Source organism: Aulonocara stuartgranti, assembly GCF_965226115.1.
Source record: "Aulonocara stuartgranti genome assembly, chromosome: 4".
NCBI classification, from domain to species: Eukaryota; Metazoa; Chordata; class Actinopteri; order Cichliformes; family Cichlidae; genus Aulonocara; species Aulonocara stuartgranti.
Window position 1 is genome coordinate 23,861,912 of NC_138942.1, and position 225,870 is coordinate 24,087,781.

The 225,870-nt window shown below is 41.2% G+C and overlaps 16 protein-coding genes, 1 long non-coding RNA gene and 1 pseudogene across 27 annotated transcripts; 11 read left to right on the forward strand and 7 right to left on the reverse strand.

The window, feature by feature from the left end:
• Positions 1-5,335: 5,335 nt before the first annotated feature.
• Positions 5,336-10,393, reverse strand: LOC309704265 (SUMO-conjugating enzyme UBC9-like). The gene is made up of 7 exons (XM_082529323.1): positions 10,037-10,393; positions 9,700-9,785; positions 9,491-9,574; positions 8,617-8,689; positions 7,681-7,790; positions 7,369-7,448; positions 5,336-6,814 (listed from the first exon to the last, which is right to left on the reverse strand). The coding sequence occupies exons 2-7, from the start codon at positions 9,763-9,765 to the stop codon at positions 6,751-6,753; spliced, it is 477 nt and encodes a 158-aa protein (XP_082385449.1). The 5' UTR covers positions 9,766-9,785; positions 10,037-10,393; the 3' UTR covers positions 5,336-6,750.
• A 1,907-nt stretch (positions 10,394-12,300) lies between these two features.
• mpst (mercaptopyruvate sulfurtransferase) lies at positions 12,301-15,815 on the reverse strand. The gene is made up of 2 exons (XM_082529829.1): positions 14,850-15,815; positions 12,301-13,949 (listed from the first exon to the last, which is right to left on the reverse strand). Exons 1-2 carry the CDS (start codon positions 15,451-15,453, stop codon positions 13,651-13,653), a joined length of 903 nt encoding a protein of 300 aa, XP_082385955.1. The 5' UTR covers positions 15,454-15,815; the 3' UTR covers positions 12,301-13,650.
• A 3,150-nt stretch (positions 15,816-18,965) lies between these two features.
• LOC309705214 (uncharacterized protein) lies at positions 18,966-28,574 on the forward strand. Its single transcript, XM_082530870.1, has 4 exons — positions 18,966-19,135; positions 22,507-22,969; positions 23,094-23,495; positions 23,753-28,574. Exons 2-4 carry the CDS (start codon positions 22,526-22,528, stop codon positions 27,650-27,652), a joined length of 4,746 nt encoding a protein of 1,581 aa, XP_082386996.1. The 5' UTR covers positions 18,966-19,135; positions 22,507-22,525; the 3' UTR covers positions 27,653-28,574.
• Positions 28,575-32,120: 3,546 nt separating this feature from the next.
• Positions 32,121-36,674, forward strand: mief1 (mitochondrial elongation factor 1). The gene is made up of 5 exons (XM_082529812.1): positions 32,121-32,234; positions 32,404-32,557; positions 32,640-32,820; positions 33,226-33,497; positions 33,584-36,674. Exons 2-5 carry the CDS (start codon positions 32,411-32,413, stop codon positions 34,418-34,420), a joined length of 1,437 nt encoding a protein of 478 aa, XP_082385938.1. The 5' UTR covers positions 32,121-32,234; positions 32,404-32,410; the 3' UTR covers positions 34,421-36,674.
• A 96-nt stretch (positions 36,675-36,770) lies between these two features.
• napsa (napsin A aspartic peptidase) lies at positions 36,771-41,016 on the reverse strand. The gene is made up of 9 exons (XM_082529820.1): positions 40,780-41,016; positions 40,336-40,489; positions 39,832-39,955; positions 39,353-39,471; positions 39,007-39,206; positions 38,753-38,875; positions 38,150-38,294; positions 37,959-38,057; positions 36,771-37,773 (listed from the first exon to the last, which is right to left on the reverse strand). The coding sequence occupies exons 1-9, from the start codon at positions 40,845-40,847 to the stop codon at positions 37,612-37,614; spliced, it is 1,194 nt and encodes a 397-aa protein (XP_082385946.1). The 5' UTR covers positions 40,848-41,016; the 3' UTR covers positions 36,771-37,611.
• A 2,157-nt stretch (positions 41,017-43,173) lies between these two features.
• LOC309704582 (uncharacterized protein) lies at positions 43,174-51,280 on the forward strand. 3 transcript variants are annotated; one of them, XM_082529822.1, is made up of 12 exons: positions 43,198-43,288; positions 44,559-44,651; positions 45,575-45,715; positions 45,817-45,954; positions 47,407-47,520; positions 47,735-47,824; positions 48,547-48,597; positions 49,037-49,147; positions 49,359-49,475; positions 50,344-50,460; positions 50,729-50,768; positions 50,956-51,280. In XM_082529822.1, the coding sequence occupies exons 2-12, from the start codon at positions 44,589-44,591 to the stop codon at positions 51,012-51,014; spliced, it is 1,041 nt and encodes a 346-aa protein (XP_082385948.1). In that variant the 5' UTR covers positions 43,198-43,288; positions 44,559-44,588; the 3' UTR covers positions 51,015-51,280. The 3 variants fall into 3 exon arrangements, with proteins under 3 accessions (XP_082385947.1, XP_082385948.1, XP_082385949.1); XM_082529823.1 differs by having other exon boundaries at positions 43,201-43,288; positions 51,129-51,280; XM_082529821.1 differs by lacking the exon at positions 50,956-51,280 and having other exon boundaries at positions 43,174-43,288; positions 50,729-50,949.
• Positions 51,281-53,865: 2,585 nt separating this feature from the next.
• Positions 53,866-56,767, forward strand: atf4b (activating transcription factor 4b). The gene is made up of 3 exons (XM_082529814.1): positions 53,866-54,098; positions 54,806-55,261; positions 55,371-56,767. Exons 2-3 carry the CDS (start codon positions 54,910-54,912, stop codon positions 56,366-56,368), a joined length of 1,350 nt encoding a protein of 449 aa, XP_082385940.1. The 5' UTR covers positions 53,866-54,098; positions 54,806-54,909; the 3' UTR covers positions 56,369-56,767.
• Positions 56,768-57,886: 1,119 nt separating this feature from the next.
• On the reverse strand, positions 57,887-154,716 carry LOC309704572 (GTPase IMAP family member 8). Of its 3 annotated transcripts, none has more exons than XM_082529809.1 (9): positions 65,861-65,954; positions 64,993-65,036; positions 64,831-64,925; positions 64,007-64,608; positions 62,263-62,818; positions 61,535-61,632; positions 60,844-60,975; positions 59,987-60,577; positions 57,887-59,840 (listed from the first exon to the last, which is right to left on the reverse strand). In XM_082529809.1, the coding sequence occupies exons 4-9, from the start codon at positions 64,035-64,037 to the stop codon at positions 59,767-59,769; spliced, it is 1,482 nt and encodes a 493-aa protein (XP_082385935.1). In that variant the 5' UTR covers positions 64,038-64,608; positions 64,831-64,925; positions 64,993-65,036; positions 65,861-65,954; the 3' UTR covers positions 57,887-59,766. The 3 variants fall into 3 exon arrangements, with proteins under 3 accessions (XP_082385935.1, XP_082385934.1, XP_082385933.1); XM_082529808.1 differs by lacking the exon at positions 65,861-65,954 and adding an exon at positions 65,627-65,726; XM_082529807.1 differs by lacking the exon at positions 65,861-65,954 and adding an exon at positions 154,707-154,716 and having other exon boundaries at positions 64,831-65,036.
• Positions 67,773-79,709, forward strand: LOC309705668 (adenylosuccinate lyase-like). Its single transcript, XM_082531589.1, has 10 exons — positions 67,773-68,518; positions 71,212-71,415; positions 71,503-71,547; positions 71,873-71,955; positions 72,007-72,037; positions 72,149-72,215; positions 72,295-72,442; positions 75,704-75,884; positions 77,832-78,008; positions 78,184-79,709. Exons 1-10 carry the CDS (start codon positions 68,465-68,467, stop codon positions 78,238-78,240), a joined length of 1,047 nt encoding a protein of 348 aa, XP_082387715.1. The 5' UTR covers positions 67,773-68,464; the 3' UTR covers positions 78,241-79,709.
• LOC309704576 (adenylosuccinate lyase-like) lies at positions 95,236-105,603 on the forward strand. Its single transcript, XM_082529813.1, has 12 exons — positions 95,236-95,366; positions 96,918-97,121; positions 97,209-97,253; positions 97,560-97,639; positions 97,751-97,922; positions 98,021-98,067; positions 98,179-98,269; positions 99,179-99,248; positions 99,327-99,474; positions 104,462-104,642; positions 104,955-105,131; positions 105,273-105,603. Exons 1-12 carry the CDS (start codon positions 95,256-95,258, stop codon positions 105,357-105,359), a joined length of 1,413 nt encoding a protein of 470 aa, XP_082385939.1. The 5' UTR covers positions 95,236-95,255; the 3' UTR covers positions 105,360-105,603.
• Positions 124,674-130,502, forward strand: LOC309704574 (adenylosuccinate lyase-like). Its single transcript, XM_082529811.1, has 12 exons — positions 124,674-124,898; positions 126,398-126,601; positions 126,689-126,733; positions 127,043-127,122; positions 127,234-127,405; positions 127,504-127,550; positions 127,662-127,752; positions 127,863-127,932; positions 128,011-128,158; positions 129,356-129,536; positions 129,851-130,027; positions 130,170-130,502. The coding sequence occupies exons 1-12, from the start codon at positions 124,755-124,757 to the stop codon at positions 130,254-130,256; spliced, it is 1,446 nt and encodes a 481-aa protein (XP_082385937.1). The 5' UTR covers positions 124,674-124,754; the 3' UTR covers positions 130,257-130,502.
• Positions 133,356-135,210, reverse strand: LOC309705460. Its single transcript, XR_014276557.1, has 3 exons — positions 135,122-135,210; positions 134,355-134,519; positions 133,356-134,032 (listed from the first exon to the last, which is right to left on the reverse strand). It is a non-coding gene; the product is annotated as an uncharacterized lncRNA (long non-coding RNA).
• Positions 140,954-147,653, forward strand: LOC309705695 (adenylosuccinate lyase-like; annotated as a pseudogene). Its single transcript, XR_014280863.1, has 10 exons — positions 140,954-141,187; positions 141,275-141,319; positions 141,636-141,715; positions 141,827-141,998; positions 142,097-142,143; positions 142,255-142,307; positions 142,411-142,480; positions 142,559-142,706; positions 146,931-147,111; positions 147,426-147,653. The product of XR_014280863.1 is annotated as an adenylosuccinate lyase-like (transcript).
• Positions 151,488-158,320, forward strand: LOC309704573 (adenylosuccinate lyase-like). Its single transcript, XM_082529810.1, has 12 exons — positions 151,488-151,718; positions 152,612-152,815; positions 152,903-152,947; positions 153,262-153,341; positions 153,453-153,624; positions 153,723-153,769; positions 153,881-153,971; positions 154,083-154,152; positions 154,231-154,378; positions 156,874-157,054; positions 157,365-157,541; positions 157,687-158,320. The coding sequence occupies exons 1-12, from the start codon at positions 151,575-151,577 to the stop codon at positions 157,771-157,773; spliced, it is 1,446 nt and encodes a 481-aa protein (XP_082385936.1). The 5' UTR covers positions 151,488-151,574; the 3' UTR covers positions 157,774-158,320.
• LOC309704591 (adenylosuccinate lyase-like) lies at positions 156,292-182,669 on the reverse strand. Of its 4 annotated transcripts, XM_082529834.1 has the most exons (4): positions 182,513-182,669; positions 173,377-173,484; positions 160,083-160,182; positions 158,408-158,716 (listed from the first exon to the last, which is right to left on the reverse strand). In XM_082529834.1, exons 2-4 carry the CDS (start codon positions 173,477-173,479, stop codon positions 158,539-158,541), a joined length of 381 nt encoding a protein of 126 aa, XP_082385960.1. In that variant the 5' UTR covers positions 173,480-173,484; positions 182,513-182,669; the 3' UTR covers positions 158,408-158,538. The 4 variants fall into 4 exon arrangements, 2 of the variants coding, with proteins under 2 accessions (XP_082385960.1, XP_082385961.1); XM_082529835.1 differs by lacking the exons at positions 173,377-173,484; positions 182,513-182,669 and adding an exon at positions 160,750-160,959; XR_014276293.1 differs by lacking the exons at positions 158,408-158,716; positions 173,377-173,484; positions 182,513-182,669 and adding an exon at positions 156,292-156,684 and having other exon boundaries at positions 160,083-160,179.
• Positions 161,998-167,545, forward strand: tmem150b (transmembrane protein 150B; the record flags this gene model as incomplete). The annotated part of the gene is given in 8 exon segments (XM_082529661.1): positions 161,998-162,072; positions 162,271-162,336; positions 165,034-165,093; positions 165,239-165,306; positions 165,491-165,618; positions 165,744-165,824; positions 165,828-165,921; positions 167,334-167,545. Coding segments are annotated over 7 exon segments (708 nt in total). The 5' UTR covers positions 161,998-162,072; position 162,271.
• A 1,141-nt stretch (positions 182,670-183,810) lies between the features above and the next one.
• pdgfbb (platelet-derived growth factor beta polypeptide b) lies at positions 183,811-205,537 on the forward strand. Of its 2 annotated transcripts, none has more exons than XM_082531978.1 (8): positions 183,811-183,956; positions 200,456-200,552; positions 201,331-201,387; positions 202,374-202,567; positions 202,681-202,869; positions 203,063-203,864; positions 204,348-204,507; positions 204,609-205,537. In XM_082531978.1, the coding sequence occupies exons 2-7, from the start codon at positions 200,528-200,530 to the stop codon at positions 204,488-204,490; spliced, it is 1,410 nt and encodes a 469-aa protein (XP_082388104.1). In that variant the 5' UTR covers positions 183,811-183,956; positions 200,456-200,527; the 3' UTR covers positions 204,491-204,507; positions 204,609-205,537. The 2 variants fall into 2 exon arrangements, with proteins under 2 accessions (XP_082388104.1, XP_082388103.1); XM_082531977.1 differs by lacking the exon at positions 183,811-183,956 and adding an exon at positions 194,401-195,298.
• A 5,218-nt stretch (positions 205,538-210,755) lies between these two features.
• csf2rb (colony stimulating factor 2 receptor subunit beta) lies at positions 210,756-219,421 on the reverse strand. 2 transcript variants are annotated; one of them, XM_082530394.1, is made up of 15 exons: positions 219,352-219,421; positions 217,662-217,858; positions 217,190-217,307; positions 216,912-217,090; positions 216,667-216,821; positions 216,020-216,164; positions 215,656-215,788; positions 215,378-215,532; positions 214,520-214,653; positions 214,175-214,355; positions 213,964-214,057; positions 213,761-213,827; positions 213,552-213,631; positions 213,157-213,319; positions 210,756-212,404 (listed from the first exon to the last, which is right to left on the reverse strand). In XM_082530394.1, the coding sequence occupies exons 2-15, from the start codon at positions 217,765-217,767 to the stop codon at positions 211,976-211,978; spliced, it is 2,139 nt and encodes a 712-aa protein (XP_082386520.1). In that variant the 5' UTR covers positions 217,768-217,858; positions 219,352-219,421; the 3' UTR covers positions 210,756-211,975. The 2 variants fall into 2 exon arrangements, with proteins under 2 accessions (XP_082386520.1, XP_082386521.1); XM_082530395.1 differs by having other exon boundaries at positions 219,348-219,411.
• Positions 219,422-225,870: the final 6,449 nt, after the last annotated feature.

Sequence of the window (225,870 nt, forward strand, 5' to 3'; positions counted from 1 at the left end):
TTTTCAATAATAATGTATTATTATCATATAAATGATAGTTATAGGCACCTTTGAACACACTCAAGGACATCTTACATTAATTAAATACCAAACTCACAGTATTCATAAATTAACAACAATGCAGAATCAAACAGAATAAGCGGGCTTTAAACTCTCTTTGATATTTGGGCATATTGGGGCCCGATGAATGTAAAAACAAAGAAATACCAGATTTTTTTTAACCTTATTTTTGTTTTTAAGAAAAATAAGCACCACATATGAAAATATTTGTTTAAAATTTTGATAGAACAGTAGCAGTATAATGTCCTCGTAAGTGGATATCAGGCCCCTGTAGAGCAAAATTGAGTATTTTGGTCTAAATAACCTAAAATGTGATGTCCACATATGTGGACGCCAGGTCGTAGGAGGTTAAAGGCTTGCCTTTAAAGCCAATATTGTAAATGTGGTGCAGGACATGCCACTCAGCTGTGAAGCCCACAGTGGTCTGGTAAGAGGGCAGTATAATCTCAGCATACGGGACGTACGAGTGCCACTGTGCAGAAGATCAGAGAGATATGAAGGTGTGAGGTTACAGAGAGACTAAATAAGAAGCAGACACTTAAAATTAATGTGACATTTATCACACATATGGTTTATGGAAGAGGGTCTGGTAACACAAGCAGCCACATACTTTGAACCAGTTTTTTGTGCGGTAACCCAGAGAGGACAGAATTATATTAATCAAGTAATGCAGAGCATGAGTGAGAATAGAGGCACTGTCATGAATGGGTGAATTAATATTATGTAAGTGGAGATATTGATGCGTGCTTCATTAAAGGAGGAAAGAAGAAGGAGAGATTAGAAAATCAGAATCAGAATCAGGAAGACTTTATTTATCCCTAAGGGGCAATTAACATACAACAGAGCAGCATGACGTTGAAGATAAGGACAGGGCATAAACAGGCAGTAGGGGTGAGATAATAAATACACACAATATAGAGTACATACACAGTTTTAAAATTACACAGTATTAAAATTAAAGTGACTGAAAGGTGAATAAGTGAGTAAAAGTGAGTAAAAGTGAGTAAAGTGTCGACAGTATAAAAAGAGTGTAGAGTAGTTTATGTTTCTTCAGTCTGTTCCTCTTCTGAAGGCTGAGGGAGTGGAACCAGAAGGCGATGGAGAAGGTCATGATGCTTTCCAGGAAGGCATAGTAAAAAGTCATCATGATGGGTGTGCTGACTCCAAAGGAGTTGAGTTTTCTAAGGAGGTATAGCCGTTGGTGGCACCTCCTGAGAATCTCCTCAGTGTTGTTGGAGAATTTCAGGAGGTTGTCAAAGATGGTTCCCAGGTATTTGTACTCCTCAACTACCTTCACTGGCTTCCCATGGATGGTGGTGGTGACTGAAGCAGCCAGATCCCTCTGCCTACTGAAGAAGGTCACCACCACTTTGGTTTTGCTCACGTTCAGTTCAAGTTTAGAGCTGTTACACCACTCTACAAACTCCTGCAGAGCGGGCCCGTGGTGTTGTGAGGGGCCTGTCAGCAGTGACAGGAGAACTGTCTTGTCAGCATTTTCACCAGGTGACAGTTGGGCTGTGTGGATCTGCAGTCATCGGTGTAGAGGATGAAGAGCAAGGGGGAGAGCACACAGCCCTGGGGGGAGCCAGTGGAGGTGGAACGGAGACCGGAAAGAGAGTTGTTGACCCAAACTTTCTGAGTCCTGTTGGTCAAAAAGTCCAATATCCACAGGATTAGCTGATCATCCAGGTGAAATCGGGAGGAAAGTTTAGTGGCCAGGATATGAGGCTGCAGAGTGTTGAACGCTGATCAGCAAATAGAAGTCTGGTGGAGGAGTCAGGGAACTCCAGATGTTTGTGGATGGAGTCCAAGATGAAGATTTTTGCATCATGGACACCTCTGCGTGCACAGTAAGCAAACTGAAAAGTCATGCACAGACAGAATTTATCACATATATCCCAAACAGTTCCTACCAGAAGAACCTCTATTTCGTCACTGTTTAATTTGACAACCACAATTCAAATCAAATCAAATCACTTTTATTGTCACATCACATGTGCAGGTACATTGGTACAGCACATGTGAGTGAAATTCTTGTGTGCGAGCTTCACAAGCAACAGAGTTGTGCAAAATACAATAATGTAAACAAGCAAAATACAAGAATGGCTACATCTGAAACTAATAAATATATGTACAATATATAATAGTATATGCATTTCTGGATGTGTATACTAAATATTTTTCTACGTGTGTGTGTGTGTGTGTGTGTGTGTGTGTGTGTGTGTGTGTGTGTGTGTGTGTGTTTATTCAATTTTATCTTCCGTAAACATTCAGTAAGAGAATAAGGCAGGAAAGTGGAACTAGACTTAGTGGAGAGACAGAGCTGTGTGTCATCAGCATAAGAATGAAAAAGTATGACAAATTACCTACAACTGTGAACTAAAGGTAAAAGAAATGATAAATATAAGGGGGACCAAGGCAGAGCCCTGTGTAACACCACTAAAAACTAGTCATGTGGAATCTTATGACATGGATATAATTTGTGGTCGAAACTCTGAAATGATTGAAGGTAAAATCGCAGTTTAGCAGCCTTACAAGCAGAAAGCCATTAAGGATATTAACTAACTTAAAAAATATTTGTGTTCCATCAACGTGTATCTAAAGCTTGAGGACTGAAAAAATATCAACTGGTAGGTTGTTGAATTTGGAAATTCATGTATATATATCCTGGCATGGTGGTTAGCACTGTTGCCGCACAGCAAGAAGGTCCTGAGTTCAATTCTAACACCAGGCCGGGGTCTTTCTGTGTGGAGTTTGCATGTTCTCCCCGTGTTTGTGTGGGTTCCCTCCGGGTACTCCGGCTTCCTCCCACCGTCCAAAAACATGCAGCTTGTGGGGATAGGTTAATTGGATAACCCAAATTGTCACTAGGTGTGAATGTGCGAATGAAAGTGAGTGCGAATGGTTGTCTGTCCCTGTGTGTTGGCCCTGCGACAGACTGGCGACCTGTCCAGGGTGTACCCTGTCTCTCGCCCAGCTGGGATAGGCTCCAGCGCCCCCCGCGACCCTGAAAAGGATAAGCAGAAGTGAATGGATGGATTGATGGACGTATATATATCCTACACCTAAAGAGATTTAGTTCATTCCATTAAAATGTTGGATTTTGGCATATTAAGGTAACGGTATTTGGAAGAGAACCTGGAGAGAAGCAGAAGCAATACATTTGTGTGAAAAGTGGAGAGCCAAGGAGTAGAGTTAGTGAAGGTAGATCAGTTTAAAAGCCTGGGGTCAACTATGCAAAGCAACAGTGGGTGTGGGTGGAGATGAGTGTTAACATGAGGATAGCAGCAAGAGTGAAAGCAAAGGTTTAAAAGATGGAGCCCTTCTGTGATGTATGGTGTGGCTCTGACAAAAATACAGAAAGCCGAACTGAAGAAGATGGAAGAAGTGTTTGGATAATTTTCTTATGTGAATTAAATCCTTAAATTAATTTCTGCTAGCAAACATTAGCAAGAAAAAGAGAAATAATGTTATTTCACCATCTTCTGATCGTCTAGGAGTGGTGAACGGATCAAAGTCACTGAAATTCAAAGGACTCCCCCCCACCACCACCACTATGGTCAGCACAAACTGCTAACACTAAACAAACCTTGGAGTTAAACCTCAGTTGAGAAAGACCGCACTCTTTTGCTAATGTGTTGGGTTTTTTTTCTAAATGCTGGTCAAACATTAACATGGATACAGGAAAACAAATGAGTCATAAGCAAGTGTGTCAGGCAGTTCGGTTTGTTGCACATTGCAGTGGACATGTCTATTCTGATACTCATACAGTGGTGTGAAAAAGTACCACCTTACTGCTTACACGGGAATTAAGAGGGTGAGTAGCAGCCAGATGCTGCTAATCAAACATACTTGATTAGCAGCAATCATCAGCAAGCGGAGCGCCTCTATAAAAGCAGAGGTTTCGACAGTTTGCTGTTCTGGAGCATTCAGGTGTGTTAACAGGGTGAATGTCATGCCCCCGTGTTGGTCATCATAATAATGCTGATCCAGGATCAACATTGCAACTGACCAATCATGTTGGCTTTGCAATGTGTGTGTGGTGGAGTCTGCTAATTAGCTAATGTCTTGGCTAATGTTAACAGATTACACAATGTCCTTGGTCAGTTTCTCCTGGACCAACATTGTTATGATGTGGAAACAACACCATCACCATCACGGGGATATCCAACTGTGTTGACACAATGGCTAGGAGGAAAGACATCGGCCATGATTATAGAGAAGCAACTGTTACTGCCCATCATCGCGGGAAAGGTTATACGGACGTTTCCAAACAATGTGAAGTCGGTCATACTGTAGTGAGAAAGATTATTCACAAGTGGAAAACACTTGACAGTTACCAATTTCCCAGCAATGGACATCACAGCAAATTCAGTCCAAGGTCAGGTTGTGCAATGCTTAGAAGTTAACCACGTAACTGGCAGCAATGTGCTTAACATAAATTTTGCTCAGATGTGAAAAGACCTCTGGTAGTTGAGAATGCATTTCAAAGCAGGAAAGAAAGGCGCAAAGTGGTCCAAGCTGCCACAGGTGAGGTGACACAAGGTTGATCCAGGACAAACTTGGCGATGTGATAAGAGCTTTCAACTTTTAACTGCCCTAAACCTGTAGCAGTGTGGTCAGAAGAAACAAACAAGAAAACAAAAAACCGCTTCGCAACATTTTGATTCCTTTTTTGGTCAGATGAGATCATTCAGAGATAAATAAAAAAAAAACAAAAAAACCCACAGCAGAGGGGAAGCAAAACAAAAGGTGTTAGATTTCTTAAGAATATCATGCAAGACATCCGAGGACATTACACCCTTTCATCTTCTGATGATAATAAGAAAAACATATTGGTCTGCAAAGGAATTGTGCTCCAGATTCACTTTGAACTGTAGTGGTAACGATCCTTGCAAGCAGCAATGAGCCCGGAGAACCAATGAGACGGGCTGGAATCTGTATAATCCCTTTAGGCACTTATTTTCAAATCTCCAAAGAACAACTTTGACTGGCAACTAAAGCACCACAGCTCAGTTTTTCCTGATCATTTTTCAGTAGACTGCATTTTTCTTTCAGCCTGTGATGGTTACAAGCTAATCCATGTCTGGGAAATGGCTGCAAAGGTGTGCAAGGGCTCAAAGATCAACCTCATGCTGGATTTTCCCTTTATTTAAAGCCAGATGAATACAAATTAAAATACTAGTAAATAACAAATTTCATAAATACGGAGACAATAAATGGCCAGACACCCCCCGTTCCCCGAAAAAGAAAAACAAGAGATCTGCAAAAGAAATGTTTTTCTTTGATTTTATTTCACAATTTGATGCATTTAATGTGTCCTTTGTTATAATACCACACACAAATGTCAACTGGCTAAAACAATATAAAACATAACTTCCACAATTTTCCGTTATTTATATTATGTACATGCACTCATATATTTAGAGGCAAAGAAAGAAAAATATCTCAGGCCATCTCTCACTCTCAAGTGCACTTTCATTTATCTTCTTTGCTGGCTGAGAGGCCATTCCAATGAGGATGCTTCAGTTTTTCCACGTGGACTTGAGTTTGGACTTTTTTTGTGAGCACTGTGGCATAAAATAACTGGGTGGACGGGGCCAAAAACAAACACACAGCAGTAGTTTATAACCTTTATGATGCAACTTTTCTACACAGCATGTTTGGAAGGTGATGACACACTGATGTCAGATGGGCGTAAAGTTTGGTATGGTGACAGTTTCTATTTCAGGTGTTTGTTTTTTTTAACACCATGTGGTTTCACTGCAATAAAAGATTATCAAGGCTCAAGGGAAGAACCAAAGGCCTGACTCAAGTGCCTTATTACTCCAAAGTCAAGCCATGGAGGTTATGTTTTCAGTGTTCAACAGGGGGTATTTGATCCCTATCAAACTTGTTTTGGGAAAACTCTCCAAATACTTTTAGTGGCCTTGGTGGAAGTCTGCACTCTCTCCCTTCCTGTTGCTTCTTGTTACTCTCCTAAGTGCACGGCTTAGCTGAGCACATAAGAAATGCCAGGATTGTCTTTTAGGTGCATTTACCTTTAGATGGTTTTTGATGGGTCACTGCCAGTTTTCTTTAAGTGCTTTGTGCCAGATGGTATGCCTGTGTATTTGTCATGATAATGAAACAGCGGGCAGAGAGAACAAAGGAAGAACAGACAGACTCCTGTTGTGCTTCTGCTTTGTCACAGTGAGAGCCCACATTCATGAAACACTATCTACAGTACTCCTGGCCTCTGATGGTTTGATAAAGCGTGTAAGGTTACCAAAAGGGCAAATCTCTGCTGAACATCACACTGAGTGGGTTGGGCATGATGTCTTACTTTTACAGCTCTGTCAGCACATTAGTCACACGCAGTTTTATTCGAGGCATGACCAAAACTGGATATGGATAGTACACATATTACAAATGTCATACTGACAGCAGGATTATCAGTTATGCACTGAAAATGCCTAAAAACTGGATTTTTTTTGAGGACAGGTAAAATGTATGATATTACTGAATTGTCAAAAGAAGGGAAAAGAAAAACAGGCTCACTTGTAGCCTGTATCAAAAAATATATTTAGAATATATTTAGAATACTTAAAAGTGGATTCTTATTGGAGTGGTCCTTCAGGTGCTGCCTGCCACCTGTTTGTGAGCTCTCGGTTCAGGCTGCTCAGGCCAGGTCGAGGCCACCTCTCCGCTCTATGTGGGGGCAAACTTCTTGGCCTGCGCCCTTACCCTCTTCTCGTAGTCCATCCTGTTCTGACTGAATGATCAAACGAAAAGAAAGTGATACAACAGCCTTGCAACCACACTAATAACACATCACTGTTTAAAAAACAGGTGTGATTTCCCCTTAAAGCTTATAACAGTGTTAATATATTAATTTTAACTTGAATACATAAGTGACCTTTGGCAAATAGAGGCCTGTTCTTCCTGTAAAGAGGATGGTGCAGTTCAACATGCACACCTGATAATGTAGAGAGCTAGCATTTCAACTTCAGGTGACTTTTGGCTTTACAAAGGGTCGCCACAGCGGGTAGCTCTCTGTGCTTGATTTAGCAGATATTTTTACGCCGGATGCCCCTCCTGATGCAACCCCAAAAGAATGTATATCTCTGGGGATCAGTCACTTGTTAGGCTAATTTGCAAACCGCAATCACGTAAAAAGCAGATGCGGTTGTTAGTAGTTATCATGTTGCTATCAAATCACATGACATTACTTAATAATATCACAACATTGCTTAATAAAAATAAATAATTTCTTTCTTGATTCTTTTTTTGTAGGATCCACTGAGTAAATCAAACAACCACACTTACCAGTAAATTGTGTAAGCTTCCGCTTGTGCTGGATCTTGAATGTTGGGCTCATTCAGCAGCTCCTGGATTCCCAGAAGAATCTAAAAAACACAGCAATACAACCATAAATACATATAACTTAAAAACAAAGCAGCCAACTCCAATGCCATTGAATTGAATCATTACTAAGGAACAGAGGGCTGTATAGAGAAATTACAGATGCCCTCCTTTTATGCTCCAACACTGTGAAAGTAATTGGAGTAGTCACAAAAACAAAGCTGCATTCGCGGTGAAGTATGGAGGACGGGACTATGAACACAGGAGCTTTCAAACCTGTTTGATGGTGATAGCAGGTCTCCAGTCTTTGTCCTCCTCCAGGATGGACAGACACACAGTGCCTGATGGGTAGACATTTGGGTGGAATATCGGTGGCTCAAACTTGCCTGAGGACAAATTATTGAAGACAAAGTCGTACAATCAAGCACGGGAACACTGACCACAAAATACATTAGAATCACTATAAGAAACCATCATTAGTTGGAACTAAAATCACAAGAGGCTGTGTGAAAGTGAATTTACACAATAGTGTTATTTTCCTTTAATTTTGTCTCAGAGATCAAAAACAGGCCTTTAAGTAAATCATGGGATTGTAGCGCTATCGTAGCACTGTTTCCTAACATCAGAGAGGGAAATTCAGGCATATAATATACAACATGTGATTCAGAAGTTAACAGTACAATGACACCAGGGAATTCTGGGATTGAGCTTTGGTTATACACTTTCAAATCTTATGTTGTGACTAAAAACATGACGCTGTCTTCTATATGTAGAGATGATAGTTATTTATCTTAGAGTCATGCTTTGACCAAAGCAGTTCACTGACCACACCGGCTTCGTAGCCCGACGCTGTTTTTAACGTTTCTGCTGTCTGTAACTTTCCAACATCAAACATTACACCGAGCCCGTCCTTTTTCTAACCATGTATCTTTTTCATTGTCCTAATGGATTATTTCTGCTACAAAAGCTTTTATATTTTCAAATAAAGGAAAACTACAAGTTATTTTATTTGTTTGCAGTGTTTCGTGCCATTGCTATAAACTTTCCTTTAATCCTGTTCTCTTTTTGTCTCTAATGTGTGACTTTCTGTATGAATTTAATGTTCTGCTTTTTTCACTCGCTTCTGTAAACCCTGTTTTTAAAGGTGCTGTTTGAGTTAAATTGTTATTATTATTACATACCGAGAGTGGAGAAGAGATAAGAGGTACTCACATTTGGGTGGAGATGAAGGGTAGTCATCCTTGAACAGCATTCTGAGTTTATACAGTCCTCCTTCCCACAACGTCTAACGAAGAAGAATGAAAACAACTGTGTAAGCAAAGTAACTAACAACATACCAAGGTTATTTAACAACAGCAAAGCAGCGTTACAAAAGTAACTGCATAAACAAATTTCTAAACTGCCGTTTTCGTTCAGCTCATCTTTTTATCCCCATTCTTTGGGAGTACAAGAAAAATACATACAATGTTTTAAAAGCATAATTTCATAGATGTTAACACTAACTTTACCATCACAGTAATTGTCGCCACTACTTATAATACTCTCGACTGTAAAGTTTTGCTATTAAAGCTTGTGAAGAAAAGCAATGTTACTTTTTATTTGAGAAAAGAGTGGCTTGAAGTTGTTTTGATGATTTAGCCTATGTGTAGTACTTCCAAAGAGAACCTCGAATAGAAGCACATTACTCAGTTTTTGTGTCAAATGTATCTGATCAGCAATGAAGACATCCTGTAATTTAGCAAGTTTCTGTCCTGCATACAAAACTGTAGTTATACTAAAGCATAGCACAGATTTCTACTTATCAAAAACACAAGAACATGTAGAGATTTCAGACAAATAAAAGAGGAGACTGTAATTGCTCTCACTGAAGTAGGATTCCTGGTGCTTACATGCATGGGCACGTGCAAACGGCTCAGTGTGATCCGGTTTGGTACTAATGTGCAGACAGGTTGGGTAATAAAGTTGCTGAAGGAAATGGGGTATGCATTTTATGTGTGTGCGAACAAAGTTTGTGCTTAAAATCCAGCATCTTAGAAGGCCTCCTGCTGGTTATTTCCTACTCTACATCCAGCTCCAGGTAACTTACTCCTTTCTTCCCTGGGATGGCACACTCCCAATTCATCAGGTTCATGGTCCCATCTGGATTCTTAGTGGGAACAGCAACAAATCCCTGTGGTTTACATGACACGCAAAACATCAGCTGCCAACCCGAGTCTGGTTTGTGTTAGAAACACTCACAACAGTTAGTTTCAAAAAACACTGGACATGAAGTTGCTGCAGATGACAGATGCTTACAAAAGGGTGGTCTTTTCTCCAGGCTTTGCGCTCCTGGGACAGTCTGCTAAGAGCGATGCCAGACATTGCTGCTCATCAACGCCCCCCTGTGGAAAAACAACCCCAAAACAAATTGATTAAATGCGAATCGTTAACAGGCGGGTAATGTCCTTGTTTCTACTAAAACGGCGACACATGTTTAGCTTGTTATTACCACAAGTATGACTTGTTTATGAGTCCTGCTGTAACGCAACGGTAAGTACAGGTGAGCTCCCACAATGCTAACAAACGCTACACATGAATCACCTCGCATTACTGTGGGTCCACTGTCTAATAACATCACTTCTCGTAAACTCACCTCGTGTTTTATTTGACTAAATACCAAAAGTGAAGTTATATAAGTCTCAAAGGTGGCTCGTTTGCTTCGCTAATGCTAACGTTGCCCCCGTTACGACGGCGACCGAAAAAAAAAACACACCCTTCGACGGTAAAAAAGAAAAAAACAAATACAACCGGGCTAGCTAGGCTACTAATGACCAAACCGGAAGAACAGTTTATTTTATCAACATTACTAAAAACACTTTACTCAGATTACACTGAAGGAATTTTTCCCACAGTTTTGTAAAACAACGTGAGTCTGAAAACCGTTTCGACTTGCTAGCCTATCGCGAGGAAGGACCCCAATTTGTTTATCTCGTTAGGACCTTCAGGCAGCGTAACGGGCAGCCTAGTGACACCCATCAGAGATGACGTGATGCGTAGTTCACAGCCGTCTAGTGATTTAATCCTTTTGAGTCACGTCCAAACCCAAAATGTATCACCAGTCACGTCACAATTTTATATTTACCTTAATAAAAACCCACCTTTGTCTGACTGATATTCATATCACCTGGATAGCATCGTTACTATCAGTGATCGTTTTATTGTGCACCATCCCATCATTCAAATCAAATCACTTTTATTGTCACATCACATGTGCAGGTACATTGGTACAGCACATGTGAGTGAAATTCTTGTGTGCGAGCTTCACAAGCAACAGAGTTGTGCAAAATACAATAATGTAAACAAGCAAAATACAAGAATGGCTACATCTGAAACTAATAAATATATGTACAATATATAATAGTATATGCATTTCTGGATGTGTATACTAAATATTTTTCTACGTGTGTGTGTGTACACATATTTTACAAATTAAATAGAGTCAACAATAAATAAAATATATAAAAATATACAGAGTTGAGACATGTGCAAAATATCTGCTTGTCTGATGCATGATAAGCAGGGTATTGCAGATGCACCTCTCCCAGTTTTATCTTGTGTGATCCGAAGATCCTTCCAGGACAGGTGAAACCTGCTATTTGTGTCTCTACCTGCTGGTCTTCATAAATCTTTACATGCCCAGGAAATGTCCCAGGGAAAGCTGGCACCTTTCAGTGCACAAGCTCTTGAGTTCCTCATCCTATGGACAAAACTTATGCTTATGCTTCAGCGGGAAATATATATTGTAATGTAAAATCTAACCTAACGTGCACCTCCTGAAAAATGTAACTACAGTTCCAGTTAATGCAGCCCAGAACTACTGTGATTGGCCTGTTCAGCATTGTTGACTTCTCCTGAGCATTTCCAGCTTGTAATTTGCTGCAGTATGAAGAACAATCATAGCATTGATAAAAGGACTCACAAATATCAGATTCCTGGAGGGAGATTGCTGAAAGATCCAGAATGCGCATGAAGGAAGGTACAAAGTAGAAAAACCTGACAACCGCACAATAATTAACAAGTAATGCACCACACATGAACATAAATGAAGACAAACACGTCAGCCACTTAGGAAGTTGATTGTAGGCTCTCCAAAGACTCCCCGCAGAAATCCAATTAGCAAATTTTGTTTTTCTTCCTTATGAATCTTTACAATAGATTCATTTAACCTTCATATGATTTCATGTAATCTACATCACAACATGCCTTTTAGGTCAATATATATTAATGAGGGTCAAAATAAAGAGCAAGAGTGATGTATCTGCTGCCAGTTGCAGAGCGGAAAGTTTGATTCATTTTTAGACAATGCGTTCAGCTGCTTCCTCATCTTCAGCCTGAGAAGAATCATTTCAAATGAGCTGTTCGTTCCTTTTCGCCCAGTTGGAGCGCTCTTTTATTCCGGACTCGGCATTTTTTTTTTTTTACCTCAATGAGACATAGCAACAGCTGACATCATACAGAGTGGCTAAGATTACCCCTTTGCTACATTGTTAATGAGAAACAAAGTGCTACTCGAGGAAGAATAGAGTTGGAATAAATATATACTCTGATCAGTTTTTTATGAAGCTTTCAAAATAGCAGTCCTCATGATTGATTTAATGATTCTTTCTCAAACTGTAAATGCGTATTAGTGCACTTACACTTCCTGATGACCTACATGGTGTGCACAGAACAGCTGCACGTAGCTCATCCTGGCGTGAGCTATAATCCATAAACTTTATTTTGGCAATCGGGCATCTTTCCAGACACCTCATATAAAACTGCAGGAACCGGCTCAAACTGGTTTCCATTTCCTCTGTGTCAGCAATCTTTTTTTTTTTTTCAAAAACGCTGTGCATGTTTTAGAAAAAGTGTATTAAGTATTTTTAATTAGATTTTTATTATTATTATTTCTTCTTGGGTGCACACTAACAATGAATTACAATGACTTACGTTTTCAAAACTGGCAACTTTTACACAGTCCGATCAAGTGAAAGCAAAAAATCAAGATAATTTAACCTACCCCCCCCCAAAAAACAAACAAAAAAAAAAAAAAAAAACAGGATCTGAAACAACATGTTTCCTACAACCCTGCGAGGTCACCTGAGGAAGCTATATCTGATCAACAGTGAATTTTGCCCTGTGTGGCCTTCTAACAAAGCTAAATATTTACTTTACTGGTTACCCAATGCACGTTTTCCTCCACCTCGTGAGCTAGACTTACTTTTAAAAGAAAAAGAAGATACCTGTGGTGGTACCCCATCAAAACGGAAGCACATAACATATTCAGGTTATTGTAATGGAATTCTAATGCATCACTTTTGGTTAAAGAAAGAACCAAAACAATACATATGAAGTGAAACTTTAGAATGTTACATTTGCTTAAAACATTAATTATTAAATTATTTGAAAGGTTTCTTACAGCTGAGGAACCTTACAACCTATAGTGTGTATAATATACTCGGGGGGGAAAAAAAGGATGTTAAGGCGTAGGTTTAAAGTTCAGGCACAATCTGCTGTCCCCGTGTTGGTGCTGTTCCTACAGCATAATAATGCATGTTGCTCGAGGACCATCAGCGCAAGTGACCAGTTACAGCTCTGCGACTTTGAGAAATAATATGGGGGGGAAAAAAACAACATTTTTTATTGAACTCTAACCTTTAAAACTGTGTAAAACAAATATGGGTGTGTCATGGGGTAGATGCACTGGTTAGAATTGGTGCCACATAACAAGAAGGTCCTGGGTTTGGACCGACCTCCTGGGGGGAGTTTGGGTGTTATTCACCTGTTTTTGTGGGTTGTCTCCAGCTTTCTTTCGCAGTCCAACAGTCCTAGGCTAACTGGCAATTCTAAATGTGCCGGTGCGAACATGACTGGCCGTCTGTGCTGCTTAGCCTTAGACCTATCGAGGGTGTTCTTTCCGCTTCTTGTCTTGACACCTAGGCTCTTGTTAACCCAAAGCAATTTGTCTCCCCTGCATAACATTTGTGAAAAAATATGGTCCTAACCCTAACTAAACGGTTCAAGCCAACCAACTTGCCAGATTGCTCTTTGTCACTTCACATGACTTTTGAAAGCCAAAGTCTGAAAGCAATCACCTCACACATCTATGCAACTGGTCATTTGCGATCACAGTCCTAGAGCAACACTGTGATGCTGTGGGAGACACACCAACACGGTCAGGTCAGATACACCTGTAGCTTAGCTCCCTCTAAAGAAGTGACTTTCCCCTCACGCCTTCTTTCCCTCCCCCTCTGAGATGATAAGTTCTGGTGATGCCTTTTGAAACCACTCGCACCAGGAACCATCATAAAGGCAAACCCCGGGATGCCCGAGCAGGTGGGCGGCCAGAATGACTTGACACGCTGTGACGCCTGAGCCGCAAGAAGCCCAGAACGGTCGCGTCATGTCCACCCCTGCATCCTTGAAAATCTCAGCCAGGCTCTCGGTATCCTTCACCTTTCCAGAGGGATCCAGCAAAGTTGTATATGGTATGTTGATCGCTCCGGGGTAATGTCCAGGCAGTATGTCTGTGACCGGGAGAAAGAAGAGTGAGAAATTTAGGGGACGTATCAACATGTGACAGGTTTTTATCTTAAATTTCTTCCATAGCTTTTAGCAGCATCTCCTGGACATCATCAGTGGATGTTTGCTTCAGTGAAAACCACCAAGATAGAAGCTGAGCACACAGTATCTGCTGGTTATCTGCACGTGGCTCAAGAGCTGTAATTAGCAGCTGAAATAAAATTTGGGTGATGGCTTTCAACACGGCTCACAGTTTCTATCAGCAGCTTTTTTTGTGTAATAAAAAAAACCCTACAGAGACTCTTCAATAATATTTGTTTTTTAGTTATCAATTATCATTAGATTTTTTTCCTTTTCATTTCACATTCCGTACCTACTTCAGATTTTACTGTAGTTTAAGTTCACTATAGTAACCTTACTGAAGAGTTATGTTCAGTGACAAAAAGCTGGAGCAGAGGGCAAGGCCACCACAGGACACGGCCACAGGGCACGGCCTTTGATAACAGCCAAAGGTTTCCAAGATAACAGCCAGTGTATACAGAGTACCTTAAAAAACAAAGTACAAGTACCTCTAAAACTCAGTGCTGTTTCAAAGGCAAAGAGTGCTGAAGCTAATTTATTTTCCTGCACTTTGTGTAAAAGTAGCTATTATATAAAAAGTGCTGATATTAGTATTTTTTGAAAGCATGTTCACTTTGGAGTATTGCACACAGCACTGTGTACACGATAAATGACAGCAGCAACATGTGAAGTATGCAAAGCAGTCTCATCTTTCTTGTTTTGATGCAAAACCCTACATGTTGTATCTTATGCTCTAAGCTGTTTTTAACCCTTGGGGAACTAACACGACTGACAGATAAACTGTTGGCCTCTTCTTAAGTTTAAACGCTTAAAGTTTGACTCACCATCTCGGGGCTCTGGCTCAGTACCCTTGAACCTGCCAGGAGACCTGGCGTCCACAACCTGGACCTGCTTGGTTCTGATGTTTTCCAGCACGTCCTCGTAGCTTTTAACCCACGACTGGTTCAGAGTGGCCTTAAACTCTCTGCTCTCCGGCTTCAAGTACTCGGACGTCACTGGATAGCCGTCAACCAGCCAGTTCTTGAAGCCACCATCCAGCAGCGACACCAAACTGTGCCCGAACAACCGGAACATCCACCACACGCGGGGCGCGCTGTACGCCCCGGTGTCGCTGGTGTCGTACACGACGACGTGCGTGTCATTCCCGATGCCCAGATCTCCCACATATTGCGAAAAGTAGCTGGCAGTTGGCAACATATGATCAAACGCAGAGTTCTTGTCGGAACATTCGTCCAAATCGAAAAAGGACGAGCCCGGGATGTGCTTCTGCGCAAACTCCTCTCTGGTGTTCCGTTTGGCTTTCGGCAGGTACCAAGAAGCGTCGAGAACGCGAAGCTTGGGACCGATCAGGTCATTTCTGACAGCATTTGCCAGCCACTGACCTGACACCAGAGCACGGGTCTGAGCCGCCATGACGAGCCTCTGCATGAAATACAAACCCGGAGCGCTAGAGGGAAGTCACTGTGCAATTTTGTTTTTGAGGAGCGAACAAGTTCGGCACATAAAGATCATTTTGAGAATAAAGTCGCAATTTCGAATTACAGTCAAAGATGAAGACGGTTAATTTAAGACTAACCGCCTGTTCAGCTGCTCATTAACGGAAATATCTAATCATCCAATCACATGGCAGCAACTCAGTGCACACAGGCATGTAATGTAGGAATGCTCAAACTAAGCCAAATGGGGATGAACGTTTAATTCAAGTGACTCTGAATATTAATGACACACTGGTTGGTCTTAGTATTTCACAAACTGCTAATCTGCCCACCTGAGTACAGCTGCTGACCATTTCCATTTTTGACCATAGTGTACCCGCCTTGTGGCGACAGCAAGTAAACGCACCACATCGCAAACCCGAAATAATCTCAAACTGGTTTCTTGAACATAACAATGCATTGATTGTACTCCAAAGTCATCACATCCTTTGGTATGTGGTGGAACGGGAAGGTCACATCATGGAAGTGCAGCAACGTTGTGACCCTATCATGCCAATAAGGACAAAAAAATCTGGACTTAAATCAAAGAATCAGAAGTGTCGTAACTTTTAAATTAGAGTGTTGGAGCACTAGAATAGCTTCAGTGTGTTTTCCAAGAGCTATTTCCTATTTTGGTGTCGATGATGGTGATGCAGTGCTGCGTAACACGATGGTCCTCCCATAGAAGGTCTGCTGGGCTGAGATCTACTGACTGAAAAGCCTAATTTTCATATTCATTAAACCACTTCCTGACATCTCGTGCTGTACCTGTTGAAGACATTGCTTCCACCAGGATAGAAATGATTCATCATGTAAGACAAAGATGACCACTCAGGACACCTTTGCATTGATTTGCAGTCACCCCTTGCTGTTAGGTAAGAGTGTTAATCATTTTAGATCACTGGCCATATACAGCTCAGTTTCATCTCAGGTAGACTGGACCAGTAAATCAAAAATTACCAGACGCTAGAAGATGTAATTAATTTCTTTTAAAAGTATTTTTCTTATTTAACAAGTAGTTCATTGAGAGAACAGAAGATGGAGAGCCTGAGATGTCTTAAGGAACATCTTTAAGTGCACTTTAAAAAAAAAAAAAGCCACTTTTTCTACTGTTACAGCGGAAATGTGGAACCTCTAAATTCACATGTAGAGTTTCTGCACTGAAACAGCAGTATTTATATAACTCATTTAGATACAGACATACTTTTCATTGCATCAGTTCTTATAAATACTGGCATATTAGTACTTTTTAGCAATGCAATTGAATCAATGATTCGATTGCATTTTTCAAACTTTGCACAGCACCATCATCAGTGAGATTTCCCCCCTTTGGTGGGACAGTTTCTTCTGTTCTCTACATGTTTATTCTCTTTAAATCTTTCTCTTTTGAGTTATGAAAAAATGTCTTTATCAAGCACAAAACGTCTTATGTATCTAATATTCATGTGAAAATTGCCCAATAAGTACTTTCTTGCTTTCTGAGTTTAAAACCGAGGTCACAATGAACTAAAAAACCTCAGAGTCAGATTTGTGATCAGATTTTATTTTTATCATTCATAAATCACAAATAAAGATGATAATCATTTCTAAATAAAGTTGCGTCACTGCTTATTTATCCTCAAAGCTTGCTTTTAGCCTCTGAGAACCTCTCAGACGAGGAAATACACGATGGCGCTGGCATCATGTGAGCAGCCAGCATCATGTGACAGGCCGTCACACTGGAGCCACAAAGCGGCTCACTCAGGTCCACCTGTGACCTCAAAGAGCTGCTTTAGCTCCTGCGTGGAAAGCATCATGCGGTCACTATCAAGGCAATTGGGAAAAAATGCATGAATCTGGAGTCTGGGATGCGACCTGGTTGGACGCCTGTAGGATAAAACACTAGTTTACATTTCTGCACACATCTGTAGCGCTGCTTAGTCAGGCATCCACACACTTTACATTTCCTGCAAACTCTTTTTCATAATCAGCATCACATGAAACAGTTTACGGTAGTTCCCCTTCCAGAATGTCTCACAGTCTTGTTGAGTGTTGATATACTGTAGGTGGTATTGCTGCAAAAGTGACAATGCATCTGTTTTCTTTTTGCATTCAACAGTAAGAGCTCTGAGTTTTAATGATAAAGAAAATTTCCATCACTCATGTTCTGAACAGTCTCCAGAGTTTGGTGACTTCGTTGGGACTCTCTTTTTCTCATAGGATTGATGCTAGTGCAGCATTAGTGTCTTTATTCAATAACCTAATAATACTTTAATAATCTCAGACACTGCAGGTGACTTTCTGTATTATTCTACAGTTTTTATGCTTCAATCTTTGTTTTTAGCCATTTGTTACGTACAGGTCGTCCACAGGTTCAGTCCTGTCTGCTGTGCTGTATGTATTTAATTAAAAACCGGTCTAATTAAATACATATTAAAGCATGGCGAGGGGATGTATTTAAATGCACATTTCATTGAACCTTACTGCAATGAAATAATCCATAATTGTGCATGGAAATGCTGTCTTTGTGAGATTATGGCAACATAGGCAACATATGTTTCTGTTACTATCCTTTTTTTTTAGAAACATCCATGCCGGTTTCTTAACAGTGAAAGAAATCCAACAGTCTTTCTGGATCATTTCTATCCAGAAGATGGAACTCTTCTTATGCAAACACATTTTGCGCAAAGACAAAAATCATCGGACAAAACATGTGGTGATAAAACATCTGGTGACAAAAGGTCATCATTTTGTCATGCTGTAGTTCCACCTGGTGACAAAATTGTGACATCTTGTCTGGTGAGAAAATGTCACTTTTTTTCAAAAGCAGATTTTCTCTTATAATTTTCATTTGAAAGGAGAAAATCAGAGCTCCTAAAACTCCTAAAGGGATAAAGATTGAAGGGGATGATGATAAAGATTGAAGGGGATGATGATGCACAAAGCAAGCAAAAACACGATCTGTAAATGTTTAGTTGCATGAAAAATATCCTCACATTATTTTCACATGCAATATAACAAAGTGGTCATATAACTTTTCCTGTGAGCTTGACTATATGTGATCATTTTTTTAATCTCTACTTATTTCCCATACTCGTCACAAAATATTTATGATCTCCAAAACCTGCATATATATTACATTCGTGTGAACAGAAAAGTGCAAACACACACACACACACACACACACACACACACACACACACACACACACACACACACACATGGCGTAAAGCAGAAGTTGATCCCGGTATAAAAAAGGGGCACACCGTTAATGCAGATGTACTGTTGTCTGCTATACTAACACAAACTGCTGAATCTCTCACTTCCTAAGACGCTACCTGATAAAACTCCAGGAATTACTTTCCTGAGTGTATTTGGCAGTTTTTGCTGCATTGTGAGGGTCCAAATTGTGTGAGAGAGGATTAAAAAAAAACACTAGAGAAGAACCACTGAGGGCAGAGAGCACGAGGACGACTGAGTGAGAGGCATTGAGAGGTAGAGAAAAGGGACAGGCAAGAGACTAAATTGCTTAATTGGAGTCACAGCCTGTGTGTTATAGACAAAGCCTCGTCTCTCCAGTCCAACCAAGTTTTATTTCCACTGAGTGGTCTTCCACCCTACCAGCTGGCCAGATCTCGAGACATCTTCATAGCGAGGTAAGTTTATTTTATTCTAAATAAAACGTACAGGTGAATAAAGGTAAAGGGTTCATGTTCTGGTGTTTATGGAGCAGTTTTCTACTGTTACTGCACTCAAAGCCCTTCAAATATGATGAGGAGATAATGATTTGATTTGTATTGATGCAGTTACATGTACAGCATACAGCATACTAACGTCTAAGGTGAATTGAAGATATTTCTGAAGTACTGACCCTTAATGCACAGACTTCAATATTAAGAAATGTTATAAAATCAATTTTTTGTGGATCATTTTCTTCAGATAAGCTTTTGACAACTATTTCTGTGGCATGAGTTTTGTACGTTTTTGGAAATAAATAGTGCTTCAGAGGCTTAAAAAATATCTTTTTAACACAATTACAATAACCTTTGTTATATTTTGGTTTCCTCTGCAGAAATATTAACAAAATAACACCCACCATTTGGCATAACCAAATGAAAATCTTATAAGAGATGAACTATAAGGCCAAAATGTCTGTAAGTGAGTTGATCTGAAAAGCAACATTTTCTAGTTTCTTAAACTAAACTAAACTGTGGTTCAACTGAAATCCAGGCCCTGCCTCTAAGAGCTTTGCTGGTGACCCAGTATGTGATGAGGTTAAAATAATAGATTTTTTTATTCTTAATTCGTTTAGATTTTTTCAAAAATAATGTTACTGTTGCTTTATTGCCCATCAGTTGGCTATTTCTACTCTATGATGTAACACACAGTAGTAGTTCTGGTAGCTGAGCTTTTGGAATCACAAGACCTGCTTCCCTGCAGAACCCAAATCCATCAGATGGAACACAAGATTCGGATAAAGGACAGACAGCCAGCATTGTGTGGGTGATTCAAACTGATGGGACCAATCAGGAGAAATCTAATTTCCCAAAAAGTCATTTGGCGAGGGACATGTTTCCTTGACGACCAGCAACAAAAAAACCCTGGCCAACTTAAGTTAGGGAAAGGGAGTAACTGCTTTCACGTGTGAGCAGATGAGCTTAGTTATGAGCCATTACAAGGCTCTGTATAGCTGTAGAGTGCTGGGGGTATTGTCTAATACAGAAGTAAAATCTGGATGCATTCCATTCATGTTCACCTCATTGAAGCACAAGGAAATCTGTGTTTCACTCAGCAGGCTCTTAAACATAAATCAGATAATTCACTTACAGGCTCCGCTAATGTGAGAATGGTTGGACATCATGTGAGGAAACCGTAAAGGGAAAATGTTCTGTTATACAGTAGCTATATGGACAAATACACTGCGGTGTGCCGGTTTGTGTAGTTTGTGTTACATGTGAGATCTGAGGTGTAGTTTGCCAATAAAAACTGTGGAACAAAACAGCTGTTAAAGCGAATTGTTAAATGTTGTCATTTTTATGCTTACCATCTCTACATTGTTTCATCACAGAGTTAAAACAATGTAGAGATGGTAAGCATAAAAATGAGAACATTTAACAATTCACTTTAACAACAGCAGTAATATAGTGATATATTGGAATATTATAATATATAGAGTAATATTTTGGAATATTCATCATTCTATGTTGATAAGCTAACATTTTCTAATCAGTACAAACACAAAAGGCACAGCTTAGGGTACAAGCTCTATACAAAAGATGCAATGTCACATATTTGTTTGTCAAGCTCTGTTTAAAGTTCCTAATTTTACCATTATGGATGTTAGCTAGCTTTGATAGAAGTTACATCCATAGCAGGGCCCTCGAATGGTAAGAGTTATGTCAGGGGTGGTCACGTGGTTCATGTAGATAGTTCCCTGGAGTGCTTAGCAGAAAATAGGAACATGTGAATATAGAGAGACAGAACTGGTAACTGGTAATTAATAATTATAAATACATTGATCTACAAAGGTTTTAATACCACATGTGTATGTAGTTAAATGTTGTGTTAGAAAACCTTACCTGATTACATATTTATGGTGGTATTACCCCACGTCTTCAGTCTCAGCTGACTGCAAGGCCAGGACCCAAGGAACTGACCTCCCAGTCCATTGTTCCTTCAGTGGGCTGGTTTCAGTCATTATGCAAATGTACAGTTTATAAGATTGGGGAAACCTGCAGTCAGCTGAGACTGAAGAAGTCACTTGGATGAGTGATGAAACGCTTCGCCCACAAAACGCTACGTCCAGATGAACAGAATCAACTTTTGGGGATTTACTTACCTGGATGATTGAGCATGCATCAATATGATATCCAACTGCCTCTCTGAGACCAATTATAAGATATTCAAGGTTTTTGGGAGAAAAGCAGAAATGACCTCTCTTCCTGTCTTGCTCCTGTGACCACATTTTTAACATTTTAGTGGATCTGAATCTCCTCTTTCTGTCTCTGATTGATGGATACTTTTACAACTTGTCCTTCTCTCTTAGACTGACAGTTGAATATGATTATAGAGCCCTCCTTGAAATGAATCTACACACATTTTCACCCTCTTTAAACCAGTTCAACCATCTGCATGTCATTATCCTGAACTGTCTGAGATTTTGCATTTGAGGTTACAGTATGGGAACAAAAACATACTTTTAGGACAGTTATCCCAGGTCAGGTCATACTCCAGCTTAAACAAATCATCACAGCTTCAAGTATTTAAGCTGCTGTTCCCAGTTTTAAATTGTGTTAATCTGCCAATTTTTTAAACACACATACTGAAGGTCTGCTGTGTGTTGCTGGAGAAGTCCAGCAGTAGCAACAATTCCCCTACAGGTTCTCCAGAAAGTGCATAGTTTAGTTACTTTTACAAATATCTAATTATAAACCAAACCTCTAGAAAAATGTGATTTAAAAACCACTTTTGACTGTCATATTACTTAGACATACTGTATTACAAAGTAACTGTGCTGCAAGAATAGTGTTCTACAGCTTTTACGTCAGCCCCATTTGTTTAAACTAAATCCATCAGTCTTCTGACTTGATAAATGTGCACAAGTATTGGTATCTGGTTCTTTTTGTCTTTGACTTTGATTTTTGACTTTGATTTTGATTTTATTGATTAGCATTCAAATTCAAATCTCAGTGAAAACAGTGGAAAAAAACAAAAACAGTGAAAACAGAACAAAAATCCACCATAAAGAAAGAAAGCATGAGACAAGGCTAATCAAAAGGTATTGGCTGAAGCATTTGCTTATTACGCCAACCCTTTTCACAAAATATCTTTTTGTATGCAGCTCCTGTACACAGGGCTTGAAGAAAATAATAAAACAAAGCAAAAAACAAACAAAAACAAAAACAAACAAAAAACAAAGAAAAAAAAAACAAACAAGATCAGTCTTGGTTCTTTGCATGCTTGGAAAATCTCACAAAGTACCTGGAGCGGTCATGGACTTTCTCTCTTTTTCTTTCTTTTTGTCAAGCCTCCTCTGTATTAACAGGATGGCCCTTCTCGACTACCCCATTCCAGATCTGGATGTTACCTTGCAAGAAGTGAGCCGTGTTCTGCAGCTTACTTTAGGACCCGATCTTTACCCAGAGTTCAAAAGTACGTTGCAACAACAAAGAGAGCTCCTTGAAGAAGCCCAGCAGAAATTAGCAACCAGTGCTGCAGGCCAAGAGAACTGGGTGACAAAGCAGTTCAAAAGAGGTCTGTTGTCTTGTGCTGACCCTCTCCCCATCTCCACAGCACTCCCTGTAGTTCTTCTTCCATCTAAAGCAAAGAAATGTAACCAGCTTAGTAGAGCAGCTGCTCTGCTCTGGGCAGCAGCAAAGCTTTACAGTGAGCCTGTCTTATTGGAAGGCAATATTCCAATGGAGCATACCCAGCAGGCTGAAGTATTCGCTGCCACCCGTATTCCTGGGAGGGTTCAAGATGAAATTAAGGTGAGATTAATAGCAGTACAACTATCTTGATGAATCCTAAAAGACTTTATTCTTTATCTATTGATGTACTAACCTACTGAATGTATATCAAATATTTTCTAATCTGTAGACTTTGTAATTGCAGATCTTCCCTGACAGCCTCCATGCTGTCATTACCTGTGTTGGCGGAGTGTTCCCTGTTGACATACTGTGGCGACCGAGCACTGGTGGGCCAGTTTCTGCGCGGTCATTTATTGACATCTATAACCAGCTTGCTCAGGTGATGGATCAACCCAGGGCAGGGAAACAAAATGATCCTTCATCCATTTGCAACCTCACAGCTCTGGAGCGTAAGACCTGGGCTGCGAGAAGGGAAAAGATCCTTGAGGAAGGAGGAACAGCACTGACATCACTGAGGCTGATGGAGAGTGCTATACTTACGCTCTGTCTGGAAGACTATGATGCACCCTCTGAACTGGCTGATATCCTCAATGCAGTGAGGCTGGGAGGAGGAGGACACAATCCATCTCTGAGATACTATGACAAGGTAATGGAGGGAAACTAGAACAAGCTTAGTTCAGCTGTATTAGCTCTTTACTGCGAAACTTTATTATAGTTTTAACAACTGTTAAAAGATTTAAAGCCTCAGAGTAGTAATTAAGAGTTATAATTAAATAATTTGTTTATTGCTTGCTGATTTGTAGAGGACATCCATCCATCCATTTTATACTACTTATCCAATTCAGGGTCAAGGAGGGCAAAGAAACCCAAAATAATCCCTTTCTTTTCTGTATTTTTTGACAGGTGTTGAACCTGGTTGTGTTCAAAAACTGCACAGCTGGAATGGTGTTTGAGCACAGTGCTGTGGATGGGATGGTGGCTGGGCTTGTGACTGAACATGTGTATGATCTGTCGGAGACTGTTGACTTAAACCCACTGCATACTGGCACTGAAAACATGACTGGATCTGTTGCAGTAAACAATATTAATTCTGTTTGTCCCCATCCTCTAACATTCCCTTTACAGGGTGTAAATACCCCCCAACAGAGCCTCGATTTAAAAACAAACCACCCAGTTCTCACCTTTGACATCTCCTCCTATCCTGATGTCTTCTCTACTCTCAGAGGGCACAGAGGTCTATATGATGCCTGGATCAACTTCTCTTTGCAGCTCTCCATGAGGCAGACCTTTGGAGAAGCTGCTTCAAATCACATACTTGTCACACCTTCCCATATGCGCCACTACAAACATGGTCGTTGTGACCCTACATACTCAATCACCACGCATTCTCGTCAGTTAGTAGGTGCCCTGGCATCCTGCATTGGTCCAGATAACGCCATCCAATACACTACTGACCTACTGCAGTTGTTCCATGTTGCATTTCTGGAGCATAAGAAGCTAATAAAAAACACCAAAAGTGGTCAAGGTGTTGGCCCCCACCTAGCTGCTCTGCGCCGAGCTTTGCCATCTGAAAATCCCTTGAAAAGGTTCCTGGACCCCTTTGGGTGTCCATCTGTGTATCTGACAGGTACAGATCTCATGGAAGGAGTAGAGTGCGGAGTAGGAAATGTCTATGCTCAAGATCAGTTAGCTGTAACCTACCTTGGGAAGAGGGACAAGGTTCGCATTGTGCTTAATGGGAAAGGTAGCTTTGCTCTTGCACTAGACAAGCTCCAACAAAACCTCAAGATGAACCTGAAGTTATTGATGCTTCTAGCTGTTAGATATGCCATTGCAAGTGAAATGGGAGCCCTTGAGTGTCTACTTCAGCAGGGTCAAAGAGAGAAACTTAATGGAGAGAAAATTCATTATCCAGAGAGCACAGACAAAAGCACTGCTGGTAGTACCCTTGGCATGAGTCCAGACTACACTCTAGTGATTCATGGGGGTGCTGGAGAAGAGATAATGCTGAACTCCCAAGTAATAGGGGTCATTGAGTTTGCTCTACAAGCAGCCTTAACTCTCGGATCCCAAGTGCTTCAACAAGGTGGCAGTAGTCTGGATGCAGTTCAGAGGTCAGTGGAAGCTCTGGAAGACTGCTTTCTGTTCAATGCAGGTAAAGGTTCTGTATTTAACAAAAATGGCAAAAATGAAATGGAAGCAACCATTGTGGATGGCAGTACAAAGAAGTCAGGATCTGTTGCCTGTGTGCAAAGTCTAAAGAACCCAATAAAAGCAGCCAGGTGTGTAATGGATAAAAGCTCACATGCACTGATCGTGGGAGACGGAGTTGAAGAGTTTCTTGAAGAGCTTGAGGAAAAGCAGAAGCCCGTTGGCCCTGAGTATTTCTACACTGATGTACGTCACAGAGAGTTAACTGCAAAACTCAGTAGTGGAAAAAACTCCAAAAACAATCATCCACAGACAGTTGGTGCTGTGGCCTTGGATCGCTGGAATAGATTGGCTGCTGCAACCTCTACAGGCGGGTTGGTAGGAAAGCTGAAAGGGCGAGTTGGGGACACAGCAGTAGTAGGAGCAGGTATATATGCTGATGAAAAGTTAGCCATTACCTGCTCTGGAGATGGGGATGTTTTTTTGAGGAACACAGTTGCTCAGAAAATAGCAAGTCTATACCATCATAAAGGCCACAGCCTTAGGGAAGCGTGCAGAGAAGTGATAGCTGAAGATCTGAAGGAGATCTGTGCTGGAATCATTGCTCTGGACGCTAAAGGTGATGCTGTCATTGAGACAAATGCTGGTGTGATCTTTGTGGCCTCAATGATTTGTGGCATTTCACGAGTAGAGGTCCTCAGACCCCTGAGAGATCCCCCTAATGTTATCTGGGAAACAGATGAGCTTGTTGCTTATCTAAATCTCAAACCCTGGATCCCTGGAGCAACGATTCTGACTAGAAAAACTCTTAGTGGGGCAAGCAGCATCTTCCACTTAGCTACAGCTGATTTTGTTGCTATGCTACAAGGAGCAAGAGTTGTCTCAAACTTGTTATGTGAGCGACTGGGAGTGCAACGTTGTGCCTTGGTATTCAATCCAAGTCCTGGTGAGCCAGCACAAATCAGACTCCTCCCTCTTCATGGCTTAGAGCCAAAATGGCAGCCCCATCTTGCTAGTGAAGAAGAGTTCCACGCTTATAATCCTGGCTATTGCACCTCAAAAAGTGGTCCACGCTGGGATAATGAAACACTGGCTCGGGTTCAAGATAAGATTAGAAGTGCACTGCCAACACCAAATGCACCTTTTTGCTATGATTTTTTGGGGGACCTATCCAATGACAACCTGTTCAGTCGCATTGTTCGTGGGGAGCAGCAACAGTGGAGAGTGTGGGAAGACAGTGAGTTTGTTGCCTTTCTGACACCTTATCCAAACAGTCCTGGTCTAACTGTTGTGGTGCCACGCAAACCTCTGTCCAGTGACATCTTCAAACTGAAGGAACCTGACTACACAGCACTGATCTTGGCCACTTACAAAGTTGCTCGACTGCTGGAAGAGGGGATGAAAGCTCCAAGTGTTGCACTGATCTTTGAGGGATTTGAGATCGACTATGCTCATGCCAAGTTGATCCCTCTGTTACCTTCACCAGATGGCACTAAACCTGCTGAGCTGCAAACAGAATGCTTCCAAAGCTACCCTGGATATGTTTCATCACTGAATGGCCCACCCGCTGACTCTGAAACCCTCAAAACCATCCACTTGAAAATTACCCAGTGCAAGCCTGCTCGTTCCTGGACAGATCCTGAGTCTCACTCCATGGCAGCCATCAAGAGCCAGTGGTATCGAAACCTTTTCAAGATCCAAAACACTCTTTTCCACAGCACAGTGGAATACTTCAACAGTTCCTGCCAGTACGCATATGCTCTGACACCTCTCACCACTGACACCATCTCCTCACCAATGGGCTTGGGTTCTGACTCAGAGCCAGTTTCTGTCAATCTCCTGGGCCAGGGTGTGTACCTTGCTGACTCAATGCAATTTGTACTGGAATACTTCCTTCGCTTCCAGGAAAACCTGCCAGGGACCTACTACATATCTCCCAGCTTCAGAGGGGAAGATCCTGATGCCACACACTTAAACCAGTTCTATCATGTGGAGTGTGAACTGCAGGGTGACATGGACAATGCAATGTCCATAGCAGAGGGATACTTGGTTCATCTCACCAAGTCCATGTTGAAGAAACACTCAGATATAATCCTGAACACTGCTGGGACCCTTGCACATGTCACAGCTCTGCTCAGTAAGCTGGAGGGAAAATCCAGACTTTCAAGAGTCTCTCTAGACCAGTCCATCCCCATGATGCCCTCTGCTGACTGTTTAGAGTGGGTCCAAGATGGTCAGCCGAATTTTGGCAGAAAGTTAACACGTAAAGGAGAGCGGGTTTTAATTGAGAAATATGGTGGAGCTGTTTGGCTGACCGAGATGGACCATCTGGCAGTTCCATTCTACCAAGCATATGTGGAGGGCACTGGGCAACGCAAAGCCAAAGCTGCCGACCTTTTGCTGGGGCTGGGTGAGACTGTAGGTCTTGGTGAACGCCATTCAACTCCTGAGATCGTACAAGAGGCTCTGAGGCATCATGGAGTGTCAGAGAAATCTTATAAATGGTACATTAACATGCGCCAAGTGAAACCACTCCTCACCAGTGGATGGGGTATGGGGACCGAGCGCTACTTGTGTTGGTTGCTCCAGCATGATGATATCAGGGATATACATATCATCCCCAGGATGAAAGGGGTTAAGTACATGCCTTGATTATGAGTTTTCCACATTTTTCAAGCCATTGAAATTGACTTGAAAAATGGCTATAATGCATGTGGAATTGTACCATGAAAATGTTTCAGTAATCCCTAGATTACTAGAATTTTCCACATATGTCTTGGACAGAAGAAATCTCTTAGAGCTCCCTTAGTGCAACCTGGTCATTGACACTCTGCAAATTTTTACAACTCCAGCAGAAGCTGTAAAAGAAAAAATATGCATTTAAATGTAGAGTGGTAAGATCACAGCATTAATGTGTGTGGAAATGCATGAACCGTTAATGGATTTTGAATTATGTATACATGTTCTTGTAATGAGACTGATTTTCACTATTGACAAAATCATTATTTACTGGGTTTAAATTGTAGTAAGTAAATACATTTTAATTGAGTGATAATTTGATGACTTTACATAAACGTTGTATACTATTTTAAGTGTCACCTCTTTATATTTTTTCCATGATGTCGTGTTTTTTGTTGTTGTTTCTATCACATTACCTTTTTATGTAAATGTTTTTGCTGAGGTCAAATGGATCGTGACTCACTGATGTTTGCACTCAGTATTATCGATATTCAAAAGAACTATTGGATCCAAAATAAATATCAGTGACAGATTCGTATGGATTACTGATGTATCCAATTGACCCTTTTCATAGGAGATCTACATTCTTGAGACTAAGAGATATATGTTTTCATGCCATTGGAGTTTATCAGAAAAAAAATCAGAATACGTTAATAATCCTGTTTAAGATAGTTTAATGATATATATCAACTGTTTAAAATGATAACAGTGTCAGCTGCCTCAGTGTCATTTGGCAAAGTTGGTTGGATTCACTGATTCTCCAAATAGTCTCACATTGCTCAGAGCTATTTGGTTTATTGTTGATTTAATAAACATTTGTTGATGCAACTAAAAAGATCATGACTTTGATGTTCTTATAAAGTCTTACATACACATACATATTATATATATATATATATATATATATATATATATATATATATATATATATATATATATATATATATATAATATTCTGTAACTCTGTAACTTCTGTCGGTGCTGTGCTTTTTTGGAAATCGAATTTCCCAGAGGAACCCACCCGAGGGATTAATAAAGTTCTATCTAATCTAATCTAATATATATATATATATATATATATATATATAATATTCTGTAACTCTGTAACTTCTGTCGGTGCTGTGCTTTTTTGGAAATCGAATTTCCCAGAGGAACCCACCCGAGGGATTAATAAAGTTCTATCTAATCTAATCTAATATATGTATATATATATATATATATATATATATATATATATATATATATATATATATATATATATATATATATATATATATATATATATATATATATATATATATATATATATATATATATATATATATATATATTAGATTAGATTAGATTATATTAGATTAGATTAGATTAGATTAGATAGAACTTTAAGCAGCTGGTCCGAAACTGTTTTTATCATTTACGGAATATTTCTAAACTCAGACTAATGGTATCAAAGCTTGAACTTGAGATGATTATTCATGCTTTTATTTCTTCTCGTTTAGACTATTGTAATGGCCTTTTTACTTGTTTTAACAAATCAGCCTTAAATCGTCTTCAGACTGTGCAGAATGCTGCAGCACGTCTCTTAACAGGCACCAAGAGAAGATCGCATATCACTCCAGTCTTGGCCTCCCTTCACTGGTTGCCTGTAAATTTTAGGTTTCAGTTTAAAATTTTAGTTCTAACCTTTAGGGCCCTGCATGGTCAGGCTCCTCAATATTTATCTGACCTGCTGAAATCACATACATCTTCTCGGGCTTTAAGGTCATTAGATCAGAGACTGTTGGTGGTACCACGCACTCGTTTTAAAACTCGTGGTGATCGGGCCTTTCAGACTGTGGCACCACGGTTGTGGAATTCTCTCCCACTGTCTCTTCGCTGCACGGACTCCATTGATTGTTTTAAGAAACAGCTGAAGACATTTTTATTTAGAAAAGCATTTGATTAATTTCTTCTTATACTGTTTTTATAGTTTTATTGTCTTACATTGTTTTATTTACTGTTATATTGTTTTATATTCCCATTTTCTGTGTTGTAAAGCACTTTGTGATTTTTATCTGTGAAAAGCGCTATATAAATAAATTTTACTTACTTACTTACTTACTTACTTTATTAATCCCTCGGGTGGGTTCCTCTGGGAAATTCGATTTCCAAAAAAGCACAGCACCGACAGAAGTTACAGAGTTACAGAATATTATATACATATATATATATATATATATATATATATATATATATATATATATATATATATATACACACACACACACACACACATATATATAAATACAGAGACAATATAAATAAAATATACGAAGGGGATAAATAGAATAAATAGGAATAAAAATAAAAATACAAGTGAATTGCACATTTCAAGTATTGAGTCTATTGCACCGTTGACTATTTACAAAAGTATTACACAAAAGGTATTGCACAGTGAGGTGAAGAGGCACTACAGCTTAGTTGTTCCCCCCTCCTTTGTCCTCCTGTTTCCCCTCCCTCTCCCCTCCAGGGAGGAGTTAAACAGTCTGATGGCGTGTGGGACAAAGGAGTTTTTAAGTCTGTTAGTTCTTGTCTTTGGGAGAATGTGTATGTTCTCCACAATAGAGAAAAATTACAGAAATTACAGAAAGTTCTTTCTTGATTGCATTAAAATTGAGTGCATCAGTTTTCATCTTTTAATATTAATTAAATGTTTATTTGTTTGTCAATTTTAATCCATCCTTCCAATAAAATTTATTAGAAAAAAGTGACACTTGGACAAAAAATTATGCTACATGCATTCACAATTTTAACATGAAACAGTAACCAATCCTCCAGACAGAATTCCAGAATCAGCAGTTTAGTATGAAAGAAAGAAAAGTATGAAAGAAAAAGTATATCTTTGGCTTAGATTTTTTAAAAATAGCCACAGCTGATGCTTGTCCAGGGTCTCTCTGGAGGGTAATTCCAGAGTTTTAGTGCAATGATAGCAAATGCATGAGCTCCATTTGAAATAAGCTTTAAATGCGGGATGCATATCCACCACATTTGCAGGCGCGAGACCATTTAAGGCTTGAAACACAAATAGTGCCAATTTATACCTGATTCTGTAACGTACAAAAAGCCTTCCATCCAGTGATGTGAGCTCTCTTTTTTTGTCCCAGTCAGTAATGTGGCTGCAGCATTTTGGATAAGAAATGACTGACTAGCTCCGGTGTACAGTGCATTACATTACCCGTGTTTAGATACAACAGACATATATATAAAACCCTTTTCCAAATCAAGTTTAAGAAAAAGTTCTTTGTCTGGAGATTGCTGTTACCACAGCAAAATAGTGAAAACACAAAATTGAAAAACATCACCTTTTTGAACTTTAAGACCTCAGTACTACACAGGTATCAGCTATAACCTTATTTCAATATAGATTCATAGTATTAAATTTATTATTATTATTATTAAATAAATAAATTAAAAATAAATAAATGTTGTGTCTTTGTGATTTTAATAAATTAAAACTGAATTGAAATTAAGGCACAATTTCTTAAAAATATAATTCGACGGACAATGTTATTAATTCAAAATAAAAGCGTAAAAAAACACTAAAAACTGACCCGGATATACTGTATGAATAGCAGACTATTTGTTTCCGGTTTCCACTATCGAGTCTGACCCCCGGCTAGAGCAGAGGTCTGCTTCCCCCAGAAGACAAACTATCTTTGGTCCTTTTTTCCTGAGAAGTAGGTGGCTTAGATTTGTTTTGTTGTGTCTTTGTGTGGCTCGTTTATCCTCGCTCGCACAAACGTTTCAATGACCATATTTTGTCCATAAAGCTGGCTGAAAGTAAGGTCAGCGCTTGCTTCGGCAGCTAGTTAGCGTGTTGTGCTACAAAGAGATGTGACTTGATCCAGCCATTTTCTAAAGACTAGTGAGCCTCGGTATGTAACACGGCAACGCTTTCTTTTCGCTGATGAAACGATCCCATAACATGTGCCAGAAAACAGACTGCGAGCTTTAGTGTTTGCTTGGTTAGGTTTACACAGAGGCTAACGTGGCAGTCTGAGCTGACGCTGCAGCTGTGTTTTTACAGCGTGTGGCATGTTTGGTTTTCCACTTTAAAGGTTGGATTTTTACACGGATGAAGCCATTTCTAACTATCACTTCAGTCCTCTAATCATCTACCCTGTGCTCACCCTTTGCACAGGAGCAAGGGTATCCCCCTCCTCTCCATGTGTGATCCCTGATGGGCAGCTGGTCTCGCAGTGCGGTGCTGGAGCTCTACAGGGCGCTGCTCCGGGCAGGCCGACACCTTCAGTACACAGACCGGAATTACTATCGCCGCGCCGTGGCTCGCGAGTTTCGCCGCTGCCAGGCACTGACGGTCCCAGAAGATAAGGAGGAGGCCCTGAAAAGGGGCCGGTTCTTTCTCAGCAGCCGACTGGGTGGGCTTATGTAGGAGGAAGGGGATCAGGGGCCATCAGGTGGTGGGTTAAAGGTTGTCCGAAGGTACATCTTCCAGGTGGGTTTACACGTAAAACGTCAGGAGTAAACAGACATTCTTTGTAATGGTTTAGTTTGTAGGAAGTGATGTAAACAAGATCACATGGTGATGAGCTATCCACTGATTTCTTGGCTCTTCCCACCCTAGGCATCCTGACTCCACTTCTTCTTTTTTTTTTTTTTCCCAGTGCCAGGATGGCGGGGGTGAACGGAGACCGAAAAGGAAAGAAGGATGATAATGGGATTGGAACAGCTATTGACTTCATGCTTTCAAATGCCAAACTTGTGCTGGGGGTGGGAGGGGCAGCCATGCTTGGCATTGCAACACTAGCCGTCAAAAGAGTGAGTACTATCATGAAAAGTGTGTGTGTGTGTGGTGCGGGGGTGGACTAACTAATACCAATACAATGAATTTTATGTGCAGATGTATGATCGTGCCATAAGTGCTCCCACCAGCCCCACAAAGATGGAGCAGACAGGAAAGAGAAGCTGGGAGGAGCCTGCCTGGATGGGGTCGTCCCCGAGGGTTTTAAACCATGACATGAAGTCCACAGTTAGCAGGTCACTGCAGTCTCTGCCCACTTCTTCACATGCTTTTGAACCAGGTGAGGGGAAGCAAATTGTCCTTTAATTTATAACTTATATATGAGGTAGACTATCGGCCAGCTCTCATCTTTTTTTAAATGTTTTTGTTTAATCTGCTGACAGACAGCCTGTTTGGAGGATTCTTGCTCTTCCTTTACAGTGGGTGCTGGCTCGTTTAAGTTTAGATACCCAGCTGTTTTATACTAATCTTTAATTGTAATGTTATAGAAACTGTAGAAGCCCCTTCAGTTAGTCTTCGTAGATTTAGTTCTGTCATATTAGAATATTTAGGGAACATAACCGTGCCACTCCCATCCTATTACACTTTTACCCATCGCTTCCTCCTGAAAGCGCAGATGAGGAAATCTCACAAAATCCTGCTGCACTTATTAAAACAATGCATCTGTAACTTGTTTTCTTCCCAGACTGTCTGCGAAGGACTGTGGGTCGAGCTGCTGTGGGAAGAAGCGATGCCACCCGGTCGGATATGATGCGGGCCCGGATGCGTCTGTCTTTGCAAGAACACCTGTGGGAATTCTACCAAAATAATGTCAACATCCCTGCTGAGGAGCAGGCCATGGCCAGGAGGGCGGCGCTGGACATCTGCGCTGAGCTCAGAGTGTTTCTTCATGCCAAACTGCCTGACATGCCGCTCAGAGAGATGTACCTCAGTGGCAGTCTGTACGATGACCTTCAGGTAAGAGCGCTTATTTTTGGGATTGTTTTTTTCATAATGACACATTCATTTAATTGGAAACCATTCTCCCCTGTTCTGCCTCCAAGGTTGTAACAGCCGACCACGCCCAGCTCATGGTGCCTCTTGTCTTGGAGAAGAATCTGTGGTCGTCCATCCCCGGAGAGGACACGATCATGAATGTCCCAGGTTTCTGGCTTGTCCGTAGGGAGAATTTGGAATATTTCCCTCGGAGCAGCAGCTATTGGGACCGATGCATGGTCGGAGGTTATCTCTCCCCGAAATCAGTGCTTGAAGTCTTTGAGAAGCTTGTTGCAGGTTCTATTAACTGGCCAGCTATAGGGAGTGTCCTCGACTATATCATCCGTCCTGTGGTTCCCGCCGAAACGCTGACTCTGGAGGTACAGTACGAGACGGACAGGAAGCTGTATGTGGACTTCTTGCCTTTGCTCGTGATGGAGGATGGAACCTCACTGATTGCCAAACCGCACCGGTTTGCTGCAGAGCGCCACGAAAACCTGTGGCGGCAGAGCTTCCGCGTGGCCGAGACCGCGCGGCTCAGGGCACTAGATCAGGAGGATGGCGGCTGCCGCTGCACCTGCCTCAAAGTGGCGAAGGCTGTGTGCAAGCTCAACCCTGCCCTTCACAAGCTCAACTCCAGCCAGCTCACTAATACCATCCTGTTGCTCAGTGAAAAAGAAGGTGACTGGACTCAGGAAGCGCTGGCCGACCGCTTCCTTCAGCTGCTACGAGCGCTAGTGGGGCACTTGGAGGCTGGGAAGCTGCCGTGTGCCCTTAGCCCTAAAGTGAACTTGTTTTGTGAGCTGACTGATCAAGAAGTGGACGAGCTAGGGTATACCCTCTACTGTGCGCTGTCTGATCCTGGGGGACTGCTGAGAACTGCAGCACAGCCACCACACCTCTGAATGGTAACGCTGAGCTGTGACGAGGTTGAGGGAATAAAAACATGTGCATGGAATAATCCTCTCTTGTGCAACACATGCTCTCTTGATTAGTCATGGCCTCCTCTACATGCAGAGGCCCGTACACACAGTAGCAGTTACTCAAATGTTGGGGATATGTTAACATTAAAGACGTATCGTTGTGATCCAAATATTATTTTGATCTCAGAGAACAGAGGTGGTTTTTTGGTGCTGATGGCTCTCACTAAGGCCATTGTGTTAATGAAGTTAAGAATGGATGCACCATTATGGTCGAGTGTTGAGTTCCTGCAGAAGACTTGAAATGTGTTACACTTGAAGTCCAGTGTTTTAGGAATACAGACGTGTCCGATGCAGGTCAGGGTTACATGAACCGATTGCTAACTCAGTTTTTGGGATTTGATTCAAAGAACAGAGTGTAATGCTGCGTGTGTGTATGCCAACTCAAAAGTTAATAAATCGTTAATCATCCTGAATGACATCTGCGAGGAATCTTCATTAATACAGTGGCTGCTTTTTATTGTATGCTTTACGTTACCTCGGGTATGTGAAAACAGTCATTAAGTGTGTGTTTGGAACGTCTGCTGTTTGCATGTGTTAATATGGAACAGGTTTAAATACAGAGTTGTATGTCCATGTCTTGCTCCACACCGTTCAACCAAGGTAACTGATTTAAAGTTTACTATAAATAGAAAGAGGACATTTCTGGGTAGTCGCTGGTTGATGAAATTCCCCAAAAGGAGAAGTAAAAAAGAGGATTCATGTGATGATTGAATACAAAGTTGCTCTTTGTTTGCTTTTGCTCATCTCCAGACTCATGTTTGCTGCTTTAATCCACAGGTCTGATATGCTTTAATCCTAATTTTGTTCATTTTCTCTCATTACTAGTGTCCTGCTGTAAATTTGGAACAACGTTAGGCATTCAGGAGGACTGAAAGCGCTGTATCTCTTGGCCTTTGCTTTAATTTCCTGCTATTGCTCTAAACTATATCCAGTATGTGTTGCATTCACTTGCTCCATCTGGGCCTCCGTGTCTTTAGTAGCAGGATGGTTCTTTTGTGTTGGCAGTTTTTCCGCCGTTGTCCTCGTGCAATTTGAGAGTTAAAGAACAACAAACATGGTTTTAACCCGCAGGGGGTTTTGTTTGTCCTTTTGGTGTATTAGTCTCAGTATTAACTGAAGCCTCAGATCACAGTCAGAGTAGAGCCTGTTGTCTTTGTGTGCTTGCATATAAACCCTGATTAACTTGTCGGTGCCAGTCTGTTGTGTAAGTTGCCAGACACAGATTAGAGCAGCGCAAGTCCACATCAAGCAGGTCAAGAGGACGACTACTGTTTATCAGTACTGCCGCTGTGACACATAACAGATCTGTGTGCCTGTCAGATCGTCCTATATTTGACTAGATTACAGGTGCTAATGTTTTGGCTCATGATCTGATGCACAGGGATCTACCCATAGATCTTCAGTTATGTAACAGCAGCTGTAATAGCCAGGGTTTCTAAAGTGAAATTATTCTATCAGTTCATGGTCAGGTGACCGGTAGAGTAACTATTATAGCTGCCTCACTGACAAGTAGTCTCAAAAACAGTATTCAAAATATGTCATCCAAATAATCACATGACCGCTGTCTGCTGTCACTTTTAGCCTTAGAGTGAAGAAAATGCAGTGATATGGAGTAAGTGTCCCCTCAGTCCCCATCCCACTATTTGTATTGTGTACATAATGGAGGGGTCGTTTATAGTTCCGTTATGCGTCGAGTTAATAACCACTTACATGGTGATGATGATGATAACAGTAACGGGGGGGGGGGGGGAAATAAATATTTTTGTATTTATTGTACATTTGTAACCAAAAAGAGCGTCATATTTATTTGCACTGATGCAGGTTCAACATGTAATGTACTCCTTGTTGTGCTTCATTAAGTGCTTTGATCTGGATGTGTGGACAAAAAAATGACTACAGTAGATCTTCTTTCTCTGCAAATTAAGTGTCTTCCTTTGCTGACCTAGTTTATGCTATAAACAACTAGGGGAGTCACTGTGCCACATTTGTAATGTTGTAAACAAAACCCAAAGTAGATCACTACCTCTACCTTGTGGAGTGCATATTAGCCATAAACCATGTTGCATGCTATGTACTTTTCCCAGCTGTTTTTTTTTTTTGTTTTGTTTTTTCCCCCCCCAAGCTGAACATTGAACAGTGCAGCTCTTTGTATACTACATTAAAAATGAAAATGACATTCTGCACCCTGTTGTTTTTGACTTAAAGCATATTGTGGTTCCACACTGATGGGTTACAACTAATAAACATGTCTCCCAAAAAAAGTGACAAAATATTTATTTATTTTAAAGTTTTATTTTGTCAAAAGTCAGTAATCAAATTCAAAAATGCATGTTACACAAATCCTCATATACACTGTATGGACAACAGCAGTGGGCCCCACCTTAAAGCATGGTGCTGTAATAGGATGGCTACCATTGCAACAAGGCAGCCTGGGGAATTCTTTCCTCCTAAATATTCTACAATCAGTTATAAGCGGTATTGCAAAGTGGAAATGTTTAGATACCTCAGAAAACAAGCCACAAAGAGTCAAACCATATAAAATTATAGGATGGGGTCACTGACAGCATTAAAGTTGCCATTGCTCTCCTGGCTCCGTAACTGTAGAGGTCCAAACCTCTGCTGGCGTTAACATGGGCACCAAAATTGTATGTTGGGAGCTTCATGGCATGGATTTCCAGCCGCTCCTGCAGGAGTAATGTGTAGGTAGCCCAGTACTTTTGTTCATATTATTGTGCTTTTTGTGTACAAAAGGTGTCGCACACTTCAAATCACACAAATTTAAACCATCCAAAGACATTGAAATGCACAGGTTTGCATAGTATTCTATAAAATATATGTTAAAGCTAAAAAAATCAAAAGTATTTAAACAGAGAAGTGGTTGTAGTAGTCCCTTTGTTCACATCACTCCTTTGATTTGTGGTCATTAATGTAGCGTCCCTATCACTGCAAATCATTTGGTGATTAATGAAAACCTCGTTTCTGCATGCAAATGTCAGATATCTCTGCAAATCAAATAAAGCAAGACTGTCGATGAAATTTTGCATTGCGGGACTTTTAAAGTGAAATTACTGTTAAAAAGGAGAAGTGCAGTATATCTTAAACTGTTTCATTGTCTACTTGGTAGGGGCGAACCCCACGCGATCAGCATTCCTGTCGAACACTGTGTAGTACTTCCCAATGAATACATCTCCCAGGATCCAGAGGGGTCCTGCAGGAGGTGGGATATCCATGGCCATAAAGCCTGACAGACAGATAGTCACACCCAGCTGAGACTCCTGCAGACAAGGGGAAAGATTTTACTCCTTACCCTCAGCAATCATCATCTTTGACCTCACTACCACTAAAGGACATGTGACAACTGATGATTGTTTCTTACAGTTTTTGGGCAATAATTACAAAAACTGTCATTAGATTTTATTATGACTTAAAAACACCACTTCTTATTGGTTTAAGTCAATACCTTCACGACATAATCCTCTCCGGTCAAGTTGAACGTCTTTCCTCCAATGTCGAAAGAGATAACGGGGAGAGTTGGAATCTTATTACACTCGATCAAGGCCTGAAGGGGACAGAAAATGTATGTCAAAATTAAGTTAAAAATCAAGGTGGAAAGATGCAGTGGGTGGCTTGTAATTACACACTCATCTTTACCTCTCCCATGAGCAGGGGGATCGCTCCAATGGCTTTCTGCAGTGCCTTGACTTCCTCCTTAGGACCCGTAATTAGGGACGTCCCTGTGTCAACGATAGCCTGGCAACCGGCTTTGCAAAGAGTCAGCTGGTTGCCAACATCAACTCTGTGGGGACGGTAAGAAGGAACCAGCATGGTGGGACCAAGAAAGAAGGGGCATGAGCTTATGTTCACTATCTGCTGTTCACCACACATTTAAACCCAACTTTCATCCGCCTACACATCCAACTGACAAATCTCACATATGTCACACTGCTTATACTGCTTTAACTTACGCACAGCTGCTGCCCCTCTGCAAACTGTGTTGCTACCCACCTGCACCCTTCTATTCCCTATACCCTTAATGCATTTAATGTGCTCAGATCCACACTATGGAAACATATATTTCTGTAGGCAGAAATAATAACAATCTAACCTAATCTAATCTGAAATGTTTTTTTCCTGCATGCACACTCACTTTGACGTCACGGATAGTATCCATGACAAACAGGGAACAGAAAGTCTGTCATGTGTCATGTGGACTATTCAACTTTTAAGAACAAAGCCACTCAGGTTCCTTCTCACCTGTTCATCCCGATCTGCCAGTAGGCCTTTCGTGTCACATTAACATAGTGCAGGTCTCCAGTGTAGTACTGCGGGTCTGTCCCTCCCAGCGTCAGCTCCCCTCCTACTTCTGCGGTCGGGTCTCTGGTGGAAGGTAAAAGTAAAAAGAAGCCATCGTGTTAGCAAAAAACACCAAACACATTTTCACAGCTGACTTCTCCACACAGTTTAAATAATACAGCAGTGTAAGGCTAAACTGTCAATTGCATACCAACCTGCTAATGTAGAAAGAGAAAATGTTCTGGGGGAGTAGCTTGGCAGCCATGGCCGTGTCAAACACCGGCATGACATCAGCTACAGATATTGAGGGGTAGCCCATGCCCAGCACCCCATCGAATCGTGCAACTGCAAACGTGATCCCGGGCTGCTTCACCGCTTCTCCAAACTGCTGCCCAGGCACAGACAGACCTGCAACCTGCAATCCATGCCAAAGGAATAAGAGGGAATGGTCAATACACAATAAATGCTTCGAAGGAATGCCAGGAATGGTGTGATCACCAAAACTGAGAAATGCAGTTAAAGAGCTTAGTGATAGAGTGACTGAGTGTTTCTCAAACTCACAGTGACAGTGTCCCCACTGATGAAGCCAGACAAGCTGCCCGTTCCATACTGGATGGAGAACTCTGTGCCATTCTTGACATATGTGCTCGACTTCTTTGAGTTGTAGCGGTGATGAAACCCTGATAAGAGAAAACCATCAATCATACTTAAAATTCATGGATTTGTTGGACTTCATACTCCTGCATACATGGGGAGCTGCCCAGTGAGCTGCTCCCAGGCCCCTGAGAGGCCCCTGCCATTATCCACCACATATGCTGTCAAATCTAAATGAGGATGTGGTTCCAGTAAGTCAATAGCACTCTGTCTCTGACTGTTGAGTGCTATGTAAAAACCACAGTGTATTTTCATAAAATCTTGTGGAAAGGTGGTGCACAGGGCAGAGAAAGAACCCATCAAACTTTGGCATTAAAGTTACTAAAAGCTTTTGAATCTGAAGTCCTTTTTTCAAAAATAACAAATAAATAAATATTCAAACTCACAGCAGGCAATATCCAACAAGGAGCAGTGAATGGAGGGGACCCACAGGTTGGAGGAGCCAGTGTCAAACAGCACAGTGAAGTTCTGTGGTGGGGTGCCAATACTTATAATCCCATAGTACTGAGACTAAGGAGACAAAACCAGGAAACAATGCAGTACCGACAAAGTTAAGCAGGATCGTGCAGGAGTTACTGCCAATATAACAGTTTGTCTTTCAGCTGTACTAGTTCTCAGCACAAAATTAATCTTAGCATTAATCTCAGACTTTTTTTTCCATCCCCCAAGTTATTTCAAATACAGAGCAAAGAAGAAAAGGGTGGGAAAACATGTGTTATCACAGGTGCTTAAGTCTAATATTTACTTAATTTAAAATCTCTCTCTCACAGGTTAAAATATGCGATTGACCCTTGAATAAGACCTGCACACTAACATTAGGTGTATTTACGTTCATGCATGAACTGTTAATTTGTAACTTTTAACTGAAGTGTCCTGCAGGTGATACATACATCCAAGAAGTTGGTCAGCCTTTCCACGGGCAGCTGTGGGGATGGAGCGCTGTCCGGTGATCCGGTGCTCTTCGCCAAAGCCCGCAGCTCATCCACGGACAACCCATTATCGCTCATCAGACGGCGCAGGCTCCTTGTTTTATAAAGAGGAACTCTGCCATAACAAAACGAGATTTAATTAAAGGATGCGCGCGCGACTCACGCGCGCAAAGATGCAGCTTCCTGGTGCTGTCCACACGGAAACCCTTCTCACACTGAAGCCTCTCAAGTGGACAAAACTGGCAGTAAATAATATTTTTAAGTACACCTGCGACAGGTGCTGCCTCAGACCGGAAAGGACAACAGCACGCGAGCATTCATGAATCCTTATTTAAAGTCAGAGGGACGGATAGCAATAGTAGCACGCGCAAGTTACATCACTACTGGCAGATAAATGTTATTTACCTCAGGATGGCGGTGCATTGTGCTAGCAGCAGCACCCCGGCCACACAAAGTATCTGCAGTCGACTCATTTCTGACCTCCAGAGTAAAAGTCCACTTAATTTCCGAGGCTAATGGACGCCGAAACGCGGAACCGTCTACTTCAACTGACGCACTAAAGCTGAGTGAAAGTACTTCGATAACATCCGCTCTCACTCGGCTTTGTCCGCTCTGCGGCTCCGCGGTTGGAGGGCAATAATGAAAAGGAAGCTGCCATTGGTTGAAGAGTGCGGCCGTCACTCAGAGCTACAAACAGGCGCACTAGGTGTGTGACGGGTCACGAGTTCTACTCTGCTCACTGCGCATTGCACAGATGTGTTAAAAATAATGGAAAACGTCCCACAAAAAGCTCGGTGAATAATCTGTAAACATGCAGTTTGTTACTGGCTGTTGGTGAAAGGCTACTTTTGATGAGGCTCCTCAAACACAGACCTGACTAAATAGAGTTAGAGAGATGTGTGTGTCAATTGAGTTTCAAAAACATGGGCTCCTGCTGCAGTTTCATCTTTGGTAAAGGCACTGGTGTTTATAAGATAGTTGGTTTTTATAAATGCTTGACATGGCGAGTAGTATTCAGCCTGTGGTTTTTGATAAAATAGGGAAGTAACCAAGCCACGAGGACTCGATTTTTTTTCTTCTGCTGCTTTTAGAAAGTCATTCCACAGTCTCCAAATAACTGACCGCTGCTTTTAGAAGCTCACCATTTAAAGTCCTACTCAAATATGAATATGCACACTTTTGGCTTGTTTTCACTTAGGACTGTTACCTCACAGTTGAAATTGTTGGTTGGATACACTGTTTTAGGTATGTTCAAATATATTAAACATCCATGTAATTATTGGAGTAAAAGGGTAGCATTATTAGACACTTATCCCTACTGTTTATATAGGCAGGGATGTGATGATGTGTGGTGCCCAACAGCACGTCATATGACAGATAATTATATAACAAAATGGAAGTAGCTGTAATCTGTGATCTAAACCCGAGTCCTAAAGTGAACAGTCCAAAAACCAGGGGAGGCTGGGAAATGTGCAGGAGACAAAGAGACCTCATCCAGAGACAACTCAATATAAAAAGGGAAACACAGAACACCAACCACTTTATTAGGTACACCTCACTAGTATCAGTTTGGACCCCCTTTTGCGTTAACTTAATTTTTCATGCATTCAACAAGGTGCTGGAAACCTTCCTCAGAGATTCTGGTCTATATTAACATGACAGCATCACACAGTTGCTGCAGATTTACCAGCTGTATGTCCGTGATGTGAATTTCCCATTCCACTATAAACCAAAGATGTGCTATTGGATTAATATCTAGTGACAGCTGAGGCCATTTAAGTACAGTGAATTCATTGTCATGTTCAAGAAACCAGTTTGTGATGATTTGATTTGAGCTTCATGACAGATATTCAGCTGGAAACAGACATCAGATGATCGATACACTGTGTTGAAGAAGGGATGGACATGGTCAGCACACTACTCAGGCTGTTCAGTTTAACTGATGCTCAGTTGGTGTTGTGGGCCTCAAAGTGTGCCAAGAAAATATTCCCAACGTCAAAAGGTAAACCACCGAGCTTGAAGGCTAAACCGCCCACAGGGGCGAGCGGGGAATTTATATATATATATGATTCAGCTCTCGCCCCGGCGGGCGGTCTGTCCTTCAATCTCAGGTCCTCTACCAGAGTTGTGGGAGCTTGAGGGTCCTGCGTAGTATCTTAGCTGTTCCTAGGACTGCGCTCTTCGGGACAGAGATCTTTGATGTTGTTCCTGGGATCTGCCGGAGCCACTCGCCTAGTTTGGGAGTTACCGCACCTAGTGCTCCGATTACCACCCTCCACATTTTTTCACACTCTTCTCTGAGCCTTGGTATTTCTCGAGCTTCTCGTGTTCCTTCTTCCTGATGTTGCTGTCATTTGGAACCGCTACATCGATCACTACGGCCGTCTTCTTCTGTTTGTCTACCACCACTATGTCCGGTTGGTTAGCCACCATCATTTTGTCCATCTGTATCTGAAAGACCCACAGGATCTTAGGTCGGTCATTCTCCAAACTGGCAGAAATCTGAGAGATCCCATGATGAAGCATGAGAAACAGTTGCTGTCAAAGCAGGTGCACAGCTGGCCTGTCAAACAAGTTTTAGATTAAATCCCCTGCACAGACAAGTGTGTTATCGACTGACAGGTATACAGGCATGGAAAAAAAAAAAAACTAAAATGGCAAACACACACACACACACACAAACGGGTTTGAAAGTTGTCTTTAGGTTACTATCCAATTTTTCATCTGTCTAGAAACTGGATCCACCCACATATTTGCGCCTCCATCATGACGCTGGTGGGAGGAGCAGGCACTGTGGCGCGACAGGTGCTACCAGTACAGCATCCAGTGTGTTAAAATCCTTTAACACACTGGAGTCATGAAGGAAAATACAAGGAATAGCAGATAAAGTTACCTTCTAAACGGGAGCACGGTGGTAAGAATGGCCTTTTCTTGTGTTTATTTATTTTATTTTTATAGAATTAAAAGAATATTCTATAGAAAATATTAATATTATAGAACATTAAAAGGCCTAAAAGCTACATAATGTTACAAAGAAAATGTCACCATCACCAAGAGTTTGAGCATGAGTTGAAGAGCTATCACCTATATGCTGCAGCTTATACAGTTAAATACTCAGTTTAGTGTAAGATATAATAGATATAGTAAAACATAACTGGATCCCATGTTCCAATTATGTTTTGGAACATAATTGTTCATTCAAAGAAGATTTCACACATCTTTTTAACCAGACTGCAGATGTGTTTGCAGGTGTCGCACGCTTCCTGTAAAGGCTTCTGTTAGGAAAGACACATTCGTTTTTATCAGCGATGCAAGTCACACATAAGCTAACTTGTCATTGCATTCTAGGCATGTATTGTTTTTTCCTTGCACGAGTCTGATCATTTAACTGCATAACCCAACTTTTCTGCTATAACCCATGAGAAAACAAAACAAGTATTTATAGTCTAGCTGAGGAAGACAGTATAAAAGTATTAAATAATTACAGGAAAGCCGCGGTTTGCTGCAATTTGTCTGTAAAGATGGCCAGTTGCAAGTAGAGATTGCATTGGACCGGACTTGAAAATAGCTTTGCCTGAAACAGAGCTAATAAAGTCAGAGAAAATCATCTAAAATAATGTCTAATGCCATTATTAACGGCAGTGTCAGGTGTGGCTGAACATCAGGTCCTTAAAAATATGACATAACAAACTTTTTCATCTCTAATCTTGACACGTGTCTTTAAGATTCTTGCTAAATCTAGAATGAAGGCCTTCAGTGGTTCACTGCTGTTCTTATAAGTGTGTTTTCCTGAGATATCAACAAACCAATAATCCTGGAGAGGGCCATAAGTGCATAACTGGCCCATGATAGCTGCTAAAATCCAATCCATAGACAGCCACATCATATGCACATGTGTAGTCTTATATGTTGTAGAGGTGGAGCTGGGGAAAGGAAGGTATTAAGTTAGGTTTTTGAAAGATTGTCAGGAGATAAAATGTATAGAAACTGAACTTAAAAAAAAAAAAAGGTAAAAAAAAAAAATCCCTTCCTAGCAGTTCCTGGTTAACAGAAGAATTTCTTGTAACATCTAATTATGAGTTGTGTTTTCCTGACAAATCAACTAAACAAATAGGCATTCTTTTTCCCTTATCAAAAATAATGAGTTTTTTTTTTTCATTTCTGTCACACTTTAAACCCCAAAGTCATCCAGTCCCTGAAGGACAAATGACACAATGGAGTCAGCCAGCTCAGATGAAATCCAACAGCCTATCTACGAAGACCCGGACGCTTTACTGGTAAAAACTGATTCACATTAACCTCCTGCGTCCATGAACTGCTGAGTCTTTATTTTTTGGGTGTTCACACTTCTAATTTAAACATTGTATCTATTCTCTAGAAGAATTCTGAACATTTATAGCAGTATAAAAAAATGGAATTTTAGGCCTTGTATGTGAATAAACAAATCTTTCAGCTTTCCTTTAATTAAGCTCAATATTTTTGTAATTAAACTGTTGCTTGTACAGAATGCAATGATTTGCAAATCCTGTGAACCCATATTTTATTCACAAGAGGGCAAACTATCATGCTGCTGTCTTCTCTGAGGCAAAGTGGAAAACCTTTTTGTGGTCAGACGAATAGAAATTTGGAATTCTTTATGGATAACGTGGATGCCGTGTTCCCCAGACTGAAGAGGAACAGAACCATCCGCCTTGTTATCAGCACTCAGTTCAACAGTCTGCATTTCTAACGGGTTGCATTAGTGCCTATGGCATTGGCAGTCTGCACGTTTAGAAGGACAGCGTCGATGCTGAACGGGATGCACAGGTTTTAGAGCAACATATGCTCCCATCCAGAGTTTCCATGACATTTCAGCAGATAATGCTGAGCCACACACTGCATCTAATAGTGTACCATGACTTAGTAGTAGAAGAGTCCTGGTTGTGAACTTGCCTGCCTACAGTCAGACAACGTTTCATTCCCAAAAGTCTAGCAGACGTTTATGAAGAAGAGGAGCTGGTAAAAAACATGGCGCAATTTTTTTCTTAAAAATGGTATATTTCTCTGTTTAGACAGTTTTAAACAGTTTGAAAACAATTTGACTTTATGAGATTTCTCAATCATTGCATTCTGCATTTATTTGCATTTTACACAGCGTCTCTGCTTGTTTGGCACTGGAGTAGCAGATAACAAAATGCTAATTGCCTGCTATTTTTGACAGCCTGATGACACACATGAAGCTCAACCAGAAATTAAAGTCAAGCCTGTACCAGCGCCCAGGTTGAAATTATATCAACAAACCAATAGCACCAGTAACAAAGCTGAGTCCTCCAATAAGGCTGGAAGCATAGCACCTACTGCGGTAAGTTGAGCTCTTTTTTTTCACTTAATCACATATTGGCTCATAAAGATAGCAGATACTAATAAGTATGTATTGATTCATTTCCTCTTTTTTGTGACCAGACTTCCAGTGGATCCCCTGTGGGCTATAAGAGGCCTCAGCCTGCTCGCCCTGCTCCCAAACCACCAACCGATACTAAAAAAAATGCTGAAAAACCAGCAATCGCAGAAAGCGCTTCAAATGCTCATTCACCCGTGATGGTAGAAAAGTACTTTTATCTTTAGAAAGAATACTTGGGGAACTATGCGTCCTTGTGGGTTTTGTGACAAGGAAGCTAATGCCTTTTCATGGTTGTTAGACAAGCTCCGTGAACATAAGACAAAAACACAAACTAAATGTGGACTTCTCAGAGTTGTGCTGACGTATTATATATAACAGGTCAGTGTTAAAACCACAGACCATATAGAAGAAAAGGTGTAGCCATTGTGACATCAGTCACTAGTTTTATTTTACTCCAGCTGGGGCCAGAATTGATCAAGATAGATATCATGCAGTGCTGGTAAAGACCAAAAACTCAGCTGGGAGGTGTTTAATGAGGTCACTGAACAAGCAAGCATCTATTTCTGTACATTTTCATGCCTTTTTGGAACCACATTAGTCACCACATGCAGGCTCCTAGAAAGACTGAAAGTTTAAGATACCATGAGTTGTATTCACTTTTCAAACTCACGGCCAAGCCTAACTTTTACATTCATTCTGTGCTAGTTACAAGAATCCAGAAAGTCACAGGAATAACTAATGGAGAACACAATCTGCATTTGATCAGGCCAAACCTTTGTTCCATTTAGTCCTTTTCTCGCTATCCCTTTGTGAATTTGGTAATGTCTTTGAATGTTTATCCTGTTCAAAGGTCCTCTTCTTCAAAACGTCTCTGATATGATCCATAGCTGACTCAATGACTGGAAGCTTAATTTTTTAACCTGAAAGTTTTTCCTAATGCTCTTCCCACTAGCGATGGCTTTTCCACAGCATTCCCACATAATCACTGTCTATTTGTAGATGTATTCTGTGATGACATTTAGAGTTTGTGGAGATGTCAATGGAAAATTGTACTTAGTAGTCAGTATAAGCTTTTAATGATATAAGTTTGCATGTGATAGAATACTGCATAATAACCTTTTGATGACTTAGACTGTTGTTCACTACAAGACTTGTTCTTCTCACAGCGATAATAAGAGCTGAACAAGCGGTTTCACTCCCTACCAGGAAGTGGAGAGAACATTTTTATCTTCACTCCCTAACAAGAAGAGGGGCCGCGTCCTTCAGAATCACACACACACATACACCTAACATACACAACCACATATGCACCTGCTCACGTATCAACATTCCACTGAACAAATGTATTCACTGTTGTATTATTCTTGTGTATAAATAAAGACAAGTGCAAGAACAGAGCGCACATCACAGGGCCCCCACTCTGATGTGAGCGCTCTCTGACCGCCCTTGCAAGTAAAAACTGCAGCGTGTGTTTCTCCACTCTCTGACTCTCCGCTGAAGAAGTGTCTTTTAGAATAAATCTCTTGACAGGAGAGTGTATCTTTTTAATTCAAATGCTCTGACTGACTTTGATATTCCTGCCAGTCCAGAAAATTGTTTGAATTTATTGTAAATGCTACATGTATAATTTGCAATTTATTTTTCTGCCACAGACTCCAGATCTACACATTGAACAGGCTCCTCCTCCCCCTCCTCAGCCTCATCGTTTTCCAGCTTCCCACAGCAGTTATGGCCAGATGAGTTCATCAGCGAGTCAAAGATACGAGGTAAGGGCTCCATCGTCATCAAGATATTTCCCTCAGGTCATAAACGTAGAGTCAGACTTCTCTTCAACATCTGAATGTGCAATATATTATTTTCTAAGCTGGCGTTAAATTGTTATTAGAACAAAAATACATGCATGGAACCTGAATCTTTGTTGAATCAAATAGTATTATGCATTTTCATTTTCTTTCTTTCTTTCTTTCTTTTTTTTTAAAGAACACATCAGATCATCAATCCAGGCCTCCCTCTGCAGGCTCCACACATCTAACTCCTGTTTTTCCAGCTCTTTCTCAGGAATCACCAAACGTAAGTGAGCAAACTAAACCGCAAACTTAAAGTGATGCACTACAGAGAACGCTTCTTCTCTGAGCTTCTCTGAACCTATACAAGCAAACATAGCGTTTTCACCGGTTTATAGATCTGTTCTTCATCTCCCTCCTGCTCCCCCATGCAGCTCTACGGCAGCCCATTAAATGTATGGGAACATTTTTGAAATTTAGCACAACAGTTGGTGACCGTCCCCTGATTAATTTCTCCAAGTTTCGTGTCAGTATCTTGAGCTACCAGCCAAAGCTGGTCAAAGCTGGACCTGTATTTAAACACATCCCTTTTGAAGCAAACGAGTTTCAGTTTGACTAAATTCGAATGAATAAGGTGGAGACACCCTCACACAGGAAATGAGATTATATTTCAGCAACTGTTTACATCTCTTGCCACAAAACTTTGTTTCTTGATCACTGGCTACAGTTGCCACGTCAACTTTGACCAGCTAAACTGCCTGGCTATTCACTGTTGCTTGCAACTATAGTCGAGATAATATTTTACCAGAGTTTTAGTAATATTGTGGCAATGTTGGTCCAACCCAGCAGTAAACAGCAGGAATACTCAGCTCTGTAAAATGTTGGACTACACTCAGATTTTTGTTCATACTCAAGCACATCATGCAACTACAACTTGAGAGGAAGTAGGTCGTTGATTCTCAGACCACAAACCGGACTAACAAACTTTTCTTTTCATCTCATCTCCAGGAATCCCCCAGCAGCAGCACTATCTCAGGGAGAAACTCTTCGCCTTTACGAGTATGAGAGTTGGTCCTTGGATGCACGCCATCACAGCGATTAACAGTGCAGAAAAGCATGCGCTCATCATTAAGAGATGGAATGACAGATAATAAAGACTTTACACCACACTTATATTACGTGTCGAGCACTGACAAGCACACTTTATCAAGGTCAACCCACAAAGGGAATTTTTGGGATTATTTTTAAGCATTAAGATTAGTAATAAAAATATTTCTTGTCTGTAAAAAACCTAATATGCCACTGGTTCCAGAAACGACTTCCTGATCCAACCTGTTCCATTTATTACTTTTGAAAAATGCTTTTTTATTTCCATTAGATCTGTTTTTATTCCCTTTTCTGGATTTGGTTTTGTCTTTGGAGGATTAATCTGTTGAAAGATCTGCTTCTGGTTAAATGCTAAATAAATGTGTAATTTGCACTTTATTTTTTGCCACAGAATCCAGATCTGCATATTAAACAGCCTCCTCCTCCCCCTCCTCGGCCTCATCGTTTTCAAAGTCCCCCCCAATATTATGAAACACAGTCTTCAGCGAGTCAGAGATACGAGGTAAGTGCTCCATGCTCGACAAGATATTTCCCTCATGTCATAAATGTAAAGACAGACTTCTCTGAGACATCTGAATGTGAATTGTAATATTTTCTAAGCTGGAGCTAAATAAGTATTACAATAAGAGGACATAAATAGGACCTGACTCTCTCTAGTTAAAATAGTATTATATGAAATATTTGTCTTATGTTAACTTTTTGTGTGTGACTAGAACAAGCCAGAATGTCAGTCCCCACCTTCCCCTGCAGGCTCCACACATCTAACTCCTGTCTCACAGGCTCGTTCTCAAGAATCACTGAACGTCACTGGAAACAACTACAATACACGGGTAAACTGCAAATTAAAAGTCATGCAATATGGATACAGACTTCTCTCGGGTTTCACAAACTAATGCTACACAGTGTTTATATGTTTTTACATTATCTCCCTCCTGCTCTACCATGCAGGTCCATAGCAGCTCACATATTTTTTTGTGAGTTAAAATTTCTGAAATTTGTCACAACAGCTGGTGACGGTCCACTGATTAACTTGTCCAAGTTTCAAGTCTGTACGTTGAGTTACCAGCTGATCGCTTTTAAAAAATATCTCTATGCTTCATCACGCTATAAAGTCATAGTTTTTTATTGAATTTCATAAGCCACAAATTCTTTTTCAAGCATTTACATTCAAGGCAACCGGCCTCTTTGAAGAAGTGGGCTTTCTTTCATGATCTGTACTGTTGAAAGGCCTGCCAGTCCTGAACACCAAGTCATTTTAAAACTAAGGCACTTGGATTTTATATCTAGTAGTATATATAAAATCTTCTTAAAAACGAAAGGTTTCTCCCACGCTAAGTCCAGATGAACAGAATCAACCTTTTTGGGACTACACAGACTTATCTCCCTAATCTGGACCCATTGTATAACATCAGTGACATAAATGTATAAACCCTGACATAAGAGGAAAAATCAGTTGAATTGGATTTCTCCTCTGTGTACCACGTCTGTGACTAGCAATAACACAACTGCGAGAGCCAAGCGGCTTTCACGGCTGGAAAATTTCCACAGCAGAGTCACCTGTGAAACTCATGGGAATAATAATGATCTTGAAGTTGATTATAACAATTTCCTGCTATGGAAATGGCTTATTTTATTTACCTGAACTGGAGTATTCCTGTTATAGGAAAGCTGACAACCAAAATATTATGTCCATTACAGAACACACCACCACAGCTTCCGCTGAACCCACCATCATCACATTCAGTGTCTGGAGGATCAGTGCACTCTGAGACACCTCGGTACCTCGAGATCCTTCAGGATGATTCAGATGAGTTGGTGAGAGAGACAGCGCGCTCTGCAGTTATACGACACGCACGCTTTATAATATACACATTTGGTTACTGTTATGGTAAAAAGGACATGGATGTAAGTCAGTTCATTGTTTTTACAAATGACAAGTTGGTGTTTGCAGACAAATGCATGACAAAGATCAGGGTTTTCCTGTAAAGTCTACCTGATCTTTTATCTAACTGTGATTTAGTACAATGTGATCTTTCCCTCGTCAGCGAGTGTTTTTCATATAAAAATGATCTGTTTTCCTCAGGACCTCAGCGGGCTATTGACCTGGTTCAACAGAATGATAAGTAAGGAAAAATTTTGTTTCATAATTGCCTTGAAAAAAGGCATTTTTATTCTTTCTTTTATTCCAAGAAGTAGTAATTAATGTAAAAAACATGAAAAAGATTTGTGAAAAATGATCCTTGCTAACACAGAGCATTATTATATTGTTATGTCCAGTTTATTGTATTCATTTCTGTGCAATCATTTCAGCGTCCTCTGATTCGTCTTTGTCACTCTATAGAGTGACAAAGAGGATGAAAATGAGGTAACCAAAAACATGAAAATCTGCATAAGCGTGATGATGGAAGTCAGCGAGATAAGCTGTTGTGTACCTAATTACATGAGCTACAACTTTGTGTCTCTTCTGTCACTGCTCTTTGAAGCTCAATCAGTCAGAGATCCATGAATGTTGCAAAGGCTTGGCATCTCTACAATCTTCTAATGAGTAAACGAAAAGAAGACCTGCAGAAGATCATCACAGATTTCCATTCCATCTGTGAGAAGCTAAACAAGATCAAGAAGAACAACAAAAACATGGGTATTGCCGGAGGGACCACGGCTTCTGTGGGAGGGGTAGCTGCAGTGGTGGGGATCGTCCTAGCTCCGGTGACCATGGGTGCCTCGCTGATTGCGACAGCTGTCGGCGCTGGCATGATTGCATCTGCTGGAGGTATGGGCGCTCACGCCGCTATAGTCAGCAAGAAGATGGTGACGAGGACGGCAGTTGAGAAACTGGTAAATGACTACATGGAAGGTGTCGCTGATCTGGAACGCTGTCTAGATTATATTATCTTCACAGTGATGGAGCTGCGAAGGCACGGCATTGCTAGGTTAAAGAGTGCAGGCGCTCATCTGGATGCGGTGAGGATGTTATACATATTATGTGATGGAAAAAGCAACACAGACATTCATGGGGGGAGAGCTGCACAACCAGGTGGGACGTCATCTGAGAAATTACTTCAAGCTTTTACCAAGGAAATGGATCTTTATTTTACAGAAAAGAATGGTCAGAAGCTGAAGAAGTCAAATAAGAGCATTTTTTCGGGTAAAGTTTGCCTGCTGGTTGATGGTCTACAGGAAGGACTGGATCATCTGATTGACATGTGGAAAAAGTTATCTTGAATCAAAGACCACTGTGTTTGTCCTTTGTGTGTGTGTGTGTGTGTGTGTGTGTGTGTGTGTGTGTGTGTGTGTGTGTCAGTGTGACAGAGATGTGAAGTGTGTTTGACTTGACTCCTTTTTGATTGATTTGAAAGTTCCTGTACATTTACATCACTGTAAAAATGGAAATGCTTATGTTGGAGTCACTACTGAAGTCCTGATAACAATTATGATTAAATATATAAATTAACAAAAGTTACTCTTGTATGCATTTAATCGTGTGGTATCAATAAACAGTACTGCATCACCTGCAAAGTTGAGTATCAGTAATTACTTTTTATTTTTTTAGGACACCAGTCAGCGACAGTGGCTGCAGTGCAGAATACAAACAATGGCAGAAATCATAAGGTTATGCTGCAGAAGGATATCACACTCCTTGCTTTAGCTTTAGCTTCACAACATACACCTTGTTTTCTTCACCTCGCTACACCTGTGTTATGGTATAAAAAAAAGATGAATGTTTGACTCATTAAGCGCAGCACTCCCTCAGAATTCGGATAATCTCAAGGATCTTGGGGTTATTCAAAGAACCTTGTTCACCTTGTAGTTTTCTTACGGAACCTTTAATAGCTCAATTTAGGAAAAATAAAAAGGTTACTGGAGGAACCTCTATTAATGCTTGAGGGGCTCCTGCAGGAACCTTATTAAAATGCTTCCATCAAGATCCTTTTATAAAGTTCAGTGCAGGACTAACTGATGCTGAAGAGGCTGATAGTTGTATAGTTGTAATCATTCAAAATATAACAATTTCAATCTCAATATTTTCATAATATAGATCACATGTGCATTATAGTGCCAAAAGCATTCACTTATCCATTGGATCACTGAATTCAGGTGATCCAGTCACTTTCATTTTCATAGGTGTATAAAATCAAGCACCCAGGCATGCAGACTGCTTCTTCAAACATTTGCTCTGTTTGCAAATGTAATTATGGTGTTGGGTCGTTTTTCAGGAGTTGGGTTCAGCCCCTTAGTTCCAGTGAAAGGAACCCTTAATGTTTCAGCACACCAAGAGATTTTTGACAATTTCATACTCCGACTTTGTGGGAACAGTTTGGGGATGCTCCTTTCCATAACTGCGCACCAGTGTACAAAGCAAGGCCCACAGAGACACGGATGAGCAAGTTTTTGTGGGATATCAAACGGGAGATATCACATGGAACCCTACAGATTAAGAATGGGAAGTCACTCAAGTTCATATACATGAGAAGGCAGATGAGTAAATACTTTTGGCAATATAGAGTACCTTTTATGCTGACATAATGCTTAACAGCTTACTAGCTTTAGGTGGCACACTTAGTTGAATGTTATGAGAAGAAAAGCATTGTCATTAACACCAGTCAGACCAGATAATTAATCATAAACGTCCCACCTGTGGGACCTACACCTTGTGGTGAACACTGTGTGGAATGAGCATGTGCAATCACATAGACACACAGATACAGACTAATGCAATCTAGCACAAACAGAGTGAGGAACTGCTTTTCCACTGAGCTGTGGCCTCCAGCAACCCTCACCCAATCCCACATACACTATAATAACCGTCAGGACTGTTATTACACTCTATAATCACTCCCTCTGGCATAATGATGTTTTTATTTATTTATTTGTTTTGGGGTTTTTTGTTACTATTTATTCTTTTTTGATGGGTATAGGAGGGATGCCAGTGGCACTTGTGTAACAACAGCACAGTTCATCCTTTTCAATTCTGTTAAAAAATTAACCACCCAAAAGTAGTTCTTTGAAAAAACCTTCCTGTTAGAGGAAACTTTATAATAAAGCTATTGCTATGTTATTATAACAATTAGTCAGTTAGTCGCTATCTATACAGATAAATGGCAGTTACGCTTATATATATTGAAAGATGTGGTATTAATAAATACTGCGTCACTTTCAGAAGTTTATTTTCAGTGACTACTTTTTCAGACAGACAGCAGACAGTGGGTGTGACGCGGATTGATAATGTGGGCACGGCGGATGCATATTGCCACTCCTTGCATCAGCTCTATATCGCGAACTGCTCACAACTATCGCCATTTTCCCTCCTGCGGAACAGACAACGAGCAGATATTGTTGGACACCGCGCTATTTGCCGAAATGGCATTGTGAAATTGTGCCGCGACCCAGCAGCAGCCAGCAAAACAGTGCATCCAGCCAGTGCACTGAGTCACTTCTAATTCAGCAAAAATGTCGTAAGTATTATTTTTTAACATACCAGCTGTCGGGGACAACCGTCTGGCCTGGGAGCCGGTCAGACGAGTCTGCTGTTATGTTTTTAAATATATATATATATATATATATATATATATATATATGCCATACAGTTATTTAATAGAACGCTAAACACCTTTATTTGAAACTATTAAATCAAATGACGACAAAACTGAAGTGACGCAACACGTGTTACTGTCACGATTTGTAACATTTGACGCAGTTTTCGCAAATAAGCTCGTAACATTGTATCTGTGAAAACGCTAAACCCTCTCTCACGCTGATTAATCAAACTTGTGTTCTCATGCCGGCCTCCGAGCGCCAACGTGGCACTCAGAAAATGGTTCGTTTCCTCTTTGTGTCAAAATGGCGGCTCGCTGCAGGCGGACTGAGAACAAAAGTGTAGCTGTTTTGTTTTTTTGTGGGGAGGGAGACGGACTCTTTGACCTCGCTTGCTAGCAGACTTACGTCAGAGTCATAAGACTGGGAGCTGCGCGGAAACACGTGATAGATCACTGGTATTGCAGTCTTGGGGGCAGTGTTGGTAAAAATTAAAAGAATTTGACTCAGGATGATTTTGTTTATACTTGGAACTTTCTTTTCTGTAATAAATGTGAAGTGTGTGTGTGTGTGTGTCTAAAATGGTGTTCAGGCATTCAAAAACATTTGTTCATCTTTCTGTCTTCAGGTCCTACGTGGAAACCCTCAGCACTGCTGCATTCGACAGCATAATAGAATTCGAAGCTACCCTAGCATTGTCACGCTCCCCATTTGTGACCAACAACAGCCATTATGACCATGATGATGACCAGCTCACAGTTTGGCCAGGAAGACATGGAGGCCCTTCTCTGGGGGCCTTCCTCTCCCATGGCTGACGCCATGGACTCGCTGTTTTTCCGCCCTGACAAAGAACAACAGAAAGGAGGAGGAAGCTTGGAGGGGGATGCTGAACCTGCTTCCCCCCTCACCTCCTCATCGCTGTCGTCTTCCTCTTCTCCTCCGCCCTTCTACTCCCCTCCTCCCTCTCCGCCGGCCCTCCTCCTCCATGGGGACAAAGTCGGGATGGAGTCTGATCTGCTCTTTCCTTTATTGGCCCACCCAGGTCAGCTGACGTGTAGCCAGGCGCTCTCAGGTGACGGCAAAGGTAACGACTTACTGTTGAGTAACACCTAAAAGTTCGGACACCTGATGTCAGAGTGTAACGAAGTATAAATTAATAGCTCATTCATGTTTTGCTTGCTCTGCCTCCACAGAGGATGCGCTCAGTGACTTGGACTGGATGGCCGAGAAGGTGGATCTTAGTGACCTTGACCTGGACTCGCTGATTGGCTCCTGCAGTCCTGCTGAAGAGTCTCACAGCTCTCCAGAAGACCTCCTGGCCTCCTTTGATTGCCCCATGGAGCTCGACTCCCTCCCCCTGCCAGCTCTCTCAACTCCTGTGCTCATGGATCCTCCCTCTGCTTCTCTTTCAAGTACACCGCCCCCTTCATCTTCCACTGTCTGTTCAGATACTGCTGTCATCACTGTGGATGATCCTGAATCCTGCATCGATGGGCAGGAGGTTCCTTCTTCTCCACTTTGTATCCCAGAGCCTCAAGAGGAGCTCGAAATCAAATCAGAGCCTACCTCCCCAGACCCTGAATCCCCCGTAGTAGAGTCTCCCTCCTCCCCTACCTTTACCCTGGACCTTGGCAGTGAAGTGGATGTGTCAGAGAGTGAGGTGAAGCCAGTGGTAGCCACTGTGGTCCCTCAGGTCCCAAAGCTTGTACTCTCACTCTCACCAACTCGCATCGTCCTCGTGCTTGCCCCGAAAAAGGAAGTCGGGATCACCATGGCCACCACGTCAAAGGTCATTTGTTGCTCCCCACCATCCTCCCCTCCAAAAACACCCTCCAGAAGCAGACCCTACCCGGAACCAAATTACAAAGCTAGTCCGCCCTCTCCTAGCACCACCAGTGTCAAGGTCAAGTCCCCACGCGGTGCAGGTGGACCTGAACGTGCAGCTGTGAGGCCTCCAAAAGACAAAAAACAGAAGAAGATGGAGCAGAACAAAACTGCTGCCACGCGCTACAGACAGAAGAAGAGAGCGGAGAAGGACGCCCTCGCTGACGAGCACGTGCTGTTGGAGAGGAAGAACCTAGAGCTGGCAGAGAAGGCCGAATCTATGGCCAGAGAGATCGAGTATCTCAAAGAACTGATGGAGGAAGTTCGAATGGCAAGGCTCAAGAAGGGTCTGAGTGCTGACCCCTAGTGGCAGGACCTAGCAGTGACTGATCATGCGTGATAGGAAGTGATGACTAGAAAGTGGGCTCAGTGGGTTTTATTTTTTTGAAAATGAATAACAGTATAGTTGAAGCTGCATCTGCACTGCATGACTTGGATGCACAAGAAAAGAAGTGTTTGTCAGATGATCACCTTTTATGTATCCAACACTGGTATTAAATATTGAATAGTCACGTAGAAGTAGAAGCAAGTAGTTGAAAATTAAGTAATCTTCTCCCAGTATAAACATATTTTATGTATGTATTTGCGTGTATTTGGACCTTGGTAACCTAGGAACTGACTTTTTAACCTTTCAACTTGTCTATATTATATCACAACCAGACTACATGTATTCTCTCAATAAAGAGTAATAAAGTGCTTAAATGAATTGTGGCAGTTTTTCTTTTTGCATGATGTTGACAAGAGAATGCTTTAACATTAACCAGATGTTGAGTAGGAACTGGTGTTGGTTTCTGAGAATTCTTTCGTTAGTGTTTAATAAGTTTGACCTGAGTCTGAAGCATGAAAGTAATGTGGATGAATACTACAAATATTATCTGTTATCTAACTCCAAACAAGGCTGGTCGCTATCTCAGGGTTTTCTTTGAAGCAGAACTGAAGATAATGGGGCCCGCCTGATGGTCATGTTGTCAAAACGCATGATTATTCAAGTGACAGTCATGTGAAGTTAATTCTATTTATAAGTTTATAAAAACATCTGGGTGCTGCTTTATTTCCCAGTGCATAACAACACGTTTGATTGGGCAGATTTCTCTACACTGGATACTCTTAATGATACAACCCCAAAAGATGTAATAGTATGTTCAGTCCCTCTGCAGCTCATTAAGGTGGTTCAAAAGTTTATGCTGGTCATGAAATTGAGCATATTTTTATTTGTGCCAGTGTACAGGAGAGGGGGAGAAAAAAAGTGAGAGTGCTGACTGGTGCTGACCTAGGCACAACTCGAATAATGTTACCCAACAGAAATGTGTGCATTCATCCTACGACGGGACCTAGGTGTGCGCTCTGTAATTGGCCTGGGCTCGTTTCCAGATAGCTCAGGGACTATTTACCATACCTCTCTGGACAAGCGCCAAAGTCACAGCAGTTCAGCACTAATAGGCAAAATATTCCTTACAGGCAAAAACCTTTGCTAACTTTGTGTAAATGCCCTCATTTTTCAAGAGTGAAGCAAGAATTATTAGACTCTCTTTTTGTCTGCCAATGCAAAACAGATCTGAAATTACCTTTTTTGCATTATTTTTTGAATAATCTCCTTTCCCAGTAATGCAAATATTACTCAAGTTGAAACAAACCGTTTCAGAGCTCATTTTTATCTGCCTTCATCTTCACATGCAGTATTTTGCTTACTACACTGCCACCTAGTGATGCTATCACCACACTACCAGATCCTCTCAGAGGTAAAACAGTGAGATCTTTTGTCTTCAAAGACAGGATTTGCATTTTTATTGAAATGACAGTTAAATAATAAGACGAAAGCCAAAAATACACAACAATATATCCATATCTTTTATTATCATTGTCTCAGGATGAACAAAGTACTGATGTTGCAATCTCCACATAAAGAGGGACCACAGAAAGGGACGTCACTTTGGCTACAGTAAAGTGGTAGAACTTACACAGTGCAAAAATGCTTCACTAAGAGCCTAAAATGGTACATTATTTTACACTGTTTACTACACTTTTGATATACTGAGGTGGTTTGGGACTCGCGGGACGTCCTCGTATTAAAATGTGAAAGTCATGCGTGTCACACTTAAGTGCTGCCGGTGGCCTATGTGGCTAGATGAAGCACAGAGGTTGCTGAAGCGTTGAGAGGGAGCAGTGCTGCGGTTTCATTTACAGGCTACATCATTTGTAGAAAATTCCATTTTACAGCATGGCAGTGCTATCGGTCACATATTATGTATTTGTTTTTATTTCAGAGGGTGAATTCTATTTTATCCCCTCCTTTTTCTTCTTTTCTTTTTTTTGCAGCTGTAAAGGTAGAAGGATGTGATACCAAAGAAATCGCTTATTCAAGCAAGAAGAACGAAGTGAGGTTGCCTTCAGCTCTATAGGCACTCATTTTTCCACATGCTATGTCTTAACATGCCTCTGATGGCTGTATATATTTATATATATATGTATGTATTTTTCTTTAAACTACTGATGTTTGATAGCTCAAGGATGTAGAAAAAGTTACAAGGTATTAAGAGCCCTATGAGAGCTTGAGTGGTTCATGAGGTTATGCTGTTTCTGTAGCATGCGAAAGCTTGATGTAGCCTATAGGATACTGCCCTGCTGCTACTGCTGCAGGGTGTGCTCCTGCTGTCTCGCTTTGATGCTGAGGCACGTAGCTGAATCTGCCTTGTCAATACACGCACTGAGTGCATGACCATAAGCAGCCAAGCAGAGCTCCACGGGGATCTGAGGCTGCGCTAAGTTTCGACACAGCCTTCTTTAAACTGTCTTCCCAGCTCCTCTTGAACATGAATGCAGAGGTGTGATAAAAATGACTTGCGTTTTTTAGCTGGTTCTTAAAGACTCACTCCCTTTAAGCTCCCGGTAAACTAAAACAAACACTCGGAGAAAGCCCCAAATTTGGATTAACATGTGACTCACGTCCACATTTAAGCAATCAACATTAATCTGCGTCTCTGTGGCTGTGCCAGATTTTGCCCCTTTTTAAATTAATCCAACTCAGACTCCCTGAGCAGCAGAGACGAATGCATTTTTAACGGAGATCATTTCAGTCTCACTAATGTGAGAGGCAAGCGTTACCTCCTGTTTTTAACATCTGAAGGTTGTGCGTGCACTTCCAGCACACTTTGTCCATGTTTGGATTTGGTATTAAGTAGCTTGCTTTCACTTGAGCTTTTTTCTTTTGCTTGTAAATCCTTTCTGATTCAAACTGATTGACATCAGAGGGAACAATCTTCCAAAACTTGCTAATGACACATGTGATCCCACCCTCAAATCTGACATTGCAGTTTTTTTTGTTTTGTTTTTTTAAACGTGTAGCTTTTTTGGTTTGGATTTTGCCGTTTTTTTGCAACACGTAATACAAAGTTGATCAGTGCGGACGGAATAAAGATTTACAAAGATTAGCAGCAGCTGACTTCTGTGGACATGCTCGCAGGCTCGGGGTGTGTTTTTGAGCTCAGGTCGCTCGAAGCAGGACATCTCTCCTGCTGTTCGGCATGAGGAGCTCGTCTTAAACGTCTCACTCTCCAGACCTACTCATCTGAACCCTTTGTTGTCCCTGAAACTCTTGAGAGTTAGAGAGGGATATCTCAATGAGATTTTAGTTTTATGAGGTGATGTTCATGCCCCGTTAAAAGGCTCACAAGGAGGAAAAAGACTTTTCCGTTTAGTCTGATTGTGTCACTGTAGCTGGCATCCCCGGCAGTCGTCCTCCGGTTCGGTGTTGTCAGAGGAGTAGGAGCTCTCCTCGCTCACTGTCAAATGCAACATCATTTTATTAGTGTGCATAATTTTCATAAGCAGATCAGCTGTGTACATATGTGTTTTTCAACTGCAACACGAGACAAAAGCCACTGAACATTAGCTATCGTTGCAAAATATATAGAAAAAAAGGACTTACACCACTCTGTCTGTATGGGAAGGAAGGCCTTGTCGCCGTTCTCTCTGATCATCTCTTCAATCTTGTCCAGCAGGACCGACACACTCCTGTCTTTGCCAGGCGTCTTACTGTCCAGTACGTGGTAATAGTTCCCACAGTATTCCAACAGTCTCTGCAACTCGCGTCCGCCTCTGAGGATGTGCTCCTCAATGGGCGTGCGTCCCAGCCAGTCACCACAGCTGAACAGCACCATGGTGTGGAGGCACGCGCTGTCGCCAAACAGAGTCTCTATGTGCGCCACAAGCGTTCGCCGCTTCCTGGCGGTGAGGGACGAGACGACGGGAAGGACCAGCAGCAGGGTGTGGGGTCCGGGCCGCAGGAGGGCAGCCCCGCGCTGGGACTCCTGGCGGATTCGCTTAGGGGTTCGCCTCACCGAGAACCAGTCCCAGCCCGGCGTGTCTACAATAGTGACCCGACGACCAGACACGAGCGCCTGCCGCCTGAGGCACAGCTCTGTCTCTTGTCCTGATTCAAAGTAGCGGCGGCCCAGGATGCAGTTCCCCACAGAGCTTTTTCCAACACCCTTCCAACCCAGCAACAGCAACCTCAGTTCTAAACAGAATGACGAGGACAGGATGAGAAATAGAAGAGTAGTCAGATAAACAAAGCGGAGAGAATGAAAACACTCTGAATAAAAAGCAACGCAAGCTCAACAGGAATGAGTAAGCAATTTGCTACAACACCATTTCGTGGGGTGGGGGTGGTTGGGGGGGGGGGGTTGTTTTCCCTAGGGTAGAATCGTGACACATGTGAATTCAACTCTCCTTCACCACATGACTCACTCAATTACACACCTCAGCACACACAAACGCTCATACCTCTGGGAGGTCCTCCGATCATCTGCTCCCTCTGTCGAGCGTGCTCCTCCATCCTCATCCTTTCTTCCTCCAGAGCTCTCCGGGCCTGTTCTTCCTCCAGTAAAATCAGCTCATTCACCTCAAAGTACCATCCTGCATGAAAGCACCCATAAATTATTCACCGAACTGTTGTGTGTCAGCTCTTAATACACATTAAATAAACAAGCACGAGTGAGGAGGGGGGAATATTAATGCATATTGCACATCTGGCTCTGTTACGATTATATCCAGGGTTTGAAGCCACATATAAAGCCTTTCAAGCCTTTTCATGGGAAGTCCATGTTTATTTTCAGCAACATCCCAGAATGCTGCTGGCAGAGACCGGTGTTAAATGAACCCGACTGCAGTTCTGACCACAAACATTTGTGGTATTGTGAACAAAATACAACAAAGGAAACTCTGAACAATAAAACGACGGCAGTTCCTTCCTCAAACATAAACACCACAGGATACAGGTGAGATAATCTGTGTCGTCTTTTATTTGTGTCGCTGGCTTCAACATTAATATAAATTCATGAAAAAACAAAACATAAACGTGTTTCATTTCCAGCATTTGAGATGTTTCCCTACTGTTTTTAATTAAAAGTAGAATTAAAACGCTTCTCATCTCATGAACTCTACATGGTCTTTACTTTAATAAATCCAGCCAAACCTTGGTTGTCAGTGATCATTTCCTCCACTTTTTCCATCAGCTCGGGTACTTGTGTGTTTTCTTCTGTTTCTTTTCGAGTGTTATCAAAGGCGTGGTACCTGCAGGGGGGAAACCAGCTTTAAAAGGAGCATGACATTCAATTTATTTAGAACTACATAACAACTGCAGCATACAGTTTCCTTTTGCCCTGAAAGAAACTTTCCACAGTTTTCAAAAATGTCAGAATTGTTGTCTTACTGACAGCGTTGCTGTTGGTTGGTGACAAAACTGAACTGAAAATCAGGAACCTTTAGATCTTGAACCTTACATTCACTATAAGCTAAGCAGTCTCTGGTGCTGCCAGTTTGATGTTTAACACCAACTAAGCAATCCAGTGTGAACAGATGCAGACGTTTTAGCATGGCACTCTTCTATGTGGAGAGTTAAAAATCCACCATGAAGTAGTGACTAATCCACCCTGAAGCTTCATACACTCAGTTTTATTGTTATTGAAGCTTGCAGCCAAAGTTGACTGAAATGATACTGCTGGAGATGTTATCAGATTTGCACAACTGTTTTTTCCATAGGCAGCATGTTCAGCGTAAATCAGGTTTGAAGCACAACATCTGCAGCCGTTTCCCTTTGGGTTATCTATCAAACTCCTGCTGCACAGTCTAAACATTGAGTATCTTTTGAGAAACCAGAGGAGACATTGGGGAAAACGGGAAGATAGCAAACTGACGTTATACCTGCTTCCACATCTCTCCACCAGCCATTGCAAGGCCTCTCCAGTGTTTGCTATGTGCTCCTCAATAAAAAACCCCTTGGGCAGCTTGTCTATCCCGGTGAACAGGACCATGGAGTACCTCCAGGTCCCTCCCCCGAGGGCGCCGAGCTGCTCCTCCGCAGCCCTCCGCTCAGTCTCGGTGAAGGGCTGGGTGACCGACACCACCAGAAGGATAGCGTGCGGTCCCGGAGGGCAGAGAATGGCCCCCATGCACGGGCCCTCGCTGTCCAGACTCGGCGGCGGGCGGCGTGGGCTGTCTGACTCGGCCCCCGCGTTGTCGTTGTTGTCAGCTTCGGCGTCGTCGGCTGGGTCGGCCGGGATGGCCCACGGCGGGGTGTCGACCACGGTGACACGGCGGCCGTAGATCTCAGTGTGGCCCACGTTGCTGTGTGTAGTCTCCGTCCCACCATCAAAGACTTCATCTCCCAGGATGGTGTTGGCAGTGGAGGTCTTACCGGACCGTGGACCCCCGAGGAGCAGCAATCTGCGCTCTGGGGGATGGCGGGCCCGGGGGTCTCCTGTTGTAACACAGTGACATCAGAACGCTGCTTCTCTACTGAATTTGAGCACTCAAAGCGCTTTCTTACAACCCACTCACACACACAAGTGCTTTTTTTTTTTTTTTTTTTATAATTGGACATTCTCTCTCACACACACACACACACACACACACACACACACACACACAGGTCGTTTCATATGTAAAAGTGAATTTTGCCAAACTGCTTAAAATACTTTTGTAAATTACCTTTTTTTTTCTTAAAGAAATCTACCAGATCATGTGTAATTTTCATTGCAATATTAATCGCATTTAAATTAAAAGGGGATGGCAGTGAAACTTCTGGCGCTGTGATGTCTCTCTCGCGTTCTCGGGAAGTCCGAACTCCCGTGTGAACTTACGAAATACAGACTATCAAGTAAGGACTAGCGTACTCGATTATTGAGAAACAGCCATAATCTGATGGATGCATCAGAGGCAACTCGGGGTTCAGCATCTTGTCCAAAGGTGAAGGAGCCAGGGATCAAACCTAGGTAGAGGTATATACTTTTAACATTCTGTCTGAATAGATTTTGGATCTTAATTTGTTTAAACCCACTATTGAGTCTTCCTACTGTGTTTTGGAGATTGCTGCACCTCTGCATCCTTCACACTGCAATGCAATTCTACATTCCCCCCTTCTTTCCTGGCCTCCCTCCTTCCATTCCCTCTCTGCTCTCATCTTATCTGAGAAGCTTGCTACCTTATATCTCATCTCTTTCCCTGGCTCCTCGTTCATTCGCGTCTCTGTCCCGCTTTGGCTGATCTCCCAGCATCCCTCATCTTTTTATCTGTCCTCAGATTTCAGAAAAACAGAGGCAGACACACCACTCTGTCATGTGAACAAAAACATGACGCACTCTGAGTTTTGATTCTTCTTTTTTTTTCAAAGGCATCAGAGAAGTATTTGAATATCCAGAAGATGCTCAGAGGAGTGATGCGTGCTCCATGAGGAGGAGGAGGTGGAGGAGAGTATGAGATGCAGTGAGAAGTTTATTGATTAATGATGCTCACTGACTTTCCATGTATGCCACCAATCACAGAAGTTGACACGAGCAACAGTTTCCACCTCCAGCCGACGTTTGAGAAAGGATGCTGCTGTTAAAGTAAAGGTGATGATGTCGAGCTCGCTGTGAGGTGTCTGGCAAAATATTAAAAAGCCACTTACCGGTGTCAGAGGCAGAGGACACAGCAGCCATCTTGTGTGTAGAACCTCTGGCTTCCTCCTCCTCAGCCCCCCTCCTCCGTCTCCGTCTCACCTCCACGGTGCCTTCCTTTTTCGTGCCTCTTCAGAAAGCCACGGATGCGGAGCTCAAATGCTTCCCTGCTCTTGCTTTCACTCTAACCCTCATTCTGCTGCAGTGTAGTCACTCTATCTTCAGTTTCCTGCCCCTGCCTCTCTTCATTTCCTCATACTTAAACCTCTCCCTTCCTTCTTTTTTGTAATCTGTTTTCTTTCACACCCCCTTCACCTCACCGTGGCTCTTCCTAGTCTTTTTCTTTATGGATACATACATATATATATCCCCTCCGCTCCCAGTCCTCCTCCCCTTCCAGTACTCCTTTCTTTTGTCTTCTTTATCTGTCCGAGCTGAGGGAAAAGATTGTGCAATGCAGGAGACTGGAAGCCAAATCCACCCCTTCAGCAGCTGCTCCAATAAGATGTCTGTTCATTTTTTTGAGAGAAAACAGAGGAAGCTGTGCCTCCCACTCGCTTGTATCAGACGGCAGCAGCAGCAGCAGCAGCAGCAGTGTGGCACTGTATGCAGACTGCAGTCAGGTGGACAGACGGAAAGATGGATAGACAGAGAGAGAGAGTCAGTACTTTGTGCTCGGCTTACAGCTGGATGTGCTCCCCAGATGTTGCATCATGCATGAACACAGCTATTCATAATATATATGACGCCTCTAGACATGAGAGTATTGTGCGAGGCAGGAAGGGGGATTTATGCTGCATGAATACATTTAAATGTGATACAAGAAACGGCTTACATAATAAGTAAGAGCTTCTATAAATAGCAGATGACTGTAAGACGCTGTCCGATCGCTTTGGAGTCAAATCTTCGCCTCCTTAGAGTGGATACTGCCTGAAGAATACGACACGTTTAGCAGAAAAGTCATCCTGAATGTCTGAGCTCATCCTTGGCTCCTTACCAGTTGAATTATGTCCGCTATATGGGGAGGTACGTTCAGGGAACCTGGGGAAATCACGGAAGTCAGAAGGTTAAAAAAGAAGAAGCAACATTTGCTGTGTAGATTTTAAAGACGTGGGTGACAGTGCTAATATGACTCCAAACTCTTCGCTGACGTACTCGTGTTTATTGCAGCGATCATAACACGTTTTAAACGTTTTGTTGACGTATTTTCATGTATCGAGGCAAAGTTAGCGCTTCGACGTCCCAGCGTTTTTGAAGTCTGTACAGTCACGTCACACATTAATTAAAAAAGGACACCTTCCACTTGACCACGTGATCCTACCAGAAGTCGGCTATTTAAAGGATGGTGATGTTCAAAGCATGAGATTAAAAGTGAACAGAGGACATTCAGACCCTGTTTTTTTTTTAAACAAACAAACAAAAAACAATTATTATAATGTGGGGAGAAGGATTTATCTCCATATCTGTAATCTGGGTCGAAGTAGGCCATAGATGGATGAAGGGGACTGACCTGTCTGGAGCAATAAACACTATAAGGTGAGCTCGTATTTAAGGAAATAAGAAAATGGGTTGGGATTTTCACTTTTTACAGATGGTGAAGTAATTTACCAAGAAATTTAGAGTTTGCTTACTTAAACTGTTGTCACGGTCCGGGTGCGCTGCTGGTAAATTACCACTGAGTTCTATATTCTTCGATGTCCGCCTCTGGGCGGAGCTGTGACCTCCTCACCTGTCCAACTCACCTGGAGCTAATCTTGGGCAATCTACTGAGGGTATTCAAGACCAGTTTTGCTGTCTCTTCGTCAGTTTACCCGGGTAGGTAACAGGCTCTCACGACTCATGTGCGCCCAAATCTATGTACTTACCTTTTCTTCCTTGTGCTACAGCTCTCTGGTTCCGCCACTCGGACACCGGATCACACTCACTGGATTAGTCGCCCAGCTTCACGCTCCCTCTCCCGGCAAAGATTTTCAATAGCGATGGCCAAATGAAGCTATCTGAAGCATTAGAACTTATGTTGAAAACCTGTTCATTACTTGAAGCTTTTCACACACAGTCGTGTTTGGTGACATCTGTTGGCCAAAAATATGAAGAGCCGCTGGAATCTACAGCAATAATGAACTGCTTTCTTATTGATTGCCTACATTACAGAGCTGACAGCTTCTGTTTGATATCATGCGATATCCAAATTATGTTATGTCTATTCTAATAATAACTAATTTTGTATAATATGCTATAACTTCTATAATTATAACTATATGTATAGTCAGTAGCGGTTTTTGATACGGGCGACACGGGCGGTTGCCCGGGGCGGCATCATGGTGGGGGGCGGCATCACGGGCATCGGCAAAAAAAAAAAAAAAAAAAAAAAAAAAAGATTACCCGTACTCATGCTGCCCCGATATCATGCCAGCGCATATCGGGAATGTCGAAGACACCGATTGGGTTTCCATCAACCATTTGCTGGGAGTAAGCGCCTGCTGCTTGCTGCACAGTAGTGATGGGATTTCCGGCTCTTTTTACAGATCCGGCTCTTTCGGTTCGGCTCACTAAAAAGAGCCGGCTCTTTCGGCTCCGAACCGGCTCTTCAGGTTGTTTTGTTGCTTTAATTCATTTATTATTAACAATAATATAAAATTATGCACAAAAGGAATTACTAACGTAAAAAAAGTGGTTTTATTTATATATGTTTATATATAAATATATGCGGTGGCCCCTAGAGACAAAACACGTACAAACTCCAAAACACATTTCTAGCATGAACTGAACTTCCAAAGCAGAGCTACTAGATCACTTAAATTACACAATTGAAAGCATGTGTGTATTGTTTGTGTATTTATACACAGGCACTCATATATATTCAAATAATTTAAAAAAAAGTTCATTTACCTGTTACTACCACACACCAAATCCTGTCGTTGGTACTTGCTGGCTTGTGTAGCCACAAGATAACAAAGGCTCAACACTGAGCCCAGCATCCTGGAGCACTTCTGTTGTCTTTTGAGTTTTTATGTGCTTCTGAGTTTTTATATGCTTCTGAGTTTTTATGTGCTTCGGAGTTTGTACGTGTTTTTACGTGTTTTGGAGTTTTTACGTGTTTTGGAGTTTGTACATGCTTCAGAGTTCGTACGTGATTTGAAGTTTGTATGTGCTTTGTCTCTAGGGGCCACCGTAAATATACTTTTATTTATTCACTCCACATAAAATGTAATAAATAAATCACATAATACAAAAATCAACTATTCACATTTCAAGTTTTAACTATTTAAATTTTCAGCTTTTTTCTTTTACAAATTTAAAGTGAAAACAACACAAAACACTGCAAACCACAACACAATCAAATATAAATTATAATATGAAAACTAAAAGAACATGCATATTCTCTGTCATATGGACCTGCATGAATAAACTTTCTGAATCCTTTATCATCTGCAACCGAAAATAGTTGTGGATGATTACTATACCTTTCTAATGTTGTTGTCCCTGCCTCTCTTTCTCTCTCTCTGGCTCTGTTCCTGTGCTACTGAGTGTAACTACCGCCCCTCCCCCCTCTGCCCAGCGTAAAGCACAAGGCTCGCTTGCAGAGTGCAGCGGAAAAAAAGTGCGAGAGAGAGGCTGAGAGAAAGAAAAAAAAAAACCACAAAAAAAACCACGTGACGGCTCGCGATAAGGAGCCGGCTCGCGTCGTTCACGTCAAAGAACCGGCTCTAAGAGCCATTTCGTTCGCGAACGACCCATCACTACTGCACAGGGAGGAGAAGGCGGGGCGGCGGGGGATTCTCTGGCTGGCTGGAGCAGCATCTAATAACCAACTCGCAAAATAAAACAAAATGAAAACAAACCAACAAACATGAAAACACCAGACATTATGATACAGGCTTATAATTTGCACCGATGTTTTTGGGTTTTTTTTCAAAATTCTATACGCAAAAAGTGAGCGCGGTGCGCCTGCTCGCTGCTGAAGTCAAAGTAAACTTTGTTATCTCTGCTCAACCCGTTCGCTCTGCAACTGCTACATACAGTTCAGTATATGGAGAGAGAGACGACGTGGCTCCAGTTACAGCAGTGCAAGTAAACAAACAATAAATATGAGAAGAGTAAGAAAATAAATATACACTTTAGGACCAGGGGTAAAGGGATCAATAACAATTTAAAATTTATAATTTACAGTTTGATGATTTAAAGCAAGGGCGTAGATTTGGCATGGACGGAAGGGACATGTCCCCACCAATAATTTGATCTCTTCGAGTAAAGAAAAACAAACCGGATAAAAAGAAAGAAAAAAAAAAACGATCTGTCAACGTTTCATTCACCCAGCGGTGCAGAAAGACTTAAATTACGATCTCTACTGGAGTCCTACCTCATGTGACAAATATGGCCAATGTGATTGGCTGTGCCTTTCAGGGAGCTCTGTTTAGTTTTAGCAGCTGCAAGCCTGCGCTGCGAGGACCTGCAAGGAGGAGAGGAGGATGACAGCAAAAACGAAGAACCTGGATATAAGAAAGTATTTTTCAAAGAAACCTGTAAGTCACTTAAAGTCAAGTTCACTCATAAAATGTGTCCGTCATAATAACGTTACAGGCTATGCTAGGCTTTGGCCCACATCAGTCTAAAATTGTATGTAACAATGAATAACGTGTTTTGGAAACTAACTGCACAACAGTTAGTTTCCAATCCAAGCTCATAAATCCAAGTTCTCTCAGTCTCCCAGAGTAGCATTTCTAATTTTGATTGAAACTGTCAGAGAAAACGGCAGCCTCGAGCAAGCCAGGATATTAGTTTACAGAGGCTGTTAAAATTATATGCCTAACGTTAAAATGTAAAATGCTTAAAGGTAAAATGCTGTATGCCATGTCCACCACGAGAGACTGGACAGTATAGATGTAAAACCAATATGCCAGCAGTTTCTCAGTTAACGAGAGGAGAAGGCATGTGTTTGGCTCCTTCACATAGTGGACATTGAGTTGTGTGGGGCACCAGTAATCCATGGCTGTTGCTGTAACAGTAGTTCATGTTTAGAATGAAAAATCCCAGCTCACTGATTTGATCGGGGCAATAGTGCCTAAAATGTTGCATAATTTTGCTGCGAGATCTTTTACTTTGTGGTAATCTTAGAGTAGTTTTATAGACAAAAACCACCAGGTCATTCACTGTTCCCTTAGTGCTAATGTATCAGAGATGTTTGTGTACTATAACTGAAGTAATGTTGTTAAAGTCATATTCTTTTATTGTCATGACTGTATTTGAAGCTATTTTTATATGATACCTGATTTATATGGAATATGGCTGAAGTAAACTAAAGTCTAAAATTCTTAGTCATTTGTTTAATAGTAATTTAACATTATATAATTCACACAACTATGAATTGTAATTTTAAATGGTTTAAAAGCATGTAGACTAGCATATGTAGGCAAGTATATTTCTCCTTTTTTTAAAAATCAAGAAGCAAAGACAAAAAGGAAAAAAACAAAAACAAAAAAAAAAAAAAAAAAAAAAAAAAAAACAGGGCAGGGCAGGGTTTGGTGGTTGAATCATCCGTCCCTACCAATGCCAAAACCAAATCTACGCCCTCGATTTAAAGTCTCACACACAACCCGTCGAAAGGGGAGGGGGGCCTGCTTCTTCCAAATAGAGCACATTTTATTCATAATGTTGTAAATCCAAGCCCATTATGGATTCGTGATTTGAACCCTGGGTTGTGCGAAATCCCAGAAATAAACCCTAGACAAAGCAAATCTGTGAACTAAGGTCTAGGTCTGTTAGGTTATGTTGTGGTGATCCTCGGGTTGGGGGATGGGTGTTCATACTGGAGTGCAAAATTAAAACCAATGGAAGATGGACAAGAAAAGTTCTGAAGTCTGCAACCTTTATAGAGCCCTATCAAGTCTCTTGGTCTTAACATACTGTTAGTATACAATAAAAAGAAATTGTGTACAAGTCAGAAAACATTTGGCAGTTCCAGAGTTGCATTTTATTAAAATAATAACAGAAAAAAAAAGGAACCCTGTATATAGCCTATACAACAAACAAAAATATAATGAAAAATCAAAAAATAAAATATATGAAATTGCATTTTTTGTGAGTGATTTAATATTAGATAAATGCAGCTGATAATCACAGATTTTTCACGAGTCTTATATGCTTGGGACAGCGCAACTACTTGCTGCCTTTCCTCTTCCTCCCATACACTGTGGACCTCACGTAGACAGCACATAATGATCAAAACTGGAGAAAAGGCAAGCAGACAGGCGTCTGGGCCAGCTCTGTCCTCGATTGTCTGCCCCACACACACACACACACACACACACACACAAAATTTGGTCTCCAATTTAGTGAGCCTGACCTCCAGAGCTGCAAATATGCAACATGCCTTACAAGTGTTATTACCTAACAAGGCAGAGAAGTAGCAAAAGATCTGACACACTGATCACTGAGGAAAATACAGGTGCAACAAGTGAAGAAGCCACTGGCTCAACAACATAACAAGCTAGCAAATTCAAAAGGACAAAGTGAATGAATACCGTGAATATAATTGCCAGGTGATTCAACGAATTTGACTTTTTGCTGGCAATGTGGACCAAGCTCTCATAACGTGCCAGAATCTTTTGGAGCGACCTCAGAGCTGTGGCATCACTCGGCATCATTTCATGGACTCGCCATAAACAGCTGTGAGAGCTTGTCAGCTTGGTGCTGAGGCCACAAAGAAGAAGCAGAGCCGTTTCACATAGAGAAGTCTACGAGATCAAAGGCTGACTTGTTGGCAAAAAACTGGATTTAAGTGACATAAAATAACACTGAGGTGTTATTTTCGCAGTCTAGTAGGGGCCGGTAATACAACTGAGGCTGTTTGCTATCAGCTTAGCAATGCAAGTCACTGTGTGACTTTTACCCAAACATCCTTTTCATTAACAGAAGAGCCAATACTGCAAATATGTGTATTTATAATAAAACATGTATTTATATAAAACGTATTTGCATTTGTAACTGTTGATAAATATCTTAAAAGTAAAGAACTGTATTATCAAGAGTCAAAAAGCTCCACATAAAAAGCTTATAAGTAAACTCTGAAAATGAATGAAACCCTGCAGGAAATGGTTCAGAATTCATTCTGTAACTACAAGCACTTTTGTTTTGCCAGCTCTAAACTTTACGAGTTGCTTGTAGGAACTCTTCCTGTTTGTCATCATGTCTCTGTGTTCAATGTTCTCCTCCTCAGGCTCTGGGTCTGCCCATCACTGATGCTCAGATTGCAGAGATGGAGAGCCATGCAGAGGACATTGACTTTACCGTGGCGGCTGAAGAAGAGCGAAAGCTGAGGCACGATGTCATGGCGCACGTCCACACCTTTGCACACTGCTGCCCCACAGCTGCTCCCATCATCCACCTCGGAGCTACGTCATGCTATGTGGGAGACAATACTGTAAGTATGACTATTGCATAAATAAACCCAGCAGTGATGAGTTTTGACTCTTTAAAGCTTCTCATGTTTGTCATTTCTGTTCTTCAGGATCTCATTGCATTGCGTGATGGCTTCAACATCCTCTTGCCTAAGGTGAGACTCACCTGTTTGTCCAGAAATTCTATGAAAACAGTGCAAATGAATATATTAATATCAAACAAGCTTGTCGGCTAGTTTTTTGTTTTTACAGTGAGTCCATTAATATTAAAAAAAAAAAACCCTAACAGGACATTTTCAATGAATTCATGAAAAATTATATTTAAAAATTACAGGACATGCATTGCAACATATTGGTTACATTTATTATGCATCTTCACTGCTTCTGGGAGCTAAAGATCAAAGCTGGCTGTTTGTAGCCCACGATGTAAAATAAGTTTGACACCCTGATTTGATCATTAAAGGCTTGTTTTTCCTGCAGCTGGCCAGAGTCATCGACCGGCTGGCAAACTTTGCAGAGGAATACGCCGACCTCCCCACGCTCGGCTTTACACACTTCCAGTGAGTCCGACTGCAGCTGCAGTGTTTTCATAGGCCTTCATCAGACTGATGGAGCTGTCTAACTTTGATGTCAAAGGTGCACAAGGTGAGGAAATGTCTACATTTAGTGGTGGTTAAAGAAACTTGGGTCTTGAGCTCAGGATTTTCAAAAAGCTGATGTAACTGAGTCTAAACTTTATACTGTCGTCTGCTGTAGATCTGCACAGACATCCGTCTGCTGGCCAACCTAAAAGAGATCGAGGAACCTTTTAAGGAGCAGATTGGTACGTTCGCTCATTCAAAAGCACTTTTTCACCTGTTAAACTGTGCCTCAGCCTAAAGCTTTGCCCGCTCCTCTTCCAGGTTCCAGTGCTATGCCCTACAAGAGGAACCCCATGCGTGCAGAACGCTGCTGTAGCTTGGCCCGACATCTGATTGCGTTGATGGCCGACCCCCTGCAGACTGCCTCAGTGCAGTGGCTGGAGAGGACACTGGATGACAGTGCCAACAGGTCAGCCAACACAGACACACTTACACTGCTGTGAATTTGGTATGATGCAGTTCTCCTCTGTGAAGTAGATATCACATCAGTGTGGAAGCGTACAATAAATAGTAGTGAACAATGATTCTCAGTTACGAGTGTTGCTTCTGCATCATCAAGGTCTTCTTGTTAAAAAAATTGAAGACTTGAGAGGAACAAAGAATCCTATAACTGAGAGAACAAAAGCTTAACATTTTCCAATTGTATGGTAGTATGGAAGTAGTCAATTTGTTAGTTAAACATAACGTAAAAATAGCTGAAATATTAAAAAAAGTTGAATAGTTCAATAGTTAAAAAAAAAAAAAAAAAAAAAGAAACCAAGGTGAAACAGTTGTGTGTTCACTGCTAAATTAGTGCTAATATGATTTCCTTGCTCGCTAGTCTCAGTAACCGTGAATCGGTCCGCCGGGGTTTCCGCCCTTGGCCACTGCCCGGAAAACACTGCACCTGAGTCCTAAGGTGCCTCCTGCAGGTGGTGGACCTACAGAAGAGTGGGTCCATTTTTCCTCTTCGGGGTGTGCCCAGCCGGGCCCCATGGGCCAAAGCCCGGTCATGAGACACTTGCCCTCTGGCACCCTCCCCAGGACTGACTCCCAGGTTGGGGCTCCGGTAACCCTACCCTGGGCAGGGTGAACTCTTCCCTATATTTTTCCACTCATTGCCGTCAGCCGGACAAGGGTGGAGTGCCAGGGTCAGGGATGAGTTACTGCCCAAAGTGGAGGAGTTTAAGTATCTTGGGGTCTTGTTCACTAGTGACGGGAGAGGGGAGCAGGAGATTGACAAACGGATTGGTGCTGCAGTGATGTGGGAGCTGTAGCGGTCACATTACCAGCTACCATTTCTAAGGGTGGTTGGTCTCTCCCTCAGAGATAGGGTGAGTAGTGCAGCCATCCAGGAGGGGCTCAGAGAAGAGCCGCTGCTCCTCCACATTGAAAGGAGCCAGTTGAGGTGGTTCGGGCATCTGACTAGGATGCCTCCTGGGCGAGGTGTTCTGGGCATCTCCCACCATGAGGACGCCCTGGGGCAGACCCAGGACACACTGGAGAAATTATATCTCTGAGCTGCCTAAGAATAAGCTGGAGGAGGTAGCTGTGGAGAGGGAGGTCTGTGTTTCTCTGCTTAGGCTTCTACCCCCATGACCCGGCCCCGGATAAGTGGAAGAAGATTGATGGATGATTTTCCTGTTAGAAGAAGAAGTAGCTTAATTTAACAGGCCTATGGTTTTTGCCCACAGTAGCTTTTATGGAGTGCCACCGTGACTGCCCACTTTTATAGAGACTCTGGTTTTAAAAGTTAACATGGAAATCACATATTGAACATGTTAAAAAAAAAAAAAGTTGGCTAAAAGTATTTATATCCTGGGTAATGTTAGATATATATTAGATTACAAGACAATGAGAATATTATATTTTTCATTGTTTCTACCCTATCTGAGCTATTGTGTTGAAGTATGGGGGAATACATACATGACTAATATGAAAGCATTATACTTATTACAGAAGAGAGCACTTCGAATTATGCATAATGTTAAATATAGAGAACACTAATAATTTGTTTATAAAATCGAAATTGTTAAAACTAGAAGACATAGTGAAATTACAGACTTTAACTATTATGTTTAGGGCAAAAAATAAACACTACCTCTTAAGTTAAAGTTTATTTGTATTGTGTTCAGAAAATGGGGACGGCAGAAGGAAGTTTTATTTTAAGCACCGGTTTGCTTGAACCACACAAAGGCAAATGTGTCCAACAGTCATAGGAATTCTCTCAGTGATCATCTTAAGTGTTGTATAAATGTTTCTCAATTTAAAATCTGCTATAAGAATAAAATGATAAACCAATATGAAGAAGTTGAGAATAGAATTTAATTGTAGAAAAATGATCCTTTTAGTTTGATATTTAGTGGTATTGCTCATTGTTGAGTATATTGTTCTGTTTGCTTTGTTTTGTTATGTGCAGAAAATTGTCATAGTGTAATTTTGGTTGCCTACTTGTATTATCACAGATAGGGGGCAGGTATCAATAAGAATTTATTCTTCTTCCTGCTCCTTTTCATGCATGGAAACAGTGTTACTTTAATTGAAAGGAAGGTTGTGTATGGGAATGCATTACTGCTGTACCATGTGTGAAACAAAAAAAAAAAAAAAGTGGATTTCTCCTTCATATTTTCCACTGACACTTCAGGAAATCTTCCAGAGTTTTAGGCTTTGAACCAAGCCAAATAGCTAAGACATAAATCATGGCCATAAAGCAACAAAAGAGAAAACCTAAAGGGAAAAAAGAAAATAAATCAACAGTAAAAGACTATGGCTGTATCCCAATTCAGGGTCTGCAGCCTTAAAGTACGTATTTCAAGGCCGATTACGTCACAGCGGCGCGCCGAAGGCTGTCCCAATTAAAAGGCTGCTCGAAATGCGGCCCTGAAATGAGTCCTTCATTTCCCTGAATTTTAAGGCTGTGGCAGTGTAGACTTCGTGGCCCAACATATCCCAGAATGCATAGCACGGCGATGGGTGTGGATAAATTTGCAGAAAAAAAAAAAAAAAAAAAAAAAACAAACTGCGGATGAGGGGCGGCCAAAGAGTACACTTTAAGTACTGAATATTATATACCTTATGTGCAAATGTTTAATAACGAAGAACATTAAACATTACTGTTGGCCACATGTCAGCAAAGTTATGTGACATTAGTGACGTTTGTACTAACTTGGTTTTAAAGCCTTTAAAATATACGCCGTTCAATAGCTGAGCTTAATCTTACAGAGAATGATCAAAGCTCATGTAGAAACAAATAAACAAATGAACAAAAGATTCTCCTTCATTTCTGTCAAACAAAGCTATGACACGTTTCCAGTGGTTCGTATCATGGTTGCTAGGCAACCTGAGCAGCGCAACAGAGGCTCTTTTTTTTTTTTTTTTTTTTTTACTTTATTGACAAACAACAGTATCAGCGCAAAGGAGGCTAGACCGTCCCATTACACAAGCCTCGCACTTCCGGCCTTAGCGGTCTTTGAGTACGCGGCCCTTGAGGATGGTTGAGGCTGCGTACTTTAAGGCTGCAGACCCTGAATTGGGATACAGCCCATGTACATAATTGCGTTAATGGTTAAAGAACTACACATCCTACAATGCATTGCACATTGTTACCCAGGATTCAGTGGTTGAGTAAAAAGCTGTTACTTGTGATTACTGATGGTTTCTTTCCTCTCTTCTCTGCCTTGCTCCTGTGAAGGAGGATCTCCCTGCCCGAGTCCTTCCTGACAGCAGACATCGTCCTCAGCACGCTGCAGAACATCACAGAGGGTCTTGTGGTCTACCCCAAAGTCATTGAGAGACACATCCGCAATGAGCTGCCCTTCATGGCCACAGAGAACATTATTATGGCGATAGTGAAGGCAGGAGGCAACAGACAGGTAGGAGAGAATACCCTGTGAGTCAGAATGGACACAATAATTTGAACATAACTGGATGAATGCATTTTTGCTTAATCAGGAGAGATGGTTTACTGGGCAGAAGATGCCAGTGGTAACCAGAAATTCAGATGACTGAAATGAGATCATCTTACTGACTAGTAACCAGTGTTTTGACCATTTAAATGAAGAAGCTGATTACCAATAACCAGACCTGACATGGAGACCCAACAACATGGCTGTTAAAGTCAGCTCCACCTTAATGTTTCTGTTTTTTCCTGTGTCTCTGTTAGGTTTTGTATTGTTCATTGTCATTTATGCTTAGAAATATTTAACCATATATGCTTAAAGGTATATAATCAATTGTGTAGTGATAGGACTGATCTTTAGCAGGCTGTAAAGGCTTGGTGTGTATTCCACACTAGAATGCACACCCACAGTCTAGGAACATCAGAGAGGTCCTATCTTCTTTGTTGATATATGGTATAGCAAACACACGTATATCTCTTTAAGTATAAGAGCCTTTTGTTTAGATAGATCTGCTAGACGCCTGGCACCAGCTTTGGGGAGTCTTCACAGGGTCACATCTTGACCTCACACAAATCACACACACAGGCAAAGTACTCTTTGCCTGTGTTAATGAACCTATGCATATTCATGTAACCTCAATAAAAGGGTAGTGTTACGGGAGAACGGACGAGAGCAACTGGGGTCAAGCGAAGGAACGGCGCCTGTCCGGTCTCTCCCGTGCACGAGAAACATGAAGAACTTTGCCTACCCGTGTCTTGCTTTGCTGTGTAATTATATTGTCTTCAACGTTCCAGCGGATAGGTTCAAGCTACAAACCTATCAGCAGGGCCGGCCCGTGGCATAGGCCGTATAGGCAAATGCTAAGGGCGCCGTCCATCAGGGGGCGCCACGCCAGTGCCACAAATGTTGAAAAAAAAAAAAAAAGTTGGTACTATTATTTCTAAATACAAAAAATAATCCCACGTTAATTAAAATGCAAAGTAAAGCTTATTTAATAGAAATATTATTTGTTACAACATTATTTTGTTTACATTGTTATTGCCTTCTGGTTAGCTAACGTTTACCCTGCAGGTAATAGTCACTTTTCCACCCCTGTATATATTATAGTTGTAAGCCTAGTTGTTAAAGTGCACATCATTAATGTTAATTAAGCAATATCACATGAGAGGGAATGCTGTTTTTTTAATATGAGCACTGCTGTGATTCGGTCAAAGATAATCATAACATAACATTCTCATATGATATTATACTGTTACTTTGCATTCTGCTATTCAGCATTTCACTGTAATGATGACAATAAATTGAATCTAATCTAATTTGCATATCAGTTAACATCATACATATATCTCTTTGGTTTTTCATTTATATTATATAATTTCATTTTATTCCTGGAATCATATGTTTTTATTATTAGACTTTAATACTCAGTGGTGTCACATACTCCTCTCTTCAGATGCACTGTTGAAGTTTCTAAATCCCACCCCTGGGCCATCTACCACATCTACCGCTGCTGCCTCCACTTCAGCAGCACAACCCACCAGTGATGCAGCTTTAGCAGCACAACCCAGCCATGATGCAGCAGCATCAAGCGGTCTTCCTGTTGCCTCCACCTCAGCAGCACAACCCACCAGTTTTGCAGCAGCAGCAGCATCAAGCGGTGTTATTGTATTTCATATATTCATTTTTTAATTTTTTGTATTCATTTATTTATTCATATATTTTTTTATCTTGTTAATTATTCTGATTGTGAATTTGCTTTCTTTAAGTAAAAAAAAAAAAAAAAAAAAAAGGTCAAAGACAAAGCTATTCGGTTTCTTGTGAGTACATACACTACACTGCCGATGTAGGGGGGCGCCACCTAAAATCTTGCCTAGGGCACCAGATTGGTTAGGGCCGGGCCTGCCTATCAGTCTCCTTCAGGAGTGCCATGAGAAAATCTGTGTTCTCTCCCAAGAGTCAGCAGCTGTGGTTAAACAGGAAGGTGGAGACAATGACCTGCTGGCCAGAATCCAGCGAGACCCCTACTTTGCACCCATTCTAGGGCAGCTGGATGCTTTGCTGGACCCCAAGACCTTTATTGGGCGTGCTCCACAACAGGTACAGCATGAACAGCCTTATTTTTGTTCAGTCTGACCACAGATGAATGTTTTCATCTAAGCCACAGCTCCCCTATTACTGCAGCTGTGCCTGCTGCCCCGGTTGGCGACGGTGACGACTGTTAAGAAACTAATGGTGTAAAATGTATTTTCTTCTTCCTGCTCCTCTCCTCCAGGTGTCAAAATTCCTGGCTGAAGAAGTACGCCCCCTACTGGAGCCATTACAGCGCTGAATTGACAGCCTCTGTGTAACATGAGGCTGATATGGTGCTTTGAACATATATATGCTTTTGGCTGGGTGAAAAAAAAAAAAAATAAATTATGCTATGTCTATTGTAAAGTCAGTCCCTTCATTCACATCATTATATTGGTTTGCAATTATCTTAGTAATATAATTCATGAATGTCTTCACTTAAACCTAACACTGATGTTATGAAGCGTGCACATAACAGCATTGTGTGGTTTTTCAAAAATTGTTTCTTTAATATTAATTATGTTTCTCTTACTTTGAGTTACCTGGTTTGGGGAGGTGGCTGTTTTCTGTCTGGGCAAAAGGTGTTGCCAAGGGCTGAGGACTTTGTAAACACCTGTTCAGCAGGACCAACCAAGTGCTTGTGAGAAACGGGGGTGTTTTGTGTTTACTTACGTTATTCTGTGCTTAGTTAGTATTGGTGTTTGTTTATGTTTCTCCCTATTGTGTGTAAATGGTTTGGCCAAACCACTATAAAAGCTACCCTCCTGCGTCTTTGTGTTTAGGTCCGTTTGTGACTGAAGTTGTGTGATTACGTTTCTGTAAATTACTTTTTGTAGAGTTACATTTAGTTAACCTCTTTTATGGGCCAGGGGTCTGTTCTTCATACCTCGCTTACTACATCCAAGATCAAAACATCGCGCCAACTTTGAGCTCGCTATTCCGGTTCTCCGAACACACCTGTTGTTGACGATTAGTATAGCTGGATGAAGTAATGTGAGATCACTGGGTGGCTTAAAAGTGGCTACGCATCGATAGTAGAAACATTGATCGGCAACCCTTTGATTGGTCGGCAAAAATGTCGAAGGAGCGCGCTCAGTATTTTTCGGCAGCAGAGCAAGAACTCTTGATTGAGGGATTTCAGGAGTTTCAGAGTTCAATTAAAACGCAAGGGAACACTGCAAAGGCTGCAAAAGCAAGGAGAGAGGGCTGGCAGAAAGTTGCTGACAAATTAAACTCTTAAGTAATTTATTATATTACATTATGTCATATTATATTACATTATATCCACTTTCACATTAGAGCCACAACAGGACCCACTAGAACATGGGAACAAGTAAAAGTGAAATATAAGAATATTCTACAGAATGGTAATATTTATCACTTATATTGCTTTTAGTCTCTTGAAAAGAGTCCCTGGAATAATCTGTTTGTTTGTTTATAACAGCAACCAAGAAAAGGGCAGAGCAAAAAAAGACAGGTGGTGGTCCTGCACCCCCTCGTCAACAAGTTGGTTAAGTAAATAATACCCTCACGGGAATATCGATATCTCTCTATGAGCACACTGTCGCGCTGAGCTAAAGGATCCTGTCTATCCCGCAATATACGCTGAATTCTGAAAACTCTCCTTATCAATCTTGCACCTTCCGCAATGGGTGGCTCGCGTATACGGACAGGACATGGCTGCGACAGACTTCCCAAATCCACCTTCGCTTTTATAGCCATGGTCTCTCATCTTGATTACACGAAGTAATTTACAATTACTACTCTGAAATATGAATTACATCTGAAATAATCAAATACATGTACTATTAATCATTCTATTACATTTCCCTTTTTTTAGGAAATGACCTGTATGTATCTGTATGAAATCAATAAAAGAATCAAATACTGCATTATCTTTAGTTACATTGATAATATTTATTTATGGAAAAACAGTGGAAAAATATCGCTGTTGCTTTCGTATAAATGAAGCGGACATACCCGAGTGGCCGCGATCTAATCCCGTTTACATAAAGTAAACCTGCTCCCGAGCAAGTTTACGCTTACGGCTTTGTTGCTATGGCAGCAAGTCTTGGATCGCTTCGGGGAACCGAACGATCCAAGATCACGCGAAATCGTCAACAATCAGATCCAGCTAACTTACTTAGCGAGGTACGAAGAACGCACCCCTGCTAATTATATTTTAAACTTCGTCTTTTTAAACTTTTTGGGGAGTTTTCCAGTCACCCAAGAGTTACGAGGCGCAGAATCATCGACAATGATAACCACATCCCCAGGAATGAAGTTCCGTCCGATTCTCTGCCACTTCTGACACTCCAAAAATCACCAAAGAAGCTGGAGAAGATATCGCTGTGAGAGCTGTGGTGACCCTCTTTGAGCCTGTACTCTCCATACATGTCATACAGTTTCCCTTTTCTCCTTATCTGAGAGGACCTCATAGGCTGCCCCCAAATCTGCAAACTTGTCCAGGGCTTGCGGGTCGTCTTGGTTTCTGTCGGGGTGTAACTGCAAAGCCAGCTTTCTGTAGGCCTTCTTGATGTCCCTGATTAATGCACTCTTGTATTCATTTGCATCAACAGCATTAACTAAAACGGCCATTTTAATCTCTGGATCATTTAAAGAGATCTTTCCAAAATCAAGGTTCACTGGCCAATTAATTTCTGGTTCAGCAAGAAACTTTGGCCCTGACAACCAGGAATCATCCTTGACAAACTTCCGTTTAAGGCTGTGAGGTTCTTTTCATTTGGAAGGAAAGATAAGCGCAGACAGAGTCCGGAGAGGTGTCCAAAAAGTGATTTATTAAACACACACTTATTATACAGTGTGGGGAGCCGGTCCTCTCCTCTCTGCCCCGTTACAGAAAGCTTTATAGCCATTATGACGTCAGGAGAATTCCTGGACCTCCTCTTCTCAGCACAACAACACTCTCCCAGGCTTGAAACCAAATGTTTCCCATCATCGGTATCTGGGAACATAACCAATTGTGTAGACGAATGTGCAGTTTTGTGAGATTGTAGGTCCAAGCCAACGAAAGTTGACTGTCCTCAACTGACTTCGGCCTGCCTGGACCTGCAGGTCCGCTGGTGCTATTTGCATGATAGAGTATTATATCTAAAAGGTGTTTTATTCTGCGTGCTCTGGCAGATTTACTAAATGATAAATGATACATGATAATATTGATAATAAACTGATGATAAGTGATGCAGACTAATGAAGTACTGATGAAATAATGACAGTGCATATGAATGCTTGCTGTTCTACAGCCTTCCTATTATTTGGCATTTTTACCTGATTGCACCTAAAAGGTAAACCAATGTTGTAATGACCATCAACCAACTTAACAGAGTCCATCACTGACTTCATAAACTGCTGATCTTCTCTAGACAAAGCAAACTGCTCATCCTGAATACATTCTGGAAAATCAGCCTTTATTTGACGTTCCCACAGCTCATCCAATCTTGCCACGGAAATCCTATTGACACTCACATCAAAAATGTCAGTCTTACGATCCTCTCTGAGAGGACCAGCATAGTTTTTACTGCATAGGGACCTCCATCCTGACTTCTAACAACATCCCATGGCTCTAAAGCCTTGGGCACATTGGTCCTGATCAACAGGTCTACCCCAGAATTTATCTCCAGTATCTTAATATAGTGCAAATGTGGCCATCTATCGAGATCTTCCTGTCGGGGAATATTACATTGATGAACAGGCATGCTTTTCTGAGTAAATAAGTCAGGCAAGTCACAGTAGTGATCTAAATCCAAACCACTTCCAAATCTGAAACAACATAACTACTGACCATTTTCTCCTGACCCATTGTCCGCAAAAGAACGCCAGTTTTCCTTCCTGAAAGATTCAGCCTATTCATGAGCCCTTCAGTACAAAATGAAGCTGAACTCCCAGGATCTAGAAAAGCATAGGTTATCAGTGACTGATTACCTTTCTTGGCCTTCACTAACTGGTATTATGGACAGAGCACCATTTTGCTCACCAGCCCCAGTAACGCCACTGCTTTGCGCAGCACATGAAGGACCTTCATCTGGTGGTTCTCCCCCTCCTACAGTTTGCACTGAAACACTTTCCCTCTGCTTGGAGTGGATATGTAAGAGTGTGGGGTGTTTCTGTTTACAGACTTTACACAAGAGACGTTTCCTACAGTCCTTGCTTCTGTGCCCAATGCGCAGACAACCATAACACACACCATTCTCTTTCAAAAAAGATAATCTTTCACAGTGCAACTTTCTTTCAAACAAAGGACAAATCCAACATATGCCCTGCTCCACAAAACAAGCAAACCTTGGTCACAACTGAACCACTCTCTCGCCTCAATGCTGGCTCAATCTTCCCTTCCACCTTGGCCACTGTAGTAGCAAAACTACTCCGCTTAGCCTTAGGGTAAAACTGAGACTTAACATTCCTCGCCTCTTTTCTGATGGCTGGAGGATCCTGTATATCTCTAAACAATGGGTCACTTGCGATCTTAACTTGCCTTTCGACAAACTCAACAACATCGCAAAAAACCACTTTACGTTGAATCCTCTCCTGCAGATTGCACACAACATTCCTCCACTTATCCCTGAGCTTATAAGGCAACTTTTTATAACTGCTTGCATATTAGTTGAAGTTGAATTCTATTCTATTAGCAGAGACATCCAACTCATGCAAGGACTCAACGTCTCCCATTGCATTACAACATTGCCTTAATAAAAACCCATATCCCTGCAAAGCCTTCACATCATCAGATTTTATAGGTGGCCATTTATTGACCCTTTCAATGTAGGCAGCAGCAATTTTCAGCGAATTGCCAAAGTTTTCCTGGAGCAAAGATTTAGCTTTAGCATATCCATACTCAACAGGCATATACTGACAGCTTCTGACCATTTCTCTTGGATGGCCTCTAGTATATTGCTTGAGAAAATATAAACAATCCTTAGCACTGTGAGCTTGACTCTCCACCATGTGCTCAAACGCTCTCATAAATGTTTGATATTGCAAAGGATCACCATCAAAGAATTGAATGTCACGCCTTGGTAGCAAAAACAGACAGCTGCTCAGCCAATAAAGTTGTAATTTCATTTTGTTTCTTCAAAACTGTGACTAGATGATCATGACCCTCACCACCTTGCACTGTATGTGTAAGAGGTTTTGATTGTGCGTGAGACTGCGACATCATCCGATTAGTTGAAACTGCACCTGGAAATACTTGATGTAACTCCATCTCTGACTTTTCCAACAAAACGACCTTAGGCTGAGAAATATTTTTTAACCTTGGGCCTTACATCCAATACATGCGCTTGATGATCACTTGCATCAACACCCTGATATGGCTGCTCTGGTAACACAGGTTTGAACGTAGGAGCATTAGGATTTAAAATGCCTAAACTCCTGTTCTCGTTCTAAATACGAATTCATTCCATCAGATTTACCATTAACAGCACTTGAGACTCGGGACATTTCAGAAGCTTTTAAAACATTCACCTTTGCTGCTGAGGCTGCTATTTCAGTTTCTAAGTCAAGAAGCTCCTTTCTTTTCTTAAGCTGCATTTCTTGTTCTTCCAAAGCATGCTTTTCTTTCAACAACCTCTGTCGAACAAGAAGGGCAGCCATGTCAGCTTCTGCCATTATGCGTGCTGACAAGGCAGATGAAACCATTGAGCCACTGAGTGATGATTTACTTTTCCTACAACTTCTGGTTCCAACATTAGAGATGCTTTCACTTGGATTAACATCATCTATCACAGCACCTTTACCAACATTCCCGGCGTGCCTAGAAGCACCAGAACCATTTCCAGCAGGTAATACATCAGAAGACTCAACACCAGGTGGATTTATATGTGGCAAATCAAGCTCAGACACCTGATTTTTACTCTGAGGGTTTCCCTTTGCATCATGAAGCCATTTCTTTATCTCTCCCATAAACTCAGTATTATGTGCTCGCACACTTATAAACCAAGCAGTTTGGTTTTCTTGAGGAAGCAAAGGAAGCAAGGTTTCATGCAGACGAGTTGCCTCATTAAGCAACACAGACAAATTCTCTAACTGAGCCTGAACAGTGGAAACGTTATCCTCAGATTGCTTTAATTCTTTAATAATCTTTATGACCTTTTTAATTTTATTAATCTTAGTGTGACGTTCTGTTTGAAGCCTTTCAATCTGATTCTCCAAAGCCTTAGTAGTCGGTTTCGGCTGTCTTTTCTTTCCATCCACATCACCACATTGTATTAATTGGTGTGTCTCCATTTTTTTTCAAAACAATACAAAATCCAAATGCTGAACTGCACCTATGCCACACAGCTTCATTCCAACACATCAACTTGATGACATTCCCTTCAATAAACCTTGGACACACAATTAACAGGAGCAATATCCCCCACTATCTGCCTATTAAACCTAACTAACTCAACCTAGTCTTCCGTACATACTAGCGGTGGGTATTTATGTACCTCCATACCGTCAGCTGTGAGGAAGACAAACTGTCTTAAACACAAACTGCGGCGGTACTCCCAAGCCAATGGCTTCAGCCGCCTGATGCACAATAACTAGAAAGTAAATCAGTACAACGCCTTGTGCAGCTGTACTGCTGAAACCTAACAGGGGAATAAGACTCCTGAAAGAAATCTGTTTTGTGTAGCCAAAGGCTTATTCTAAAAGCTGCGTGGACAAAGGCAACAGCAAATTATAAAACTCTCATCAATAAAACTCATCTATATATAAATAATCCAATAAAACCTACAAACTTTTCTGTTGACAATTTGTTGCGGCTCCTCCAACCTATGGACGCGGCAGGCTAAACATGAGGACACAGATGACGCGCAACAATAAACACATAAAATACACTTCTGTACCATTTGCTCCTTTTATTCCACATGCAACTGTCCAATATACAAATCATTGCCTGGGATTAACTATTAAACAAATGCACAGACTGCACAAACAAATAACTGCAACTCACCAATAACTGCACTAACTACTATGCCAAATTACAACTTGGTCTATGGCATCAATTAGTGCACAAATATACAAAAACCATCAAGTTACAGTTAAAATACATCAAAACAATTCAAGCTGCGGTGAACAGAAAGTTTTGCCTCATGCTCACCCTACCTTTCTGCTCATCAACATCAGGTGCTGTGAACAGGTGAGTGCAACCACATTTATCATCTACCACACCCATGAGACACGCCCCACACCCGTGCACCAATACAGTGAGTCCATTTAAACCAACCCACTTAGTCAAAAAAGGAACAACTCATATGGCTCCTACAAAATACTTGAATCTTTGACCCAGAGTGTGTGTGTGTGTGTGTGTATATATATATATATATATATATATATATATATATATATTATAGTAGTGAGCTTGAACTCTGGGTCAAAGATTGAAGTTGCAGTTATTTATATTTCCTATCACCTTAAATCTTCACTCAAAGACAAGTATCTTTGACAGTGTATATATAGATTTTTATATATGAGAGACAAATATTGTTCATTTAATATGTTGGCATTATTACATTTGGCTCAATGCTTACATACATGTGTAAAAAGGAAAATGTACGAGCTGTGAAAACTGTTTCTGATAGAATGAAGAGTAGTCTGATATATTAAATATTCCTTTATTGGGTGAGAAAATCAGACCATGTCATAACTGCTTTAAGTCATCTGGGCAGAAAGTATACAAACACATAACATCCTTATAGAATATGATGTAACACTATAGATCAACTTACCTCAGAATATATAAAGCATATAAACAATTACAGCAATATGATGCAACAAACACAGCAGTGCTACTAATCCAAAATACTCAAAGCTTCATAGAACTGAAACAAACATTTATTTTTAGGTCCATTCTGCTGCTGATACATACTTTAGGTTTCTGAATATTAAACTTGTTGCTGCCTTTCATAGTGTGTAACTTGAAGGCCCTGAGTACTTTCTCCCACACTGAAAACACTGGAATAATAAAATATTTTGAACATTACCTAATGAGACTGATTCAGGACAGGCAATTAGTTATTTTAAACTTTTCTAGCAGTCCTTCACAAACAGGGAACAGTCTGTCTATTCTCTCCATCTGTCAGCAGCTGCTGACTCTTCCTCCTCCTCTTCCTCACACACTGCTGAGTTTGTCCTGGTGGATCATCAGGGGTGCAAAGCCTCACAGATGATGTGCAGCAGTGTGTCCCTCAGTCTGTCTGCAGTTGTCACACATGGAAATCAAATGTGTGAGAAGCTGCAGGATTCAAACACAAGTGTGACTTATAAATACATGTTCATACTTTTATTACACAATCAGAAAGAAAGACAAAGAGAGAGAGTGCAGGACAGACAGACAGGTGACAGTCTCAGGTGTACACTGCTACAAAACAGCACGAGAGAAGGAGGATTTAGTGTTTGTGTTATTACGAGTGCTAAACAAGAAGAGTTCCCAGATGGTACAGTGGACACATGTGTGACTCCTGTGATTAAAGCATCTTTCTTTCAGCTTCACGAGTGAACCGCCAGCTCGTTCAAACACACGTTAAAGTCCGTTTGGCTCGACACCACCGAACAGAGGCAGCAATATAACAAAGCTAACATTAACAGTGCAGTGAATCCTGCTTGTGCCGTGATATTCAGGACAAGTAGCGGTTTTTGATACGCGCGACACGGGCGGTTTCCTGGGGCGGCATCATGGTGGGGGGGCGGTATCACGGGCATCGGCAAAAAATAAATAAATAAAAAAAATTACTCGTACTTATGCTGCCCCGACATCATGCCAGCGCATATTGGGAATGTTGTAGGCACCGATTGGGTTTCCATTGCCCATTTGCTGGGAGTAAGGGCGCCCTCCGTTTGCGAGGTGCGCCTGCTGCTTGCTGCACAGGGAGGAGAGGGCGGGGCGGCGGGGGATTCTCCGGCTGGCTGGAGCAGCATCTAATAACCAACTCGCAAAATAAAACAAAATTAAAACAAACCAACAAACATGAAAACACCAGACATTATGATGCAGGCTTATAATTTGCACCGATGTTTTTTCAAAATTCTATATGCGAAAAGTGAGCGCGAGAGCCCTCGGTTCTTCCAAATAGAGCACATTTCATTCATAATGTTGTAAATCCAAGTCCATTATGGATTCATGATTTGAACCCTGGGTTGTACAAAACCCCAGAAATAAACCCTAGACAAAGCAAATCTGTGAACTAAGGTCTAGGTCTGTTAGGTTATGTTGTGGTGACCCTCGGGTTGGGGGATGGGTGTTCATACTGGAGTGCAAAATTAAAACCAATGGAAGATGGACAAGAAAAGTTCAAAGCCATCAGGTGCTCAGTTTAGAAAAAAGAGAAAAGAAGAGGAGGAGAAACGAGCAAAAGATACAGGTAAGCAGATGTGTCATTGGATAATGGCAGGTCATCCTGAAACAATGAGAATCAGAGGGAGTGTTTGCCCAGGGCGCCAAACAGGCTAGGACCGCCACTGGTATCAAACGCTTTGCAGAAATCTACAAATAAGATAAAGCTATCATCCCTACACAAATCTGCATAATCAATTAGGTCAAAAACAAGTCTAATGTTGTTGGATATGTGTCTGTTAGCCATAAAGAAAGTTTCATCAATAATATCATTCAAAACAGCTTTCAGTCTTTTGGCAAAGATCTGAGCTAGGATCTTATAATCATTATTAAGGAGGCAAATTGGCCTCCAATTGTCAATATAAGTGGGATCTTTCTTTGGCTTTGGGATTAGGGTTAACAGACCTTGTGATAAAGTGGGGGGAAGAGACTGATTTATAAGACTTTCAATGTATACATAAGAAGAAATGGAGCCAGTTGATCTGCAAAAGCAATGTAAAATTCAGAGGTTAAGCCATCGGTTCCTGGGGATTTATTAAGTTTAAGACGTTGAATAGCGGGCAGCACTTCACCAATAGATATCGGCCTATCACAGAAACTCAACTGATCTTCTGTTACTGTTCGCACATCAGGGATTTGTTCCATAAAGTTCAGACCAGCACTCTCATCAAACTCTGACTTGTATAAATCTTTATAAAAATTGGAGCAATAGGTGGAGACTTTTCGGGGGTCATCAGTTATAATACCGTCAATATTAAGTCTCCGAACAGAACTAAGTTTAGAATGAGATTTCTCTAATTTAACAAAGTAGGATGAGTGTTGTTCACCTTCTTCTAATCCTCTTCTCCTTGATCTCACAAAGGCTCCCTCTGCTTTCAGTTTATAGATATCATTTAACTTACTCTGTTGCAAAGCTAAGTCAGTTTTATCTTCTTCAGATAGGTTTTCTGGTGGGATCTGAGTGAGAGCAGATATCCTAGGAATTACATTAATTTCTTCATTTTTTCTTTGTTTTGCTGCAGATGAGCCATGCTCTCTTAAATATTTACCGGCTTCAAATTTAAAGACTTCCCAATTTTGACAGCAGAGATGACTGGTTAGGGCTTTATCCCAGAAACGTTTGATTAATGACAAAATATCTTCAATCACTTTTTCATGTTTTAGAAGGGAATTATTAAGTTTCCAGTAGCAGCTCAGTGATACCGCTTTGTGGTCCGTGAGTGGAGTTGGCATTATATTGGATATAACATTATTCCTATTTAAGCAATCAGATATTAACCAGAAGTCAATACGGGATTTAGAAGAGTTGGATTTGTTACTCCATGTAAATAGTCTGCCTTTAGGGTTTTTAATTCTCCAAATGTCTATTAAATGAAATTTTTGCATAAATGTATTTAAACAACAGGACAGAGAGTTATTTGAGCTAGGTGGCCATCTGTCTAGTGAAGGATCTGGAGCAATGTTAAAATCGCCTCCAACTAATAACAGGAGATTAGGATATTTGGATAACCAGAACAAAAAGCGTGTTTCAAGGGCATCCAATAACAAGTCATTATGAGACTTAGAATTAAAACCATACACACTGGCAAGAAGAAGAAGTGTACCATCAATGTTGACTATCATAGTGTCCTTCTGAGTCCATTTCAGAGTGCATAACGTTCCCATTAAATTTGTTCTTCAGAGTAATAACTCCTGTCAGTCAGTGGCATCAGTTCAGGACTTTTGCTGCGGTTGTAGTCATGTTCGGCAGTCACGGCATTCTTGGGGCTGGTTTTGGAGCCAGCTACACCCGTGTTTCTCTCCATTTCCTTGGTTGCTCCTTTGGTTAGACTTTTAAATTTCATGGGTGTTTCTTTTTCCTTCCTTTTGCTACCCTGAGTTGTTGGAAACCTCGCTGAGGTAACAAAGCTTTCCTGCTGTTAGCTGAGCTATCGCTTTGCAAAGAGGCTAGGGTCGCGAAAAAGTTCTTTGAAGTATGGTTCAGGAAGCCATTAGTTAGAAGTGCCGCATACGTGTACTGAATAAGATCAGTAGGATAACTCACTTGTGATTCAGAGAAAAAAACGACGGCTGAAAGGGAAGTAAAACTGCAAAATCCTGCTTAGCCACGGAGAAGAGCGTCTACCTCGGTCACCATCTTGGCCCCTCCCCAATACAACTGTAAATTGGTACAACTGCTATAAAAACTCAGAGGAAGAGGAAGAAGGAGCGGGGCGGGGGGAAAGAAGTAGTGATGTGCGGATCGATTCTGAAATATCGATTCCTCCGATACCAATCCATACTTGCTTCATGCCCTGGGGGACGGGGCTGTGGCTCCCCCACACCCTCTAGCACATAGGTGTCAAACTCTGGCCCGCGGGCCAAATTTGGCCCGCAGCCTAATTACATTTGGCCCGCGAAGCCATACAAAATTACTATTAGAGCTGGCCTGCCAGTATTATACAGTGCATGTACTGCTAATACTACAATTCCCAGAAAACTGTTGTTGTTGTGGTGCGTCAGTCATGACAGGACCCATTAGCACCCTCTCCTCTGTTGACCATAGTCATAGCAACCATGCAAATACTGCCATGCTACCTATCCCAAAAGGGAAAAAAGAAATGCAGAAAACAGGAGCTTTCAGGACAGGTGGGAGAATATGATAAAATTTGATAAATGATAAAATGATATATACATATATACATATGCATATACATTTTTTATTTAAGAAATGAATTCCACTGATGTGTTATTTAATTGGAATTTTGATTTTGCATGTGTGCAATATTAAGTTATATATATTGTTTAGTATTAAGCTTTGCTTGTTCCATATTCAGTTTTTCAGCAAAACTTGTTTGAGTCCATAAGAAAAGATTCCTTGTTATATTTGGAGGAAGATTTTTTTTCAATAAATATTAATGTTAGCCCGCGACTTTGATCCAGTTTTGAATTTTGGCCCACTGTGTATTTGCAAAACCCGGTATTTGAGTTTGACACCCCTGCTCTAGCAGATCATTACATGAAGGAGCCTTTTAAAAACAAGCGCATCCATGCTCACAGGTGTACACACGGGTGCTCACACACCCTTTTTGGCTCCTACCCCAAAGCCCATGCGCTGTCGATTTTACGTGCTGCACAATAATGTTTAATATTTAGTATTTACTGTTATTTTCCCATGTTATATTCGTGATGTTGTTTATTGTATTGCTCTCGTTTTCTTCTGCTTGTTTTCTTTTTTCTTTCTCAACAGGTGATCCAGGTGATTGATATATGTATTTTTGTTGTCTGCTTATTTAGTTGGTTTTTGTTTTTTTGCCCTTTATCCCTGTCCCTCTTCTCCACTGTTTTTCCCCCCTCTTCCTTTCTCCCTTTTCTTTTCCTCATTCAAGTCTGTCCCGTATCTAGCAAGTGAAAATGAAAAATAAATAAAATAAACAATAAAAGGTGAAACAAATACACCATTACAGCAAGGCTGGGATGGTCAATTTGGTAAAGTAAATCCGTTGGGCATCTTTCTTTGCCTTTAGACAATAATTCTGATGGCAAAAGAACCAAACGGGACAGGCAAAAAAAAGAAAAGAAAAGAAAAAGATACTAATAACGATTAGAGGGGTTGTTGACTCCTCCTCGATGTACAAGACCGTTTTCTTTTAGAGTTTCTGTCTGTCGACAGTTTTCTGCTACTGAGAAAACCTGTTGGAAAAGTAGCTCAAAAACTGAAGAAAAACTCTTTACTTTGGTCTGAGAAGGAGTGGCTGCACAAAACCAAAATACCTCACCGGGGTGTTTTAATGGTTTAAGTAGGACCGAGTTCTGAATATGTGCGCGGTGCTCTTTTCACTAAGGGATATTATTTTTTTAAACACATACAAGGATGTAGCTTGCCTCCACCAAGCGCTATATAAATGCAATCCGTTATTAGTCGGATAATCTTAAAGGTTTTTTATTGCGTCTGTAATATAAGAAAGCAAAATAAATCCGCTATTGTAAAAGCACACAAAACCAAAATTACCTCATCCGAGGGTGTTTTAATAAAATCATTCGGGGCTGATTTCTGAATATGTGTGTCACGGTCTGGCTGGCAGACGGTGGGGATGTGGGGAAAGGAGGACCCAAAACGCAGAATCTGCGATGCAAACAGTGCTCTTTATTTACAGTGAAAAGCTGTAAACACAATAACTCCCCGTTGCTCCCTTGAACCCCGTGTGCGTGCTTCCGTCTGTGCTCGTGCTCCCCGCTGTTGTGTTTCCGCACACCCCGTGCGTGCTGCCTTTCTGGACCACTCTTCCTCCTGCAGGGAAACCGTAGAAGCAGCCGTCAACACTAACCCTCCGCGGGTATACAGCACTGACATATGCTGACACACTAACTTGGTACGATAACTCAATGATCCCGCAGCGGTGGGAGCTCCAACACTCTCCTAAGTAGCTCCCCCGACGAGCCTGATCACCAACAGGTGTGGCAGGAACTTCAGGTGTGGCCAGTCCTCCCGCAGGGCCACACCCATCAGGCCTGCAGGTGGCTGTGCTCCATCCTCCAGCCTCACCCGCAGACATACACACGTACACACCCACACCCTGCCTATACAGGGACACAGACTAACACAGCATTGTGCAGAAAAACACACACATCACCAAATAATAATAATACTAATAACAACAACAACAACGGTCAAAACTGCTCACGGACCCCCGAGTCCTCCAGAGCCGGGTCCGTGACAATGTGCGCGGCGCTTCTTTTTTGTACACATACAAGGATGTAGCCTGCCTCCACCAAGCGCTATATGAATGCAATCCGTTACTAGTCAGATAATCTTAAAGGTTTTTATTGGGTCTGTAATATAAGAAAGCAAAATAAAGCCACTATTGAAAAAAGAAATAGTTATTTACTGTGGAAAAAAAGATCACATTGTCATAATAATGAAACAGAATTCTGACTGCTGTCTGTGGAAAACTAACTGCTGCTCTGTCTCTCTATACAGCACTGACTCAACAGAAATCTGCTGCGTCACCCCCATGCCTCAGGAACCCCTCCCTCTCTGATCCCCCCAGGAACCATACCCCTCCCCTCATGCTTATGGAACATATTACACACATCTGAAAACGACTAGACACTTCCGGAGTATTTCTGGTAGGGTCAAAAGGTCTAGGCTGAGGCCATCAATCATAAATATGTCCAATCTCGCCATTGCTGTTTATTGCAGCAACGGAAATGCTTTCCATACTGATTAAAAATGCTGAGTTTGGTAAGATATCTATCCTGGGTAAAGGATTTGGATTTGGGAATCAAAGCACCCCCAAAGATTTCTTACTTTTTTTGACAATATTTGCTGTTTGTGGGACACACTACTAAAATTATAAAAAGCATACAGTACATAATTGAGATGCAACATTTTAACAACAAAAGTTTAGATAACCCCTCCTCCCTCCCAAAATGGTTTGTTCCAGCTCGGCTCTCCCCTGCTCTGGCTCTAGCACCGTTGCTGCCAGAGAGATGGTGGCTGAGACGCAGCGAAGCGGAGGTGGAAGCACCTGCCTTAACACAGGACATATTAACTGCATTTAACCTTCAGTTACTCTTTATATAGTTAGGTAGGAGTCAGGCCATGTTTCTTTTTAGCTGAAAAACATTACACCCAGGTAACCTGCTGTGTTGAAAACGACTATGTTTGCTACCCTACAATCCGTCCTGCTCTGTAGTGAAATCAGCGACATTTGACCGTCCTGTTGCTCCCATTGAAATGTATATAGCCTATTTAAAGTCTGAAACTTAACACTGTCTGTAGCCTGCTGTTGTTACCACTGTCCTGTTTGAAATGGAATGAGAGAAACTGGTGAATTTGTCCTATGTGTATGTGCCGATATTGAACCCAAGGTACTAACTGCTAACTGGCTGGATGCCCATTAACCTTATAACTCCTGGTGTGTGTGTGTGTGTGTGTGTGTGTACAGAGAGACACCCAGATTCATAATGGATATGAGGAAGTTTTTTCAAAAAAAAAGGAGCCACATTTAGGTAAAAGTGTAAGATCAAATGATTCGTGAATAAAGGATAATGTTGATTCAATATTTATATCCTTTATTAGATGTACATGTGGTTTGGTTATTTGCCTTTTGGTTGAAAGTACACTGAGAGAGGACTTTTTTATTAGTGATCTTAATAGTATTTTCTAATCCAATTGAATACAATCTATTTGTGTATGATTGTCAGTCCAAAGAAAGAGAGAGGAAAGAGGGGAATGTACAAGGTCAGGAAAAACCAGGTAAGAAAACAGACAGGGAGTACTAACAGGCAAAACAGAAACTGTTAAACTGGCAAAGAAAAAAAACAACAACTAATTTTACTCATGCAATCTGGAAGTTGTGTTCTCCCTATATTAAAGCTGCTATACAGAATCTGCAAAACAAACTGGGTTGTCAGCCCTGGCACTGCATTACCATATTGAGCTTCAGTCAGAGGAAGTCACGGTTGCCAAAAACCTTTTGAAGCTCAAGAGTGAGGCTGGTGCCATCCCAGATATGCTAACATTGTACAATCTTCTGGATAATCAGATCTTCCCCACACTGAAAACTGTTATTCAGGTTGCCCTAACAAAACCAGTTAGCAGCTGTAGCTGTGAGAGGTCATTTAGTGTCTTGAGTCAGCTCCATACCTGGCTGAGAAGGACCATGGGTCAAAGCAGACTCCAGCACCTGGCTGTGATGTCAGTTGAGAAAGAGATGCTTGAGAGACTTGACCACCAAAATGTGATAGACAGATTTGCCAACCTCAAGGTGAGGCGACATAGGTTAAAATAAAAGAAAAAAATCTGGAGAGCCATAGTCGTATCTGCAGTAAAGATCTTTTCATACATTGTATACATTGTACCATAGGCCAAGGTGTCTCAATTTTTCTAATTTTTTAATAATATTTTGTACATTTCAAGGACTCTTCTATTTTTGGAGTGTATTTTTTATGTATCTGCATTATATTATACATTCACTTTAAAAGTGAATCTCTGTCCAAAAAATGCACTCTGTTTACTTTTTACTCACTATGAGCATCATTCATTATTCTCCCACAATAATTAAGGTTGGGATATGTATTTTTTTTTAAATTCCAATCCATTCTTCTTTTGCAGTAGTAGTCTTTAGCAGCATTTAAATAACCTTTATCAGATTTGATGGTTTTGTTACAGACTTTTCAAAAAAAGTGTTTTGCTTTTCTTTCCCAAATGTGGGGATTAAATTGTGTTAAAATGTACAAAACAGTGATGCCATGTTTTGTGACAAGGACCCAGGCACAGAGAGACTTGATGAATTTAAGAATCTTATGATTTAATAAAGAAATTTGCAGACTTGCACAGAGAGGGTAAAATTATGATGACTGATAATGGAGATGAAGACAACAGACGATGAGGACAGGGAGGAACAGGGGTTTAAATGCACCAAGGAGACAGTCAGAGGGAACTCGGGAGAACGGGAGACATTTAAGGATGCAGGGACTAACAGAGACAGGGAAGAAGTCTCATCATGACGAGTAAAGTTTACCTTGCCTGGATGGGCAGCTCTCTGGGTGCTCAGCACCCCCAAAGCTCTGATCCTAGAATCGCCCCTGGGGTTAAATCTGAAATTAAACAAATGGGAGATCTTACCCTTAACACTAGATTTACCATTGTTGTGAGTGCGCGCTAGTGATGTGCATTTATACAGCCGTATTTCGCACATGACTATGAAAGGCGGAAGAGAAAGTAGTTCCTTTGAATGTAGACAATCCGAATGTTATAGTTTCTTTCCACTGTGTTCCTGTTAATGATAAACTACAAATTTACTGTAAATTACTAAAATATCGATATTTTAATGTGAGAATTGATTCCAGAACATAAATGATTGGTATCGGAGGAATCGATATTTCAGGATCGATCCGCACATCACTACTTAATATCCTGTCGCTACCCCGCAGTGTTCACTTTTCTAGCAACCATGGCCGGAGCCGGAGAGCTGTCCAGCGAAGAAATGAGCTACAACTTCAGCGACAAAAAGAAGTTCACCACCTGGAGGAAGCTGTGGATTTTCCTCGCCAAAGCGGAAAAGGTTTGATATAATGATCTGCTGATACAAGCTTATGAAAGAAGTCCGCGACCTTTACAGAGCCCTATCAAGTTTCCTGCTCTAAACATAGTTATAAGGAGGTCTTACGAGTCGTGTGGATGCTACCCGGTGCTGACTGAGCAGACTGTTACCGTCTTTGTCTGGAGGTCATAGGTCATATTTTAAATTTACATTTGGCTACGTCCACACGTACCCGGGTATTTTTGAAAATGCAGATTTTTCTATTTGCACCTTTTGTCCACACGTAAACGGCGTTTTCGGTCACTGAAAACGGAGATTTTTTTTTAAACGCCTGCCAGGGTGGATATTTTCAAAAACTCAGTTTTTGCATTTAGGTGTGGATGAAGAAAACGGGAGAAAATGCAACATCAAAGTGTGCGCCATTTTTGACGTCACACTGTGCGCCACGTTACTTCGGTGAAATGAATTTCTACAATACTGTTAATTGTACTCTCTGCAGTGTCTAAATGCTTAAATATACACAGTTACTGCCCCTCTACACATAGGACTCGGTTCTGCTTCTATGCCCCATCTTTGTTTACTATTTCCCACCGAGGCTTCTAGACTTCTGATTGGCCAACATTTCTATCGCCAACTGTTGCTTTGGCATGTTCCTAGCAGCGTTTCCCTTCATTTTTGCGTTTACGTGTGGACGGGATTATTTTTTTGAAAACGGAAAATCTGTTTTCAAAAATACCCGTCAACATTATTATGAGATTCTAAAATTGAAAATCTGCAGTTCGTATTTTCTATCGCAGAGCCACGTGAGCTTCGACACGCATGCGTACATGTTCTGAATCATTTGAACAGCTGCTGCTCTCTCGACAGCGAATGTTCCTGTGAACGAAAAGCTCTTCAAGTGGGAAAATTGGTAACAGTTACTCTGGCTAAATGCTGTTGTGTTTGTGCTCTCTTTTCTACTGAGGTTTTATTTGACCAGTCTGACCTATGACCCCTTTGACTGGACAGAGGTACTTTATTATCTGGAACCTTTCTGTACTGCTGTAGGAATCACGTGACTACGGTGTCCCAACAGAATACAGTCCAGTCTAATCAGCATATTGAGCGCCTGTGCCGCCTCATGAGGACAGCACATGATGATCAAAACTGGAGAAAAGAGATGCTGACAGACTAATGACTAATGAACAGCAGGCTGTTTGCTATCAGCTTAGCAATGCAAGTCACTGACTTTTACCCAAACATCCTTTCCATCAACAGAAGAGCCAATACTGCAAATATGTGTATTTATAATAAAACATGTATTTACATAAAAACGTATTTGCATTTGTAACTGTTGATAAATATCTTAAAAGTAAAGAACTGTATTATCAAGAGTCAAAAAGCTCCACATAAAAAGTTGTAAGCAGCTTATAAGTAAACTCTGAAAATGAATGAAACCCTGCAGGAAATGGTTCAGAATTCATTCTGTAACTACAAGCACTTTTGTTTTGCCAGCTCTAAACTTTACGAGTTGCTTGTAGGAACTCTTCCTGTTTGTCATCATGTCTCTGTGTTCAATGTTCTCCTCCTCAGGCTCTGGGTCTGCCCATCACTGATGCTCAGATTGCAGAGATGGAGAACCATGCAGAGGACATTGACTTTGCCGTGGCGGCTGAAGAAGAGCGAAAGCTGAGGCACGATGTCATGGCGCACGTCCACACCTTTGCACACTGCTGCCCCACAGCTGCTCCCATCATCCACCTCGGAGCTACGTCATGCTATGTGGGAGACAATACTGTAAGTATGACTATTGCATAAATAAACCCAGCAGTGATGAGTTTTGACTCTTTAAAGCTTCTCATGTTTGTCATTTCTGTTCTTCAGGATCTCATTGCATTGCGTGATGGCTTCAACATCCTCTTGCCTAAGGTGAGACTCACCTGTTTGTCCAGAAATTCTATGAAAACAGTGCAAATTAATATCAAACAAGCTTGTCAGCTAGTTTTTTGTTTTTACAGTGAGTCCATTAAAAAAAACAGGGCATTTTCATTGAATTGAATTCATGAAAAAATATATTTAAAGATTACAGGACAGGCTATCCAACATATTGGTCACATTTATTATGCATCTTCACTGCTTCTGGGAGCTAAAGATCAAAGCTGGCTGTTTGTAGCCCACGATGTAAAATAAGTTTGACACCCTGATTTGATCATTAAAGGCTTGTTTTTCCTGCAGCTGGCCAGAGTCATCGACCGGCTGGCAAACTTTGCAGAGGAATACGCCGACCTCCCCACGCTCGGCTTTACACACTTCCAGTGAGTCCGACTGCAGCTGCAGTGTTTTCATAGGCCTTCATCAGACTGATGGAGCTGTCCAACTTTGATGTCAAACACACCCACTGTGCCCCTCTCCTGCTCTCTGTACAGGCCTGCCCAGTTGACCACAGTGGGGAAGCGAGCGTGTCTGTGGCTGCAGGATTTGGTGATGGATGTGAGGAACCTGGAGCGAGCCCGCGATGATCTTCGTTTCCGTGGAGTCAAGGGGACCACAGGCACCCAGGCCAGCTTCCTGCAGCTCTTTCAAGGGGACCATGACAAGGTATAAACAACCATAAGAACCACGTGGGTGATTTCTGAAGTCCCACAGCACCGTATTGTGATGACTTTTTAATATCAGTTTTCCTTTTGTGCCCCCAGGTGGAAGAGCTTGACAAGATGGTGACAGAGATGGCTGGCTTTAAGAAGTGAGTATCAAACTCCTGTCTCCAATGTTGACTGACATGTTTTTATAACATGGTCCAAGCAGGAACAGTTTGAAACACAGGCTATAACTCATTTGTTCCATTCTTATCCAGAGCCTACCTGGTGACTGGACAGACGTACAGTCGCAAAGTGGACGTAGACTGCCTGTCCACCCTCACTAGGTTGGGAGCTTCTGCGCACAAGGTGAGGAAATGTCTCCATTTAGTGGTGGTTAAAGAAACTTGGGCCTTGAGCTCAAGCTTTTCAAAAAGCTGATGTAACTGAGTCTAGGGCTGCACGATTAATCGTTAGAAAATCGCGATCTTGATTCATACTTATGTGCGATCTCATTTCCAAATGACAACGATTTAAAAAGGAAAAAAAAAAGACTACAACAATTGTATCGCATTTTGATCCGGGACGTAATCTGCATGAAAACAAGCGCTCACTCTTCCTGCTCAACAAATGACAAGGGCGGAGCCTTAAACCACAGATACAGAAGCTGTGCCGTGTGATGCTAAAATTAGCAGGGAAACAGCGGAGTGCACGTCAGGGATGACGAGAAAGTGACAGGAGAAAATCCGTCCCGGTCAACCACCCAAACATCAATAGCGAGAACCTTATACAGCGCTTCCCTATACACATCGAACTCCCGCAGGCACAAAGAAATTACGGAGGCTATCACTTATCACCTGACCAAAGATATGGCTCCCATCAACACTTTCAAAACGAGGGATTTAGGAAAATGATCAACACCCTAGACAAACGCTACACAGTGCCGTCCCGCAACTATTTTTCTATTGTTGCACTACCTGCTCTATACACGCAGCGTCGAGCAACGGTGGAGACGGAATTTCAAGCAGTACAACAGTTTGCAGCAACAACAAAACGTGAGACATTTGTTGTTTTTATGTTTATTTATTGTTTTTATGTTCAGTCTCAACTGTTATGAAGTTGATGTGCAGTTAAAAAGTGCAATAAATATTTATACTGGAAAAGAAAATTGTGAGAGAATCGTGATCTCAATTCCAAGCCAAAAAATCGTGACTATAATTTTATGCAAAATCGTGCAGCCCTACCTGAGTCTAAACTTTTTGCTGTCATCTGCTGTAGATCTGCACAGACATCTGCCTGCTGGCCAACCTAAAAGAGATCGAGGAACCTTTTGAGAAGGAGCAGATTGGTACGTTCGCTCATTCAAAAGCACTTTTTACCTGTTAAACTGTGCCTCAGCCTAAAGCTTTGCCTGCTCCTCTTCCAGGTTCCAGTGCTATGCCCTACAAGAGGAACCCCATGTATGCAGAACGCTGCTATAGCTTGGCCCGACATCTGATTGCATTGATGGCCGACCCCCTGCAGACTGCCTCGGGCCAGTGGCTGGAGAGGACACTGGATGACAGCGCCAACAGGTCAGCCAACACAGACACACTTACACTGCTGTGAATTTGGTATGATGCAGTTCTCCTCTGTGAAGTAGATATCACATCAGTGTGGAAGCGTACAATAAATAGTAGTGAACAATGATTCCCAATTACAGGGTTTGTACGGGTGCTTGAAATCCTTAAATGCTTGAATTTTAATATTGTCTTTTCAAGGTTTGAAAAGTGCTTGAACTTCAGATGTGGAGCTTAAACGTTCTTGAAACTGTATTTCACTCACCACAAATAACTCTGAATAGTTTTCTTATCAGATAGAGAAATTAAATGAGTTGCAAAGTGTAAAAGCAACATTTCTCCGCCCGGGCTGCCGTGCACCTCTGCATGTCAGTCCGTTTCTAATGTGTGCCTCCGCCCCGCACAGTCAGGGATGAGTGCACTAACATGTTGGTGTTTTAATGATCGTTTGATGGAAAACGACAATGGCGGAGTTTGCGCTCTTGAGACACATGACAGGAGAGTCCTAGTTAATAATTTTCAAGAATGTATACATGACATATGCTAATTTTTAAAACTATTATTATTTTGCTAGCTATCAAATTTTCTGGAGAAATGATTGAAATGCACTGAGTGTAATGCAGTATGGCAGCGCTATTACAGTAGGTAGTTATGGCATTGTGATTTATGGAATATGCTGTAAACTTAGCTAACATTACTTGGCAGTAGCAGTAATGTGAGTTACTTCAGTCAAGTGAAAGCTTTAAACATTAGCCTGATACTTAACTAGCCAGCTTAAGGAAATAATGGTAATAAGAGGCACTGATCCATATGGGCACAAAGAATGGCCACTTTTTTGTGCTACTGAAGTTCCCTGGCTTTCATTTAATCTGTTTATTGTGAACACCTACACATTAAACAACTTAAAAATGATAAATGGCTTCAAGCTCAGACTGAGGTCTGTGGGGCACTATCAGCCACTGAGACAACAGACAAATATGTTTTAATATATGAATATTTCATACTTTATGGCTGCCTGTTTATTAAAGGGAGATGAACAATTCATTATGTTCAAAGCGTCTCCCAGTCAGTGCTGTTCTCCATGACTGTCTTACTGTGCATGTTATTAGTAGAGATGGCACGATACCACTTTTTTATGTCCGATACCGATATCATAAATTTGGATATCTGCCGATACCGATATGAATCCGATATAGTGGTTTTTTTTTTTTGGTTTTTTTTTAAAATCAACAAAACTGTTTTTTTTTTTTTAAATATCTTGCTGCATTTTGTATAAGTTCATACTCAAGTTTAAAACAACAACTACACTAAAGCTATTCTGTTATACCTGTATACAAAAAAAATATTTCATATTTCAGCAATACTGATCAATCTAATAAACTTAAACCTACACCATCCTCCCTATTCTGGTATTTTAAAGAGTACTTAGCGTAAATATTAAGCAACCTAACTAATAGGGTTCCAACTCCCAGCAACAACAAAAATAAATAAAAAATAGGGAACCACCCCTCACGCTCCACCTCATGATGCTTAATCGATGTAATCAACCTTAATTTGATGCAGTGTGAAAAAAAAAATGCACAGAAATCAATTATTTTTCAAGAAATATTAAATAGATTCAACATCTTTCTTCACCAAAATTGCAGACTGCACAGATGGTACCTTCCCAAAGGAAAATGTACTATAGCTTAATAGTCACTATATACAGTAATGGACTTCGATACATTTTACATCAGATTAAAACTTTGGGTGTAAGATTCAGATAATTGTTTAATAACAGCCAGACATTTTAAATGAGAATAAGAAAGAAAAGTATGTCTTTGTGCCCCCTTTTCCCTGTTAATGCCCTATCAGCCCCCCTGGCTAAACTTTGCTAGATCCGCCCCTGCACAGTTACCAGCGTCAGCTACGTAGAAAAGGATCCTGGTGTAGAAAGTAATATTAAATAAATTCTAACAACAGCTTATCAAGCTTAAACGAGCTGCTGTTGTTCAGCCGCTGGTTTCCTCTTTCTGGTGCAAAGTGGGCCAAAAACAAAGAATGGAGACGGAGTCACGACAGAAAAGCCGATCAGCTGATCATTAAGCAGTTTCATGATAGCAGCAAGAAGAGGCAGTCGCTTGTTAAGCTTAAGGCAGGAATGCTTTACAAACATTCAGAGATGGACTTACACACTTGCTTTACTTCTCTCGGGATAACTTTGTCGGAGATGAAATGCCGGGTTGCTAGCGAAGCTCCACATGCTATCCAGACCACCACAGGTCCCGCATGCCACAGCCGCTCTATCACGTGATGCATACTGCTCCGACGTGCTAACGTTCTGAGGTGAGTTACGGCGTGTTGCAAGTTTTGTGAGGTGCTTTCCTGATATTTAATGGATCGGATTACATTTTTTATTTTTCTCCGATATCCGATCCAGTAATTTAGGTCAGTATCGGACCGATACGTAATATCGGATCGGTCCATCTCTAGTTATTAGCACAAACACTTTAAAGATAATCATTTAGGACTTTAACAATTATACAGACAACAGTGTAGTTAAACAACTTACAGTTAGTTTTATTGGGAATTCACTTTAACCTGTTAGGCCTCCAGGGGTTTTCTGAGCTTTCTGCTTGAAAATGAAATGACTAAAATAAATGGAGTATTTCTCCACAGTTACAAACTGTGTATGCAATCTTGCTATCAAAATAAAGCTAACACTTGTGAGATGTCATCAGAGGTGTAAATATTACTGCAGATGATACTATGTTATAAGTTACTGTGACTCAAACATAGAAAAAAATGATTTTTTTTTATTTTTATTTTTTTTATATCTCACACCTAATTAAAGTATTTTAAAGCATTTAACACCTTTGAAAATATGCTTTGGTTCACATTCAACCCCAGAAAATCATATATCAATATGGATATTACCTGTCCACAGATTCATGGTGAGGTAACTGCTCTTTTAACGGTTTGGTGTCTTCACTTTGTTTGGTGGTTTTAGAAAATGGTCTGAAATTCAGGTTTCTGTGGACACTACTCATGTCAGCATTTATATTGTCTTATCCCTCCTCGTGTTAACCGATTAAACGCGATCTCCTCCCTTTTGCCCTCGTTTTTGGGGGCGTGAGTGCTTAACTAGTTAAAATAGGAGACAGATTTTTTTTTTTGTTTTGTTTTTTTGTTTTTTGTTTTTGTTTTTGTTTTTTTGTTTGTGTAGCGTAGGACAAATGTCAATATCTGATGAGAAGACTTATTAATTTGGCCTTGCTCTGTATTATTGTGGTGTTTGGTGCAGTTTTTTATTTGGTGGGGTTGTTGTTGTTGTTGTTGTTTTTTCTTAAAGTGGAAATGAATATCTCTAACAAGTTGATTTGTTCACATTTGCACATCTTAATTTCTAAGAGAAATGTGTTTTTGTTTTTTTTGAGTTTGTACACTGTATGCATTTAAGACGACCATTTCCTTTTTCAGTATTTTTGTGTGGTGCATTTTTCTGTTTTTAACAAAAGGGGAACAAAAGACATTTAATTTGACCTAAGATCGTTTGTTTTAATTAGCATGAATGCTTTTCAAGCATTCACAGTATTGTTCTTCTAATCTTTATTCTTCCATTTTATTATTTTATATTCCGTACTGTTTTGTTTGTTGTTTTTTTTTTTTTTTTTTGTACTCCTACGCCTTCAAAACAGTTCAACTTAGAAAAACCATTCAAACACTATTAGATTCCTCTTCTTTTGGACATGACTGCTTCTATTCTCTTCTTTTAACATTTATATTTTTAATTTTATTCAACTTTTTTTCAACCAAAATTTCCCATGTATTTCAATGGGGAGACCCTTCAAATTCTCCTTCAACACACTTCTATTTCAACTCTAACTACTTCCACATACGTTGACAAAGAGCCACCATTCAAACTTTGACTTCAGTTCCAGTTTAAGTTTCATGATGTTTTTTCACCCGTTTCAGAGTTTATAATGGGTGTGTATGGGACAGAATGTTGGGGCTAGAGTGAGACAGCTCAACTGCTAGAGTGAGAGGAGGGGGGGGGAGATTAATCTTAAAATCTTATCTCTAAACTGCTGCTGTGTCCACAGCGTTTGCTCTACAGCCACATTTTACCCTCAAAACATAGACAATGTTGTTCTCTGTCCAACACAGTGTCTTTCAAAGCTCAGAGATGTAAACCTTGTAAACTGTGTGGATCCAAGTGGAGGGCTCACATTTTAGTCATTCAGTGATTCAAAGAATAGGAACTTTTAATATTCATTCAGATGTTTTCTGACTCCAAATAGTCTTTTCTCATTTCTTAGGTTTATCTAATTTACATTTTAAACATTTTCAGCTCTTTTCCAACTTCTCTGTGGATGTCAGCTTTTAGCAGTTCAGCTTTTTTGTTTTTAATCTCATTCAACATTTTTAACTTCAGCAATTAATTCATTTCAGTGCATACATTAAGATTCAAGCATTCATACTGCAGTTTCTTCAGAAAATTCACTTTCTAGTTATTAAATGGTCTTCCTAAGGTGGTGCTAAGTGAAACATGCATTAATTTTTTTTTTTATTAATTTTTTTTTTTTTTGGTAATGTACTGGAAACGCTTTAAAATGGACCTAGAAAGTGCTTAAAAAGTGTTTGAATTTGACCCTGAAAAATGCATATGAACCCTGCAATTAGGAGTGAGTAGCCCACATGGAGTGCCACAGTGACTGCCCACTGTGGGGGGGATTTCTCCTTCATTTTCCCACTGACACTTAAGGAAATCCATGAGAGTTTGAGGCCTTGAACCAAGTCAAACAGCTAAGAGAGGAATTGTGGCCATAAAGGGAAAACTGAGGGGGGGAGAAAAGAAATCAAGAGTAAAAGACTATGTACATAATTGCGTTAATGGTTAAAGAACTACACATCCTACAATGCATTGCACATTGTTACCCAGGATTCAGTGGTTGAGTAAAAAGCTGTTACTTGTGATTACTGATGGTTTCTTTCCTCTCTTCTCTGCCTTGCTCCTGTGCAGGAGGATCTCCCTGCCCGAGTCCTTCCTGACAGCAGACATCATCCTCAGCACACTGCAGAACATCACAGAGGGTCTTGTGGTCTACCCCAAAGTCATTGAGAGACACATCCGCCACGAGCTGCCCTTCATGGCCACAGAGAACAATATTATGGCGATAGTGAAGGCAGGAGGCAACAGACAGGTAGGAGAAAATGCCCTGTGAGGAGTTCTCCTCTGAGTCAGAATGGACACAATAATAATAGTTTTGAACATAACTGGATGAATGCATTTTTGCTTAATCAGGAGAGATGGTTTACTGGGCAGAAAATGCCAGTGGTAACCAGAAAAACAGATGACTGAAGTGAGCTCATCTTACTGACTAGTAACCAGTGTTTTGACCATTTAAATGAAGAAACTGATTACCAATAACCAGACCTGACATGGAGACCCAACAACATGGCTGTTAAAGTCAGCTCCACCTTAATGTTTCTGTTTTTTCCTGTGTCTCCTTCAGGAGTGCCACGAGAAAATCCGTGTTCTCTCCCAAGAGGCAGCAGCTGTGGTCAAACAGGAAGGTGGAGACAATGACCTGCTGGCCAGAATCCAGCGAGACCCCTACTTTGCACCCATTCTAGGGCAGCTGGATGCTTTGCTGGACCCCAAGACCTTTATTGGGCGTGCTCCACAGCAGGTACAGCATGAACAGCCTTATTTTTGTTCAGTCTGACAACAGATGAATGTTTTCATCTAAGCCACAGCTCCCCTATTACTGCAGCTGTGTCTGTTGACCCCCTTGATGATAGTTTGTTTTCTTGTTCCTGCTCCTCTTCAGGTGAAAACGTTCCTGGCTGAAGAAGTACGCCCCCTACTGGAGCCGTATAAGGCCAATATGGACGTCAAGGTTGAGCTTGTGCTTTAAAACATCAGTGATGTCTTGAGCTGGTTTTATGGTCGAGCAGAGTTTGCTGTCCACTCCACTCTAGGGACTGACCGTCTGTCTGCCTGGAGCGAGCTCTGTTGTCAGATGGAGGCAGCGCACAAAGTGTGTGGTACAACCAGCGTGTGGGCCGCTCTTGCTTGTACTGTTGTTGGTCAACCAGCCGCGGTGGAGAGAAGTTATAACAGATGAGATGAAGCGAGAGTATTAAAAACAGTAAAATGTCCACTGCAGCCACTGTGTGTTTTTTGTTTTTATCTTTGAAGTTTACACAGACGGGCCATGAGACCAGCATTACTCCCACTGACATGGGGAACACTTTGAGTGGCACATTTTGCAAATATTCTGAAGTAAATTCTGCGACCTTTAAATAGCCCTATCAAGTCCCCTGGTCTTAATAGACTGTTAGCGCACAGTAAAAAGAAATGGTGTATAAGTCAGGAAACACTCGGCAGTTCCAGAGTTGCATTTTATCAAAATAATATCAAGAAAAAAATCATAAGGAACCCCATGTGTACCCTATACAGCAATACACTGAAAATTCGAAAAATTTTCATGAGGTTTTTTAATATTAGATAAATGCAACTGATAAGCACAGATTTTTCATTATTCTTATATGCTTGGGTCAGCGCTAATGGTAGCAAAGCTCTTTCTCTGCAGGGGTCTGGAAAGGATTTTCCAGGGTGTGGAGCTGGGTCTCCAATTCAGTGAGCCTGACCTCCAGAACTGTAAATACACAACATTCCTTTCAAGTATCATTATTACCTAACGAGGCAGAGGTAGCAAAAGATCTGACACACTGATCACTGAGGAAAATACAGGACAAACAAGTGAAGGAGCCACTGGCTCAACTACAATCTGTGATAAGCTAGAAAATTCAAAAGGACAAAGTGAATGAATAATGTGACTATAATTACAGGTGATTCAACGAATTTGACTTTTTGCTGGCAATGTGGACCAAGCTCTCATAACGTGCCAGAATATCTTTTGGAGCGACCTCAGAGCTGTGGCATCACTCGGCATCATTTCATGGACTCTCCATAAACAGCTGTGAGAGCTTGTCAGCTTGGTGCTGAGGCCACAAAGAAGAAGCAGAGCCGTTTTACATAGAGAAGTCTACGAGATCAAAGGCTGACTTGTTGGCAAAAATGGATTAAAATTACACGAAATAACACTGAGGTGTTATTTTTGCAGTCCAGTACAAGAGCACCTGGCTGCAGCCACTGGGAGCACCATATTGCGACCTCCACACTAACCGGAATCACGTAACTTCGAAATAAATTTGGTTCTAAGTGGGGTTTTTTTGTTTTTTTATAATTGTACAAACTAACAATTACAGCGCATATCTTACTAATTGAAAAGATATGTACACGTATAGGTGGTTAAGAACAAAGCAGCCATCGAACAAAAGAACACTATAGGTCAGAAATAAAATAAAGCAGCATACAAGTACATTAAGTGACCTTCAATATAAAAGTTAAAAAACAAAAGTACGCACACACAGTCTAGCTACATCAGTTGAAAAGCAGCATCAAAAATTCAAGTAAGGTGTGAGCTTTAAGTTACACTTGTCTAATGAAACCTTCAATAGAAGGACTTCATTTTTAAAGCCAGCAAAAATCGGAGTAATTTTCAAGAAGCGACATTTATGAATGAAAAATTTTGCAACTATAAATAAGTTAATTGATAATTTTTTTTTTTTTCTGTTTGTAGGCAAAATCTAATTACTTGAAAGGTTATAGAAGGGCGGTCAATATTTTTAGAGGTTAACCAGTACTGAAAATCATCCCAAAAAGATCTGGAACTTTCACATGAATACAAAAGGTGCTCTGTAAAGAGTGCATGCGTTCGTATCTACAGGGTGGGCCATTTATATGGATACACGGTAATAACATGGGAATGGTTGGTGATATTAAAGTCCTGTTTGTGGCACATTAGTATATGTGAGGGGGCAAACTCCTCAAGATGGGTGGTGACCATGGTGGCCATTAAGAAGTCGGCCATCTTGGATACAGCTTTTGTTTTTTCAATAGGAAGAGGGCCATGTGACACATCAAACTTATTGGTAATGTCACAAGAAAAACAATGGTGTGCTTGCTATTGTTAAAGTGATTTTCTTTTGCTTTAGGTGGAATTGGAAAAGAAAGATACTTAGTCAAAAACCTCGAGTTCTAATCTTTAAACAAATATTTTCTTTTTAATTGAGAAGGAAAAAGTTGTTTGGTTAGAATTGTCCTTAAAAATGTATTATTGCATGCCTTTCCTTTAAATTGACGATCATCAATAATTAATGACGGTTCACGAATTATAGAGGAAGAATAGGTTAAACTGGCTTAAGCCATCTGAGTCATTGCAGGGGGAATGGCTTTCACAACTTCAATGAATTTACTTTGAGTACATGATAAGCCATAATTATCTATGAATTTATTATACGATACTACATTGCCGTCATTGTCTAAAAGGTGTAAAACCGTCCAAATTCCATGATCCATCCAATTCTTATATAGTTCTATACTGTGTATTGTGTATTTTGTTGTACAGTTATTTTATTTTCAACTTTAATTTATATATCTTATCTTATTCTTTCCCAGTTAATTTTACCCTTCATTCTAATTTGTGTTGTACAGTTATTTCATTTATAACCTTAATTTTTTATATTTTATTCCTTCCTAGTTAAATTTACACTTTTTAATTTTTCATATTTATTTCCTATCTTATTCATAGCCTTTTCCTTTTTTTTTCTTTAGGTCACGAGCAGTTGTCTAAGCATTTCACTGCATATCGTACTGTGTATGACTGTGTACGTGACAAATAAAAATTTGAATTTGAATTTGATTCCTCGACTGATGTTAAATCGTTTAGACCAGGGGTCTGCAACCTTTAACACCCAAAGAGCCATTTGGACCCGGGTTCCACGCAAAAGAAAACACTGGGAGCCGCAAATACTTTTTGACATCTAAAATGAAGATAACACTGTATATATTGTTTTTTACCTTTATGCTTTGTGTGAACAACTAAGGTGTGTTACTTATGAAATCCATGAAGTGCTACAGAGAAAATTACATTTTATTTATGTAATTAACACATTTTGAACTCCTAAAGAAATATAACAAAAGGAAAGACACCCAGCTGAACTAAAATGATTCAGCAAATAAAAACTGTTGTGAGCCGCCACCCTCATATAGCCTTTGGGCTTTTGGAGCCTTGACCTGACTTTTAAAAAATAATTGGAAAAAAGCACTATGCTGCTAAAAGATGAAAAATAGATATTTGCAAAATTCTGCCTAAATATGTATTTTACCTGGTTAATGTGTGTGGAGGGCGTGGTCTGCAGCGCCACTGCAGGGGAGGCGGACGCACCTGAGCGGGACCCGCAATCACGCCTCGCCGCCTTAACATCTGTGCTATCTATGCTGTTGTGTTGGTATGTGTCGGGCTGTGAGCTGCAAAGCTACAGCCGGCTGTATGCGTAAAGCAACCGTGTGTGAAAAGTGGTCAATAAAGAGATGCTGAAAAGTGTGTTTATACAAACATCGTCGGGTCTGCCGTGATATGTTTACAATGGGACTTCTGCTCCTGAACCTCTGCGCACAGCGTCTGCAAATCCGGGCTGTACGAAGTCAGTTTCATCTTTACGCAGGACAGTAAGCTGTCATCTGTGAGGCGTGAGCGGTGTTTGTTTTTAACATAGTTCACGATGGAGAATAGCTGCTGACATAATGTGGATCCGAAGATAATTGGCCTACCTGGGGTTGAAAGTCTCGATAAATGCACAGCGTTTCGGCAGGTATGCCGGGTTCCGCCAGTGTGACGCTTATTTTGAGCGATGAAAAAATAATAGAATATAATTTTATTTTTATATTTCAATCTCACAATAATCTTCCAGAACTACAAGTTAAAAAAGAACTAACATAATCCATGATCCATGAATCCATGATCCAAGATGGCGCCGCGTATGGATGCCCTGGTGCTTCAGTGCGTTACTTCTGTTTTGTTTTTGTGCATAACTTCTGTGTCTGGGCACTCCTCTGGATATTCTTACACCAGAGAAGAGCTTCTTAACCACAGGACTACAACACCTGTGGATTTACTTCCAATATTTGTCGCATTTGCGGCAGATTTACTGCAGACTCTGATCAGGTAAGCGAGCCGGCGCACTCGTGCGTCTGAGGAGACGTGGACTGCGAACTGCTCTTCCTGGGATCTTCCTTTCCAATGTACGCTCACTCAGGAATAAGATAGATGAGCTGGCCCTGATGAGAAGCATGAACAGAGACTTTGCCTCCTCCTGTGTCTTATGTTTTACGGAGTCGTGGCTCTGTGAGGACATCCTGGACAGCGCGCTAAAGCTGGAGGGCTTTCATCTGCTGTGCACGGACCGGCAGGCCTCTCTCTCTGGTAAGACCAAAGGTGGAGGTGTCTGCTTCTACATTAATAGTGGCTGGTGCACAGATGTAACAATGATTGCTCAGCACTGCTCTTCCTCTCTGGAATACCTTTTTATTCACTGCAAGCCGTTTTATTCTCCGCGGGAGTTTGCTTCATTCATCCTGGCCGCTGTTTACATCCCGCCAGATGCGGATGCGCAGGCAGCTCAGTGTGCACTCGCGGAGCAGATACTGCACATGGAGCGGACATTCCCGGACTCTCTCATCATTGCTCTTGGGGACTTTAACAAAGCCAATCTGAGCCATGAGCTTCCCAAATACAAGCAGTATATTAAATGCCCGACCAGAGAGGAGAGGACATTAGACCACTGTTACAGCACGATCAGCGGGGCCTATCGTGCGGTGCCCCGCGCTTCACTCGGACTTTCTGACCACGTCATGATCCACCTAATCCCCGCGTACAGACAGAGGCTGAAGCTCTCCAAACCTGTCGTGAGGACCAAAAAACTGTGGAGCAACGAGGCTGTGGAGGAGCTTCGCACGTGTTTGGAGTCTACAGACTGGGACACAATGAAGGCTGCTTCTAACAGCTTGGACGAGTTTACGGACACTGTCACCTCCTATATCCACTTCTGTGAGGACAGCATTGTGCCATCACGGACCAGGGTGAGTTATAACAATGACAAACCCTGGTTTACTCCTAAACTCAAAAAGCTGTGGCTGGAAAAGAGAAAGGCGTTCAGAAGCAGAGACAGGGACTGCTACAGAGAGGCCAAGTACAGCACTAAAGAAGTGGACATTGCTAAACATCAGCACTCTGAGAAGATGCAGCAGCAGATTTCAGAGAATGACTCGGCCTCTGTGTGGAAAGGTTTTAGGAATATCACCAACTACAAGCCTAAAACCCCCCACTCCACTGATGACTTGCTCTTGGCCAACTCCCTCAACGACTTTTACTGCCGTTTTGACGAGCCATCAGGCAGCCTTCACACCTCCAACGGCCCCAACAATAGAGGCACTTTGGACACTCATTCCCCCACCTCTCCCCCCTCCATAGAGCCATCACCACCTTCAAACACTTCACCTACAACACCCCCCTCACCCCACACAAAAGAGGATTTCACACCACCTCCTCCCACCACAACTCTTCATATTCATGAAGCAGATGTGAGGAAGCAGTCTAAGAGTCTGAATGCTCGGAAAGCTCCCGGCCCAGACGGTGTGTCTCCTGCCACCCTCAGACACTGTGCAAACGAGCTGGCCCCAGTGTTTTCTGGCATTTTCAACTCCTCACTGCAGGCATGTCATGTGCCTGCCTGCTTCAAGTCCTCTACCATAATCCCTGTCCCCAAGAAACCTAGGATCACTGGACTAAATGACTACAGACCCGTGGCTCTGACATCTGTGGTCATGAAGTCATTTGAGCGCCTGGTTCTCTCCTATCTCAAGACCCTCATGGCCCCCCTCCTGGATCCCCTGCAGTTTGCATACAGAGCCAACAGATCTGTAGATGACGCCATCAACATGGCCCTCCACTTCATCCTGCAGCATCTGGACTCCCCAGGAACCTACGCCAGGATCCTGTTTGTGGACTTCAGCTCTGCCTTCAACACCATCCTTCCAGACCATCTCCGAGGCAAGCTTTCCCAGATGAATGTGCCTGATCCCATCTGCCGGTGGATCACTGACTTCCTGACGCACAGGAAGCAGCATGTGAGGCTGGGAAAGAATGTCTCGGACTCCCGGACCATCAGCACCGGCTCCCCTCAGGGCTGTGTTCTTTCTCCTCTGCTCTTCTCCATGTACACCAACTGCTGCACCTCCACCCACCAGTCTGTCAAGCTAATCAAGTTTGCAGATGACACCACCGTTATTGGACTCATCTCGGACGGGGATGAGTCTGCCTACAGGAGGGAGGTTGAACGTCTGGTGTCCTGGTGCAGCCACAACAACCTGGTGCTGAATGCCCAGAAGACAGTGGAGATTATTGTGGACTTCAGGAAGCACACAGCCCCACTCCCCCCCATCATCCTGTCTGACACCCCCATCACCTCTGTGGACTCATTCCGCTTCCTGGGTACCACCATCACCCAGGACCTGAAGTAGGAGCCCACCATCACCTCCGTCGTTAAGAAAGCCCAGCAGAGGATGTACTTCCTGAGGCAGCTGAAGAAATTCAACCTGCCAACACGGACGATGATGCAACTCTACACCGCAATCATCGAGTCCATCCTCACCTCCTCCATCACTGTGTGGTACGCTGGAGCCACTATCAGGGACAAACAGAGACTGCAGCGTGTTGTGCGCTCTGCTGAGAAGGTGATTGGCTGCAGACTCCCATCTCTGCAGGACCTGTACACCTCCAGGACACTGGGGCGTGCAGCTCGGATCTCAGCTGACCCTTCTCACCCTGGACACAGTCTGTTTGACCTGCTCCCCTCAGGCATGAGGCTCCGGTCCATTCGCACCAGAACCTCTCGCCATAAGAACAGTTTCTTCCCCTCTGCTGTTGGACACATGAACAATAACCGTATGACTGTTCCCACTACTAACACATGACCCTACGCTGTGTTCACTGCATCATTCCATGTTTGGCACTGATCACCACCTGCACTCATGTATATATCATGTATATATCTATCTACTTAGCACTTTTAATTCTTATTCTTACTTTTATTTTTTCATGTCTATTTAAGCGCAATTTATGACAGTATGTTTGCACTGAAGCACTGCAGCAATTTCCTAATGTTGTAAACCTGCTCAACATTTGGCAATAAAACCCTTTCTGATTCCGATTCTGATTCTGATTCTGAAAATACACCTCAGCTAAATACTTCTAATTTATTTTCCCAAACCACGCGGAGCCGCGCTATAAGGACTAAAGAGCCGCATGTGGCTCCAGGGCCGCAGGTTGCCGACCCCTGGTTTAGACGTTCCAAAAGGTAAAGAAATAGAACTATTGATGTCAGAGTATAATAAAGAAATTAAATCTATGAATTTTTTTTTACCAAAACCAAAATACTGTAAAGCTTTTAAAATGAAAGGATGTTCAACCGTATCAAATGCTTTATAAAAGTCTAAAAAAAGAATCACACCATCATCTTCAATTAAGTGATTATAATCCAGTAGATCTAAACCAATCTAATATTATTGTGGACAGAACGATTCTTAAGGAACTAATAATCTGATCTAATCCGTCCTTTAATCAGTTTGCAATAACATGAGCAAGAATTTTATAATCTGTATTCAATAGAGTAATTGGTCGTAGATTATCGATTAATCTTTTATCTTTACAAGGTTTGTGAATAAGGGAGATAAGACCCTGTTTCATTGTCGTTGCTAATGTTTCATTACTAATGATTTCCCTAATAGAAAAATTATTTTATTTCTTTCCGGAAGAATTTATAAAATATGGCAGTCAAGCCATCCTGACCAGGAGCTTTGTCCATTTTCAGTTTGTTTAAGGCTTGATCTAAGTCATCCAATGATATATCAGAATCATAAATTTCTCTGAATACAGAATCGATTTTTGGAATATAAGGTTCAATCTGATCAAAAAAAGTAAACGAATCAGTAATATTTATAAATAAATATTTAGATGAGTATAAATTAGAATAAAATTTATGTATTTCTTCTGCTATAGTCTTATGATTTGTGCATTCTTCCCCATTTAAAATTAATGTATTAATAGATTTCTTCTCTTGCCTCCATTTCTCCAGATTGTAGAAATATGAAGTACTTTTTTCACCTTCTTCTATCCATTTTGTACGAGCTTTAATGTATGCTCCACGAGCCTTTTTCTTGTATAAATCATCTAATTGAGCCTGTAAAGACAAAAAGGATTTCTTATCAGCCTCTGACATAAACTGTCTATTACAATAGTTATTTATATTGTAAAGTAATTTACTTTCAAATTCCTTTTGTTGTCTACTTTTCATTTTACTAAACGTAATTGAAAATTCTCTAACTTTAAATTTAAAAAATTCCCATCTGTGTGTGTAAGTACCAATTGGTCCATCATTGCAAATGTTATGGAGGAGCTCTTTAACTATCTTACAGTTTTTTTTTAATTGGTTTGGCGCAGTTTTCACAAGTAATTGGTACATTTTCAAAACTCTCAGTACTTATATCACAACATATCATCAAAAGTGCACCTTTTTCTTCACACCTCCTCTATTCACCCTGCTCACTCCTCCCCACCCCCAACAACAGCATCCAATACACACTCAACACAAGGCTCCAGTCTGTTTCTCTCAACCACCCAGGTTAGGAGGGAACTGAGGAGGATTAAAGCCAAGAAGGCAGCGGGTCCAGACGGCATCAGCTCAAGGGTCGTCAGGTCCTGCGCGGACCAACTGTGTGGGGTGATGGAGCACCTCTTCAACCTGAGCCTGAGGCTGGGAAGAGTCCCACAGCTCTGGAAAACCTCCTGTGTTGTACCAGTGCCAAAGACTTCACGCCCCAAGGACCTCAACAGCTACAGGCCGGTGGCTCTGGCATCCCCCCTGATGAAGACCCTGGAGCAGTTGGTCCTGGCTCAGCTTCGGCGCCTGGTGAGCTCATCATTGGACCCACTTCAGTTTGCCTACCAACCTGGCATTGGAGCGATGATGCCGTCATCCACCTCCTACATCGTTCCCTCTCTGTGAGAATTATGTTCTTTGATTTCTCCAGTGCCTTCAACACCATTCTTCCCACGGTCCTGAAGGACAAGCTGGAGAACTCTGGAGTGGACCATCACCTCACGACCTGGATTCTGGACTACCTCACCGACCGACCACAGTATGCGAGGGCTCAGGGCTGTGTGTCGGACAGGGTCGTCTGCAGTACGGGGGCCCCACAGGGAACGGTCTGGCGCCGTTCCTCTTCACCATCTACACTGCAGACTTCTCCCACAACTCCACCCAGTGCTTCCTGCAGAAGTTCTCTGATGACTCTGCAATAGTCGGCCTCATCACTGATGGGGACGACAAGGAGTACAGAGGAATGACCCAAGACTTTGTGGACTGGTGCCAGCTGAACTACCTCCAGATCAATGCCAGTAAAACCAAGGAGCTGGTGGTAGACTTCCGCAGGCACAAACATCCTCCACTGCAAACACTGAACATCCAAGGTATGGACATTGAGGCTGTGGACAGCTACAGGTACCTTGGTGTTCATCTGAACAACAAACTGGACTGGACTCATAACTCAGACGCCCTCTACAGGAAAGGGCAGAGCAGGTTGTACCTGCTGCGGAGACTCAGGTCATTTGGAGTGAAGGGCCCACTCCTGAAGACCTTCTATGACTCTGTGGTGGCCTCAGCCATCTTTTATGGTGTGGTCTGCTGGGGCGGCAGCATCTCTGCTGGGGACAGGAAGAGACTGAACAGGCTGATCTGAAGGGCCAGCTCTGTTCTAGGATGCCCTCTGGACCCAGCGGAGGTGGTGAGTGACAGGAGAACGGCAGCTAAGCTGTCATCCCTGTTGGACAACATCTCCCACCCCATGCAAGAGACTCTGACAGCACTGAGCAGCTCCTTCAGTGGGACGGAGAGATTTCGCAGGTCTTTCCTCCCCACTGCTGTCAGACTCCATAACAAAGACTTTTGCGGCTGATCAAACCCTCATACGTGCAATAAGACTGCTATATGTGCAATTCTTTCTCTGACAAAGTTGTATTTTTGTATTTTCTTACTCAGTTGTATATAGTATTGGTATTCTATTTTATTCTATTGTATATATTATTCTATTTTTATTCTATTATATATAGTATTTTATTTTTACTTTATTTTATTGCATTCCAGTGTTTTCTAATTTCTGCTGCATAACTTTGCACTTTTGCTGTAACAAAACAAATTTCCCACCTGTGGGACTAATAAAGGTCATCTTTATCTTTTATCTTTTCAAACATTTCAGCATGTTTTCAATTGTGTTAGTACAATTCACATAATGACAAAATATCCTTTTCACTATACAAAATAAGTGTTTCATCTAAATAAATGTTTCGTTCACAGTTATTGCCTTTCATAATGTTATCACTATAAATTTTTTGATTTGCATCTCTTATTAGTCAGTTTACAGTTGTCTGTCATTTAATGCAACTGATCTTAATGTTTAATCAATGAATCATTCATTATGTCCATGGATTTTCAACTTGACTGATTGTTGTCTGGTCATTTGTAAGTTACACATTGCTGTAAGAGCTTTCAATCTAGAAATACTAATTGCTAATTGTTTCCCCCTGATCATCACAATTAGTTACCATATAAGTAGAACTGTGTTTGAGACTTTGCACTGTTCAAATATGGAGCAGGATAGACTTGTAGGGAGAGGAAACCTTCATCGAAGAGGTGGTGGTGCTCCTCGACAGAGAGGTGGTCTTCAGAGAAATGTAGGCAGAAGACAACCCACCATCATCTCTAATGAACTCTGGCCCATCATTGTTGACCATGTGGTTAACAGAGGCTTTACCATAGCTGAGGCTGCCAGGTTACAGCCTAATTTACAAAGGTCAACTGTCAGCTCTATCATCAGAACTTTTCGCCAAGAAAACCGGTATGTCTGCTATAGCAACTTCACTTCTAAAATATAGTACTCTATTGTATAGATGAACAACATGTAATTGTCAGTTTACAGTAATGTAATTTGTAATACTTCAATATTGACAGTATATGATTGTCCTCAGAATTAACAGGAAACAACCTGGTGGTGGTCGCCCACGTGTTTTGACTGACCAGCAGGAGTTGGCTGTGGTGGAAATGGTCAGGGCAAGGAAGGACATACGGCTGTCTGAAATCAAACAGGCTATTGAGAACAGCAATGACACCTTTGCCAATGTGCCATCAATTAGCCTTCCAACCATTGCCCGGCTTTTGAAGAAGCCCCTAACCCTCAAGAAACTGACAATTATTAGTTGTAAAAAAAAAAAAAAAACTAACTAAACTAGAAAGTGCATTTTCTGAAGAAACTGCAGTGTGAATGCTTGAATCTGACTGTATGCACTGAAATGAATTAATTGCTGAATTTTAAGTTAAAAATGTTGAATGAGATGAAAAATACAGAAATTTGCACTTGAAAACAAAAAAGCTGAAGTGCTAAAAGCTGAAGTTTACACAGAAGAAGTTGGAAAATAGCCGAAAATGTTTTAAATGTAAATTAGAAAAACCTAAGAAATGAGAAAACACAATTTACAGTCAGAAAACATCTGAATGGATATTAAAAGTTCATACTCTTTAAATCACTGAATGACTAAAATGACTCAAATGTGATCCCTCCACTTGGATCCACACAGTGTAAAAGTTTACATTTCTGAGCTTTGAAAGACACTTTGTTGGAAAGAGAACAACGATGGTGACATTTTGAGGGTAAAATGATGGCTGTAGAGCAAACACTGTGGACACAGCAGCAGTTGAAAGAGCAGTGTTTAAATTGTGTTTTATTTTCAGGGTGAAGTTTAAGAGTAATAATACTGTGATCTGTCAACAAAATTTGGTTCTAAGTGTTTTTTAACACTCTGGGTTTAGTAAAAAAAAAAAAAAATCACCATCCCTTCAGCTTGTTCGTGGCCAAAAGTGTCCATGTGTTATGTATTTGTTTCTTTACATTTACTGCATAAAGGTTTTTCCATAAATATAAACTAGTCATTACTAGTACAATGCACTTGTTTGAAGACAACCTCAAAACTCACCACCACTACTGGAAATTATTGTACAGTGGTCCCTCACAATGACGCGGTTCACCTTTCGCGGACTGTTTCAATTATTTATTTATTTATTTATTTTTACAGTACATTGTGTTGTGCGTTGATTGCTGTGGACCATTGTCAATCAACCTAGTACATTGTCTCCTGTACAGCAGCGGTCCCCAACAGGGCCACGGACAGTACCGGTCCGTTGAGTTGGTTTCCCTGGGTCTTTTCCCGTGTTGTGGTCGTGTGTTTTATTTTGAAAGAACTATTTACGCGTTACCATAGCGACCAGAGAGTATCAAGAAGCTGAGAGGAGGATGTTACTCTCAATGTTGTTGGCGCGTTTCAGGAGGACGCTGCTCATACAGTTACACAAGTACACAGCCGAATTCGTGTTTATTATTGTATTTACAAAATACCACCGTTTTTGTTTGTATCGTTTTATTTTGTTGTATTTATCTGCAACACCTTAAAGGCCGGTCCGTGAAAATATTGTCTGACATTAAACTGGTCCGTGTTGCAAAAAAGGTTGGGGACCACTGCTGTACACTCAGGGCTGGACTGGGACAAAAAATCGGCCTGGGCATTTCGACTAGAGACCGGCCCACCAGGTATTATAGGAAAAACCATAAAGCCTTTGAATGAAAGCAAACGCTGTTGTCACAGTGATGTACACTGTCTTGTTGGTATATATGTATCAATCTAATAAACTTAAACCTACACCATCCTCCCTATTCTGGTATTCTAAACAGTACCCGAAAGTAGACTGCTTGAGTCTGCTTGAGTTAACCTCCTGAACTATCTAGAACACATGGTGAAAACCTGAAATTAAGACAGAGAAGACTAGAGGTGAGACATGATAATTACAGCATGGCAGGGCAAAATATTTTTTCTAACATGGCAACCTTTAAAAAGTGAAAGGAGACAGAAAGACAGGTGAGAAAGAAAAACTTAATTGACTTTTTGATGGCATTTTACACACAGTACTGGTACAGTATCTAGAAAATGTGGGGAAATGCTGGCATCATAAACAGTACTTAGCTACTTCTGAAGAAATTATGATGGGACCCTAAAAAAAATTACTATGTACAATAATGGATTTCTATACATTTTACATCAGGTGAAAACGTTTGTTGTAAGATTCAGAGCGATAAACAAACAAGAGAGAAAAGCCGATCAGCTGATCACTGATCAGTTTCATGATTGAAGTAGAAACAGGAGAGGGAGGGCGAGAGACTGAGAGAAGAAGAGGCAGCTGTGCAGCAAAGACACAAGGTCAAGGTCAAGGTCAAATATTTTTACACACAGAATAACTCCAGCTTTGTGTCTTTTTCATTGTAGCTGAATTACGGGACAAACTGTTCCTTTTCACCTCAATACGAAACGTGCAATATTTTCTCTGAATACGAAACGATTCCGTTTTTTACGGGACGGTTGGAAACTCTAATAACTAACCTTATAAATAAGATAAAACAAGTTCAACATCAGTAATATCATAGCACCCGCCCAGCAGTATAGAAACTCCGTCGTGCTAGCTAGTACGCAGTACGAGTTATTGTAACTGACTGTAAAAAGTCAGCACAACGAAAATAAACTCCACCTAAACTTGGTTTATATCTGACCCAGACAGACTGCAGGTCGTAACTTCTTACCTGAAGTTCAGTTCACCGCCTCGGGTCTCTGCTCCTCCTGCCTTTCTGTCATCCACCTGCCAGTGTGTTGCATCTGCTGGCCTCCACCACTTGCTAATGTTACTGAATCTGTAGAAACTCCGCAATAGCCACCACCAAACAATTGAGTTATTTTTACACATCTCCCTTCATCTGGCCAATCCACCACCTTTCAGTGTTTATACCATTACGGAAAAAAACGAAGAAAAAAAACCCCATCGGCCCATAAAAACAAAAAATCACCATCGGCCCACCGGGCAAATGCCCGGTATGCCCAATGGCCAGTCCAGCTATGCAGGAGGGTCAGATGAGTGGAGACTATTATTGAGTTTCCTGTTTCTGATGTGTGGGGGAGGTCTTATCATGGCACACATCTGGTTGCATGGGGGAAAACAAAAAACTCATCATCTAATAGAATATTGCTGATGTGTGAGGTGTGTGACTGGTGGATGAAAGTTTTGGAGATTTACTGATGCATTTTCCTTTGGTACCACGTTGAACCTGCGAATTAGTTGTGTTTTGATCTATCATTCTAAGAGAGTATGCTTAGACAACTTCTAAAAAGAGGCCTTCATATTTTTTGATTTTTAACAGTGCACTGAGATTTTTTGTTTGGCAATTTTCTCTTTTTCAAGCAGGCCTGCAAGATCGGAATCGAAAGCGCTACACAACCTGTTGAAGAATCGCAAGTGAGTTTCTCCAAAATTAAAATGGGCTCGGGAGAAAGCCACTTTTTTGGGACAATCAGAAAACAAGTCCCTGTCAAAAAGGATTCAGCGAGGTAATCCAGTCTAAATTTTTTTTTAATTTGAAATGGTGTCACTGCTGGCAGTAGAAACTTATTGCGTCACGAGAGGTTCTACTGTCAGCAAAAAAAAAAAAAAAAATGGGGACTGACTGGACTGACAAAAGCTTGACTGACTTGACACCAGTATGCAAGATTGCACCTCCACCCAGAGTGACAAAAGGGTGGATGTATGTATGTATGTTTCTTTTTACAGGAGCGGAAAGGTGATAGCAACAGGTTGCATGGGCTTTTGGGCCGTGCTGACTGAAGCTTTTAATTGCCACTTTCTGTGTCTGTGAATTTACCAGCAGTGTGTTATTCATGAACTTGTATTGTTTACAATGCAAATGTCACTGTGAGAAAGTGTGCATACAGATGCGCTGCGCTAACATCTACATCACTTTTTCCACAGCAAAGGGTTAATCGTGGGATCTAATCACATGATCTACAGCAGGACACACCACTGGCTAATGTTTTTTTCTTACGACGGGGCCTGGAGTGAAGCTACCCCAGGGGAGAGGTCCTGGAATTTTTAAGAGACAATGCGCAACTTTATTGTGCATATCTAATTGTGTTAAGTTAACATATGGTAAAAGAGGGTTTTCCGGGGAGCTTTCATTTTTAAATTGCAGAGACTGTGACATGAGGAATATGGAAGAAGAGACTGGGGTGCAAATGCAGACCATGACTGGGAGAGAAGGCTTCAAGAGGACCAATGAGAAGCAGGGACCATCTCCAGGACAACTGACAAACGACAGTGGGCTGCACCACTGGGCTTCCAAAAGATTGTCACGAGGAGATTTTGAACAGCAAAATCTTAAAATAAAATGAAAGAGTTTCTACATTGACGTTGAGGAAGACTACAGGAGTGTACGACTTGCTCTGCTCCTAATCTACAGCCGCGTCTGGACAGAAATCGAGGGATGGAGAGAGCATGCCAAGCTCCAAAGGTGACAGCACAGAGGGAGATCAGTGTTGGAATTATGACTCTGTAAATGGCACAGACACCAGGAGCCATGACCATGACTGGGAATGACCACCTAATGCTGTCTCACTTTGCCATGCAAAGTACTTTGACACTCTGGAGAAGACTTTTCCTCTGTGTCATTGTTGTTTCCATTTGCATGTGAGAGCTTAGATTGTGGGGATGATTAAAGATGAACAAAGGGTGGTGGGAGAAAAGTGAAGTGAGGATACACAGTGTGAAACTCCTTTAAGTGAACAATAATGTTGATGTGATATACAGAATGTCAGGAAAGAAATTCTGGTATTAATGTGATTCTTTGATTTAAGAATCAAAGGGTGGGATTGTATAGGAATTTATTTTACTTATGTATTAATCACATTATTTTATTGTATGATGCCTTGGTGCCACTGGATTTTAACATGTCTCACACTCATACAGTAAGACAAATGGTGGGGGTCTAGTAAGGAAGTTGGGGGAAGCAGACAACTCCACAGGAAGAATCTTTTGTGTCTTTAAGGACTCTGGTAGGTAGCAAGAGAGCGTGAACCTTAAGGTGTGAAACAGCTGTGTACTGTCTTTTGTTCCTGGAGAAGGTATTTAACTGAGAGCCATGCTAGGCTCAGGGAGACTGCTGACCGTCTGCCCCACGGTCATGCAGGCTCTCCACCAACTTGGTTGTCTGTTTCTTTGTGTTTTGATTAAAGAATGTTAGCTACCGCTCACCGCTCGTCTGCAGGCTTTATTTAATCGAAAACTTCCACAACAGCAGTCAACCTCTTTTTATTTTGCGCTCTCACTTCCTTTTAATGTCATTCTTTAGTTCCAATGTCTTTAAATACTAGGGGCTTAAGAGACAGTGTTAAAAAAAGATCAATATTTTTGTTCTGTAAAAATGTAAATGCAAACTGTATACTGCTACAAGAAACACTCTGTGGAGACAGATGAAAATTTTTGGTCTAGTCAGTGTGGGGAAAGAATAATTTTTTGTCACGGTACGAACAAATCAGCTGGGGTAGCCTTACTGTTTAAAAACTTTCGTAATAAAATTGAAACTCATAGGAAAGACAGTCTGGGCCATTGGCTAATTTGTGTACTCAAAGTGGATAACAGCTTTTTGATCTTATGTAATGTTTATGTACAACAATGTAGCTCAGAACAAACTTTTATTAACTGAGATCACCAGTCACCTAAAAGAACTATTCACAAATACTCCACAAACAATCTTATATTAGGTGGAGATTACAATATGGTTTATGACGAATGGCTTGATAGATCACCCTCTAAATTCCATTCCCATCATATAAATTCATTTTTACACAACTTCTGTCTAAATCTCAACCTAATAGATCCTTGGAGATTAGCAAACCCACTTGTTCCGTCCTTTTCGTGGTTCAAGCCTGATGGTTCGGCTAAATCACGTATCGATTTCTGGCTAATCTCAGACAGTTTAATGCAGAATAGTGTAGATGTGGGTGTCTCAGCTGCGCCTTTAACCGACCACTGTGTGACACATTTCAGTGTTACTCCTCAAATTAAAAACTCTCATAATAAAGGTTACTGGAAGTTTAACTCATCCCTGCTTACCAATGAAAATTTTAGTAACGAAATACTTTGACAACTAGAACTTATTTCAACTAATGAAAACACAAGTTCTTACACAGAAAAGTGGGAATTCTTTAAGTTTCAAGTACGTCAAATCTCAATTAAACACAGTAAAATAATAGCTCATCATAACAAGCAAAAAGAAACTGAAGTTATCAGAGAACTTAATCACATCTGCTCGAAACCCTTTTTTAATGACGATATTTATACTAAAAAGCCGAAAGGAGCATATCTGAGATCCCGAGCCAAGTGGATGGAGGATGGCGAAAAAAGTACAGCATATTTCTGTAGATTAGAAAAGATAAGACAAGAGAGAAACGCCAAAAACAGTCTATCAATTGATAGTCGGCTATGCACTCACCCTCAATTAGTATCTAAAGAAATCTTTACCTTTTACAGTAATTTGTACTCCTCTTCATACTCTAGACCAGACCTTCCCAAAGTGTGGGGCCCACTGGGGGGGGGGGGGCGCAGCATGAAAAGGGCAATAAAAAACAAAAAACGCTAGGACACTGCTAGCAGGGGCGCCTCTACAAACGCAAAGCAGGAGATGAAGCATAGCTGAATATGTTTCCAAACCAACTTCATTCTAAGCCAAAGACTAGAAAATATGGTGAAGCATATCTTCCCTTTGGTTTCACCTGCACAAGTGCCGAGGTAGGTCTCCCCTGCAGAATTGGTTTTCCCTGCATCGGGAGCAGCGCTGGGCTGTTCAAATCACGGACAAACAGTATCCCACATTCTTGATTTTTAGTTCACAAACACTTGTTGTAATGACTAACTACTCCTGACATTTTGGAGATGTTAGCTCTTTATACAGTGAAGTTACAGTGGGATACAAATAACATCAGGCTGATCCTGCCATGATTTGTTTCCCCGGTTCAAATCACGGACAAACAGCATCCAACAGTTGCGCGAACATTTTTCTTGTAAAACAAGGGGGGCCCAGCAGAAAAAGTTTGGGAACCACTGCTCTAGACCATTGGCTGAGGCAGTTTTTCAATCTATCAAACACCTGATTCCTAAATTTGATGAAAATTTTAAAAAGACCTGTGAGGGCAAAATTACCTTTGAAGAGTTAGATAAAGCCTTAAGTGCTTTACCCAAAGATAAAGGCCCAGGTTGTGATGGTTTGACCAGTAACTTTTACAAACATTTTTGGGTTCATATTAGAACCCTTGTGTTTGGAATGCTTACAGAAATATTAGAAAATGGTTCTCTCACACACACTATGAAACAAGGGGTAATTACACTCATACCAAAACCTGGGAAAGATCCGACTCTTCTTGATAATTTAAGACCAATTACTCTATTAAATAATGATTATAAACTTCTAACACATATTTTTGCAAACAGGTTAAAATCAGGCATAACTCAAATTATTTCTGACACTCAGTCTGGATTTATAAAAGGCCGCTCAATCCATAATAATATCCGCCTTATTTTGGACTTGATTGACTACAACTACCTAATTGAAACCAAGGTTTTGTCCTATTTTTAGATTTTTACAAAGCCTTCGACATGATAGAGCATGAATTTATGTTTCAAGCCCTTGATTTGTTCGGTTTTGGAAGTAACTTCATTAATGTAATCAAATTGCTGTATAGAGATACTAACAGTTCAGTGTGTCTTCCACGTGGCACCTCACAAAGATTTAGGATCTGCAAAGGAATAAAACAAGCATGTCCAATCTCGCCATTGCTGTTTATTGCAGCAACTGAAATGCTTTCCATACTGATTAAAAATGCTGAGTTTGGTAAGATATCTATCCTGGGTAAAGAGCTCTCCATCAGCCAGTTAGCTGATGATACAACCATTTTTCTAAATAACCTGAATGAAATCCCCAAAATTCTGCAGATTATTGAAACTTTCTCAAAAGCTTCAGGGTTAAATCTGAATTTAAACAAATGTGAGATCTTACCCTTAACACTAGATTTACCATTGTTGTGAGTGCGCGCTAGTGATATGCGGATCGATCCTGAAATATCGATTCCTCCGATACCAATCATTTATGTTCTAGAATCAATTCTCACATTAAAATATTGATATTTTAGTAATTTACAGTAAATTTGTAGTTTATCATTAACAGGAACACAGTGGAAAGAAACTATAACATTCGGATTGTCTACACTCAAAGGAACTACTTTCTCTTCCGCATTTCATAGTCATGTGCGAAATACGGCTGTATAAATGTGGACGAATCGCTATTTCAGGATCGATCCGCACATCACTACTTAAGATCCTGTCGCTACCCGCCGGCCTGTAGCATCACAGTGTTCACTTTTCTAGCAACCATGGCTGGAGCCGAAGAGATGAATAGGTATCGCTCACCTCTGGTGTCCAGATACGCCAGCAAAGAAATAAGCTACAACTTCAGCGAGAAAAAGAAGTTCATCACCTGGAGGAAGCTGTGGATTTTCCTCGCCAAAGCTGAGAAGGTTTGATATAATGATCTGCTGCTACAAGCTTATGAAAGAAATCCGCGACCTTTATCAAGTTTCCTGCTCTAAACATAGTTATAAGGGGGTCTTACGAGTCGTGTGGATGCTACCCGGTGCTGACTGAGCAGACTGCTACCGTACAGTAATCAGTGTCTTTGTCTGGAAGTCATAGGTCATATTTTAAATGAACATTTGGCTGTGTCCACACGTACTCGGGTGTTTTTGAAAACGGAGATTTTTCTATGCGTTTGCACCTTTTGTCCACACGAAAACGGCGTTTTCGGTCATTGAAAACTGAGATTTTATTTGCGTGTGGACGAGGAAAACCGACAGAACGCAGCGTCAAAGGTGTGCGCCACGTTATTGTTTCGGGAAAATGAATTTCAACAATCCTGTTACTGTTAATTGTACTCTCTGCAGTGTCTAAATGCTTACATATACACACACAGTTACTGTCCCTCTACACATAGGACTCGGTTCTGCTTCTATGCCCCATCTTTGTTTACTATTTCCCACCGAGGCTTCTAGACTTCTGATTGGCCAACATTTCTATCGCCAACTGTTGCTTTGACATGTTCCTAGCAGCGTTTTCCTTCATTTTTGCGTTTACGTGTGGACGGGATTATTTTTTTGAAAACGAAAAATCTGTCTTCAAAAATACCCGTCAACATTGTTATGAGACTCTGAAACTCTGCAGTTCGTATTTTCTATCGCAGAGTCACGTGAGCTTCGACACGCATGCGTACATGTTCTGAATCATTTGAACAGCTGCTGCTCTCTCGACAGCGAATGTTACTGTGAACGAAAAGCTCTTCAAGTGGGAAAATTATTAACAGTAACTGTGGCTAAATGCTGTTGTGTTTGTGGTATCTTCTCTACTGAGGTTTTATTTGACCAGTCTGACCTATGACCCCTTTGACTGGCGCGAGGTACTTGATTATCTGGAACCTTTCTGTAGTGCTGTAGGAATCACGTGACTACGGTGTCCCAACAGAATACAGTCCAGTCTAATCAGCATATTGAGCGCCTGTGCCTCCTCATGAGGACAGCACATGATGATCAAAACTGGAGAATAGAGATGCTAATAGACAGACTACTGACTAATGAACAGCAGGCTGTTTGCTATCAGCTTAGCAATGCAAGTCACTGACTTTTACCCAAACATCCTTTCCATCAACAGAAGAGCCAATACTGCAAATATGTGTATTTATAGTAAAACATGTATTTACATAAAAAACGTATTTGCATTTGTAACTGTTGATAAATATCTTAAAAGTAAAGAACTGTATTATCAAGAGTCAAAAAGCTCCACATAAAAAGTTGTAAGCAGCTTATAAGTAAACTCTGAAAATGAATGAAACCCTGCAGGAAATGGTTCAGAATTCATTCTGTAACTACAAGCACTTTTGTTTTGCCAGCTCTAAACTTTACGAGTTGCTTGTAGGAACTCTTCCTGTTTGTCATCATGTCTCTGTGTTCAATGTTCTCCTCCTCAGGCTCTGGGTCTGCCCATCACTGATGCTCAGATTGCAGAGATGGAGAGCCATGCAGAGGACATTGACTTTGCCGTGGCGGCTGAAGAAGAGCGAAAGCTGAGGCACGATGTCATGGCGCACGTCCACACCTTTGCACACTGCTGCCCCACAGCTGCTCCCATCATCCACCTCGGAGCTATGTCATGCTATGTGGGAGACAATACTGTAAGTATGACTATTGCATAAATAAACCCAGCAGTGATGAGTTTTGACTCTTTAAAGCTTCTCATGTTTGTCGTTTCTCTTCTTCAGGATCTCATTGCATTGCGTGATGGCTTCAACATCCTCTTGTCTAAGGTGAGACTCACCTGTTTGTCCAGAAATTCTATGAAAACAGTGCAAATGAATATATTAATATCAAACAAGCTTGTCAGCTAGTTTTTTGTTTTTACAGTGAGTCCATTAAAAAAACAGGACATTTTCATTGAATTCATGAAAAATTATATTTAAAGATTACAGGATAGGCTATCCAACATATTGGTTACATTTATTATGCATCTTCACTGCTTCTGGGAGCTAAAGATCAAAGCTGGCTGTTTGTAGCCCACGATGTAAAATAAGTTTGACACCCTGATTTGCATCATTAAAGGCTTGTTTTTCCTGCAGCTGGCCAGAGTCATCGACCGGCTGGCAAACTTTGCAGAGGAATACGCCGACCTCCCCACGCTCAGCTTTACACACTTCCAGTGAGTCCGACTGCAGCTGCAGTGTTTTCATAGGCCTTCATCAGACTGATGGAGCTGTCTAACTTTGATGTCAAACACACCCACTGTGCCCCTCTCCTGCTCTCTGTACAGGCCTGCCCAGTTGACCACAGTGGGGAAGCGAGCGTGTCTGTGGCTGCAGGAATTGGTGATGGATGTGAGGAACCTGGAGCGAGCCCGCGATGATCTTAGTTTCCGTGGAGTCAAGGGGACCACAGGCACCCAGGCCAGCTTCCTGCAGCTCTTTCAAGGGGACCATGACAAGGTATAAACAACCATAAGAACCATGTGGGTGATTTCTGAAGTCCCACAGCACCGTATTGTGATGACTTTTTAATGTCAGTTTTCCTTTTGTGCCACCAGGTGGAAGAGCTTGACAAGATGGTGACAGAGATGGCTGGCTTTAAGAAGTGAGTATCAAACTCCTGTCTCCAATATTGGCTGACATGTTTTTATAACATGGTCCAAGCAGGAACAGTTTGAAACACAGGCTATAACTCATTTGTTCCATTCTTATCCAGAGCCTACCTGGTGACTGGACAGACGTACAGTCATGAAGTGGACATACACTGCCTCGCCAGGCTTGCTAGTTTGGGAGCTTCTGTGCACAAGGTGAGGAAATGTCTCCATTTAGTGGTGGTTAAAGAAACTTGGGTCTTGAGCTCAGGATTTTCAAAAAGCTGATGTAACTGAGTCTAAACTTTTGCTGTCATCTGCTGTAGATCTGCACAGACATCCGCCTGCTGGCCAACCTAAAAGAGATCGAGGAACCTTTTGAGAAGGAGCAGATTGGTACGTTCGCTCATTCAAAAGCACTTTTTACCTGTTAAACTGTGCTTCAGCCTAAAGCTTTGCCTGCTCCTCTTCCAGGTTCCAGTGCTATGCCCTACAAGAGGAACCCCATGCGTGCAGAACGCTGCTGTAGCTTGGCCCGACATCTGATTGCGTTGGTGGGCGACCCCCTGCAGACTGACTCAGTCCAGTGGCTGGAGAGGACACTGGATGACAGCGCCAACAGGTCAGCCAACACAGACACACTTACACTGCTGTGAATTTGGTATGATGCAGTTCTCCTCTGTAAGGTATTACAGTAGTTATGGCATTGTGATTTATGAAATATGCTGTAAACTTAGCTAACATTACTTGGCAGTAGCAGTAATGTGAGTTACTTCAGTCAAGTGAAAGCTTTAAACATTAGCCTGATACTTAACTAGCCAGCTTAAGGAAATAATGGTAATAAGAGGCACTGATCCATATGGGCACAAAGAATGGCCACTTTTTTGTGCTACTGAAGTTCCCTGGCTTTCATTTAATCGGTTTATTGTGAACACCTACACATTAAACAACTTAAAAATGATAAATGGCTTCAAGCTCAGACTGAGGTCTGTGGGGCACTATCAGCCACTGAGACAACAGACAAATATGTTTAATATATGAATATTTCATACTCTAAGGCTGCCTGTTTATTAAAGCAGTGGTTCCCAGACTTTTTTTGCTAGGCCCCCCTTTGTTTTACAAGAAAAAATGTTCGTGCCGCTCCCCCGCACGTACTCATCCTCCAACCCCACACACCCTTATTTTGCTCCATTGGAGTTTATTTCACACCTCAAACATCTAGTAAACAGTTAAGCAAATAAAAGTAAAAAATTAGAGGTAGTAAGGAAATAAACTACTAACTCTTTTATGCTACGTGCACTCATACAGTTATTTTTGAAAACGCAGCTGTTTCATCCACAAGTAAACGGCGTTTGGAATCATCGAAAACAGATATATATATATTTTTTTTTTAACACCCATTTTTTGGGTTTACGTGTGGACGAGGAATACAGAGTTTGTCACGCAACGTCAAAGGTATGTGCCTTTTGTCACATCACGCGGTGTGCTACGTTATTGTTTTTTGTTTATTTTTTTTTTGTGAGGAGACTGTTTTTAAAAGGGAATTTCTCCTTCATTTTTCCCACTGACACTTCAGGAAATCCATGAGAGTTTGAGGCCTTGAACAAAGCCAAACAGCTAAGAGAGGAATTGTGGCCATAAAGGGAAAAAAGAAAGCAAGAGTAAAAGACGATGTACATAATTGCGTTAATGGTTAAAGAACTACACATCCTACAATGCATTGCACATTGTTACCCAGGATTCAGTGGTTGAGTAAAAAGCTGTTACTTGTGATTACTGATGGTTTCTTTCCTCTCTTCTCTGCCTTGCTCCTGTGCAGGAGGATCTCCCTGCCCGAGTCCTTCCTGACAGCAGACATCATCCTCAGCACGCTGCAGAACATCACAGAGGGTCTTGTGGTCTACCCCAAAGTCATTGAGAGACACATCTGCCACGAGCTGCCCTTCATGGCCACAGAGAACATTATTATGGCGATAGTGAAGGCAGGAGGCAACAGACAGGTAGGAGAGAATACCCTGTGAGGAATTCTCCTCTGTGAGTCAGAATGGACACATTAATAATAGTTTTGAACATAACTGGATGAATGCATTTTTGCTTGATCAGGAGAGATGGTTTACTGGGCAGAAAATGCCAGTGGTAACCAGAAAAACAGATGACTGAAGTGAGCTCATCTTACTGACTAGTAACCAGTGTTTTGACCATTTAAATGAAGAAGCTGATTACCAATAACCAGACCTGACATGGAGACCCAACAACATGGCTGTTAAAGTCAGCTCCACCTTAATGTTTCTGTTTTTTCCTGTGTCTCCTTCAGGAGTGTCACGAGAAAATCCGTGTTCTCTCCCAAGAGGCAGCAGCTGTGGTTAAACAGGAAGGTGGAGACAATGACCTGCTGGCCAGAATCCAGCGAGACCCCTACTTTGCACCCATTCTAGGGCAGCTGGATGCTTTGCTGGACCCCAAGACCTTTATTGGGCGTGCTCCACAGCAGGTACAGCATGAACAGCCTTATTTTTGTTCAGTCTGACAACAGATGAATGTTTTCAGCCAAGCTGCAGCTCCCCTATTACTGCAGCTGTGTCTGTTGCCCCCCTTTGATGATAGTTTGTTTTCTTGTTCCTGCTCCTCTTCAGGTGAAAACGTTCCTGGCTGAAGAAGTACGCCCCCTACTGGAGCCGTATAAGGCCAATATGGACGTCAAGGTTGAGCTTGTGCTTTAAAACATCAGTGATGTCTTGAGCTGGTTTTATGGTCGAGCAGAGTTTGCTGTCCACTCCACTCTAGGGACTGACCGTCTGTCTGCCTGGAGCAAGCTCTGTTGTCAGATGGAGGCAGCGCACAAAGTGTGTGGTACAACCAGCGTGTGGGCCGCTCTTGCTTGTACTGTTGTTGGTCAACCAGCCGCGGTGGAGAGTGAAGTTATAACAGATGAGATGAAGCGAGAGCATTAAAAACAGTAAAATGTCCACTGCAGCCACTGTGTTTTTGTTTTTATCTTTGAAGTTTACACAGACGGGCCATGAGACCAGCATTACTCCCACTTAGGGCTGGGTATCGTCACTGATTTCTAGAATCGATTCGGATTCACAAGGTCCTGCTTCAATTCTATTTAAATCTGGGAAATTTTGCCTCAGACAGTCAGAAATGTTATAATTCAGATCAGTACATTTACATATTTTTGTATCTATAAAAATGATGCTGACACTCACAAGACTTTATCAAAGGTGTAAGCATCACAGCAGATGCATTTGTGTCAAAGTAGCTGAAGATAAAACACGAAGGTGATTTTTCTGGCCTGGGATTTCATAAAAATATTCTGCAGTACATCAAAAATGAAAGAAAACCATTAATCAACATGAACATTACCTCTGAAGTTACGGCGGTTTTATTAGAGACACGGCTGAGCGTTTTGCATTTTGCATAATTTTAAAAAGTTTACATTTGTTCAGAAGCCTATTGAACAGCACAAATTACTTTCTTTTCGGAAGTAAGTAAAAGGGAAAGAAAAGCGCCCGACAGCGCTGTAAACAACGGTAGACTTGTGCGTAACAAGCAAGGGAATAATGCAGAAAACCGATTATTAGACGGGAAACTGTTCAAGTATACTGAGAGAGCTGTGCATGAAGTGTGGTGGAAGGAAAAACAGCAAAAGTAAGAGGGAGTCCATGACGATGTTTATGTGAAGCTTAGTTTGGATCTTCTTTTGCTGCTGGTTCGGTCAATATTGTTTGGAGAGAGATAAAACTAACAGCTTTAGAATCGGCGCAAAAAGGGCGTAAATACAAAGCATGGACCCGCCGAAACATCAGAATCGGCGAGCTGTCGGCTTTCAGCCCCGACCGTGTCCGTGCCGTCAGGTAAGAAAGACAACATCTCACTGATTCTGATGTTTCGGCAGGTCCGTGCTTTGTATTTACGCCCTTTTTGCCTTTCTGCTCTCATTTACTATTTTAGCTGTTTGGTGGTTCTTGAAATTTTGTGAGGTTTAACCTGAGATTCTGGCGTTTCGGGCAAAATAAATTTATATTTAAAAAATCGATTCAGGATTTTAATGAATCAATATCACATTATCCAAGCCAGAATCTATTTTAATCGATAAATCTATTATCAAAACCCACCCCTACTCACACTGACATGGGGAACACTTTGAGTGGCACATTTTGCAAATATTCTGAAGTAAATTCTGCGACCTTTAAATAGCCCTATCAAGTCCCCTGGTCTTAATAGACTGTTAGCGCACAGTAAAAAGAAATGTTGTATAAGTCAGGAAACACTCGGCAGTTCCAGAGTTGCATTTTATTAAAATAATATCAAGAAAAAAATCATAAAGAACCCCGTGTATATACCTATACAGCAATACACTGAAAATCTGAAGAAGAAAAAATGGGTGAAATTGCTTTTTTTTTTTTTTTGTGTGTGAGTGGTAAGAGATGTATTCTTAAACACTTCTTCAGTTGAGAATCAGAGAGGAGAAACACACAGGTTTTCTTGCTAGCAAGGGCAGCACAGAGCACTCACACTGAGAGTGAGAGCTCTGAGACTCGCAGCTCTGAGACTGCCCTGGTCTTTATTTATACATCAGTAGCACTGTTGCCGCACAGCAAGAAGGTCCTGAGTTCAATTCCACCATCAGGCCGGGGTCTTTCTGTGTGGAGTTTGCATGTTCTCCCCGTGTTTGCGTGGGTTCTCTCCGGGTACTCCGGCTTCCTCCCACCGTCCAAAGACATGCAGCTTGTGGGGATAGGTTAATTGGATAATTCAAATTGCCACTAGGTGTGAATGTGAGTGTGAATGGTTGTTTGTCCCTGTGTGTTAGCCCTGCGACAGACTGGCGACCTGTCCAGGGTGTACCCCGCCTTTCGCCCTATGACAGCTGGGATAGGCTCCAGCGCCCCCCGCGACCCTGAAGAGGATAAGCGGAAGCGAATGGATGGATGGGTGTTTGTTCCTTACATCGAAGTGTGTGTGTGGGGTCAGAATGTGACCCCACAACGACTTCACTAAACCTGCTTCCCTGAAAGTCCAGTACCGTTTCAGATAAAAAGGTGATAAAGTCCTAATGGTTTCATAAATCTTCCTAATTATTATTATTTTTTTCATATAAGCATCAGGGACAAGGCTGTCTTGCAATTGTTGAGGTCCCTAGTGTGCGCCCTATTTCTTCCAGGATCACTCTTCATTTGTAGGTTTTAGTGGACTCTTAGTCCTGTGAAGTGGTTTTCATGGGCCAAAGGCATTGTATTCCAAGATCTGGGAGATTGTAGAAATGAGCAGTAACCCCCTTCTTGCCATCTTTCCAGAAATATCAGTGATCTGGAAGCTGTTACGCTTACTTACAACAGCAGCAGTACTTTCTGCACCTGCATAAAGTCTAGGACACATTTACTAACGTGTTGCAGCTTTGAATCTTTTAATATATATTTTGTTAATATTTTGGCTATGGTGTCTTGTTATGAAATATATAGAAGAGTAACAGTGTTAGCATGTGGTCAAAGTTAAGTTTGACTGGGAAAGTCAAAGCTCAATAGTCTGTATCAACAAAAACTCACTGCAGCCTGTGTAATATTTGATACGTCATATTATATTCCAGTCTATCTTGCAAATACATATTAGCATTGCAAATGTCATGCACAAACACACACAACTATTAGATCCTTAAGATCAAACCTGTGTCATTCTTTTGGTCCACTGCAGTGTAGTAGTCAAAAAGAAAGAAGTGAAGTGGCCACAAATGGCCAGGATAGAGCCCAGAGGGTTAATTTGTAAAATGTCTAAAAATATTGATTACAGGATAATACATTAATGTTAATAGCAACTGTAAGCTTTTTATTTTGAAGTTACAAGTATAAACAATGCTGTTACATTTACACTAAAAATATTTTACTATAAGTATGGACATAAAACAAGTGAACAACATTTTATAATAAGCTTAATTTGGAATTCTGTACACTGCAATAAAAAAACCCCACAACAACAAATAAAAAACAAACAAACAGCCAGTGCCATCATCTGTCCATTAAGTGTCAAACATCGCATTGACCTGTAGTCTCTGCTCGTCAGCACATTTAAAAGAGCTCCATGTCCTCTGCAAACTGAAAAACAAAGAGGAAAAAGTCCCTCTACACAAAAACACTGCAGATGACAGGCCAGGCAAACATCTATTGACTTGTTTGAATGCCTCCTCATCATGTGAGCCTTGAAGTTTTTTGTAAGAAGACTAAGACCACAGTGAGAGCATTTCATTTTCATGGACTTTCCACAAGCCGCAGTTTCATTTAGCACAGACGGTAGCGCACATGAATGTTCTACCAAAGATTCAGAAAATGGTTTAGATGCTGGAGAGAAGACATCGAGAGGGAGATGGGGCTCCACAGAGAGTTCAGTGGGGAGCAGTCCTGAATGCTGACATGACAATAATTGCCTTGCCATATCCCCACGCTGTATGACTGTCATGTTACAGACAGGGCAGTGAAAGTGCACCAGCATATCATTTTGTCTGTAAGAGAGAAAAAAGAAAAAAAACAACATGTAATTTAAATGTAGTTGTATAGAATGCTGTCAGTTTATCTAACAATCAGATTGTACATATTAACAAAAATATCCAAGCCATTCTCAATAATGAAAGCAAAATGCTATGGATCACAAGAGCTGTCAAGAAAAAAATATTCAATGAAAACACTTTTTTTCTCTTGCTGATGAATCCACTGAACTGTACAATGTGAAAAGCAACTTTTAAGTCAACAAAGAGACTGCAAAGGTGCTGAAAAGAAGTGCATATTTATAACTTTAACTATGAGTTATATTTAATACCAACATACCTTTAAAGGCAAAGCATTTTTAATGTGTCCATTTATATGCTCCTCGATCTTTGCCCTGACAGGGCTGAAAGCGGGGCACAGATGGCAGTGAAAGAGTCTTCTGCAACATGTGGTGCATTCCTGCAATTCTGGCTTGGTGGCAGAATTCCAAATTGATATGTGCATCTAAAACAGAGAAAAACAGATGAACACCATATACACATTTAAATTCAGGTTTTAGCAAAAATAACACGTTACAGTTAGCATGTAAGAGATTGAAAATTCTTTACAAAAACACAATTTACAAGACACTTTTATTTGTGACATACGTATCTATTGACATATAACAGACAATTTAACAAAGGCTAACTAAAATCTGGGCAATAAAAAAGCAGAACAGAATGGAATAGAGAATATTAGTATTTATAAATGTATAAATCTCTTTGTGACAAACTTTACAATGTTGATGCAGGTGGAATGAGAGACATGAGTAAAGCGCAATATGCAGTAAATGGAACAATGTGCATTGATGTCAGATAGTGAAAAGCAGTGAAGTGAATTTGTTCAGTAACAAGCAAAAATCAAATACGTTTGAAAGGGACCACTAAATGCTAACCAGAGGTGTCAAAAGTACACGCATTCCTTACTAAAGTTTAGATACCTCGGGGGTATGACGGTTGTTGTAACGCTAACAAAGTGCCAACGTAATCAGTGTAAGCAAAGTAGATGATTCCTAGAATTATATAATTATTAACGGCGAATTTATACATGGAAGACTCTGCACCAACCTTTACGATCGATTTGCAAGGTTAATGATCCTTGCAGTAGTGATGGGTCGTTCGCGAACGAAATGGCTCTTAGAGCTGCCTCTTTGAAGTGAACGACGGGAGCCGGCTCCTTATTGGGAGCCGTGGGGGTTTGTATTCTTTCTCTTGCCCTCTCACTAACCTTTTTCGCTTCACGCCACGTGAGCCTTGTGTTTGCGCTGAGCAGAGGGGGGAGGGGCGGTAGTTACACTCACAGTAGCAGTAGAACACGAACAGAGCAGGAGGGAGAGAGAGAAAGAAAGAGAGCAACAACAAGAGACAACCTAGTCAATTTGGAAAGGTACAGTAAAGAAAATGAGTGAAGCAACCAAGAAAACAAGCAAAATCTGGAACCACTTCAATTTTATTGACAGTACAAAGGCAGAGTGTAGAGTCTGCAAGAAAATAATTTCATATAGAGCTGGCTCCACAAACAATATGCATAGGCACCTGAGAACTGTCCACCCATCAGTGCAATGGGGAAAAAAACCCACAGTCAGTTGAGGGTGATATAAATGAAGGTGCTAGTGTGTCTACTGCAACTGTTGCTGCTCCTTCTTCTGCTGCAGTAACTGAAGCGTCATGCAGTATACCACCTAAACCAAGCCAGAGTTCAATGAGACAGTTTTTGCAGAAGTCAGAGACCCCAGCAAGACAGAACACAATTGATGAAGAACTGGCAAAAATTATAGCACTTGATTTCCAACCATTTTCTGTTATGGATGATAAGGGATTCAGGACTTTTATACATGCACTGAATCCCATGTATGTAATTCCAAGCAAGAAGGCTCTCTCCCAAAAAAAAAATAATCCCAGGCATATATGAAAGAGAACGTGCATCACTGCAAGAGAGGGTTAAAAAAGCCACAGCAGTGTGTCTAACAACTGACAGCTGGACATCCCAAACCACCACATCCTTCTTGTTAGTTACATGTCACTTTATTGAAAATTATAAAATGGTATCCTGTCTTCTGGATTGTTTTGAGTTCAGCGACAAACACACTTCTGAGAACTTAGCAGAAGAGCTGCTCAAAGTGGCAAAAGAGTGGGATGTGGAAAAGAAAGTGGTTTGCTGTGTTACTGACAATGCAGCTAACATAACAAAAGCAATTAAAATCCTGAAATGGACCCACCACCCATGTCTTGCGCACACAATTAACCTTGTTGTGAGAGATGCTTTGAAGGTGATGAAGCCAGCTGTGGACAAAGTGAAGGCAATAGTGGAATTTTTCCACAGGAGCACAACAGCCACACACAAGCTCAAATCTACCCAACAACAGATGGGCATGCCTGAGCTAAAGCTCAAACAAGAATGTATCACAAGGTGGAACTCAACCTTTCATATGCTAAAACGGATTCTGGAGTCCAAGGATGCAGTCATCTCTACCCTGGCAGTTATCAATGGACCGGTCGACCCTCTGAGCCATGAGGAATGGGAGGTACTACAGGAGGCATGCAGTGTTTTGGAGCCATTTGAGCAGGTCACCATGGAGATCAGTGCAGACAGGTGAGTGTGCAAATGTTATTGTATTATTATTATTAGTAGTAGTAGTAGTAGTTAGTTGCATTGCTGGTTGCATTGCTGGTATGAAAAGTAGATTAGACATGATCATAAATAATAATAATATACTGCTGAATTTTAAATATAGCATAATTTTGAAACTTGTTATGTACTCTTTTTTTCAGCCATGTCACAGCCTCCAAAATGTTAATCCTGTGCAAGGGTCTGCAGAGACAGCTGAACACCAAACCAGAGTAACTACTGGAAAAGTGGTACTCACATTTTTATTACCAATAATCGTCATCATCAACAACACACAAGCATACAAGTGTGCGTATTTAAAAATAAAGCAGGAGCAAAACAAAGTTTGGTACTCACATTTTTATCATCAATCAAACCCATCGAAGTCCTCATCCTCTGTGTCTGAATTGAACAGCTGCGCTAAATCTCCATCAAACATGCCAGGTTCACTGTCTTCACTGTCAGAGTCACTTTCCGTGCCGTGCGGCTCCTCGGAAACGATGCCGGCTTTTGCGAAAGCTCGAACAACAGTGCCAGCAGACATGTTAGCCCAAGCATCTACAATCCATTGGCAAATTGTGGCGTAACTGGCCCGGCGCTGCCTTCCACTCTTAGTGAAACTGCGTGGAAAAAACCACCTGGTCTCCTTACATACACCTCCCTCAGCCAGTCTTTCATCATTTCCTCATCCATCCAGCCCTTTTCATTTGCCTTAATGATGATTTCTAATAATCATTCTGTACATTCGATAATCTTTAATCCTACAACTGTTTACAACTTGCATAGTTCCCATTTCTGTATAGCTGTATATCCCAGATTCTGTAAAGTTATTTATTTCATTTCATATTCTGTATAGTTTTTCATATTTATATCCTGTTCATATCCTGTACATAGCTTGTACTCACTACAGCCTGTACATACTTATAGTTATAGAATATTCACAACATACTTCATACCGTGTACATTATAACATACCATAATAGACCCATTTCTGTAATATACTCACATATCTATATTATTGCTAATATATATTGTAATATATCTATATCACTAAAGCACTTCTGGATGGATGCAAACTGCATTTCGTTGCCCTGTACCTGTGCATGTGCAATGACAATAAAGTTGAATTCTATTCTATTCTATTTCTGCTGGAAACTTCTCTTTAGGCAAAGTCTTTCGCTTAAAAATCACCATAGGCGGCAGTTTCTGTCCATTAGCATGGCAGCCAAGCACAACAGTAAAAGAAGACTTTTCATACCCCGTTGTGCGTATCGCTACCGTGCTGGTCCCCTTCTTCTCCACAGTGTGACTCACCGGGATGTCAAAAGTGAGCGGGACCTCGTCCATGTTTGTGATGTGGCTGGGCTGGATGTTTTTGTCGCCGATGTGTTTGCTGCAGTAGGAGCGGAAGATGGCCAGCTTTTCCTTATAATCCGCTGGAAGTTGCTGCGCTACCGTAGTCCTGGTCCGGATGGAAAAATGGCACCGTTTCATAAAACGAAAGCACCAAGACGGACCTCCTTGGAAATGTTCAATGTTCATCTCTTCAGCTAGTGAAACTGCTTTTAGCCGAATGGTGACCGTCGAAACGCTTCTCCCGCTCGCTCTTTGCTCGATGATTCACTGCTCGAGTCTTTCCTCCAACTCGGGCCACCTCGCCTTATGTCCGCGGAAACTCAGCTGCGTTTTCTTGACCTGCCGGAGCTTGTTTTCCAGCTTCCTCCATTTGCAAACCATCGATTCGTTAATCTTAAATTCTCTCGCCGCTGCTCGATTTCCATGTTCCTCCGCGTAGCTGATGGCCTTCAGTTTAAACTGTGCTTCGTAAGCGTGTCTCTTTGCCATTTTCAGGGTTGTTAAAACAACGATGTCCTGCATAATGCACATACCTGTTCTTTTATACAGGTATGTGCGATTGTCCCGGTATATACGATCAACGCCCACACTTCACCCTTTAACGTTCTCATGGTGTTCTCTACTACGTCCTCCTTACAACACATAGGGCGCACCGCGCTATAGGGCGCGCCGCACTTTTTGAAGAAAATCTAAGACTTTTAAGTGCGCCTTATGGTCGTGAAAATACGGTAATAAATTACTTAAAGCAACAAAACAACCTGAATCAGAATCAGAATCAGAATCGTGTTTATTGACCAAGTATATGTGCAGACACATACAGGGAATTTGGTTCCGGTAAATGGTGGCTCTCAAGCACAGTAATGTAAATCACACACACACACACACACACACACACACACACACACACACACACTCCTGAAGAGCCGGTTCGGAACCGAAAGAGCCGGTTCTCTAAAAAGAGCCGGAAATCCCATCACTAGTCGCTACCCGGCCTGTAGCCGCACAGTGTTCACTTTTCTAGCAACCATGGCTGGAGCCGAAGAGATGAATAGGTATCGCTCACCTCTGGTGTCCAGATACGCCAGCAAAGAAATGAGCTACAACTTCAGCGAGAAAAAGTTCACCACCTGGAGGAAGCTGGATTTTTCTCGCAAAAGCTGAGAAAGTTTGATATAATGATCTGCTGATACAAGCTTATAAAAGAAGTCCGCGACCTTTATCAAGTTTCCTGCTCTAAACATAGTTATAAGGAGGTCTTACGAGTCGTGTGGATGCTACCCGGTGCTGACTGAGCAGACTGCTACCGTACAGTAATCAGTGTCTTTGTCTGGAAGTCATAGGTCATATTTTAAATGAACATTTGGCTACGTCCACACTGTTACGTTCCCCTGAGGGGTCTAGGCAGTGAGGGGGAAGTAACAAAATGTAAGTCAAAAAGAGAGCAGCTCACTAGCTGCAAACAGCACACACGCACACAGTTCACTAGCTGCAAACACCACGCACACAGTTCACTAGCTGCAAACACCACGCACACAGCTCACTAGCTGTAACCACTCACATGGCACTCTGGGCAGAGCTCACCTTTCCCTGGGCTTAAATCTCTTTAATTACTGACGAGAGTCAGCTGCACAAAAGGGAAAAGGTGGCACCTCAGGCAGAAGAGGTAGTGGGACACACCCACACAGGTATTTTTGAAAACGGAGATTTTTCTATGCGTTTGCACCTTTTGTCCACACGTAAACAGCGTTTTCAGTCACTGAAAACGGAGATTTTTAAAAACGCCTGCCAGGGTGGATATTTTCGAAAACTCAGTTTTTGTATTTATGTGTGGATGAGGAAAACTGAGAAAAAGGTGTGCGCCATTTTTGACGTCACACTGTGCGCCACGTTATTTTCGGTGAAATGAATTTCTACAATACTGTTAATTGTAGTCTCTGCAGTGTTTAAATGCTTACATATACACACACAGTTACTGTCCCTCCACACACAGGACTCGGTTCTGCTTCTATGCCCCATCTTTGTTTACTATTTCCCGCCGAGGCTTCTAGACTTCTGATTGGCCAACATTTCTATCGCCAACTGTTGCTTTGGCATGTTCCTAGCAGCGTTTCCCTTCATTTTTGGGTTTACGTGTGGACGGGATTACTTTTTAAAACGGAAAATCTCGTTTTCAAAAATACCCGTCAACATTATTACGAGATTCTAAAATTGAAACTCTGCAGTTTGTATTTTCCATCGCAGAGCCACGTGAGCTTCGACACGCATGCGTACATGTTCTGAGTCATTGGAACAGCTGCTGCTCTCTCGACAGCGAATGTTACTGTGAACGAAAAGCTCTTCAAGTGGGAAAATTATTAACAGTAACTGTGGCTAAATGCTGTTGTGTTTGTGCTCTCTTCTCTACTGAGGTTTTATTTGACCAGTCTGACCTATGACCCCTTTGACTGGAGAGAGGTACTTGATTATCTGGAACCTTTCTGTAGTGCTGTAGGAATCACGTGCCTCCTCACGAGGACAGCACATGATGATCAAAACTGGAGAAAAGACACGCTGACAGGCTGACTAATGACTAATAAACAGCAGGCTGTTTTTTATCAGCTTAGCAATGCAAGTCACTGTGACTTTTACCCAAACATCCTTTCCATCAACAGAAGAGCCAATACTGCAAATATGTGTATTTATAATAAAACATGTATTTACATAAAAACGTATTTGCATTTGTAACTGTTGATAAATATCTTAAAAGTAAAGAACTGTATTATCAAGAGTCAAAAAGCTCCACATAAAAAGTTGTAAGCAGCTTATAAGTAAACTCTGAAAATGAATGAAACCCTGCAGGAAATGGTTCAGAATTCATTCTGTAACTACAAGCACTTTTGTTTTGCCAGCTCTAAACTTTACGAGTTGCTTGTAGGAACTCTTCCTGTTTGTCATCATGTCTCTGTGTTCAATGTTCTCCTCCTCAGGCTCTGGGTCTGCCCATCACTGATGCTCAGATTGCAGAGATGGAGAGCCATGCAGAGGACATTGACTTTGCCGTGGCGGCTGAAGAAGAGCGAAAGCTGAGGCACGATGTCATGGCGCACGTCCACACCTTTGCACACTGCTGCCCCACAGCTGCTCCCATCATCCACCTCGGAGCTACGTCATGCTATGTGGGAGACAATACTGTAAGTATGACTATTGCATAAATAAACCCAGCAGTGATGAGTTTTGACTCTTTAAAGCTTCTCATGTTTGTCGTTTCTGTTCTTCAGGATCTCATTGCATTGCGTGATGGCTTCAACATCCTCTTGCCTAAGGTGAGACTCACCTGTTTGTCCAGAAATTCTATGAAAACAGTGCAAATGAATATATTAATATCAAACAAGCTTGTCGGCTAGTTTTTTGGTTTTTACAGTGAGTCCATTTAAAAAAAACAGGGCATTTTCATTGAATTGAATTCATGAAAAATTATATTTAAAGATTACAGGACAGGCTATCCAACATATTGGTCACATTTATTATGCATCTTCACTGCTTCTGGGAGCTAAAGATCAAAGCTGGCTGTTTGTAGCCCACGATGTAAAATAAGTTTGACACCCTGATTTGATCATTAAAGGCTTGTTTTTCCTGCAGCTGGCCAGAGTCATCGACCGGCTGGCAAACTTTGCAGAGGAATACGCCGACCTCCCCACGCTCGGCTTTACACACTTCCAGTGAGTCCGACTGCAGCTGCAGTGTTTTCATAGGCCTTCATCAGACTGATGGAGCTGTCTAACTTTGATGTCAAACACACCCACTGTGCCCCTCTCCTGCTCTCTGTACAGGCCTGCCCAGTTGACCACAGTGGGGAAGCGAGCGTGTCTGTGGCTGCAGGATTTGGTGATGGATGTGAGGAACCTGGAGCGAGCCCGCGATGATCTTCGTTTCCGTGGAGTCAAGGGGACCACAGGCACCCAGGCCAGCTTCCTGCAGCTCTTTCAAGGGGACCATGACAAGGTATAAACAACCATAAGAACCACGTGGGTGATTTCTGAAGTCCCACAGCACCGTATTGTGATGACTTTTTAATATCAGTTTTCCTTTTGTGCCCCCAGGTGGAAGAGCTTGACAAGATGGTGACAGAGATGGCTGGCTTTAAGAAGTGAGTATCAAACTCCTGTCTCCAATGTTGGCTGACATGTTTTTATAACATGGTCCAAGCAGGAACAGTTTGAAACACAGGCTATAACTCATTTGTTCCATTCTTATCCAGAGCCTACCTGGTGACTGGGCACGCTCGCTGGTTTGGGAGTTTCTGTGCACAAGGTGAGGAAATATCTCTATGTAGTGGTGGTTAAAGAAACCTGGGTCTTGAGCTTCAAAAAGCTGATCTAACAGAGTGTACACTTTATGCTGTTATCTGCTGTAGATCTGCACAGACATCCGCCTGCTGGCCAACCTAAAAGAGATCGAGGAACCTTTTGAGAAGGAGCAGATTGGTACGTTCGCTCATTCAAAAGCACTTTTTACCTGTTAAACTGTGCCTCAGCCTAAAGCTTTGCCCGCTCCTCTTCCAGGTTCCAGTGCTATGCCCTACAAGAGGAACCCCATGCGTGCAGAACGCTGCTGTAGCTTGGCCCGACATCTGATTGCGTTGATGGCCGACCCCCTGCAAACTGCCTCAGTCCAGTGGCTGGAGAGGACACTGGATGATAGCGCCAACAGGTCAGCCAACACAGACACACTTACACTGCTGTGAATTTGGTATGATGCAGTTCTCCTCTGTGAAGTAGATATTACATCAGTGTGGAAGCGTACAATAAATAGTAGTGAACAATGATTCCCAATTACAGGGTTTGTACAGGTGCTTGAAATCCTTAAAAATGCTTGAATTTTAATATTGTCTTTTCAAGGTTTGAAAAGTGCTTGAACTTCAGATGTGGAGCTTAAACGTTCTTGAAACTGTATTTCACTCACCACAAATAACTCTGATTGAATAGTTTTCTTATCAGAGAAATTAAATGAGTTGCAAAGTGTAAAAGCAACATTTCTCCGCCCGGGCTGCCGTGCACCTCTGCATGTCAGTCCGTTTCTAATGTCTGACTCCGCCCCGCACAGTCTGGGATGAGTGCACTAACATGTTGGTGTTTTAATGATCGTTTGATGGAAAACGACAATGGCGGAGTTTGCGCTCTTGAGACACATGACAGGAGAGTCCTAGTAAATAATTTTCGAGAATGTGTACATGACACATGCCAATTTTTTAAAACTATTATTATTTTGCTGGCTATCAAATTTTCTGGAGAAATAATTGAAATGCACTGAGTGTAATGCAGTATGGCAGCGCTATTACAGTAGTTATGGCACTATCAGCCACTGAGACAACAGACAAATATGTGTTAATATATGAATATTTCATACTCTAAGGCTGCCTGTTTATTAAAGCAGTGGTTCCCAGACTTTTTTTTAGCTAGGCCCCCCTTTGTTTTACAAGAAAAATGTTCGTGCCCCTCCCCCGCACGCACTCATCCTCCAACCCCACACACCCATATTTTGCTCCAGTGCAGTTTATTTCACACCTCAAACATTTAGTAAACAGTTAAGCAAATACAAGTAATCTGCAATAAATTACAGGTAGTAAGGAAATAAACTACTAACTCTTTTGCGCTACGTGCACTCATACACGGGTATTTTTGAAAACGCAGCTGTTTTGTCCACAAGTAAACGGCGTTTGGAATCACCGAGAACGGAGATTTTTTTAAAACTTCTTTTTTGCGTTTAAGTGTGGACGAGGAATACAGAGTTCGTCACGCAATGTCAATGGTATGTGCCTTTTTTCACGTCACGCTGTGCGCCACGTTATTGTTTACATGAGATGAATAGCAGAATGGCAGATAGATTAACAGTATTTTGTCTCTGACTATCTTCAGGTTTTACACGCTTACATATACACACACAGTTACTGTCGATCCATTTAGAAAGGCAGAGGCGTCACGGTGTGATTATTTTACGTGTAGCTGGTTTGTTTGTTTGTTTGTTTGTTTTTCCTGTGTAATAATATTACACAGTGTAATAATATTACACAGGAAATATTATTTTCTTGTGTAATAATATTCAACATTTCACAAGCGCATGGCACAACACAGAAGAGCCACCTCCACAGGACAAGACTCAGCAGTCCATCTGCATCTTAAGGATAAAGGACACTCTTTCGAGGATGCCAATGTTCACATTTTGGACAGAGAGGACAGATGATTTGAAAGAGGAGTGAAAGAAGCCCTCTATGTCCACTGTGAGCGACCATCTTTGAACAGAGGTGGTGGTTTACGACACCAACTCTCTGCCATCTATAATCCAGTTTTGAGATCCCTTCCCAGACGCCTTAACGCCCACTCACATCCTGGGCCATCCGATCTCAGGAATTCGCATGAGAAGGTGGAGCCAGGTTTCACCCGAACTCACCCGAAACTCTGGCTGATTGGGACCCACACCCAGTTTCCCACCTTGGCTCAGGCGATTAGAGGATCATCAGGGGGTCCTTTTGTCCCTCTGTGGGGGGAAACTCCCACTAGGTTTATATCTGGGACTCTCCACCATTTGACCTTAGAACTGAAGAAGCTTCTCGGATGAGAGGTGAAACGTCTTCAAGTAACTTAAAGAAGTCCAGACGCTTTTCTTTGCAAGCTCCTTTGACTACGATGACCTGGATGACTGAGAACCTTCACAGAAATATTCAACATTGCTATCAATACATTTTTCAAAAAAGCCTCTCTGTGCAAAATGGGTTTAAACACATAAACAGCTGTGGGATCCTGTTTGTCTGTGATTTGAACCGGGGGAACAAATTGTGGCAGGATCAGCCTGATATTATTTGTATCCCACACTAACTTTACTGTATAAAGAGATAACATCTCCAAAATATCAGGAGTAGTTAGTCATTACAACAAGTGTTTGTGAATTAAAAATCAAGAATGTGGGATACTGTTTGTCCGTGATTTGAACAGCCCAGCGCTGCTCCCGACAAAGGGAAAGCCAATTCTGCAGGGGAGACCTACCTTGGCACTTGTGCAGGTGAAGCCAAAGGGAAGATATGCTTCACCATATTTTCTAGTCTTTGGCTTAGAATGAAGCCAAAAGACTAGAATGAATATGTTGCCATTCCATAGCTGAATGGAAACATATTCAGCTATGCTTCATCTCCTGCTTTGTATTTCTGTAGGCGCCCCGTGCTAGCAGTGTCCTAGCGGTTTTTTTTTCTTGTTTGTTTGGTTCCCCCCCCCCTTTTCATACCGCGCCCCACACTTTAGGATGGTCTGTATTAAAGGGAGATGAACAATTCATTATGTTCAAAGCGTCTCCCAGTCAGTGCTGTTCTCCATGACTGTCTTACTGTGCATGATGTTATTAGCACAAACACTTTAAAGATAATCATTTAGGACTTTAACAATAATACAGACAACAATGTAGTTAAACAACTTACAGTTAGTTTTATTGGGAATTCACTTTAACCTGTTAGGCCTCCAGGGGTTTTCTGAGCTTTCTGCTTGAAAATGAAATGACTAAAATAAATGGAGTATTTCTCCACAGTTACAAACTGTGTATGCAATCTTGCTATCAAAATAAAGCTAACACTTGTGAGATGTCATCAGAGGTGTAAATATTACTGCAGATGATACTATGTTATAAGTTACTGTGACTCAAACATAGAAAAAAAATGATTTTTTTTTTTATATCTCACACCTAATTAAAGTATTTTAAAGCATTTAACACCTTTGAAAATATGCTTTGGTTCACATTCAACTCCAGAAAATCATATATCAATATATGGATATTACCTGTCCACAGATTCATGGTGAGGTAACTGCTCTTTTAACGGTTTGGTGTCTTCGCTTTGTTTGGTGGTTTTAGAAAATGGTCTGAAATTCAGGTTTCTGTGGACACTACTCATGTCAGCATTTATATTGTCTTATCCCTCCTCGTGTTAACCGATTAAACGCGATCTCCTCCCTTTTGCCCTCGTTTTTGGGGGCGTGAGTGCTTAACTAGTTAAAATAGGAGACAGATGTTTTTTTGTTTTTTTGTGTAGCGTAGGACAAATGTCAATATCTGATGAGAAGACTTATTAATTTGGCCTTGCTGTGTATTATTGTGATGTTTGGTGCAGTTTTTTTGTTTGGTGGGGTTGTTGTTGTTGTTGTTTTTTTGTTTTTTTTTCTTAAAGTGGAAATGAATATCTCTAACAAGTTGATTTGTTCACATTTGCACATCTTAATTTCTAAGAGAAATGTGTTTTTGTTTTTTTTGAGTTTGTACACTGTATGCATTTAAGACGACCATTTCCTTTTTCAGTATTTTTGTGTGGTGCATTTTTCTGTTTTTAACAAAAAGGGGAACAAAAGAAGTTTAAGTTGACCTAAGATGATTTATTTTAATTTTTACATGATCTTCCTAAGGTGATGTTAAGTGAAACATGCGTCATTGAATTTTATTTTGGTAATGTACTGGAAATGCTTGAAAATGGACCTAGAAAGTGCTTAAAAAATGCTTGAATTTGACCCTGAAAAATGCATATGAACCCTGCAATTAGGAGTGAGTAGCCCAAGTGGAGTGCCACAGTGACTGCCCACTTTTTTTTTAAGTGGATTTCTCCTTCATTTTTCCCACTGACACTTCAGGAAATCCATGAGAGTTTGAGGCCTTGAACAAAGCCAAACAGCTAAGAGAGGAATTGTGGCCATAAAGGGAAAATGGAAGAAAACCTAAAGGGGGGAAAAAAGAAAAGAAAGCAAGAGTAAAAGACGATGTACATAATTGCGTTAATGGTTAAAGAACTACACATCCTACAATGCATTGCACATTGTTACCCAGGATTCAGTGGTTGAGTAAAAAGCTGTTACTTGTGATTACTGATGGTTTCTTTCCTCTCTTCTCTGCCTTGCTCCTGTGCAGGAGGATCTCCCTGCCCGAGTCCTTCCTGACAGCAGACATCATCCTCAGCACACTGCAGAACATCACAGAGGGTCTTGTGGTCTACCCCAAAGTCATCGAGAGACACATCCACCACGAGCTGCTCTTCATGGCCACAGAGAACATTATCATGGCGATAGTGAAGGCAGGAGGCAACAGACAGGTAGGAGAAAATGCCCTGTGAGGAATTCTCCTCTGTGAGTCAGAATGGACACAATAATAAAAGTTTTGAACATAACTGGATGAATGCATTTTTGCTTAATCAGGAGAGATGGTTTACTGGGCAGAAAATGCCAGTGGTAACCAGAAAAACAGATGACTGAAGTGAGCTCATCTTACTGACTAGTAACCAGTGTTTTGACCATTTAAATGAAGAAGCTGATTACCAATAACCAGACCTGACATGGAGACCCAACAACATGGCTGTTAAAGTCAGCTCCACCTTAATGTTTCTGCTTTTTCCTGTGTCTCCTTCAGGAGTGCCACGAGAAAATCCGTGTTCTCTCCCAAGAGGCAGCAGCTGTGGTTAAACTGGAAGGTGGAGACAATGACCTGCTGGCCAGAATCCAGCGAGACCCCTACTTTGCACCCATTCTAGGGCAGCTGGATGCTTTGCTGGACCCCAAGACCTTTACTGGGCGTGCTCCACAGCAGGTACAGCATGAACAGCCTTATTTTTGTTCAGTCTGACAACAGATGAATGTTTTCATCCAAGCCACAGCTCCCCTATTACTGCAGCTGTGTCTGCTGCTGCCCCCCTTGATGATAGGTTTTTTTTCTTGTTCCTGCTCCTCTTCTTCAGGTGTCAAAGTTCCTGGCTGAAGAAGTACGCCCCCCTACTGGAGCCATACAAGTCTAATATGAACGTCAAGGTTGACCTTGTGGTTTCAACAGTGACGGGCAAATGAAGCTATCTGAAGTATTGAAGGTTATATTGAAAAACTGTTCATTACTCAAAGCTTTTCACACACTGTTGTTTGGTGACATCTGGTGGCCAAAAATATGAAGAGCAGCTTGAATCTACAACTTATAATGAACTGATTCATTATGATTGGCCACTTTACAGCGCTGAATTGACAGCCTCTGTGTAACATGAGGCTGATATGGTGCTTTGAACATATATAATGCTTTTGGCTGGGTGAAAAAAAAATGCTATGCTAACCTTCATGAGGGCATCTGCAACTTGAACACGGAAGTCAAGAAGTGGCATATACTTCTTCTCCTGCTTCTGGGTGAGATGACGGCGATAGAGGAGCCAGCCATTGACCAATGATAGGTCAATCAAGTAGTACAAGATGCGCAGGTACCAACAACTTGGGCGGATGTCAATGTGATAGAGAGCTGCAAACATGTCTGCTAAGTCTACTCCTCCCATATTGTGGTTGTACACCTTGACAATGTGGGGTCTGTCCACTTCCACATATTCCTTCTTCTCTTTCGACCACCTTCTGCATCTCTCAACAGGTTCAGGACCAATGAAGGATGATGCCAGTAAAACTGCCTTGTTATCATACCACTTCACGATGGACTTCCCACTTGTCTTTTCATATTTCACTTCATACGCACCACGCCCATCCTTTGAGAGTTCCTTGTCACTTTTGAGGGTACATCCACGGAGACGGTTACGATTGATGGTAGAAGCTGTTAGAATTCCCATTTTCTTCAGTTCCACAACGAGTTCAGGGGAAGTGAACCAGTTGTCGAAGAAGCACTTGTAGTTTAGACCTTTTGGAACTTCTGACACGAGACGAAGCACAACTTCTCCGGCAACACCAAGTCCACGCTCATTGGTCACAGTCCCTTTTCCAGTGTATACTTCAAAGTCATAGACTAGTCCAGTGACACCTGCACAAGTAAAGACCTTGATTCCCCATTTTTGCGGCTTTTTCTTGATATACTGTTTCATTCCAATCTTTCCTTTGAAGGGGATCATCAGCTCATCAATGGAGTGGTTCTCTTCTCTTCACTTCTGGGCCATTCTTCATAGCTGCATACAGGTTAGATTGGTGAGAAATATGTTCAAACACGGATTTGTCCATGAACTGATCACTTTGGACTTGGTATTTCGTCTGGTGGAGGTGAGAATGCAGGTCCTCGGAATGAAGAGTCTATGTCACCTGCTGCGGGTTTCCTCTGCCTGGTTCCGCTCCTTGTTGACAGGAGCTGGGCCTTGCTGAGGTGCATTGTCATCTGGGACCTCAGTGTCACTGTCTGCATGTATGAATTTCAACATCAAGGTGGTTGGGATTAGCTTTTGCTATTGCTGCCAGTGGCTCATCATCATCAAGGCTGGAGTCAGACTCGTATGCTTCAGGAGTATCCTCAAAATCTGGATCAGCAATTTTATCATCTGAAATGGATTCTGTGTCAGATAAAGCCCCATCAGGAAGGCAAATCAACTCAATGGCTTCCCTCACTGAGTAAAATTTTCGTCTGCCTGCCATAACACACTGCAAATCCTGCAAATAGAGTATTCTGTAAGATAGTTTGCCAAAAAATGCCTTAACACATTGATCTGTAGTAATATATGTGCCATGGAATTAGGCTACATCAGTTTTCATTACTGCACAGTAAAATGAACATCGTATTGTGCCATTGTTTTTGATCAAATCTGCCTCAGATTGTTTGTAACTTCACTCTAAATTATTTAATTTTCCAAAGGATATACCCTCAGTGACACCTCAAAGTAATATGTAAACATTGGTGATATGAAAATAACCCTAGTATGAACTGTTGCTCAAAATATAGGCAAACTATTAGATAAAGCATGTGGCATCCAGTGGTACCTATCTGGCCACACATTGCAAATCTGCTACGTTGAAATAAAGCTGCCCCAGGGGAAAAATCCAGAAGAGATAAAATCCACTAATTGGCATTTACTGTATCTATATACACTCATGATTCTTCTGATGCAGTTTTGGTTTCAAATTAATGGAGGTTGATAGTGATACTTACATGAAATTGACGCCAAGAAAATCAGTGTCAGTGAACCCAAGGAAGCAGACGTGTTGGAAGTGGGATAACACTGCCATCTGGTGAGCAAGTGGGAAACTTTTTGTTGCTAATGCACAACCAAGTCCTGTAGTGGTACTTCTGAGTAAAAAAATCTCATAAAATATGTATGTGGGGTAATCAGGTTGTTAGTTTTTAACTGTTGCAAATCAGCAACGTCTGCCTCGAGAGGGTTAATCTTTTTCTCTTCCACAGCATGTCTTCATCCTGTCTTCCTTCTCTCACCCCAACCGGTCGCAGAGGATGGCCGCCCCTCCCTGAGCCTGGTTCTGCTGCACGTTTCTTCCTGTTAAAAGGGAGTTTTTCCTTCCCACTGTCGCCAAAGTGCTTGCTCATAGGGGGTCATATGATTGTTGGGTTTTTCTCTATATGTATTATTGTAGGCTTTACCTTACATTATAAAGCACCTTGAGGTGACTGTTGTTGTGATTTGGCGCTATTTAAATAAAATTGAATTGAATTGAAAACTGAATATAAATAGTTTTTCAAACAACAAAGAACAAATTTTATTTTCCAAAATTAAAACAACAGAAGGCAGTTGTTTCAAAATTTTCTTGAATATTATAGGTATTTAAAAAAAGCTCAAGACACTACAATAGGCCAGCAGGAAGAAATTCACAAATTGAAGGAAGCTGTAGATCCACATATGATAAAGCTGAAATTTTTGTTGAAATAGTCTTAATTTATCTGTTTCTTTTGGGGACACTCGGCAGTTCCAGAGTTGCATTTTATTAAAATAATAATAAGAAAAAAAATAAGGAACCCCGTGTATACCCTATACAACAATACACTGAAAATTTGACAAATAAAATAGATGAAATTGCATTTTTTGTGAGTTATTTAATATTAGATAAATGCAACTGATAAGCACAGATTTTTCATCATTCTTATATGCTTGGGTCAGCGGTAATGGTAGCAAAGCTGTCCTTGCCTGCAGGGGTGCGGAGCTGGGTCTCCAATTTAGTGAGCCTGACCTCCAGAGCTGCAAATATGCAATATGCCTTACAAGTATCATTATTACCTAACGAGGCAGAGAAGTAGCGAAAGATCTGACACACTGAGCATTGAGGAAAATACAGGAGCAACAAGTGAAGGAGCCACTGGCTCAACTACAATCTATAATAAGCTAGAAAATTCAAAAGGACAAAGTGAATAAATAATGTGAATATAATTGCCAAGTGATTCAACGAGTTTGACTTTTTGCTGGCAATGTGGACCAAGCTCTCATAATGTGCCAGAATATCTTTCTGGAGCTGTGGCATCACCCTCAGATGCCACAGCATCTTGTGGCATCATTTCATGGACTCACCTTAAACAGCTGTGAGAGTGCCACTAGGGATGCCACAGCTTGGTGCTGAGGGCACAAAGAAGAAGCAGAGCCGTTTCACATAGAAAAGTCTACGAGATCAAAGGCTGACTTCTTGGCACAAAATGCATTCAAATTACACGAAATAAGGTAGGTGTTACTTTCGCAGTCCACTAGGGGCCAGTAATGCAACTGTAAGTTTGTTCAACTGCTATAAAGAACCCCAGAGGAAGAAGAAAAAGAGCGGGGCGGGGGAAAGAAGCTGAAGACCCTGTCGCTACCCCGCAGTGTTCACTTTTCTAGCAACCATGGCTGGAGCAGAAGAGATGAATAAGTATCGCTCACCTCTGGTGTCCAGATACGCCAGCAAAGAAATGAGCTACAACTTCAGCGACAAAAAGAAGTTCACCACCTGGAGGAAGCTGTGGATTTTCCTCGCCAAAGCTGAAAAGGTTTGATATAGTCCGCGACCTTTACAGAGCCCTATCAAGTTTCCTGCTCTAAACATAGTTATAAGGAGGTCTTAAGAGTCGTGCGCATGCTACCCGGTGCTGACTGAGCAGACTGCTACCATACAGTAATCAGTGTCTTTGTCTGGAAGTCATAGGTCATATTTTAAATGAACATCTGTCAACATTATTATGAGATTCTATAATTGAAAATCTGCAGTTTGTATTTTCCCATCGCAGAGCCATCGTGAGCTTCGACACGCATGCGTACATGTTCTGAATTATTTGAACAGCTGCTGCTCTCTCGACAGCGAATGTTCCTGTGATGAACGAAAAGCTCTTCAAGTGGGAAAATTAGTAACAGTAACTGTGGCTAAATGCTGTTGTGTTTGTGCTCTCTTCTCTACTGAGGTTTTATTTGACCAGTCTGACCTATGACCCCTTTGACTGGAGCGAGGTACTCGATTATCTGGAACCAATCTGTAGTGCTGTAGGAATCACGTGACTACGGTGTCCCAACAGAATACAGTCCAGTCTAATCAGCATATTGAGCGCCTGTGCCTCCTCACGAGGACAGCACATGATGATCAAAACTGGAGAAAAGACATGCTGACAGACTAATGACTAATAAACAGCAGGCTGTTTGCTATCAGCTTAGCAATGCAAGTCACAGTGTGACTTTTACCCAAACATCCTTTCCATCAACAGAAGAGCCAATGCTGCAAATATGTGTATTTATAATAAAACTTGTATTTATATAAAAACATATATTTCCATTTGTAACTGTTAATAAATGAATATCTTAAAAGTAAAAAACTGTATTATCAAGAGTCAAAAAGCTCCACCTCCATTCCTGTTTGTCATCATGTCTCTGTGTTCAATGTTCTCCTCCTCAGGCTCTGGGTCTGCCCATCACTGATGCTCAGATTGCAGAGATGGAGAGCCATGCAGAGGACATTGACTTTGCCATGGCGGCTGAAGAAGAGCGAAAGCTGAGGCACGATGTCATGGCGCACGTCCACACCTTTGCACACTGCTGCCCCACAGCTGCTCCCATCATCCACCTCGGAGCTACGTCATGCTATGTGGGAGACAATACTGTAAGTATGACTATTGCATAAATAAACCCAGCAGTGATGAGTTTTGACTCTTTAAAGCTTCTCATGTTTGTCATTTCTGTTCTTCAGGATCTCATTGCATTGCGTGATGGCTTCAACATCCTCTTGTCTAAGGTGAGACTCACCTGTTTGTCCAGAAATTCTATGAAAACAGTGCAAATGAATATATTAATATCAAACAAGCTTGTCAGCTAGTTTTTTGTTTTTACAGTGAGTCCATTTAAAAAAAACTAACAGGACATTTTCATTGAATTCATGAAAAATTATATTTAAAGATGACAGGATAGGCTATCCAACATATTGGTCACATTTATTATGCATCTTCACTGCTTCTGGGAGCTAAAGATCAAAGCTGGCTGTTTGTAGCCCACGATGTAAAATAAGTTTGACACCCTGATTTGATCATTAAAGGCTTGTTTTTCCTGCAGCTGGCCAGAGTCATCGACCGGCTGGCAAACTTTGCAGAGGAATACGCCGACCTCCCCACGCTCGGCTTTACACACTTCCAGTGAGTCCGACTGCAGCTGCAGTGTTTTCATAGGCCTTCATCAGACTGATGGAGCGGTCTAACTTTGATGTCAAACACACCCACTGTGCCCCTCTCCTCCTCTCTGTACAGGCCTGCCCAGTTGACCACAGTGGGGAAGCGAGCGTGTCTGTGGCTGCAGGATTTGGTGATGGATGTGAGGAACCTGGAGCGAGCCCGCGATGATTTACGTTTCCGTGGAGTCAAGGGGACCACAGGCACCCAGGCCAGCTTCCTGCAGCTCTTTCAAGGGGACCATGACAAGGTATAAACAACCATAAGAACCACGTGGGTGCTTTCTGAAGTCCCACAGCACCGTATTGTGATGACTTTTTAATGTCAGTTTTCCTTTTGTACCACCAGGTGGAAGAGCTTGACAAGATGGTGACAGAGATGGCTGGCTTTAAGAAGTGAGTATCAAACTCCTGTCTCCAATATTGGCTGACATGTTTTTATAACATGGTCCAAGCAGGAACAGTTTGAGACACAGGCTATAACTCATTTGTTCCATTCTTATCCAGAGCCTACCTGGTGACTGGACAGACGTACAGTCGCAAAGTGGACATAGACTGCCTGTCCAGGCTCGCTAGTTTGGGAGCTTCTGTGCACAAGGTGAGGAAATGTCTACATTTAGTGGTGGTTAAAGAAACTTGGGTCTTGAGCTCAGGATTTTCAAAAAGCTGATGTAACTGAGTCTAAACTTTATACTGTCGTCTGCTATAGATCTGCACAGACATCCGCCTGCTGGCCAACCTAAAAGAGATCGAGGAACCTTTTGAGAAGGAGCAGATTGGTACGTTCGCTCATTCAAAAGCACTTTTTACCTGTTAAACTGTGCCTCAGCCTAAAGCTTTGCCCGCTCCTCTTCCAGGTTCCAGTGCTATGCCCTACAAGAGGAACCCCATGCGTGCAGAACGCTGCTGTAGCTTGGCCCGACATCTGATTGCGTTGATGGCCGACCCCCTGCAGACTGCCTCAGTCCAGTGGCTGGAGAGGACACTGGATGACAGCGCCAACAGGTCAGCCCACAAAGACACACTTACACTGCTGTGAATTTGGTATGATGCAGTTCTCCTCTGTGAAGTAGATATTACATCAGTGTGGAAGCGTACAATAAATAGTAGTGAACAATGATTCCCAATTACAGGATTTGTACGGGTGCTTGAAATCCTTAAAAATGCTTGAATTTTAAAATTTTTCCAGGTCAAGTTATATAAGAATCAGTCCATTCACTGTCTGAACAGAGTTTCGTCATGTTACTTTTGCACTTTTTTGCATGTTCTGGCACATGTTGTTATTACATGGCTTGATTAAGGTACACATTAGGCTGATATCTGGGGCCAGAGCTGAAACTGTTCTTGGCCAGCAGTGTGTCTACAACTGGCCCGTGGCTGCACACCACCTATGGATGGCCCACACACCACAAAGAATGACTGCCTTTTTGGTGGCCCAGCTCAGGTTTGCCAGAGGTAATCCACACATGGGCCAGCACAGGACCACCAGTGTGTATGCAACTGGCCTTGTGCTGGCCCATGTGTGGGCCACCTCTGGCAAACCAGGTCTGGTCCACCAAAGGGCCGTCATTCTTTGTGGTATTCGGGCCATGTGTAAGTACATTGTGTGGGCCTGATCCGGGCCATACCAATTTTGCTATGTGGGATTATGTTCAAAGCCTGTTCCAGTCAGTGCTGTTCTCCATGACTATCTTACTGTGCATGATGTTATTAGCACAAACACTTTAAAGATAATCATTTAGGACTTTAACAATAATACAGACAACAATGTAGTTAAACAACTTACAGTTAGTTTTATTGAGAATTAACTTTAACCTGTTAGGCCTCCAGGGGTTTTCTGAGCTTTTTTTTTTTTTGTTTCTTCAAGTGGAGATGAATATCTTTACAAGTTGATTTGTTCACATTTGCACATCTTAATTATTAAGAGAAATATTTTTTTTTTTTTTTTTGAGTTTGTACACTATATGCATATAACACAACCATTTCCTTTCTCAGTATTTTTATGCAGTGTGTTTTTCTCTATTTTAAAGGGGGGGAAAAAAGGACATTTAAGTTGACCTAAGACAGATCTTCCCAAAGTGTGGGGCCCGCAGAGCCATTGCAGGGGGGGCGCGGTATGAAAAGCAAAAAAAAAACAAAAAAAAAAACCCCAACGCTTGGACACTGCTAGCAGGGGGCGCCCACACTAACGCAAAGCAGGAGATGAAGCATCGCTGAATATGTTTTCCCAAGCTGGGCTCTCCAAATCACAGACAAACAGTATCCCACAGCTGTTTATGTGTTTAAACCCATTTTGCACAGAGAGGCTTTTTTGAAAAATGTATTGATAGCAATGTTGAATATTATTACACAGGAAAAAAACAAACCAGCGACACGTAAAATAATCACACTGTGACGCCTCTGCCTTTCTAAATGGATCGACAGTAACTGTGTGTGTATATGTAAGCCTGTAAAACCTGAAGATAGTCAGAGACAAAATACTGTTAATCTATCTGCCATTCTGCTATTCATCTCATGTAAACAATAACGTGGCGCACCGCGTGACGTGAAAAAAGGCACATACCATTGACATTGCGTGACGAACTCTGTATTCCTCGTCCACACGTAAACGCAAAAAAGGAGTTTTAAAAAAATCTCTGTTCTCGGTGATTCCAAACGCCGTTTACTTGTGGACAAAACAGCTGCGTTTTCAAAAATACCCGTGTATGAGTGCACGTAGCGCAAAAGAGTTAGTAGTTTATTTCCTTACTACCTGTAATTTATTGCAGATTACTCGTATTTGCTTAATTGTTTACTAAATGTTTGAGGTGTGAAAGAAAAACGCAATGGAGCAAAATATGGGTGTGTGTGGTTGGAGGATGTGTTTATGCGTGTGCGCGAGAAGGGGGGGGGGGGTCGCGAACATTTTTCTTGTCAAACAAAGGGGACCTAGCAAAAAAAGTTTGGGAACCACTGACCTAAGATGATTTGTTTTAATTTTTACATGGTCTTACTAAGGTGATGCTAAGTGAAACATGCATTATTTTATTTAATTTTTTTTGGTAATCTACTGGAAAAGCTTGAAAATGGACCTTGAAAGTGCTTGAATTGGACCCTGAAAAATGCATATGAACCCTGCACTTAGGAGTGGGTGTCCCAAGTGGAGGGCCACAGTGACTGTCCACTTTTTTTAAGGAGACTGTTTTTAAAAGTGGATTTCTCCTTCATTTTTTCCACTGACTCTTCAGGAAATCCATGAGAGTTTGAGGCCTTGAACAAAGCCAAACAGCTAAGAGAGGAATTGTGGCCATGAAGGGAAAATGGAAGAAAACCTAAAGGGGGGAAAAAGAAAAGAAAGCAAGAGTAAAAGACTATGTACATAATTGCGTTAATGGTTAAAGAACTACACATCCTACAATGCATTGCACATTGTTACCCAGGATTCAGTGGTTGAGTAAAAAGCTGTTACTTGTGATTACTGATGGTTTCTTTCCTCTCTTCTCTGCCTTGCTCCTGTGCAGGAGGATCTCCCTGCCCGAGTCCTTCCTGACAGCAGACATCATCCTCAGCACGCTGCAGAACATCACAGAGGGTCTTGTGGTCTACCCCAAAGTCATCGAGAGACACATCCGCCACGAGCTGCCCTTCATGGCCACAGAGAACATTATTATGGCGATAGTGAAGGCAGGAGGCAACAGACAGGTAGGAGAAAATGCCCTGTGAGGAGTTCTCCTCTGTGAGTAAGAATGGACACAATAACAATTTGAACATAACTGGATGAATGCATTTTTGCTTGATCAGGAGAGATGGTTTACTGGGCAGAAAATGCCAGCGGTAACCAGAAAAACAGATGACTAAAGTGAGCTCATCTTACTGACTAGTAACCAGTGTTTTGACCATTTAAATGAAGAAGCTGATTACCAATAACCAGACCTGACATGGAGACCCAACAACATGGCTGTTAAAGTCAGCTCCACCTTAATGTTTCTGCTTTTTCCTGTGTCTCCTTCAGGAGTGCCACGAGAAAATCCGTGTTCTCTCCCAAGAGGCAGCAGCTGTGGTCAAACAGGAAGGTGGAGACAATGACCTGCTGGCCAGAATCCAACGAGACCCCTACTTTGCACCCATTCTAGGGCAGCTGGATGCTTTGCTGGACCCCAAGACCTTTATTGGGCGTGCTCCACAGCAGGTACAGCATGAACAGCCTTATTTTTGTTCAGTCTGACAACAGATGAATGTTTACAGCCAAGCTGCAGCTCCCCTATTACTGCAGCTGTGTCTGTTGCCCCCCTTTGATGATAGTTTCTTTTCTTGTTCCTGCTCCTCTTCTTCAGGTGAAAACGTTCCTGGCTGAAGAAGTACGCCCCCTACTGGAGCCGTATAAGGCCAATATGGACGTCAAGGTTGAGCTTGTGCTTTAAAACATCAGTGATGTCTTAAGCTGGTTTTATGGTCGAGCAGAGTTTGCTGTCCACTCCACTCTAGGGACTGACCGTCTGTCTGCCTGGAGCGAGCTCTGTTGTCAGATGGAGGCAGCGCACAAAGTGTGTGGTACAACGGCTATCCATAACGTGAAATTTCAAGTTGTGTATTTCAAACTAATTTCAAGCTAAAATTTAGTCATGGCTCTGCCAATCAGGAAGGTCTGTTGAAGGTATGTTGTGCTTTTCTATTTTTTTATTTTTTTTTGGTTACCGGGAAGAAGAAGGTGGAAAGCATCAGCTGCACAATACTCCAGCTGCTGGTCATTAATGAGTTAACCACTGTGTATTTTCACACTGGATTTACAACTGATGAAATCTTGTGTTGCTAAAAGAATCACATGACATTATCAGCACAACAGTAATTTGTTCTTGTTGACTATACATTGATAGGCAACTGGTGCTATTGCAACCTGCCTGGTTGTTTCATTTGTCATTGACGCAGTATTATTGTTTGCTTGAAATAAATAAAACATAAATGCTAAAACTGTTTAGGGTGAATTTATTAAAGCTATGCCCTCTTTATAGATGGGAAGCAAACGTTCTGAGTGCATGATGGGGTTTAACAACATTCGTCATCAGCTGTATCCTTTTGTGTCCAAATCTATCATAACACTGACTCGAAGTCCTTTAAACAGATGAAGTCAAGTTGCTTTATCTCACACTCCACTACATAATTTGCCAGTAATCCATTTTTTGTGTCTATTATGCATTTTTTGACTTGTTCATTACCATAATAATGTTCTCTGTGGCCATGAAGGGCAGCTCGTGGCGGATGTGTCTCTCGGTGACTTTGGGGTAGACCACAAGACCCTCTGTGATGTTCTGCAGCGTGCTGAGGATGATGTCTGCTGTCAGAAAGGACTTTGGCAGGGAGATCCTCCTGCACAGGAGCAAGGCAGAGAAGAGAGGAAAGAAACCATCAGTAACAGCTTTTTACTCAACCACTGAATCCTGGGTAACATTGGGCGACCTTGGCTCAGGAATCGCATCTGTAACCGGAAGGTCGCCGGTTCGATCCCTGGGCTCTCTGTCCTGGTCGTTGTGTCCTTGGGCAAGACACTTTACCCTACTTGCCTACTGGTGTTGGCCAGAGGGGCCGATGGCACGATATGGCAGCCTCGCTTCTGTCAGTCTGCCCCAGGGCAGCTGTGGCTACAACTGTAGCTGCCTCCACCAGTGTATGAATGTGAGAGTGAATGAATAGTGGTATTGTAAAGCGCTTTGGGTGCCTAGAAAAGCGCTATATAAATCCAATCCATTATTATTATTATTATTATTATTATTATTGTGCAATAAACACTGTATCACAATCATGAGTCTTAATTGTAGAGATTTACACCAACTCTGGACTCCATATTCATCAACACAATCTATCATGACGTCATTTGAAGCTCAGCCAAGCTTGTCTCACTTATAGCTGGTTAAATGTTTTAGTTATAATCTCACCACTTCAACCAGTAATCTACTACTTCCAGCTGGTAAACCATTTAACAGCTTTGAGTGACCAAATTCACCTTTCATGATGTTTACTTAATAAATAAAACAGTGTTTGCACTTTTATCTTGCTTTTAGTTAATGTTAACCCATATTGCCACTCATAGCTATACTTTTAGCAAATCATACTTTTTTCTTTTTTTTTTTTAACCACCCAGTCATGGTTTATTTAACCAATACCATTTTCAAATTTGTTGACTTTCACTCAGGTGTTCAAACATTTTTTACAGTAGAGAAAATTTCTTCATGTAAAACCTGGCTAACGCAGAAGCTAAACTTGAGCTACCTAATCCTAATTAAGAATCATTGTTCCCTACTTATTGTATGTGTCTACATTAATGCAACATCTTTTTCAAAGTTCAGAGTTATAGCATCACATCAAATTCACAGCTGTGTAAATGTGTCCGTAGTATCTGTACAGTCAGGACCTGGTAGCATGCACATGATTATTAAGACCTCCTTTATTCTCTGCAGACCCAAGAAAAAAGACATGTGGACTGCATCATATTTTCCTACACTCATCTGGTTGGGGCTTCCTTTTCTTGATTTCTGGAGAGAACGTATTTATCAGTTCCTCGGTCAAAAGGAGTTTGAACTCCAGGTACTGGGAGGAGTTCTTTTTAGAATTTCAGAGTTCTCTCTGAAGCCACGAGTTGGAGTAAAAGCTTCGCATGTTTGTTGTTTGTTTTCTTCTGAATCTCATTGCACTGCATGATGGTTTCAGCATTCTCTTGTCTTAAGGTAAGACTCACCTGTTTGCCCAGAAGTCACACAGGTGAGTTTGACATCCAGTTATGCATCCCTTAGATTTTGGAGTAGCAACAGCAGTATTCTTTCTTCTTCTTTTTTCTCCTGACAAAAACAAGACGATAGTTAAATACTAATGTACGAGGACAAAACCTGTGATGAAACTATCGCTGATTTAAAAAAGAGATGAGAATGTTCTACAGGGATGAGATCCAATCAGAATTGAAAGTGTGTAGAGAAGCGGGGTGATTTAAGATAAGATAAGATAAGATAACCTTTATTAGTCCCACACGTTTTTAGAAGTTAGCCATGCACAATTTGATCTGTTGCCAACAAACAGGGTGGTGGAAACTCCTATGCTCCCAGTTTCTCATGAAAAGTTGCCTACCATAGCAGTATAGTTTTGCAACATGGCATTTGGGTCTTCTAACTAAAATAGGAACATAAATAGCACCATCATTGCCAGACCTGGCTCACATCTGGTTGACATACACCCTGCCATGACACCAGTCAGTCAGAAGTGCCAGCTTGATGCCGGATCTGGGCCAGACCTGTTTTCTATGAGCCTGGGCCACATAAACCAAACCAAAATCGGCCAGATGTGGCATGCCATTACACAAACAGTGCCATCTACGCCAGGCCTGGCCCATATCTGGATGACATACCACTTACCATGCCAGAAGTCAGCCAGCAGTGCCAGGTTGACTCCAGCTCCGGGCCAGACCTGTCTGCTATGTGGGTTCAGGAGTTCCATGAGATGATCATGTTCAAGAGGCAGCAGCTGTGGTTAAACAGGAAGGTGGAGACAATGACCTGCTGGCCAGAATCCAGCAAGACCCCTACTTTGCACCCATTCTAGGGCAGCTGGATGCTTTGCTGGACCCCAAGACCTTTACTGGGCGTGCTCCACAGCAGGTACAGCACAAAAAGCCTTATTTTTATTCAGATTCTGGCAACAGATGAATGTTTTCAGCCCCGTCCTCCAGGGCATGAAGCAGGTATGGAGGAGATCAAGACTCCAGACATCCAGAGGCCCCCAGAACACAAGAGACCAAGGAAGACCAACAGAGGGGCAGCTGCGCCACTGTCCCAGTAAGAGCTGAGGAGAGTCCTAGATGAGGGGTCACTCAGCAGCTGTGGAGCAGAAGCCAGGGGGGGTTGCAGTGACGCGCCCATGAGCTCCGCCGGCAGCCAGCTGCGCCAGAGTGACCGAGCCCCAGGCCGAAAAGCCAAGGGCACCCCGAAGGGGCCCTAGCGAGCCCCAGGCTCCAGGCCCCGATAAGCAGCGACCAGGAGTGAGCCGGTGCGTACCTGGACGCCCATCCCTGGACACAAAGAACCACCGATGTCTGAGGGCATCTGGAGACATACATAAATAGACACTGTACACACAATCACACTCCCCAAGCGTAGTCTATAACCCAGGTCTAGGTACCCTTGCCCCTGGAGGGGGAAACTACACCCAGACCCAGGTAGTGTTACCCTCTTCCCTGGGGTGGAGAGAAGCAGACCACCCCGACTTCCGCAGCAGCAGGGAGGCCCCACAATCAGACGGCCAACTCCTCCTCCTAGCCCCCCCGCCCCAACAGGCAACAGAGAACGGGGGTGAGAGAAGACTCCAAACCTCCCTCAGCCCGCTCATATGTAGTGTTGATGCATGTGTGTTCTAAGGTGCATTTAAAACCCAGGAGGGCATGGAGCTACCTGCCCGAGAGCAGCAGGTAAGCGCATAGCCCCTCCTGATAGCCCTCAATGTCTACGTGTATTTAAAATTGAGTAATACACATCACATATTCTCCATAACCAGTGTGATCGTATTTGCTGAATGTTGTTGGAGAAAGTTGAGTCATGATTTTGATTGTGCAATGTCATGGACTAGCGTCCAATATGTCATGTCCTAGGGTCATTATGGGAGTGGTGAAGTTACTGAGTTACTATTTAAAAGCTAACAGAGAGCTACCATTCAACCTGCAATCAGTCATCCCTCATCACAGAGTGAGTACAAATGCCTCCTCTTTCACTCATTGTTACTCTAACTTAATGTTTTGGTGTTGTAAAACTGTTACTTTTAGCCACGCCTTCTGCTGTAGTCGATATGTTCTTTAATAGGTTTCTTTTTTACAGTTCAAACTTTGTTTTGTAGAGAAGGTTGCTTTGATTTTGTTGTATCTATCTCCACATGCTCTATAGCAGCATGCAGCTGTGGGCATTGCTCCCCGTCTGCCTGGCTTTCTTTGGCACTGCAGGCATTTGGACTGTGTGAGTGTTTCATTTCCTTTCTTAACTCACTTCTCATAAAATGTTTTACCTTATTTCTCAAACCCAAACACATTGGCAGTGGTCTTTATTCAGACCTCTTGTCTGTGTAAATCAGTACAGCAAATGTGGACGTATTCACAACCCATGTGTTGTGCTGGTGTCAATAAATGCAACTATTCATGCCTTGAGGTTGAGCTCAGTCATGCCTCTGTGAAAAGCTGTGGGCAAGCAAACTGATAAAGACATAAAACATGCAGTATAGGTTATCTATAAGGTTTGTCTTCAGTTTAAAGTACATATTTAGCTTAGGATAGGTGCCTAAAGGTACTTTATATTAAACATCTTGCTTCCACGCCTGCAGGATTTGCACTACATCTCTCTGTGAACTTTCATTTTGATGTTAGCTATACAATTGTTGATTAAAATATATTTTATAAGATGTGTTCCAATCTAACCAAGACCACATTAAAACTAAAAATAAGAAATATTACATGTTTTTTCTTGTAGTATATGCATGTGTTAGGTATCCCTCAGTTAGTTATTTAGTTGATTACCACCATGTTGGACCAACTTTTACTCTCAGAACTGCCTAGGGTCTTCATGGTATAGATGCATTATACATTAGCTTTAGCACTAACACACTAACTGCAACAGTTTAGCTAATATAAATTATATTGCTAAAAGTATTTACACGTTTAGCTTCACATTCATGTGAACTTGACTGATATCCCATTTTTAATCCATAGGTTTTAAAATGATGTTGGCCCACCCTTTGCAGCTATAACAGCTTCAACACTCCAGGAAGTCTCTCCATGTTTATGTGAATTTTTGAGCATTTTTCTTTTTTTTTGTGTCCCGTTTGGATCTATAGCCATCAGAATTGTTGTCTTAAGGCCATGAAAGATGCCAAGCGGATTTATTTTACCAAGTGGATCATCATGGCCTTGCCATATTGGTCCATTTGATTGACCTTTATTATAATTATGAATTTATTTTATTTTCAGTTGCTACAAACGGGACAGACATGACTGGGGGATAGGACAGGGAGAAAGAATGAAAGAAAGAGAGGGAGAGAAAGAAAACCAAAGGGGAGAAGAGACGGTGAGAAAGGGGGGAAGAAAGAAAAAAAAACAAAAAAAACAAACAAAAAAAAACACCTGGGTCACCTGTATGGAGAAAAAAAAACAGAAGAGAAAGCAAACAACAAAGAGCAACATAATAAGAAAAAAAAGCACCATCACAATAAACTAGCTAGCAGTAGATATCAGTAGATACTAAATAATAAACGATATTGTGCAGCACGCAAGATAGACAGCGCACAATGTGCTTTGAGGCAGCAGCCAAGAAAGGTGTAGTCCGCGTCTGTGAATACCTGTGTGTACACCTGTGTGCATACCTGTGTGGATCAGCATGCTTGCATTCCAAAGGTTTCTCCATGTAACGATCTGCTAGGGAGTGTGGGGAGCCACAGCCCCGCTTCCAGGGTATGAAGCAGGTATGGAGGAGATCAAAACTCCAGACATCCAGAGGCCCCCAGAACACAAGAGACCAAGGAAGACCAACAGACGGGCAGCCGCGCCACTGTCCCAGTAAGAGCTGAGGAGAGTCCCAGATGAGGGCTCATTCAGCAGCCGCGGGAGCAGAAGCCAGGGGGAGTTGCAGTGACGCGCCTGTAAGCTCCGCCGGCAGCCAGCTGTGCCTGAGTGACCGAGCCCCAGGCCGAGAGGCCGGGGGCACCCCACCTCCGAAGTGGCCCGAGCGAGCCCCAGGCTCCAGGCCCCGATAAGCGGCCACCAAGGAGTGAGCCGGTGTGTACCCGGACGCCCACCCCCAGACACCATTTTTCTAGAAGCACATTTGTGAGGTCAGACACTGATGTTGGACGAGAAGCCCTGGCTTGCAGTCCCTGATCGAATTCATCCCAAAGGTCTTCTGTTGGGTTGAGGTCAGGACTCCTGTCAGGCCAGATATGTTCTTCCACAGCAAACTCGCTCACCCATGTCTTTATGGACTGTGCTTCGTAAACTGGTGTGCAGTCAAGTTGGAACAGGAACCATCCCCAAACTGTTTACACAAAGTTGGGACCATGAAACTGTCCAAAATGTCCTGGTATGCTGATGCATTATGAGTTTCCTTCAACGGAACTAAGGGCCTGAGACCAACTCCTGAATAACTATGCCATAATCAAAACCACCAAACTTTGCACCTGGCACATTGCAGTCACAGTCGTTCTGCTGGCATCTGCCAAACCCAGACTTGTCCATCAGATTGCCAGACGGAGAAGTGTGATTCGTGTCTCTAGAGAACATGTCCTCATGTCCTTATGTTATATTAAATTCTCTCACAAATGTTTGTAGAAGCAGTCTGCCTGCCCAGGTGCTTGATTTTTTTCTACTCGGTCCTGGTGGTTTTCAGGTGTTTACACATCTGTCTGTGTGTGCACTGAGTTTAACATGAGAGCATGACAACTATAAGGGAAAATGACTAAACTTATCAGATTTGGGGATGACATTAAAATGAAGACTGTGCAAGAGCTTGGCATGGTCACAAGCAGTTTTACTCAAGTTTGGGAATCTGCAATAATAAGTATGCTTGGCTTCTCAAACAGTTATATATGTATATAAAAAATATTTAATCATACCCTTGCAAAGGCACAAACATTCAGCAGTCACCAACAGCCTTATTTCTTTCCATCAGATTTGCAGTAGCTGTAACAAATGGATCAGTCAACCTAACAGAGGGAATCCCGTACATCAGGTCGGTGTAAATCCTTTCTGTTCCAAGAGCCGAGTACAGAATAAAGGACTTAAACTGAAATAACGGTGAACTGGCAGGCTGCTGTCGTCATGTTCACAGCCTTAAAGGAACCTCGTGATTCACTAATTTGTCTTTCTGCTGCTAGCCAGTGTGGCACTTCCAACCCACAGAGCTGTCTCTTCTCCCAGGTCTGCAACATCTGCTGCTTTTTAGGTAAAAATTATTCAAATAAATATCCCAATATAGAGGAAGAGTGCTTGCTATCTGATTTCCCTAATTAGTTCATTTAAATTCAACAGCAGCTGCCATTTGTCAGAGCTGTAGTTTCACTTTGATTCTCTGCAGCTTTGGTCATTTTTCGCTCGTTTCGTAACCACCTTATGTCCGTGTTTCTCAGCCCTGTGGGTCGTGGCGATCCGTTTCCAGCAGGTCAGAGACTATGGTGATCACGGAAAAGGCAACATTGCCAGCATTGTTTTAGGATTCACCTCCTCCATATCGATCTCCGTCACCGGGAACTTCCAGGTAGCACTTTTATCTTGTGAACTTGTTTTACTCTGTTAAAGATTAAAACTTTATCCGTGAAAAATAACATGAAGATGACTGTATGCTAATCAAACTCTCCACTCCCCTCTGCTTGTCCTGTGTAGCAATCAGTTTTAATGATTATTCACACTGTGGGAGCAGTCCTGGCTTTCTTCCTTGGCCTGGCCTACTTCTGGGTACAGCTGTAGCTAACTTATTGGGCTCAACCATCGCAGGACCGATGGTGGGTGGGGCCTGTCAGGGCAACCTTCTGCATCATCTGTACCGTCACGGTTATTGTTAGTATCCTTCCTGTCTTCAAACTCCTTCATGCAATCCAAGATAATGCTTTTGCCCATAGTAAGAATATTCAGTTGTGGAGAATTTTTAAATTTGTATTTATTTATTTATTTATTTTAATTTTTTTTACATTTTAAGAACATTTTCAGTTATTTTAATTTTAAAGAATATGTCCAGAATGAGCTACCTATTTCTATATCACCTAACTTCAAAATATATCTATTAAATTAAGATTTTTCTTTAGTTTTTTTTTAAACTTATTGTTAATGCAACTATCCAGTTGTCCAACCACATGGTTGCCACTTAATGTATTTAGAAGACACGGTAAAGACAACCTGTAAAGTTCAAACTGAGCATCAGAAAGGGGAAAAATGGCGATTTAAATGTCTTTGAACATTGAATTGTTGTTGTCGCCAAACATGCTTGTTTGAGTATTTCGGAACCGTTGATCTGCTAAGAATAGGAAACTGAGGGTATGATTCACGTGGCTCACCAAAGATAGACAACAGAAGACTGAAAAAAACGTTGTCTGGTCTCAATTTCTGTTTCTATTCAAATGGTAGGGTCAGAAATTGGCACAAATAACGTCAAAGTGTGGCCCAATTCTTCTTTGTATCAAAGGTTCAGGCTGCTGGTGATGTAATGGTTTCTGTTGCTACACTTTGGGCCCATTAGTATCAAATGACCATCATTTGAATCCTACAGTCTACCCTTTTTCACCACAGCGTACTAATTTTCACTTTATCCTACCAGTGCCATGTCACGAAGCTCAAATCATCAAAAATTGGTTTGTTCAACCAATTCTCTCAAAACACATGAACAATCACCAGATCTCAATAAAATAAAGCACCACTGCATGTTGAGGAAAGGGACATTTACATCATGGATGTGCAAACGACAAATCTGCAGCCACTGTGTGATGCTGTCACGTCAATATGGAAATCTGTACTATGAATACAATTTAAGCGGATAAAATGGGTCCAACCCAGTACTTGCAAGGTGTACCTAATAGAGTGGCCAGTGAGTGTTGATACGTTTGTTTTAACACTGTATTTCTAGTGCATTGCAATAAGTGTTGAGGACCGCTGTAGATTCATGAAAAAATACTGATACATGCAGTATTTGCTGTGACTGTGGTTTCCCATTTCTTTGAACTTTTTTAAATGACTGAATTCTCATTGAGCTCATATTGAACCGTACTGTGTGAAGAGCTATTTCTCACATGCATTTTAAATGAGCCCTCTCACTGCTGTGACTATACATCCCTATACACAGACAGTGTTTGGGCTGAGAATAAACACTATAGTGTCTGAAAGCATCAATGAAGCAGCAACTAGTGTTAGGCTTACTATTGAATTTACTCTGATGTGCGGTTGTTCAGCATCGTGCTCCTTAACTGCTCTTCTCTCCTTCAGTGTCCATTTTCCACATCACAGGCTTTTCCTCTGGAGCTGCTGCGTGTGAATGGATTCTGGTGATGTCGTTCTTCTGCCTCTTTGGCCTTTTTGCAGCCGAGTTCAGACACATCGACTGCCACAGCCTCACCGTACAGAAGCAAATGTTTACGAATGACCGCAGCCACGCATCAATAGAAATGAATGGTTATGTTATAAATACAATTAGCTAAAAACACTGTACTGGATCTGTGTGCTAGTACACATGGTTCAGAATGCATTATGTTCGGTCATTATATATAGAACTGCTTTTTAATTTATTCGCATGTTTTCCATTTTGAAGACTCAGTACGGCAGATCTGTTTCATGATCTATGACAGCATCTTTTGATGTGATTCATCATGTTTATGTCATTACTATCATTAGTAAATTATTTTACTATTACACAGTCAACTACCATACGGGCAGCATTTTCTATTTATAAATTTTTAGAAGAATTTCAAATAAATAACTTGGGTACTTGGGTGTCTATCCTTTTATTATTTTGAAAATTTTGTGAATGCTAGTTTTAGGTTTTGTTCTCGTGTTAAATACAGAAAATAGACAAAAATCAGGTACTTCTTCGTCCCATACAGCAATAACCACAGACTAACACATGATGGCGCTGTTTAACAATCTTAATCTGCTACAACAGCCTCTACATGATCCCTCTCTTATTATTTAAGCCACTTCTTAAAATCATTCATATACCCTCTTTTCCTCTCTTGCGTTTTCTTATTTTCATCTTCATGATGTGAAATCAACTGGTGATTGCACGCAGTGAAAACCAGTGAACATCAGCTCTTTTTCTGCAGCATTGTCCACCTGTCAGCTGGAGGAAGCTTTAAAAGGAGGATGGCGGTATGGAGGAAATGTTGAGTTATTGAGAAAACGAGAGAAACAAAGGCCTTCATATGGCGTAACACACGAGAGAGTACTGTAAGATACATTTAAAATGGTTCATTCTTGAGTTTTACCTGCACTTTAAACTTCCTTTTTTATAATTGTCAGAAACACCACCGGCCAGCGGGGGTGCTGTTGAGCATTTCTGGCTGCTGATCATTGGGCTGCTGGGAAAATGCACCTCTGGTGGCATACCAACATGTTTTTTTGTAAGATACCTCCAATTTAGAAGGAGGTTTCGCATTCACTGCAATTTGTCAAGGCTATTTGCAGCGGGCAAAACAATGAAGCTCTCATTGCTGATGCTGATAGTAGGAGAGGTCCTACTCTTGGCTCCAGCATGCAAACTCTTTCTCTCATCCAAGTTCTTTATTTATTTTAGAATATTATCTCAGGGTCTGTTGGTAACATCTTGGTCGTGCTTTGTGAACATCAACATATCTAATTTTGTTTGTATCTTTATTTATGTCAACAAAAAATCACTAGGGGTATGGTCGAGATGGGAATAGTGGGCCCCCGGTGTCCTGCTATGTTTCGGGAGCATTCTTTCACATACTCCACACTGTGTGATGTAACCAGAGGGGGGCTTTGATGAGCGGGCACAGGGAGCAGACGGACAAGCCCGGAATTCTATGGGAATTTTTCAAAGTGCTGTTCATTACCAGTGTTCCTGCTGCAGGCAGCATGCAGGGTTTGAACATTACAGTCTCATGATCAGGGCAGATTAGAAAGAAGATTTAACTTCCTGACGTTACTCCAAAGTGCATGATTTAAAATAAGTTCACCCCTTATGCCGGTCTTTTTCTGCTTATGCTGAAATAACAAAAATGCTCTTGAGTTCTTGCTGCTTATAATAAGGAATTCAGAAGGAGGCCTTTTGGTGCCAAAACACCCTTAACCCTGCTGTTTTCATTAGTGAGTATAAAAGGCTCCTGATAAAGTAATAAAAACTCATAAAACCACCAGTAGCGACATGCAAAGACTGGGAGGCCCTTGATGTAAATGTCAGAAAAAAAGGTCTGGATCCTCTATTGTAATATGGGAGAACATGGTTTATGTGGTGCCTGCCTTGTTGCTTTTGACTTTGAGTCAAGAAGAAGGTAAGAGCACACTTGCTCTCAAGGCCCGCGCTGTAATCTCTCCCAACACCTGCTTATGCCCTAGTCTGTCTTATCCTGGCAACAGCAGAAACAAAAGCACTGCTTTCCTATTGCGGAGCGGAGTAACTGCCTCCAAGTTCACTATCAGACGCAACCGGCAACCCTCGGACGCTCCGGTCTCTCTTTAACGCTGGTCTTATCATCGACGAGCCAAATCCTGTGCACTTCACATCGAAAGGCCTGCTCTATCAGCGAGACAGCAGAATCTGCCAGATGAAGGCTCAGGGAAAGGACTGGGAGTAAACTGTTTGAGGAGAACGGTTGGTGAGTCCAATACATAGGAGACGGACACAGAAGAGAGATGGGATTGTCCAGAATTGAGAGATCCACAAGCAGATACAGAGACCTAGTGACAAGGAAGAGAGTCCCAGAAAGATGGAGTGTGAGTGATAAAGATGGAAAAATAAGAGTGGGCACCAGCAGCCATGATCTCACCCTCTGCTCCGCTCTTTGGCACCGTCTTCCAGAAAACTGCCCTTTCGCTGAAAAATGCCAAGTGCACCACATTCCAGCAGCCACACAAAGGCCCTCCCTCGTCTCAGCTGCACGGGCACAATCAGACAAGGGATAATTATATAATTAGGCTGGCTGGTGGCAGACAGGGACTCTCAGATGGTGTGTTGGTGTGTCATATTTACGTTATCAGACAATGAGGAGAGTTTGGCCTTATCAGAGGAGGCAGCGGCAGAATGTGTGTGTGTGGGGTGTGTGTGCTCCAGCTGCGGCACTTAGGACCAGATTGTCACGATAGAGAATAATAGTGGGTCGATAGAATGACCTTCACTCCATGGCAGGGCAGGGATCAGAGAATGTGATATGTGACGACGAGGTGGGGACTTTTTTGGGGGCTCCAACAAGCTCCATTCTCCAGGACTGAAAAATTAGGACAAAGTGGAAAGGCTAAAAATTGCAGTTCTTCGAATGTCTACTTGAAGCTGAGTACAAAAATCAAACCTTTGCTGCTTTTTTACAACCTGGTCTTAGATTTTTTTAAAGGCCTTTTCTATGACTGAGGGATGCTGACCAGTGCTGGGTGTAACGAGTAATCACATTACATATCTCTGTAACACTATAATATGAAGTTGCAGCTACTAAAAATAGAATTATGTTGTTACTTGAGAGGCACAAGTTTATCCATAGGGCTGTTCGATATAACGATATTTATCGGATGACAATATAAAAACATCTATCGTTTCATTTTACGTGGTGTCGCAAAATAAACTGTTTACGGCAATATTTTTTCATCGTTTTGATCGTCACTGTAGTGACTATATTAATTTGTTAAAGTTCTCTCTTTCTCTTATATTTAATATAACCACACTACGGACGGACAAGCGCCTGTTTTTTTGCGTTGTCGTTAGCAACATAATCTTTTCACAATAAAGTTCAAGATCCTGTTGAGACTTTTCAAAATAAACGGAATCACGTGAAACAGTATGCAGAGTCTTTACGGATGAGAAGCAAAAAAGAGTCGTCAGGTGCTAAAAAATAGGTTAAAACATTCGACTCCAGATACATGACGTCCAGCTGGAAACACTTCATGCAAGTCAAGCTGCCCGAGATTCACAGAATTTACAGAAAATGTGAAATTTTTGTGATTTATATCGTTATCGGGACGATAGATGTCTTATATCGGGATATGAGATTTTGGTCATATCGCACAGCCCTATTTATCCATAATCTGTTTGATGGGTAGACAAGTTAAAACTCCTCTGCAGGACAAAGATAGCAGAGGAGTAGAGATGTACACATGAGTTTGAATTTGTTTTGCAAAACAACAAGAATGTGACAGTAATATGCAAAGTGTGTGCAGAGCAAAAACAGCTATCCACCTCTATGCTAACAAGACACCAGCTAGCACCGAGCATTTGCAAAAGCAAATGTTACTATCCATCATGCTAACCCCAACATGGAGAGCAATGCTAAAGCTAAATGCACGTCAAACTTCATCAAGCAGTCACAGGTTTATTTTCAGCAGGTAGTAAAAGAAAAAGTTTCCTTCTAATATTGTCGGTCTTTACCTTACAATGTGAAGCTCCTTGATATGACTGCTGTTGTGAATTGGCACTATATAAATAAAAACTGTTGAAGTGTCACTTCCTAACTCAAGTTAAATGTTGCTCTTGTTTTTGTTTTTAGAGCAAATAATAGTTGAATAAACACAGACACCGCTGTCTTTGCAGTTAACAAGCAAACCATCCACCAAACCTCTGCTCCAATTTGGGTCAATGAAACTTTTTGTGTTATTTTTATGTCACTGATTGCATGATGCACCTGTACAAGAATACGCTGTGCAAACTAAGGCTCAAGTCAAACAAGTCTAGAGATTGGTCAGTGATCATCTGGGAGCCACCGACTGCAAGTGGAAAATCTGTACTCCTCATGGAGTATCCTGACATTTGCTATGTGTAGCTGGTTGCTGGTATACACAATACACTGAAAACCTCTTGAAGATTTCTTTGATTGCTAGCAGATTGACACGGTCACCTGCAGTTTGCAAGAAATTGTTTACCTTCAAAGTTAAGTTACGTTGGACTTTTTAAAAAGTGTGTGTTGTAGCCAAAAGGTCCAACTTTTACTTTGAAGGTAAACAGTGTCCATTTCTAGTTTGCATCACGCTTTTTCATGTTTCACTAAATAGGCCTGTGGCCAGCAAATGTTTGCAGACGAATAGGCCTTTTCTATGCAAACGGTAGGTAATCATGGCAATTTGTTAGTGACCAAGGCAGAAAGATAGAAAGTTTTTGGTGCAGCAACCTTTTTGCAATCAATTTCATCTGGTGCCAGCCAATAATATCCAGCAACCACTCACGAAATATATTTTTCCCTAGTGGAGCTCACCAGGGTGTTGCCAACCAGACTTGAAGCCTGTGGCCAAGGCCTATGATTTGTAGTATTTGCTGATAACTCCAAGCTGTTACCCAATTATGGTCACTTATGGCAACAAGAATGCACGAAACAATGGCTTTCACCTAGTCTTTCCACTTGGAAGTTATCTTGAAATGCTGGGCATGTATTTGGGCAGTTATTTCAAGTTATAGATAGTTATAGATACTGATGGGAAATTTTTGAACATGTGGACTTAAACCACCAATCCTCTGATTAGCAAATGGGTGACACTTCCTATAACCCAGAGCTGTTCTTCTATAACAGCTCTGCTCACATCATGGTGGACATGATGACTATCTTTTATATCCAGTCTGTGGGGTCCACCAACCACACATAATATAAGAAAATTAAAATTAAACATTTCACCTCTGAGAACCAAAACGGTATCAGGGGTTCGTAACCATGTTTCAAATATTCTTCCCTAAATTGTATTAAACATGTTTAAACATGTGAATATTCGGGTGTTACATTTGGCTAAATGTAGAAACGTATATAGTATTTTAATGCAACATTTATTATTATTTTTTAATTATTATGAAAATGTAGCTGGCTGTGACTTGTCCTAGCTGGGGAATCACAGCACCAAATGACAGCGACAATTCACAGCTAAACAGACACGACCACCTCTGCCCTCTAGTTGAGGAAGAATCCTCTCTCCCAGACGAGAATTAAGCCAGTGTCTCTCTCTGCTGGCCACCGGCCAACAATCTCCCCTTGCGCCATGGCCTTGGCTTTGGGTGTGTCTCCAGTTGCACGGGACAGCACAAAATAGACTATTGTTGATCGCACAAGACAGAGAGCCAGGGGAAGGAGGAGGGGCAGTGGCAGTGGTGGTGGTGGGGACTGGAGGTGGTGGGAGGAGAAATTCACTTTTAAGAAAGGACCACATGGACAATGAAGAGCAACTCCCCTCCTACTTACGTGGATACGCACTGATGAAGAGCTGCTGGCCACACTCCTTTGCCATCATTCAATTTCTTTACAGGTGCACTTTGTTTAGAGGAAAGTCTGAACCTTGTTTCTGTATTCTTATGCAAAACTCGTACAACAACAAAAGATTATTTTTGTCTTACCTGGATGATTTAGCCGAGAGTATTTCTTGGCAGGGAGCAGTAACTTCCTGGATTCCTTGACTTCCTGGTTGCCTGCATCTCTGAGACAAGAAGACATCTGCATCCAGCCTGAAATATAATTATATTTAGGCTTTGCAACCTTTGGAGTGTAGCCCAACTGTTACTGAATTTTTGATGTCAATATTGACATTTGAGCTTTTTGAAAAAAGAAAGTATTTAAAATAAAGCACCAGTCTTGGCTGATGTTTCGGCCTGGCTAAATTATTGGTGAACCTCAGTAAGTGGCTCAAAACATCCTTGAGTAGCTATGAGTGTGCCGAGTGCACGTAGAAAGGCCACAGCCAGCCAACAGGTTTGAACCCAGAAGCTTCTCAGAGCACGCTAATGGCACTGTCCACTGCAGCACTCTGCTTGCTCATAGGGTGGCTCCTGGAAGATATGTTTCTACCATCTTTGCTGTCACAGAAACATTATATAGATTTCAACTCAGGATTCTTTGTATATATGTATATATATATTTTATTTAATTGTTTTCTACTACAGGACACATTCACCCATTCGCACACACATAGGTGACTGTAGCTCAGCAGGCAGAGCAGGTCATCTGCTAATCAGAAGGTTGTCATTTCAATCAATCAAATGGAGCACGAATGTGTGAACGTTAGATAGAAAGCCCTTAAGCATAAAAAGGTGCTTGTGTGAAATGATTAATGAGGTACATTGTCTTGAGTGCTTCAGTAGAGTTGAAAAGTACACACGCATGCTTTTAAATATTTTGTAAAAGTCACACTTGTGTGCTGTGTGATGCATCAAAGGCAATTTAGGTTTCATCATCTTGCCCAAGGAAACTTTGACATGTGGTCTTAAGGAGGAATTGAATCATCAACCATCTGATTAGTAAATGACCGGCTCTAACTGTCTCCTCATATTTCTCTCTCCTGTCATCATGGTGCCTATGTCCATCTTTTACACTCTACGCACAGTCCTGAAGCCCTCAGCAATTATGTGCTTGAATGATTATCAGCCTGTTGCACTAACACTGGTAATCATGAAATGCTTTGAGAGACTGGTGATGACATCTATTGAGTCTCCATCCCCGTTGACCTGGACTGGCATCAGTTTGCTTATAAAACCAGCAGATGGACTGAGGATGACATCTTAGGCAGGACACCCTGAAAACCCTAAGACCTATGTGAGAATGCTGATTGTTGACCTCAGGCAACCTGGTTAGCAAGCTGCTGTCACTGGCTCCGGCTTCGTAGTTGGATTTAAAACTTCCTCTCCAACAGACCACAGCACATGAGACTTGGAGGCCTCATCTCATCCAACATCATCCTCAGCACTGGCACTCCCCAGGGCTGTGTTCTCAGTCCACTCTTATTCAGTTTCCACACATCTCTACACTCCTATTTATAACAAAAATTTCACATACAAGTTTGGAGACGACATAGCCGTGGTGGGGATGATAACCAATAACAATGAGGTGACCTACAGAAAGGAGGTCCAAGCCCTCACATCCTGGTGTCAGAACAATGACTTGCTCCTCAATACCAGCAAGACAAAGAAGCTTGTCGTTGACTTCAGGAAACATAAAAAGGATACATCCTATGCCAGTCCGGCGATTGATAGATAAGAGGTGGAACAGGTGGAGACACACATACATTCACATACATTCCACCTTTTTTCTACAGTCCCTAAGAAAAACTGGACACAGAAACTCCTCACCAACTTCTACCAGTGCACCACAGAAAGAAATGTGTGGTGAAGTTCTCCAGCTGCACCTCAGAGGAGAGAAAAAACCTGAAGCGGATCACCAAGACTCCAGAAAAGGTCATCGGTGCCCCTCTCCCACCTCTGGATCATATCTACTCTGTCTGAGTGAAAAAACAGAGCTGAAAAGATCAAGTCTGGCTGCACACACCCTGCACAGTGTCTTTTTCGATTCTCATCTTTTCCCGCCTCTCTGGCAGGTTCAGGGTCATAAGAGCAGGAACAGAAAGACTCAAAAACAGCTTCTTTCTGAGGGCCTCAATTTTACACTTTCACATGTTGTGCACCTTAGTTTTGCACTCTCATAATTTGTACATTATTTATTCACAATTTCACAATCCAATTCAAACAACTTAGCAATAGACAGGTAAGTACCTCCCATGTCCTTATTTTTCTCATTTTATTTTTTTCTATATGCTGTTGGGCTCCTGCAACCCTGAATTGGATCAGTTCTGATGCACCATGATTTTGCAACAAGGTTTCTATCAGACACTGAGACTGCAGAATTTAAGAGCAAGCATCATATTATCGAGTTTAAATTTTAGAGTTGCAGCAGCCTGGTAAATTGCTTTAACTATGACTCACGTTTTATAAATTTAAATCCTGCATATTTACCCAAAACACTTCAGATATTCTTTATAATTCTCAATCTGAACACCCTTTCCTTTTTGTGAAACATCAGCCTGGAATATAGAGCGTGAAGCTTAAGCGCGTGTGTGGTCCTTTACATTGTGTTTGCATTTAGTTTTGCTGTCACTCTGTTCACTCACGAGCACATATGCGGGGTTGCATTCTCCCTGGCAAAACACATATTTAAGAAAAAAACATCCCGATGTGAAAAAAAGACCAAAAACTCCAAAGAATTTCTTTGTCTCGAGTAAATACAGGGTTTGCCTAAAACATTAGCAAACAGTCATTAGCACAGAGAGGGCTCCGAGTGTCTGTCTCTTTGGTGAGATTACTGCTTTTGAAAAGATGGGGCAAAAGATTCTGAACTTCAGGTAGAAAGCACAGCCTTTTCCACTTACAGACTCTCATCCAGGCTGGAGATCATACGCACATGAAGAGACCCGCCCCCCTTGCTGCTGAGCTATATTTGACTAGGACTTTTTGAACATGGTGAGAACAGCTAGAAGAAGAAATAACTGCTGCCACTGAGATTCTCTGTTTTTAATCATGCTGTTTTTAGATGTTGGCAACAATATCTTAATTTTTGTTTGTCCCCAGAGATTGGTATTTTGCTTTGGAGCAAACATTTTTCCAGTAGAAAGAAAAATAATTGGGCAGAGGTCATGTTTATTGGCATGGAACGGGAAAAGAAAAAAAAAAACTATTCTGACACTGAAAATTAATTCACACAATCAGTGACTTATGTTTCCAGTTACCATTACCGATGAATGATGCACTAGAAGTTGACTTGACTGGAAACTTAGTCACTTTGTATGACAGATGAGCCACCAGCTTAGGTCACAGGCTGCTGCTCCAAGTGGCCTATCGGTCACCGTGCACCAAAGCCTGACTCAGATGTTATAGGTCGCTTGTACATTGTGACATAATCTATAAATCAGCATTAGAAGCTAGAAAGGAAAAGCTAAATTCCCAATCTCCGTGCTAACCTTTTGCATAAAGCAAGCCGAGCTTGCCAGGATCATTCTCTGCTCTCTAACGTCTTTGACCTTTTTTGTCTTGTTGGAAGATTTCTGAGAAGAGAGAGGGTATAGCTGGTGTGTCACGACAGAATATGCATGCAGGAATTATGTAAGGGCCCTGACATTTTGGGCTGTGACCTGCTTTGGTTCTTCACTAGTTTGAGGATCAGTCAGACATTCGCTCAGACAGACCCAAGAGGTTGGCGCCGCTCTTGGGCTGAAATGATGTCTTAATGCAAAGCCTGTTGTGGGCTCTTTCTCTGTGATGTGAGACAATATGGGCTTTATCAGCAGCACACAATATGAAATGTGACAAATTGGCATTACCTCATTACTCAGTCCTGGTAGTTCAAGTTCAAGTGAAAAGAAATGTGCGCTCATTATTTCTTCTCTCTAATGTTTGCTGCTGAATGATGTTTGTGCACAGTCTTTATGTCTCGTTGTCTGCACGTTTGTCTGCTAAAGGAGGAAGAGGCCATGTGACTGCTTTAAATTGGATCTATTATGCTTTTCCTTATTTCATCTTATTTGTGCTGTTACAGTTGACTTACACCAAACATAGCCAAAGTTTGGAAGAACGAGGTGGGCTTATGTGCCAGAAATCCCAGTGAGACAAAAGCTCAGACTACCCTAAACACAGCTTTTTTTCTATTCTTGGCTCTGTGTAATGTCAGAAAGTGGGAATATAAGATCATCTAAGGCACACGGCTCCTCTATTAGCTTAATGGTTGGGTGACTTTTAAGCTTATGGTAATGGGATGAGCTAACATGTCTTGTTTCAGGCAAGGGAGACGTTGCACTAAGATTTAAAAAAAAAAAGAAATTTTTTGAAATTTGAAAAATGCAAACCTACTCTGGTGTAACGATTAAAAATATTGCAGTCTAGAATCACGTGTATAAGATGAGGGTTACTTGACAACCTGACTAGAACAAATTGGTACCCATTGCACAAAATCTAGACTTTTCTGTGTAGTGGGTTCAGTTTTTAAAATTTGTAAGGAAATGGACCGGCTTCTCTCAGACTGTGAATTTAATGAAGCTAAGATGATTTTTATTCAATATGAGCTAAAATGAGTGAATGACCCAATAAACTGAGCAGAAAAGCTGCTTTCTGATAGACTCCTATGAGACTGGAGGTCTTTCTTTCACCACCGCTATCACTATCTGGTGGTTTTCAGATAGCATGCAGGTATAAGACTCTTCTGCTTTTGCTTCTTCTTTTTTGACTCAGAGGATGCGTTTTCCATTTGGTATGCTTTCATTTATAATGTCTTATACTGTTTTATACTCAAAATATTTTGTCTACTAGCACACTCACTATGATGGTAGGAGTGGTCACATGTAGACACAAGCAGGTGTGCACTAAACTGGCACCTCACCAGTGATCTGCGATGAACCTGGAGTCCAATCCAAGGCTGGACTAGACCATGGGAAACTTGACGTCAAAGAAGTTCAGCCTCCAAAATAAGTAACCTTTCCTTCCCCCCTCTCTGCTCTCCGGTCTGGCCTGCATTTTCATATTCCACTGGTATTTCCGGATGGCTCCCACATTTGCAAAATAAAGGCCATCAGAGTAATCATTATAATGTTGAACAATAATAACTGGGGGACTGAATGAAAGCCTGGAGAGGCTTGTTGACCTTTGAGAGCTAAACTGGTCCTGGCTTCTGTCTGTGCACTGCTGAGCCCATTGTGTTCCCAGACCTTATCATTGTGTTGCAGTTTCCTCTCCATGCTGCGTGTGTGTGAGTGTGTACGTTTGTGTCTGTGCTTCTGCCCAGTCCTGGTGTACGCGCATGTGTGTATCTGTGTTAGTGAACTGAGCAGGCAAACTGGAAAGGTACAAAGGTTTGAGGGTTGATGCCTGCTGTTTCACGCTTACTGGAATCTTGAACACACACACACACACACACACACACACACACACACACACACACACACACACACACACACACACAAATGCATATCTTTGCACATTTCCCACATTTGGATCAAAAGACAACCTGCTGAAAGGTTGGCTCAGGACTCTCTTCTCTGGATGAGAATTAGTTGACAACGATATTAAATGGTTAAAAAGTCTTATAATACAATATTCATCATTATTTTCAGCTCAAGACCACAAACTAACTTTTTAAAAATGAATTCAAAAATATTTTTAGCGTATTACAGAGACTTATGGAAATATGTTCCAGAAACAATGACAGGTTTCCATAAATGTCACAGCAACATATCTGCTTATCGTTTCTACCCTTATCTAAACCTGACATTAAATAAACTCCTCACCTCACGATTTAATGATTTATATAATCTTTGCCTGAGACCGATGCGGAGTTTACAGGGTCTGACTCTATAAATAGAGTTATGTTTCCTCAGTGTGACTAATACAAGAATGCACTCGTGCATGCACGCACGCCTCTCAGAGAGGTGAAAATCAGCAATTTTCTGTGTGTGGCATCACATCTCAGTCAGGACTTTTAGTAAATGCCAAAGATTAAAAGAGACTTTCAACAGTGGGGCCCATTCATAAAAGTTCATAGCTGAAGATAGCTTCAAAGTATTGCAACAACTCAGGAATGAGTGATGGGTTTTGCCTCAATCCTCATCGGTGGGAGTCTTTAGAAGAGGAGAGAACAAAAAGAAGCGAGAAAGAAAACAAAACAAAACAAAAAATGCCCAAATGAAAGACTCGCTGCCCCCTTCCCTCTCCTTCCCCCCACCTGTCGCTACCTCCCCTCCCTCCTGCCCTCCTTCCCAACGCCATTCCCTTCTCCAGGGAATGGTGTAGGAGAAAGACGTCCTGTGATGTCACGGATTGCTCTGTTCTCCCAGACAATACACCCACACCTCCGGGGCTTCCCCGGCCCCAGCAACAGGGGGAGCTGTTATGTCCTGGTGGTATGTGTGCTATGACTCATCGCCTCCTTTCTCCCACGCAGGACACACACGGCGTCGTCGTGTACACACACACACACACACACACACACACACACACACACACACACACACACACACACACACACACACACAAGCACAAAGTGCATTGGTGCAGTAGATGGACAAAAGGAGGGTGTGCTTGTGGGATGTAAGGTTGGACTGATGGAGATGTTGCCGGGACAACCAGTATCCCAACACAGCTCTGACCCCGGTAACGCCTGTGGCTTATTGAATCAATGGCAGTATTGATGCAGATGGAGAGAGTGAGACATCAAGGAAGAGAAAGGGGAGAGTGACAGTGTTTTTGTGTGTGAGTAGTTACTGAGTTGGCACGCTTTATATATGACTGTGTTTACAAGTGTTTGTGTTTTCTTAACAAAATAAATGCTGAAACTTAGAAACCGTGTGATTAAACAACCCTCCTGTTGAAGACCTGCTGCTGCTCTGGACCTGGCCTAGCAATTGCCACGGAAACCACAGTCCAGCTCTGTGAACAGTATCACAATACTGCAAATCCAGTTTAGCCTGCACTTACTGTACATTATAACTTATTTATAACATGAAAGTATGCCTATGTAATTTGCTTTAAAGGCCATTTAAAAAAATTTCAAATAACTTTTTGTTATTGTTATTTTCAAATAACAATAACAAAGAGTAACCACTCAGTGAGGTGACTTATAGTGGCACTCACATCGTCTCATTAAAAAACTCTAACATGAGCCAAAACGTTACATTTATGCTTTGAATTTGTGTTTTATAAAATCTGACGTACTGCGCAAATCTCCCATCTCCCCTGTCCTCTGCCTCTGAGAGTGACGCTGTCACACATTGCTGCAACTGCAGATAACTGTAGCTAGCACAGACACTGTGTGCCAAATACTGAAAAGAAAGAAAAAACGCTGAGCTCCCCTCCCAACCCCTTCACTCCAACAGTACTGTGGCATCAACTTTAGTGATGAGTGCATGAACAGCAGCAATGAGAAGGAAGAATAGAAAACGTGCAGGTGGGACCATGTGGTAACTTAATGGTCTCCTCAACTGTGATGGGAGGGGTGCCAGGCTGCAGCACATCCATCTATACATCCTGAGGTTCACACTGTTTTTTGGATCTAGCAAGAAGTGATGGACTGATCCACCACTAAGTGTCATATAACTACGTAACACACAGGTCATCAAGAGTTCAAACGAATCTTGGGACACCGGGTTCCACCCGGGGTTACGCCTGTCTGAGTGTCACTGGAGCACAAGAAAAATGAATTTACTTGACATTATTTAACTTTAATAATCATTAACTGAATATGCTGACATATCACTGCTGTTGCCTGATTACGCTTCCAGGAGACAGAAGTGAATATTTATTCAGATTTTTGCTAATATTTATTTTTAGTTCTGGTTTGAGTTTTTGGATTAAAATAGTTCACTATGCTAACAGGTTAGGCTTTGTGGCAGGAAGTGCATAAGCAGTGTTATTAATTAGCAATATGTAATTAGTTGTTACATTAATTTTGCTTTACTCTCTATCAGGACTTGAAATTTCCTATCTTGCAATGTAAACCTGAGGCTGGAGTCCCTCACGCTGACATAAATCCCATTCCTAATGAGGACACAAATGACTTTTCCTTTTAGTATTTACATATGAACACAAAAACAACAGCAAAATGCAAAGTTGAAAACCAGCACAGAGACCTTTAAATGATCCTCACAATGATTCTACTTTAGAAACAGGCAGAAGCAGAAGACCGACCGCTCATCACTGCCTTTGTTTTCTTGCTGAAGATCAGGCTCTGGCTGCTGGGCTGGGCTCAGCATACACTCAGCTTTAACATCATTATAGGTTCTTCACTAGCTTTGCGTTAGCATGCTGTCTGTACAAATGGTTGCAAAGAATTAATGTTATGTTGACGGTATAGTGCAGCTGTTTTTGTCCCTTCCCATCATTTTCTTCTTCTTTTGTGCAATTATGCTAATTCCCTCCTCTCTGCATTAAAATCAGCTGATTGTAGCACAATGGAATATTAAGAAAGTTAAAGTCATGTTTGATGTTTTTCATTCCTTCTATCAGCCCATCATGCAGAAAACTAAATGATGCAAATAACAACATAATTGTAACTGTAATGTAAATGTAAACTGTAATATGACTACTGAACTTGGTCCACTAACAGGTTACATTACTCCATTACCGAAAAGTGTAATGTGATTACAGTAACGGGTTAGTTTGGACAGTGTTACACCCTACACTGCATATGTTGTATATTAATATATTTTTTGTGCTTATTTCCCTGAAGACTAAAGAAGGCTATTGAGATGTGTTAGAGTGAATCCAGTAAGGTTGTGAACTGTAAAAGAAAAACAATGAGCTAAAAGGCACCAAAACACTCTGCTAGCTTAAGGGCAGAGCTAAATTCTTATTCTCTATAGATTTACCTCTGCAAGCAAACTCTCTCACAAGAAAAAGAGTAATTCAGTTCTTTTTAATGAAGCTATTTTGAATGATATACACAATACTGTCACTGTATCTTGACTATCCGGTTGTTCAGTGATGACGCGACGAATCCTACTTCCGGGTCTAAAGTAGTCTGCGTTTAATATGGCTTTTGTGTTGTTAACATGTTTAATGTTATGTATTTTCTTCTATTTGATCTCAAAAAGCTCCTAAAACAGTCAGTGATCCCTGTTGACCTCCCTCGGCTTTTATTACCGCTAATCATTTATTTAAGCTCAGTTTTTAAAACCTTAGGATGTAACTACAGCCCAGCCCATGCAGCAGTATATGAATGACTAACCTCGTATTGTGGATGGATTATCTCAGTTGTTCTCCTGGCTGAAGTTTGGTCCATTTACAGCATCCTGCCATGCGATTACATTTGTTCCTGACCACCGAGAACACTCACGGTAACTTTTATCGAGTGGAAAAAAGGTTAGCTTGTTTATATTATGCTAACATAGCTGTGTCACTAGCGGTCACGTAGCACATCATTATATATCAGCTAGCCCAAGTTCAGTAACCCTACAAACGTCACTGCTGTTTAGTTTTCGGTCTTCATTTATGTTGGAAGTGATAAGAAAGCTGTACGTTTTAATTTGTTTCCAAAACCCCGCAGTCAGGGACATGCTATATTGTATTTAGATAGAAGCTAGCGAGCTAACATCCTGCTAACTTCTAACTCCGTTAAATGTCATAAATTCCGTTTTCTTGGATGCCTGGATGTTAAACTCAGTTGTTACACCTGGTAGAGCAGAACGCTGATCATTTTATTAAAGATGAAAGACTTTAGACAGTTTTTCAACTCTCAGTAATGCCACAGTGATCGTTTGATATATGGACCCGCAGCGGAGTTTAGACCCAGACACTGCTAGTGACGTCAGACTGAACAACCGGATAGCAAAGGTTAACCGAAATAATATTTAAACTATAGCCTCATCCGTGTGGTCGGTACTTGGTATTAAGTAAAAAAGAACAGCAAACTATTATAAGATTACTATGACTGGCTCATGCGTGGGTATTAATAATATTACACATAATGGCACATGCTAAAAAAACCCCCAAACAATTATTTAGGAGACCTAAAACAATAAGGCATTTTTTTAAAGGTGCTATTTGTTAACGCAGTTGAATCCTGTCCATACATTACAACATCCTGTCACTGGTTAAGGATAAAACTGTTTCATAGTGCAGACTGCCAAGATCTATAGCTGATCTGGTGATGCTGGGCCTGATAAGAGTATCTACAACAAAGTACCTCTGGCCATCAAAGCTATCCTACTATTGTTCCACGCAGAGGAAGCAAGGTTTGTTGTGTTATTGTTGGATTAGGGAAAAAGAGTGAGAGAGAGCTGGAATAAGGCAGCATGCGTGCATGTGCTTGTGCGCAAGCGTTTGACGTACTATGTGTGTCCACATTCACGTGTATCTCCTGTTTGTGTCGGTTTTTGCGAGGGTGTGATTTATACCCGTGCACAGATTTGATTGTGTATATGGGATCCTGTCTGCAGCACGCCACAGTTGCATTTATTGATCAGCATGTTGTGTGTTGAAGCCAGGGGGAAGCCACCGGCATGAGTGTACCTGAGTCAGAGCGGAAGAGGGGCTTAAACGGCTCTCTGCTCAGTGGAACGTGGAGCTGTGCAGGAAAACACCTGGGAGCAGAGGGAGAACAAACAAAGCCAGAGGAGGGAAGAGGAAGAAGAGGCTGAGGAGAGGCAGGATGACGAGGGAAATTAAACAGAGTGAGTGAGAGAGGCAGAGCAGCTGCTGTTTAAGCCACATGGAGTCCAGGAAGAAGGCCGGGAAAAAGAGAGTTCCGGCTTCAAAGTCAGTGCAGCATCATTGTGATTGAGTAGAATAAGTGGCTTTCATAAATGCTCTTGGATATTATTATATTGTTCTCCATTTCCAAGTTGGGAGTGTGTGAGAAAGTATCTGTGAGAAAGACTTTGCGCTAATCTTAGAAACTAAAGACTGCATGGAAAAAGCTTTAACTAGGTTACTGTACTGCTTTAAAATGTATGAGCACGAGTTACAGCTTGCTCAGTCCATTCAGCTTGCACACAGTTCAAAAAATACTCCACAGGAACTCCATGAAGTACTGCTGTTCACTTCACCATAGGATTTAGCTTCACCTTTATATTTTTCCTCCAAAATTAATACAAATTTATGGCTAACACTGGTTAAATAAATCCCTTAAAACTGCTAATTTCTCTCTTGCCAATAATGAGTCACATATATTCAACACACAGACACTGGCATCTACCATAGACTATTAAATATGGACTCCTGCATTCTTTCTAATAACCAACAGGGGGTGCTTTCTCTGAGTCCACAAAGAGGTGCTTAGTCTATGATTAAAGAGCCCCAGGGCTCACTTGATCTATGACTTCAGGAACTGATCTTTGTATGATTTTATGGCCTCAAATGCTTCTTTAAAAACTTCTTTAATTCAGCATTATGCTCATTTTATTAGCTATCCCAACATTTGAGCGAATAGATGATAAAAAGGCACATGCTACCTTGTGACTGATATGTGCATATGGTTGTGCAGTAGTGATGTGCAGTGACTTTTACAGAAGGGTAAAGCAAGCACCGCTTGTCCTGATGGTACGCCACTGATTCTCAGTCAACTTCATATCTAATGAGTATGACTCATGTCTAGTTTGCAAAAAGTAGCACCAGCTAAAATACTCAATTTGACGCTTCACAGCAGGAGGCAAACTGTAGGCGAAATAATCATGGCTAAATCAGCTTTATGCATACATCGTTTTCTCGTTCTTCTTTTTTTTTTAGCTATCATATTAATTTATAATAATGGAAAAGAGATCAGGAGAAAAGAGACAGTTGCAAACACAAGCTCTGAGGCACACAAGGCTGTGTAAACCAAGACAGATCTCTGTGAAAACACAGGCTTGTCGCAGGAGGCAAACCGTGTTTGACTTTGAAGCTCGAGACAAAATGGAATAGTAACAACAAATAGAGCGATTATCACAAAGTACACACTCTGTCTGGTCCTTCCTACAAAAAGGGGGGGTTGTATGCAGAGGGACAGGTCGGCTGTTGTTGTCCAGACATCACATCCTTGACACAGTTCCCTATCAACCGTGCAGATGAACTGGGCCACTCCAAAGTTTCTTCCCACTCTCCTTCTGCAGATGGCATTGTTTTCAGACACAATTTTCATTGTATCTGCAGTAGGAGGGAATGGAAATTGCTGCTGTGGCAGACGCCAAACACTTTTGCCCTCAACAACCCTCATCTGCAGCTGAGTGTGACTCGCGGATTTTCTTGCATGCCAAGTTCCCTGTCCTGCACCCTCCCCCTCCTCCCCCTCCGCTCCTGTCTTCTGGGAGGTAAAGCCTGGATTTCCCCGTTTCCACTCTCTCTGGGTCTTTAACAACTAACGCCTCACTCTCACCCTCTCATTTAGCACCACTCCTCTCATTTCCTCTCCTCTCCTGTTAAACCATTAGGCCTTTTTTATTTAACAAGCTTCCTCCCCTGCTTTTCCTCTGTGCCTACCTGCACCCTGATCACTGAACCGCTCCCCATCACAAATTATTCCTCGTTGTACTTGCCACTCTCATTCTCTCAATTCACCCTAAATAACTTTTTTTTCTCCATTTCTCTTTTTTTATTTGTATAACTTGAGCCACTTAATAAGAACAATCAACACTGCTCGCTCATTCTTTCTCGTCACTCCCCCTGTCGTCCCCTTATCCAAATTTGTTAAGTAGTTCACTCTTTAGTGTAATAAGCAGGTACTGGAGAGATATTTAGGACATTTTCAGATGAGGTTTGGTATTTGCTGAGTGCTCCCACTGCACTAATTCTGTGCCGTCTGGACCTGCCTGATTGTTCGCTTTGATTACAGGGTCCTCAGCGAAAACCTCCTAGCTCGTAGTGAGATACAGGGACAGAGGGACAGACTGCAACATGAGCATGACTGTTGTAAAGTGCCTGGAACAGATGCATTCATGGGTTTGAAGCATGCAAGTTTATGTATATGTGTGCACGTGCTGCTGGTGGCTGCGTCACCAAAGCATTTAATGTTTATGCAGCACAGTATACGCGTGCCTTTGAATGCAGGTGTGCACATTCTTTCTTTATAATAAGCCCTCCAAGAATATGTGCAGAGAGCCTGACATCTGTATAGCCTAATTTATAGCACTCTAAGGATTTTCAACTTTCGGTGTGCAGCTGCATGGCAAAGCAACAAAGGGGAAGCGCTACCAAATTACTAGGGTGTCAAGTGTGGGTGTATCACATTAGTGATTTGCCTCCACCTGACCTTGTATTTCATATCTTTTCCAGTGTGTCTTAAGAGTTTTTACCTTACTCTTTAATAGACCCGTGAGTCATACAGTGCACTGAGGTGCTTATACTGTTGCTGATTTACTGATTATGAGACCTCTATGCAAACTTTTCAGTGCTTAAATCGTGAAAAGAATTCTCTTATCCCTCCTTGAACCTCCCACTGATTTATAGCAGATAATGCTAAGTGAATTATTCACTTAATGGAGGTGTTTTATCATGTGTCGTGATAAAGAAGAAATATTAGAAATACAGCTTTATATTTATCCATGTATAAGATTGAACAGGTTACCAGCTAGCATTGTAAAAAAAGGTTAACCAGAGAAGGACAGATGTGGAACTTGTTTCTTTATTTTCCAACCTGTGTGTTTTCCCAACAACTACTGCTGCCTTTGCCTCTTGATGATTTTATATTGACTGAGATAATACTGACCTTACCTTAACCTTTACTTGAAAATACTCATACTAACCCTTAAACAAAATCTGTCTTCTAGGTCTTTGACCCAGCGGTTTGAGTGTTATTTTGGACTCATGAGTTTTTTAAGTTTAAATTTACAATTAGGTTTGAGTTTGAATTCGTTCAGTGCTTCTGAGTTTATCTGTATTTCTTGTTCATGGTTGCTTCTTTGACATTATTAGGTTCCTTTAGCACTTTTGTTTGGTCTGTCATGTCTTCATGTCGTTGCTCTCGGTCCTAGTTTCAGCCCCATGCGTCTGTGTTTGTGTGTGTGTTAATTCCAGTTTTACTTTGATATTCTCCTGCCTCGTGTGGATCAGGTTTTGCTTCCCTGGTCTCGTTAGCCTGGATTAGTGTCAGCTGTGTCCCACCTGTAGCCTGTTCCCTCATTATCCCTTGTGTGTATATCATCTGGATCTCCCTCTTTGTAGGTGATGTTTCTGTCTGTTTGTTGTCCTTCCAGTTACTCAGTTTATATTGTGTCTGGCTACTGTTTAATTAGATATTTTACTTTTGTTTCTGCTGCCCTTTTTTCTTTTTTTAAACCAGCAATACAGCTGTGACTGCTACACACCTGCATCTATGACAAAATCTTTATTCCAAACTTTTATGGTGTGCATTCTGGGGATTATGGGGCCCCACAATGTCAGCAATACAAGTAAATACACACACACACACACACACACACACACACACACACACACACACACACAGGAGCTATGAATTTCTGAAAAGGAGAACAGATGATGGAGCGTAAAACACTCAGCATGAACATCAACAGGAAGCAACTTTGTAAACAGGAATCAGTGGGAGGAGGTTCAGCATGTTATATGAAATAAAATGTGGCGCTCAAAGAGACATTTATAGACCACACTACAAGTACACCTGTCTTCCTTCACCCATCCTTTCTACTCCCTTTATATCTCTGTTGGGTGGAATGTTTGTAATATTAACTACACCATCAGTGGTCATTGTTTTTTTCTGGTCTTTTGGTAAAAAAAAAAAAAATAGCCCCCACTAACTTATAAATATATAAGCTAGCTTCATGTTTTGGCTTGTATGATATAGACTACCCAAAAGATGTGACAAAGGCTAGCCAGGTAACAAGGTTTGAATGCAATATAGAACAAAGAATTTAGCTAGGTGGAGATGTCATTAGTTTTGTGGTTATTTAGATAGTACATTGCTCACTGTCAGACAGGTTCTATTTAAGTGATTTCTTGATTCAACGGGTCTGGTAGTGGGTAACCTTTACTTAATACTAGTGCTGTCAGCGTTAATCTCGTTAAAATGACGTTAAAATCATAACTGCAAATCTCCGTTAGCGAGTCACCGCAGATTGCCCCCTGTGGGGGGCTGCATGGCGCTAACGCGTTAACAAGATAACTGCACTAAGTCACTTTAATTTTAAAACGATGTAATTTTAAAACTGTGTATATACTGTATATTCTGTGTATTTATTATCTCATTCTTATTGCCTGTTGTTTATTTGATGACCTGAAAATGTATGTGTGACAAAAAACTAAGAAGTCAGAAAGGTGACGATTGCTTTTTAACAACACTGTACACGCCCTTTGCTTTGCTGCTACCTACACTGCAGTATTGTGGTCTTGTTTCTGGGTGAGGTTTACTGTTGACAAGATGTAATGTGGTTCAGATGGAGGTTAAATGCTTCCCTGATACTGCATATTTCCAGTACTGCTTTAAGTAAAAAAAGACAGCTCAGTACATTTTTGTGCACAATGTTAATTATAGAGCAGTTTACAGTACAATACAGTACAGCAGGCCCAATGGTTTTCATTACAGCTGTTGCAGTAGTGTCCCCTGTGAACCAGGATAGGGAGGAGGACCTGGCAGAGGAAAGCTGCTGTATACAGCCTCTTGGAGCTGAACAAAACCAGGCATTCCTCATGGAGGTGTTTATACTCCACAGCACGGTGTGGTCCATCTTCACTGTATCTGTTGCTATCTTCAGACTGCCATCATCAGCAGAATGCTAGCCAAAGGAAATAAAACAACATTTTCAAGGGATTTTTGACAACGATTTCTATAAATAATAAATAAGAAGCTGCTAACACTGACAAAATGCGTTTCTTTTGATCGCTGACAGTTTGTCTACACCGATTTCATTAATTCTACCTACAAACCCGTCACTGGGGACCAGAAAAAAATTTACACCATTTGTTCTGATGTGAAATCACACGACATAATGTAGGTTGTGTTCCGATCAGCCAAGCCGGCAACATGTCCTGACTAATGCTAATATTTTGGCTCAGTTTGACACGGAGAGACGTCTGAAACCTCCTACTTGTTGATACTGTCTGAGTGAGTTTTGTTTTGAGAGGAAATTAATGCACGACTTTTCTGATCATGTTTTTGGCATGTCGAGTCAAAAGACAAAAAGGACCCTAAACCTGACCTCAGCTTGTGATTAAAGTCAAAGATGTCACTGAAACAGTGAATATCAGCTGCAGACGGAGAATTCTATGCTTGTAATTTGTCCTCACATGCAACAGCAGGGTTTCAAACATCAGAAGTATTGATGTTGGCTCTGGTCCAGAGGCACTCTGAACCTTTGGAAGAGAGAAAATGACTAACTTTGTCTTTTCTCCTAAAGATAAAGCATGCCTTTAGGTCTGAGCTCTTTCTCCTTTCTTAACATGCATCCCGACTGAAGTCATTTTTATTAGCCATTTAAAAAAAACTTCTTACTTTTGCCACTCTGCATATCTCAGTGTGTCTCTTTCTCGCTGTGTATTTCGTCTTAATTTATATCTTTTTTTCCCCCATGCTTGTTTCAGTGAAGTGCATTCCAGCAATTCTTCACTGTCAGTCACTCTCTCTCCCATTCAGGCCCATTCGTTAGCTGTTGCTGACAGATCTTTGCTAAGACACGAAGCTCCTTTGAGCTGCCACTCCTCTGCCAAACTGGTCACAGCCACACTCGGGCATTCCTTTCAGGATAATATAGCAAAATAAAAACAAAAGAACGATTTTCTTGTGCTTATGTCTTTGCTTTACACACCCATCCCATGGACTTCATTTCATCTAGCCTTCTCCCATCTTTTAATCTCTTTTAGCCACATTCCCACTTCTGGGATTTGGGAAACTTGAGAGCCGGGGTGAGCGGTCATACTTGACTTCCCATCAGTCCATTCAGTCTATATGATCCTGCAGTATCTCAGAGACACGCGCTGGCGAGAGTCTATCCCCACGACTAATTGAGGGTCACTTGTCTCCCCCCTTGACTCCGATGCATTTGACAGCAGCCAAAAGCACACACACACACACACACCCACACACACACACACACACACACACACACGCACGCACAAACCCTGGGTCCTTTTGTACAAGACAAATAGACAAGACTCATGTTTTTCATCTTGAAAAGCTGACCAGGGGAAGTGTGTGTGTGTGCACACTTGTGTGTGTGTGTGTGGGGGGGGGGGTCCAGCTATGCGATTACTGCGTCAAATTAACCGCTGAAGCCTCAGAGCTAACGACAGAAAAACGCATGAAATCAAATGCCGCTATTGTCCGACAGGAGATTAGTTCAGGGGATGTGACCTTCTCCGGATCTTCTCAAAAGCGCTTAAATATTTGAGCGAATTCTGTCATTTCTCACTCCATTCTTAAACATAGAGGCCCCTCTGTCCTCTGTGCATGGCGAAAATGGTGTCCAGCTAAGAGACACTAAGCGTGTGTGTGTGTGTTTTTCTGTGCGAGAGCGTGCGTGTGTGTGAAAGAGCCAATATTTGATGTGGTGTGATCTGCGCCACACAACGGTGCTCTAACATGTTCGAATGCTCTTTGCATGCATTTCGTCTGTTTGCGCGTGCACATGAGAGAGTGCGTTTGCATGCATGCACACGAAGTGTAAGTGTTGAACTGTAAGAGATCACGGATCAACACTTACACTCAGTTGGCTTTTGATACAGATGTGTAAACAGTTTCTTATTAAGTCACCTCCTGTCTAGAGATGGATGGATGGTGGGATTATGTTGAGGTGTGTGTGTGTGTGTGTGTGTGTGTGTGTGTGTGTGTGTGTGTGTGTGTGTGTGTGAGTGAGAGAGAGAGACTGGAGTGGACAGATATGAATGCATGCTGCCGGTGGGAAAATCCCTACCTCTAGTCAATAACCTGCCCCCCACCCACCTCCACCTTCATCCTCCTCTTCCCTCTCAGTCTCCACCTCCTTTCCCCCCTTCTCCTTAGAAACCAAACACAGCAGCACACACTGATGTTTTGGGAGCAACCTGAACTCAAAATTTGTTGTCAAGTGTTAGCATAATTGCTGATACTTGAAAAAAAGGAAGCACAAAAACAAACAGAAACGGAAAAACACATTAAAAGACTTAAACTTCTTCTGTTATATTCACCAAAGACAAATGATTCCCAAAGTTTGAAATCAGCCCATGTTTTACAGATTATGGCACCAATGAAGACTCATCAGCATCTATCTATAATACCTTTTCCACTCTTTCTCTCTCCAGTCTCTGTTCTTTAACCAATAATAATCTTTTCCGTGTGTTGGCCAATCTGGACTTTTTGCTTTTGTTTCCCTACTTGAAGACCAGCGTCTTGGAGTCGTCTCTTCACTGCTGACACTGAAACCCTCAAACCAGTGTCTTGTGTTTTTCAGTGTTTTCGCTGCCAGCTGAGAACCTCTGAGGCATCTGTTTTTTGAATCAGTGGACTCTGATGTACTTGCCTTTTATAGCTGAACTGCACACCTTCCACTTCTCAGGAATTGCGGGCCTTCTCTCTTTCTGCTAAGAGCCAGTTTGCACTGTCCGAAGGGAGCACAGACTGTTGTATGAAATTGTAATTCTTTTTTTTTTGTCTTTCTTTTTTTGCCACAGCTTCCTAGAATTGCTTTGGGTGTTTAGAGCAAAAAGGTCCTGGTGAGTTTGAGAAAAGCTCGTATCACAAAAACTAAACAAGCCAAATTTATTGCCTCTTCACCTGAAATAACACGATTAGAAAAATGATTTTTTTTAATGATTTTCTAATTTTAGCATGATAAGCTTACATGATGTAGCACAATGTAGCACTGGAACACAAGCACTATTAGGCTGACAGAAATGGGCCTTTTTGCATATATATGTAGATATTCCATGAAAAATTACAAGTAATTTAAATTAGTTTCCGCTATTTAGGACATTACTGATCAATTATTATTTTAGAGGAAAAGCAGCTTTTCAAAGTAACCACATACATTTGAGCAGATGTGTACACAGTCAGTGTCTTACGTCTTTATATGCAGTAACTTTTTGCATGTAGTTTGATAATTTTCCTTTACGTCACCGCAATTTCCTGAGTGTTGCGTTGCACTTCTATCCAAAGTCACAATTGTTACCTCGTACTGCCAGAAGCCTTGGCCAAACGTGTGAATATGAAACGAGTGTAAATATAGCTCCATAACTCATGCTGTTTCCTCCATCAACTCTTGTTTGAAAAACAATGGCATCCTATTATTCACAGGGCCACGACTGACCTGTAGGACTTCGCTAACTGTAAGGGGCATTCATAGATACAGCGATTGCTTCAGTCAAAGAAAAAAGGGTTCTTATCCCTTTTAGACATGTTTTCTATTATATAAAAACTTACTTGCTCTTTTCTTCTGTCAAATAATATAACAAGTCTAAAAAAGGTCATCTATACCTGATATGCTATTTTTGGGCCTGCAAACTCACCAATCGGGCATTGTTCAGAAATGTCCTTTAAACACGAGTGATCATCAAAAGGTCAGAAATCTTAGAATAACTCCTGTGATATTTAGAAACACCTTTTATTTCCTGAAAACCTCGCTGATGCTGGTGGCGGTGATGCTGATGATAAGAGGAGTCAGTTGGCATGGCAACTATCCCCATGACCTCTCTAACAAAGCATCTGCACAAAAGGTCTGTTATACAACACACTAAATTAGGAATATGGGTTATGCATAGGTGCTGACATGGTTTAAGGCACAGCAAATGGTTTAAGGCATGATATCCCATACTTATGTGTTGTACCTCGTTATAGATATAACTGTTCTTTTTACACAGATGCTAAAGAATAATTGGAACATTCAGTTTTTCACAGTTAACTAATGTTAAATATTAGTCCTCTTAAAATTAACAACAACCATATCTACAGCATCAACAATAAGAAAAGGAATAACAATATTAAAGATGTCAGGGTTTATCATCTGTTCATCAAAATCATAGACTGCACATAAAAGACTGAGGTAGCATCTGGGACTGAAAAGTGATGCTACTTCAAAAGTGTCTTAACCTTAATGAACAGAAGGAGGCGACTCCTCTGCTTGCGAAAAGAAGTTTGATTGCGCAGGAAATCGTTTGGAAAATGATGCTTGTGCTTCAATGATCTGTGGCCTCAGTAAATCCTCACCTATAAGTTTTTAGTCTCAATCACTAGGTTGCGTTGGAGTCAAGGCAGTGGATGCTGTGGGCAGGGCCTACCTTCTGATGATAATCTCTACCATCAGAGCCGTGGGAAGGGCCTTGAAGTGGCAGGGGGCTGCAGTGCATGCACATATGTACACAATATGCCAGCCTTGAAACTATCAGATGCTGATGCACCCGGCAGACAAGAAAAAAAACCTGCCAAAACTGAACTGAACTGGACAGCTGAGAGAAATATACCAGCTTATACACAAAATTTTAACACAGGTGCGACAGTAGTTAGACCTCACAGGGTGCTCATGTGACGAAATTCAATAGAAAGAAGCTTACAACTACAAGGTTTGTTAAGACACAGCAGTCAAGATATGCAATAAACCAACTGAACACAGCTGATCAGAACCTGTCCGTATGTTAATAATATTTTGCTAGGCCCAAAAGCAAAATTTGGGGGGATAATTATAGGTATTTGCTGATGGCTCATTTTGAAAAATCACACATTTCTTAGAAAAATAGCAATAGGAACAGTGATGGGCAGTATCACAGCAAGGGGTTCATATTTTCCTCACACATGACATTAGTGGGACATTATTAGCTTATTAATGCATCCGTTTAGAAGTACCAGACTGTAACTTTTACTTTATATAATGCACTTCATATTATATAATAATAATAATAATGCACAAGACACTTTGTATTGTGATTATACGCAAAACAAGTTAATATGAAAATGAACGTGTGCACATAGCTTTAGATTAAATATAGTAACAGCATGGACTGTGGAAACAATAGTTAAAGTGGTGTACCACTGCTGTTGAGTAAATGTACTCAGTTACTTTGGTTGCTTTCTACAGTTAATGAAGTTTTAAGGTGCGTTGTAAAGATTCATGTGAGGAAGGAGGAAAAATGGCCCAGCCTTACAAATATCTGCATAAATGATTCATGGCTGAGGAAATATTCCTCAGAGTGGGTGCTGCCAGGCAGCTGTTAGTGGACAAATTTGGCTTGCATCGACTTTTCTTCGGACAGGGGGCAGCAGAGTTACCGCACACTCGTGAAAATCTGCTCTCCCCTTCACCACCACCAACAACACGGCTGCGTAATCAGTCAGGTCCAGGGGCTGAGACGCACCGAGCCACACAGCGGTTTGCTTGTTGATAAGACTCCTTGGAAGAAGAGAACCGCAAACTATCTTCCTGCGACGTTATTTCTGCCTCTAAGCTGGACTTTTGGGACGCGTTACGGTTAAAGAGGAAAAGACTCTTGACTGTCGGGAAATGAAAATTCAAATGGATTTGTAATTTATTGCTTTTTTTAAAAAAAAGAAATTAATTTGGGACACACTTGGAATTATTTTGACTTTGCTTCCTTTCTAAATCTCTTGGATATTTTTTTTTTTTTTTTTTTTAAAAGTATTTTTCTAAAGTGTAGACTTTAATTGCTTGGAAATTTCTTTTGCTAAAATGGTCTTATTCTTTTCATCTGAGCTTTCAGCCAAAAACGGACACTTCAGCGCATCAAGGTGAACTTAACTGAGTGAACTAAACCGGACTTTGAAGAGTGAACTAAAAGTAGGAGGCTTACTGTTGCTCTCAATTTTTTTTTATATATTTCGAGGGGAACTTGGAAAAAAAGGTTTGGTGCAAGCTGAGCGGATTCTTCTTCATCTTTTGGGAACACCTCTGCTGTGGGACCGCGGTGTGGACGGACGCTCGCACGCGCGCGCAGTCTCGCAGGGCGAGCCGCTGTCCCCCCGCGCGCAGTGCTGAGGAGAGAGGCTCTCTCGCGCTTCCATAAATGCCCGGTCCGTCGAAGAGGCTCGAGGCTGGGCAGCAAGATGAGCTCGTGGGTACAGCTGCTGCTCGCGTTACTAGCGGTGTGTCTGCGGTTTGGCGTGGCCGAGGTGAGTTCAAATCAAAGTTCTAGAAACCTCTTCGGACACTTAAGAGGGATTAGTGGTCCCTCTGAAATTAGAGCACTATAAAACAAATGTACCAACGAGTGAAGTCGCAAGGTTTATCTAAAAGTTTACGGCAGGATATAAAACACAACAGTGTTGTGGAGTCTTTATTTATTTATTTATTTTTGAATAGTAGTTTAAATGTATATAATACTCGAAGCATATAAATATATTAATGGGCCTATATGCGGTAGCCTACTGTATATTTTCTGGCTAACATTGGGCTCTGACTCTTGTAGTCTGTTTTTTTTTTTTTAATTTTGAGTAAGCATATCACTCCAACTACAATGCACATGCTGTTAAAACTGTGTCATTATTTTTTAAGCTCATGTCCGCCTTTAAAAAAACAGCCAAACAAAAAACCTCCAACTTCAGACTCAGTCTTTCTCTTACTGCTTCTCTTCATACAGAAGATAACTGTTATTCCTCCCCATTAACTGGCGTTATGAATGGATGCCCAGGGGCAGACACATGCAGGGGTCAACCTCTGTGGGTGATGTGCAAGGAAACGGGCGCTGCCATGATAGGCTCATTTACAGCTGGATGCTTCACCACGTGGTGAAGTGATGCATTTACAGATGCTGCTGTTCCAGATATTAAAGGCAGCCGGTGCATTCAAACATACATTAACACCATCCTACAGAGACCACATTTGTTGTTTCTGTACTTTTTTGTGTGACTTTTGTTTTTATGATTATATGTTGCTTCCTTTTTTAATCAACACCTTCTTTTCTCTTGCACCATGTTCTCTGCCAAAACAGTGTTTTAGAAACAGGTGAAAATCAGCCAACAACAGTGAATATATAAAGGCAGAAAAGATGGATAAAATCTGGTGAAGTCAAGCAGGAAGACTAAACTTAACCACGGGTCTCATCTAGGTCAAGACTCACTTGACCTAGACAACAATATTATGTTCATTTTAGAACAAATCCTGTCCACTTTTCCTTCGCTGATATGAAGTCTGATTTTATCAGTCTTCTGCTTCTATGCAGATTTCATCTGTGTTTCTGACCCAGGCAATTCATGTCATGTCAATGGGGTTAAAGCACAAATAGTTAACAAGTCAATCGTGGGAAGTGAAAGCTTAAACAATGTTTTTACAAAAGCAAGGAAAAAGGCATAACTGATTGAGTTAGTTTTCTGCCATAGAACTGATGTGTTGGTATAGTTTGTTCCCAGAATAACTTATTCAATTTCAATTCAGTTTTACTTGCATATCGCCAAATCATAATAATAGTCTACTCAAGGAGCTTTATATTGTAAAGTTTTAAGACCCCACTATAATAAAGAGAAGCCCCCAGCAATCAGACAACTACCTGTGAACAGGCACTTGGCGACAATGAGAAGGAAAAACTCCCTTTTAACAAGAAGAAACCTCCAGTGTAACCAAATAAGGGGAGGGGGGGCATCTGCCGTGACAGATTGGGGGTGAGGGGAGGAAGACGGGACAAAAGACACACTGTGGAAGAGAGCCAGAGATTAATATTAACTAATGATTTAATGCAGAGGGCTGTATAAACACATAGAGGTTAGGTTAAAAAGGTGAGCAAAGAAGAAACGCTCGGCCCATCACTGGGAAGCCCCTGGCAGCCTAAACCTATTGCAGCGTAACTAAGGGAGGATTCGGGGTCACCTGATCCACCCCTAAATATGTGCTTTGTCAAAAGGGAAAGTTTTTGATAAAGAGAGTGTCTGTCTCTTGAATCCAAACTGGGAGCTGGTTACACAGAAGAGGGGCCTGAAAGCTGAAGGCTTTGCCTCCCATTTTACTTTTAAACACTCTAGGAACCACAATTAAGCCCACAGTGTGAGAGTGAAGTGCTGTATTAGAGTAATACAGTACTATGTGGTCTTAAAGACAAGATGGGGCCTGGTTATTCAAGACATTGTATGTGGTAAGAAGGATTTAACAGGGAGCCAATGGAAGAAGCCCATATGGGAGAGGTATACTTTCTCCTGTCAGGACTCTCTTTTCAAAGAACTTATGCACATGTCTGTAAAAAGAAAATAAGTTACAAACACAATAGCTTTGCAAATGCTGAACTGCAGTATATCTTTATCGTGTAAAGCCCCTGAATCTTTAAACATTCGTTTTATTGCTTCATTTTCCTTCTTTCATCCACTCGTGTACATATAAGTAATCTTCCATCATTATCACTGCCTCACATAAAAGTACATTTTAAATGTATATTTAAAGATGACGGTTGACTTTCCTGTCGTCAAGCTGTCTTTCCATTTCACTGCCTCTGCAGGCACCACATGTAAAAGAAGACTTTGACAGTATTTTTGAAGGAGAAAGTCACAAAAGGCTTTGAAGGTATACAACCTGGAAATTCCCCACGTGTGATTTTAAAGTTTATGGCACGGCAGCTGGGGAAATAATAGAGACTGTATGTTCAATTATGGTCTTTGTTAAAAGAACTTCACCAGAAAAAAATCTGCTGGTATATAAAGTGGTTGTCACGTATAAAGCTGTAATGATCATATGCACCTAGCCAAGGACCACCAGAACGGAATTTAGTTTTAGCTAAATTGTATCAGGCCCCTTTCCAAGTGCTGATGCCAATTATGACAGTGGAATTAATTAAACTCACAGTTTCTGGCACATGCCCATATTGAGCATGTGTCAGCATACTTTCAGGGACTACATGTGAAACCTCACACATGTGCTATAGCTGCTGCTGCTGCTTCGCCGGCAGCAAACTCGACCCTCTAATTATGTACAATTAGATGTTCCCTCTCGTCCTCTGCCCACTGCAGCCGCTGCCTGTACCTGGCATTCTTCAATGTGTCCATGAGTTCTCCAGGGGATGGGGAGTTTCTTCAGGTGATAAATACTGCAGTATGTCAAGTCTTGTGTTTTTTTCCTGCCATAATTAGCAGAAAAAAGGGAGAAAACATACCTGAATAGTTCAGGTATAACACACAGTTTGGCAGGAGTGGTCTTTTGTGTTGTAGATTAGCAGCTGTCAAAAACAAATGCTTTGTCAGCAGAAGCTAATTATTCCAAACAGGCTAACTACTGCAGACTAGCTACAGCTGGATTTTGAGATAGTTTAATCTTTTCTTTAAGAAACGTTAGCTTTTTATCCTTTTTCAGAATGAATAAGATGCTGCTGTAGGTATTAAAATGACATTCAGCTCTATATTATTATTATTTTTATGCTTCTGCCTGCAGGAAATATGAAATGCACCTATAAAAAACGCTTTTCTTAACCTTGATAATTCACCTTCATGCCATAGGTGCTCATTAATCATTATCAGAGTGTGTTTACATAGTCTGCCAGTCCAGTTTGCATCTGTTTACATCTGCTTTGTTTATCAGAACTGAAATGTTTATTTAATATTTCCTGCTTAGACACAAATTGTCATGACAGCAGGCACCACCGTGAACAAAAGCACACGTCCTATAATTAACATCAGACACAATTAGCCAAGCAGGCAGCTTTGCTCCATTGGCAAAAGGAGGAAATAATCATGACGACTCCTCAGGGGCATCGGCAGCTCCGCAGCAGAGATGCGAGTGTAATACAGCAGGCATTTCCCTGCTGTATTATTTGACTGTCTGAAAATCTGAGCAACAATGGGGGAATGTCAGTGGCAAACAGTATGGGCAGGGTGAGAATACTCGTGCATGAATGGCCGTTTCCTTTTTCTAAAACCTGCATCCCGCTGGGATTCATTATTTTCTTCAGACCTTAAATTAATCAGTATTAAAACTAAAGTTTATTTCCAGATGGCTTTGTGTAACATTTACTGAACTGAACATGGTTCACTTAATGCCCGACGCATTTGCTCTTTTGGTCATTTTCATCGGTTCCATTCTAGCGTGAGACTCCAAAGCAAGTGAACCACATTTACAGCGCTGAAATCAATGCAAGGAAGTGCCTCGACCCACGGCTGATCCTCGTCCGTTTCAGCCCAGCTTTAATTCATCTATTATTCCTCCTTTTTTTCAGATGCGCCTCCCTTCTCTCATCCTCTCTGTATCACTCCTTCCCCCACTTCCTGACTCCTTCCTTGCTCCTTTGACCCCTAAATGTTAGCAGATGAGAAGACACAACGCCAATAGTCATTCACCGTGCTCTTAGTGACCATTGTGTGTCCGCTTTGGTTAATTCTCCCCCCCCCCCTCCTTAGCTGTCTCTTACCCATTAATGACTAGAGGGGTTAAATTCATGGACTCACAATGTGGGACTGTTTTTGGTTTTATGGTTTAATACTATAGAAATATTTGCCCAGATCCACCGTTTTCCTAGAAAAAAACAGCTCCATATTCCTGTTTCTGTGTCCTGGTCATAACATTGAACTGTGTGGTGAATTACCTTTCTATGAGTACACAGTAAGAGTAATAATGTAGCAGAGAAGTGTTTAAAAGCCCAGTCAATGTTTTTGAGATTTTATACATGAATACAGTTTATACATGCATCAGTTTAATCACATAGGAGCGACTATGTGTACCACCAAACAACTTCAGTGGTTCTACGTCTACTGCAGGGATCGAAGACCATTTTCCCCTCATTTGGTGTTTTGGTGATGGGGGAGGAAACCCCATATAACATGTTGCTCTAAATTCTAGGTGTTCAAGTGAGCTGCAAATTGGAGACTGCGAATGTCCAAGGATGTCTTCATAAATATCAAATCATTCGGTGACTGTGATGGGTGGGGAAAGTGGGCACCCTGAAATTTATGATGTTTTATCATAGGATGAAGGCAATCACTGAGAACTGTGCTAATATGTGTCTCTCAAACCATGCCAGCATGCAAGCAGCTAAACAGAGTAACCAGATGCCCTCATTGTAGGGGTCAAAGGTTCAGCTGTATTTTTAATTTATTGTGCATAATGATCTCTGTTTCACATAACTGTAGATTTTGAGTGATAGCACATCCATGTTCTCAATCTGGTGTTTGGATTTTTGCTTTGGTAACTTTGGCAACAGTTTCCCCAGATCAGATGTTACAGATGTGGAAAAATCTCATCAGTAGCCAGGTGTGCCGGTGATGATATGTCTCAATGTCGTCTTCTTCTGTGTTTTTTTTTAATCTCACAAACTATCCAGAACAGTGCATCTTAAGGTCTCTTATATATCTGTGTTTCAGGAGGACGCTCTGCCTGCAGCCCTGGTGGAGCTGGTTAGAAACAGCCCCATCTCCTCAATAGAGGACCTTCAGATGCTGCTGTTCTCTGACTCCGTAGGTAAAGACCAGAGCTTTCTAATATTATTACTGATACATGCTTTGAAGCCAGAGTCCAAGTTGCTGTCTGCAATTTTACTCCAGCCTTAGTGACGTCGTAAATTGAATACCATTTTCACACAACCAGATTAAGCTCCCCTAAAACATTTTTTTATTCTGTTCACAAACCCCAGTCATCCAGTGCAACCCAAAGCCCTTTTTAAAATATCTGTAGCTCTTCCCTAAACATGTATTGACATTAAAGTAAAAAAATGCTACTCTTACATTGTTGTTGTCACAATGAGAAGTGGTTTTCTTAACACATTAGCACAGATTAAAGTTGGTTTGAGAAAGCTGAGGTTATGTTGCACTTTCAAAATAAAGAACAAAATGTTGCGCAATTAAGAAAAAAACACATATTTCCTATTACAACAGAAATACAGTAATAAGTGGTAATTATTGCATTTTTTACACTAATTGAAATAAGGAACCACACCTGTAATAAAACATACATCGGTGTACATGACGACAGAAACACACAGAAGATTTATTAGATTTATAAAAGTGTAACAACTGGTTGCCCTCGGACTGGGTCTCTTATTTTGTGACTCAAATGTGACATCGGCTATGCCCCCATCCTCCTCCCCGCTCTTTTGACACAAGCTCGTGTTTTATCTCTCCACATACAGAGGGCGCTAAAAGCCCTTGGATTATATATATGACGCCCCATGCAAAAAAAATGAAATGCTCATGATTTGTCTGGGACATAAGTCAAATGCTGTTTTTTGTTTCTGTTTCAGATGAGGAAGACGAGACTTCTGCAGCCAATGGAGGTCACAGACTACCAAGGAGCCTTGGTGAGCCCTTAACCCCCCCACAAAACTTCAGCCAAACTTCCTTTTTATTCCCATCAATATATTTTAGAAGATATTTTTTTGTATTTGAGATGTGAATGTATTGTGAATGCCTGAAACCCAGCCTCTGTAATTGACATTTGCCTTTGGTCTTTATCTTTTGACTTATTTGAGCTACCCTACTAAGTCCTAATGTGCTTAATAGAGGACATCTTGGCCTCTTCAATCATGCCTCACGTGTTTGGGTGTCCTCTTTAGCTCCAAAGAGGCAGAAAATCACAAAAAAGTTACACTGGTAGATAATTTTCTCCTCAGTTCTCAAGAGGTTATGACAAAAAGACTTATTATCTGTATGTGGCTCTTCAGATCTTCACAGAAATTCTTCCTAGTGTGGATAAATGTTACTCTGTTCATATTCATACAAGATGAATAGAAGGTTTTAGTGCCGCCATGCAGATTTTCCTCGTGAATGTAACAGTACTCAATCCTCATTAGTAGAGGAGTCCCTTCCTTGAGTGTTCAGTCAAGTTTCCTGTGAAGTGATTAATGTGACAAGTATGGTTTCAATGATACGGTTAAAACCCTTCCCATTAAGTGTTTTTTTTTTCATTATTATGATAAAGCAGATATCTGAGTTACTTGTCATTAATCACTAACCGTCTGGTTGACTGAGAGACACTAATGGGCCTATGCTAATCTTTGCCTTTTGATGAGAAGAAGCTCTAGCATATTTTCTTCTTTGAAGCTTCGTGCTTCAGGTCTACAAGCTGCTGAAGTGCTAATACTCAGTACTGACAGGTGATCAGACAGGAGCTTGTGTTTTACTATCGCATAAACAGACATGAAAACAAGGTAGTCTTACTAGAGTGGATGAATGAGCAAGCTGGAAAAAAAGAAAAAATGAATTTAGTGCTGGATGGATGTTTGAAATACTAATTTAACACCACTTCTGCCCTAATACTCATGTTCACTTGTGTCTCATGGCTCAGATGCCCAGCCGGCCCAGCAGGCTCTGTGTAAAGTTCGAACAGAAGTGGTTGAGGTCACAAGGGCAATGTTGGACCGGAGCAATGCTAACTTCCTGCTATGGCCACCCTGTGTTGAGGTGCAGCGCTGCTCTGGCTGCTGCAACACTAAAAGCTTGCAGTGTGTTCCTGTTGTCACACACAAAAGATACTTGCAGGTAAATAACATCACACAGAGCTATATACACATACATGTATACACACGCACATCCGTTAGTGCTGTTCTCAGAATTGTTTCCTGTTCCTCCCATCTTATTCTCAAACTCCGTAGGTTATGAAGGTCGAGTACATCAACAAGAAACCCACTTATGCTAAAGCAGTGGTGTCAGTTGTGGATCACGTGGAGTGCAGATGTCAGACTGCTCCTCGTCCTCCACCACACAAGAAGAAATCCTCTCGCAGGCAGCACGGCTACCTGCATCGAAACCAGACGCATAGCCAAGGTCATGCACACGAACAGGTGGACAGAAACTCTGCTTACTATCATTATTTTTCAGAATTAACACTTACTTTTGCCTCTTTGTCATAACAGTGCAAAGCAATAGAATTTTTATTTCCAAGCATGACTGTGTTGTAGCCTGTGCACTGCAGTGCATGTATAGCTGTAGATAAAATAAAAGTAAAATGAATTTTGTTTCTTTTTTTCTGACAAGGTTAAGGTGCATTCCAAGGATGAGCTTCATCAGTTGGATGAGCTCAAACAGAACCAGAGGGCCCACCTGGAGGATCTCCTGAAGCAGCAATGGAGCCCCAGAGGAGACACCTTCACTCAGCCCGGAGAAGGATACAGTCTTGCTGGGGAGGGCACTTCTCGTTCTGGAGAAGCCGTTCTCTTTGCTCCACACTGGGCTCATAACATCAGCAAGCTGGTTGAGGCTAAAGAAACTGAGAATGTGGAGAGGAAGGATGGTGTGGTCTCAGATGCCAACAAAACTGCCTCCTCAGTGGATACAGCTGGAACTAAGGTGAAGAACAAGTTGGTAGAAGGTGGGAACGGGTTGCACATCAAAGTTAACGAGGAGAACAAAGAGACACAAACACACAGCCCATTGTGGCAAGAAGACAAAGGCAAATACCCAAAGATTCACACAAGTGGATTCTCTCAGCATGTTACTCCTGAAACAAATTTCAGCCCTACCGAGGAAACCGTCACTGACACAGTTAGGGGCAGGTTCCGACCTACCAAAGAACCGAACCCGGAACCCCGTGAGCTGGCGCGACAAAGAGAAAACGAGACTCCAGAGGAGGAGAGGATATTACAGATTGCGGAAGCCAAACTGGAGGAGGAGAGAAAAGAACTTCTGCTTCTCCATAAAAAGTTGGACGAAGAAAAGGAAATACTGAGACAGCAGCAGATGAAGCGAGGAGAGGAAGAAAGGGAGAAAGAAAAGGAGACAGTCAGTCGGCACCTACATGGTAAACATCATCCCAGTCACCAAACAACTCAGAAACCAGGTAACAGAGATTATTAAACGTTTTTTTAAACAGTGCAGAATTAAGTAAATTGTTCAATTAACTAAAACAGTGTGTTTAAATTACTTAAGAGTATATTTTATCACAAGATTGTATGTAGAGTCAGGACCACTTCAGTCAAAAAAGATATTTCCATTTGCAGTAATTCATATTTATGTTATGGTTCAGTTGTGGGACTGTCCCATAGTTCATGCACACATGTGGAAAGCATGAGGCCCCCTCCCTGTGCATACATTTAAAGCAAAAGGCTGATTGCTTTTTAAGTAAGACACAGCATGTAAAGGAAAAGCTCGGATGAAGTTGGGTTGCAAAGCAGCCTACAGATTGCCAGCAACTGAGTAAACAATCAAAGTGAGCTGGCACTGACATCAGCTGATCTGCTGAGTTCGACTGAAGCCTGTTCAAGCCAATGTTATGCACAGCTTTTGTAATTTTCTCTTACACTCTTTGTTTTCCATCTTACAGAGACAACAACATCGACAACTACCACAAAAAAGCCATTGGCTCCTACGGCCCCCAGACTCCCAACTCGACCACAAAAAACAAAAAGGATGAGGAAGAATCGCAGACGGATTAGTAAAGCAGCCATGAGAGCAATGCTGATGTAGAACTAAAAGAAACCCAGGTTAGTTCATAGAATATATAAAACAAAACAAAACAAAAAACAATTATAATTCTGCTTTATGTTTCTTATTGTAATCCCATCTTCCTGTATTTCTACCACAGGGACACAAAGAGAACATGGTGCATTTTGTGGATAACCCAGAGAAGACCCAAATGGACTCCCTTTGTACAAGTATTTATTCATTTGTCAGTAACCTGCTCGTCCTGTGAGATCTCAGTAACACTACTAATGACTGTCTGGTGAACCTCTACCTATACTGGGAGTAACAGAGGAGGGGGAAACAAGAAAATGGAGTGTAAAGAAAAGGTGGACCTTCTCCAGAGAATGCTTGCTTCTTTGACAGTTGATGGTATGAAGCAACAAGTGGCACCCAAAGACTGATGAACTGTGTGCAAGCACTGTGCCTGTGGGGAAATGAAACTGCATTGCTGTAGAACTGTATAAAATAGTGCAATTTCAAAAGTTTCCTTGGAACCTTGTCTTGATATCAGCAGACAGAAACTGCACTTAAATGTTGACAGAACCAAGTGTATAAGGAGTTTGTTGCTGAAAGCCTGGATTGTTTGATAACCACAGTCAGATTAGAATAAGGAGTATATCTGGTGTAAAAATTAACCAAAAAAAGCCTAACTTAGCTGTTTTTCTAATTGGATAATATAATAACAGAGATTATTATATCGTCAACACACTGCAGGAGCAGAAGAATTTCCATGTGTGATATCAATTATTAGCTCATTAAAAATGATGGTCTCTCTCAAACCGTATTTAATTTTATGTAACTCATTGCAAACACTGGAATTACACTTATATGGGTATAGAAAAAATATAGTTTTGCATTAATGAGGTTTCCTTGTCTCAAAGTATTGTCACGGGTGAAACAAGAATTGGCTTGTGACCTGACTGTGTGCTGTGTTTCTTATTTATTTGTTGCTACTGTTACTACTCTCTATAAAAAATACTGCAAACAACATGTGGCTGAGATAGAGTCTGAAAAAAAAGATTCATTGTGTCATAATAACTGTGAGGTTTATTAAACAAAGGGACAGAACATAAAAAAACTAATCCTGTCAGTTTACCCCAGTATCCTGTTCAGCTTCAGTGTCAAATAGTGCGTGCATGTTTGTTTTGTATGCCTGTGTGGTTCAGTATGTGTTTCTGCTCACATCTATATTCTTTATTTGAGTTTTTTTCCTTTCATACAGAAATGTCTCTCCCCCACCAGATATGTTTTGGTGCAAGCAGTCACATTCATTTTAAAGTCCTAACCCCAGAGTGTATTTCTGTAGGGAGCCTACAACACATTATATTTGATTTCATTTACAGGCAACTAAAAGAGTGAAAACCAGTAACTCAAGGGTTAGCTATTAAAACAAGAAAACTAAGATAAACTTTACAAATGTTGTTGTTTTTATGACCTTTCTGTTTCCCTTAATAACAGCATGTAGAAACACACTGATGCTATTTTGTGTCTGATAATTTAGAGTCAGAACATTTTAAGTTATTGAAAAAAGGCTTGTATGTATGTTCCTTATACCATCTGACAACTGTTACTTTTAAAAAAAAATGTGTTTTCTTACCTGATCTGGTGAAAAAAAGAGAATGTTTGTGATAACTTTGCCACATAATGCTATTTTCATATGGGTATAAGAAGCTAATGTGCTTGAAACTTCTTTGTATGTGTTTTTATTCCCTTTCATTAATTCAAGGCAGTTAAGCCCAGTGCTACATGCTTAAATGATCGTGTTTCCTCCAAATACTAAGCGGGTACCATTTCTTTTCATCATGTTTAGCATCTTAATTTAGCATATCAGCACATGAAATTACTAAAAATTACTAAACCATAGACTACTTGCTATAATGTCACTTTGACCTTTCATTTTATGGCCATCACCATTTTGACCCTTTGGAGCCTGGAGACTGGTCAGACAGTTGGCTGGTTATCAGTTAGCAATAGCTTGGTTAGCAATATGCATAGCCTGAATGTTTTTGGCACAGGTTCCTGATAATAAGCAGTAAGTGACATACAAGTAAATGCAAAAAAGCATTTAAAAATTGCATTATAAAGGACAAAAAGACAACTCAAACAGCGGCTACAGTTAGCTGAAGTGAAGCCTCGCAGACGGCTAGCAACATAGTTAGCTCTCACCTCAGTATTTAATAAGCTATAACTTTGAGGCCCAATGAGTCAGTTATGAAGAAAGAAAATGCAGACCAAAACCTTTTATCTAAATTGAGCTATAAACTTGTTTTGTACATGTTTGGGCTCATCTTTCAGTTCAACAAACTGCAGTTTTAGTCATTTTACGCTAGCTTCATTTTGTTGTCAAAAAAATGACATAACATTAATCAGGAGTATCATCAGTTTAGCCACCCAGTAAAGCATGGATAGTTTAAATATTGACTGGATGATGGTGATAGATGAAAAGAAAATAGATCATATTATTTGGTTTGGACCTGAGTGCTGAGACTGTGAGACTATCCTCATTCATGTGGGATTTTAAGGCTGGATACAGAAATGTTCATAAACTTATCACTTTAGTTTATTTTTTATATATGTAGCTGAGCTGTTTAACCTAAAACACCCCCAACTCTTCAGAGGCATCATTTCCACCTTACCTTGTATATTTAGAAATGTACAGTGGGGTTTGTAAAGTGTGAGAGGAAGAAAGGGGAAAAAAAAGCAAGAGAAGAAAATGTGGGGGTTGATGTACTGTAGGTGAACTCTGGCACACACTCTCTCTGTAGTTTGTTTTTCACAATTACCCATTTGACTCTTGGCTGCAAAAACTCCCCAACTCAGCAGCCAGCTGCACTGGTATGTTTGTGAATTATCGAGCCAATAAGTCATCACGGCTCCTGTCATCATATCAGTCATACAAGGAATTACTTGACATAATAAATACTAATGTCCTGAATAGTATAGGGTTAAAGGGATTATTTGAATGTGGCTGCGAGTGCATATAAATAAGACCTTGTCGTTTTGCCTTAATCTGCATAAATCACTACGCTGGATCTCATATTATTGCGCCTGTAAAAAATGACAGTTATGTAAGGGTTTGCTCTGTATCTCCATATGTGATTCAGTGATTCGTGCATTACTTCCAGCCCCCCTCTATAACACCGTCAATCTTGCACAGGCATACTATTCCTAAACAGCAGGCCATCTCCAAATTCAGCATTGAGGTGGGATGCCTGTTTTTCCATGGGTGTCCACCCAGCTCCCCAACCCCCCGCAGCCTTCAAACAAAAACAGGCGAGAGTCGTGCACTGAGGCTTGTTGACTGCGACAAACACACACACAGGCAGTGCTCATGCTCATTCACATACATAGAGGGGTCAGCCACCGTAGCAGAGTGGGAGTGTCTCTGAGGGACAGGGACTAAAGGCACGGGACTGCTCATAGCTGACTGACTGACCTTAAAGGACATTATGGCTTGTTAGGTCTCAACAACACAATTACCTAACCAGCACACAGCCACTGGAACTAATAAATGAACAATCATGACCCAAAAACCTGACAAATGCTTCAATGCAAATTAAACACATCATGACCCAAATTTTGACCATCCTGTTTCATAATGCTAGTTATGTCAGGATTCAGAGCTGCTTTGGCTGTAAGTTAGCGCTCTGATAGACTTGGGAGATTGACAGAAAAACACATGCTGAAACTATAGTGGTTCAGTAAGGTTATAGTTCACAAAGTCTGGGTAAATTTAGTGAATTTGTGACCCTCATAAGGTTAGTGCATGTGAAATCAGGCACTCAAACATGTGGGGACCTTTGGGAGAGTGCAACCATGCAGAACTAGCTGCAGCTCTAATCTTATTTACATCCACCTGGCCAACTAGGGCTAGGATTATGATTGAATTTGTTTTAGCCATATGCTAAATACATATATTTACAGAAACTAGGCGATATTAAGTTTTCAATAAAGTCTTCATTTTTTCCTTTAAAAGCATTAAAAGTTCCATTTGGTTGCTCCAAACAAGGGAAAATTGTGTAAAAAGTTAAAATCCTTTTGAGATATTCTTTTACTCGCACTCATTCATCATCTAGATTGCAAATATGGAGACTTAAGTAAGACTGACAAAACCTATCTTAATGTCCAGGCTGCTTTGAAAGACATGTCATAAGTATGTGTGCTCTGGTATGGCTCAGATTCCCCAATGCACAGTAGTAAGGAAACAGGAGGCCTTTGAACAGGAGGTTACACAAGCATCCGTGTGGCGCCACGCACCCCCTACACCTTCCAGCACTTTTATTTTCCTGTTTTTATGTACGACAAAGGACAGGGACATGCCGTACACAGATGACCACACAAATACCCCCGTCATTAAGCAGTCTGGTCTTTCCATCAAAACATACCTTGGTGCTTTATCTCGACCACTTTCCATTTCTCCTTAATATGAATGTGTCCGTCACTCACTCCCTGGCCTCAGAACAATAGGCCCGTGACGACGACCGTGAGACCAAGGAATGTGTCTGCTTTTTGGGGCATAGTATTTGGAAAAGCCTGGAATGTTGGGAAAACACATCAAACACCTTCCCCTCACCTTCCACGGACACATTGCAGGTCAAATAAATGAGTGTGTAAGCATAACATAAGCATCATTTCTCAGTTAGCGAATGTCAAACTGATCCTCGATCTCATCAGGCAGGAAGTTGTACCTAATGATGGGTTGAAAACACAGGAAGTTGATATCAGCATGCCTGGAATTCCACCATTGTGTTTTTTCTGCATAGAGAACAGAGTGACAATCTTATAGTTCACTAACACTGAGACAAATCACTGATCACCGAAGCACAATATCTTCACGAGGTGACTCTGATACAGTTATGTTGCATAGCGACCTAAAACATGCATGCATACCACAGACTCTGTGTATTACACACACACACACGCTCACACCTGCTTTCAGAAACTAGCAGCCCCTGAAAACTCTCTGCAGTCCTGTCAGGCCAAACAGATGGGAAAATAAACAGAGCAATAAATTAGATAACGCTGTGAAACTGTGTGTGATCCTCCCAACACCGGTGTGTGAGGTTAAGAAATACAGTCACCACGCAGACACGCAGACACGCACATACACACAAACACAATCTGTTCCAATTTACAAAACCATTTTCAGCAAAACACGATAAATACAAACGAATTATCTTTGTCTCTGTGTACGTGGATGCTTCTGTGCATTAAAAAAACAGGCAAGGAATATGAAAGTGTTAAAATGCAAATGATCACAACTACAATTATGCTGCACAACATTTCATTTCTTTTAAACCTGAACTTAAAATTTGTAGGAGGGTTTTCCTATAAAACACAAATAAACACAATGCCAGCCTACATTTGCTTTGGTCATACCTCTGTATGTTTGCTCAGTAACAGTACTGCACTAACAATGGCTGGACTATAAATGGTACTTTCACACTTAGCTGAAAAAAAAAATCAACCACAAAACCTTAAAAAAAGCCATGCTATATTAAGAAAAGGTAGCTGCACACCTACTCCTAGCTTTTAAAAAACTACATTGTAAAGAATTTTCCTCACCTTGTTTTTATGGGCCACATTTGATCTCATTAATGGACAGGTAAGTTTGCCTGCCTCAATGCAAAACACAAGTACACCTTGTATAAGCCAGTTGCAATGTTTGTCATTATATTTGGGCCACACAACACTCATCTCAACAATTGTTGAGTTAGCTATTGAGTAAGTTAACAAATGCCCCAAATAGCCTAAACTGAACCTATATTTAATGCTATAATGCTTAAGTGCTATAAAATTGCTCAACAGGAATCCAGAATTACTAGTATTGCATGCGAATGAATTTAACTACAAAATAAGGACAACCTGAAGAAGGATTATCAGCGCTTTGGCTACAGAGATGCAGCTTATGATTGGAGAAAGCAGAGAGACATGCACCGCAAAGAACACTGTCCCCACACTGAAACACACTGGTCTGAGAATTATGCAGACTCAGTTCGTCTTGAACTGGAAATCTCATCACAGTTGAATGAATCCAGTGGACAACTACAAAGTTTTTTATAGTCTAGTTTTGACCAGCTGCCATAATAAAGCATGCACTTCAATGCATCAGTGTTTTCAGTATATTAGCCGTACTCATAATGGTACATCAGTAATAGTAACATCTTACTTTTGATATTTCTTTGCATCTTCACTGTGTCAAACTGTCTTCTACCTTAAGGACCTTCGGTCACATCTTCATTATATTGAATTTAAGACAGAAACCCAGCAAAAATATAATATTCTTTTAATTACAGCTGACAGCAGTTTACACAAGTTTATTTCCTTCAGCATAAAGATCATCCACAGACAGAGTGCATTTATAATATATATATATTACATAGTTTGGCAGCCCAACGTTTCTTATTTTCTGTTCTTTTGTATTTACAGGCAGAGTTGTGCTCCTTCACCTTTGATTGCCATTACCTACATTAAAATAGACTTTATGTGTTTAGATTTACGTCTCTGTGCCTTTGCTGACGTCAGTTCTAAACTAAAACCTTTGCACACGGCACTGGTTATGCTTATCTTAGCACAATCAGCACATCACAATGCAGATGACATGTTCTACACACCTTTGGCAACACTTAGGCTCCAACACTGACAACAAGGTCTCAACTCAGACACCTCTGTGCAAAACACGCATATTGTACATGACCACAGTGAATGTTACAGTTGGCAAACGTACAGCACACACTGTTTCCATGATGTTAAGTTCACATAGTTGCGTCCCTTCAGCTGTGAAGGCAACAAGGAATTAGAGGAAGTAATAAAAGAAGACTAAATTTCAACTGAGTTCTTAGAGTCTGCGGCTAAATGTGCACATCCTGCGTGAAAGGCTGTCATTACGCTGAAAGATTACACAGGCAAGTAAAATGATGGTGCCATGCATTTGAAAAGATGGTGCAACGCTTAGACACAGGCAGAACAAAAATTGAATGCATTGAGAATCACGAAAGCTGTTTTGCATGGCTGCTTTTTGGATTACGTTTGGATTACATACCATCCCCGTCTATGCCAGGAAATTATCTAAAAAAGTTCAAAGAACAGGCTTAGTTTGCTTCCCATAATATTGCATTCTATCCCTCATAAGCTTATAGACCACCTACAAAATTTGGCTCACTATTGCCCTCAAATGGTGAGACACTAAACTACACTTCAGTATATTTGATTTTTCTTTGGATACTCTTCCTGACACAACTCCAGAGTCATTTGCATTTCCTTCTGGGATCAAAACTGAGATCTTTCGCCTTTTCTATAAGCCACTACACTATGGAGCCACTTTGTCAGTTAAGATTAAAAACAGGCACAAAGCTTCTCAAAAATGCTAGAAGGAATTTTTTTTCACATTGAAGCATCAGTAACTCAGAATAAAGTGAAAAGTTTATGCAAAAAGAAAGTTGTTTCGTGTGCAGAGAAAGTGATAGGTCCTCTTTTGATAAAATCTTCCTATGAATTATGCAGGCTAGCGCGTTGCTCTTGCATGAAGGCTGTGGGGAGGTGGCAGTACCCTGACGCCTGTACGGTGGCCCCTTCAGGCCAGTGGGTGAAAGGTCCTGGCGTGTATTCTGGCGGTTTGCCCCCAACGGTGGGCTCGCTAAAGCCAGGCTTGATGTCCGAGTTAACGAGCCATGGTGTTGGATCATTGCACCCCTGGTCCTGCTCAGCACTGTCACACCAGTGTGTGCTCGTGTTTTCATCACAGTGGGACATGAGGTCCTGTGTGGATCTGGAGTTGCTGTGTCTGGGCAGACACACATAGCCTTCGCCGAAAAGAGTGAAATTTACAGGAGAAGGCGATGCAGAGTCATCTGACGGGGTTTCTGTGTCCATCTCTTCATCCTTGACACTCACTGACTCGGGGGCTGGCTCCGGCGACTGTCAGATAAGAAACAGTGCTGTTTAGTCTTCAATCAAATGCCTTAATTTTTCTTTTCTTTCTATCTTTACCAGTGATGTTTGCTCATTTATGGTTTGCTATACATAGATTCAAGTAACACAGTTTTATTTGACACATTCATGAAGGGCACAGTTTGGTGTTTTTCTACGAATCTACATCTTCACTTTCTGTTTCGATGAAACGGCTGGTACAACTTTCATCTCTGTGAATTAAGCGGCCAAAAATCTTAGCACAAACACCGGAATCAGTGGGAAACTGCTAACCTGGCACTTCCCATCACCGCTATAGGTGACATTCTGTTTTGTGTGTCTGTTCTGGAAAAAATAAAAACAAAGTGCCAGAACTGCATGCTGTGCTTTTACTGATGCAACAACTGCTGCAGTTAAAACTCAAAGGTTCAGGCTATCAGTCGTTAAACCAGTGGGCAATGTCACAGTGGCTATATCTAGTTCATATATAGCTTACAGGGATGTTTTTTTAATAGGACCAGAGACTTTCTATCATTGCACCTAATTAAGAAATTATCTAAAATTCTAGACAATATAGTGTGTAAAGTGTGTTCTTCTCATCTAACTATTAGCAAGAAAACTATTAAGTAAAGTTGTCCATACAGTATGTGGATATGCAAAATTGATTAAGGCTAGTTTAATATAAATAGAGTTTCATGTTTTTGGTTTTCAGGCTCTGGACACATGACAAATGACTTGGTTAGAGTTTCTGAGCAGCTGACCCGACAGAGGATGTATGGCCCGGTGAAGCTTATCGCAGAAGTGTCAGAGACGTTAACCTCCTCAGTAGGAGAGGGCAGGTTATCACAGCTCCAGCAACCCTCATCCTGATCCAGGCACTTTTTTTCTGTGTCCTTGGTCGGCCACAGCGAAGCTTGTGATGAGCTACAGGGGAAGAAAATAAGAATTTTATTGATTTATGTAACAGCTCGTCATTTTGCAATTCACTTTCTGGGAGCTACGCCCAGTGATTGGTGACATTCAGGAGCACTGAACGGTCTGTCTGTGTGAGTTATCTAAGGGAACAGCTATAGAGTATCACTGATGCTGAAAGTGTTTTCTTTTACTAAAAAAAAATGTGCAGACCTCCGGACAGGTCAAGTGTGAAACATATTACCATGTAGATAAGACGTCCAGTTGTTGCACTTTGCAAATATACAGCTTTTCAGTCTGCGTAAGGGTCCGACTGCCGGGGGACTGGATCGCAAATAGATGTAGAGAAAAAAGGAAACACATTTACATATAAAAACAGCAAGTGTGCAACATTTATATAAAGATAAAGAAGTAGCAAAAAAAACAGCAAACTGTAAACTGAACAAGTCTTACCATCAACTCTGACAGGATTTTGCTTTTTCCTGGAGAAGGAACTGAGTCCACCCACCCAATTACATTCCTAGTGGTTAAAATTTATGCAAATAGGGTTAATTTATCACTTAAAAAAATCATTCTTATGAAATTAGAACATAATAAATGCATTATTTATACTTTTGATGGCAGTAGTTAATTTTTGCTTTACACAAATAATGTACCTTCGACAAGCTGGAATAGTGCGGTACAGAATGAGGAAGACTAGAGCCACTGCTACAGTGATAAGTATATAGATCCAGGTTGTGGGGGACCAGACTGTTGGTGCGGAAAACAGAATTAATGATCGTGTTATTGGGGGAATGACATGAATCATGATATGCTTCTTTTTTTTAAGTTTTAAGCTTAAACATATTGAAAGTAAAGCCCACAAACCTTCATTAGTGGTCCACTCCACAGGATCCGTCCATTCTGATGGGGTTCCTTTATACTCTGAACCTGATCCAGGGACAACCAATGACCTAACTTTGACCTGGTAATCCTGGAGTGGGGCTAAACATTTTCCAAGGATGGTCCAAGAACTTAAATCCCTTACTTCCAGTAGCGTAGAAGAATTCTAAAAAAAACCCCAATAAATAATATATATATGTACCTGATTTTTTGTTATTTTTTTCAGTTACGTCACCTTTAAATTAGTACGTCTTTTATAGTTAATGGGAATGAATTCCAATGCAATTATCAAGATTAAAAAAAACAAACACTGATAGTAAGGCTTCTTACCTCATCTTGTTTCCTGTAATAAAGGACCTGATAATACAGGCCGTGTTTTTGACTCTTGTTTGGTTCGGTCCATTTCACGATCCAGTTATTGTCTTCTTCCCTCACATTTACATGCTGTGGGGGGTTGGGACGAACTGTGGAATAAGAGCAATGCAGAGAAGTTCGTTTATAGCTAAAGTTATTGTGGAAAGTTTTATGCATATTTAACAGCTGTGTGTGGTATCGCTTTTGCCTTGTGATTTAGTGTCTGCACTCGTTTATCTTGCCAAGTGGGGACTTTAATCTTACTGCCCACCAACCTGTAAGGACTTGTATTACTGTAAAGACTAAAATTAGCCCATGCTAATTTTTTAGGGTATTATTAAATTTTAGGGTAAAATTAGATTTTAGATTTCACGTCTGAGCCATTAGGCATTCATTCTTAAGCTCATTGGTTAACTTTAGGGAATGCATTATGCCAATAAATAAGCCCCACAGGGTGTAGTTACTGTGTGTGTGTGTGTGTGTGTGTGTGTGTGTGTGCTTGTTTGTTTTGTCATGACAGACTGTAGTGGAAAGTACCAAAAGGGGTCTTAAGCATCTATCTATCTATCTATCTATCTATCTATCTATCTATCTATCTATCTATCTATCTATCTATCTATCTATCTATATACATACATATATATTGGGTACACAGTCTATTGGGTACGGCATGGGTGCAATAGTGCTATTTAAACAGTAGGTGGGGCTACTCAATCAAGACCCTTTTTTCTAAGCGCTCCTTGAGTGTGGATTTGGAATTTAGAAGAACAAGAATTATTCCCAGGTTGGAGCACCCGACCAGAATGCTGTAGCTCCAGTCACATGGTTACTCACTGTTTTGGTAGAGTTTAAAACTCTTGGCACTGTGTGTTGGCTGGAGGTTCAGCTGCAGATGTTCTGGGTCTGTGACAGACAGTGTGCAGCTGTACCTCAGCATCATCCTGGTGAGGTCAGAAGTGACTGCTGGGTTCAAACAACATCTCTCAAACCTGAAAGCAGAGGTTGAAAGCAGAGGAAATGACACGAACGGTCTGACAAATGGATGGACGAATGATGAAGGTGCATTTTTAATTTCCAGCCAGGTGGTGTTGCCAGCGTTACGCTCAACTTACGGCGCACTCTCATTGTGTTGACAGGCCAGCTGGTAGGTAATGATGTGAGCCAGCTCTCTGCTCACTTCCCAGCTACATGTTACCTCCTTCTCTCCGTCCAGTACACAATGCAAAGTGGGAAGCTGCCCAAAGTCTGTGGCCCAAGAGAGAAAAAAAGAGCTAATAACAACAGCTGCAAAGCCCCAGACTTATCTCTAACCAATAAAATTGGACAGAGGGAGAAGATTAGAAATGTGAGGAAAGCAGATAAGAGTGTGGGTCTCCTTAAGAAGGAAAAGGCACTACTTGTGCAAAATTATTCAATATATTAAACATGCCAACCAATTTATTCAGAGCTGAAGTTGAACCGATTTCTTTAATTTACCTTCTTTAGTGTGCCAGGTCACCACAGGACTCCAGTCACTCCACAGGCCCATGCTGGCCCAGGCCCTCACTCTGGCTTCATACCTGTGACCTGGACGCAACAGCTGCCTCTCAAGTGTCATACTGGTGTTTGTGACATTCACAGTCTGCAAAGAGAATCAGGTGTTGTGAGTGGCTTATGGAATATTTATTTGTTGACATTTATTCAAGGTTAAAAAAGTATTTGGATCAGCTACTGAGTTCTATGTGCATCCTTATTTTATTTTCCAGGTTTTTAGCTACCTAGAATGTAAATGTATGTTTGCGTTATTTGTTTAAATCCAAACTGTGAATGTGTTAGTATGCTTATGTTTGAATTCAGAACCTCCCCAGGTGTATCCTAATCTGTTTTTTCTATTTCTTTAAAGCTGCCAGGCTTCTGACTCGAGGGTCTCGTAGGTTTGAAGCTTTCCTGTGAGAGGAAATCTAAAATGTGATTTATATGCATCAGGTCACTGGTTTCATTATTATTGCTAAATATATTGCAAGGAAGTATGAAGAGTGTTAAATGCTACCTCGGTTTCTATTTTCGACCTTTCAGTTAAACTGACGTGCTACAAAGATGAGGCATTTTCAATCCAGTTATGAGCTTGCATGCGCGATGCTTACCACCCAGTTGTCCTCTCTGTGCGTCTTATAGCTGAGCTGATAGGTGAGGTTTTTGTTCAGGGATGAGGAGGGAGGGTAGGGGCTGGACCAAATGAGCTTTCGGCCACCATCAGCTGCATCGTGCGTGGAGAGATTCGCTGGTGGGAGTGCTTTCACTGTAAAAATGCAAACGCGCACAACATCCCTGAGTGTTTAGTTTCACTTGAATGCTAAAGGAAGCACAACAGAATGAATGTTAAACTCACGGTGCTGTAAAAGATGAAGAGTCTTGTGCTGGACAGAGGAGGAGGAGAGACAAGTCTTGTTTTGGAGGAAGAAGGCGGTGTGTTTTAAGCCGATGCCAAATGCATTGGCTTTATATCTACAGCGGACATCCCTGTGCTTAGTTGCATCTCTAGGATCAAATGGCTCACACTTCACCTCCCTGCAAGGACATGAACACAGTTATTCCTTGAAAAAGGCGTCCCATGTATCTTTTTTTTCTGTTTGCTTCTTCACGTCTTTTGTCCCTTTTTTTTTTTACCTTCCAGATCCTGTATCGACCCAGAGCTCCAACTGTGTGTTTATGTGTTGCCTCCACTTGCAGTGGACAAGGGACATGTAGTTATTATGGCATTGTAATGATTCCAGTATTGAAGACACTGAGCAGAAAAAGAAAAGCATTTTAGGTAATCGGGCAGTCGCTTTGTTGTATTCCTGTAATCTTTAGTCATCTTCAACTCAAAATGATTATAATTATATAAAAAAAAACAGTTAAGATATTCTTACAGTTCACCTTTCATAACAAAATACATTTCATATGACAGTTAGCCTTTTTTGCTTTACTTTTCCTCAGAACCTTTATCAGATTTTAGGTGCTTATGGCACGATTTGCATGAAAAACTATTATAAGCTAAATATGCAAAAGTCACTGTATTTTAAAATGAAAGTACAATAAAAATGAAAAACAATTAAAAATGTAGTTGTTTGAAGGATTACACCGGGCATATATTTACCATTTTGTGAGTTGTTGATCTCCTGGATTACACAACGATCTGAACCGGAGAAAAGAGCCAGCTTAGGAAGCTTTGCCAAAAGCAGAAGCCAGAAGAGAGGCACCATTATTGCGCCCAGTGAGGGCAAGGTGGCCCTTTTGTTATGAGCTGCCCTCACGAAACTTGCCCAACTGCTTTTACTGATATCATCAAGAAGTCTGAAGACAAGTCGGAGCAGAGGGCAGTGTGCGAGGCAGAAAGAGAGAGAGAGAGAGAGAGGGGAGAAGAATTAGTTCATTTACTAGAAACAATGAACAAATGAGTCATGACCACACTACGAGCATTCTTCCGCTTTGAGTGTCTGCTTGTTGTGGGATGTCACCACACATCCGCCTCTCTCTTATCTCTTTTTCTCACATGTGATAGACGCAGATAAAAAGAAATAAACACACTGGGGATCACACACCGCCACACATATGTATGGTTAAGTTGTGTGCGTATGTGTGGGTGTTTGTATATGTGTATGTGTATGAGTGAGGGGTGGTGGTGGGCATTTTCTTTTTGTTTTAAATGTCTGTTTTTTATGTTTTAAAGAAATGTAAACACCGTACAATGACTAAATGTAAAAAACACAAAATAAAAAAATCTATTTTTTTACCCACATTGCAAGAAGAAAATCAATTGATTCATGTTGCGTCCACTTTTTTGACAATGTAAAAACAGTAAAACCTTGTACATTTTTGACAAATAAATGCAAATTAAATCAAAATGACATTTTGTGAAATGCATTTGTCATTTTTTTTAATTGATCCCTCAACATGTTTAAATAAAATTTGATGTACAATCATAAAAAACGTGAATGCAACCTGAAATGGTAATAAAGTTACAGAAAAATGAGGGAAAAAAAGACTTCAGTACATTGTTTTAGAATATCAACGGGGGATTTTAAGGGTCACTCAGGCATTACTTCTGCCTTTAGAGCTGCTGTTTACAGTAGAAGGTTGGGGGAACCCCCGTTCAGGAGAATGTGGGAATCCAGTATTCACTCTGAAACTAAACAACCTTGTCAACCTGTTATTGTCAGAGGTGCAGTAGGCCACACTGTAGAAGTGGAAACCATCAGTTGAGTTGAAATCAAAGACAGAATGATTTTCAGAAAATAGCACAAGTAAAAAATGTAAATGTAAATGTAAAAAAAAAAAAAAAACAAAAACAAAAAACCCCACAGCACCTGGAAACACCTGTATGTTACTGTATTAAGCTATTTTTTTCATTTTGTACACTCACTGTATTTTCTGGGCGATATTTTAAGCGTTCATAAAGAGAAGTGCGCATGTTTCTGAAGAGTCTCAGCCAATTTCTCATCTGATTGTGAAAATTCTGAGCAAATCAAAGGAGAAGAAGTCACAGGATGACATATGCTGGGAATTCATGTCCGCTTTCATGAGCTCAACACATTTTAAAATGAGCTCTGATGAAGCCCAAAAAGCAAACCTGTGTATTTGACTTTTGTGGATTTTTATCATTATTTCTCAATAGGGCTGATGCTCACACATCAGAGGTCATTAACTTTTAAAATAATATAGCAACATGATTTTCTAGCTGTGAAAAAGTAGCACTTGTGAGAGGCAAGCATTCACCCCTTTCCTAGCTCACCCATGATCTCCAACACAGTGCAAGGGTGTATAAAATAAATGGCTCACTTACCTACCATAGATTGTGAAGGCTGTTTTTCCTTTGTCCTTCTCTCACTGTGGCTTCCTTCTAGTCAGCCAGCCGAGAAGTCTGTGGGAGTTTCCTCTGTGACGAGTTCAATTTCCCCTTTTCTGTCCACAGTAGCATTTAATGTCACCTTCACGTCAAATGCATAATCAGCTGTTTTAAATGACAAGCTCTAAAAACATGCTGTCGGATTGCAACACTTCTTGCGAAAAAAGCCTAAGTGCAGAAGGAAGACGCAGTGGAGGCTTTTGGTTTAGTTTAGAAGTTTATGAAATTCAGAAATGACAAGTATGATTCATGTTTTTGTTTCCGAGGACACAGAAAACATTAAAAACTGTTCTAATGAGTAAGCAAGTCACAATAATAAGTAAGAAATAAGTAAGTTTCTGGCAACAAATTTCTGGCTTACGTGTAAAACGGTAATTATTTCAGGATGGCGAAAGTTATCACAAAACAAAGTAAAAATCTTGACAGTACATATTCTGGTTTTGCGATAAGGCCTTATCAAGATCTGCCAGCCAACGTTTAAGCAGTTAACCAACCACATCCCTTCAGATAATGGCAAATTTTTATTTATGTGGCTTTACCACAGGCTCCTGAAACCTCCGCCTCTCAGTATCACATTCGGGATACACCACATATTTACGTCCTAAAGCCATCAGCACTGAATCCACGTTTTACAGCTTTCTGATTTAAAGCATTATGTGTTCTGAGCTGCTTCTTCTCATACTTTATATTTTCCTGCAGTCACTTGAAAGGTGGGCGTGATGAAGATGTCATCAAATAATGATCATTCAGTGTTATAACATGTAGAACGCCCACATCTCCTGAGTGGGTAGAGTTTCACATCTTTTTGTCAGATAAATGTACATTAGATTAGATTAGATTAGATGAGGTTACAGATATTTCCCCCTTAAAATATACAGTAAACTCTCACTTTCATGATTTTGAAAAGCTTTATTGAAATGTTCAGTTTGTACCTGAGAACACGAGTTTAAAATAAAAGAAATAAAAAATTTTTTTTCAATAAAAAGTTCCTGATCTGTCCTGTTATGGTACTGAAACTAATTTGAGCTAGACTCTTTCTAGTCTGTTCTACAGTGTTGAGTCAAAACACGCAATCAAATAACCTCCTCTGGTTACAAAATCACTTATATTTAGACTTCTAAACCCCACATACACTCTTCCTCATCACACACACTTTTTGCACTCTAAATAAAAAGTACATATGCAGTATGTGCACATTGGCAGTATACTATTACGTATGTATAAAGTTACTGAATTTTTATCGGCACTCGCAACTTTTTTCACTTTCCTACCAATAGTGATTCCTCAAACTAAATTTGAAACTGAGTAACTGCTTGACTCACACAAGCTTTTCACATCTTCTTTCACTTAAGCATGAACAGTCATATGTGGGTATTTGCTCTTTAGGAGTAAATATCTTGCTGCAGGAGAATAATTGTTTATTATTCCTTTTTTTTTTTGCACAATTGATTTCATTTACGCAAAAATGATGTCTTTTTATTTTAATAGACTGACTTTTTGGAGTCAAAAGACAAGAGCAATATAAAGATGACAGAGTTCGTGTTATTTCTTTATCTCTTTCCTTTTTTCATTTTTAGACCCATACTGTAACTTCCTGCCAACAAATGTCTTTAACACCTCAGTCAGAACAAAGTTGATGATGAGCTTAGATACCGCATGACCAGTTCCTCATTTCAGCTAATGACACTCACTCACACATTTCACAAAAAAAAACCTCGAAAAAAGGACAATTTATTGAGTTCAATGCACAAAATATTCTTAGAGGTCACATGTGCAAGAGGGTCAAAATAATTAAATGTCTTCAATAAATTTGCACAGCTTGCTTGCTACATAAAAAAATGCTATCATGAGCAATCAACCACTTGTGACTGCTGATACAGAGCTGTCAGTGTTATCACTTCAGTGTGGGTTTGGTGTGAGTCCTGCCGACTTGGGAAAACTAGAATAGCTTCTTTCTCTAGAGGTTTTATAAAGTAAACAAAAACTCCCTTTGCTTCTAAGAAGTGATGAGGAACTGACCAATCAACTTGCTGAACTTCACATATCGGCCCTGAGGTTTGAGTCAAGAAAAGACGAGTATGAAGTATGATCTAACAAGAGGTAACAGCCATTCTTACGTTTTGTTTTGGAAATGCGTCATCAAGCGGATCAAAAAATAACATGAGAAAGTTCAGTGTTTGAAGAAAGCTGGTATCTGGTAGTAACTTTAAAAGGTCTTGCTTTTCAAAGCATGCCATGCAAAATGTGCAGGAATACTCTGCAGATATAATTTAGAGCTTTAAAACATTTACTTTGCACCCCTGATATGGCAAGATAATCAATAGCGCAACTCTAAAATGAATAATCTACATGTGATGCTTTTTTTTGTCCTTCTTCTGTTTTGCATGTTCTGAGGTCGCTTTCCTCACCGCTTATTTCAGCCTCGACCGTGCCCCCTAGTGATCTTGAGCTACAACTGTTGATCTGCAGGGTGGATGGATGGTGGAGGATGAAGAGCAGTTTAAGAGACTTTTGGTCTTCTTAACAAAAAACAGTCACTTGATCTTAATCTAAATACTAAAAGTATTTGTTAAGATGAACAAATTCACAGTACAGCAACTTACACATACTTAAATTGATGTGTGGTTTTAAATTGGGTTCTCCTTGAGTGACGAATAAATGACATTAGTCCCAGGAACTGTAATTGAATTCAGACTCAGTCTCATGCATAATTCAGAAACCTGACACATGAGCACATTTCAGTGCTCATTTCAGCACATTTTAGGAAAGTTTTATCCAGTAAAATTCTGCCAGGTAACTATTTCCAAATCATTTGAACACAACATATGTAAACAGTTACATGTGATTTACTTTTTACATACCACTTACTTTAAGCTCGTTCATGCACTTAAATATGCTTTACCTCTGTTGTTTGTTCAGACAGGTTATTATTAGAAATTATCCAATAGTTTTAGAAAGAACCACTCCCAACTCCATCTTAAAATGTTATATTTCTTTTATAAAGAGGAGACTAAAGGGTTGGAACCATTGCTTTAATCTATAATAATGAACAATGTGGTGTTTTTAATTAGATTATTAGATTACTATTGGTATTATCCTAATATATAAAGTCATTATATAAATTATATATCTATCTTTCTCGCTCAAGATCTATCTATCTATCTATCTATCTATCTATCTATCTATCTATCTATCTATCTATCTATCTATCTATCTATCTATCTATCTATCTATCTATCTATCTATCTATCTATCTATCTATCTATCTATCTATCTATCTATCTATCTATAGTGAATATTGTGTTTTTTGAACTTAAGACAGCTGGCAGCTTAGACACATCCAAAAATGTTATAGGATGCTATTTTACACAAAGAGAAAAACGGAATGATCGGGCACAACTGCTCACATTAATAACAATGTGGTGTAATAAAAGTCTAAAAAAAACAATAATTAAAAAAAAACTTCCTTTCATACTGTCTCTGGCTTTTTTATGGCACAGGTACAGTTTCATCCAATGCTAAAGCACTGTTAAGGTGTCACACTAAACAATACAAAAGTATGGCAAGACAGATCTGAAGTGCTTTGGTTCCTATATTTGCACGCCTGGTTTAATTTGACTACAGTCTAAGGAACTGTAGTGGTTAAAACTTAAAGTGGGAATGTGACTTCTCTAGCGAAATAATTTTACATGATTTACATGACTGAACCTAAAACAACAGGAAACTTATTTCCTTTTCAGCACCAGCAGTCAAACTGCTGTGCATCCTGTTTAGCCTTGCGGGCAAATGCACCGAAAAAGTAAAAGACAGATATCACATTAGGATTTACTTTTTGTGTGTGTGTGTGTGTGTGTGTGAATGTTTACTCTTTTGAAGTATTTTTAAATGTCACTGTTATTTGTCATGCTTTGTTCCCCTTACTTTAATAATGACATGCTACTTGAACTCCTGCCTTTTGTTGTGTTAAGAACAGCGAATTCATGATGTAGAATTTCATTTAATGATACAGCAACAAACTACTTCTTTTGCTAATTTTGGACAGGCAGGCAGCTGGATTTCCACAGACAAAGCAGCTTCATTGCTCAGTTGTGTTTCTCAACAGGAAAAACATTTACTTTGAACAATAAGTAGCCGTAACCCGAACTGTTAGATCAGCGCTCGCAGCATTTGTACACAAGCATGGACCAATCTGTTGTAATCTCTGAGGCAAAGTAATGTGAACTAATGGGATCAATACGAGAGTGTGTGAGACAGAGTGGGCTGTGCCAGAGCTGAAAAAGCAGAGAGTCAATTACTGAACTTATGAAAATTGGCATACGTGCCCAATAAGGATACATTAAAGTAATTACAAAGCAGTTCTGCTTAAAACTGAGCTGCGTCCTGCTGGAAGAGACACGTCTGAGCCACTTCCCAGTGCTTCGTGGTTTTTGTGTCTTCTTCTGTTCCCCCCCCCCCCCTTTTTTTTTAAATCAATTGGCATGCACAGAAAATAGACAAAAAACTAATATTGTAATTGAGCCGGACAGTTGCATTACTGCCTGATTACATCACTTGAAAACAAGAAAAATCAAAGCTTGAGATGACGTTTAAAACCTCAATATGACATATGCTTTTAATATTCAAAGATGAACACTGTTAAGTATTAAACTTAGAACATGAGTGTCAAACATTAGGCCCAGGGGCCAGAACCTGCTGGATGGCTTTGGAAAATGTTAAGAGGGGCATAAATCTTTGGACTTAACTGTATTTTTATGTTTTTTACAGCTTTTTCTGTTCCCCCATAGCCATTCATACTACATTAAAGTGGATAAGTAATGGATAAACAATTGAATGACTGAAAGGTTCCTGTTTTCTTTTCTGTCTACATTCGAAATTTAGGTAAAAATAAGAAAATTTTCATCAATCAACAAAAGCCTTCGGTTTTATAAATGTGGGGGAGTCTGGGCAGTGAGCTACCAGAGCTTTTTTTGTAATTTTGCACATTTATCATATAGAAAAATAGATGTGCTGTTGACCTTACACTTCTTTATTTTATGTTAGGAAAACTCAGCGATTAAATGTGTAGTTAAACGTCTTTACATGGATAAAAAGTGGAATTTCACTCAGCCTGCTTAAGACCAAAACAGTCTGTATGTGTCCCTCGATGTAAAATGAGTTTGACATCCCTGACTTAACAGAAGCAATGATAGCAGTGAATCTGTCAAATAACATTAAGAAAAGTCTAGATGTGTCAATGATTTTCTAGGCGTCTGAGCAGCAGTTCTGCCAGACCTCTTTCCCCCCTCCTCTTGCTTTTCCTTCTACTTATTATTTTCCCCCTACTTCTTCTTTGTGCTTCCTCTTCTACTTGCATGTTTTGATTGATTCGTTTTCAAGGTTTTCAATTTGTTTTACATCTATACAGTGGCATTTCAGCCAATCAAAACGTACTGTGAATTTTCATCTACTCAGTTTAGTCAATTGTGGCCTCAGAATCTTATATTTCCTTTGGTGTTTGTTAGATAGAATGGGGTTTTTTTTCATCGGTTTTATCAGTAAGTCTGGCTATTGTAAGTCTTTTTAAAAGCACTGGAAAAAAAAGGAGAAGAAAAAAAACCACCCAAGTGTTACACATGTCATATTATGGCCTCATCATGTCTGTGATGCCAGCGCCTTATGATAGAAGCACAGTATTTGGCCCTGGGCCTAGAATTGCACTGCAGACAATGTGTAGAAAGCAATGTCTCCACAGTCACTCTGTGTCTGTAGGAAAACTTTTCTGAGGATATCCAGCTCCGGGATCAGAATATCCAGGTTGGAAAGTCCTATGAGAACCAGTGTTGCAATGTATATGTATTTATATAAGTATTCATTAATATCAACAAACCTAATATTTTAAATGCTATCTGCATAGACAGTATCTTGGGGTCTTGTTCATGAGTGCGGGGAGAGTGAGCAGGAGATCAACAAACGGATTGGTGCAGCGGCTGCAGTGATGCGAACGCTGTACAGGTCCGTCTTGGTATAGAAAGAGCTGAGTTTAAAAGCGAAGCTCTCAATTTACTGATCGATCTACATCCCTACCCTCACCTATGGTGACGAGCTTTGGGTAGTGACCAAAAGAACAAGATCACGGGAACAAGCGTTGGAAAAAAGGGTGGCTGGCCTCTCCATTAGAGATAGAGTGAGGAGTTCAGCCATTGAGGGGCTGAGAGTAGGTGATTTAGGCATCTGACAAGGTAACTCCTGGGGACCTCCTGGGTGAAGTGCTCCAGGTATGACCCACTGGGAGGAGACCACAGGGCAGACCCAGGACATGCTGGAAAGACTATAGCTCTCAGGTGGCTAGGAAACACCTTTACAGGAGGTAACTAGGGAGAGGGAGGTCTGGGCTTCTCTGCTTAGGCTGCTGCCCTGAAATAAGCTGAAGAAAATGAATGTATGGATCTGCATAGAGTCTATGCCTGCATGTAGTATTATT

Coding starts and splice junctions, on each gene's coding strand:
- LOC309704265 (XM_082529323.1), bottom strand. CDS start 9,765: ATGTCTGGCATCGCTCTTAGCAGACTGTCCCAGGAGCGCAAAGCCTGG. Junction 9,575..9,699: donor GGAGAAAAGACCACCCTTTT/GTAAGCATCTGT, acceptor TGTAAACCACAG/GGATTTGTTGCTGTTCCCAC. Junction 7,449..7,680: donor CTGCTATCACCATCAAACAG/GTTTGAAAGCTC, acceptor TGTGTTTTTTAG/ATTCTTCTGGGAATCCAGGA.
- mpst (XM_082529829.1), bottom strand. CDS start 15,453: ATGCAGAGGCTCGTCATGGCGGCTCAGACCCGTGCTCTGGTGTCAGGT. Junction 13,950..14,849: donor TGAGCCAGAGCCCCGAGATG/GTGAGTCAAACT, acceptor TCCCGGTCACAG/ACATACTGCCTGGACATTAC.
- LOC309705214 (XM_082530870.1), top strand. CDS start 22,526: ATGGCCCTTCTCGACTACCCCATTCCAGATCTGGATGTTACCTTGCAA. Junction 22,970..23,093: donor GGGTTCAAGATGAAATTAAG/GTGAGATTAATA, acceptor TTGTAATTGCAG/ATCTTCCCTGACAGCCTCCA. Junction 23,496..23,752: donor CTCTGAGATACTATGACAAG/GTAATGGAGGGA, acceptor ATTTTTTGACAG/GTGTTGAACCTGGTTGTGTT.
- mief1 (XM_082529812.1), top strand. CDS start 32,411: ATGGCGGGGGTGAACGGAGACCGAAAAGGAAAGAAGGATGATAATGGG. Junction 32,821..33,225: donor TTCACATGCTTTTGAACCAG/GTGAGGGGAAGC, acceptor TTTTCTTCCCAG/ACTGTCTGCGAAGGACTGTG. Junction 33,498..33,583: donor GTCTGTACGATGACCTTCAG/GTAAGAGCGCTT, acceptor TCTGCCTCCAAG/GTTGTAACAGCCGACCACGC.
- napsa (XM_082529820.1), bottom strand. CDS start 40,847: ATGAGTCGACTGCAGATACTTTGTGTGGCCGGGGTGCTGCTGCTAGCA. Junction 39,956..40,335: donor GGCTGACCAACTTCTTGGAT/GTATGTATCACC, acceptor TTGTCTCCTTAG/TCTCAGTACTATGGGATTAT. Junction 38,295..38,752: donor TGGCAGATCGGGATGAACAG/GTGAGAAGGAAC, acceptor CCGTCCCCACAG/AGTTGATGTTGGCAACCAGC.
- LOC309704582 (XM_082529821.1), top strand. CDS start 44,589: ATGGAGTCAGCCAGCTCAGATGAAATCCAACAGCCTATCTACGAAGAC. Junction 45,716..45,816: donor GAAGCATAGCACCTACTGCG/GTAAGTTGAGCT, acceptor TTTTGTGACCAG/ACTTCCAGTGGATCCCCTGT. Junction 50,461..50,728: donor AGGATGATTCAGATGAGTTG/GTGAGAGAGACA, acceptor TGTTTTCCTCAG/GACCTCAGCGGGCTATTGAC.
- atf4b (XM_082529814.1), top strand. CDS start 54,910: ATGACCATGATGATGACCAGCTCACAGTTTGGCCAGGAAGACATGGAG. Junction 55,262..55,370: donor GCTCTCAGGTGACGGCAAAG/GTAACGACTTAC, acceptor CTGCCTCCACAG/AGGATGCGCTCAGTGACTTG.
- LOC309704572 (XM_082529807.1), bottom strand. CDS start 64,037: ATGGCTGCTGTGTCCTCTGCCTCTGACACCG. Junction 60,976..61,534: donor AATGATCACTGACAACCAAG/GTTTGGCTGGAT, acceptor GCTTTCATGCAG/GATGGTACTTTGAGGTGAAT. Junction 59,841..59,986: donor TCCCATACAGACAGAGTGGT/GTAAGTCCTTTT, acceptor TGCATTTGACAG/TGAGCGAGGAGAGCTCCTAC.
- LOC309705668 (XM_082531589.1), top strand. CDS start 68,465: ATGACAGCAAAAACGAAGAACCTGGATATAAGAAAGTATTTTTCAAAG. Junction 68,519..71,211: donor AGTATTTTTCAAAGAAACCT/GTAAGTCACTTA, acceptor TCTCCTCCTCAG/GCTCTGGGTCTGCCCATCAC. Junction 71,956..72,006: donor GGCTTTACACACTTCCAGTG/AGTCCGACTGCA, acceptor AGACTGATGGAG/CTGTCTAACTTTGATGTCAA.
- LOC309704576 (XM_082529813.1), top strand. CDS start 95,256: ATGGCCGGAGCCGGAGAGCTGTCCAGCGAAGAAATGAGCTACAACTTC. Junction 95,367..96,917: donor TCCTCGCCAAAGCGGAAAAG/GTTTGATATAAT, acceptor TCTCCTCCTCAG/GCTCTGGGTCTGCCCATCAC. Junction 97,923..98,020: donor TTCAAGGGGACCATGACAAG/GTATAAACAACC, acceptor TTGTGCCCCCAG/GTGGAAGAGCTTGACAAGAT.
- LOC309704574 (XM_082529811.1), top strand. CDS start 124,755: ATGGCTGGAGCCGAAGAGATGAATAGGTATCGCTCACCTCTGGTGTCC. Junction 126,602..126,688: donor GCTATGTGGGAGACAATACT/GTAAGTATGACT, acceptor TCTCTTCTTCAG/GATCTCATTGCATTGCGTGA. Junction 127,123..127,233: donor CTCAGCTTTACACACTTCCA/GTGAGTCCGACT, acceptor CTCTCTGTACAG/GCCTGCCCAGTTGACCACAG.
- LOC309704573 (XM_082529810.1), top strand. CDS start 151,575: ATGGCTGGAGCAGAAGAGATGAATAAGTATCGCTCACCTCTGGTGTCC. Junction 153,625..153,722: donor TTCAAGGGGACCATGACAAG/GTATAAACAACC, acceptor TTGTACCACCAG/GTGGAAGAGCTTGACAAGAT. Junction 154,153..154,230: donor TTTTGAGAAGGAGCAGATTG/GTACGTTCGCTC, acceptor CTCCTCTTCCAG/GTTCCAGTGCTATGCCCTAC.
- LOC309704591 (XM_082529834.1), bottom strand. CDS start 173,479: ATGCAGATGTCTTCTTGTCTCAGAGATGCAGGCAACCAGGAAGTCAAG. Junction 160,183..173,376: donor CTCTCGGCTAAATCATCCAG/GTAAGACAAAAA, acceptor TGTTTTTGTCAG/GAGAAAAAAGAAGAAGAAAG. Junction 158,717..160,082: donor TGTGACTTCTGGGCAAACAG/GTGAGTCTTACC, acceptor GCTCCTGTGCAG/GAGGATCTCCCTGCCAAAGT.
- pdgfbb (XM_082531977.1), top strand. CDS start 195,233: ATGAGCTCGTGGGTACAGCTGCTGCTCGCGTTACTAGCGGTGTGTCTG. Junction 200,553..201,330: donor GCTGTTCTCTGACTCCGTAG/GTAAAGACCAGA, acceptor TTTCTGTTTCAG/ATGAGGAAGACGAGACTTCT. Junction 203,865..204,347: donor CCAAACAACTCAGAAACCAG/GTAACAGAGATT, acceptor TCCATCTTACAG/AGACAACAACATCGACAACT.
- csf2rb (XM_082530394.1), bottom strand. CDS start 217,767: ATGGTGCCTCTCTTCTGGCTTCTGCTTTTGGCAAAGCTTCCTAAGCTG. Junction 217,308..217,661: donor GATCAACAACTCACAAAATG/GTAAATATATGC, acceptor TTTTCTGCTCAG/TGTCTTCAATACTGGAATCA. Junction 217,091..217,189: donor GTCGATACAGGATCTGGAAG/GTAAAAAAAAAA, acceptor ATGTCCTTGCAG/GGAGGTGAAGTGTGAGCCAT.